The sequence below is a fragment of the Calonectris borealis genome, chromosome 7 (assembly GCF_964195595.1).
Source record: "Calonectris borealis chromosome 7, bCalBor7.hap1.2, whole genome shotgun sequence".
Lineage (NCBI taxonomy): Eukaryota > Metazoa > Chordata > Aves > Procellariiformes > Procellariidae > Calonectris > Calonectris borealis.
In genome coordinates this window covers 27,755,940-27,999,732 of record NC_134318.1, presented here as the reverse complement: position 1 = coordinate 27,999,732, position 243,793 = coordinate 27,755,940, and the positions used below count along the sequence as shown (strand labels likewise).

The 243,793-nt window shown below is 47.2% G+C and overlaps 9 protein-coding genes across 34 annotated transcripts; 4 read left to right on the top strand and 5 right to left on the bottom strand.

The window, feature by feature from the left end:
* Positions 1–474: 474 nt before the first annotated feature.
* On the bottom strand, positions 475–13,450 carry SLC25A28 (solute carrier family 25 member 28). 5 transcript variants are annotated; one of them, XM_075154793.1, is made up of 8 exons: positions 13,185–13,450; positions 13,055–13,102; positions 12,642–12,788; positions 5,896–6,033; positions 3,948–4,176; positions 3,666–3,758; positions 3,021–3,077; positions 475–1,575 (listed from the first exon to the last, which is right to left on the bottom strand). In XM_075154793.1, exons 1-8 carry the CDS (start codon positions 13,419–13,421, stop codon positions 1,058–1,060), a joined length of 1,467 nt encoding a protein of 488 aa, XP_075010894.1. In that variant the 5' UTR covers positions 13,422–13,450; the 3' UTR covers positions 475–1,057. The 5 variants fall into 5 exon arrangements, with proteins under 5 accessions (XP_075010894.1, XP_075010895.1, XP_075010898.1 ...); XM_075154794.1 differs by lacking the exon at positions 3,666–3,758 and having other exon boundaries at positions 13,185–13,446; XM_075154797.1 differs by lacking the exons at positions 3,666–3,758; positions 5,896–6,033; positions 12,642–12,788; positions 13,055–13,102; positions 13,185–13,450 and adding exons at positions 3,368–3,378; positions 4,362–4,448 and having other exon boundaries at positions 3,021–3,091; positions 3,985–4,176.
* ENTPD7 (ectonucleoside triphosphate diphosphohydrolase 7) lies at positions 5,916–12,361 on the top strand. Its single transcript, XM_075154791.1, has 10 exons — positions 5,916–6,097; positions 6,210–6,360; positions 6,741–6,844; positions 6,918–6,974; positions 7,464–7,612; positions 7,696–7,862; positions 8,616–8,940; positions 9,045–9,130; positions 9,250–9,411; positions 9,577–12,361. The coding sequence occupies exons 1-10, from the start codon at positions 6,052–6,054 to the stop codon at positions 9,803–9,805; spliced, it is 1,476 nt and encodes a 491-aa protein (XP_075010892.1). The 5' UTR covers positions 5,916–6,051; the 3' UTR covers positions 9,806–12,361.
* A 170-nt stretch (positions 13,451–13,620) lies between the features above and the next one.
* Positions 13,621–17,862, bottom strand: COX15 (cytochrome c oxidase assembly factor COX15). Of its 2 annotated transcripts, none has more exons than XR_012674317.1 (8): positions 17,509–17,862; positions 16,906–17,028; positions 16,494–16,680; positions 16,041–16,208; positions 15,707–15,788; positions 15,224–15,378; positions 14,029–14,330; positions 13,621–13,919 (listed from the first exon to the last, which is right to left on the bottom strand). XR_012674317.1 is itself a non-coding variant. In XM_075154798.1 (8 exons), exons 1-8 carry the CDS (start codon positions 17,829–17,831, stop codon positions 13,788–13,790), a joined length of 1,284 nt encoding a protein of 427 aa, XP_075010899.1. In that variant the 5' UTR covers positions 17,832–17,860; the 3' UTR covers positions 13,621–13,787. The 2 variants fall into 2 exon arrangements, 1 of the variants encoding a protein (XP_075010899.1); XM_075154798.1 differs by having other exon boundaries at positions 14,217–14,330; positions 17,509–17,860.
* On the top strand, positions 17,817–22,838 carry CUTC (cutC copper transporter). Of its 4 annotated transcripts, none has more exons than XM_075154799.1 (9): positions 17,817–17,889; positions 18,207–18,278; positions 18,362–18,421; positions 18,616–18,825; positions 20,106–20,141; positions 20,560–20,693; positions 21,294–21,321; positions 21,725–21,830; positions 22,401–22,838. In XM_075154799.1, the coding sequence occupies exons 2-9, from the start codon at positions 18,209–18,211 to the stop codon at positions 22,510–22,512; spliced, it is 756 nt and encodes a 251-aa protein (XP_075010900.1). In that variant the 5' UTR covers positions 17,817–17,889; positions 18,207–18,208; the 3' UTR covers positions 22,513–22,838. The 4 variants fall into 4 exon arrangements, 3 of the variants coding, with proteins under 3 accessions (XP_075010900.1, XP_075010902.1, XP_075010901.1); XR_012674318.1 differs by lacking the exon at positions 17,817–17,889 and adding an exon at positions 21,994–22,087 and having other exon boundaries at positions 18,120–18,278; XM_075154801.1 differs by lacking the exon at positions 17,817–17,889 and having other exon boundaries at positions 18,120–18,278; positions 22,375–22,838.
* A 195-nt stretch (positions 22,839–23,033) lies between these two features.
* Positions 23,034–50,518, top strand: ABCC2 (ATP binding cassette subfamily C member 2). 3 transcript variants are annotated; one of them, XM_075154789.1, is made up of 32 exons: positions 23,034–26,060; positions 26,625–26,798; positions 27,273–27,398; positions 28,475–28,609; positions 29,021–29,143; positions 29,485–29,540; positions 29,790–30,021; positions 30,643–30,824; positions 31,416–31,593; positions 32,084–32,338; positions 32,825–32,890; positions 33,424–33,561; positions 33,906–34,052; positions 34,353–34,437; positions 34,528–34,594; positions 34,791–34,917; positions 35,064–35,240; positions 35,344–35,511; positions 35,802–35,985; positions 36,839–36,971; positions 37,411–37,516; positions 37,760–37,979; positions 38,452–38,606; positions 39,608–39,763; positions 39,866–40,065; positions 40,688–40,814; positions 41,224–41,325; positions 41,421–41,564; positions 41,829–41,987; positions 42,255–42,421; positions 42,773–42,967; positions 49,929–50,518. In XM_075154789.1, the coding sequence occupies exons 1-32, from the start codon at positions 26,019–26,021 to the stop codon at positions 50,278–50,280; spliced, it is 4,878 nt and encodes a 1,625-aa protein (XP_075010890.1). In that variant the 5' UTR covers positions 23,034–26,018; the 3' UTR covers positions 50,281–50,518. The 3 variants fall into 3 exon arrangements, 2 of the variants coding, with proteins under 2 accessions (XP_075010890.1, XP_075010891.1); XM_075154790.1 differs by lacking the exon at positions 49,929–50,518 and adding an exon at positions 43,395–43,907; XR_012674316.1 differs by lacking the exons at positions 42,255–42,421; positions 49,929–50,518 and adding an exon at positions 43,395–43,907.
* DNMBP (dynamin binding protein) lies at positions 44,760–71,400 on the bottom strand. The gene is made up of 16 exons (XM_075154802.1): positions 71,240–71,400; positions 68,721–68,843; positions 66,224–68,164; positions 53,875–54,062; positions 53,155–53,254; positions 52,246–52,393; positions 51,706–51,723; positions 50,845–51,044; positions 49,283–49,413; positions 48,937–49,041; positions 48,598–48,726; positions 47,817–48,149; positions 47,178–47,360; positions 46,904–47,102; positions 46,352–46,806; positions 44,760–46,014 (listed from the first exon to the last, which is right to left on the bottom strand). Exons 1-16 carry the CDS (start codon positions 71,382–71,384, stop codon positions 45,829–45,831), a joined length of 4,584 nt encoding a protein of 1,527 aa, XP_075010903.1. The 5' UTR covers positions 71,385–71,400; the 3' UTR covers positions 44,760–45,828.
* A 13,318-nt stretch (positions 71,401–84,718) lies between these two features.
* On the bottom strand, positions 84,719–96,794 carry CPN1 (carboxypeptidase N subunit 1). 2 transcript variants are annotated; one of them, XM_075155463.1, is made up of 9 exons: positions 96,474–96,785; positions 93,311–93,507; positions 92,489–92,644; positions 91,817–91,999; positions 90,203–90,314; positions 89,347–89,486; positions 88,944–89,043; positions 86,866–86,984; positions 84,719–84,983 (listed from the first exon to the last, which is right to left on the bottom strand). In XM_075155463.1, the coding sequence occupies exons 1-9, from the start codon at positions 96,694–96,696 to the stop codon at positions 84,852–84,854; spliced, it is 1,362 nt and encodes a 453-aa protein (XP_075011564.1). In that variant the 5' UTR covers positions 96,697–96,785; the 3' UTR covers positions 84,719–84,851. The 2 variants fall into 2 exon arrangements, with proteins under 2 accessions (XP_075011564.1, XP_075011562.1); XM_075155461.1 differs by lacking the exon at positions 84,719–84,983 and adding an exon at positions 86,230–86,526 and having other exon boundaries at positions 96,474–96,794.
* Positions 96,795–100,723: 3,929 nt separating this feature from the next.
* Positions 100,724–136,522, bottom strand: ENTPD1 (ectonucleoside triphosphate diphosphohydrolase 1). 15 transcript variants are annotated; one of them, XM_075154781.1, is made up of 13 exons: positions 125,223–125,581; positions 117,494–117,685; positions 117,049–117,394; positions 116,711–116,887; positions 111,719–111,852; positions 111,205–111,322; positions 109,805–109,955; positions 108,741–108,900; positions 107,855–108,091; positions 107,070–107,330; positions 105,874–105,993; positions 105,538–105,675; positions 100,724–105,382 (listed from the first exon to the last, which is right to left on the bottom strand). In XM_075154781.1, exons 4-13 carry the CDS (start codon positions 116,712–116,714, stop codon positions 105,176–105,178), a joined length of 1,530 nt encoding a protein of 509 aa, XP_075010882.1. In that variant the 5' UTR covers positions 116,715–116,887; positions 117,049–117,394; positions 117,494–117,685; positions 125,223–125,581; the 3' UTR covers positions 100,724–105,175. The 15 variants fall into 15 exon arrangements, 13 of the variants coding, with proteins under 13 accessions (XP_075010882.1, XP_075010883.1, XP_075010880.1 ...); XM_075154782.1 differs by having other exon boundaries at positions 117,049–117,391; XM_075154779.1 differs by having other exon boundaries at positions 117,049–117,685.
* A 35,412-nt stretch (positions 136,523–171,934) lies between these two features.
* Positions 171,935–212,992, top strand: LOC142084615 (gamma-aminobutyric acid receptor subunit pi-like). The gene is made up of 9 exons (XM_075155460.1): positions 171,935–171,990; positions 178,019–178,122; positions 187,588–187,655; positions 189,091–189,308; positions 189,976–190,058; positions 194,566–194,703; positions 205,275–205,427; positions 206,359–206,552; positions 212,681–212,992. Exons 1-9 carry the CDS (start codon positions 171,935–171,937, stop codon positions 212,990–212,992), a joined length of 1,326 nt encoding a protein of 441 aa, XP_075011561.1.
* The last annotated feature ends 30,801 nt before the right edge of the window (positions 212,993–243,793 follow it).

Below are 243,793 nucleotides of genomic sequence, written 5' to 3'. Positions count from 1 at the left end.
AGGAGGCAGAAGCCCTGCTGAGCCCCAAATCTCCTGTGTGAAGTGCACAAAGCCCTCCGGCCTCACCCAGTGTCGAAATTCCTGTGGTTTTCCCAGCACACACAACCCAGAGCCCTCCTGCCATTGCCTCCATTTGGAGTGGTCTGGAGGAATCCTGAGGACGCCAGGTCAGACTGGGGGTGCAGGACTGCCTGGCCGAGGAGCATAAACCTCAGCTTCTCCTTTGGGGTCACAGCCCATGCCAGCAGCAGGCGATGGGCTGGGCCACGAGCCAAAGGGGATGGCGACCACCCTCCTCCCTGCACGTTGCCAGGGTGGCCGGGCCAGGCAGGCCCCCTCCTCCCACCACCACCACCCCCAGGCCCCACTTCCCTTCCTCTCTGGCACCCATCAAAAAAGCTCAGCAGCGGGCACAGTCAGAAAGGCGCGGTGCCGGGAGCTGGGCCATGTGGGAGTAAGAAGGGGACATGAGGATAGAGCAGAACTGTTTTTATTGGAGGTGTCAAGAGCAGGAACAATAACAAACCTACAGGCTCCCCTCCTCAAGTGCCATCCTCCCCCCCCACCACTGGGGCAGTCAGCATCACGTGTGCGTGCTACGAGACAACGGCAAGGCTTACACTTCGCTTCAGCCAAAAGCCAGACAAAGCCCCCAGCATCCCAGGCAGCGCTGCCGCCCCCTCCTTGGTGACTGCGAGCTCAGCTTGGCCCTGCCAGAGGCAGGGCAGGACATTCCCCTTCCCCTCCGAGGAGGGGCTAGCTTTGCGTGAGAGGAGGTTTTTGTTAAGGGAAGGACAGGAGCACAGCTCCACCGAAGTGCCAGGGGACATGACCTGGGCTGCAGCTCCCAGCGGAACATCTCGGAGGACCCTGGGAGAGAGCAAGTCGTGCAGGCTGAGCAGAGCTGCAGCAGCCACAGGCAAGAAATGGCATCGCTAAGCCCCAAAGGGCTTTGCTGCCCCCTCTCTTCAACACAAACCAAACCGAAAGGGAGAGGGGTCAGAAGACAAACCAGGAGGGGAGGTGGAGCAGGTCTGGAACGGCGTTCGGCTCTGGCTCACTTCCCAGCCCGCCGCTCCTCCTGGCGCTTGGTGAGGATGTATTTGAAGAACTCGTACACAGACCAGGCGATCGCCGTTGAGGGCATCTGATAAATGACTCTCGCCTGGACCCCTCTGAAGTAGGCGGTCACGCCGCCCACTTGGTACACCGTCCTGAAGGCATTGGCCATGCCTGTGATGTGTCCGCTGATGTTGGAGCTCAAGGCCAGGGACTCCTGGGTGTTGAGCAGTGTTTTGCAAACGTCCAAAGGCGTAGTGGCAGCGGCAGCAACAGCCCCTGCGCAGGCTCCGGAGACCACGTGGGAGCCTGGGTTGTACTGTCTGTGGGGGTTGAGCTGCTCTTGCAAGAACTCGTAGGTCATGAAGTGAATGGCTTGGAAGGGGATGTTCATGGTGAGCTGGGTGGTGTAGCTGCGGTAGAAAGCTCCGGCCCCTTCGTTGCGCCACACAGCCCGCACACAGTCCGTCACACGCTGGTAAGGCGAGTTGTACATCTGCATCCTCTGTTTGACCACTTGGGACGGACGGCGGCAGCCAGCAGCAGCAGCCAGGACCCAGGCATGGAGGGGAAGAGGAGAGAGAAAGGGTAAGCACGAAGCCGGGCTTCCTGCGAGCGCCCAGAGTTTAGTCACACTGGCTTAAGAGCTAATGACAGACAACTCGGACCAGCAGTGCCCTGTGTGTCCCCAGGCAGGACTGCAGCCATTTAGATCTGCTGAGGCGTCACCGTCACACACACATCACCACCGGCAAACACCACAGCTGCCGCAGCCCCAGGGAACATCCCGATAGCCAGGCGCTTATGCTCCAGATTCACCCTCGCTCCCAAGCGACCGACGTCTCCCCATCCACCTCTGCAGAGCTACCGCGCAGTCAGGAGAACCCCCTCTGCATCTATTCTCTTATTTTCCAGACAGCTCTCGATCTGGATGAGCCTGTCCCTCCCCAGCCGCCCCCGTTGCAGCCCAGAATAACCACAGCACATCGCAGAGCCCACCAGCCAGGCATCGTTAGCGGCCGCTGCCAAAACACAGCCGCTCCGGGGCAAGAACCAAACGCCAACCCCCCCCTCCCCAACACATCCAAGAGCGGGGTAGGGGAGCTGAGCACAGCCTGTCGCTGTCCTGCCTGCCCCTATCTCAGTGTGACCACAAGAAGCTAAAAACGATGTGAATATAAACTACTACAGTCGTGGTAAGAAGACGAGCTCCAGGGAAGGAACGGCGACGGCCCGGCCACACAGCTGCCTGCTCCTCAGGGTCCCAGCCAGGCAGCGGGCAGGCAGGAGCCTTGCTGGGCCCAGATCAGCTGGAGCCTGCACTGTCACGAGCCCTCCAGTTTTAAGAGGAAAAAATACGTTCATGACTGGCCTTTCCTCGTTATTCCTTCTTCTCCCACCACATTCACAGACTTTAATTACAAACTCCCTCCGCCTTTTTCACACATACCAGGCTCCACAAAATCAGTATCTTCCAGACATTTCACAACACAAGATCTCCCTTCCCCTGACTTCTCTAGCATGCCTTTTGTACCCCATTCTTTTAATTTTCTTCCTGAACACAGGCCCAGAACCGTACCGCATCTTCCCAAGATGTCACCGCAGCAATGCCAATTTCCACACACTTGGAATGACTTCAGCAGTACGGATCGCATCTCTCTTGCCTTCTCTCCTGCTCCAGGTAACTGTCACAAGCCAAACCCTTGGGCAAAAGGCTGGTGCCCTCCCGGCTCCTCCTAGGCTGGGGTTTGCTGTGCTCCCCAGAATTAACCTCTTCTATCCACCCCCTCTGTAACGGGCAGCCACCGGGCTCCCTAACCAGAGCCGCAGCCACTGGCCCCCAAAGGATCCTTGCGGTCGGGTAAGCAACGAGGACAGCACCCTCCCTGCCCCAGAGGGGACCCGAGCGGCCAGGGCAGCCCCCGATCCTCCCCTCCCCGGCAGGCCAGGACTATCGTTACCTTCGGCAGGGTTCATGGCTGCATCGTGGAGCAAGGTTGCTACACACCCGGCTGCACCTGCAAAACAAGAACTGCCACATGTAAGGGGGGGGAGGCGAGGGACCCCGGGGCTCCACCACCGCCCCGAGTCCCCCGCCAAGGCATGGGAGGAGGCCCCTGGAAGAGGGCGAGATCCGAATGCAGCCTCCGTCTCCCCTCCAAGCGCCGGGCCGGTCCTCAGCAGTTCCCACCCAGAGAGAGCTCAAGAAAGAGGGAGAGGATCATGACAGGCTCTCAAGTGCTGTGGGTTCACCGGGACTCACTCAGGGACAGGCCGATGCCACCAGGTGACAGGGGGCCCAGCGGACCGCGAGTGTCCCTGCGCCCCACAGCGAAGGAGAAACCCAACGTGCGTGCCTGTCACGGGCGGCACGTGTCCTGCTCTCCCCTCGGCCCCACGCCTTCCCCACCGTGGCTGCTTGTCGAGATGAGTAACAGGCACCATGGCGAGATGGGCTCCGAAACCACGCGGCGCTCCTGGAGCGAGCGCCAGCACCGACCCACGGGGTCGCAGCCGGTCCTGGCTCATCTGTGGGCAGCTCCCGTCCACCGGCATCCTCTGAGCCAGGGCCAGTGCTGGCCACTAACCTGTTTCAAGCCAGGTACCTGGGAGCGGCTCCAGCAGGCGCAGGACCGGCGCTTCCCCCTGCTCGGCACCGCGCCGGCGTGGCACCGCAGCACCGCGCAGCCGGCTGGCGGCTGGAGAGAGCACAGGGCTTTAGGACATCCGTGGCACCCCGGCCCCTACGGCCGAGCGGGACGGGACCAGAGCTCCCTACGGCCACACTCGGCCTCTCCCCGCCCCGCTCCCCACCCCAGCGTGGCGGGGGGGCGGCCCCCGGTAGCCCCCGGCCCCCGTGGCCCCCCGCGGGGGGTCGGGAGCAGTACCGTTGGCCACATGGCTATTGCCCCCCGCGTGGATAACGTCGCTCAGCGTCTTTTTTAACTTTTCGTAGCAGGCGAAGTAGAGGGCGTGGGCCGGGCCGGCGCCGGTGGCGGTGATGTTCATGCCCCGCATGGGCCGCCAGAGGCCCTCGGTGCGGGCGATGCGCCACAGGGCCTCCAGCACGTTCCGGTAGCGGGCGGCGGGCTCCGGCCGCAGGCTCTGCATCCGCGTCTGGAACACAAGGCCCGGGCGGGCGGCCCGTCACCCCCGCGGGCCCGGCGGGGCCTGGCCGAGGCAGTTCCCGCCGCCGCGGCCGCCGGGACACCCCCCGCCTCAATCCCCGGCAGGCCCCGGTTCGCCCCGCCGCCCCCTTCCCCGCCGCGCCCCCGCCCCCGCCCCGCCGCCGGTGCCGGCACCTTGACGCAGTCGACGGGGTACATCACGCAGTGCTCCATGACGCCCGCCACGGCGCCCGCCAGCATGTGCGTGGAGACGGCAGCGCCCTGCGGCAGCGCCTCGTAGTCGGGGGCGGGCGGGGATCGCGGCTCGGGGCCCCGCGCCGCCTCGGGCCCGCCCGGGCCGGCACCGGGACCCGGCCCCGCCTCCGCCTCCGCACCTCCCCGCCGCGCCCGGCCCGCGCCGCCGCCGCCGCCGCCGCCGCCCATCAGCAGCAGCAGGACGCGGCCCGACTCCGCGCCGCCCCGCGCGCCGGGGCTCGCGCCCGCCCCCGCGCCCGCCCCCAGCTCCATGGCGCCGCCGCCGCCACCGCCGCCGCCGCCCCGGCCCCGCGCCGCGCCGCCCCGCCCCCCAGCTCCCGCTCCGCCCCGCCCCGCCGCGCCCATTGGCCGCCGCCGCCCGTCGCCCGCCCCCGCCGCGCGCCCACTGGCTCGGCCCACCGCCCGCCACCCCCGCGCGCCGCGCTGATTGGCCGCCGCCGCCGCGACTCGGACGCCGCCACTGGCCGGCCGCTCCCTCCGGCGCGGTCGGGCGCGCTGCCCGTTGGCCGCCGGGACTCCCCGCCCCGCCGTCCCGCGCAGCCCATTGGGTGTCTCAACTTCGCGCCCCGCCCCGCCGCGCAGCCCATTGGGCGGCGAGCTCGCGACCTTTGGCCCGCCCGCTGTTCCTCTCCGCGGGGCCAGAGAGGCGCCATTGGCCGCCTCGCCCGCCACTCCGACTCTCGGCGCGTGTTGTTTATTTGGGCGCCTCGGATTGGCTGGTTGCTGGCGGCGACGGCCCGCGGCGGGCGGGCCGCGCCCCAAGCCCGCGCTGCGATAGGGCGCGCGGGAGGAAGTCTCCGGGTGACGACGCCCGGCGAAGGTCGGACGCAGGAGCAAGGGCGAAGCCAGGCGCGGCCCTCGGCCGCCTGGGGGCGCCGCCCCGCCCCGATCCGATTGGTCGCCGGGCCGAGTGGGCGCGGCTCCGCCGGGGGGCGGTGGGGCCGATTGGGCTCCGCGGCCGCAGGGGGCGGAGCGCCGCCCGGCGGGGCTCGGCTGCGGAGGCCCCTATTGGCCGCGCCGGGGGCGCCTGGTGACGTGGCCGCCGGTGCCGGCGGCGGGTGCCGGCAGCGGGGCGATGCGCGGGCGGGCGGCGGCGGGCGCACATGGCCAGGTGAGCGGGGCCGGGCCGGGGGGCCGGGGCCGGACCGGGCCCGGTCCGGTGCTGAGCTGTGGCTTCTGCCCGCAGGATCGGCGTTTCCTGCCCGTCGTGGCGCTCGGCGGGACCCTGCCCGTGCCCGGGGCCGCGGCAGCGCCCGGTGGCGCTGGGGCTGGCCCTCGCCGTGGGGCTGCTGCTGCTGCTGGCGGCCGCTGCCCCCCGCCGCTGGGCCGCGCCGCCCCGCGCCGCCCGGCGCGACGAGAGGTGAGCGGGGACGGGGACTGCCGGGGACCGGGGCTCGCCGTTGCCCGCCGGTGCTGAGGCGCCCTGTGCCCTCCCTCCCCGGGCCCCAGGTACCTGGCGCGGGTGGAGGAGCTGACAGCCACCGACACCGAGGACTCGGCCCTCAATTACGGGGTGGTCGTCGACTGCGGGAGCAGCGGGTCCCGGGTCTTCGTCTACTTCTGGCCGCCGCACAACGGGAACCCCCACGACCTGCTGGACATCAAGCAGATGAGAGACCGGAGCAGCCGCCCCGTCGTCAAGAAAATTAAACCAGGTCGGTGCCGCCCCTCTCCGCCTCCGGCCCCGAGGCCCCCGCACACGGGGCGGGTAGGGCTGCTGCTGCCCGCGGCGGGGCTGGCTGGCTCACAGCTCCCTTCCCCGGGCAGGCATCTCCGTGGCGGCGGCAGCCCCGGAGCAAGCTACGCCCTACCTGCGCCCTCTGCTTCGGTTCGCGGCAGCCCACGTCCCGGCTCAGAAGCACAAGGAAACTCCGCTTTACATCCTGTGCACGGCAGGCATGCGGCTGCTGCCCGAGGGGTGAGTTCGTCGGCCCCTGTCGGGGGGAGCCGGGACCCGCTGGGATCCCTCAGCCGCAAGGAGGGGGAAGAGAACTACCTCGTCTTGAGCCTTGTGGGAGAATTAGGAATCCTGGGGTGGATTTGAGAAAGAAGCAAGCAGCGAGGGCTGCAGAAGGAGGGTTCGAGCGCACTGGGAGGGAGGTGAGAGGAGGCACTTTGAAGTCTCGAACGAACAGATCTAGTTTCTGATCTCCAAAGCACGCTGAGTGCAGCAGCAGGGCTCGTGGGGCTGGACGTGGCATGTATTGCAGCAGGATTCCTGCTGTCTCTTGTGCTCCTGGAAAGGAGCATCGCTGGTGAAAGTCCCTTAGCATCTGTCCCTCTCCTGTGTCCCTGCAGGCAGCAAGCTGCAATCCTGGAGGACTTGGTGAGAAACGTGCCCCTGGAGTTTGATTTCCTCTTCTCCAAATCACATGCAGAAGTGATTTCAGGGAAACAGGAAGGTAGGAGCTGCCGCGAAGCACTGCTTGGTTCCCTTTAGTATATTGCCGTAATGACCCTTTCTGTCTCGTGCAGGTGTCTATGCTTGGATCGGCATCAACTTTGTCCTGGGCCGGTTTGATCACGAGGACGGTGAGTCTGGCTGCTTATAGAGCAGCTGGGAGGGTGTGAGCAGAGCCCTGCTGGAGCTCGCCCCAGCACTGGAGCTAAGAGCAAGCTCTGGAGTGGGCAGTGTCTGCCCCTCTGGCCAGGCAATGCCTGACCCCAGCCATGTGTGTGAAACTCTCCTGGACCTGGGACCTGCAGGGGCACCTGCCCCAGTCACAGGAACAAGTCCCTGTGCGAGGGGGACACCTGCAGCATTTTGGGAGAAGAACCAGGGAGAGAGGGTTTGTAGTAGTGTTCCTGTAGTGGCTTCCAGCGGTGGATGCTTTGGGGGAACCTACAAAGCCAGGGGGTGGCCAGCCCCGAGTGCCAGGAGCTGCTGCCCTGCAAGTGATCCTCGGGGGCTGCTTGCAGGGGTGGTGGAGCCCCTCGAGGCTGCTCTGGGGGGTAATGGTGGAAGGGAGGAGATGCCACCCCAGGCCCTGCCCCTCACTGACACGCTGCTGTGGGTTTCAGAGGAGGATGCGGTCGTCACTGTAGCGCTGGGGGACCAGGGAGAGTCCCTGGTTCGGAAACGAACGGTTGGGATCCTAGACATGGGGGGTGCCTCCCTGCAGATCGCCTACGAAGTGCCCGACTCTGGAGCCTTCTCCTCCCCGCAGCAGGTGTGTATCTGGCCAGCCGGCCCTGAGAGCAGCCCCTGCCTTCCCTGGGTCACTGCTGATCACGGACCTCTCTGCGTCCCCAGGAGGAGGCTGCTAAGAGCTTACTGGCGGAATTCAACCTGGGCTGCGACGTGCAGCACACTGGCCATGTGTACCGCGTCTACGTCAACACCTTCCTGGGCTTCGGGGGCAATTTTGCCCGGCAGCGCTACGAGGAGCTTGTGCTGAACCAGACCTCTGTGCACAACCGGTATTGCTGCCTCGCCTAGCGGGTGCCCCTGCTGGGGCATTGCGAAATGGGGTGCTAGTTCCTTCACCCTGCCCTCTCCCCGTTGGATCTCCCCCAAGAGCCGCCCGTGGAGATAACAGCTCCCAGAGCCACGCTGGCAGCAGCAGATGCCCGGGCTGGCACAGTGCACAGGCGCTGCCCTTCTCCGAGCCTGGCAGGTGTTATCAGTGACGCAGCTCCCTGCCTTCCTCCTCCCTTCATGGCAGGCTGCGGGGAGGCCGCTCTGGCAGCTTTCGGCTTTTCTTGCTCCGACTTTCCCTCCTTCTCCAGCACCGATTCACTCAGCACATCTTTCCATCGCATCCCCACCTCGAGCTCTCTGTCTCCTGTCTCCCCTTCCCAGAGCGCTACGTGAAGCTGTCGCCAGAGGCGGAGAGGCTTGGTGCCCAGGTACTCCTGTGCCGGGAGCAAACCCTGCCTCCAGATCCCCCGGGGCTCTGCAGGGGTGCGGATCCCCGCGAGCTGGGTGGGGTGGCCGTGCCTTGTCGCACCCCGCAGGCAGTCAGGGCACGTAGCCGCAGGTCAGCGTGACAGATCTGGCGAGTTTGGCTTCAGCAGGAGGTGGCAGGGTGGGCGCCAGCACCACCGGGTACAAGGGGGCACAGCCTGGTCTGGCACGGGGGGTATCCGGATGCGGGGCAGCACTAGACCAGGCTTTTTGGGGTGGTACAGGACCCCTGTACAATTGCCTTTCCTTCCTGGCCTGTTTTCCAGCCTGCATAGCCAGCAGACAGGGCTGAACCCCGAGACGCCCTTCCTGGACCCCTGCCTGCCCGTGGGGCTGGAGGACACGGTGGCCAGGGGCAGCCAAACCCTGTACGTGCGGGGGCGAGGGGACTGGCCGGCCTGCGCAGAGCTGCTGCAGCCCCTCCTGGCCGGGCCCAACAGCAGCCAGGCCTCCCTGGCGGGGGCCTACAAAGCACCCATCGACTTTGGCAACAGCGAGTTTTACGGCTTCTCTGAGTTTTTTTACTGCACCGAGGACGTGCTGCGCCTGGGGGGCCGCTACAGTGCCCCCACCTTCACCTCCGCTGCCCAGGTGGGTGCTGCCCCAGCCCAGGGGCCAGGGAGCCGCCGTTCCCAGGGCTGGGAGGGAGTGGGGGCCGTTTCTCGGCTCTGAGCCCCGACCTCTCTGTCCCCCAGGAGTACTGCAGCCAGCGATGGGAGGTGCTGACCCAACGCTTCCGTGGTGGCCTCTACTCGGCGCATGCCGACCAGCACCGGCTGAAGTAAGCAGCTTTGCTGGGGGGTCCCATGGCTGGACCTCCTCAGGGGGCTTTTGCTGGGGTGAGGGACCGTGGTGTGGGGCGTAGCGTCGGGCTGATGCTCTCGCGTGCCGTGCCTGCAGGTATCAGTGCTTCAAATCAGCCTGGATGTACCAAGTCCTTCACCAGGGCTTCCACTTCCCCCTGGACTACCCCAGCCTGCGCACGGCCCAGCTGGTGTACGACCGGGAGGTGCAGTGGACGCTGGGAGCCATCCTCTACAAGACGCGGTTTCTGCCACTCAGGTACCATTGGCTCGCTGATGGCATCGCTCCGGGAAGGGTGGCTGGGGAGGAGCAGGAGTTACCGCACTGGGCGAGGGCTCTGCTGCCCCGGCAAGGGGAGCAGCAGCACAGGACCCTGGTAGTACCCCATAGCATCTCATGGCCAGTCCTGACTCCTCTCCGCAGGGATCTCCGGCAGGAGAGCATCCGGCAAGCACATGTCTCCTGGCTGCGCCTCTCTTTTGTCTACAACCACTATCTCTTCTTTGCCTGCATCCTGGTCGTAGCGCTGGCCATAGTCCTCTACCTCCTGCGGCTGCGCCGCATCCACCGCCGGCAGCTGCGCTCGGCCCAGCTCACCCTGCTCTGGCTGGACAAGGTGGTGGTGCCGCCGGGCCAGGGAAACGGGCCATGACACCAGTGCTAACCACCGTCCAGTTGTACCAGCAGAACCAGGACTGGTTGACAGCCTGGGCTCCGAGGGCTTGGACTCTTTCTTAAAGACCATCTCAACTGCACTCCATCATCTCCACATCAGAACCAGAACCTGTGGGCTGAGGCAGCTACAGACACCGGAGCTTTCTTCTCCACCTCGCCCAGTCCTAATCTTTGCATTCCTTGGCCTCTGGCCTTTGTCTCCCTACACGGTGTAGAGCAAAGTCCTCTGCTGCCAGCGGGCTCAAGGCTGCAGCCCTGGCAGATCCCTCAGAGAAGCAGTACACTGTCACCGAGGCGGCCGACCCAGGGCTGTGGCCTGAAGCACCAGGCCACCCCATGACTCAGTCACCGGTTTGCAGAGCAATCTGGTGAGGTGCTACAGCTCATCACCTGGGGTGGCCTTTCTGCAGTCCCTTACAAGCCCACGGGCTGGAGAACAGCAGTCGCCAGCAAAGTCACTACAGGAACCAAGTGAGCCACGAGCTCCACCGAGCTGCTCTGCGCAGCCCAGCCCCTCTCAGAGCATTCCTTAAGAGGTATCCTGCTCTTTGCCATGTCTTCCCTTCCCAGGACAATCCTCCCGCGGTCCTAGCCAGCGCCCCAGGCTCAGCACTGAGGGCTCAGGGATTGGTTCCTAAGGCACCACCAAAGCGGGCTGCGCTTCCTTTCACACATTCCCTCCTGGGGATTCCCTCCATTCCCATTCCTGCCCCGTGGTGTCCCACACGTTAATCAGGCACTAGCACCAGGACCAGTGGTTCTCTCCTGTGGGTGCAGGCTGGGCCTGCCCACAGGCAAACCACCTCACTCCAGCCCAGCTCACTGCCCCAGGGCAGGTCTGAGCTGTGGCTGTGCGCACAGGCACAAGCCTTCCTCCCCTGGGGCTGGAGCCCCCAAACGACCCAATGAAGTTTGTCACTTTTTACTTGAACTCAGCTGTTCCCATTCCTGTAGCAATAAACAAACCCCTTGAGCCATCCAGCACTGGTCTTGTTTTCTAGCGAGCACCTCCCCAGCAGTGACGGCTCCTGGCTGGTGGCATGACGTGGGGCCAGCGCACATCTGCACAGCGTTGCTTTGTGCCACTGCAGTGGGACGACGGGGTTGCTTTCTTGCCAGCAGATTCTCTGCGATTCCAGCAGACGGACACCTGAGCTCAACTCCCGAGCTGGTAGCAGCAAGGGAAGCTCTGATCCAAACTGAACTGTTGTGATCCTTGGAGACAGCATCCTTTGCTGCCCCCCTCTCTCCTAAGACAAGGAAGTTGAGCCTGCCCACTCAGCCCCTGGAAGATGTTGCTCCCTGCTTTTTACCTTTTGGCCCACCACAGCCTGCGAAAGAGGCCATTAAACTTCTCCAGCTGCTGCACAGCCACAGGGATGGCTCCAGCACAGCTGCCTACCACCAGACAGGCCGGGCAGGTACCAATTCTCCTTCTAGCACATGCTGTTGCCTACCTGTGACCCTGGTCCCACAGGACAAGTGCACAGGTGGCATCAAGGATAAAACTTTCCATGCACCAGTATGCTGCCAACCTCCTGCTCAACAGCTGAGGATCCCAGCCTTGTTCTCATGGTGCAAGAGCAGGGTTGGGGGGAAGGGAAGAAGTCTGAATAAAGCCAAGACTGTTCCTCAGCCTCAAAGCAGCAAGTGACTCTGCCTCCAGCATCACTTACTAGAAAAAGGATTTATTTCCACAAAGGATTTATTTCCACAACACAAATTTAACAAACACAGACAAATAAATAAATACAGATAAATTATCTGATAAATAAGGGGAAATCTGAACCACAATGGCCTACTCAGTTCTTCTTTGAACCTGGACACAAGTTGGGGTGGTGGTGGTACCTAGACACTACAGCACCCTCACTCCTGAGGCGGGAAGAGACACAGCACCCCTTTGATCCCTCCAGCAGGCTGGCAAGCAGCAGAAGCCCCTGCCCTGCACCCCAGCACCTCCCTCATCACACCCAAGGGGGTCCACATGCTCCTCCAGGGTCAGCCCTCCCTTCTCACACCCACAGCCAGAATCTGTCTTAGCAAGGACCACCCTCACCGCAGGGGACTGACCATACAACCATACAGAGGATGCTACGGGCTCCTGCTTTCTCACCCAGAGGGCCAGCCGGTGCCTGGAATGACCAGGGATATGGTAATTAGTTGGGCAGCTTGGGCTACGAGCAGGGATTTCACTCGGGGGGCTAGGGCTGAGCGCACTGGAGGGAGGAGGGCGAACACTGCAGGGACAGGATCCGCTGGCACTACACACAGATCTCTCTCAGGACGGTGCTCAGTGTCAGCGACTGCAGCACTCTGCCAGCTGAGGGGATCTCTCCCTGGTAGCGTGGCTGCTCCCAGGGCCGGGCTTACTAGGCCCTGGTCCCAGGCAGGGGTGCTGCCTGCCATGCTCAGGGGCCCAGCCATCATTGGTCCAGGTTGCAGTGCTCAGAGTGCGCTGGGGCAGCGGGTCCAGCCTCTGTCCCAACACCTCTGGGGACTGCCTGGTACAGGAGGGTAGAGGCTGGAACAGCAGCAAGAGCTGAAGGAGGGAGAAAGGAGAAGTTAGCACCTAAGTGCACTCACGAGGGAGCCCCCACAAATCTAGAGAACCACAGACTCAGGAGGAAGTGCTTGGTTTGCTCAGGCCCAGTGCAGAGCCAGCAGCCCCACACTGAGACCAGCTCACCACAGCCACAATGCACAGAAGCCAAAGCATTTCCCACCCAGCAAGAACCAGGCTGCAGCTCCCTCCCCAGCCACACACAGGCAGGCACGTGGGGACATTTCTGCCACCCAGCCCTCTGCCCACTCACGGTGACAATTTTGGTGGGGGGTCTCTGTTCAGGCGCCAGCTCCCGGGGACTGCTCACTCCCAGAGGAAGCGCACGTACCAGATGGTCTCGTTCTTCAGCTGCGGCCCGAACAGGGGGTTGGCCTGGGCCAGGATGGCGATGAGCCAGCTGCAAAGGGACCCAACCTGCCGTCAGCCCCAGTAGCGTGCGGACAGAGACCAGCGTCCCGGCACGCCGCTGCCTCAGTGGGCTGGCAGGGGGACTGGTGCCCCGGGGGGGTGAAGTGCCCAGGAGGGAGGCAGGCCGCAGCCCGGGGGCTGTCCCGTTCATCCACGGGCAGGAGGCTGGGCAGCAGCCACCGAGCCCGGTGAAGCCACACGGAGGATGGGGGAGGTGGGGGGCGGAGGTATCGGGGCCCGGTCCGCAATACTCACAAGAGGTAGCAGCACACAGCGGTGGTGACAAGCATCGTGATGATCACCCTGCGGAGACACCGGCGTTAGGACGGGGAGGCCCGCTCCCGGACCGCCCCGCCCCCGGTATCCCTCCGAGGCCCTCACTCACCCGCGGTTCGGCCCCTTGGGCACGAACCAGGGGGCGGCGATGCCCACGAGGCCCCAGAAGGCGGAGAAGAGGACGAGCGGCAGCGCGAAGCTGTGCGCCGTCATGGCCGCTCCGCACCGACAGACAGATCGCCGCCGCCGTCGCCGCCGCCGCACCGGATGCCGCTCTGCCACTGCCGCTCGCGGCGCCCAATCCACGGGCGGAGCGCGGCGCGCTGACGCCACCGCCGCCTTCCATTGGCGGAGACGCGAGTCCGGGCGTACGGCGGGCTGACGCCAGGGGGCGCCAACTGGAGCCCGCCCGCCCTCCCCTCACCTCCCTTCCCCGCCGCGGCGGCGCGGCTCGGCCCCCCGCGCCCGCTGCAGCCGCTCCCGCCGGGCTCCGCACCCCTCCTCACCTCGCTCCGGAAAAGAGGCCAGACAGACACCAGCCGCTCCGTAAAAACTCCTTTATGTTACAACGTTCGCACTTACACCCGCCGCCTCTCCCTGCGTACAGCCCGGCTCGGCGCACATCCCCCCGTGCACCCGGGGTAGGGGGGGGGCTCTGCCGCCTCCGGGCCCAGCGGCACAGCTCCCCGGGGAGGGTTCTCCCTCCGGCGGGTTACTTGGGGACCCGCCGGAGCTCGCTCATGAGCCAGAGCGCCATGCTCAGCAGCGCCAGGGAGCCCGATTGGTGCGTGGCGGCCAGAGGCGTGGGGACATACAGCAGCAGGGTGCTGATGCCCAGGCCCACCTGCCAAGAAGGGAGAAGGGGTAAGAGCAGCTGTAGATGCAGCGTTGATACACATCCCCAGCACAGAGCACGATGTAGAAAGGCCCACGGCCACAGCCAGACTTCCCACCCTCAAATTCAGACTGTGCATGCAGTATGGTGAGGCCCGGGGTCTAGGCAGCTCCACCTCTCAGCTCCAGGCTCGTGGGGCCAGCGCAGATCCAGGCTGGGGACAGCTCTGTCTCATGAACGTGCTACAAAGCACTAGAAGGAGAAAAAAAAAATAAAAAGGGGAGAAAAAAAAAAAAAAGACCGTACCTGCATGCAAGCCACAGCCAATAAGGAAGTCAGTGCCACTCTGGTCCTGCGAGGGAGTGGGATCTTCCGCGAGAAGAGGTACAGTGCTGTGACAGCTGTGACTGAGGCAATTCCCTACAGAAGGGAAGAGAAACAACCACCCTTCAAGAAAAGTTCAGAGGAAATGGGTGCAGTGGCCTTTGGCTGCACCTTCCAAGCAGAAAAACGAAATTCTGCGAGCAGTATTTAACCGTAGAAACATGTTAAAGGCCACGACCAAATCCCGGAGCTCCCACGCCCACCAAGTTAACAACCCTGAAATTTAACTGAAGTTATAGAGAGTTCCATTTTTCTCCAAATTAATGCTTTATTTTCCGATAGCTTTTCCTCATTTCTTCAAGTCATTAGGGATTGTTTCTGCCCTCTCCCCATCTGTCACCTTGACAACTAAAGGTGGAAGCTGTTATCTGGAGAATTGATCTCATTTTCACCACTCAGCTGTAGTTCACCAGCATAACCTTGCCTTGCAGGTCACCCCAGGTGACTCCTCTTCCAAGTCCCTCAATCTTTCTTTTTAGCCTTAGTGATGGCTTAGTCCACAGCAGTGCCGGCAGCGGTATTTAATATCTAGCTTGCTCTAACTAGCTATTTTCACAGGGTGCTACTGGTGTAAAGCAAGTTCAGAAATGCTGAAGGAAGTATTCGATATCAGGATTTCCAAGTTTTACTTCACGCTATGTTCCCAGACATTTCAGTAGCGAGGGCTCCCCTGGTCTGTAGCTCACGTTACGGAAAAGGACACAAAGGAACAAAGTCTGTAACTTGCGCAGGAGGAAGGAGACCACGCTGAAAATAAATAAGAGTGCTAAACTTCCTCTTTCTGCAGAAGCGAATTGGTAACACGCTCTCAGGACCTTCGGACACCCTGGATATCACTCAAGCTGACAGAATGACAGCCCAAAGAGGACAGCTTGGCTGCAGGAGGCAACCGAGAAGCAGCACAGACATAGCAGGAAGACGGCACTTACCAAGATCCTGTGATCAAACTGTACAGTTGTAGGATTCTCAAAGATATTTCTCAGCACAGGGGAGAAGGCAAGGAGATCATCCGGGATCCAGCGCTCCCCCATTTTGGGGAAGGAATTGTACACAAGGCCAGCATCCAGCCCTGCCACAAAGGCACCTGCAATTCCAGAGCAGAAAATGAGACTACCAGAGTAGGCAAAGGTGGCACTCCAGGCTGCACAGCTCTGACTCAAGAGCTCAGCTGGATCCTGAATTTCTTTCAGAAACATGTACAGAGATCACACAGCAACAGGCAGGCTGGAAGGTGCACCTCCACCTGCTCAGGGAAGACCAGTAACGGAGGTTCTCGACTGTCAGCTCCCTGACAGCAATAACGTTTTCCCAGAAAACATGATGGGGTTCCTCACAGTCCCCGCCAGACCAGAAGAAAAACAAGGCAGAGAGGAATGAGCTGCAGATGGGACAGCAGTAAGAAACACTCTTACCTGAAAGAGCAGTAAGAAAAATGAGAGCTGTAGTGCCATGAGCAAATTGTCTCAGGCGAAGGAGCTGATGGGTGTCAGGCAACTGTAAAATACAAAAAAAAAAAAAAAAAAAAAAAAAAAATCAAGGCAAAGCATTTCCAGTGCTGTTTGCAGCAGTTAAGAAAAGCCTTCGCTGCATATATGGACCAAGGGGTTGGCCTGTGTTTTACAGGAGGAATCTAGAGATCACCACACAGCACAGTCACACTTCAGTATCCTCACCCTTCGCATCCCACTCCCAACCCTCTGAATTGACACAACCTGCGCTTTTGACTCCCGACACACCACTCCGTACCTTGTGTCGTGGAAGCAGCAAAGACAGCCCGGTCCACAGGCTAGCAGAGTACAGAACCAGCGCGGAGCCGAGATGTGCTGCGAGACGGTACTGACTGACCCGGGGAATGTCATAAGAGTCTGGCTTCTCTTCCAGCCCGCTCTTCACCATGTACCATCCCAGCAGTCCCTGGCAAAAAACAGAGAGGGGTCAGAACCAGCCCCCCTACGCCGCTATACTGCCCTTCATCAGAAAGAGGGGTCAGTGAATAACCCTTCGTGTCTGTCTCAGCACAGACAGGGCAGCAGCGACTGCTAAGACCAGATAAACATTAGGGTAAAGCAACTTGTTTCCTCCACCTTCAACCAGCTACCAGCACTGACACCCCCCCCAGGCTTTCACAAATCCCACTATCTCAACCGCACTCAACAGGAGATGCTGCCGCTAGTCCCTGCGGCCACAGAGCTCGCTCACCTGGAAGCACACCAGCCCGCAGAGCGCAAGAACGCAGCCCTTCATGGGGTGGCTGAGCCAGCCCTTTCGCCAGAAGTAGGCGGCGGGCAGAATGTAGGCCAAACCCACAACGCGGCCCCACATACGGTGTGAATACTCCATGTACCAAATGAACTTGAACTCTGTCAGCGTCATGTCATGATTCAGGCTGTTGAAGACAGTAAAACAAAGAACCGCTGAGCGTGATGTGGCAGTCCTGTTCCCATGACAAGGGATCATCTTCCTCAGAGAAAGGAAGTGACAGAGAAGGAGCCACCATCAGGCACGCTTTGTGTGCCTTCCCAGTGATGTTAGGAAACATTTCCCTTCCTTGTGTTGCTCAGTCGCAGGAGGGATGCTCCCAGCCCACCGCCTTCCACTTTTGTACACTCACATTTTAAACTCCGGGAACTGCTGGTACTTCTGGAACTCGGCTTCCCACTCTTGTTGCGTTCTCGGCGGTTTCATCTCTTTCACCAGGTGCCAGTCAACCATAGAAAGGCCCGATTCTGTCAGCCTGGGAGCAGAGAGAGACACCAGCAGGCACAATTCACTCCCTGACAGCATGCAGCTCTACTGAGCTGAAACGAGAGCTCTTGGCTGCACTAGACAACCCTTAAACTCACAGTTAGAAATAGGATGGAGATCAGGGAGTCTGTGAGTGATCAACAGACCTAAAATTACCAAAAACGCGCAAAAGAAAGTTATTCCCAGTTGGCATCCACGCACTGCGGACAGCGTCTGTCTGGTACTCCCAGCCCTACCCCACGATGTCCCCTTGCAACCAGGGAGGGAAGACACGAGAGGGGCTCTCACGGGCATACTCGGGGCGGCTGCCAGGCGCGGGAGGCAGCAGCGGCCCGCAGGGACAGCCTAAGTGAGTCACCGGCGGCGGGGGCCGAAGAGCGGCGGGGGCTGCTGCCTCCACACGGCCTCAACCCTGAGCCCCTCGAACGGCCCCAGAGCGGACACGGCCGCGGGGCGCGAACCGGCTCACCTGGTGACACCGCCCAGCACCACGGCACCGGCCACGGCGCCGCTGCAAGCCAGGAGCCATCGCCCCACGGCAGGCGGGGTGGCGGGCGGGGGCACCTGTTGCAGGAGCCGCCGCTGAAGGCACCGCTGCGGAAGGGGGCGGGCGGGGGCCGGCGGGGGGGGGCGGGGGGCCAGGCCCGGTCCCTCAGCAGCGCCGCCGCCCCGCGCGGGCAGCAGGAGCCGGGCGCCGCCGCGCGCCGCACGCAGCATCCCGATTGACCCCGGAAGTGGCGCGCGCCGCCGGAAGCAGAGCGAGCACTTCCGGACACACCTGGGCGTCACCATGACAATCCCCGGCACGTGACCGAGAGCCAGCAGCGACCCCCGCGCGCCGCCAGCGCAGGTGAGGGCGCGTGCGAGGCGGGGGCGGGGCCCGGGCGGCGGCGGGGGGCGGGGCCGCGACGCCGGGGGCGGGGCTTCCGCCGCAGCGCGCGAGCGAGGCGCGCCGGCTCTCTCCCCCCACCCCTCCACCCTCCCGCGCCCGCCCTCGCGCCCGCGGGCGGCGCGGGCCTGGGCCGCGAGGGGGCGAGGCCGGAAGCGGGAGCGAGGGGGCGGGGCCTGCGGCGGAAGTGGGCCGGGGGCGGGGCGGTGGCCGGCGGCGGTGCGGAGCCGGGCGGCCGCCATGGGGCGGGACGGGCTGACGGCGCCGCTCTCCCCCAGGCATGGACGATGGCTTCCTCATGGAGGTGTGCGTGGACTCGGTGGAGTCTGCCGTCAACGCGGAGCGCGGAGGTAAGGCCCGGGGGGCCTCGGGGGGGGGGGGGGGCGGCAGCGGCGGGCCCCGGTGGGGCCGGTTCTGACGTGCCTTTCCGCAGGGGCCGGCCGGATCGAGCTGTGCGCGGGCCTGGTGGAAGGAGGGACCACCCCCAGCATGGGTGAGCCTCGCCCGACCCCGCGGCGGTCCGCGTCCTCCCCTGAGCGGGCTCCCCCTCCCTGGGGGGTCAGCGTGCCCAGCGCTCCTCTCTCCCCTCTGCCTGCGTCCCCCCCGCCCGTGCACCCCTCCCCGCTGTCTCGCCTTGCCTCCCCCGAGAGCTGCGGCAGCTGGTGCTGAGCTGCTTCTCCCCCCCAGGACTCCTGCAGGTGGTGAAGCAGTGCGTGAGGGTCCCCGTCTTCGTGATGATCCGGCCTCGCGGCGGAGATTTCCTCTACTCGGACCGGGAGGTGGAGGTGATGAAAGCCGATATCCGCCTTGCCAAGCTGCACGGGGCCGACGGGCTGGTGTTCGGGGCCCTGACTGAGGACGGGCGCATCGATACAGAGCTCTGCACAGCGTTGCTGGGTAAGAGTGTCTCCAGTCAGAAATGCTGTGCTGAGCTCTGTGCGGCATCTGTGCTGTGGCTGGGGGTGGGAGGTCGGCGCTGCTCTGTCCAATGCTGTGGAAGGAACTGCAGTGTGCTTTGGTCTGCACGTCTTGTCTGTGGTCTTGCCCTCTCTCTCCACCTTCTCCAGTTTCATGTATTGTCATAGTCGTACCTGTGAGGCATTAAATAGATAAGAAGCTTTACAGATCAAGGACCACTGCCCCAAGCAGTTCACGCAGAGTTTGAGGCCACCTGGGACATAATACCAGGGTCTAAGAAGGAGACAGGCTGAGGTGAGCTGCTTTGGGGGCCTCAGGGTATTAAACTGTTGGATTCTCTCCCTTCTTCATTTCGTTTGCCCTTTGTTCTTTTCCTTACATCCCTGCTACAGGTGTCTAGGATATGTCTCTCCTGGACTTTGGCCTTGTGGGTAGCTGGCAACTCATCTTCATTTTTCCCTCTAACACACCCAATGAGAAAAGATATAGAGAGGTGGAAACATATAAAAAGCTACTGAAGCTGCAGTGGGAAATTGTTAGTCCAGACCCCTAACACGTAGAGAGAAAGAGTATTTGCTTCTACATTTTTCTGTGAGCTACAGCCAAAGCTAAAGAGGGCTGGGCCTTTCCCTGCTGATGTGGTGCCGCAGTTCTCATATGAAGGTGAATGTGCTGTAGAGAGTACAGCAAAAGGGAGGGGTTTTACCAGGATTTGCCTCCACTAGAGCAATGAGGTGCTCTGCTGGAACCAGCGTTTCCAGGGCAGGAGGCAGTTGGATTTCTTTTCATAGAATTAAATAACCTTTGCCCATTAAATAGAGCCCCACTAGTGAAGTTTGTTGTGGTCTGAGATAGAGCAGAAATTACTGGTAGTGAAAGAAATCGCAAAAATCAACTCTCCTGCTTCCAAAGAGCACTGGTCCTGTCCCTTCCCCAGGGAGATGAGACAACTTTCCTGCTTCCTTCCTGCAGAGCAAGACATCTCTGGTGGGAGTGAGGGTTCTGCATGATCCAGATGAGATGGGGGATTTTGATGTTACTCATAAAAACAAAGGTTTGTTCTTCCTCAGAGGGCAGAAGAACTCTTCCGTGCCAAAGAGGAGCAGCTGTGTTGTTTCCAGCAAGTACTGGGAGTCTTCTGAGCTCCCCAGGAGTGGCCCAACAAGCCTTTGCCCACTTTGATCTCATGCGCTTTTCTGGTTCTAGCACAAGGGACTCTCTGTGCCAGCCCTGACTGACCGTATGTCTTCTTATTGCAGCCGTGTGCCGTCCCCTGCCAGTCACATTTCACCGAGGTGAGTCGCCTGGGTCAGTGGCCCTGGCAGGGACCCTGCTGCCAGGGGAAGGTGGGGCTGGCAGGGAGCTGGGCTTTACATGCTTTGGTCGTTCTTTGGAGGGGGGAAGCTCTCTATGCTGTGCCAGAGCGGACTGTGGCTGGGCTGTTCCCCCACGAGGGGAAAGGTCCAGGGGGTCCAGGCTTGGGGGATGTGTCACTGCCCTGTGTGGAGAGGAGGTGTCTGAGGAGCTGAGCATGGTGGCCCTGCCACTGCTGCGAGGGGGACATTATAGTCAAGAGCTGTGGCTCCCCTCGGGGGTGGCCAGCTGTGAGAAGGACCCTTCCTGTCATTGGCTCCTGGGCTCCTGAGCTGGCTGGGGGACAGGGCTTGAGCACGGTGAGCTAGTGATTTCTGAGCTGTTGTGTTGGTCTCTCAGCCTTTGACATGGTGCACGACCCTCTGGTGGCATTGGAGACCCTGATTTCTCTTGGGTTTGAGCGGGTGTTGACAAGTGGCTGTGACAGCTCAGCGCTGGAAGGATTGTCCTTAATTAAGAGACTTGCGGAACAGGTAAGTGTTCCCTGTGCTCCCCTGGGTTACTGTGGCTGCTTCCTGGGCATTGCCTGGAGGCAGCTCCTTTATGGTAGCCCTCGTTTCTGTAAGGGAACTTCTGTCAAGGAGCACTTGCACTTCTTGTCTGGCTTGGCCTTAATCTGTTTTCCCAAGTCCACGTGGGCTGGACCCCGAAGTCTCCCACAGCAAAGACCTGTTGGGTTGTTCTTGCTCGCAGACTGGGAGGAGGGCGGTGAGAGTTGGTTTCAGCAGCTGGTGTGATTAGCCCACGTAAACAGGAAAGCGAGGTCCCTGCTGGGGTCTCACAGTTGCTGTTAGGGAAATGCAACAGACGTACCTGAGAGGTACCCAGGTGGGATAGAGAGGTAGCAGGAAATGGTGACAAGTTGGCTTAACTGTAACTGCAGATTCTTTTCCACTTTTCCTTGTAAAACATGAATAGTACAAAAAAGATGGGTGATAGTGCACGAATCATAAGGCATGGTGACATCCATGAGCTTGTGGAAGGCGCTGTGTGTAAGATTTCTTTGCCGCCCCACAAATGCACGTGCGGATGTAGTGCTGAGCAGTATCACTAACGTGTTATTCTTCTTTCAGGCGAAGGGCAGAATTGTGGTGGTGCCAGGTAATGCTTTTTTGTCATCTGTAATAGGTCCTGTAGTCCCTAGCCCCTGCTCCCTAGCCTCTTGCCCTGGCATGCGCTGTCTGATCTGGTTTTCTGAGCCAGGTCCCCAGGAGGAGGAGCTCCTGCCCTGGTGCGAGTAAAGGCCACGCAGCCAGCTGGGGATGGCAGAGCCCTGCAGCTGCTGCGCACTGGAGCATTTGGGGACAGCTCTAGATCTGTGGGAGAGCGTGAGCCAAGGCTTCTCCTGTCTCTTTTCACGTGCCCAGATCTCCGTTGTCCCAAGGGCTGTCTTTTCCCTTCAGTGTAGATGGCGCTTGTCCCTTACGGTGTAGGTCCCGGGGTGATGTCAGGTCTGGGACAGTGCCATCTGCGCTGTGTGTGACATCGGGACTCTTCCCACCAGGGGGTGGCATCACAGAGCGCAACCTGCAGAGGATTCTGGAAGGCTCCACTGCTTCTGAGTTTCACTGCTCTGCTCGCTCAGCCCGGGACTCGGGGATGAAGTTCAGGTAACTGATTATGTATTTTTATTTTTTAGCAAAACTACACAAGGGAAAAGCTGGATTAATGTGAACGTGAGTTTATAGAACAGGCATAAATTTCAGACAGCTTCCTGGGTGCTAATTGCACTCTTGTGGTTGGGATCATGATGCCTGGCTCTGTATTCTGCAGTGTATGAATCCAGCGGTGCTCATCATCTGGACACGAGCTCCAGGCAGAACCGGACTCTTGGGGCATTTCTTCGGCTACTGCTGCCCTAGGGCTTGTGAGTGCATTCGGGAAGGCAGGTTCTGGTGTAGTTGCCTTAGACCTTCAACACCAGTGTGTAGGATTTGGGAGGCCAGTGGGATGTGCCTCTGAGGAATGGCTTACATTTGTCCACAGGTCTGCACTGGGTTTCTGTTGATGCTGTTGTTTCTTTGGATTATTCTTCTTTCTGTTACTGTCTGATCTTTGGTTTGGGTGGTACCAGCAGTTCTCTGGCCATTGCCAACACTAGGGCAAATAGTGGTTTTTTTTTAAGTGTGTCTTACTCATCTGTATCACCTGCAGATAGTAACCAGTGATTTTCCTGACAGAAATCCGAACGTTGCCATGGGAGCGTCCTTCTCTGCCCCTGAATACTCCATAAAGGTGGCAGATGTGGCCAAAGTGAGGACCCTGAACGCGATCGCAAAGAACATTCTGTAGTGGAAGGCACCATGCTGGGACAAGAGCGCTGAGACTCCAGGGTCTTCCCTGCCACATGGACAGATGGGTACTGCTTCCGTCCTCAGGCTGCAGAGGATGTGAGCTAGGTGATGAAGCCTGACATCTCTTCCCTTGGCTTCCCCTGAATGACCAGTCCCTGGCCTGGAAACTTACGTTGGCCATTTTAAATAAAAGGACTCATTCCCAGATGTTGCAGCAACAAGCTGTTCGGCAGTATTTGGGAGGAAGGGAGCTGAGCAAGTAGGGGGACTGAATTGTGTAGCACTGCATGTGATTGTCAAATAAACACTGCAGCTGCCCCCCTCTTGCTGTGCTTTTTAAAAATTTATCTATATTTTACAGGTAAGACTGATCTGTGTTGCATGGCCTGAATTAATCAGGCCGCTATTGCACTGGAGGAGAGTACCATCGCATCTAGAATGCCAGGGAGGGAAACGTCATGGCCACAGCTGGAAAACAAGGCCGCCTGTGGTCAGCCAGTAGGATAGCTGGGGATTAGCAACGCAGCAGCTGCTAGGTAGAGAGAAGCACATTGATATGTCGAGGTAATGAACACATTGAGTTCTAATGGGAAGGAGCTTCCAACTACCTGACTGATTAGGTGAGGTGGTTGTGAGGCATCCTGGGCTGTGGGCCGTGAGTGGGGGTGGGTGTATGATGGGTGGGGTGGGTGTATGATGAGATTCCTTGGGAGGACAAGGTGCTTTTTCTCAGGGACTTTCCAGGTCCTTTTCCCAACAGGAAGCACAAACTGCTTGTTCTCCAGACAGTGCTCGGGTGAATGTGCCTGTTGGGTTATTGCTGCCTGGTTAGAATTGAAGCCTTAGACTCATTTCAGTTACCCTGCAAAATACCCAATGAAAGATCTGAACAGTGTCAGAGTGGTCTGTTAAGAGTAGAGACCCAGAGATAAAGCCCCTTTATTCTTGCTGCCTGCTCTTCTCTAAAAGATCCACAAAGCTGAAGAGAATCCCCCTGACAGCAGAGATAGCGGACCTTCGTAGGAAGGAGAAAACAGGGTTCAGATTTGTCTGCCCATCTTGGCAATAGCATACAGCCTGTGAGGATGTACGAGAAAATGTAATATTTGACAAGGTGGCAGCACCTTTTGTCACCTTAAACAGAATCAGCTTATTGAAAACCTATAACCAAGACTAACTATGTATCTTCAGCATAAAGGGTACATCCAGCTTTTCACATGGGTCCATCAGAAGTATCAGTGTCTCCCAAAACACACCTTGGGAACGTATGTGGTAGTTCTCAGCATAGGAGCTGGGAAGGGAATGGCTGCTTAGCGCTGGTGTCAGAGCCTGCTTCAGCAGATGTGCAGGCAGTAGGAAGGATCCAAATTCAGAAGAAGAAATGATTAAATTTGTGGTTGTAGTCAATATAGTTCAGAATACCTGATTTAGGAGTTCATGGCTTATGTTGTGAGATTTCATGAGTCATGGTGACTATTAAGAAACCAGTAGCTCAATTAACATGAATTTTCTGCTGACACAGCCCCCCCGGCATCATAAACACATAGTTTGGTTCTTTCCTTTTGTGTAAAGTTTTTTTTAAAAAAAAAGGAAAGAAAAAAAGGCTTTTGAACTCATGTGGGGTTACAGCATAACAAAGCGGAGAAACAAACCCTTCAGAAACAGAGATAAGCAGTGAGGCCTGCACTAATTTGTAGATTGCCTTGCAGAAGCCTCTGTCCTGGACCAGACCCTGTGTGAGACAGGCATGAAGCAATGCCTAATTTTGAAAACTTAAGTTATAAGATGATGGACAACAGATGGGTAAAGGCAGGGAAGCACAGGGAAACGGTGTGGTGGTGTTGGCCAAAGAGGTCTTACCTCTTTGATTAGCTTGGTCCCAGTGAGCATTTTCTGGGTATTGTAGTGAAGGAAGCTTTATGGAAGGAGCTGAAGGACAGTGAGGTGGCTTTGTGCGTTTTCAGGAGGAGCATGGAGCATGTCCCAGGTATAAGGGTAGAGAAAGCGGGGGCGTGCCTGCTTTGAACATTAAAGATAGCTGGCATCCTGTGCTGAGCAGAGCACTTCAACTCCAAATGAGAGACCAAAGACAGGGTGAGGGTGGGCTGTGACATGTACTGAAAACCGAGACAAGCGATGGGACAGAGCATTAAATAGGGAGGTGTTACGAGCAAGTAGTTCCCTTGGCAGCAGCGCTCCAGGTGGGTATGAGCAAGGCCAGAGGATACCTGTGCCAGCGAGCAGAAAGAAGAATCACGTCAGCACTCTGGAGGGAGAAGAGCTGGGGGAGTGACTGCTCCATTCATTTATTTCTTATCCATTGTATCAGATTGCTGCTCTCAGCAGCAGTGTATTGGTTCTGGCCTGGAGGACCTAGCACTAGGGGCGGCTTTATTTACAAAAACAAGTGGATTTAATCAGACAAGCCAATAATAATTAACCAGTGAGTTAGACATTGAACCTTCCTCTAGTGTTGATGGTAAGGGGGTTGTTCCTAAGCAATTACTCATTGTATCACCTTTGACTTCTGAGCCATCTACTAACTCCATGAACAATGAGACAGCAGAATCCTTGCAGTCACTCTACCGTCCCCTTTTACTTACCCTGCAAACGCACGCATGATAAAGCAAATTCAGTTCCAGCCTTAGAGTAGCACCGTCCCCACCTGCCCCACCACCTTTCGAAGCAGCAGGGTGGTGATTTACTGGCAGTCACCCTCCTCAGGAATGGTCCTCTGGCTGTCTCCGATGTTGGGGGTTGCCTTAGAATGAAGATTCAAAGTCTCTTTTGGGTGTTGCGGTCAGCCAGCTGCTGTAACTTGCAGACAGCACCGAGGTGTGGAAAAGGGAGAAGCAAAAGGAAGAGCTGGGAAAGTCTCCAGACTCTGCAGGCCAAAGGTAGTTGGTAAAAGGAACCCGGATCCCGGGGACTCAGGAAGACCACTGCAGCATGTGGTCACCTCAGCTGCCAGATGCTGCAAGTTCCCAGGCCTGGAGCACTGCTGGTGTCACGTGCTGGGTGGCACATGAGGACAAGGGTACTGTCTTCTTTGGCTCCTGAGGGACCAGCCTTTGCTGGACTTTTTGGCAGCATTCAGCAGGCTTGTTCTGGCAGGAGAGGTCTGTTGCACCAAAATAGTGTCTTTAGTGGGTCCATACGAGCTTGTCTCTGTCGGTGTGCACTGTGGTTTCTGAGCAATGGCCGTGGTGTCCTGCAGTGACTCTGTGACAGTGGCTGCCCTGCATCTCCCCTTTGATGTCTTTCTTGGGTCTTCCTCTCCTCCCTTCCCCAAAGCCCATGCAGTTTCCAAAGCCCTTTTGGTCACTGCTTTGGTCTGTGGTGTTGTGCAATAGCACCAAGTTAACAATTAACTGCGTGTCATCAGGGATTTTGTCCCAACATCACTTGAGGGGGTGTGGTGAATTTTGTCCCAAGCATCCACCCAGGAGTCTCACAGCCAGGCAGAGCGAGGGGAAGGAGCTGCCGTCTCTTCTCCCCTGAGCCATGTCGGCAGCCCTGGAGGAGTTCTGCGGCTCCGTCTTTTGGGTGAGTGGCTGCATCACCCCATCACCCGTTCTTGGGGTAGGACGCTCAGTGGAAAGGGAGAGCAGTAGGTCCCAAGGCTCACAGCTTGTTCAGCCGGTGGAACCCAACTGCCAGCGGTCGGCAGAGGTTCTGGTGTTTATCCAGGACTGCCATGGCACTGAGCGCTGTGCACTGCCTGCGTGGTATCCACAAGACAACGATGCAAATGACAGTTCCCTGAGCGAGCCCTGTCCTGTTTTAGCCCCGCTGTCCAGCTGGGAACGCAGGACACCCTGCACGGACCTCTTGGGGAATGATTTGGGTCCAGCTGCTGCAGCTGGCTTAGCTCCAGCAAGGGGTGGTTATGGGGGAGGCCCTCCCAGGTTCAGATGGGTAGGGGGGCATCGCCTGGGACCTTGGCTGAGTGCTGAAATGCTCAGCCAGGAAGGTGGGTGTTGAGGAGGGGGGTGCGATGGGGTGGAGCAGGGTGGGCAGGAGCTATAGGAGTGCTGGCTCTTGTGCTGTGAGTCAGGTGAGGGTCAAGCCATCCCAAGTGACTTGGCTGTCTGTCCTTGCTGCCCCCAGAATGCCTCCTACCTTGCTCGGCCGGATGCCGACCTGCCCGTGTGCTTCCAGCAGACTGTGCTGGTCTGGGTCCCCCTTGGCTTCTTCTGGATTTTGGCTCTGTGGCAGCTTCTGCCCATGTGCAAATCCAGAGCCAAGAAATCATCTGTGACCAAACTCTACATCATCAAACAGGTAGAGTGGGGCTGAGGGAGCACAGAGGGCAGGCTGGAGCAGCCTGGGATGGAGGGGTGGAAAGCTTCTGGGCTGGAGTCAGGTGTGGGATGGAGAGATGAGAAACATAGGAGAGAAGGAGCAATGGGCTAGGGCACTACCTGGGACAGAAATGTAAAGGGGGGCCCAGGATGAGGCATATCTAGGACAGAGGGGATAACAGGGCTGGGATGCACTGGGAGGGAGGGCAGAGGTGTGTACTGGGGCATCTTGTGGGCTGTTATCTTCCAAGCTTAAAATGATGGCAGAGCTCCTGTGGAAGTGTTGCAGCTTCACAGGGCCCTAGAAAGCTCTCCCAGGCCAGGTTTGGGTTGGAAAGGGTGTAACAGTATATGGGACACAGTGCTTTTATGTCCAGCTGTGTTGTCTCCCAGTGGTTCCCAACGCCCACGATGGGCTGGGTCTCCCCTCATGGCTGCTCCCCTCTCCCCGCAGGCGCTGGCTACCTTGCTGATGCTGACGGCAGTGGCGGAGTTGGCCCTGGCATTTGTAGAGGACACAGAGCAGGACCCCCTGCCAGCTGTCCAGTACACAAACCCCAGCCTGTACATCGCCACCTGGGTAAGGGGTCAGCTGGTAAACGTGCTGTGCGTCACCAAAGAGACAGGGTGTGGGACCGTGGGGCCAAGCCGCAGAAGACTTCCCATAGCACAGAGATCAGCTGGAAGCCGTGTCCACGAGGGACGCGTAGCCTGGAGGTTGGGTAGGGACTAGCCCTGAACGTGTGCGGGTGGTGCACAAGGGCGACGGGTTGAGGGCAGGTGTCTGGTTGTACAGTGCTCCCTCCTTTTATCCTTAAAGCTGGGATAGATGCTATGCCTGTGAGCACAGCTGAGCTTTCTGGCAGAAGCCTTAGTAGCAGCAGTATGGGTTTCACAGGACTGATTGCACAGCGTGAACGTCAGACCATGGCTTGCTGCTCTGATGTCTCACAGCTTCCCATGAGTTGCGGCTCAGTTTTGTGCAGAGTCGAGAAGTGCCACAGGCTACCCAGGCAGAGGAGGAAGCTGAGGACATAGGGGCTATTAGCTTGGTGGAATATCTGCATGGAAGTTGCAGATATCTTGCATGAGATATGGGATATTCTAACAGTCTTAACAAAGCCGTAACGCTTAAGAGCTACACTTAAAAGCAAAAGTAATACTCCAATTTGCTTTCCTTCGTATTTTATAATGTAATTTAGTATCACATGCAGAATTAATGTGAGATTATAAGCCAAGGGGACTGCCCAGAGAGGCTGCACTGTTGGGTCTCTGATCTGGCTTTAATTATAGGTCTGGAGGCAATATGCGGGACACGGGGTGTGACTTCTCACAGCTGAGAATCTGGGTGAGAACAGCTAAAAAGAGAAACAGTGCCCTGCTGTAATGTCAGGGTGTCTTCAGACGTTGCTTTTCCTGGGAGGAGCCTGATCTTATGTCTTCCTGAAATAAACCTTTACCCTGTGCAATTAACTCCTAAGCTTATGTAGGGTTGGCAGTAACCTCGGGCACTGGGAGCTCAGTGTCTTCAAGGCAGAGAATCCCAGCAGATCACATGTGCTGGCGTCCCAGAACACATGCTCCAAAGGCACGTTTAGAGCCCAGACCTAGTCCTGCAGCTCTACCTGAACCTCTGACTGATTTTCTATCCCCCAGCTCCTGGTCCTGCTGATCCACGATGCGCGACGCTTCTGCTTGTGCAGAGACTCGGGGATACTTTTCTGCTTCTGGACACTGTCCCTGCTCTGTGGGATATTGCCATTCCAGTCGCTCCTCCGGAAAGCCCTGCAGGTTGGGTTTGGCAGGAAGCTTTGTTCTGTCTTGCTCTGTCCCCAAAGAAGGTCCCTTCAGACTTCATCTCTTGACAAGCTCTCAGTGGTATCACTGAGGGTCCCAGCTGCCCTAGGGACCTTGGAGAACCAGAAAAGACCGGAGAAGGAATGGCTCTTTGAATTCATCCTGTCTCTTTGGGGAGGCATAAGCTCTCCAGTACCAATTTCTCCCCTTATGGACTTACGGGAGGAGGTCAGGGAGAAGCCGGGAGGAGTGGCGAAGGGAAGCTGAGCCAGGACCCAGAGCGAGTTTTGCACTGCCCTGTTGGACTCAGCCATGTTCACTGTCCTGGGAATGGATCTTGTCTCTGAGTGCCAGGTGGCCTTGAGACAAGCCCCATCAGTTACCCTGGGCTCTCCATTCCTGCAGGCACCAATCTCCGATGTGCCACGGTTTGTCCTTTTCTTCATCTCCTATGGTCTCCAGCTGCTGCTCTTTCTTGTCTCGGGCTTCTCAGATGTTGCCCCAGAAACAAAGGAAATCAGGAAGAAGGTGCGAGGTTCATGCGGGAGTGGGCTCGGGGCTCAGGGTACCACATCCCGGCTGGCATTGCGCGGGGCAGGGTGGGCTCCATGCAGAGACTCCTCCTGGCCCCTGTGGGAGGGAAGATCTGAAGGCTTCAGCAAGGGGCACAGCAAGAGCTGGAGTCTGCAGCCTAGGGCATCTGCATGTGGGGGCTGCTTCTGGCTGCGAGATGGGGTTACTGGGGCTGGAGCTGGCACAGTTTGAAACTCCTGGGATTCTTTAATGTCTGGGGGTGCTGAGTCAACTCTTGTCAACGCCACCCCTCAGCATCAACGATCTCCTGGTACCCACTTTGCTTTGTACCCTAGAACCCAGAGGTGACAGCCTCCTTCCTGAGCTCCATCACCTTTGAATGGTACACCAGGTGAGCAGGGCTCCGCGAGAGGCTGGGCTGGTGAAATGCGGGGGTGCTTTAGAGCTGGGCCAGTGCTGTTTCGGGGACCCTGCAGCACAGGCTGCTTGGAGTTAGTCGTGAGAGGCACCGCATTCGGTGCAGCCTGTGCAGCCTGAGCTCAGGGCCAGGCTGGGTGTGAAGGCTCTGCATTTGCAGCGAGGACTCTCCCTCGGGTGTAGTGTGGGAGACTTGCTGAGTGGAGATTTCTCTGCCCTACAGCATGGTTTTCAAGGGCTATCGCAAGCCCTTGGAGATAGAGGATATCTGGGAATTGAAAGGCAAAGACAAGACGCAGGCTATTTACGCTGTTTTGGAGAAGAACATGAAGACTGCAGTGAGGAAGGCCCAAGCAGAACTGGAGAAACGGAAACGTAAAAAAAGACGCCAGGAAGGTGACCCAGACCACGGGAACAACATGAGCAAGGCCCAGAGCCAAGACATCCTGGTGCTGGTAAATCCCTTCCTACTCTTGGCCTTGCATGGGAGTGAGAGATCCAGGTCCAGCCTTGGGGAGTAGGGTCACCTCACCTCCCTGCAGCCCCCTTTGCTGCGTTTTCCTCTCTTTGATTCTGCAGGGGTATGGGCAAAGATGAGGGAACCCATGACAGGGTCTTCCCTGTCCTCAGCAGATCCCCATGTTTTGAGAGACCAAGAAAGTCTCCATCCTTCTGCCCTACAGAAGGATAGGAACCACCCTCAAGTCTGCAGTACAAGCAGCTCCCTTATCTCTGTCTTTCCCTACACCAGATACCTCCCAGCAACGAGATCGGAGTGAACATCACTCTGTGATCACCCCTGGCCTCAGATTCTTCCTGGGGTGCCTGATTTTTGGCCTGAGATGTTCAGGCTGGTCTGGGGTTTGCAACAATTGTCTTTGGCGCACAGGAGAGGTGTTAGTACTGGGGGTGTATGACATGAGCAAGATCAGCGAGAGGGAACATGACGGGAGGTAAAGCTAAGGCTTCATTCAGGATACCTGATCTGAGGTCTGTGGTGCTGCCTTGGAAGCATCCTTTCAGGTGCAGGAAGCCTGCACAACCAGCTTCTTTACTTCTGGTGGGCTTCCCTCTAGGAGGAGAAGCAGCCAAAGAGGAAGAAGAAGGGAGACAAAGGGGACTCCGGCCCTCGCAAGGATTTCCCCAGGGGTTGGTTGGTGAAAACCCTGTGCAAGACCTTCTGGCAGAACCTCCTGTTATCGGTGGCTTTCAAGCTGGTGCATGATGGACTTGTGTTTGTCAGCCCTCAGCTGCTGAAGTGAGTGCTTTCTCTCTGTCCTTGTCCGTGCCCTGTCCTGGCTTCGCACCCAGCCCCACCACCTGCCTACATGCACTGCATCCAACCCCACCATCTCCATATGTGTACCTCTCCCAGCCTCACACCCTGGGGACTTTCTGTGCCCTCACCAAAGGTGTGAGAATGTGTTTAATGAAGAACTGATCTGAGCTGGCTGCCAGCTCTTACGGGTGATATCTTGCTCCCTGCTCCCTACATCCTTTGTTATGCAGTCCTGCTCCCTCCCTGGAGACAGTCCTGGCTCTTCTTTGGGGCCCTTCATGAGTCAGTCCAGCTCAGCCCAACAGGACCTGCCTGGTTTGTTTTGCAGAGCTGCACAGTCTCTGTGGATGATCTGACATTAGTGACCCACTGCTGTGTGTGAAATGCAGTCTCCTTGGCAGAACACCCAGCAGAACAGGGGTCCCCAGCTTGCTGAGCGTCGAGCCAGCTGTCTGGGGCAGGGTCTCTGTCACTGCTTTCGTGAGGATGCTCTCCCTGCGTTGGTTTGGAGCATCCTGCTCGGGTCTGTCTCAGTAGGGTGAGAGTCTCATGGGCTTCTTTACCCTCCAGGCTGCTGATCGGCTTTGTGTCGGATGAGGAGTCCTTTGCCTGGCAAGGCTATCTGTATGCCATCCTGCTCTTCCTGACAGCACTGATCCAGTCCCTCTGCCTGCAGCAGTACTTCAGCTTGTGCTTCCAGCTTGGCATTAACGTGCGTGCCAGTCTCATCGCTGCCATCTACAAGAAGGTTGGTATGGCCCTGTCATCCCCCCCGTTGGCTTCCTCCAAGCTGGGCTGGGGATACCGGCATCCAGTAACTGCCCCATCAACCCGGGGCGACTGGGGTGTATGCCCTTTACTTCCGAGAAAGACACAGGGAGAGCTTGGCTTTTGGGACACCCACCCAGCGCTGGGGACACTGTGGGTGCTAGTTCTACCTGGGACCTGGGTGCTGCAGCTGTGTGTTTGACAGCTACCAGGGGCTAAGGCAGGTTTCTCTTCAGAGCATTGCAGCACCGAGGGCAGCTGCTGCTGGGATTCCTGCACAGGGATGTGTTTCTTTGCCCCCAGCACCCAGCGGCTCCCGGTGTGCAGGCAGTGCTGACTGCACCCGTGGCCAGCAGGGAGGCACCAGGAGCAGCTTCAGCCTGGCCTGCTAATTCCCTGCTCTGCGCCATGCTGCTGGCAGCCAGGCTGCTGCCGGACCGGCTTGCGGTGATTATGCTTTCTCTCTCCAGGCACTCACCATGTCCAGTGCCACCCGCAAGGAGACCACGGTGGGAGAGACTGTGAATCTGATGTCAGCCGATGCCCAGAGGTTCATGGACACGGCCAACTTCATTCATCAGCTGTGGTCATCCCCCCTGCAAATTATCCTGTCCATCGTCTTCCTCTGGGGAGAGCTGGGCCCCTCTGTCCTGGCTGGCATCGCAGTCATGGTGCTGCTCATCCCCATAAATGGGTTCCTGGTCGCCAAGGCTAAAACCATCCAGGTCAGTGGTGGGTGCAAGATTCTCTCTGGCCTCCCACGCCTGAGGCCCACTGTTGCTCCCCTCACTCATTTTCCACGCTCCCCTACCCTTCCCTGTTATGCTGTGGATCTTTCCCAGCCTAGGAGATTCATCTGACTTGGGCTGGGGGTGTCTCTAGCCTGAGCTGGGGGGTGATCAGCGGAGATGAGCAGGAGGCAGGTGAGACCTGTTCTACCATCACAGCTGAACTTGAAAAGGGCCGGGTGCAGCCTTGAGGACTGAAAGCAAGGTATTACCAACCATAAAATAAAGCTCTAGCTTCTACCTGACAACAGGGTGCTGTATTTTCCCAGGTTGTCCAGAGCGCCAGGGAGCCAAGATCCAGCTTTGTGGGATGGCTTTTCTGGGCTCTGGAGCCCACCCTTCCCTTCTCTGTGGCAGCCCAGATGTAGTTCCAAGGGTGAACTGCTGTCTGGTTTAGGTGACCTCTGGCTCTTCTGTTTGTAGGTGAGGAACATGAAGAACAAGGATGAACGCATGAAAATGATGAGTGAAATCCTCAATGGAATCAAGGTGAGCAGTGAAGTGGAGATCCCCTGGGCAGCTGCTGCACCCCTCTTTTTGGTGCCCTGTATGTGGAGGCAGCACACCTGTATAACCCTACAGCACCAGCATTACAGTCTAGCTTGGGGCACCTATGTCCGGGGTAGCCAAGCCTCAGTCTCTGCAATTCCCTTGGCTTCCTCACCTTTTGAAAGGTTGGCTGGGGAAGAGTTCTGGGTACCTGGACCAAGACTTGGGAGCCAAGAAAGGGTTTTTTGGGGGTTTCCTGGATGGCTGTGGTGGTGAGCAGGCTGTGGTGGTGAGCAGGCTGCCATGGTGGCATAGAGGCTGGCAGTGACCTGTAAGCCGAGGATGAGGGAGTGGGAATGCTGTGGGGAAGTGCTATAAGCCATGGGGCAGGACAGGAGAGGGGAGATGCAGTGGGCAAGCAGGCTTCTGAGCAAGCCAGGAGCTGGTGATGGAGGTGCTGGCCACCAGCGAGCTGAGTGTGGAGGTGGGCATTCCCATCAGGCCAGCACCCGCTCACCCTGCTCATCCCACAGATTCTGAAGCTTTTTGCCTGGGAGCCCTCATTTGAGAAGCGAGTCAATGAGATCCGGGCACGTGAGCTCAAGGACTTGGTGAACTTCAGTTACCTGCAGTCAATCTCTATCTTTGTGTTCACGTGTGCCCCCTTTCTGGTGAGTGCCAGCGGGTCTGGGGAGGGCTGCACCTTCCTCAGAGCTGGGGTTGGGCTGTGTCTAAGGGGATGGGAAGGATTTGGAACCTTGGCTGGAGTGCTTCTGCAGCGAGGAAGGGGCTGGCTGACAGATGCCTGGGATGCAGAGTATGGTCCCAGCTGCTGGCACAAGAGCTGTGGTGGAAAGGGGTCCCATCAGACTGGTGAGATGGGGCACAAAGGAGAAGGGAAGCAGGAGGGGAACAGGTCCCCAGCAGGAAGGCACTGCTGAGGTCTTAGGGAAGCATGAGGGTCTGGGCTGCACACAACCACACTGATGGTGGCTTTCCCTGCTATCTGTCCTAGGTCTCCTTGGCCAGCTTTGCCGTGTACGTACTGGTGGATGAGAACAACATCCTGGATGCACAGAAGGCCTTTACTGCCATCTCCCTTTTCAACGTGCTGCGCTTCCCCATGGCCATGCTGCCCTTGGTCCTCTCTTCCCTGGTGCAGGTCAGCCCTCACATAGGGCAGGGGATGCAGGGGGGTCTTACGATACCTCTGCCCAAACCAGCGCAGGGAGCTCAGGTGTGTGATGGACCTGGGCCTTGGACACCCAGGGGTCAGTGCACAGGGCTCTGCTGGCAATGGGGTGGGACAGGACTCACATAGGTGACACCGGCTTGGGGCTCAGAGGCTGGGGCTGGTGCTTGGGTGGGGGCTGTGTGTATGGGGTGGTCTGCTTATGGGGCTCCTGCCAGCCCACCCAGCTGCGCCCCATGCCCACGTGCCATTCTCTTTCTGCCATGGCAGACCAAGGTGTCGACTGAGAGGCTGGAGCGCTACTTGGGCGGAGAAGACCTGGACACCTCAGCTATCCACCACAACCCCATTGCAGGTAGGTGAACCTCCAGGTTAATTCCTGTGGGTCACAGGCTGGCCCAGCCCTGGGCTTTCCCAGCCCTGAGGGACGGCTCTCTGCTGACAGGCAGCGCTGTGCGTTTCTTGGAGGCCACGTTTGCCTGGGAGCAGGATGGCAACGCTGCGATAAGAGAGTGAGTGCTCTGCGCCATGTTGGGGGCAGATGGGTGGGGAGAGGGAGTTTTTCTGTGTTGTTAGCTGGGGATGGCGGTCGCCTCTCACAGCGCCGCTAGAGGCGAGTGCCCCAGAGACACCGCTCTGTGCTGGTCCCACGTGGGAGCCGGGGGGTGACCTGGCCGCGCTGCTTTCTCAGCCCTCGTGTCTTTGCAGTGTCACCCTGGACATCGCACCTGGGAGCCTGGTGGCCGTGGTGGGGGCTGTGGGCTCAGGCAAATCTTCGCTAGTGTCAGCCATGCTTGGGGAGATGGAGAATATCAAGGGACACATCAACATCCAGGTGAGAGGAGCCGGCCGGCGCGGGGGGCTGTGGGGCTGCCTGGCAGCTCAGCGGGGAGGCAGCAGGGCAGGACTGGTCCTGGAGTGGTGGCTCAGGGCAAGGAGAAGCTGCAGGAGATGGCAGTGTTCTTGTGTCTCTCTTTTCAGGGCTCGCTGGCCTACGTCCCCCAGCAGGCCTGGATCCAGAACGCCACACTGAAAGACAACATCCTTTTTGGGTCAGAACTGGATGAAACCAGGTATCAGCAGGTCATCAAGGCCTGCGCCCTCCTTCCAGACCTGGAACTGCTGCCTGCAGGTGACCAGACAGAGATTGGAGAGAAGGTATCAGCCCCGGGCACTGTGGGTTTCCCGTAGCACCTGCAGCAGAGGACAGAGCTGTTGCCCTGTGCCAGCCAAGTGCTCAGAGAGGTCCCTTCCCTGCCAGGGCATTAACCTGAGCGGGGGCCAGAAGCAGCGAGTCAGCCTGGCCCGGGCAGTGTACAGCAACGCAGACATCTACGTCCTGGATGACCCCCTGTCTGCCGTGGATGCTCACGTCGGCAAGTACCTCTTCGAGCATGTGCTGGGGCCAAAAGGGCTGCTGCAAAAAAAGGTGAGTACCCGTGCCCTCCTCCCCGCCACCCGGCCATGCAGGAGTGGCACTGCGCGGTGTTGACCATCCAGGGAAGGCTGAGGTTGCTTGCATGGGATGGAGAGGGGTTCTGTGGCTTTCACGTGGGGCTGCAGCAGCCAGGAGAGGTCTCATGGGTCCCCAGAGGGGAGCTCTGTGTCCCCATAGCCAGGCAGTGATAAGCAGACGGGTCCCCAAGTAGGGGATTGGGAGCCTGGGGCGGGGGTGAGGGGAGCTCTGATGCTCACTACCTTGCAACCTCTTTATTGCAGACACGGATCTTGGTGACGCACAGTATCGGTTTCCTGCCCCAGGTGGATAACATCGTGGTGCTGGTGGCAGGAGCAGTGTCTGAGCACGGCTCCTACAGCACCCTGCTTGCAAACAGGGGGGCCTTTGCCCAGTTCCTGAACTTGTATGGCAGCCAGGAGGATGCTTCAGAGAAAAATTCCACAGGTACTGGGAACACAACGGGGCTGCGGCAGTTAGAGGGGCCGTGCGTGTGTCTTGGGGATATGAAAACGCCAAGACCTGATCCGTCAGTGTGACCTGGCTCTATCCAGCCCAGACCCCAGCGGTGGCCGCTGTGAATCCATCCCAGCTTCTGGCAATCAGCAGCAGAAGGACTTTCTGCCTAAGATTTGCATCCAGGCATTGTGTTGAACAGCCAGCAAAGGACCTGCCTAATTTTTTTTACTCCCTGTTTAGTTTGTTTATGTTTATGGCTCTCATAATCTTATGTGGCAACAGGCTCCATACCTTAGTGGTGCTGGGATGAGAAAGATCCTTTAGTTTATTCTAAACATGCTGTTGGATAATGTCCCTCAGTGCTATGGGGAGGAGTGGTATCAGGTCAGGTGGATGCTTACCCTGCCTGGGCTCAGCCCAGTTGTCCAGCTGGAGCCTGGCTATTCCCAGTCCATCCCCACAGGATCCATCTCCACTTGCTCAGAGAGGTGCTCCTGAACTGGAGTGACATGACCTACCAGATCTTGCACCTCCTAAACTAGCACAGATCTCTGCATGAGGTCCCACCAGTGGTACTGGGATAAGTCAGCAGCAGGGACTGCCTCCATGCAGGCCTTTAGCCCTGTGTCCCCTGTCACTTCTCCCTCCAGCACAACGGATTTGTTCCTCCTCCTGCTGTACTGTGCTTGCAGCAGGGTTGGAAGAAGCTTTGATGTGTGGTGGTAGGACACAGCCAGGGCCTGGGGTGTGGGGTGGAGCTGAGTGCAGCAGAAGTGTGGTGCATGGGATCTGCTCTCTCCTCAGTGCCTGACCCTACCCTCCCTCATCCCTGTGCTTGTAGCTGTTGCTTTAGCCGGGGATGAAGAGCAGGGTGATGAAGATGTTGAGCCTTGCGTCGAGGAGGGCCCTGGTGATGTAGTGACTATGACCCTGAAGCGAGAGGCCAGCATCCATCAGAGAGGGTTCAGTCGCAGGTGGGAACTCGACCTGAGCTCTCAGCTCTCTCCCCTGGCCCCTGCATTGCTTCCTAGGAGATGGGATCTAGGGGCTTCCCTGGGGGGATGCCTGCTAAGAAGGGGCTGGGAGATTCTCTGTCTGCTCCTATCTCCAGCTAGGCTGGGTCAGGAACATCCGATCTTGCTTTTACTCACATTAGTGTGTCACAGCCTTACTCTGTGGTCTTCCCTGAAACTCCTGCTGCTGGCTGGTTCTGCTTTTGGGGATGAGGGCTATGATTTCATGGCTGCAAATGCCTAGGGCTTCCATGAGGCTCATTCAAAGCTGCCCCAGTTAGGACATTATTTCCCAGAGGGCTCCAGCACTGGAGTTCCAATGCAGCATGGGGATGGACCTCCAGGAGAGTAGGACCCATCCAGCACCCTGTGACTAATGGTGCCCATCACCTCCCTGCAGCCTTAGTAAAAGCAGCACCAATTCCTTGAAGAAGGCCCAGGAGGAGCCTCCCAAGAAGCTGAAGGGCCAGCAACTGATTGAGAAAGAAGCTGTGGAAACCGGCAAGGTGAGGAGGATGGATGGAGGAAGCACTGTGCTGCCCTGGCTCAGTGCTATAAGACTGTGGCTCAGAGAAGCCGGTGCTGGCTGGCTGTGGCCCCACTGCAGCCAAGAGACGCTGAAGGAGACGGAGCTGCCTGGGACTGGTGGGCAAGGTGGTGGAGGGGGAGCACTGTGGGCAGCAAGGCGGGAGTCCCAAGGTTGTGCTGCGGTTTGTTGGGCAGCAGTGATGGGCTAAATTGGTCCACAGGTGAAGTTCTCCATGTACCTGCGGTACCTGCGTGCTGTTGGCTTGCGGTATTCTTTCGGGGTTGCCATGGGCTATGTTGGACAGTACGTTGCCTTCGTGGGGACCAACTTGTGGCTCAGCGCCTGGACTGAGGATGCACAGCGCTACCTGAACCAGACCTATCCTGTGGAGCAACGAGACCTGCGGATCGGTGTCTTTGGGGCGCTGGGAGTGTCACAAGGTGAGTGTGGGAGCACAGGGGATCCCCCTCACCTCAGCTGTGTGGCCCGGAAGGGATGTGGCTTGCAAGACCTGCAGCCAGCAATGCAGCAAGGAGCAGGGGACCCAGCATTGTGTTCATTTGTCTGCTGCTGCCTTCCTTCCAGCTCCTGGCTGAACTGGGGACAGATATCAGTCTAAAGCCAACATAAATTGCCCCAAGAAGTCTGTGTTGCCCCTTAGGTTGAAGTCACTGTCCTTAATCAGTTTGGAGATAAGTGCTAGGGCCCAAGGCTTTCCAAAAGGGTTAGCGTTCTTCCCCTGTGGTGGGACAGTTACTGGGGCCTCCCAAGAAAGTGGGATGCAGGACTATCACAGTGGCTCACGGCAGAGCTGGTTGCTTGGAGCTGCTTGATGTGTCCCTTGAGCCAAAGAGTGCCTGGGGCCAGTGTCACACATGAGCTGGTGATGACCGCCCTGTGCTCTCCTTGCAGCTCTCTTTCTGCTCTTTGCAACCATCCTGTCTGCTCATGGTGCCATGCGAGCCTCCCGGGTTATGCATCAGCAACTGCTCAGCAACATCCTGCGTGTGCCCATGAGCTTTTTTGACACCACCCCAACTGGCCGCATTGTGAATAGGTTTGCCAAGGTAAGAGAACAGCCCCAACGGGGAGAAGGTGTTTGTTCCAGCAGGTCCAGAGAGCGTTGGGTGGTGGCATAACCCTGTTGCTGTTCAGCACTGCACAGATAAGCACAGATCAGGGCCTGGAAGGGACCAGAAGGGCATGGTGGATGCGAGGCTGACTACGAGGCAAACCACATCCTGGGCTATACTAGGAGGAGAGTGGCCAGCAGATCACAGGAAGTTATTATCTCCTCTGCTTAGTGCTAGGGAGGCCATACCTGGATACCGTGTCCTGTTTTAGGGCCACCTGGTCAAGAGGGATACGGAGAAACTGAAGAGGGTCCGGAGTAGATTACCAAGAGAGGCAGGAGCTTAAAGCTCATGTCCCATAACGAGTTGTCCTTCTGGTTAGGGACTCTCAGCAAAACATACAGTCTTTGCTATGTAAATTAAGCTCATAAAACAAAGAGAAAATGAGAAAGGAGGGAGAACACAGAGAGGAAGAATACAGAGAGGAAGTTTCAAGTGTGCTGTCACTCCACTTCTTCCTTTGATGCCATCTCTTGATTTTTGGGAATAAAAATCTCTCTTGGGATCAAGCCTACGGGCCTGTTGGGTTTACTCTGAGATAGGGGAGTATGTGATGCCCAGCTAGGAGAGGGATGATGGCCAGCTGGTGACCTGGGTGCACCTGCATGGACCTGGAGTCAGCCCTGTCCCTCTTTCTGCCTCAGTTCCTGCTCCTGCATCCTGGGTCCAGATGAAGATGCCGTTCCCAAAGCTGGTCTGTGCAACAGGGGAATATTATAGAAAGCTTCTCTGTTAAATCAGCCATTCCCAAGCTAAGAGCTGTGGCCCTAAATGGGGTTGTGACCCACCAGTTCAGTCTCATCCAATATTTTTGCAAGTGTCTGGCACTGTGTTACCACACGAGTGTGTAGGAACCCTGTATGTGTGGGGCCTTTGGGTTTCTCCCTTTCTCTAGGGTCACTGACTGCTTCTCCGCACTTCTTTGTATGCCCCAGGACATCTTCACGATAGATGAGACCATTCCCATGTCCTTCCGCAGCTGGCTCTCCTGTTTCATGGCCATCATTAGCACATTGCTCATGATCTCCCTGGCCACCCCATTCTTCACTCTCGTTATCATTCCCTTGAGCATCTTCTACTACTTTGTGCTGGTGAGTAACCAGGGCTTGAGAGAAGCTTCTGGCCTGCTTAGAGCAGTATCTTTGTCGCTGCCGGGTTTTGTGTTGGTAACCAAGCTGTGTCCCTCATTTCAGCGCTTCTATGTCTCCACGTCACGCCAGCTACGGCGTCTGGACTCTGTAACTAGGTCTCCCATCTACTCCCACTTTGGTGAGACAGTGTCAGGCCTTTCCGTGATCCGGGCCTACGGACACCAAGAACGGTTCCTGCAGCAAAATGACAGCACCATGGACATCAATCAGAAAAGCGTTTATTCCTGGATAGTCTCAAATAGGTGAGTTTTACTTCTTATGCCACAGCACAGCCTGCAGCACCTCTGCCCAGGGGCTTCTGTGTCCTGAGGGAGGTTCCTGAGGTGCTGCAGTCCTCCCTCTTGATCTCAGGACTGAGGGTCTGTGTAGGAACTGAGGGAGCTTGGGATAGGGACACCATCTGTGGGAAGGAGACATTTTAGGGTGATTTTGAAAGCCAGTGTGTGGCCCCCTAGAAGTGTCCAGAGCCTGAGCAGGGTGAGCTGCGCTGTCAAGGGCTGAGATGCTCTTGGTGGGTTCTGGGAAGAGGCTGGTGCTCCAGGCCTGGTAGGAGTGCGATGGGGCAGTATCTGGTGTTGACGTGTTACTGGGTAGACACTTTGGGTGTGAGGGTTGTACAGTTGGGGCTCCTCAGATACGTGGCATTACCAGCACAGGAGGTTATGTGTGAGACACAGGGGCTGACAGAGAAAATGAACCTGCTTGCAGAATTGGCTACACATCACATGTTGTGTAGGTGCAGCGTGTGTACAGCGCTGGGCTCAGGGCTGGGTGCGCAGGGATGCTGGTGGGGTGCTGGTGTCACTGGTGGGCCCTGGGCAGATGCCTCTCCCACCGCCCCTCAGCTGTGCTCTCCCGGGGCAGGTGGCTGGCCATCCGTCTGGAGTTCGTTGGGAGCCTGGTGGTCTTCTTCTCTGCACTTCTAGCTGTGATTTCAAAGGGCACTTTGGAGGGTGGCATCGTGGGTCTTTCTGTCTCCTCTGCCCTCAACGTAAGTCAATGAAAGCTTTTTCTTATTCCAGGGCGGGGCTGTTTCTAGGAGCAACAGCCTGATGGCTCTGGGCTGGCTGCAGGATGCTGCCTTGCTTCCAGCTCTGATCCATGGAAGGGGGATTAGCTGGGGTGTCCCATCACCTGGGGAGCCAGTATGGAGCCAGGGGAGCAACATCCCAGTGTGAGGGGGATGCTTGCTGCCGTGGGGAGGAGCACGTTCCCGCTGTGGATCAGAGATGCTGCAGCAAAGCTTTTGAAGGGCTGGGGAGAGGGGGCTGTGGCTGGGGAGTGGAGGCTTAGGGCCCAGGCCAGGGATGCTCATGCCCAGGCTGAGTCCCTGAGCTGAGGTGGGAGGTGGTTGTTCCTGGGTCCCACTGAGCTCAGCATCCTCTGGCTCTGCCACGCAGGTGACCCAGACACTGAACTGGCTGGTGCGGACGTCTTCAGAGCTGGAGACGAACATTGTGGCTGTGGAGCGGGTACATGAGTACACGAAGGTGAAGAACGAGGTGAGGAGACCAGGGTCCAGGCAAATACCTGCTGCACAGCTTGGTGCTAGCCAGCATCGCAGGGCACAACCCCCCTAACGTTCCTGTGCCCCCAGGCTCCGTGGGTGACAGAAAAGCGTCCACCCCGTGGCTGGCCCAGCAAAGGCGAGATCCAGTTCATTGACTACAAAGTTCGTTACCGACCTGAACTGGAGCTGGTTCTTCGGGGGATCACCTGCAATATTGGGAGCACTGAAAAGGTGAGGACCTCTGTGTCTGCTTTCACTACACCCTTTCCGTAGTGACACCGTGTTTAAGTTGTTTCTGTCCTCTTAGCTTCGGTCTGTGGGCTGGGGAGGGATGGAGATGGGATGTGGCTCCTGGGGACTCGAGCTGTGGGGCAGGGACCAAAGGAGATGGTGATTGGAGAGATGCAGGGCAGGAAGGCCCACCAGACCAAGACAGAGAGCATCTACTCTGTTTTCTTCAATCCTGTCAGCTGGTCTAAATAGCTGCTTCCACAGGTTGGGGTTGTGGGCCGGACTGGGGCTGGAAAATCTTCCCTCACCAACTGCCTCTTCCGGGTGCTGGAGGCTGCTGGAGGGACGATCATCATCGACGAGGTGGATATAGCGACGATCGGCCTCCACGACCTGCGCCAGAACCTCACCATCATCCCCCAGGTGAGCTGCCCGACCTCCCCGTGCCCCACTGCTGCACATCCTCCCCCGGCTCTGTTCCCTGGGCAACGCGTTGCCCTTAGCGCATCCCTGGGTGCTGTGCAGAGTCCAAGGACCTGCCAGCATGCCGTCACCACCTCCCCTGCCCAGCTGCAGGCAGCAGGGCGGGCAGGCCGTAGCCAAAGTCGGGGGCCTGGAGCAGCTACGGCAGGTACATTCAGCCCTGCTGAATGGCCGTGGCGTGGCTGAACACGGTGCTGTCCCTGGCAGGACCCCGTGCTCTTTACTGGCACCCTGCGGATGAACCTGGACCCCTTTGACCAGTACACAGACAAGGAGGTCTGGAAGGCCCTCGAGCTGGCCCACCTGAAAACATATGTGCAAGACCTTCCTGAGGGGCTGCTGCATCTTGTGAGCGAGGGAGGGGAGAACCTGAGGTGAGTGGAGCATGCCCAGTTCCCTCCCTTCCCCCTGGTCCCAGGGGAACAGCAGCCTCCAGCGGAGAGGCTGTCCAGGGACGAGGGCACATAAGCTTCTGGGAGTGAAGGTGGGAGGAAATGGTCCAGGAGTCAGGGCTGTCAGAAAGCCAGCGTGAGCCAAGCCTTCCATGGTGGCCCAGAGAGCAAGATGCTGAGGGACGTGGTGCTCAGGGTGGCAGGTGATCAGCTGGGGCAAGGCCAGGGAGGGCTGGGCAGGCAGGTGTTGGGGTCAGGGCAGTGTGTGGCAGTAGTCTTGCAGAAGCCGTGCTGGTGTCTGCCCAGTAACTCATGGTCCCCACCTCATCCCAGTGTTGGGCAGCGGCAGCTCGTGTGCCTGGCCCGGGCCCTTCTCCGCAAAGCCAAGATCCTCATCCTTGATGAAGCAACAGCAGCCGTAGACCTGGAAACTGATCATTTAATCCAGACGACAATCCGGAGTGAGTTTGCTGCCTGCACTGTTCTTACCATCGCCCACCGCCTCCACACCATCATGGACAGCAACAGGTACCGTGAGGCAAGGGGAACGGGGCTCTGGACTCTGAGGATGGGGCAAGAGGTGGCCAGCAGCAGAAGCAAGGATGCAGCCAGAGGGGCAGGGGTGGATGAAGTGCCCGGAACAGCAATATACAGAGCTTCTAGGAGAGCAGAAGAGAGGGATGGGAAGGGTGGCCATGCAGTAGTTATGCCTTGTGGGGAAAAACATTTTTGGGGATCCTTCTTTACAGCAACAGGCCACAGGAGTTGTTAACACCATATGTGTGTCACCCTGCCAGCACAGGGAGGAGAGCTGTGCCCTCACCTCTGTGCTGAGAGGTGAACCACGTAACGTGGCTGTAGGAGGAGTGAGGGTCGGTGGGGCTGTAGTGCTGGCACCAGCAGCGCTATCGGCTCAGATCCCGGAGGCTCAGGCCTTGTCGTTCCCTGCTGCCAGGGTGATGGTGCTGCAGGCCGGGAGGATTGTGGAATACGACAGCCCTGAGGAGCTGCTCAAGAAGCAGGGCGTCTTCTCCGCGATGGCAAAGGATGCTGGCATCACAAATATAGAAACCACCGTGCTGTAGGTGGAGCGGAGCAGCATGTGGGTGCATGTGTGGGCAGCTCCCTCCCGCTGGCACTCATCAAGCAGGCTCCGGCGTCTCCCTGCAGCCGGGCTGCCCAGGAATTTGTCTCTCTGCAGCTGGGAAGCGGAGAGGGTGGCTTCTCTGGCTGTCAGGGAGAGAGGATCTGGACTTGAGTGAGCAGTTAACCTTGCTACCACACCCTGCCTGCTGTGCATACAAGGGTCTGGAGCTGCATAATTTATTCCAGTATAGAGGGGAAAATTTATCTGTCAGGCAGGGAGACCATGGCCCCCTGGGGGTCTTAATTTTTGTACTTCACCATGCCAGGGAAACCTAGCTGAGAGATGCTGTAGCACTATGGAATGAAGTGTAGTTTAATCTAAGACTGAATGCTATAATTTATTTACTTTTTGTAACTGTTTCTAGTCTTCCAACTAAAAGTTTGACTTTAAGGCATGCTAAATAAGCCTCAGTTTACTTTTAAACCCAGCTAGGTTTGGGGGGAGCCGGTACACAATTTATGCAGGCACACATGGGCGGGGAATCCAAATTGAGTGGCACAGCTACACCCAGGCATGAACGCTACTCTCTGGCAGTGGAGGTGGAGAAGCCAGGGCCTGCCTGCCGTCCCTATGGCTAGAGCTCCCTTTGGTTGTAGCGCAAACAAGGAGGCAGTCCCTGGGGCGATTGTAACCACTAGTGGGGCAGATTAAGGCGGTGGCTCCAGACTACAAATCTGACTGGGGCGGAGACAAGCTGGAGGGTGTTGGCACGTGTGCATCCTACACTGACCTGCACACGTTACACACACAAAACATGGTGGTTACTGGTGACAAACTCTTGACCCTTCTTTGTTCTTGGGCATGAAAGCCAGGAGCTGGAGCACTGACATGTGCACGCTGCAGCTGCCTACACTCTTAGAGCAGAGCAAACCCCTTGACGCCAGCTGGTGGCAGGAGGCACACAAGCCACCCGCGGCCCCAGCTGAGCCATGTAACACACATCGTGGGGGGAAAGGGCAGTGCAATCACTTCATCTTAATGAAGAACTTCCCTGCGAGGGTTTCCTAGTGCCTGAGCTGCAGCTGGCACAAACACCAGGGCAGAAGCAAGCCGGACCCCACCAAAAGGTAAATGTTCTTCCTGACCCTGCATGAAATCTGTGGGCTTTGCTCCCCAGCCCAGCACTGGCCAGGCACAACTCCCAGCTCTCCCGACACTTGCATAGGCACCTCCTATACACAAGGGCAAATCTTTATTTACAGAGCAGCAGTACGGGGGATACAAACATCACCCCAAGAGAAGGGAGCTTCCCTCCTTCAGGGGATGGCAGCAGTGGGTAAGACACACCACCTCGGCAAAGGGCATCACATCCCTCCCAGGGAGGACCTTGCCCTCCCAGAACGTCAGCACCATCTCCAGTGCCCTGCAGGAAAGTGCAGGTGAGGCAATCCTGGTCAGAGCCCCCAAAAGATATCACGCTGGAGGACAGCCTGTGCTTTGCCTTCTGCCCTGCCCCAGCCCAGAGTTGCCAGGTGGGCATCTCAGTGCAAAGATGGGTCTTGGGCACCGGAGATACTGCGCTGACAAGGAAAGATGGCGTTCTGGGCCTCTGGCTCACCTGGAAGATGAGAACCTGACGGCTGCTGCTAGCAGCAGACCTTGGAGAGGCCCGAGCCCCTGGGAGACCAAGTACGGGGATGAAGCACCCACTGGGGGCTCTGCTGTGGGGACTTTCGGAGGCCAGGCCCATTCCCAGCCCTGGAGTTCAACTACTCCCAGCAAACCTCAGAGCTGCTTCCCCAGGCAGTGTGTAGATGTCCCACCCTGAGGTCCTGCACAGACAGGCGAGACCAGGCTCCTGCTGCTGAGAAGGCACAGGGAGAACGTTCACAGGGCCTGGGTTGCTTTTAACACCACTCGGCTAAAAACGGACTCCAGAAACTCAGCATTAGCGGTCCACAATTTAAACCCACAGCAGCTCCTCAGCCTTGTTCAAGCCTTACCCTCTTGGGCCATGGCCCCAAGCTTTGCTCCCCTGCTCCTGGCTGGACACAGGAGGCTCAAACAGCACAGGTGAACTCGCCCCTGCCCTCACACAAGCTGCCTGTTCCTGCCTGTCCTGCCAGCCCACCCGTCCTCCTCCCAGTGGCAGCCAACGTGGTGGGGCCCAGGAGCGCTGCACAGCTGTGAGGAACGTAGCCTCAGCGCGAGCAGTGGGGGCTGCAGGGCTGGCCAGCCTTCCCAAGGCCCCTGGCAGTCCCTGCAGGAGCGAGGCACGGGGTGCAGGCTCCCGCCTGCCGCCTCACGTGTACTCTGTCTTCCGGATGTAACTGGAGGGCACGTAGCCCTGCTTCCCATGCGCCTCGGCCAGCCACCACTCCCGATTGCCCGTGATGTCCTCAAACTGCAGGATCCTGAGTCTCTGGTTAGCTGACACGCTCAGCTCATTGGTGTTTCGGCCTTTGAAGGTGTAGAGAGCATAATAGACCTGCCAGACAGAGGGAGAGCATCAGTTCGATGGTCACGCCACACAGCCTTGCTGTCGCATTGCATAGGATGTAGAGCTTTTGCTCTCCCCAAACAGTGATGGCCCCAGCCCCATTCTGGCCTCTGCCAGAGCTGCCCCCACCTGCCCACCCTCATTTGCAGCCTTGTTCTCTACCTCTGCACCTCTGCTGCTGGGAGATAAGGTCTCATCCTCCACCTCAGCCCTTTGGGACAAAGCAGCCTCCACCTCCCACCTCTCCCTGGTCACAGTCCCCACTCAAGCGAGGGGGTCAGCCCTCTGCATGACCCAGCCCCCCCCAGTGAGGCCGAGGGCTCACCTGGTTGCCCTCTGACTCGCTGCTCTCCAGCCCAGAGTCTCTGTCCTCTACCGAGGGTGCAGGCCTGAGATGCGCTTTGGCGGGGTGCCCGTTGCGAGAGCTGGGGCTGCAGCCCAGCTCGGGGCGGCTGTAGCGGCGCTGAGATGTCACTGTACCAGCCTCCAGCGGGGCTGTCCTGTCACCAGAGCCGAGCTGGGGCAGAGAGGGGGGGTCCATCTCCAAGGGGGGCTGCAGGGACTGGTACGGGTCTGACGGGGATGCCGAGTCCTGCAGGGGTTTCTGAGTGAAGGTGACGGCTGCCCCGCTGGGGCTGAAGGTCAGCGTGGTGTTGCTTTGGGGAGAGGAGCTGCTGTGCTCTGACTCGTTGGAAGAGTGGCTGCCCACAGAGACATCTGACTGGCTGCGGCGCGGGTTGTAGGGCTTCAGAAAGGAGCTGTACACAAAGCCCTTGGTCACTGCAGAAAGAGAGAGGAAGGGAGCTCAGATTGGGGCGCAGGGGGACCACAGGAGGGGACACACAGCAGGCGCCAAGGGCAGGGAGCAGCCACCTACCCCCGTTGTCTATAAGCCAGCGATTCTGGCTGCCCATGGGGTCCTTCTTCTTGATGACACCCACAATGTCTCCTTCCAGCAGTGAGACATCCAGGTCTTGGGCAGCGTTGAAATTGCGGTCTGCCTGGAAGAGACTGTCTGGGGGATAGCGGGCCAGGAGGGCAGCTCGGATGTCATCCGACTGCAGGAGGTAGCTAGGCTGCAGAGGAACAAGGCAGGCATGAGTGGTTGTCCCGGGCTCTGCAAGCCCTGTCTCGGGGCAGAGGGAACTCACCAAGCCGACGAGGGGCTGCCGCCGGGCAGACTGCCGCTCCATGCTCTTCCTTTCAAAAGGCTTCTTGGGAGCTGCCTGGGACTCTGGGAAGAAGGTAAAGGCCTGGAGCTGCTGGAGGACTCGACTGTGCTCATCCTGGAAGATGGCAATGAGGTTCCCCTCCCTGCCGGACACCGTCAGCAGCTGGAACCAGAGCAGGGTTGGGGGTCATGGTTAGGTGACAGAAGCTGGGAAAAGTGGCCAAGAGCTACAGCAGAGACCACGCCAGCTCCTGGGCCAAGCGGGGCTGTGAGTCCTGCCTGTGGCTTGCATCAGGCCCAGATCTGCAGTCCTGTCTGGACCCAGCTCTGAGTGGTCCCTGAACTCATGACCTGAGATTCTCCCAGGCAAATGCTCTCCTGTCACTGCTCCAGGAACAGCCAGAGCCTTTACCATCTCTACGCACAACTGCATCGTGACTCTGCAATCCCTGCCCTGACAGCATCCCACAGGAGCCCTCCCCAAGGCATTCAGGACCTGAAACTGCAGCAGCAGCTTCCCTTGCAATTGGACAGGTACCAGAGAGGCTCGGGGACAAGCCCTGTGCAGAGATTAGCGCTGCACCGAGCCCAGAGCGCTGGCTGTGCTCTGGGAACCCACCGACAACAGGGGTCTCAGCTCCTCCAGGGCCAGGCACACAAAGTCGCAGTGCGCCTCAGCATAGCCCCGCACGCAGCTGGCAAACAGCTCCTTGGCGAAGCGCAGGAACTTGGGCAGCTCGTCCAGCAGCTGGGCATTGAGGGCCTCGTAGTTGTTGCGGGCCGACTGCAGCTCCTCCAGCGTTCGCTTGTCCTTCAGCTTCTCTGCTCGCTCCGTGCAGTTATGGAAGTCGAGGAGCTTGTCGAAGCGTTTCTGCACCAGCTTGTGGGGCCCCGCAAACATGCTCAGCAGCTGGTTCAGGGGCGAGCTCACCAGCCGCTCTGTCCGCTCTTTCTGGTGGGCAGAGATGCAGAGAGCAGGTGAGATGAGGTGCTCTCTCCCACCGTGCAGTGAACACCAGCAGCTCACCCTCCAGCACACAACCTCCCCAGGACAGCACAGGGTCCGTCCTCCTCTCACCAGAGCTCCAGAGGTCCCTTCCAACAGGAGTCATTCTATAATCTTACATAAATGTGCCAGCATGGGCAATGCTATGGGAAGTACCTGAACCACTCACATAGAGAGCTGTAACATTTCAGGTAGGGCTGAAAAAATGTGTATCTAATAGGCACGCTCAATACAGATCATAAACAGGCATCAAAGCTCGCAGGAGGGAAGAGCTGAACAGCCTCTCCCAGGAGAGGGCTCCTGGGAGCCTCCTAGGAGCTGCCCATCTGCAGCAGGCCCCCAGGGAGGGCCCCAGAGGGGTGCCCCCAGCACGCAAGAGCACAGTCTCACTCACGAAGTTAGAGAAGAGCTGGTCGCTGATGAGCCGATTCACTTTCTGGAACTGGTCCAAGTCCCCACTGCCCTTCTCCGTGCACAGGTCCCACATGCTCACTGCTGCCAGCGCCTTCATGCAAGCCGACTCCTGCACCAGGGACAGACCGTCAGCACAGCCATGCCTGCTGCCCAGGAGAAGAGGCCTCCCAGGGCAGGCCAGACCCTCAGAGACCACCCCCCCTGGCAGGGCTGAGGGCAGGAGCACTGGCCAGAGGCACTGCAGGTACACACCGTGCAGGCAGGAGGGACAGCAAACGGCGAGCCCCACGAGTCAGGCATCACACCCAGACTGACTCACCCGAACGTGCTGCAGGTAGAGGGAAAGGTCCCGGATGAAGGACTTGATCAGCCGCTCCTGCATCCGGAAATTTTTCTCTGTCTCTTCAAAGGCTTCATCCTTCAGCTGTGAGAGAAAATGTCTCAAGGGAGGCAATGCAGAACTCCAGCACCCCCCAGAGCATGAGATGTGGGGCCTCCTGCCCACAAGCTGGACAGCAGAGATGGGTGGTTCAGATCCTAAGCTCACTCTGCCTTGCTGGCCTGGATCAGAGCTACTCATCAGGGAAGGGGTGGGGGGGGGACAGCAGATACCTCCGCAGAAACACTGCAGGGTATAAGTGCACCTGGCAGCTGATGCACGTTACCTGGGGCGCAAAGCCTGTGAGATGCTTGAGGTGGCTGCTCACACGGTTAGATTTCTTGATGATAGAGTGGAAGTTGAGCTTGGAGATCTTCTCCATGAGGCTATCCTCATCCCCTTTCCGGTACTTTAGCACTGAAGAGATTGATGTAGAAATCAGAGCCATTGTCAGCACAACGCCCATGTCTTACAGTGCCTCATCAACAATTGCCTTGCTGGCTCTCCCCGTCCCTAAGCCTCTGCAGTCCCAAGTACCCCACATATGACATCATATCATACCATATCACACCATACCACGCTACATATCATCTTGAAATCCTGCACTGTGCCACCTGTAATCCCCTACTTGGCTCTCGATATGCCCTACAGTTTGTAGACCCACCATTCAAACTCTTCCATAGGATTATGCATAGTGTTAGCATAAGATGACATAGGAGATGGTGTACAATAATCACTGGACATACAGAAGGTATTTATATTGCTTCTTTAGCAAATATGAGCAATCATTACAGGCAGCCTATGTCATCTCAGCTTCGGTGGGGCTATGCGGAAAGAGTAAAGTGTAAGACTTGCATGAGTCAGGGGCTGCCAAGGCAAAACAGGGAAGGTGGCCGGCAGGTCAAAGGGAATAATTTTCTCCCCCTGTTCAGTCCCGGGGAGGCTGCACTTGGATACCGTGTCCAGTTCTGGTGCCCCCAGGCCAAGAGAGATGTGGAAGAACCAGAGCTCCTGACCCACAGGGAGAGCTCAGGCCCCACAAGGAGAGCTGGGCAGGCTCAGCCTGGCTGGAGGCGGCGGCGGAGGGGGATCTGCTCACACCCGGCAGCTACTTGCGGGGCAGCTACAAAGGTGGTGGAGCCAAACTCCTCTCAGCTGTGCCAGGCAATACAAGGAGGGGCAGCGGCCACAGATGGCAGCTTGGGAGCTTCAGGGTGGATCAGGGAGCACAGCTTCACCTCAGAGGTGGTGCAGCCCTGGCACAGGACAGCAGAGAGGCTGTGAAATCTCCACCCTTGGGGGTCAGTGAGATTTGGCTGGAGGGAGCAGGGGCCGATCAGAGCTAACGTTGGGGACAATCCTGCTCCAAGCAGGAGGCTGGACAGGAGACTCCAGAGGGCCCTTTGCAGCCAGCTCCTCTGCGATTCTGTCCTGTCTACAGATACACCTTCAAACTTAGTCTCCGAATCTCAGTAAGACAGAGACTGCCCTAGCAGATTAATTCCCTACTTGTGTTGTTTACAATTGCATTTTTTAACTTTAAATATATATTCTTTTGTTTTATCATTATTTTTGTTTTCATTTAATAGCCATGTGGTCAGCAACTGCATACATTTCATATCTCTGTATCACAAAAAACCAGCTGAAGTCAGATTTATACTGCATTACTTCAAGTATTGTATCTCATGCTCAGATTTTTTAAATGCAGCTCTTCTACTGCCCTTCTGTGAGGAGGGAGCAGATTCCCTCCATGACTGTGGTTGCCAGCTAAGGCTCAGGAGCCGACAGATGCCAACCTCAACACACCCATTCCTGTCTCTCTCTCCCCAGCACTACCCAGCTACTCACCCAGGTCCTTCCGGCGCTTGTATTCGTTGATGTTGACGTTGATTTCTTTGACTGCGAGGACAGCAGCTGTGAGCGGTGCCTTGTCAGGGTGAGCCTCGGGCGTGGCGCTCAGCAGCTCCATCAGCAGCAGTGGGTACCGCATCACCCTTTGCACTGGCTTGATGAGGAAGGAGCCCAGGTTAATGTAGTTTGTGCAGCCCCTGGGAAGTCAGGACAAAGGAGATGCACCAGGTTTCAGTCCAGCTCTGCCACACAAATTCTGCCCCCTCAAACCAACCCCAACCAGACCCAGAATACCAACGCCTCTAAATCCACTGTACTCCCTAAGTCACACCACCCTCGTCTCCAAACTCACTGCACTCCTGAACCCCCAGTGATCTCAAATCAACCCCAGGTTTCCACACCTCACTCACACCAGGTGACCCTTCCCAGCCAGGATCCTCTCCAGCACCAGACCTACCGCAAAATCCCCCACAGGCACAGCCTCAAACTTACCGGAGTGACACTTGCCTCGGACTCTGTGCCACCACTCGACTGCCCAGATCTGAGCCCCACTGCGGGACAGACTGACTGTGCTCAGGACTGCAGCCAGCGCAGGGCTCTCCTGGCTCCTTGGCTGATGGCTCCCAAAACCTGTTTCCTGCCCAAGACCTCCCCTTACCTCATCACCTGCCTGTGCAGCCCATCCATTGCCTCTGTTGTGATCACACCACAGACACCCTACTCCTCCCAGATGTGCTTCCACGAGGCACCGTTAGGGCCCCCCACATGCACCCAGCCGGTGGCAGGAGGTTAGTTACAAGGGAGCAGCCAGGCTAGGACAGACAGATAAGCAGGGACTAACAGGAAGGATGCACTTACCACTCACTGTACAGGCTCCTGCCGGCCCACAGCGTGCCAAAAAGCAAAGAAAAGCAACGGGTTAATGGGGCGGCAGGCGTGCAATCCCGCAGCCAGCGCCTTTGCCCCCTCCTGCAGTGATGCTGCCAGGCCAGTGGGCAGCCCTGTCTCCCCAGAGCAGCAGCCGGCACTCCCGGCTCCTGGGGCTTTAATCTCCACAAGCTGGAGCCCTGGCAGTCGCTGAGCCAGGCAAAGCAGCTCCTTCACCAGCCATGGTGGGGCAGGCCTTGGGGAATAGGAGCCCTCAATCCAGGACATGCCACCTTCTCTGTACCTTGGTGGCTTCTGCTCAGAGTTTAAGGGGGCCTACAGATGTCCCAGCACTTGTGCATTGGGGCAGGGGGCCATTTGAACCCAGAGCTTGGTCAACTATGCAGTGACACAGCTGGCCCCTCTCCAGTCACCACCTGAACTGACCAAGCACTGCTGGCAGAGGGGCAGGGATGTTGGAGACTGACCCCCCTACCCAGCCTGGTGGCCACCACAGCCAGAGGCTCCAACCTGAGGCTATCCAGCAGGTCCAGGAGTAGTTTCTGCATCTTCTCATCCTTCTCATAGGTTTCCAGCAGTGCGATGGCCTCGTCATGGTTCTGGCAATACACCCTGTAGACGCCCTCCAGCTGTGCACGCTGTGCCAGGAACACGGGTCCTGCAGACAGCAGCAAAGCAGGACTTCAGTGTCTCCTGGTCTCCAGCTGCCTTCAACAACCCGGGCATGTCTCATGGTGAGATGCCCAGTGTCCCCCTTCCCCACACAGAGCTCGAGAGGACAGTGTTACTAGAGCAACCAGGATGCCTCCTCATCACCCTCAGCATGCCCACACATCCTCCTTGCTTCCCTGTCGCTGCAGGCCAGGGGGACAGAAATGGGAAGCTGTGTATCAAAGGTCTGCCAAGGCAAGGAGGCCCCAGGCTGAAGCCAAGAGCATGTCATGATAACTCACTAGGACATGTTCACTCGTGCTTTGAGGGGACTGTTTACCTAGCTGAAGAGCTCCCAGGGGGACCCCAGGAGCCACTAGACCAGAGACCTCAATCAATCCAGCTCTCCCAGAGGTGAGGAGCAGGGACACTGGTCAGTGGCAGCGTGGGTTGGGAGCCACATGGAGAGCAAAGGCACAGGCTGCCCAAGGCCTGAGCAGCAAAAGCTGGGAGCGTAGAAGTGAGGGGTGGGGCTCCCTTTGGGGCAAGTAGCCAGGGAGGGCTACAAGCACCGTGTTTCTCAGTGTAGCGATCCATGGGGCAACACAGACCTCCTTGGCTTCGCTGCTGGACTGATGAGCAGCGACAGGGACCAGTGGAGAGGAAGCCCAACCCCAGTGACACTCTCCTGCTATTCAAACTGTTCTGCCCCGCCACTAGCAAGGTCCATCCCAGCCTGCTGAGAAAAGGTAACAGCAAAATTCATACCGATGGCATCTGAAGCCTCCAAGGTGGACAGCAGCTGCTTGGAGAAGCTAATTACCATGTGGATGTTTCCAAAAAGACCCTCAAAGTCTATGTTCTGCATCTGGGGAATGGGAAGAGAGATGTCCTGGATGGGGGAACATCTCCCAGCCAGATCCAACAGCCCTCCCTTGCCCTCCTGCAACCCATCAGCCCTCAGCTCCAACAGCAGCCACCCGGTGTGACTTCCTCCCATCACAGCGACTTCTGTACTCACTCCCTCATCCCCCAGTGCACTGAAACTCTCACTCCTTATGTGTCCTACCAAATACAGTGTCCTTTTCCCAGCAATTTCATCCCTGCCTCTATTCACCTGATATTCTCCCTCTCCTACCACCAACTCTGTCCCCATGCCAAGACCACGTATTTTCTTTCTCCTGACAATGAATTTAACCTACAAACCAAATGAAAAGGAACATTTTCTGCCCCAGGAAATGAATCTGTGATACTTGCTGTCAGGTCTCTTGCTCTCAGCAATGGTGAGAGCTGAGCAGGATCCCAAAACAGATGGGCTATTTCTATAAGTGCAGGGAGGAGCGAGAACCATCCTGCTCCCCTCAGCATAGCTGAATTTCCCCTGTGGGTTCCTGTGCTGCTGCTTGGAAGTCTCCAAAAACAAAGTGGACTCAGTATCCTCACCCCATCCCACCAGTGCCGCACCGTAGGTTGGCCCCATCCTCCTACCTGTGCCTGCTGCAGAGGCACCATGATCCTCTCCACGCACATCTCCAGGTCTCGGATATAGTCCCGCTCTGTCTGGAGCAGTTCCTCAATAACCTTGGACCTCTTCTCCAGCATCCTTTGCTCTGGGCTCTCAGCGGCAGCCGAGGATGTCTCCAGGGGTGGTGTCTGGGAGGACAGGAGAGTCATCTCTGCAAGACAGACAAGCATGATCAGCATCCTCCAGCAAGGATGCAAGGACAGGTAACAAGTAGCACCCGAACTGTGCTACACACGACCTATAAGACTGCTAAACACGACCATCAGAGAGCAAGACTGTCCATCCGAGGACCTCTCCAGAGAAGCCATCCCTGGCACTCCCAGCCCCAGGGCAGCAGGGAGCCCCGCTCTGCTCCCACAGCCTGCCCTCGCAGCACCACTAACCAGCAACGCCCCGTCATCGGGGCAGCAGGCACCAAGCAACACAAACCTGCTCCAGACCGTGCCCCCTGATGCTGGCCGGGTCCAGACCCCTCTCCCCAACTCTGCCACCTCAGGAAACTCCGTGGGGCTGAGCAGACGGGAGAGGAGCCCCGCTCCCCTCCTTGCCCGCTTCCCAGCCAAGTAATGGCGGCCGCCCCCTCCCCTCAGGCTGGGAACAGGGTCTCCATTCTCCAGCCCCAGGGCATTTCCATCTGAATGGCCAAAAAGGCCTCGGGCACCCACAATGGGGCTGCCGGCGGCAAAGCCTGGAGCTGGACCGTGGCGAGCAGCGCCGGGCAGGGCCGGGAAGGCCGGGGCAGCAGCGGCCTTCGTCGGGAGGCCGGGGTGGGCACCCAAAGGCCCGGCAAGGCGGAGGCCTGGGGTGGCTGGATGCACCCCATGGGCGGCCACGCAGCCATGGCGGGCAGCCCCGGGGTGGAGAGGCCCCCAGGCCCCCAGCACAGCCCAGGGACCTGGCTGGTGCCCAGGCTGCCACCCCCCCGCAGCAGCCTCCCGGCCCTACCCCCGGCAGGGTGCCAGGCGCTTGGCACAGGCAGCGCGGCCGCCCTGCCTGCAGGGTCTAGGGGCGTGCAGGCAGCTGCCCACCCTCCTCTTCCCTCTCCCAGGCCCCCGGCAGCCAGTTTTCCTCCTGGTTTTCTGTCCCACCTGCGGCTCCCAGGCTGGCCCAGCCCCCTCCAGCGCTCATTGAGACATTTCATCCCCCAGCAGATTCCTGGGCCCCAGCCACTTTCCACCCCACCTGCCTGCTTTTAAAAGCATGTGCCCTCTGGCCAAAACCACAGCAACAGTACCCTCCCCGCCCCCCCAAATTCAGGAGATCTCCTCTCCAGCACCTCCCGGGACACCCCTCTGAGGCAGGGTCTGGCCCAGAAACACTCAGGTCTCTCCCATTTTACAGCTGCTTTGCAGAACTGAGGCCCGCGGGGCCCCCGAGCCCCTTGCAGCACCCCAGCCTGCCTCAGGTACCTGATTTAAGGCCAACTGCTGATTTGACAAATGCCCGTCCACTCCAGCCATCTCCCACGGATCCCCGGCTGCTCTCTCTCAATGGGATTTTATTAGAGTTGTGGACATGCCCCAGCTCAGCCATTTGTAAAAATATTTTTGCAGAACAGGCACTTCCAGATCTCCGCCGCCCTGACCTCTGCGGTTACAGCCTCAGGCAACAGCGGCTAAGCCTGGGGGACTCCTGGGGACACCCAGCAGGGCTTGGGACTTATCCTGGTACCCCGGCACCCACCGTGCACAGCCCCAAGAGATCCCCCTGCTCCCAGCTGCTTCTGCCCAGGTGCTGGGCAGGCCCCGCGCGCCTGCAGGCAGCCCCCAGCCTCGCCCTGCGGGTGATGGCAGTAACCAGCGGCAGCACGAAATATGGGGTAGGAAATTGCTGCCTCAACCTAAGCATCCCACCTGCTGCTCTGCCAGGCTGGGGTTTTTGCACTGAAATGACCCAGGAAAGAAAAGAAATGCAGCTGAGATGAGACACCGACTCAGCCCATCTAGCTGAAACCATGCCAGCCCTTCCCGTTGCAGAGCAGCAGCGACAAACAGAAACCAGCAGCATCGCATCAAACAGCAACTTCTCGCAGCTACCAGGGCTGAGGACGAACCACTGTGCCTCTTGCAGAAATAGCAACTTCAAAATCAGTCCCAGACACCCCCCCAACCGCAGCAAATGGGAAACCCAGCTGAAACCCTGCTCAGAAGATGCCCTTGATGTGGGTGGGAAGATACCTGTCTCTCTAAGCAGGCATTTGCTGCCCTGCCTTGAAATCAAGCCTGGGGAGAGCCAAAAGGGCCCGCTCCACAGAGGAGGATTTAGCAGCACAACCAGCACTACATTTAGTAAGCAATTATTGGGAAGAGCAGGCTTCACTGATGCCTACTGGCAAGTATCCTTAAAACTACCCCCATCAGAGCCAACCTGCATAAGGGAAAAGGCTGCTTTCAGCCACGTCAATGGCTGTCTTGGCTCCCCACCAAATAAGTCCCCGATGATGAACTTTATCAACTCAAATGCAGCCGGAGTCCGCGAGGAGGGCCTGGGAGCAGCCAGTGAGTTTAACATTTGCTGTTTGCATTTCCACAGAATCTGCAAAGCCTCAGTGGCAGACCAGGGTCTGCCATGCAAGGTCCTCTACAAACACCCAACAGGGATACCCTGCCTGAGACACAGCGCTTGGAGCCTGAACAGGACACGAGACAGAAAAATGTACAGGAGGGACAAAGAAACACCAAGATAATACAATCAGCAGGTCTCTACAGCTCGAAGAGTTAAGAAAGTAACAAAAAATGAGTTATTTTAAAGCAAGATATATATTTTTTTAAGGAATGACATTTGTCTTGCAGGAGAGCAAGCTCAAGTGGGAAGGCAACCTGGAAGAAGCAGGAAGGTGTTAATCTGCAATGCAAACAGGTGTGTGAAACCAGAGGGGGTGGGCGGCTGAGCTGATACTGCCGCATGCGGTGGCCTGGGAAGAATCTTGAAAATGAAGAGCAGCCAGAACAGCCAGAAATGACCCATGCATCAGCATTTGGGAAGACAAATGGAAAAGATTACATTTGCCTTTGTCAAAGAATAGGATTTTGCATTTATCCCCAGGCAAAATGCCACCAGATGAAACTTTGTACAGGACATCTTGGGAGTTTACTGTACCACCAAACAACACTGCTGTGCTCCCAGCTTTAGCCGTAGCTCAATAGCAGCCACATGATGTGTCTGGCTCCAGCTCACCAAAACAGAGCTGGGGATGCCCAGCGCCGCCAGTGAATGCAGCAGCTCCCTACGCTCCACCAAGCAAACCCCAGGCAAGTAAATCTAGGTCAGGCCCTTTCAGAGAGCGCCCTGTGGTGAGGATTCGACTGACACTCGTGAGATTGCCAGCTCCATGACATCCTTCCTCTGCAAGTCTCAAATCCCCGCCTGTGGAAGGGAAATCAAAACCTTCCCTGCACAGGTTTTAAGCCCACGGTAGTCATCAGCTCAGCTTGCTTGACCTGGCACGATGCTGGCCACCAGTTCTACCCACTTACACTATATCAGTATTTGCGTCATTTTGAAAACTCATACAAATTAATTCTCCTCTGGCCTTCTTGGTCTTTCTGAGCATTTCAAGATTCGTTTAAAAACAAGGCTACGCTGCAGCCAAGTCTCTTAGGACTCTTGCTGTTTATCACTAGTCCAGCATCCTCCTTCAGCAATGAACTCAAAAGTCATCCTGCCTCTTTCCAAAAAAATCAAATACAGAATTTGTTTTTAATATTTGGCTCTTCTATCTGACCAATATGTATAATGCTTAGGATTCGTCTCTGACGCATTTAAAAATGCTCACTTTTTGTATTTCATACCATCTCTGTTGATTGCCATCAATTTCTTTTTTCCTGTTTGTCACACATTCTCGTATGTGTAATAGCAGCTTTCCCTAAATGAGGCTTATTAAGCATTTAACGAAACCCACCCATTTCACAGATGTGGGTTTTGGTCATCTACTAAATGCTTTTTAATAGATCTCCATTTTACTTCACAGATTTTCTATTTAAATGTTACCTTTCAATCTGAGTCATCATACCCATCCACTTTGGAGGCACTAAGATGTACACCACAGCTGGAACGGGCTCCGTTAGCCTGCAGGAATGCGACTGGTATTTCTAATGAAGCCACCAAATTCCAATCCAGTGACAAATTAGTGTTTACCCATGACACGGATGCCAAACAGGCATTCAGAAATACATTTCCAAAAACAATCGCAATTTTCAGAGACTCAAATTTTGTTCTCTCATAGGTTGCATGAGCTCTGCAATCTGCCTCTCTAAATTAAAACCTCTAACAACATTGTTTTCGCTATCCCCTTTGGTGACAAGTCCTTGGCTCTCTGGATTGGTTTGATGGTCTGCGATAGCCTCCCAGGAGCACCTGCTTTTGAGCTTTGCTGGTTCACCTGCTGACGCATGAGAGATTCAACACCAACTCGTAACACAGCCCCTGGCAGCGAAGTGTCAAGATGGAGCACACTCCCACCTCTGCCCTTCCCGTGGAGGCCATTATTTAATATTGCAATCACACAGCTCATCCTGCTCGTCTCAGAAATAGCACTTTCACTGACTTTCTTCCAGTTAACAAAAACTTCTAATCCTTATTACCCAACCTCCTAGCGGGATCACGCATGCAATTAGAGGTTTTCTCCCTGCCCTACTCTGGAAGCAGAGTTGACCCATGAAGACCAGATCCAACAGGATGCATGCCCATCACGCATGGGCTGGGGGGCTCACCCAAGGGGCTGCATCGCCCCCCAACTCCTCCTCGTCATCGGGGCTCACCTGCTAGCATCCCCCGCGTCACGGCGCAGCCTCGCAGGGCGCCCAGGCTGCTAACGCAATCTGAAGAGGGACGTGCTGCCCGTCGGCGCTGAGGACAACCCCTCGCACCAGCTCGGTAAGCACAAATCTCCGACTGGAGCTGCACCACCCTGCGAGGCGAGCCCAGCCCCAGGCTCACAGCTCAGCAGAGTCAAGCAGTGACTCAGGACAAAACAAACCAGCTGCAAATACTTGAAGTATGTGGACGCCAGGAGGGGAGGAGCCACTGCCTACCATGAGAAGAGAGGGGATGAAACTAGGGCAGGGAATAATTAATCTGAGCGAAAGGCTAAACTCGCTGCCAGGAGCAGGATCTGGCCAGGGTGAAAACTCTCACTCTGGACATTGGTAGTAAGCCTGTAACAGAATATATCCACAGCTCCAAAAGCAACAGACTGGATATATTCAGTGTCTCATTGCTCCTTAGGAGGAAGCGGGGGGTGCAGCACAGAGGTGCCACGGCAGAAGAAGAAGGACTTCAGCCCACAGAAGTGAATTCAACCTCGGCAGAGTTCTGAGGCCACACAGCAGGAGATAAATCCAGACAAACCATAAAAATGAGCTGAACAGGAACAGACTGGGGACACTTCTCCAGGGTCACTGGAATGGCTAGATGTCTCAAAGATGTCTGATGCAGAGCCTGCTTGGTGGGGACGTCTCTATGCCAGATAAGATTACAACCATTGCCCTAAACAGCTTGTGGCTGCCCAGACACGAACACAGCCCCACCGCATTCAGTGTGAACAGAGGATGGTCCCAACCTGTGACGCAGAAAAAAAGTGAAGTAGTATGATGGTGTACAAAGAGCTAACCTTCTAAAGCTGAGGTGGAGCATCAACGAAAGTGGGAACAAAAACACTGATGGAAAAAAGAATGAAAGCTGGAAGTTCTTTAAAAGGATGTTTTAAATAGATAATCCAAAAAACATGGTTATGTGATCAAGAGAATGATATTGATGAAAAATCTGTCCTGGGTCTGTGCTTCAATAAAGGTAGCAAATATAAATAAATGAATGAATACAGAAAACCAGATAATAGACAATAGACACACCAGGAACTCCGAAGTACAGAAAAATGATAAAAGAAAGATATAAAGAAAAATCCATAGATGGTAGAATTAAGAATTCAGTTTTCATTTTTTAAATAAATAAATTTAAATAAATTTAAATTTAAATAAATGCTACTTTATAATAGACTTCTATTTCCATCCAGGACAAAAGAAACCCTTTCAATGATGCAATCCCACAAGTAAGCAGAGATAGTAAAATTTTTAGTAAGTTTGGCAAAAAGGCAGAATTATACAATAAATATTCTGTTTCTTTCTGTCTAAAAAGCAGAAATAAGACCTTGCTAACTGGCACCTCAAAAACCCATTGCCAGTGGAGAATATCCATAAAAAAGGGCACTCCTAATCAGGTTCTCCAAAGGCTGTATTTAGAGTTGATCCTACATAATATTTTTAAAGTAAATGGAAAATCACTGCCATCATGTAGAGAACTGAACATCAGTTCAATAGGATCGCAAATAAAGATGAGGCATATGGTCACTGAGTGACCCAAGGTGTCTTGAATAAGATGGAATTATTCAAACCAAGCAGGTTTAATGCAGACAAATGCATTAATGTATTAATGGGGACAAGAAATGCAGCCACACACAGGACTGTATTCTGGGGAATAATGCTTCTGCTTGGTCGGCCAAAACGCAGCAGGAGTTCCCCGAGTGCTGCAGAGGCAGATTGGGGTCCTCGGACAAGGGCACAGGAGCGCAGCAAGGTACACCTCTGTGCAAGCAAGTGCTGACAGAGTGCCTCACGCAGCTCTGAAGTCCACTATTTTAAAAAAGTCTGAACTGAAAAATTAGTGACCGTCAGGAAGAATAAACAGTAAAGGTCTTCCTGTGAATCTTTGCCATGAGTATTTTAAGACTGTATTCACTACAAAGAACTGAAGACTGAAAAATTACTTAATTACAGTACCAATCCATCAACTAAAAAGCTCTAATTTAGTAGAAAAAGGTTGGGGTTCAGAGCTGAAATGCAACACATTAGCATGCAAAACCTTTAAGAGTGATGGTGACTAAGCAGCAAAGATATGACAGGCAGGTTCTCCTTCTGTTGATGTGGCAGGCAGACACATCTGAGTCTCATCCCAGAAGAGATGCTCTAACCAAGTAGCTGTCACCGGGCTGTACCACAGAGAAATCTGCAAGAAGTGTAAGAACCCTGCTTACGGGAAAGATCAGGCCATGTCATCTCTAGCAGGGCTTTCAAGTCCTAAATTCTGTTACTCTGTGGACAGGAGGAGGAACCCAGGAGTGAAGTAGACAGCATTAGAAAAGGCGCCTGCAGCACACAGAGGGAAAAACAGAGCCGACCTTTTCCTACCAGCTGGGCAGGAGGGTGCCTGCTGCCAAGCACGATGGGAGGGCTTTTGGGCAGGCTCCCCAGGTGCTGGCGAGGTCTTACATTGAGGCAGCTACAGCAGCAAAGCATGTACGCCCAGGAGGGCTGTTGCTGGTGCAGCACTGTGCCCCAGCAGGGCAGGAGGAGGAACTGCGAATTGCAGCCAGAAACGGGCCACAGGTCGGACAGAGAGTGTTTCAAAACACCTGGAGCCTTCCTCCCGCCTTTCCTGCTATGGGACACGGGCCCTGATGAGGAGGGCATCCTGCCTGCACCTCCACAGCCACTCCCGCGCCCCTGAGCCTGCCACAGTGGGGAAAAAATCCAACGCCCCTCCCCAGCGCAAGCATGGGTGTACGCAGCGTCTCACCTAACATCAGAGGAGCGAAGGCTCTTACCCGGCATCGCAGTCTGTCCCCCCTCCTCTTGCCAGCACTGCTCCAGCCTCCCAAGGCTTTGTGGGCCGTTTCCCTCCCCGCTCTGCTCCTGGCTCCTCCTAGCTTCCCCGCTGCCCTTTGGACGTCCTGGCACTGCAATACCTCTCCCTTCCCTCGCCCTGGGGACGCAGCTGAGCAAAGTCCCACCCTACCAGAGCGGCCCCAAGCGCAGAAATGCAGCTGGCAGAGCCTGCTTAATCAAATACCTCCAGAGGACAGATTTCACGCTGTTTAAGCCGACAGGCAGCCGCAGCCTCCAGCCCCGCCACCTCCGGCCGCTGCACTGCGGTGCCGTTTTCCTCTGCGTTTCAACCCCCCTTCATGGAGAGTTCACGCACGTGCCTGAGACAGACGCTGGCGGAAAGGGCGCAGAAGCAAACAGGTTTTCAGGCACACGGCTGCCCAACGGGGAGGCAGTCCACCAAGAAGTGCTCTTTCACTCTGCCCAGACCCTACCTCCTTGCTGCCCCTTCCCCAACGCACACTGATGTCCTTGCAACAACGAGCCAAGCCCCACAAAGCTGTCTGCAGCTGACTCTGTCCCAGCCATGGTGTCAATGGAATGATTCTGCCCATGCCAAGACAGCCTCAGCCCTCCAGCTTTGGTAACTCTCCAGCTCCAGGGTGCTGGTTGATGGGACTGGAGACGGAGGGATGGCTCAGGCACCCAGGACACAGCATGCAGCTGCTGTAGCGCAGGCAAGGGACTACTGCAGTACCGAGGGGCTGGCGATGCAGGAGGTACCATTCCCATCTGCAACAGCCCCCCAACGCGCAGGTGCCTCAGTGTCCTGCCCATGTGTAATCACGCAACTACAGGTACTTGCCCTCTGCGTCTGCCCGAGTGCTACAACAGCTACTTCCCCTATTTCCTGCTTGGCGCTGCCTGCGAACAGCTGCCATACTCGCCCTCCGCAGGGTCAGGAATTGGTTCCTACACGCAGAATTCGTTCTCGATGGGTTATAAAAGTAAAACAGGCAGTGGGAATAACCCCAGTGCCTCACCCTTTCCCCCATGAGGAACCTCCCTGGGGCCCTGAGAGAGCAGACAAATCAGGGGCACAAGTTTTAGGGTGTACCCAAAACACTCGGGGCACAGATGGAGGAGCGAGCGAAAGGGCAGCAGTGAGCCGTGGGTCTGTACTGCCTGGGCTTCCCTCCCACCTGGGCCTCTGCAAAATGGGGGCAAGAGCCCTGGCAGGACACATAGGTGACTGTACAGAGGGATAACAATGATGATGCCCATTTCAGCAAGCCCCAGGGTTTCCCGTGAGAGCCTGGCTATGCCAGCCACCCGTCTGCGCCAGAGTCCAGGTGCTGCCCAGGTGTCAGGGCAGGGCGAAGGCACACCCAACTGCCCAGCATTTCCCCGCGTACCTCGCTGCTCCTTCCTGGTCTGCACAAACTCCGAGTGCCGCAGGGCACTGGGAGCCGTCCGTCTGTAGAAGCTGTTTCGCTGCAGCACGGAGCCCACCCTGTTTGCTTCCTTGGCCTCCTGCTCCCAGATCTGGCTCCAGTCCGGCCGGCCTGTGCGTACCCTCGAGTGCTCTGCTCTGCCGCTGCTCCTGGCTGGCATCCCAGGCTCTGGGGCTGCTCCTTCCAGCTCCCCACAGCCGTTGCAGTCCATGTCCTGCATCTTGGACTGTGTGTAGCAGGTACCTGACTCCAGGCTCATACTACCATCTCCTGAGGACCAGACCACAAATGCAGGAGCTTCACAACCTCTGTCCAGACTGCTGCGGTCCATGCCATGGCCTTTGGGCTGCCTGTGCTGCTCAAAGTCTTCTTGGTCTTCTTGGTCCCTGACACCTATATACTGCCTTTCCTGCCCTCTATATGCCCCAGAGTCTCCATCCTCTCTGTAACCCTTTTCCCCTTCCCTATGTACTTGATTGCCTCCATCCTCTCTACACTGCCTTCCCCCCTCCCTATACTCCCCAGAGCCTCTCTCCTGCCTACACTGCCTTTCCCTTTCCCCATAATGTCTTTCACCCTCACTGTAGTCCCTAGGATCTCTGTCCTCCATATACCACCTTCCCCCCTCCCTATACTCCCCGGGTTCTCTGTCCTCTCTGTACTGCCTTCCTCCCTCCCGATACTGCCCAGGTACTCCGTCCTCTCTATACTGCCTTCCTCCCTCCCGATACTGCCCAGGTACTCCGTCCTCTCTATACTGCCTTCCTCCCTCCTGATACTGCCCAGGTACTCCGTCCTCTCTGTACTGCCTTCCTCCCTCCCTATACTGCCCAGGTACTCTGTCCTCTCTGTACCGCCTTCCTCCCTTCCTATACTGTCCAGGTACTCTGTCTTCTCTGTATTGCCCTTCTCTTATCTCAGAACTGCAGTCTCTGTATTGAACGTCCTCCCTCTCATACACCCTATAGTTTCTATCCTGACTTTTGCCGTCCCAAGCACTGTCTGCTCTCCTGCAGTCCGCATACTGGATACCCCCCTTCCAAAAACCTCCACAGCCTCCGTTCATGCTCTGTCGATCCACGGAGATGCCCTCCCCTCTTCTGTAACCGTCCCAGCTGCTGTCTGCTCCCCGGCAGCCTGGGTACTGCCTCCTCGCCCTGGGTCTGTCATTGCAGCGAGCCTCACCACACAGCGCGGCCACCCCAGCCATGTCCTCTCTCCGCACAGCACAACAGTCCTCATATTCCCAGCCGAGGAGCTGCGGCTCCTGCCTCGGATCCTCCACACCATGTTTTGTCCTGGGATAAGTGCACATAGTCCCGCTGGGGTGTGGTGCAGGTGCTGACTCCCTTTGCTACGAGCTCCCCGAGCCCAAGCCCGGGCTGACGCCGCTTCTCTGCTCTGCTCTAGCGCTCCCGTCCCAAGTGAAACGCAGGCGTCGCTTCCTGAAACCAGCCAGCGAGGGTACGAAGAGGCACGGGCCCAATCGCTGCCCGCCCCAGCCTCCTCCACCTGCTGCCCAAAGTAATCAGTAACCAGCCCCGAGGAGGGAGGCCGGGGCTGGGCAGGCTCTCACTGCCCAAACCGGCTCCGCGGCTTTGCCAAAGCCTCTCCCCAGGCGGCTCAGAGGCAGGGAAAAGGAAGGCACTGGAGCATGCGGAGGCCCTGCCCCAAGACCAACATCCTCGGGGAAAGGAAACAGCATGTGAGACCGCGGGAAGCCACAGACCAGAGATGGGATACCAGATCTTCTTCCCCTGCCTTCAGGCTCCCACCAGCATGGAGGCTAAACGACCCAGTCTAGCAGAGGCTGGGCTCTGCTCCCCACCTCACTGGGGGACACTGAGGCTTTCAGGCCACCCCTGTCTCAAACCTGATGCTGAGCCCATCCTTTTCCCAGCCCTCACCCACAGGTCCTAGGAAGAGCTGGAGAGGAGCAGCTCCCTGCGTGACAGAGCATCCCCGAGCGGTGCCTATGCAATGCCATGCAGCCACAGCTGCCCGGTTCCCTGCTCCAGGGCGAATGGCTGGTCCCCCTGCTGATAGGAGCAGGCTTGAAGGGAATATCTGGGTTATGGAGTCCACTGCCAACACTTGCACGCCATTGATGTGGAGGCTGTTTGTCACCCCGTTTCCCCGCTGCACCCATATCAGCCTTCATTCCCATGCACTCTGCATCAGACGCGATCCTGCAGCAAAGCGCCTGGGCTCCCCAAGCGCTAATTAAGCAGTGGGAGGATGGAGGCAATGAAGTCAGAGTGAGTAATCCCCAGGCAGGAGTTGGCATTTCACTCCACCTCCCGCGTGCAGTGCCCACATTTCCTGCACATCGTGGGTTTCGATCACAGAGCTGCAGTGTCAGAGCTCCTGGGAGAAGCTGGGGTAGGGACTGTGGGAGATGTACGTGTGTCTTTCCACTTTGTCTACTGTAATATCAAGCATAACGTAATTAACAGCACTGATCTTTATATGGCATCTTTGGGTTTCGGAGCCCAAATGTGCTGATATAAACAGGGCAAATTTCTCCTCCCTGAGTAATTTTTCTGGGCTGCAAGGACAAAAGTCATCTTTTTGGCTACAGACATGCTGCAATTTAAAGCTCTTTGTTGCTGTTACCGACCGCGCAGCGTCATTTTCTTGTCCTGAAATTCTGGACTCCATGGATGGCACGAGCCCAGGGGCAGGCTTTACTTTTTGCCCACTAAGCCTCCCCCCTCCCAGGCCAGGTTCAGCACTGTCTGGGCATCCCCTCTGACTTGAGTGACAAGTCTCCCCCCAGAGCAGAAACCGCAGGAAACCCAGTGCCCTGACAGGCTGAGGGCAGTCATGTCACAGACATCAGCTCAGACCTCAACGGCAGGACCACCAGCAAAGCCACTCTGAAGCTGCTGCTCACTCCCCCACAGCTAAGAGGGGGTGAGGTAAGGAGGTGGAACCTGCAGCAGCTGTGTTTTTGCTTGAGAGCAAGGACACACTGGGAATGGATGAGGGCTCTGGATGTATGGTGGGGCTGGAAAAAGAGATGGGAGAGTTGGAAGGAAAAGGGGGTGGGGAAGGCCAGGGCTGAGGGATGTCCAGAGAATGGCACTGTGGTTCTCCGAGGCAAAATCATGATGATTTGTACTGCAACAATGCTTACGAAATGACCAAAATCAGAAATTAAAGAAGGAAATAAAAGATTGACTCCAACAGTGCCTGTACGCAGCAAGGGCCAGCTGTCCCCCCCCAAGCACCCCCATCCCATGCCGTTGCAGACTCACCTCTCAGCTCCTGCAGCTCCATGCTGAGGCTCTCGATGTTGGAGTCACAGAAATCAAGGTTTTCCAGGGTCTCCGCTCTCACCAGCTCATCCTGCTGCTCCTCCAGCATCAGGCTTAGCTCAGCACGGGTCTTGCCGTAAGCCTCCAGGTCTCGCTCCACCTCTCCAATCCTCGTCAGCAGAATGGAGCCGGGGGAAGCTGATCCTGCCCGAACCAAGTCCTCACGTCCCTCCTCTGCCCGCTGCTCCTGGGCACTGGGCTGAAGCTGCGGAGGGGCCACACTCCTCCGCTGGTTGCTTGATGGAGGCCGGGGCGCAGGCCGGGAGGGCTTCACCGAGAAGGACAGAGACCTGCCTTTGGGCACCTGGCCACCCTGCGTGTGCACAGGGGTTGTCGCAAGGCTGCTGGGCCGAGGAGGGGGTGGCCTCAGGGCCTTCCTCCTCTCTGGCTGCCTGGCGTGGGGGGCACACTCAGGAGTCCCACGGACAATGTCCTTCTCAGAGCTGTAGTCCAAGATAGAGAAGTGTCGGGAGATCTTGTCCTGCTCAGCGCCGGTAGTTGTCAGACTCTTCTCAAACTGCACCAGCTGCTCTGTCAGTTTGGAGTCGAGGTCCGTGCAGCCATCCCCCGGCGCTGTGAGCGGGCAGCATTCCCCCCAGCTCCCAGCCCACGTGTCCATGCCCACCTGGGCACCTCCCAAGCTGGAGAAACAAGGTTTGGACTTCTCCTGCTGACTGTCCACCCAATTGTCCAGGTCCTGGGTGTTGCTCCGGCTCTCCTGGGGCTCGGATGCTGCCCAGCTGTTAGGAGAAGAAATTGCCTGGCTCCTGCAAGGATCTGGGGGGGAGTGGGGAACCTGCGGGGGCACAGTGGGACTGTCTCCATCATGCTCAGGCAGGCTGTGAGTTTCTGAGTTTCCTGGGGAGGCTGAAACAGTTTCCCCAGGCTCCGACTCACCTGCTTGGCCAGACCTGCTGCCCCGCTGCAGAGGCAGCTGAGCAGCGGGGAGAAGGCCATTGACCGTCTTTGTGTGGGAGGAGAGGAAGTCTGCTGTGCCTTTGGGATGCGGCTCTTGGTGTCCAGTGCCAGGAAAGGCCTGACGCTGTTTCAAATCTGTGCCAAGATGACCCTCTGTTCTCCCCGCCGTGTGAGACAAAATGGTATCAGGCTCAGGGTGTGCAGTCAAGCCATCCTCCTTTTCCCTGCCGTCTTTCCCTGGTGAAGGAAGAGCTTCAGAGCAGGTGCCTTCTGGGTCTTGATGGACGGTGATGCCACAGCTGCCACCTCCTTGGGGATCCCCAGCACCCAGCTTTTCCCTGCAAGGCTCAGAGGTTTCCAGCCTCACAAATCTGTGTGGAAAGATGCCACGCTTCCCCCTCAGCTCCCCCTCCAGCCAGCCGTCCTCCAGAATGCCTATAATCCGAATCCTGTCACCCACATCAAAATCCAGTTCCTTGGACTCCAGGGCTTGGAACTGATAGAGGGCAACACCATAGGTGCTCCCTGGTTCCTCCTCCTCCTTGGGGGGCATCTCCACTGTCCCGTTGGTGTCACAAGTCCCTGTGGGCTCTGGGTCCACTGAGGTTCCTGGTGCTCGCAGAGGAGTAAGCAGTTCCACAAAACCCTCTGGGAAGATGCCCCTGCGGCCTCTGAGCTCGCCTTCAAACCAGCCAGGCTCTGGGACACCAACAATGTTGATCACATCCCCTTCCCTGAAGTCCAGTTCCTCCTCCAGCTGAGCAGACAGGTCCATCAGGGCCCGGGCTTGGCCCAGTGAGTAGGCAGGCACCTCCAGGAGAGCACTCTGGGACAGCTGACGACTCCGAACTGAAAGGCACAGCTCCCGCACACATGATGATGGGAAAAAGCCCTTGGAACCCCAGCTGCTTCGGCCCTGGAGCCAGCTGGAGGCCAGGGACCCGCCCAGGATCACCAGGTCTCCTGCAGGGAATGAGACACACAGTTCAAAACTGCCCTCATGATTGCTCCCACCTCTTTTTCCTGCCTCCCCATGTCCTTCCTGGCTGTGGGTAAGGTCTGGCACTCTGCACGGAGCACAGTGCGTGTTGGGGATGCACAAGAGCACGGAATGGAGGTCAGGCATGAAGCATTTTGCAGCCTCTTGCACACATGTGTCTAAGATACACAGTTTTGGCTGCTAAGCCATGACAGTGCACCAAAGCTTTGATTTCTCCCCCAAATGCAAGTCTAAGATATGGGGATTGGAGGGCACTTAAAAGGCAGCTGTAAGTTTACTATGATCACACGACTCCAATATTCGGAGTTTCAAGAGTAATGATACATCATGAGAAACTGGTATCAGAGTGGCAGAAGCCCAAAGGACCATGGTGGATTTGACATGATCCATGTCATGAAGTATTAGGAAATTCCCTGTCTCTCCTGCCACTCTAGGCAGGATGCTGTGACTAGGTTCATGCTTCTGGAAGGACAGGTGAGAGCTATGAGATGCAAAGCAAAGGAAGGGAATGCGAATTACCTCTCTGCAATGACAAGCTCCCTGGCTCTTGAGATGTGAAGTCACTGGTGCAAACAAACAGTTTTTCTCCCTGCTTCAAAGGGGGGATATCCACAGGTTCCACAAAGCTGCTAGGAAACTGCCCTAAAACGAGAAGCAGTTGTCAGCAATGAGCCTTTCCTGTAGCCCACCACTACTCCCTCCATTCTCCTTCCAGATTTTGGGATCTATTCATCTTTTGCTAAAGGAAAATAACCAGCTACCCAGGGTGCTTCAATAGCATGGTGGAAGAGGAACAAGTTTGGGAGTCAGGAATTCCTGAGGTTTTAAATGCTTAAGAGCTAAGAGAGAACAAAAAGCTTTGTGTCCTTGGCTCACTCCAGGCAACCAACAGGCTGTGTTTGTTACTGGGACTGTGCCATCAGCATGGCGTTTCTGGGAACGGACATACTAGGTTTTCTCTGCTTTCATTGCTTGCTTCCCAACTCAGAGCCATGATGAGGACTGAGAGATCCAGTAGTGCTGGACCATGAGACCAGTGTCTTGTGACTAGGCACATCCACCTAGTGCTCCTCACTCTGCAAGGCTTGGCCCCTGCGTGGCCTCAGCACAGAAGTCAGGCCACCACACTCGGGATGGCCACGTGGGTGAGTCACAGGCTCTGTCACAGCTTCAGTGCTGCTGAGGCTCCAGGGACCTTCCCCACTTTACCACCTCTGTGCATCTATTTCACCATGTCACCCATTGCTGGATGCCCAGCTATTCTGAACAGGCCACAGCCAGATGGGGCAGCGCACACTTGTTGGCCATCACAAGGTTCCACTCAGCTACTACTTTCAGTCCCGGGAGCACAGGATGTGGCAGAGCCCACCGCAAAGGCCACTAAAAATGCCATTCCTATCTTTTATAATTTGTGGCAAGGGGATACGATGGAGTATGGGCTAGTAGCACTTCCAGCATTCACTCCTGACGACCCAATATGGCATCCATGTTCTCCAATAAAACCTGGAGACACCATAATCTAGACACCCAGAACTTTGCACTGGCTTTAGGCAGTTTCGCATCTGCTGTCATTAACCTGAGGTGCAACCAGCAGCCCACAGGTCGTTAGCCTCAGTGGCTTCCTTCACAGTTTTAACCAACTCTACCTCTTTTTTCATGTCTTAGTTTCCTGCTCTGTACATGGAAATAACCTAATGCTGTTAGAAAGGAAGTCATGCAGCTACATTAATTATTCCCCACAGAGTACTGAGTATTATTATTGGTAGGATGCAGCACTTCCACAGCTTCTATTCAAAAGCACTTTTTCAATTCCCTACAACTTTAGCTTAGAAAACTGGGCAGAAAACTACCACAGCTGTTCCAAGGGAAAGCAGGAATGCAAGTTGGTTTTGAGTTAAAGGCCATTAAAAACCATTCGGTTTGACTTCAGTGTGTTTCTTTATCTTTGAGCTACAATACACATCTGTTTATTATTCCTTAATAGCTTCATCTTCTTGAGAACAAGCGCATCAGTTATGCTGGGAGACAAAACTGTGGTGAAGTAGATACTGGTGATTTCTGCAGAAGTAATTTGTGCCCAGTGACTCCAGCAGCAGCAGCAGCATCTGGCACATGTTCATTCAATGTCATTTATCAGCTACATGGAGCACAGAAGAGAAGTCCTCCTCTCCACCTTTGCTCCTGTCCATCTTTGTTTTAGCCAGGAGACAGCTCGCGGCTGTTAGCAGAGCCCAGGCTGCTGCTGCAATGGCAGCCCCATCTCCACGGCCAGGGATGAAACTCCAGTCCCACCCTCATGCTGAAGACAGAGTCAGGCTTATGCTTTGAAGTGGCCTGGTTTTCATCTCCCTGAGAACTCACGCATCCTCTCAACATCGGTATTAAGATGAGAAAGAGCTGCTTAAATAGGGTCTACAAGACTCTAAGTGTTTCACTAAGAGCATTTTGCTGCTTCAGAACTTTCTCACACCCCTCCAAAAGTTTAACAGACTTGCACACTACTTCAGGCACCCAGATATTGATGGCAGCTTGTGCAGGAAAATGCTTTAAAGTGGAAAGGAGGATGTGGGGCTGAGTCAGAGGGCTCAGAGGGACACACGGACTCGGACGCTGTGTCTCCCAGTGACTTGACCTGACGAGGTCACTTGGATGTGGATGCATTTCCACTCTCAGTGCATCTGTTTCCTCTCTCCCCTTCCACTGCCACAGTGGGTCAGTGCATAAACTAGCCAGGAAATGGGCTGTCTCACCACAGAGGATGGAGCAACTAGTATTGTGAAGCTCTCATCTCCTCGAGAACTGCCCCTCCACTAATCTCTCTCAAAAAACAACAAATGAGCTGTCTGAATAGTTGACGCAAAGCTGGCAGGAGACCAGCGGCAGGCAACCTGCACCCTCAGTTCCAAGCAAAGTCCCATGAAAGATTTAGTAAATCAAATCTGGTTCTGCACAGCACTGGCCAAGGGAAGGTGTGCTCACAGAGTGGATGTTTAGCTGGCACATCTATGGATCCAGGTGCAGGCATTTCCAGCTCTTACCTGTGACACCTTCCTTCTTGCCAAGGAGCCAGAACTCGTCCACCACGGCCAGCACCTCGATGACATCTCCCACGAAGAGGGGCAGCTCTTCAGAGACGCTGGGACAGAAATCAAAGACTGCTCGGACCACGGAGCCAGCCTCCATTGCGCGGGGTCTGAAGGCGGATCAGTACCTAAGGTTGAGACACAGCGGGAAGTTTGTTAGCAGCCAGAAAGACCTGAAACTATCGCATATATGCTCAGAAAGTAAAACCCTTCCTGAGCACAAGAGGCAGGAACAGTGCAAGGGGGCCCTGTCCTGAGCTCCCTGAAACCCCTCACCACGTGAAGCATGCCACAGGAGCCAAGGGTCTGCAGCAATGCAGCCCCCATGGTCTAACCTGCCTTGTCCAGCCCCTCTGGCTATCTGTGGGGACACATGTTTGTGCTGCAATCGGGGGAGAAGCAACAAGAAAATTGGAAGTGAATTCCCGTCAGGAAGGAAGCAAGAGGAGGGGAGGAAGCTCAGCGCTTCCCTGACATGCAGGGCAGGGCCCTGAGCCTGCCAGGGCTGGGTGGGCAGATAGCACCACTCACTTGCACGGTCCCACCAAGCATGCTCTGGTGGGATGGGCACAGGCAGCCCCCTCCCCATGCCACCGCTCAGGGCCCAGGAACCACGTCCTGGAGCAGCGTCACTCTTCTGTCCAGCAAGAGAAGAGGCACAAAGGCCACTCAGGCAAACTCACCCCACCACCGTCTTCCCCATTGGCAAACTCTTCCCACCCCCACCTGGGCTGACCCAGCCTGGGCATCCTCAGACCTGGCTGGAAATGCCCCTTCTGTCTTCTAGGTACCAGGCTCAGCCATCCCCTGGGAGGCCTCACCACGGCTCCTGGCAGAAGCCAGGATGAGATGAGGGTGCAGACCCTGCCCAAGGCTCTGGGAGCCAAGGCTGAAATTCCCCCGGCAGGGGACCTGAAGGCAGGCAAAGACGTCCTCATCATGGGTTATGTCCTGGGTTCCCCCTTCCTCTGGAAGCGGCTGCTGAACCGGGACACTTTTCTGTATCATCTTTGCTTCGTACTAAGCAGCCTCACCATCAAGGCAATACACAGCACCAAGGCAGCAGCAGTCCTGCAGCTTCAGCTGCACCTTCTCCTCCTCCCAAATCCCTCGGGAGGGGAACTGAAAGGTGCATCCATCCAAGGCAACCAGGAACCCTAAGATTATGCCTCAACATCTGCACCTCAAACCAGTGACTCCTTCCCTTCATCTTCCTGTCCCACTGCAATTACGGGCAGAGCACGGCACTGCTGACCCCTCTCTGAGGTGCTTTCAGAGCCCTGCCCCCTGCGACGCCAGGACATCAGCATCCTCCCCACCAGCCCCCTCCACACTGGCTGCTTTCCTCCCACATCACAAGCAGAGTCCCCACTCCGCCCGGTTGGACACAACTTCCCTGCAATGGGACCCAACCTCCTCCCCTCCCAAAGCACCTCTACGTGCATGGTGAACAGTCACCCTCCAAGCGCCGCCCAGCCGGCGACACCCGTCCCGTACTCAGCATGGCTTGTCAAACCGTCCCGCCTAGCCAACAGCAGAAAGAGCACGGTGACGACACACACCACCACCCACAGCGAACACACGGGGCCTCCGGGGCCCCCATTTCTCCATACAGCCGCGCATGGCCCACCTGAGCCCCAGAGAGTCAGGAAGAGGGGACGCTAACACGGGGAGGAGAAAAACATCCCCGCTGATGAGGTGCAGCCAACTTCCAGCAAGAGTGCCAGCAGGGGATCCAGCCAGGGAAAGGCTTTCTGCTGACGGCACCGCTCTGTTTATCCAGGCCGACTCACCTCCTGGGAACAAAGCGGGTTTGTGCTCGGCAGACACAGCTTCCTCAGCACGTCCCTCCCCACCCCCAGCTGTGCCCCCGCTGAAGCCAGCACGCTGCGCCCCGGCCCCCAGCCACCCTCACCTCTGCTGTCCCGTCCGTCACTCCTATTGCTCTCCACTGTCTTCCCCGTAGCACGTGGGCTCCTTGGGGCACAGGCTGTCCCTTTGTCACCAGCGTTGTGCTGGCTGCACAAACAAAGAGCCCAATATCCAGCAGCCGACAGCACTTTGCCACCAAAAAGAGATGAATGGACTGGAGTGAATCAGGAGCACAAAGAGCTGCAGTTTGGGGTAGCAGGAACCTACTGAGGCAGAAGGAGTAACAGTATTAAAAACATGACCATGTGGAGCAGGGAAAAAGATGGAAGAGCCATCAATTAGCTTGGAAATACTAAAGACAAGGAAGGAGCCTTGCACTGTTTGAGGTGGGGTGGCTGGGACATGCTGCTGCATGCTCTGACGGACACAGGAGAGCAGCAGCGACAGGCGCAGCTGCAGCAGCCCCTTGCAGGCACTGGGGCTGCCCTCCACCCCGCAGACAGGCTGCTGACCGAGCTCAGGGTCCTAGGAATCCTTGCCATACTCTGAATATGCAAACTTCACAGCTGCATTGGACAAAGGGGGGAAAAATATCTAGGCATAACTGCTGCCTTGGGGTAATTTCTCCAGGAGCACATGATGGTACAGTGAGATTTCTTGCATTTCTTCTGTCAAAGGTGTAATGTAAAAGTGGGCTGAGGAGTGCAAGGATTACAGCATGTGTGCTGCAGACCCAAACCCTGGCTCTGCTGCAGTCACTGGGGCTGAGGATACGGCTCTCCCACTGCCTGGGGCTCAGATCCTGCCCATGAAAACAGCAGTGTCACTTCCTTAGCTCACCTGCAGCTCTGGGGACTCATTCATTAAAATGTACAAGATTTTCCAGTGAGACAGAAGATCGAGAGTGGCAGGCAGGATTGCAATTGTTCCGCCATGTATATATTAACTGCACTTATAATAAAACACAGGCACTAACATATTCATGTGAAAAGCATTCCCCGAGAGCCAGCCCATGAGGTAAGAAAGCGTGAAGTAACTTCTGAAACTGCCAAAAAAAGAATCCCAACAAGCTCATGTTCCCTCAGCAGTACCGAGAAGAGCAGGATCACTCCCTGACTCCATCTGAGTCTACACAGTATGCCCCTGTATTCGAAAGCCGTGAATCAGTCTTGTGGAGTTTGCTTGCTCCATAATATGAATTGAACACAAAATATTATGTTTTCCAGGATCTTGGCCTTGTCTTACTCCATGCAGTGCTGCCTGCCAATGTTTTCTCCAAACCCCCACCTAGAGAAGGAAGCCTCTCAGCATCTTCCAGACTGGAAACTTACTGAGTCCAACTCTTCAGGCTTAATGGTGGACCCGAGCTTCTCCCAGATCCACCCTAGATCTGGTGAAAACAAACATCCAGCAGCAGCTCACGCAGAAGCTCCAGCAGGAAGAGCAGATTGCAGGGAGAGCCGGGCTCCGCCTGCGATCCCCAGTGAGTCAGGGCTCCTGAGGGCAGGCCAAGCACCATCCCCTCTCACCTCAAGGACAGTGATCCCCGCCTGCCAGGGGGAGGGAGGGAGGGCTCCTCCACAACTGAGCAAACACTGGGACTTCACGCTGGCGGAGGTCAGCACTGCGAATTGCAGGACTCTTGCCCCCGCCTAGCAGCAGACCCGCATCCAAAGACAGCCTCACTGTGCAAGTATGAAGCTGCAGCGCAGCAGTGAACTCGCCCCGCTGAGAACACGCTGTCTCTGTCTCGCTGCACAAACTAGGTGTTCCTGGAGCCCGACTGCAGCCCGCCCGCTGCCAAGCTGCGGGCCTGACACAACAGCGTCGTGCAGCAAGGCAGGGAGTGAATTCCCACGGCATTAATCACTCCCCGCAGCCTGCCTGCATGCATGCTCAGCACACATTAACGTTACCTTCGTGGAAGACTGCCTATCCCATTTCGCCATTAGCTCTGGAGCGTGGCTGGTCCAACGTGGGCTGATGAAAGGAGGGACCAGAATGAAATAATGGCTATTATTACCTCTGTTACAGTATTGTTTTGAGACTTCAGCACAGACTGGATCAAGCCACAGCAGCCAAGAGGAGGCATTTACACACTGACTCAGACAACTTCTCGTACCCCTCCTCTCTTTTTGCAGCTGAAATCGTGCAGGGTAAGAAGTCTCAAACAATGGACTCACCAACACTATATTATTGTCAGGCGTTTGCTCAAAGTGATGACCTACCACCACTTAGATGAAAGCAGGCCTACTGAAGATGGTGATACAAATTTCCTTTTTGTATCTCTTTGATGGTAAGTGTGAGCAAACGAGTCACTGATGAATTTCTGTACCTTAGAAACAGGAGTTCTGTCTTCCCTGCTTTTGCTGAAAGACACTGAAGCAAGGATTTCAAGCACTTAAGAGCTAAGGCAGCAACATGAAGAGACCATTTTAGGCTGATTACAAAAAGTATTAATAGCCCCAGTAAAAGGAAAGACCCAAAGGGTTTGCAGACAGCTAATCTGGTGGTATACCCAAAGCGCTGATCAGATCACAAGATAGAAAGCAGTAATGGATGGATGCCACAATTTTAGCAGAAAGAAAACCAAACTTCACAGGCAATATCCACTTGTTTCCCTCTAAATAACATTTTTTAGCTTCTCACTCAAGAGGCAGCACTGTTAGAGCTGGCTATGGTCAGCACTACAGCACTGTAACCGAGAAATTAACAGCACCAACCAGACCAAAAAACGGGGTGTGGGCTTCCACAGGCACACTTGGTTTGCACAAGAGGGACAAGTGGATTCTTGTGCAGCAGATGTCTCGGTCTCTTTAAAACCTTGGAGCCTGCCGGAGCAGTAGACCAGGAAGGAGTCAGATTCTCAGAAACGTACAAAAGCCAAGATTGTGGCAGAACGAATAAATAAATTAATATTAAAAATATTAAACAAATACAGCCAGTTATCTTTTCTTAAAATCGAAAAATGCCATGCATTTCACCTATGCCTTTTCATGCCTCCTTCCACTCATTATAGCTTAATGCCTGTTCACAGAAAACACAATCCACCCCCAGAGATGGAGATGCCCCTCGGCCCTGTTCAGTGCATTCTCCAGCCGCTGGGTCTGGCTTTCTTAAGAGATTTGCTGCAGCTCTCGCTGCACTCTAGGCTGCAAGATCGGTACCTAACATGCAGTGGGAAGAAACCAAGAGTGCTGCTTGGCTTCTCACGTGATTGTATCAAGCTTACTAACTACATGCTGAGGCATCTTCCCTACTCTTTTCCTCTGTTCCACCCCGTGGTCTCCAAATCTGACAGCCCTCCTTCCCTCCTCCTTACCCCACTGCATCTGCACAGCCTGCACAGTCCTCATCCACATTCAAGGGCAGGACATTGCCTGCACACCAGCACGCCCTGACCGCTCACACCAGCCTTCAGAGCCGCCCTGCCACCCGCAGTCACTCCCCCTGCTTGGAGCAGAACATGTTGCTTTGTAAGCTCCCGGAGGTTCTTGCTCGCCTGCACATTCCTGGGTGGGATAAACAATACCCCGCTGAGCCAGGCTGCCTGAGCCCCGGCTGGAGACAGTGCCAATGCAGGGACTGCAGCTCCAGCAAACTGCAGAGCTGACCCTACAAACCCCAGAGAACAGATGAGGCAGCAAGCAGGGCAAAAACCCACCCAATGGTGCAGAGGAGAGGAGCCTTCTCCCACCAGGGAAATGCTGACCACTGCAGCCTCTCGTGAGGACGTGCTGCTTGTCTCAGCAGATCCCAAAGAGCCTCCCCACTGAGCTTCACATAGTGGGAAACAGGATCTCCTCTTACGCACTCCTGGGAGCCCCATATGGCTCCCAGGCGGAAGAGGAATCTCCTCACTTGAAAAGAAATAGCTTCTTTTCCTCCGTCTGTGGTCTGACATATAAAAAAATAATTAAAATGAGTACATTTAGGTTGGATCGCCAAGCCCTTCGAACCAGGACTGCCAAGGACAAGGGCTGCTTCAGCAACCTCTGGCCTCCCACCGCACATGTGCGACAGTTTGGATATTTGCCCCAGGAGCTCTGCCACGCACCACACGAGTCATTCAAACCACTTCTTCCCTCCAGCTGGGCCCTGGCTGTCACAGCGTTCTCACCTGCTCCGTTGCAGGACGCGGCTGAGGACAGGCTGGTGGCATTTGCGTGGGGTAAGCATAGCTTGGGGAGGAAGGAAGAAGAGCTCCTGCTGGGCCAGGCGGCGAGCAAAGGAAAGTCATCCAGAAACTACAGCACAGCATCAATTTTTAATGCAAAGCAGAACACCTTGCCACAACATGTGAGCAAGGAGATTGTGACAGATATTTAATCTCTGGCACTAGGGACCCAAGCACGCAAAGGCCAAAACACCAGCTTAGGAGACAAGAGTTTCCCAAATTCTCTACGGAGTGGCTGCACGCACCTTACAGACCCCATTACTGAGTCCTGTCTTCTCCCACCCCAAGGCATGCAGATGTCCCTCTTGCCATTTTTGCAGACAGGCTAAAATGATACAACTTAGAATAAGGAACAGACAAAATCCCAAGAGCAGCACCACTTCTGCTGTGTGGTACCCATGGCTGGGCTCCCAGGGTAAGTAGTATACAATAAAAAAATTAGTCATTACACCTTGAGTACATATCCGAAACAGGTTGAACTGGGGCTACAAGGACATTCCTCAACATTGGAGCGCTTGACTTTGCACCCTGAACAATATTTTTCAAGATAGCTTTTGGACAGAAGCCCATTAAAATGCTTGGGTTGCTGGGCAGGGAGTCCAGAAATCTGGAAATGACTTGAGTTTGACCTGGAAGCTCTGCTCTTTGCCCACCTTTGCTCCTGTTCTGTGCTGCTCATTATCTCCAAAGAACCTAAATCCCCGGCAGGGACTCTGCTGATATCTGGCATCACACGGATCTCTTCCTTTCAGAGTCCCTAGGTGCTCCTGAGAAGGAAGCAATAGATTTTATTTCCTAACAGAAAGGTTCTAAAAATAAGACAAAGTAAAAGCTGTGTTGCTCAGAAGAGGGGTTGAGCAATCCTTAGAACATGATTAGAAAAATACTTTTGCTGGAGGTCAAGGGGAAATTATCAGTTAAGGTAGTGAAGTGCTAAGGTAAGAACAACTCAGGCTGTCCCACCCAAGCTCACGTCACCACTGTCACAAAGTCTGTCTGAACAGTCACCCACTGCACGCTGAACCCTGGGATATCACACAGCCACGCTTCCCACGATGGCGAGCAGAGCCGGTGCTCTGCAAGGCTCCGAGTGTCGCTCCTTTCCTCTCCCCTACTGCTCAGTTCCTCCTGTCCCATTGCTAAGTTAACATTTCTCTAAAATCGTTATATGTTCATACTAGTTTTTAATGTCACTGCTAATCCTAAGCGGAGCAGCTGGAGAGAGAACTGAAACCTTTGGCCTTGGCAGAGCAGAGGATTTCAAGAACAGAACGGCAGAAGCCAGCTCAGAGATGTGGGCATTGCTGGCGCTACGGAGGGCCTCGCAAACAAGCAGGACACATTTAGACACAATGCCCAGCACGACTTGCAGCCAGACGAGTGAGTCAAGATGAGGGGGATGATGGTGACGTCTTGTAGCACGGTACTGAGGCTGCATTTGGCAAAGCGTCCGCAAAACTGCAAATTCTGTATCTACAAACTCTTTCAGGCCTTTTGTAGAGGAAAAGAGAATCGTAATGGAAGCGAAGGAGAGAATGACAGAGGCAAGGGGAGAGAGAGCCTTTTCAGAAGAAACTGAAAGTCATGGAAACATGACAAACCTCAAAACAGATGTTAATGCTTATGACACAACTAGAGGCTTCCTAGGTACTATGGCAAGGAGAACGAGACATGGAAGGACAGAGGTGGGGACAGTACTTCAAACGCCAGGAACGGCAGCATGTTTGAACTCAGACGCCAAATTGTGTCAAGGACAGGATCAGCTAAGGCTCCGCTCAGGGTCAGCAAAAGAGTCAGCACAGGAGCAGCAGCAGCAGCCTCTCAGGAGGTGTTGAGGGTGAGCCAAGCCTCCATCCCCCCGCGAGGCCACTGGAGGAGGCACCTCCGGTTCACCTCTGTTCAAGTACGAGGCGACAGCGTCAGGCTGGCAGCAACGCAGAGGCATTTGCGTTTGCCAGAGTGAGAACAGGAGGGAACTCTCGGGAGTTTCTCTTCCCAGGCTGGCGCAAGTAGAGCAGATGCTCTCAGAGGAGCACCCAGAGAAGGCACAGCGCTGCAGCCTGCAGCTTCTGCTTTCTGTGTGCAACCACCTGTGCCACCCTTCACCAATGCCACTGCTCCAGGCTCTCGGTGCCAGACCACTCCAGGCCCTGGATGCCTGCACAGTTTCTACAGGGCCAGGTGCTCCCCTGCAACAAGCTGTCCAGGCAACGCCAGCTACCACCAGCTGCATGCCTGCCTGGTGGGCGACCACCCCGAGTTACCATCGCCTGCACAGACACAGCTTAACAGACCAAAACCCCAATGGATGCAATGTGGGGAGTAGAAGGGCGGCTCCCGCTGTACCCCACAGTTGCTCCACGCTGCCAAGGTGCCTGAAATGCTCCCAGGTGGCATGGGCACCATGGACGGAGTCGGCGGGGCACAGCGAGCACCCAGCCGGGCACGCAGGGCTGGAGGGCCACACGGTGCCGCACCCCGGCTGTTGGCGCAAGGGGAGAGCGCCCACCCGAGCTAGCAGCACCCACCCGAGCTAGCAGCACCCCAGCCAGCGCGGCCCAGGGCACCCACCCCGGCCAGCGCGGCCCAGGGCAGCCCCCCGGCCCAGGGCAGCCCCCGGGGCAGGCAGGGCCTCGGCCTCGGCGGGGCGGCGCGGGGAAGAGAGTGCCGGTACGGGGTGCGAGGGCAGGAGGCGCCGGGCGGGGCGGGAGGCGGCGGGCAGAGGCGGGGGCCGCGGCAGAGGCGGGGGCCGGGCCGCACCGGGGGCCCAGCGGAGGCGCAGGCCAGGCGGCCGCGGGGGCGCGCAGGGCGGGGGGAGGCAGGCAGGCGGGCGGCCGGCAGGGCAGCGGCTCGGCCAGGCGGCGGCGGCCAGGGAGCGCGCAGCTCCCCCCGGCCGCTCCGGCGGGTCCCTACCTTCTCCCGGCCCGCTCCGGGCGCCGCGGCCGCTCCGGCCCTGCGGGTCCCGCTCCCGCCTCCGCCCCCCACGGCCGCCCAGCCCCGCCCGGGCCCCGGCCGGCCCGGCCCCCAGCGCCCGCCCGGCCTCGCAGGGCCCCGCCCGGCCCCGCGGCCCGCCCCGCCGCCCGGCTGCCTCCGCACGGCCCGGCCTGGCGGGCCCGGCGTGGTGCTGCTGGGAGGCCGCGGCCAGGGCCGGCGGGACGGGCCGGAGCTGCTCCGCGGGGCCTGGCCCGCAGCCTGGGGACCTCGGGACCCCCGGGTGACATGGGGACATCCCCTTTGGCAGCACCGCTCGGCCCCAGCCTTCGAGACACCCCCCCCGGCGGCACACGGGGACATCCCGACGTGGGACACGCTGCCCAGCGTGGGGTGACAGGCGTGGGGCCGTGGGGCGCAGCCACCCCTGTAGCCGCCAGGCTGGGGCACAGCACCTGCGTGCCATGCCCCCCTGCTAGGGCGCTGAGAGAGCACCCCGCAGCCCGGCGGGGAGCGAGACAGGCAGCTGCCCGTCCAAACCCTCTTCGACTTCTTCCCTACAAAGCGCAGCCGCCTCGCAGACACGAGCAGCGCCGGGGCTCCCCTTCCCCGCTGTTGCCTTCTCTTGGGAGTCTCTCGCTGCCTTGTGGGCTTCAGCTTTGGCAGCAGGTGACAAGCGGGTCTACGCTGTCCATCTGGTGCAGTCTCAGTTTTGCTGCTAGGAGCTGGCTTTGGCTGCTTAGATTCACCACAAGATCACGCCAGAGCAAGATGGAGAAAAACAAATTAAAAAAAACCCCATGTGACAGGGAGGGCATCATGCACGGGTCAGACACACCAAGTACAGTAGGTCCTGCACTGGTTTTCCTGGCAGGCCAAAAAAAGCCTCCACGCCCCAAGGGATACCATCCCTCAGCAACATGCTGTAAAGCCCCGAGTCTCTCAGCCCGCAGAGCAGTTACCGCCGTTTGGCACTGGTTTGTGCATTTAGCTACACTTCTCCATAGCAACCGCCCAGATCCCAGCTTGGCTTGCCACCAGCCAGGAGCGGGGTGTGCAGAGCGCGTCGCACGCACCGCTGTCAGAGTCATGTTAGTGTGTGCACAGGCTGGGCGCTGACTCCCGAGGCAGGGACCCACACTGCTGGCATGGCGCGGTGCCGTTGGCAGAGGGCCCGAAGCTGCACAGGGAGCTGGGTGCTCTCTTCCCCGCAGGTACGGTTGCTTGTATACGGTTTGCTGGAGCTAAAGAAGGGATGCCAGCTCCTGCCACAGGGTTTTAGATTTTGTCCTCTGAGCCCAAAGGTTCTGCTGTTCTTGCCTGCCGAGACAGGTTTTGAACTTTTTTCATCATTCTGATCCCTCCTGCAACCTTTCAGGTCACTGCCATGACCAACCCACCTCTGCTGATATCCCCAGCAAAGCTGCCTCACTCTTCTTTGAGTTCAGCTATTTGTATTTTCCCTTTTTCTGCCTCCTTTATGCCAGCCACAGAAACCAGCATGCATCGCATGCGCAGAGTCCCATCCGCCCTCCCCACTGGGGTTCCTGCTCATCCCAAGATCCTCAGAGTCCTGCTTGTAAGTGTTTTGGTTCATTCTTCTGGGCCTGGCTTACTTTGTTTACGTGTTTCTCCAGTGTCTGCATACAGTTCTGGTCCCATCATCTCAGAAAGGGTAAAAGAGAATGGAAGAAGGTTCGGAGGCAGGCAGTAAGGATGCTCAGAGGTATGGGAACAGACTGTACAGTGAATAACCGTGTAGGGTTGGAAGAAGGACATAGGGTGGAGGAAGAGGTCTACAAAATCATGAGTGGCTCAGACAGGATGGGGAGGACTGACTGTTCACTGTGTCTTCTGACACAATCTTGTCAACTGCTTTTGCCTTGACTGGAGCCTCAAAAGAACGTGAAACCACTGCGCTGCAGATGTTATGTCCAAAGGTTTAGCGCCGTTTTTAGCCCACGCTTCTTGCAACACTGGGGGCTAAGTTCATGGCAAGCCTTTGAGAGGCGTGCTTAAGAGAGTGCTGCCTCGGAAACTTTTTGTAACCATGTTTTCACGTGGAGAGCTCGGCCATGGCCAAGTGGAGCTTTACCAAACTGTTCAACACAAAAATATTCAGAGCTGGGAGGAGAATGAGCTGGACAAATCCTAGCCCAGAGAGAGAGAGTCCTCCAGAAGGTTGTATCTCCTGGGAATCCTCTTGTAGGGGAAAAAGCTTGCGACTGAGACTCTGCACTGCCAACACCACAGCACCCTGCGAGGGTGAGTGACGTGGCCTCCTGGGCTGGCTGTCCTGTTCTAGAGAAGAAATCCCACTCCTCTCACTCTGTCCTGGAAAGTAAGGGGAGTTGAGATGGTCCTTCATTTTCTAGGACCACAAGAGGGCAACATGAGAGCACCCTGCAGCCAGCAGGCTCAGCAAGGCGACCTGTGACACTGCTGGGATGCGGGTGCAGGCTGAGCATCACACTGTCCAGGGACCGCCCAGCTGAATCAGCCCACTGAAGGCTGCTCCCTGGGAGCCCTTTCCTTGCTCTCAGCTTCATACATCCTCAGAGGTGAGCGGTTAGCTCAGCCAGCTGAGCTAGTGTCGTGGTTGAGGGCAGCGATATCTTCCCGCACATGGGTTGGACCCATGGTGACAGCAGACCCTCCTGCATGCTGCATGGGGCCAGGCTGCGGGGCACAGGGTGGCCTCCCTCATCCTCCCTGCACGTCCACCAGGAAATCTTTTGGGTGAATGTGCACTGACACATGGCTTCAAACAGGAGGGTCCAGCATCTGGAGTGATGCTGCTGGGCTTGGCCAGGGGAAGAGGTGTTAAACCACACAAGAGTTTGAACATTTCAGCCTCACTGTCCTTTTTCACTTCCATCTGCCTTCAAAAGATAAAAAATTAGAGAATCTGAATTTAGCTTTAGTTGTGAATGTGGAACTGGCCAGTGTCTCCAGCCCACACTGGCCCCTGCAGACTGAAATCACTCACAGCCATGCTTAAGTGTGCTACCATTCCTGGCACTTTTTTGCAATAGCCTGTATAAATACCCTGCGAGGGACAGTTTGCTCTGCCTTTCCAAGAACAGGCATGACAGAGAAACAGCTTCTGTTAGCAGGCAGAGCTACAAGAGTGTGTGTGTGCTGCTAGGGCTGCAAATGCCACTAGCATCTTGTAGCAGAGACAGAGGAGGAGGTGACGGTAAGGGATGAAGTGCAGAATATTGCCTATGCGGTAGGGTGGTAGAAGTTGCTCACAAGAGATGTTTGCAAAAGAGGAGGAGCAAGGGAATGTCTGGGGAACACTTTTTGGACGGGCTTGAGACATGGAGAGAGCCAGTGCAACAGTGGACTGTATGGGAAAGATTGGAATAACCAGCCGAGAAAAAAGAAATCGCTGGGGCACATGGGTGGGGCTGTTTATCCCTCTGGAGTTATTTATTTTCTATGAAGAATGCTAGAAAGGTTTTGCCTGCTTAAGATATTTTTACCATGGAAATAACCAGTTTTGTTTCTACTTCCACTCCAAACCTGCCCACACAGCCTAAGCAGCATTTCGAGGCCCAGCCTGTCGTACCCCACCTCACTGAACTATGGATCATGTCTTCCCTAACCCAATTACAACTCACGTGGCTTATGCTGTACCTGCACAGCACGCTGCTGGCATCAAGCATCCACACTTCCCTGTTGCACATTGACAGGACCGTGGTTCAGGGTATTTGTCTCAAAGGAACATCAAATCACCTGTCTTGGACTCCTACTCATCACCAGTTGTCAGACCTCACCTAGTTGCTCCTGTGCTCAGACTAATAGTTTGTGTTGGCTAGAGCAGACTCTTCAGTGAGCCATCTGGTTTGGGTCTGAAGACATAAGGAGATGGGATAATCCTTGGCTTTTGCCAGCGTGTATCATTTCAGCCTGTCTGACTACAAATAATCCAATCCAGCTACCAGAAAGTCCCATCTGCACATCAAGATAAATGTGACATCAGCCAGGAGATGACCTTGCACCACCACCTCCCAATGTTGCATTCCTACTTTAGTGTTGCCAACCAGTGATAGCTGTGCTATGCGTGGGACAAACTGTGTTCAGAGCTGGTCTCATCACTGACTGCTCTAAAACCAACCTCCCCCTAACGTCAGGGTCTACAGGCAGCAACCATCCTTACCTGAGGGAGAAGCATGGCACTCCCGGAGGACTAGTGCCAGGATTCAACGTGCCCAGCTTGTGAGTGCAGCAGTCAAAGACGAGGGACCGGATTCATTCTCCCTGGTATGCACTAGTGTCTGGGCATCTCATGTGGGCTGTAGGAACTGAGTCCAGGAGTAAAGGGAGCAGAGCTCTCCAAGATGGAGGGAGTGCAGGAGAAGAGCTCAGCAGCTACAGACACACTGCCCGGGGAACTGCAGCCCAGGCACATTTTGTTGTGAATGACTTCACGATTTGCTCAGGGATTAAATACTTCCTTGTTTAATAACCTAATGATTTGGGCTACTTTCATGCTGGACTGTTGGAAAGTTCACTGGCTGGAGTCATCAGCCAGGCCTTGTATAAACGGCTTCCCCCAGCTCTCAGCCAAGTGAGCTGTCCTCATCTTTGGGCCCCCCGGCGCGTGGCTCTTGGCACTACCTTCTTCTGAAGGGCTTTGTTGTTCGTGCGTGTGCCTGAGGCTTTACGCTCTGGGGGCTTCCTCACCACATCTTGTTTGAGCTGGAAATGCACCTGGAGAAAGAACAAAAATAGCCGTGTAACACCGCGTGTGTGCTCTGCTGGCTCAGGGGTCTGCAGGACCTGCCTCTGCCGCTAGCCTTCGAAGCTGACTCTGGGGCCAAGACAAGCAATAAGGGGCCTCAGCCAGTGTTACGATACATTGGGAACTCAGTTCTTAAATCAGCTGGAAACAGTTTTTTTTCCTGTGGAAAATGTTGTATCAACAATCAGCGACATTTCTTATGCAGAGAGTTGCTCCTGTGGCAATGCAATGTCCTAGGATGGTTTGGAAGGTGAGCTGTGAAAGGCAAGGGACTGAGCTATGCTCGCTCTTCATTTTTTCTCACCAGAGAGTAGAGAAATAGCGTTGCTTTGCATCTCTGTGAATATTTAATACACAGGAGGGTTTAGGAAGACAGTCCTGTTTCAATTGCATCTCATTAGCTAAATCTTGCTTAATCAGTCTTTCAGCAAACAGTGCTTCCAGTAGATCCAGGCAAAAAAAAATCCAGAAAAGAAACCTCCGTCCACTACAGCCATGCAAGCAGGTACAAGAGGGAGAAGGGGACAAGAAGCATGCAGGACACAGCATCAGATAAACGGGGAATGGCGAGGCCATACGGAAAGGTGAAACTGGAATGGGGCTGTGTGGGCTTCCTGGGGGAGGGATGGGGTGAACAGCGGGTACGGGAGGTGCTGCAGAGGCAGAAGGAAATGGGGACAGGAGGGCTGCTGTGAGGGGAGATCTGCAAAAATCAGACCATCAGGGAACAAATCCATCTTCTACAGTAACGTGGTAAAAGGAAAATCTGTTTTAAAAAGGAAAGCCAAAGAGCTGGGTGCTTAACCTAGCAAAACAAAGGCTAGGACTGGGCTTGACAACTCTCTATAAATACATCAGGGAATAAATACCATGGAAAAAGAGGAGCTATTTAAAGCACAATGTTGGCATAAGAACAAATAGGGATAAACTGACCATAAATAAATTTAGGACGAAAATTAGAAGGTTTCTAATCCTGAGAAAAGGGCAGCTCTGGAAGAACTTCAGAGGCTGGGTAGGGTGAGATGAAGCGACGGAGGGTGGGAGAACCACCACAGTGTATTTACGGCAGAGCCTGACCAGTGTACATGCAGGGAAGCAAATGATGTGCCAGGATGCCGCAGCCGGGGGGTTCTTGCCGGTCCTTAGAGGAAGCTGCATCTGCGGTCCCACCATGTTCACAAGGCAACACCAGGGGCAGGAATTGCCACCCAATGTTTTTATAACCAGTTTCTAGTTGTCCAGCCTGCCCTCAAAAAGGCACTGTAGGGGCCACACTGGTGTCAAGAGCACTTCATCTCCCACAGGTGCTTGGCTGTTCTTTGTCGGCACCCAGTTCCCATCTGTCTCGGGTGCTCTCAGCAGAAAGAAAGGCAGACTTCAGCCTCTTGCTATGAGTCTGACAACATGTTTGGTCCCAGGCAGGATGCAGATGATAGCAGAACACTGAAACCCACAGAGCCAGGGGGAGAACGGAGCCTCAGGGAACAGATGCTGTCTCCACATCATCACGTCCTGGAGAGTGGGGAGGATGGAGGGAGAGCTAAAGAGCAGCAGCACCAGCCAGCCAGGGCCTCTCCCCACGGCTAAGAGGCAGAAGGATGCAGGAGCTGGCATGGCAGCCCAGTGCAGCTGCGAGCCCTCAGTAAGGAATCGAGAGGCACATGGCATTGCCTTCACCCTGTCCCTCTCTGTGAGCTCTGTGTCTGCCAAAGCAGACAACCTGTAGCCACTGGCAATGCTCTACATCCCATCTCCTCTCTCTGCTGCTTGCTAGACATCCCCCGCTGCATTTCTTTCTCCCTGAGGTGAAGACATTTTGAGACACCCTCATGACTATGCAGCCTGACTCACCAATGAAGGTGCAGCTGGGCTCACTGTTGTTGTCACCGTCTGGGGCTGGTATCCCTCTGCAGAGGCTGTGACAGTGTAAGTGCCAGGCAGCAGCAGCCGGAAATAATCCCCCATATCACCTGGAACACAAGGTGGGAAGAGAAAGCACTCAGGATGCACAGGGAGCAGAGCAAAAGATATTCCAGTAGGTCTTGCCGAGCGTACTTCCTCGAGGATGTGTAGCCTTCAAAACCCAGGCAATTTTTGGCCTTCCTTCCAAATCTGCTGGCTACCGCAAGGCTGGATTCACATTGGTAGACTGCAAGTGATGTCTCATTAGGGCCACAGAGTAGAGGTCAGTCTGCAAGTAAACACCAAACGAAAGGGGACGGTACAGCAGCGCTGGCTGTGCCTGTGCAGGGAGGCTGCAAATCTGAGCGCTCGCCAGTCAGATGACAGCAGACCTAAGGGCAATCACAGCTCCAGTCTGACTCCTTATGCGTAACACAATCTCTAATTCCTGTCATATACAATTTTGTCATGTTTGGATTATCAGCAGAGTTTTAATTGCTCATCAGCTCAGCTGCTCCCCGATTCTCCCTGCACAAGGAAGCCCCAGGAGCACTTTGACGGACTGTGTACCGGTGTGGTTAGGGACAGGGGACGGCCAACAGTGAGGCAGCAGCACATTATGGATTACTTTGACAATTTGAGTATATTCCCATCTATGGAACTGGATGGGTATTGCAAATTTGAGTCACCATTACAGGCAGCCCATGTTATTTTGGCTTAGGAGGGGCTAATTGGTACAAGTGATACACACGACTCAGAGGCTTCCAAGGGAAAACAGGGAGGGTGGCCGGCAGGTCAAAGGGAATAATTTTCTCCCTCTGTTCAGTCCCAGGGAGGCTGCACTTGGATACCATGTCCAGTTCTGGTGCCCCCAGGCCAAGAGAGATGTGGAAGAACCAGAGCTCCTGACCCACAGGGAGAGCTCAGGCCCCACAAGGAGAGCTGGGCAGGCTCAGCCTGGCTGGAGGCGGCGGCGGAGTGGGATCTGCTCACACCCGGCAGCTACTTGCGGGGCAGCTACAAAGGTGGTGGAGCCAAACTCCTCTCAGCTGTGCCAGGCAATACAAGGAGGGGCAGCGGCCACAGATGGCAGCTTGGGAGCTTCAGGGTGGATCAGGGAGCACAGCTTCGCCTCAGAGGTGGTGCAGCCCTGGCACAGGACAGCAGAGAGGCTGTGAAATCTCCATCCTTGGGGTTCAGTGAGATTTGGCTGGAGGGAGCAGTGGCCGATCAGAGCTAACATTGGGGACAATCCTGCTCCAAGCAGGAGGTTGGACAGGAGACTCCAGAGGGCCCTTTGCAGCCAGTGCCTCTGATTCTGTGATCTCTTGCACATTCCCCTTTCCTACGCAGGTTGGCATAATAAGTGCCAAATATTAGAGTGTTACTGGGTCACAGACCTATGGCCAGAAGGAGTTTTGATGATTTCATAGTCTGACTTCTGACGGTTTCATAGTCTGAAGAGTTGGAATATCAGCTATTTTCTGCAGCCAGTCTGTAATGTCTGGTCTGGTTGGAGAAGGGTGTTTATGAAAAGGAGGTTAAAATCGGCCAGCAAAGGAGAAACCATCACAACTTGGATAAACTGAAGTAGCACTTCATTCTCAGTCTAAATTGGTCTGGCTTGAACTTTCAGTCCTTCATCTTGTTCTGCCATCGTGTCCTCTGCTATCAGCTATTTCAGCTCTGTGTAGATACTTAGATGCTTGAGTAGATTATTCCCTCAGTCTTCTCTTTGGTTATATGCAAATGTATTTTCTCCTTTCTCTCAGATAAAATAGGAATTGACTTTCTGAAGTCCTTTACAATAAGGTTTGCATTCCAGTTCTCACCTCTTTCTTTCCTAAGCTTTCCTAAGCCCTCTCTGGTCCAGGATGCACAGGCACATTTCTCATAGCTAGTGTTTTTGGGAAGTAAACCATGCTGGCCACACATAAACTGGCCTGCTAACCTCCTCCCACATACCCAGATAGCCTCCGAGAGGCTGTATCCAAAAGGGACAGCATGCAAGGGGACCGACAACCCACCAGAGGTGATGTCATGGCTGATTCCCTGGACAGAAATCACTGCTCCTGCAATGCCGTTGTTGTTCTCGTCTGACACCATCCCTTTGATACCCTGGTGAACCTGCAGGGAGGGAGACAGACTGCTGGGTCAAGGACCTTCCTTTGCTCAAGAGGGTATTGCCAAGAACTGGAGGAGGGCAGAGCTCTGGGGACAACCCCACCTTTCCCCATATCCTTGGCTCTCCTGGTTCTCCCCAGCAGAGCCAGTCTAGGACACAACAGCCTCCCCAAAGGCCACCAATTAGAGCACCCAGCGAGCTCCATGACCACCTACCTTCCACCCCTAGTGCCTACTGGTCCCCTACCACCAGGGCCCATGGGGTTCTGCAGCAGAAGGGTGTAGGTCCCAGGAATGCCCCCTTACCTCTTCAATGAAAGCAACGAGGGCCTCCCGGTTGGCCATCCACTGCCGCTCCAGGTCCTCCTCGGGGGGGAACTTATTGCAGCTCAGCTCCAGGGTGATTTCAAAGCAGTTGGTGTAGAGGTAATTGAAGTCCTGCATGCCTGGAAGAGAAGAAGAGCCTGTGGCCAGGGGAATGCAAGGCCCCCTCCCTCCCCACTCCTGTGTCCCAGGCACCCTGGCCCGTGTCTATCTTCTACCAGAACTGTCTTGCTCTCCGACTTTGCTCTGCAGGTGCAGCCTCCTCCCTCCATACAGCATGACCAGAGCCTTCTCCCCCTGTGCAGCCCCCTCCCCTGGGGCTGCCCAACTCCCTCCTTCAGCCGGATCATTCACCACTCCGCCTTCAGAAGCTCAGGAAGGCTTGGTACCGCAGGGGCTGTATGTCCCTTTCCAGTTGCTCTCCAATCTTTTTTTCTAGCCTAATTTGCTGATTTTCAGTTTCTTCATCAGATTTTTCAGGAGCCAGCACCTATGAGAAATGTCTTCCCTTTGGTCACAGTTTTGGGTCTTCATCGATGGAGTTACACTGTAGCATTTTCAAATACACTAACAGATTAACACTTCCTTCGTCCAGCAGCACACAGCAGGTCTCTGCAGACCTCAGCTACCTCTGTGGCCCTTTCCCAAGCCACTTCCAGTCTTCCCAAGCCATTTCCCGGCCTGAAATGCAGACACCAGAACAATGTCTATAACAGGCACAGTGCTATTGCCACAGCCCCTCCCCAACCCATCTTGTCCTGAGGTTTCTCATCTAGCCCTTCACCCCTCTTCAGCTCAACACCTTGCTGCGGATGGTGCTCACCTGCCCAGCCCCTACCTTTGCTGAGCGAGTACCAGGATGCCCCATTTGTGATGCCATCAGCAAAGTAGTCTCCACAGTTCCAGCCACGGTGCATCCAGCCGTGGGCGTACGAGTAAGTCTTGGCCAGCTAGAAAGAGAGCAGCCATCAGTCACTGCTCCAGCACCGTGTGGCTGGGGACCCTGCCTGGCTCTGGGCGAAACATCCCCCCTCCTGCACAGGCTTCACTGGGGAGCGTGGGAGGGAAGTCAGACAGGAGACAGCTCCTGCATTTTACTGCCGTGGAATACAACACGAGGTAGCCAGGTCCTCTACGAAACGTAGGCAGATGAAGGCGGAGGAGGACGAGCAAAAATCTGGCAAGCTGGAGGCTTGCTGATGCCACAGGCGGGTCCTGCCCTGCTCCTGTTGAGACAAGGGGGAGAGGAGGGCACTGGGCCCATGCAGGGGCACCCAGCTCCATTGGTGCTGGCCCATACACAGCAAATAGCACTAACAGGGGGAGAAGATATGTGAGGAAAACTACCCAGTATCAGTCCTGACACAAATACCATATATATCAGGGGAATTTGTATTAGGAAAGAGTTTGGGCAACTTCTGGTTCTGGCAACTGCTTGTGTATTGCCCTTATTAAGATTTCTGCTTATTTTTAGACATGAAGGCAGGGCTGAAATTGGGACACTGCATCCAAAGCCTGTCCTTTGTGTAAGACACAGTTTAAGAGAGACTGTTGTTTGCATTTTCTAATGCAAACTCTATACCCTTGTATTATAGTTCAGATGCTGGTGTAATCTCATTCTGTCAGCAGGAAAACAGTTACTTCACTACATTTCTGACTTCTGAGGCTATGTGGGTATCATTAGCCTACGCCCCAGACTGCAGCCTCTCTACTGGGTCCGAGTGCAGCCCTGATCCCAGCAGGTCCTGGCAAGCCCCTGTACAGCCTCTGCTTCCAGAGGAGGCTGAACTCCAGCTCAGACTTATTTTTCTCATTAACTGTTCTAACGCAGACTTGCTTTTTCTTGTGCTGGATATTTCCTAATGGAAGCAGTGACTGAAGGCACTGTTTTCTGGGACATTTTAACAATGGAGAAAAACCACAGGCTTCAGCTAGCGCTAGCAGGATCAGCAGCACATACTGATACATTCCCTGATGTCTGCCTATGCTCCTGGTGCTCTTTTCGTTGTATTCCTTATTTTTTTGCCATCCGCAAGCCCCTGCTGCGCACCCGCCTCCCTTATCCTGCTCTCAGCAGACCCCCAGCCAGACCCTGCCACCTCTCTAGGAAAAAACCCATATACATGCTACGATGGTGAAGCAAAGCTGGGGGCTTTGGTGATACTGGGGTTATGGGGAACCTAAGCACAGCACAGACGAGGAAGGGGCTCCCGAGGGTTAAGACTGGCCTGTCCGTGTGGTGGGACCGGCTCACGGTGGGACTGCTCTGACCTGGCTCACGAGCTGGTGGCTGGCAGAAATGCCATAGTCTGCTAATGGTTATTTCCAACACGTTTCTTGGCTCGGCTCCTGCACGAGGCGAGGCAGTGACCCAGAGACTTCCAGCCAGCTCTCGCACGCTGCGCCCTGGCAGGGCTGCGGGAATGCCCTCGCCCGCCTGGGCCGTGCTCACCTTCTGAAACAACTTGTCGTCAGGGGTAGGCGTGTTGACCGTACGCCGGTGGTTCCTGAACCGCTGGTCCTGAGACTTGTCATAGGGGTAATTTGCCACCACCGCTCCACCGTGCAGGTTGGCTGAGAGCACAAAGTTGTAGCTGCTGATCCACTGGATCACAGCCAACGTCTCCGGCTCCACCTGTGAGGAGAAGAGGGCCGGGGACAGGGAGAAGAGCTCAGCTACCTCCGGGCCAGCTGCTGCTCCATGCCAGGCTGTGGCGTGATCAGTCACGTCAGACCCTGCCCCGCAATTTGCCTGCTTCAGCCCTTGCAGCTTCCTCCGTTCTCCACCAGCCAGAGACGGTGCGCAGAGCTGGCTCCTCCGGTGCATAGCCTGCTACAGCTCTCCCAGCACGGTCTCGAAACCCGAGGCCCACGCGTTAGCCAGCACGTGCCACCTCCTCTGCCCTGTGCATTGCAACCTCCTCCCCAAGCTGGCCATGATGCCAGCCTCTCCTCCTGGCAGAGGTGCAAGCAGTGATACAGGGCAGGATTACATCGTTCCTCTGCATGCAGGAGGCTCGGGGAAGGAGACAAGCACCGTGCAAGCCAAAGGACAGTATATTTGCTTGGGTGCTGAGCCACTCTAAGAGGATGCTGTAGCCCTCGCAGCATCCCAGACTGGTACCTGGCTTTTCCAGTTGTCGGGCAGTGGGATGTGGTGATTCGGCCCGCTGATTTCCCCGCTGTAGTACATGAACGTGTTGAGGTCAGGGAAGTTGCGGTTTAAGTCCACTCCATTGGCGTTGTTCCTCCCTGTCAAGTACCCGTTGCTGTCTGGGCCCTGCGGGGCAAAGGTGCATCACGGGGGTGAGTACAGGGTGGGCGCAGGCAGGCTGGGTGTCAGAGCAGCAGGGACCGGCCGTCGTAACGGCGCTTCGGTGCCTTTGAGTCGCAATATGTGTGTTATTGCTGGCAGGAGAATAAAGAGTATTGGTACTGACAGGGAAAGTCAATAACAATATCTTCATTTTCCAGGGTCACAGAGAAAGGCACAAGTCAAATAAACAATTTGTCTCAATTGAAAGAGCCATGAATAAGATAACTCCCCGAGGTCTAGCGGTACAACAGAATAGGTGAGGTTTTGGGGGGGGACTAGAGGGCTTCCCCCCGCCCATCCCTCATGTCCCTGTCTGCTCATGACAGTAGCATTCACCTGCCACTTCCCCAGCCTGGGGCAGGGGATTTGCAGTGACCCTCCTGTGACGAATAACTTCTGGGGAAGGTAAGGCAGGCGTAGGAAGCCTCCTCCATCACCTGCCAGGGCCACACAGCGTGAGCCCTTGGCACAGGAGGTGAGGAGCAGCAACACCAGTTGAGGGCGACAAATCTGGAAGGGCATGGAGAGGAAAGATGCCCCCTCCCCATAGGCTCGGTGAAGGGGATCTCGCAGGGATTTGAAGGGCTTTCTGCCCCTACCCAGCTGGAGGAGGTGATCGCTGCCTGGTACCTGCTTGGCAGCCACTTCGTACCCGTCGGGGTTCATGGAGGGCATGATGTGGATGCGCGTGTCGTGGATGAGGCGGGTGATCCGCTCGTTGCCCCGGCGGTACTCCTCGCACAGGAACTCGGAGAGCTGCAGCAGCAGCTCACGGCCCAGCACCTCGTTCCCATGCATGTTCCCCACATACTTGAACTCCGGCTCCACTAGAGAAAGAGGTGACACCATCAGCCGGGGCTGGGACGGAGGGGGAAGAGCCAATTCCTACTGCAGGGAAACTGGGCAAGCCCAAGGGACTCCCAATAAATGGTGTGAAATGGCCCTTTCCCTTGGAAAATGCAAACCTCAGTGAAGGAGAGTGGCACGGTTCTCATATGGGCTCCCCTCCATTTTGCCACAGCATCCCTGGGAGCAGCCCAGGCTCTCCACCGGGTTGCTGCTCGCTTTCGGACTGCACAAGAGGATGTATTTGCGGGTGCTTTGGTCTTGGGCTGGGGAGAGGCAGCACGGAGGGACCGGGGAGCACTGGCAGGATTGCTGCTGCCCTGAGCCCCAGGGTGCCAGGGCCTCCCGGCTCTGCGGTGGGTGGCAGTGGAGGGGACAAGCCATTTCCTCCACCTCTGCCCTTCATGGTTTGCTCTCAGTGCCTCTCACCAGCATGGCACATTCCTGGCTCTGCATGCTTTAAGGAGCTTTTCATTACTCTGCAGGACAAAATCAACCCCTGGCTTGGGGCGAGCCATGCTCTTTCACTGAAAGGGCACGGTCGCCTCTGGCTGCTCCTTGTCAGCCTGGAGACCCTCAGCGTCTGAATTGAATACGGATCAAACTATCAGGCGCCTCCAGTATAAGCAAAAAAGTCTCTTGTCACTGACTTTTCTAAAATGAGGTCTCAAAATATAGATTTAGAGACTCCAGGCAGACAGTGCCCGGAGCAGGACTCGCTGCTTTGCTGAAGGAGAGGCAGCACACGTGAGGGACAGGTTACGCTTTCCTAGCGGGGCTTTTAAAGCAGTTACTTGTGAGAGAATAAATGTCCCATTACAGGCTGGAGTCAGCACTGGTAGGATGAGAGAGACACCAGGGGAATCCAGTTAAAAGGGGAGCCCAACTTTCACACGAAAGGGTCAGCACAAAACAGGGCGTCATTACAAATGTCAGGTTGCCAGAGCTCCCCTTGCACCATGAGTTTTCCAGCCACCAGCAGCAACCAGACTCACAGTGGCAGCACGCAGCCTTGCTGCCACGCACGGTGTCATGAGGATCCCCGGGGCAAAAGGCACCGCAGCCCCATGCATCAGACATCTGCTGCTTCCAAAATTGCCCACGCCTTTGCTGTGTGGGGAGGAGACACTGCATCTGGATACGCTGAAGACAGATTCTAAAAAAAATTCTAATTTTGACACAAGATTTTGCTTTCCATATCTTTTGATCACTGTGCCTCAGCGATCAGGCTGGCGATCGCAGGACGCCATGGGTGGGCAACATGTTTTGACCTGGTTAGATTTCAGGAGACATGAGAACTCATTTAATTAGGTATTCCAGTTATAAAAACTATAAACATGTCCTGGAGATATGTGCACCCTTTATTTAAAAAAATAAGGTCTGAGCAGGGATTCTCCTTCTCTGCTTTGTTCGAGTCTGTAGCAGGACTTGTCAGCCTTTTTCAATACGCAGATCCCTAAACATGATCCATGTGGACACACAAGCCCTAATTACTGCACGTAAGCCCACTAACTCTAGGCTTGCTTTTCAGACTTACTTTCTGTGGCCTTCAAGGGAGTCCACAGATTCCCAAAGTCCTCATGCTACAAGCTGAAAGTGCCAGCTTGAGGGCTGCCCACACTACAAGCAGGGCCATAGGTCCACGCTGCCTGCTTGGGGCAGGGAGATCTTGATCACCTCCTACAGCCCTTCCAGCTGCTCTCCGGTGGTTCTGCAAGTCTAAAACCCAGTGGCACATTGCCAGTGCCCTTTGCTTGCTCCTTGCTTTGAATCAGCCCCCAATGTGCTGTGGAGGTGCCCGAGGTGTCCTCAGCGCTGTGCAGGTTTCCCTCTACTGAACGGGGCTGGCATGGAGGTGGTCAGAGTGGGAAGCCTCCCACCCCACTTCCCGGCACCCCTGAATGTGATGCTCTGGGCTGCAGGAGAGAAGCAGTGTGCCCCTCGGCAGCTCTGCCCCTGGTGCAGTGTGTCCTTGGGTGAGCCACCACCAGGCGTGGGGTGCCATCGGATTTGGGGGGGCTGCTCTGCTGTGGGGGGTGCTGGTATAGGTCCCTCTCACCCCTCCAGCGCTCCTGGCAGTTTTCCATGTGACAAGGCTGCCTGGACTTGTCAGGCCCTGCGTTTAACCACACCAGCCAGGATTTGAAAAGGCAAAAGATCCTGCAAAAAGTAGGCAGCGCCCTGTCTGCATCTGCAGCCCAGGGGCACAAGATGGGGAAGCGAGGGAGCCCTGTGTGCATGCCCCCAGCCTGGAGAGCCGTCTGGTCTCCTCAGCACCCCAGGGGCACCTGGCTGCCAGCAAGGTCTGGCTCTGCAGCGTCTCCATGCCGCACAGGCAGCAGCTCAAGGGGCCATTGCTGCCAAGGCTCCGCAGGCCACGTGGCAGCAGGTAGAGATCCCGAGACCTGCCTGTCTCAGGGGCTGCACAGCCCACGGGGCCGGCAGGGCTGCGGGAGCCCAGCGCCTGCTCTGCCAGGGTCTCTCGCTCGCTGGCCCCCTTGCTTTGGGGTCTGGAGGAGGAAGGGCTGAACCCTTCCCTTCTGCCACTATCCAGCAGCAAAAGGTGGAGGGTGGGTGCTCCCTTTCCCTGCCTGCACAACACTGTTTTGGAAGGGAGAGGGTGGCAGGGCAGGTGGGGTGCTGGGATGGATTTGCCCGGGTTCTCGCGTTAGCCTGCGCTGAAAAATCAGAGCTCCGTCCAAAGTACGCACCTGGGCCACGCTGCAGCTCACGCAAGCACGGCGTGTGCGTGCGGGTTTTGTGTGCGCGGCCCTGGGCTGGCTGTGGGGTCCCTGCCTGACACCCCGGCACCTGCCTGACGCTCCTGGGACTCCTGCCTGGAAAGGGAGATACCCCCCACCCCGTGCCCTGACGGTGCCGCGTGGCAGGGAGCGTGGTGACGAAGCCCATCCCCGCCGAACCGCCGTCCCCGTCCCCCCGTACTTACGGGGCTCGTGGATGCCCGGGTAGTCACTGAACTCCAGCACGTAGAGGTGTCGGCCCTCGACACTGCGGCCGATGCTGTAGATGCGGGTGACGTAGGGGCACTGGCTCTGCACGCGGAACAGGGCCTGCACCATCTCCTCGTAGCGATGGTGGAGAAAGCTGAGGGCGGCCGCTACCTCGAGCAGGAGCAGGGCTCCCACGAGGGGCCGCAGCCACCGAGCCATCCTCCCGCGCCGCTGGGCGCCCAGACCAGCTCCGAGCCCCCGGCTCCCTCCCTGCCGGGAGCTTAAAGTGCAAACTCCAGCCAGCTCTTTCCAGTTTCCGAGTGCCAGCCCCCTGCACCTGCGGGCGGGGGGCGGCGGGAGCGGGACGCGCCGGGGCCCCGCGGCGCAGGAATGCTCCCCCCACCCGCCCGCCCGCCGCGGCCGCCGGAGAGCCCGCTCTCCGCCGTCGGAGAAGTTTCCCCCCGCTCCAGCTCACTTATTAACCGGACAGTAAACAGGCCCCCGCAGCCACTGGCTGTCACTGCAGAAGAAGCGCAGGGCTGGAAAACTGGCTGCGGCGGGCGTCGGGGCTGCCAAGCGCACGGCGAGCGGCGGGGCGGGGGAGAGGAGAGCGGGGCGGCGGGCGGGGGGGATGCTCGTCGCCGAGCCCTTCCGTGGGGCAAGAGCCGAGCGGGGTGGGATGGCGCCAGGGCGGTCCCGGTGCCCGCACGGCTGCCGCAGCCCTGCCCGGCCCCTGCCTGCCCGGCGCGGGCAGCTCCCGCCGCTCCCCGCCGGGGCCCGGCCGCCAGCTCGGAGCCGCGCCTGCTCTCCTGCCCCATCTCCTGGGGAAGCAGAGGGAGACATCGCCGCAGGCCCTGCGGGTCCGCCGGCCCCTTTGCCCCGGCCCCTGCTCACCCGGCAGTCCCGCGGCTCCCGGGATTAACGGAGACAGGGACCGCACCGCCCTCCCCGCAGCTGCCTACCCAAGCAGCCCAGCTAGGACGTCGCAGGGGGAGGACAGGGCAACGTGGGGTCTGATGTAGGAGTTGTCTGCTGAGCAGGTACCAGCAAGGAGAGCTCTGCTCAGAGGTCTGGTATTGCCCTGCTGTGCACTGGAAGCGGGCATGGTAATGATCTTCAACAGGCACCGGGCAACTGGCAGCAGAAGAGAGCTCACCAGCCTAAAGGCAGATGAAAATGCCCTGCTGTCTGTTAATAAACAGAGTTGCAGACCGTTTCTGGATTTGAGGGGAGCTGGTTCCTTCTACCCCTCTGCCACATACACCCTTGCCCCAGTGGGCAGCAGTCACCTCAGGGTCCCTGTGCTCTGCCCACGGACGGGCGCAGCTGCGGGAGGCAGCCTTGCTTTGCAGCCTTACCCCGTGGGGCTAAAACTCCAGCAGCTTAGCGGCTCCGACAGAGATCTTTATTAGGTCATCCCTGATACAGAGCCCAAACGTGAGTACAAACAGCTGAAAGATTTACCATCATGCCTGGACATGTCAGGAGAAAGGCTCCCTTTGCTAACATGAGCGTGCCATACTGCTCTGCCTAGGCCACCCTGGAAAGGAGCTCCTCCTGCCATCAGCAACGGGCTTCTCAGGATACTCAGAGCAACGCTAAACATCTGCCTTGCCTTTAACCTTGAGGTGGATCCACTAACCCCTGTGACAAGGGTTGCTCTAGCTGCCTCTTCCCCCACTTCTACCAGTACTGCCCAGCACCACTGCTTTCCTACCTGTCCTCTGCATCCACTTGGATTGCCGACCACCTTTCTGCCTCAATTTCCTGGGAAGAGCAGTAGTAAAACCAAGGAGCCCCTGTTTATAGCCTCTAATGCAAACAGTGCAGGCTGGTGGGCAAAGCACACAGCCTGTCTGCTCCTGGCTTGGCTTACTCAGACTTTCCCACTTCAAACTTTCTTCTGGCCCAGCCCCACCATACCAGTCCTTTCTCTCCTTGTCCCTGTGCCTTCTTGGTCTCCTGCCCCATCTGCATAGCATCCTCCTCTCAATTATGGTCCTTTAAAAAAAAAAAAAAAAGGGTTGTAAAAATCCTGGTTTTGAACAAACATCTTTTGAAGACATGACCAGAAAAAAAAAGAATATTATACATACATAAAGATAGCAGTAACCACATTAATACCTTCTCTCAGTTAAGCTCCATCCCACCACATCCCAGCTTGTCAGTCAGTCTCACAGCAACACACGTTCAGGAGCGGGAATGGCATTGCGCCCATCTTTAACCAGGTAACAAGAAACAGTGTTGGAGGTGCCAGCTTCTCCCAGCACTTGTAGGAAACCAAGGAAAAGTAGCTGAGGCGGTGGCAGGGTTTGGCGAGCATGGGTATGGCAAGCATAGGTATGGTGAGCACAGGTATGGCAGGACAGCTCCTATCTCTACAGCAAGCCACATCTGGTGGTATTTTGCGGAGCTGGTGGCTCACACAGTGGTGGGAAATGCCCTCACCTCCTTCACATCACTGCTCCCAGGGCTGCTGGGTTCCTGTGGAGCTGCTCTCTCCCCAGCTTTCAGCAACCAAGGCAATGCGAAGGAGGTGGGCAGGTTTCCAGTGCTAGCCGGTGTTACTTGGCAGCCAGAGAGCGCTAGGCAGGGGCTATAGTAAAATAGCACAAACCCCAATTTGGTCTGTCTCCCCCCTCCCCTTTCCCTTCCTAGGCTGTTTCCAGTGGCCTGTGACAGCAGTGGGAGAGTTGGAGCTGCAGTGCTGCCAAGGGACGCATGAGAAAAGCACTCACTTTCCTATGGAGACAAGCAACACTGATGTGAGAAACAACAGGAAAAAAAAGAAATGCCAGACCGTTAGATCCTAAAAAGGAGCCATGAGCAAAATCTGGGGTGGGTGGAGAACGCATCTCACGCACTAGGTCTGGAGAATTAGTCAGTGTTATCCGAGGCATAGGGATGGAGGCAGCCTGTTATCAGGCAGCAGGTTTAAATCAAACAAAAGGAAATAGTTTTGTACACAAGGCACAATGAAATTACCTCGTTAAAGCTGGAAGTTAAATGAGTGCAAAAGAGGATAGGATGAATTCGTAGAGAACTGGGGCATCCACAGCTATTAATTATGCAGAAGCAATCGTTTGATCACAAATTTCCTATGCCCCTGATGGCTAGAAAAGAAGGATCATGCCCTTTCCCTAACTGTCCAAGTCCTCACCCACTGCACAGCTGGAGACGAGTGCCAATGTGCTGCCTGTCTGATCTGACCTAGCGTGGCTCTTACTACATTGTAGGAAAACAGCATGCTAATGAAGCTTTAAGCCAATAATAAGTTTGGACATATTAAAAAAACATTGATGAAAGCAGAAACAAACAATATAGGACATTAGCTCTTAGAAACAACGCAGGAAGTAAACAAAGACTTAGTTTGGAAAATGCGGCTAATACATCTGGGATGGATCATCCACCCCCCCCAGATGTTCAAAGATGGAGAGACCTTGAGGCAGTGGGAGAAAGAGAGGGAGCAGGAACATGCTGTGCCACAGCAGAGAGAGCAAGAGGAATGCGAATGCGAGCCCCGTCCCCCCCCGTCACTCCATGGCTGAGGGTCACAGGCAGCAAGGAGCCGATCCCTCCGGAGCTGGTTGTGGAAAGCCTCCACCTCGTGCATTTGTTTTAATTCTGGCCATATTGTTACCAGAGGAAAATTGGAAAATTTGAGGAAAGTTCAAGCTAAGAGCCATAAGAATGAGCAAACTAGGGAGACTGCGTGCTGAAAGAAAAATGATGAGCCGTGACAAGTATGTTTGCCTTGGCAGAGCTACAGCTGTGGCTGCACGCAGAGGCACGCAGCCCCGCCAAGGAGGGGCACAGGCCCCCCGTCCTTCACCTGTTTTGGGGGGGTTGCAGTGCCAGCATGATACCAGTGGTGCTGCCTGGGGGAGGGAGAGGGAAAACAAGGACAGAGGACTGCAGCCGCCCAGTGCGCGGCAGGGGAGAACAAGCTGCTTTGAGGAGGTCAGGATGAAGCTAAAGCAAGGAAAGATGGGTTTTGGGCACTCGTAGCCTTCCAGGAAGTGAGGCCACCCGTGTGAGGTGCCCGGAGCCTGGGAAGGACCACGATGCCTTTCCTTGCCAGGAGGGGATGCTGCCCATCCACTGGGAACTTCAGATCTGACCCAGGAAAACAGCAGGGAACTGGCAAGAGAGGAAATCCCACCTCGGGACTTTTCCATGTTTAGTGCCAGAAGCTCCATTCCACTATGGGCGAGTTCCCATCTTCTGGAAAACAGCGCGAAAACTGTTCTGTTATCAGTTCAGAAGTCTTTATTGTGATAAGGATACAGAAATTTGTGCGTGCATCAAAACAAAGATCCATTTCATCAGGGCCGAGCCACAAAAAGAAAGCGCATGGCCTGGGTGGCAGGGACTGTTGTCCTCGGTGTGTGTCCCCCAGCCCCTCCTGAACAGGCTGTTGAGCCCCGTGACGCAGCCGGCAGCCCCGCAGAGCCTGCACGTCCCCCCGGAGCAGAGCACGGAAATAATCAGGACGGACGAGAAGGGAGCACGTGTCCAGCTGAGAGCTGCTCTTGGAGAAGCTGGGGAGCCCCAGCCAGCACCAACATTGCAAATCAGCCTCTCACCACAGAGGTGATGGCCCCACTTCCGAGAGCTTTCTTCCAAGTGGAGGCTCTACTGTGCTTTGCTGTAGGGCCAGAGAAATCAGCTGTAGCCCATGCGCAGAGGAGAGCTGGCTGTGCTGAGGAGGAGAGTGAAGGGTACTTAGAGTCTGTGGTGGGGACTGGTTGTTTTCTGCAAGAGGTGAGCGTGCTGCAGGCACCCAGGCTTTCTCTTCTGACCCCCAAAAATCTCAGCCTCACTGATAGTTTTGCCCCAGGCCTGACACTTGGGTGAACACAAGAATGTTCGTGGAAGTCATCAGTCCGAGAGACACCAGACTGCTCCCGCACCCTGCAAAGCTATCAAATCCCCCTGCAAGGAACCTTCCCAAAAACGGACCACTCAACATTTGAACCCAAACCAGAGACGCTCATCCCACCTTGCTGCAGCACATCTCAGGGCTTCCTGTGGCAAAATGGGAGAGACGAAGGTCTGGAGTCTTGGCAGCCCAGCAGAGCTGATCAGTGAATAAATATTTGCAAGACAAGAACATGTGGTGTTAAAAGATGCTTTAACCCAGAAGAGCAAAACTGTACAGGAGCCGGTGGCTGGAAATTAAAGCCAGAAGCTATCAAATTAGAAATAAGGCACAGATAATTATCAGTGAGGCAGATCAACTGCATTAGCAAGAGAAGTGATACCATATTATTACTGGCATATTTGGAAATCCTCCCCACTATTGTTAATGGTCTTCACGTACACATTGGGTGGCTCTGGAACACACATTTGAGCTGAATACAGTTGGATCAGGTGCAGCACAGAAGCAAAGAAATGGATGTTCATTAAACTTGAACTCTTCGACCAAGGATTTTGAGTAGCCGCCATGGATAAAGTCCTGCAATAGCAGGAGAAATAGGGAGAAAAAATCATGTGGTTTTCTGGGAAGAGTGAAGCCAGTGATATGCAAGGGTCTCACTCTGATAGGACGCCTTCAGTCAACCAATTCCTGGAGACTCAGCCTGCTCAAGTGATTTTTAAGTGGCATGTCTGGTGTCACCTTAGAAATTCTAGTTCTGGAGAGATTGACTCATAATGTGGTCTAAAAGTCATAAGGTTTGAAAATAATGTAACATCTGTTGTATTTATCTTAGTTTGGGGCCTTTAGGTTGCACTCAAGTCATATTTACAGCTTTAAAAAAAACAAAACCCAAACCAAAAAACAAGAGAAGGAAGGCAGGAGGGAGTAAGCGAAGATACCAGCTGATCACCTGATTCCAGAATCAAGAACTAACAGTATTAGTACTATGGGACTTGCAATAAAGATACAAAACATTGCTAAAGCTCTTCTCCCAGGTTCTGTATTTGACCTTGTCCTTTGGCATAAACCCTTGGCAGGGACCAGAAGGGCAGACTGGCACAGGCTTTCGCTCCACACAGCTTCCACATGGAGTTTCTGCATCAATTTCTGAAATGTCCCAATGGATCTGCCAGATCCAGCATTACAGATGCAACTAAGTATCTGCCAGATCCCTGAGGAGGTCTCAGGAGGGGAATTACCATTCTACGGGTTTCCACGCTGTTCATGGGGAGGAAGGATGCACCAGCTCACGTGGGGAGCTTCACCAGGGCACCTGCTCTGCTAAGAAGACTCCGTATGCAAGGAAGGTGGCACAGGATGGGGGGGTTGCAAGTGGGGCTGACTGGGGAGCTGAAGCAGCTCTGATCACATGCTGCTCCTGTATGCCTTCCAGCCATGACCAAACTACTGTTAATCTCTCATCTACCTATCTTTCCTGAAAACAACAGAAGGAAGACTCCATCAGTAGATGAATTCCAACATCTCAATGTATTTGCAGATAAAACAAGAACTGGTCAAGGGACAAACAGTGTGGGGAAGTGTCATTTGTGGGTTGATCTGGATCACTGGCCTGGGGGAATATTCTTTGAATAGTACGTTTCAGTAGAGCCATGTGGAAGGCAAAGTGGCTCATGTTAAGAGACAGTGATGTACGGTGTGAGACAGCGGCTGTTCTGGAATGCAATGACTGGAAAAAAAGGCCAAGTTGCAATAGTCCAACTGGACAAAACAGCCCCAAAACTTTCTCTTAAGTGAGCAGACCTGGTCCTGAGATATACGAATCGGGAACATATAGATCAAAACCAGAGGGTATTACTTTTATATACACTACTAGCGACTCTACTACCACTCTCTGCTGAAAACTTTGGTGTCCAAATTTCAGAAAGATATAAAAATTTTCAAAGAAGTGGAGTCAAGAGCTACAAGTGAGGTCAGCACAGAGCACTTTACAGATCGAAGATCAACCTATTTAATATGGTACAACGATGACTTGCAAGCACCAACAAGGAAAAAGGATTTTGATAGCAGACAGTTACTCTGTCTTTCTGGAATGGGCAGAACAAGGTCCAACAGAAGCTGAAGCCAGCTAATTCAGAGCAAAAATAAGACACAGATTTTCGGAAGAACAATAAACTACCCAAAGATCTTACCAGACGACAAAGTTGATTTTTCCCTTACCTTTAGGACCTTCAATATGTTACGGCTCCTGCTTCCAGGCATGAAGTTGAAATAACTGGGGGACATTTTCCAGCCTGCACTGTGCAGAGGGACAGGCTGGGAGAGCATGAAAACCCCGAGCTCTGCGACTGTGCTTGCCTAAAGGAGAAGGCTTTATTGGGGTTGCACATCCTGATCCCCTCCACGCCTTCTACAGCTTTGCTCGGGGAAACAGGTGAAGGTGTGTGTTTGCCATGCCTTTCTCTCCATAATATCTGCTTTCTTTTGGCCTCCAGCACTTACAGGTCATTAGGAGAAGAGATTTCCGAGATTCCTCAGGAGGTCGACAGGCACCAGTGGTTTCTATGTGTTTTTATAAAAATGGATTTCTGACTTACCTCTCTTTTTTTTTGGACCAAGGAATGGAAAATGGAAGAAAGTGATTCATAAACCTGATCAGTGGCATCGCCCTAGCTGTGTGCTAGAAGATGGGCTGCAGTATGTGTACTCGCAAACCCTGGGTCTTATGGTCACGGGATAAGCCCAAGCCATGAGGGAAGGAAAGGCAAATTTTCACTGATTTTGCTGGTGGAAAGAGTGGTTCAATCTGTGCACGCTCATGCTGGTTAACAGCTGCCAGCTGTCTATTTATAGAGGAACATGACCTAATAAACATTTTCCCTAGATCGGAGGCTGCTGTACGATCAGCACAGTGACACTGGATTGCTTTAGTAGGTGTATACCTGTAGGCACGCTGATCACACCAGAGTCCCTGTAGGCATAAGCACTTGCTACTGGTCAAGGATCCTTGGCCAGTATGAGCTATTCCTACAAAAATCAGCAATGCCTGCCTGGGAACTCGTGTCTTGATGTACTCTAGGGACATGGGAATGGCTCAGTGTAACAGTGAGCCAGCTTTGGTCCAGCAACAACATTAGGAAGACGTGGGAAAGATGCTTCTTGCCACCTGCGAAAGGAGCAGATAGCCACCAGAGCCCAGCTAAGGGCTGATGACCACCAGCACACCCAGTTTCTTCATCCTCATCCCTTTTTTGCCCAGAGCGGCATTTGAGAGCCTGGCCAGCCTTCGGGGGCCAGCCGGGTACAGATGGCCATACCCGGCTGTGGGGCTGCAAGGGCTCAGGGCATGGAGGAGGTGAGCAGAGGTGTGCTGGTGTGGGAAGGGCTCTCGGGAACGGCTTCAGCGGAGGAGGAGCAGGATCACCCTGTGTGTGATCCCTCCCAAGAGCTCAGTGGGATGTGTGACCCTGAGATTACCCTTACAGGAGCACTGGCTCCCAAAGATCCTGCCGCTTTTCTCTTTACAATGCTGTGCACAAGGCAAAAAACCAACAAGCAGCAAAGTTTCACTGAATGAAAGTACGACCCATTCAAGGAGGGGACACTCGCTTGTCTGTCCTTGGCAGAGAGAGGTGGCGAGCCTGATGTCCCAACGTCTGTCAGTGCAAGTGTGAGTCAGAAGAAATAAATGCCCTTGTTGTACACAGTCAGTAGCTTCAGTGAGAGGCGAGAGGGGCTCTGGAGTAGAGCCTGCTCTGCCGGGGTCTCCTAGCCCTGAGCAGCTGGGGTGACATGGCCCCTCTCCCCCCAAGGCTCTTCCTAAACAATCCCCTTCTGCAGGCACTTGGGCTTGTGGAAGAGAAGCCAGGCAAACAGAAGCACGGACACCAGCACGAGGGAGCACAGCACCATCAGCCCCACGTAGCTGCCGTGGGAAAGAGGGGGCACAGCGGGCTCCTCTGCGGGGATCATGTTGGTCAGGTTCAGCATGTAGCCCAGGGTCCAGCCTGCATCGCTGCTGCCGATCTGAAATGGGAGAGGAGCAAAATCAGCGCTGGGAGGTGCAGGGGCTGCTTGCGGCATTGCCGGGGCAGTGGCACCCCTGGGGAAAAAAGGCCGGGCTGTGCAGCAGAGGTTGCAGTTAGCTGCTGGGGTAGAGCCCTCCCCGCCACGAAACACACCTTTCCAAGGAAGTGGATCCTTTGCCAGTTCTTTTCAGTGAATTCGTAGCCATTTTCCAGGAGAGAGAGGATGTAGGCTCCAGAGAAGCAATACTCGCTCAGATACTTTTCTTTTATTTGGTGATACGCTGTCTTCACCTGCGGAAGGAGGAAGTCACCAGGCTGTCAAACACAGCTTCCCGGGGCTCCAGCTTGCGCCCGAGCATCCACTGCAGGTTCTGGGGGGATCTCCCCCCTCTTGCCTTGGAAGTTACCCCCAACCATTTATCCTACAGAAAAATATCAGCAGCTTTTGCCACCTGGCAGCCCCGGCCCACTGCCACAAGCACTGCTTACCTCATGCCAAGGCCGGGCGCAGAAGCTCTCAATGGCGCTGGCCACTTTGTCCAGGGCAACGGGGCTTTGTTCACTGGTCAGGTTCAAAAAGTTCATCACAAAGTAGAAAGCAGAAAAAGCCTGAAGGAGAAAGAATGTTTTTAACCTGACTGGGCCTCATGAGCAGGACAATGGAAATCCCACAAAAGAAAATGGTTTTATTTACAGATAAAGAAATATAAGAAGCAACACCAGACACACAAAAGTAGGTATATTTTCAAGAGTGATGTCATTTTGAGACACACCCCTCAGAGCTGATGAGAGCTAAGGACCCCAAAGGAAGGTGGAGGTAGAAACTTCACTGACCACGGTATCCTGAAGAACTTCAGTAAATCCCTCTCCTCTACGCACTGGTGCCAGAGTGGCACACGATGAACGCTGCTTGCCATCACAACAACCATGATCCCATTTTGGCAACTGAATGAGATGAGCGTGCAGCCAATGTTGCCACAAAGAGCAGAGGTGATGGTCTGAAAGGACTGTACACGGCCCCAGCATACAATCCAAAGTCCAGAAAACCCATCTCTGACCATGGCCAATAGCTGATAGGTAGGGGGCAGCTTATGAACAGGGCAAGGGAGTGTTAACAGTTTCCCCAGAAAGCCTCACAGCCACTGAAGTCTTGCAGCTCTAGGACTGAAGTTCAGCGTGGTGTCACACATGACGTGTGCTCAGAGCGTGCACTGTCTCGTCATCACGTCTGAGAAGCAGACAGGCGAGCTGACTGATTGATTTCAGTAGCACTTACTTCTGGATGAATTTCAGATCTGGTACCACCAGGGACCTCAGGAGACAAGGTTTGCAGGAGCAGTGTACCATGCACAGCCTGCAGCAGGCTCTCCTGCCTCTGGTGCTGGCCGTCAGGAAGGACTGCTTGAAAAATGAATCAGTACATGGAGCACCCCAAGGAGATGCCTACAGGAGATGGGTTAGAATGGGAACAGTGCAGTACTGGTAGACCAGTATTTACTGGAGCAGCTCTTATACGTGCTCTCCTCACAGCAAGTGCAGCACTACTTTTGTAGTTACACGTCCAAAAAAGCCATCTTGTAAATGTTTTCCTTCCCCAGCCATGGAGAATACACTCTAGCATTACTCCGAGTTTCTGCTCTTTTGATATTCTGGGTTATAGAGATTTGAAGAATGTGAAGACTTACCCCAAAATCACCTTGTAATGGAGGTAGGTATATCCCATTGAAGGAGCAACTGGAGTAAGGACAATTGGTTTTGTTAAAAAGTTTCTGGATGTTTCTTCGGCACTTTTGATAATCCCCGTCTCCCTGTATGTACAGCTGGCTGAAAGGGAATTGCTTTTTCTTGGCCGATGTACAAGGGTTTTTGAAGAGGTCACTTATATTTATAGTCCTCTGATACCCCTGGTGAAAGCACGGATCAAGGAGGCTGCTGTTCTCCACGGTCTGAAAGTAAAATCAACCCAAGCTGTTACACTTCACTCTGGGAGTAACACCCTGGGAAAGAGCCCCAAGGAAGGGTGGCCACAAGGCACTTGTCACAGTACATCACACCAAGACACACTCATCGGGTCAAAGTGATGAGGATGGTTTAAAGCCTTGGCTGTGATTTGGAAGATGTGGGTATTGCCACAGCCCCCCTGTAGGACCCCAGGCAAATTACTTTCAGCCACATTTTGTGAAGCTGCTGTTGATTTGGGATTCTCAGAGAAGGTGAGAGTACTTCAGTTAAGCACACTGCTCCTGCTATCCCATGTCCAAGAATCAAGGCACCTCAAATTGGTAGTACTTTTGAAAATGTTGACTTCATCTCTTTGGGCATCTGCCCAGTCTTTATGGAGGATAATGACATTTCCCAAACCCAGCCTAAGGGATGAGACATTTAGCTAGGACACAGGAACTTTTACAGCACCAGCACGTCAAAGCTGGGAGGGTCCAGGATCTCCACCTGCAATTACAGATGTACTTGCCTGTAGGTCCCTGGCCAGTTTCTGTTGCAGAGCCTGGTCCTTCCCATAGCAGAGAAAGCTGTGCGTGTACACTAGATAAACCTTGCCATAGAGACGGAAGTAGAGCAGGTTCTCTGGGGACTCAGAATAGAGTTCATTTGGTACAAAGGTAATCTGTGTTGAGGCTCCTCCGAGGTCTAGTGCTCCTGATGTCTCACTTATGGATTTCAGAGAATGTAGAAGTTTTGTCCAGCCAGACTTTAAAAAAAAAAAAAAAAATCAAAGTAAAACAGATACATCAGGCACAGAGGAGATTTGTTTGGGAGCAAAAAAAAAAAAGAAAGAGAAAGACCTATGAGGAGAGAAGCAGAAGCACAGAACTCAGGAAATGCAGGAAGACCTGGAGGGGGGCACAAGATGACAGCTGGAACAAGACACAAGAAAGATGCAGGCTCGGAAGAGCAGAAGATGGATCATGTCTGAGTGTTTGCAGGAGGACTAAGAATATGAAATCTAATACAATTGTTATGAGAAAAAACAGTCAACTTACTGTCTCAGCTCCCAGGTGATTTATAAGCTCAATAGTACAGAATTATTGTCAAACTTTGCAGGCACAGAAATATTTTAGATCAGGAAGTGAGCAGGATGCTGAACTTATCGAAGTTAAGTTATCAAAGATGCTGGCGTTTTAAGTAGTAGTAGTGCTTTAAGCCTGACTACAGTGGTACATCCTGATACTTACTGGTATCAGGAGGTACTCACAGTAATTGCTGAGCCAAGATATGCAGCTTCCTGATCTCTGGTAAATGGCTTACCAGGGAAGATAGTGCCTGCGACACCCTCCTGCAAGGCATGATTTACAAAGCGCTGCAATGATTCAAACACGGACTTGCTGTTGATACAGTACCTGCTTGAAATTGCCCAGCAGGTAGTTAATGGTGATCCATCCATAGGCTCCTTCTTCCTGACCACTGATGATTCTGGCACCCTGGAAGCTGAAGGGAGCTGAGCGTAGCGTCTTCTCTACTGAGGACAAGACTTTGTCAGCTGCACTTTTATTCTCCAAGCTGGATGAACGGAAGAAAGGATGGAGTGACTCTGGCTGACAGCTCTCTGCAGCCTATGGGCTTCGTTCTGAGTAGGCAGACTGCAACTCCCCACCAAGCATTAATTATAACAGAAGAGTCATTCATATGGGTACATCCGCCTCTAACTAGCCACGTCCCTCTCTGTCACACCTTGACAGCACAGCTGCCACCAGCTCTGACACTTACGTATCCTGCAGCTGAGAGAGGTACCTGGAGCAGAGACGAGAGCTCTTGTGTTCTAGAGTATGTGCCCCGGTAGGGATTGCACCATGGAGATTCCTCTCACTCTTCACCACCACCACGACAGAAGAAATCCATGCCCTCCGTATCCCCAGGGAGATTTCCCAGGCAATACATACATCAGATCAGCTCCCTGTCCCAGCCAGGCAAGAGGTCTGGGGCACCCCCATGAAAATCACAAATTGGAATTAAAGGAGGATATAATTATAAAGTTACTTTAGCTCTGATGGCCTTGGGCTGAGTCAAGATATGTGGGGAGTTGCAACACGGCTGGGCTCAAAAATCCTGGGTCAGGCCTAATACCAGACTGTGGGGGATGTCTGAGCACCCTCTTAATGTGGGGGATGTCTGAGCATCCCCTGAGCATCAGCTTGGGCACTGCTACCCTCCTGGTGTCTCTGTGCTGCATGTGGGTGCTGGAGATGATGAAAGGTTGGGGTGAGTGGAAATGGACCTGCTGGGCAAGCAGGGGAAGAGCCCAGGGAGAGACTCAGGGCCCAGAGAGGCCAGCGGCAGAAGAGGGTATTTGGGCAAAGTGTGAGCTGGCAGCATTTCCAAGGATTTTTCCCAAAAGGCCCCTACTGAGCATCCATGGTGGTCCCAGGTGCAGTGCTGCAAGAGAAGGGGACAAGCCCTGCAGTACCTGAGAAGCCGCATGCCGGCAGTTGCTCCGAGGTAGACGGGTGTCTCTTGGTGCTGCTTTGAGGGAATCACGTCTTCTGCTTGTCGTAGGCACTGTGCCAGAGAGGGACCTGCCTTCTCCACAGCATGCGAGTAACCTGAGATCCCAGGGCCTGCGAGAAATAAGGACACTTCATTGCTCAAACTCCAAGCATAACCCCAGACTGCTGTCATGAGCAGTCGTGTTAAACCGTATCACTATCACGGGCAGCAACATCGGATTCAATTACCCCATTTCTAAGGAGTTTTAGAAATCCTACAGCACCAACTAAGGCTGATGCACGCAGGGACGGCCACAGTGCCCAGCATCAGCCACCCGCTCTCCGCAAAGCAGGCTACGAACTAGCGATGACGGCTGCAGTGAGACAGATCATTTGCTTAGTATGTCCTGGACATCTGCAGACTCATCTCTGCTGCTGCCTGGGTGTACCCTGGATCTGTGCCTGAAAATCCCTGACCCTTCACTGTGCTGGGTCTCCGGGGTAAGATGCTGTTGTTTGTGTATTGTATGCTCACACTACAGCACTGAGTGTTTTGCAGCTATCCCCTTTCATGCTAACCCAAAGAAAAATTCATCGTCCCTCCCTGCCGTGCGTCCCCTGGTGAAGGGACTGCCCCAGGACCGGTGCCTGCATGGGCAGCGGTGAAGCCCGCTCTGCGTTTACTCCAGGGTGTCGTATGCTCAGCGTGCTGCTCCTGGCATGGCATGCTGCAGTGCCGAGCAGCTATCGCAGCAGCTCGATAACAGCATGGCTCTCCCCTGCGCTGCAGACAGGCCTGAAAGGACCCCAGGCAGGCTCTGACAACACCTCTCCTCCCCACAGAGAGCAGCGATCCATGATGGTCTACTCTGTTCCTTGTCATGTGCATCCCTGGGCTTCATTTACGCCTTCCTAAACCATACAATATCTACACAGCAATTAAATAGAATAAAAAATAAACCATGACATGCATAAGTCGAGCAACCTTGGCCCGCAAGCCCAGTGCCTTGCTTGCACAGAAACTTTGAAAAAGAAGAAACCATGCCCTGCCCTCCCGCTGCCTGACGTTCATTGGCATTTCAGCAAGGGTGCATGCAGACGTTTTATTTATTTAAGTACATTCTTTGGTGTAGTTCTTTCCAAAAAGCACTTACTTCCAAGCATCCTAAAAACAAAGGAAAAAGTGGATCCAGCTTTCCTCCCAGGAAGGTCAGGCACATACAGCTCCCCATGGGAAGCAGTGGGATACACATTAGCTCACAGATGAAACACTGTTTTCACTATTGGCCTCTTCCTCCAGGTTTCTCCCCGCCCCCCCCTTCGGTTGCATGATCTCTTCTTCAACCTGTGCCCCTTCCACAGCTTCCTTTCCTCCTCTTACCTTCGACTTTACACACCTCCACCTGCTGCACCACCCCAGTGTCGTTCTCCTTCTCTGCTGGCCACTCGTACACATACAGGTTAGTGTGGGACGACCCCGCATCCAGCACAATCCCATACTGTGGGCAAAACAGAACCGTCATTGCACCTGAGGCACCGAACCAGACACAGCGTGCGCTGGCCTCCACACGCGGGGGCCCAGAAACGAACAGCCGATCCGGCAGCTGTGGGAACATGCTCTGCCATCACTCTTCCCAGCAGTGCTTCAGAGCAGAGTTTCCATCAAAGGATACAGGAGCAGAGAAGCACCAAATTGGGACTGATTACTTAGGAGATGATCCCCTGTGAAGTCGTACCTGTTTTTACCATGAAGATGTAAAACGAGATGTTGAGGTGCATGGAGCCAGAAAGAGAGGTTAGCCAGACCCAGCAAGGGCAGCAATGTGTCCTGGAGCACTATGCACGCCTAACCCCCCAGCTTGGCTTGTTTTCCTAAGAGTCCCAGCTCATAATACCTTAATATTCTTCGGAAGTGGCTTGTTTTGGGTCACTGCTACAGCAATTAAAGCAATAACAGCCAAAGTAGAGAGGAATCCCAGGATGAGTAGAATCTTTCTTGTCCAGGACATCTTTGGTTTGGTACCTGTGACTAGAGCAGAAAAAGGATCTTAGTATCCCAGTAGCCCATCTTACCTCACACCCCAAAGGTCTTCAGGCACGTTCCTGCAGTCCCTTTCCACTACGAAGCATCTGCCTTTGCCCATCCCGGCTCCCATCTCCTGCTCCATGTCCTCGTGTGGGATTTCTTACAGGCAGAGCTCAGCCCTGCAGGTCTGCTCTCATGGGGCGTGCCACACCTCCATGGGCTGCCCCGTGCCAGGTGGTGATGAGGGAGGACTTCAAGATGCAGCTTATGGTTAGCCTGTCCTTGAGATACCTACAGGTGATTGAACAACCGTATAGCAGAAGCATCTGTATGGGGCAAACACCAGCTTCTTCTATAGCTCTGCATTTGGCTTAATAAACTCTGAGAAGCTGAAAGAACAGACTGCTAATACATAAAGAGCGTAACCTTGTGGAACCCAAAGCTTTAACCCCCGTGGCATTTTGTCCTAGTATACTTTGTGCTTCAGTTTTTTACAATGTTTATAACAATTTACAACCTCCTCATCACTGGTAATGCATTTAGGAAGTCCAACACTAACATTTCAGTATGTGGCAGTCCGTTCAAAAATGCTGTCGGGCACCTTGGCAATGCTGTATAGAAAATATGATCTGCGCTCTACAGGGTATTTAAGAAATCTATGGACATTTTTGATGCCGCTTTTCACAAGACCAGTAAATTATGAATAGCCTGTACTGGCAGAATCAGTATAACATGGTTAAAAAAAGTCACACACTTTGCAAAACTTGTACCAGTCTGATTCCTTAACCATTACTGATATATTTGCTATGACCTATCTAACAAATTAAGATTTTTGGGGCTTAAAATACATGGTTAGCAGTAGAATTCTGTAAAAAAAGCCACTTATGATGATGGAAATTATTCACAACCAATACGGCATTTGAGCTTTCAGAACCAATATACATATACCTGCATTTGTTAGTGGCTAGCATGATGCTGTCTTTTATATTTTCCTGCTTTGGATTCTCCTTCATATATCCTATGGTGGAAATCTCACTTCACAACTTGGGCTCAGCCAGTTTGGTATTGTTTAATAAAATACCATCTTACAACATGAAGCTCTAGAAAGGGTATCAGCAAAAGTATTCTCCAGATTTACAATCTAGCTGTAAATTCAACACTTGCAACTAACAAATAGCTTCGGCACTCCAGGGGACATACCTGCTCCCGCTATGACATGAAATCCATTTCTACCCACACTGATGCTCCATACTCAAAAGCACTGATTGTCTGACTGCTCACACGGGTACTAATTTCTCTTTTTATACACAAATACTCTAGGAGATGTTTAGAAGTACATTACAGGTCATCCAGGGTGACAATACCTCTGTGCAGGCAACCACATCAACTATCTTCACGCTCCAAGAAGGTAAGGTGACTGAACCTGCTCTGCATCTGCATGCCAAAACTGGAGTTCCAGAGGTCATTCTCCAGCCCCCAGGTGATACTGGGTCAATGCTCCAAATCCATGCTGGCACCCCACGTCACACATGCAAATATGAAAAGCATTCAAGTTCTGAACAGCGTCATCTTCTAACCACTCTGGTTTCACATGGAAAGTGGTGCCAGAACTATACAAAGTGTTACCCGACCTTACAAATGACCCCAAATCCTAGAGTTATTTTCAGAAGTTAGCCCAAGTGAAAAGAAGCAACGCACCTCTGGAAATCTCTAACTGTTGACAAATAACGTCTTCCCACCTACCTAGAGAAAATGGAACCTAAAAGCGCCAAGAGAAATTGTTTGAAGATCTCCGCGCAGGCAGGTCCACTGGAAACTTAACACTGACTTGGAGCTCTGTGCTCCCTCTCATCGTGCTCATGTGTAAATCTGCTGAGGCTAACGGTGAAATTTGGAAGCTTGTTATGCTTGTATTTTGTGAGTGCATGTTAGAGGCACAGCATGCTTGCCAGTAACTCCAAGAATGCAGCTTAAAAAAATAGTCTAGTGCACATACCAGACAGTAGGAGGTAAGAATGCGTTTTACACAGCTTTATTCAAAAAGGCCCCAGAACTCATGGCTTGAAGTAATTAGAAACAGCAGAGTATGACAGCTGGGAGACTTTTCCTCTTATTGGAAAGAGTAGTTGGCTCAGGTTATGATAGCACTGAGCATGTCTGTTGAACAAAAATTATTTTAACACTAGAAAAACAATAAAAACAGATACTATAATGTAAAATTAGCTGTACAGTATAGATATGAAGCTAGCATGCTTGAAAACTGAAACTGCTGCTGACAGTTGCACAGCACATCCACGTAATTATTGTCACCCTTACTCTGAGATCTTGCCTAGAGGCAGCCACTAACGGCTTTGTTGGGTGTTTACTGTCATAGGAACGAAGGATGGGTGACTTAACATAATTTCTAAGATTTTCAAACTTCCTGTTGTGATGGCTATTGTCTGTCTGCTGTATCTTTTCAGCAGCCACGCTCTGAAAGTAGCGGCATTAGCAGCAAAGCAGGAACAATTTTCTCACTGTAACGGACCATCCCAATACACAGCTGTAGAAATCCCTTGTCTGTAGGCAGAGGCATAATGATAATTGTCTGCATCCCACCTGCAACCTGAGATTAGTCATTTTTTTTCCACGGCACATTATTTCCTTAACCCTGAACATGACTTTTGCCTGAATTTTAGCTCAGTATCATGAGCACTTTTCAGGACTCTGGGACTTGTAGATATGCAATTTCATTGCTGTATCTCATACCAGAGCATCCATCTGTGTGAACTCTATTGCTACCAAGCAGCATTTTGTTGAAGTGTTTCATACAAGAAAAAGTACAAAATGATAAGCATAATCCAGAAGCTAGCCTAGCAAAGCAATAACCTTCCAAATAGCACTCAAAGTGTACAGACTTGAATACTTGATTGTTTAAGAAAACCCAACCAAATTGTAACAATATTGTAAATCCAGATAAAGAATTCAATGTAATTAAAATAAAACTCACCTGCCATTGGCTTAGAAAGGTGAGGTATTTGGATAAGTTCCCTCTTCTGCACACTTGGTTACCTCCATCAGCTCTAGGCATAATTGCAGGTTCTGCAGCGGCTAAAGAATTATCTTATTCCCCAGACTCCTCCAGCCCCTTTGCACCCCATGTTCATGTCGCTGAATGCCATGCAAACACTCCTCAGTCTCCACCAAGTGGGGCAGTACTTGACCCTCTAGCACCTCTGATTGCCAGGCTCCAGGACTTTTCTTCCACTAGCAGTTTTCCTTGGCTAAAGATTAAGCAGGCATGATCTTCTGTCCCTGTGCCCAGCCAGAGCCCAAATAGAGACAGATCTCTGCTCTTTCTTCCATACTGCCCACTGTAAGTGGTGATAAAAACATCACGTAAGGCCATAAGTAGGCATAGAAATGATGCTGCTTTTCTTCTTCCCCACCCCAAAGCTCAGAGCCGCCTGGTGCTGGAGCCCTGCCCGGCTGTGCAGGCATTAAGCACCCTCCAGATGTTGGAGCACAGCCCAGCTGCTCAGGCATCTCTGTCTGTTTCTAATTTTGGTCTCTTTGGTTTTTTTGTAGGTACTACCACTGGTTCCATCCAGTGATTGGTGCAGGTCCCAGAACATAAACAGATCTAATATTCTTTCTGTCTCTGAATTAGCTATCAACTGAGAATGACGTTGGCAGCCACTCCAGCTAACAGCAGTTTTGCTGCAGAAACCCTGTTGCTCTCGGTGAATAACCCAGGAAGGACCACACCAGCATGGGAGGCAGCTCTGTGTGAAGGCAAGGAAGCAGGATTGTCCCCAGTGTCTTCCAGAGCCTCAAGACAAATAGGAAACTGCTCCTCCAGCCAACATCACGCAAGTCACTGGCAGTTCTGCATGCCAGGAGATGTCACTTACAGCCAAGGCTGCCCACCTCCCAACTCCCTTCTCGCCAAACAAGACTTAGCAACAAATGTGAAAAGGAATCAGGCAACAGCTGCTTTTAGAGATGCAATAAGGAGAGGCTAAGGCTGGCTTAAGGACTGAAATTAGGATTGTCAAGCACAAAAGGAGAGATGCTGTTCATAGTCCAAAGCCATGCTCAGTTCAGATAACCTCACTGTGACCCATCATCTCTAATAAACACAAATACTGTTGTAAGCTCTGGCTTAGCACAACAGCTAAAGCTGCTGTTTGCTCTTTCTTTTGGATGCTCACGCTTAGCCTGTTACAGAAGGGATCACAACAGGCTGTATTGCAAGGCCATCGCTCGTCCACTGCACAAGTGCCACACTGACAGAGACAGTTCCCACCATCACCTTTATGCTCTCAGCCCACCTCTGTATGGTCAGAAACATTCTCATTTTCAGCTTTAATTTATTTATTGCCAGTCTATTCCCTCTGTCTTTGTTCCGTCTCTGTCTCAAAACTTCTGCAACGCTCAATCCTCCTGGAATTTATTCTCTTAACCAACTTATAAGCAAGATCCTTTCCTTTCCAGCCTTCCCCATCTACCTGAACAGTCCAGCAGCCCTTCTCTGCATACAGAATAACCTGTTTTTATTTTTCCTAAGTGTTCTGACCAAAGCTGCAATGAGACTAGCCTTGCACAGTAATGTACCCATTACACATGATACAGTCCCAGCCTAAATGAAGTGAGGTGGGGACCTGTACTACCTCAGACACATGATCATCTACCATCATGGCCATTGCTAAGTCAACCCAGCACCTCTCCTATGCAATCCCAGCAAACCCACATTTGATCACATTTAATTAAATTAGCCCTGCTACATGCTGTAAGCAAAGGGAGTTCCAAGACACATTGCCTGCTGCCCACGAGGCTTGGAGTGACGACAGAGAATAAGACAGTGTCTTACGAGTCCTACCCATCAGCTGGCAGCTACCCCTGCTGCTGATCACCCACGTTGCTGCTGCAGTCTGTTGGGAGTCTCTCCAATAACTTGTTTCTTAAGCACACGTCCAGTCTTTGGGGGAGAGCTGATGGATGCTCATGCAATCACGTAGCCCAGCAAATGGGAATATAGTCTGCGGCGCTCCCGAACCTAAACATATCAGAGACACACAGCACAGTGCTGAGAAGCCACTGAATTATGACCCATCACAAAGGGACACAGGCATACTTCAAGACTGAGAAACTGGGAACAGTATGGATTGAAATGAGTCAGATGCCACCATATTTTTAACGCAAGGAGCAACAACTTGCCTGCCTGCCTGCCAGCTGAAAGAGCACAGGAGCCCATGGCTGAAGGGTGCCTGAATCCCTCAGCAGTCTGAATGCATCCAGCACCTGTGACCGGCTCTGTGGCACGGGGTGGGCAGCTTAGGCAGAAGGAGCATCCGTCAGGGCAGGTGCTTGCAGACAAACATCATCCAGGTCAGCAGAGAGCCCAGCAGACAGGGGCTCTGGCAATGCAGTCTGTGCACATTTACTGACTGCAGGAATTCACATCTATGAAGTTCTGCCGGCAGTGATGGCAGGGAAAGGGGATGGGAGCAGTCAGTGCTGCTGTTCTTCAAGGTGGATAGGGGAGATGCACACTATCCTCCTGCTGAGGGAGAATGAGATTTCAGTAGTCATGAAGTTTATCAGGCTGAATTGCACACCTGGTGAGGTTGCTGAACTTGCATCAGGTTTTGGGGCACACTACCTTAAAGGCACTCCTGTCTTCAGACTCACCGCAACCAAATGCTTGAGTCCATAAACGCTCAGAAGAGCCACACTGCTTCATTTATCAACATTTTTCAGAAATTTTTTCTGTCCCCATCTGACTTCTTACTCATTCTTCATCTGTGTTTTTCATTCAAACATGCTCTTGTCCAAGTTACCTAGGAAGATTTTGCTGCAAAGTAATGTAAACCAGCTGTTTCAGGCCAACTTATTGGAAAAAGTCTTTTCTTAGGCTGGGAAGAGGCTCACGTTTGTCTTAGAATATACATACAAGCACATATACAGTAAGTGAATTACTTTGGTTTAAGAGGTTTCATTTCAAAATACCAGGGCAAGACACTGAACATGTTGAAATTTGAATTCAAGCTCCAAGATCAGGATTTTACATCACTTTTTACAGCTGTTTCATGAACAGTGTGGGAGGCTTTTTTAATTATTCACGTGGCAAAGATCATGGCCTAAATACTGGTATGATCTCTGGCCCTCGTTACAGTGCTATATACAATTATAAATACAAATTTACTGGATGATGTTTTTCCACATTAAATACTTATAAGTGCTGAAGTACAAACACTGAAATGTCAGCGAAACTGATAATCCAAACAATGTAATACGCTTTTTCTTTATGCCATCTTTCGGAGACATTTGACACTTTGAAATCACACAGCCCTGCACGTCTCAAACCCTCAAACCCCAGCAGACTCCTATGGATCTGCTACGCAGCCAGGCAGAGTGCTTGAACTAGTCTGTGCCGTATGTGCACACAGGCGTGTGTTACTGAGCTGGAAGATGGAGTAAAGAGTGTGCCTCTATCTGTGATAATACCAAGCTGGGAGCAAAAGCACACTGATACACAGGACTGGAATTCAAAATAAATTTGATAAATAAGGGAGAGCCTGGGGAAAACATCCAACTCACTTGAGTAAGGATAAGAGCAAATATGACATTTAGAAAATAGCCATCGCCCAAAGACAGCGTGGTGAGCAGTCGGTTAAGTAGCACTTCCAGAGAAAACATTCTTGCAGCTATAGCAGTTTGCAGTAATCCTTCCCTCCATCTAACACTGGTAAAGCCTCCTATGAAGTTCTATGCCCAATTTTGGACACTGCCTTTTAGGAAAGATGTAGACCACTTGGAGAGACTCCAGAAGAGAACAAGAAGAAAGATCAGAACTTGATCTTATGAGAAAAGATTGAAGGAATCGGGTTGTTTAGAAGGAGAAGAGCAAGGGAGACACATTAGCTGTCTTCAGACAAATGAAGTCTCTATCTGCCGGTGCTGTTGTAGTTGATCCTGCCTCAGGGCAGGGGTGGCTCCTGGACTTTCTCCCAGCTCTGTTTCCTCAGTTCAGAAGGCAGGGAGTGAGCAAAAAGAGAGTGATGCACTCATAAGCCATGCTGTTAGCAAAGACCAATGCAATGCATATGCGCTCCTCATAGGATACAGATGCATTTGAATAAATCTGTTCCCTCCTTCCCCCAACAAAGCTCCAGGTTGCATTGAGACGTAATTCAGCCACTGCAACCACCCTGCTATATGCTATCCGTATGTACGACGTTGCTTGGGGTGGGAGCACCTCATCCTTTTGCTGCTTTTAGAGTTGTGACTGGGATATAACCCTGGGATATTGCACAAAACACATTGGAAGAGCCCTGTTTTCCTGTGAAAAAGAAAAGCACATGGCAATCCTGGAGAGCTGGCGGGTACTAGCAGCAAAAGCCGAGCAGCAGCAGCAAGAGACGGACACAAAGGAGCAGGCCCCTTCTCTCCCTTCCGCAGCCGCCTGCGCAGCCGGCAGCGGCACAGAGGGGCTTTGTGCTGGGGGCAGTCCCATGGTCCTGCTTACATTGGCCCTGCGGCGCAGGTTTACTGCTGGAGGGGTGATGTCCGGGGGGTTCCGGGCAGGAGCCCCTGTGACCTGGGCTGCCCCACCAACAAATCCCCCATTCACCCTGTGCACAAAGCAGGTTCCCCTGTCTGAGACCTTCCCACGGCACCCGGCAGTGCTGGGTGCGCTGCTCAGCCTCCCCGGCTGCTCTGCAAGGCACTCACACTGCCTCCCATCCCCGCGCGGTAGCCCCTCTCCCCATTACCGTACGCCGTCCCCACCAAAGCTTTCCTGATGTCTGTTCATTAAATAGTCTCTCTACAGGAAGATTTTTTTCTGGCTTACATCCCAGCAGTCAGACCGAGATACTCAATATTCTCAAATACAACCAACAAGTGGCAGGGTACCACTGACACAATGACCTTTAGACAGTCAATTTTCACATTTACGTGATGTTTACTGGGCTTCTAAGCCTGTACCCTATTTGTACTCATTTCTTTAGGATTCACATATCAAAGAGGTTTTCAAATCAGAAGAAACAACTGTTATCGGTTACATCAGTCTCCTCCTAGGAAACTTCTGGTATTAATTTGCTACCAGCCCATCAAAGCTATATTTCAACTGGAGAAGATTTATTGCCATTACCCACAAAGCTTGAAGTTTCATCAGAAAATATCCAGTGAGTTCAAGACAGCTTCCCTCCTCCCCCCAGCTTATCATCTAAGTTATTGCTTGAATATACTTGGCTATCACATGATGTGAAGACATTTGGTTTTCCTTCAGGGAAAAAAGAAGCATCAAGCACTGACACTTTTTCAGTTTTTGTTATCATTGATAATTCTAATATGCTGACTTGCAATGGGCCAACGGTGCTGCTAGGCTTCCTTTTGTGCTCAGGAGCCTTAAATTCTTCTTTGCTCTTCTTAAATCTCTGGCCATAGTTTTTTCCTTATGCTTCTTTTGACCATCTTCTACACTTTCCAGCTTTATTTGCATTAATTGCAGCTTCCTTCCCCCCCCGCTAAATATGCATCTTTTAGAGATGTTATTCTTTTTCAAATTAGCATAACTTCCAACTGTTGGATTAAGGATTTTGGGGAATAGAATAAGAAGTGAATAGGCTGCTTCTGATTAGCATTCCTATTCGGCTATTTTAAATACTCCACTGATTCAGCTCAAGTATTTTTAAATTTGGGAAATCAATTCTTTTAAGAGCTACCAGATGTTATTTGTTGACACAGAATAAGTGTGCATTACTTGTATAATAATTTGTAACTCTTTCTCTATTGAGATTGGGGCCAATACATATTTCCCTTGTGCTGGAAGTAATGCATTGCAAATTATGAGACGGTCACCCTCAGTTTTGAGGAATTACCCTGTCATTCACTAAAATCCACCATCGTACCAGCTTTCCTCATCCCTGTATAGTCAGTCATGCCCTTCTTTGCCTCTGGCATCCTAGCTGGTAACGGGCACTAACCTTCACCCACTTTGGCCGCTTGTTCCCAGTTCAGCCCCAGGCAGCTATTGTGTACAACTAATTATTGTTGTTGCTATTAAAGACAGCAATAGGAAGATTGGTGATGTGTGAGTCACATCAACTCAGCACAGCCCACCCTTCCCTGTGCCCCATCAGCCACCCGCACCAGGGGGATGTAGAATTTGTCATGGCAAAAGAGAGGAAACAGCCTCCAGCACAACCGTTTCCCCTTCAATACCCACGTTGGGTCAGCAAGTTCAGAAACTTCCTGGAGAATGCAAAGTCCTGAGCACTGTAAATACTGCTACCCCTAGCAGGAGGTTCTGGCAGGGGGAACGACCGCAGAGAAAACACATCCAAACCCCTCGCCACCCACAGCACGCTCCGCGCCCGGCGCTTACGGCCGTGTCAAAATACGCCCTCCCAGTAGCCACCAGTTTTCCTGTATGCTCTCTCCACTGACAGCCTCTCCTGCCTCGAAGGGGCTGAGGCCGCCAAGCCCCTCACCACGTCTCAAGGACGTTTTTCTCTGAATCGCAGGTTCCTGGGATCGCCTTGTTGAGCAACACATGGGGTTGCTTTCAGGGGCTCACTTCCCCAGCTTCCAAAAAACAATGCGGCTGCCCGAAGTGCTGCATGTGAGCAAACAGAGCAGCCGCCTGCGCTGCCGCAGCTGACGGGAACCGGAGCTTCCCGAGTATTTCTGCACGGCAAAGCAACCAGCTTTTCTCCTGAAGTTTCACTTCCCACTCCAATCATCAGAGACCCACCGCAGAAGCACAAACACTGTTCCAGGCTGGTGCAGCACCAGCAGAGCCACTGGCAAAGCCCCTGGACGACAAGGCCATGTATGCGGCGGGACGGATGATGCCCATTCCCTGGCAGCCCCGCGTGCGAATGCGTACACTGGGGACCACTGCAGTGCTTATCTGTGCCTGGGATTTTGCCTACACCTGGGTTGTGCCACCCCTTGCAAGTGTGATTTCCAGCACAGGTAACGCTCCTCTAAAAGAGCAGAATCTCAGGCCTGCAAGATACCCAGTGAGTTTTTCCTCCCTTAACACGCATAGTACCCATTTGCAGTAGAGAAAACTGTAGCACATTCCCTTTGCAACTAATTCTAGCAGATGGAGCGAAAGGCCCCTTGCTATCCAGGCAAGGCAGCAGTCCCGCTGCCTCCTTTCAGTAAGTCAAGGTCAAGCCTGCACACATAAAAAAAGAAGATAACTCTCTAGTTAAACACTTCCAGATTTGCCCCCTTACCTCCAGCCGTCAGAGTTCCTCATTGCAGAGCACAGGACCGGGAACAGCTGGGATAGTTTCTGTCTCCCGCTGAGAAGTGCATCCACTGTCTAGGCTTTGCGGAAAAATATACTGATTTCTCAGAGGTCACTTTAATAACTAGGATTCCCACAAACCATGAGGAGAATTCAGCTCATGATATTTGGCATGAATATCACGCTCTGTTCCTCATGCTGCTACAATTTCCATTTCAAATAGCAGGAAACAAATTACTCTGTGGTATTTTTCGGGACAACCAATGGGAAGGAACATGGGACCAAAGCCTGTTGCGCAGCACAGGCCTCGACAAAGTTCCCAAGTATAAGAGAAGAAATACTTCTTGGAGGTTACAAAGGTAATGAAAAGTAAAAGTTAAATATGAATCTAAATTTTCATGAGCACCTTGCAAGGCTGGAGCCTCATGCGTACACGGAACGAAACAGCAAAGGAGTTTTGCTGGATGAATGGGCTGGCACAGGATGTTATTAATCTCTAAAGTTCAGATTACTTATTACCGGGACGTGCAGTGAATCCCAGGGAGAATTAGGCTCAGGAAAGGAAACCCATTTGTAATCAAACCATAATTTAGCCTTCAATTTGTATGTCTTCATTACTCTCCTCCCCCGAAGTCCTTGCCTCAAATAGTTCAAAACACAAACATGAAATATTTTGGATAAGGCAGCATGGGCACAGAGCGGTAACAACGACAAGGGACTGTCGCAGCAACCCATCCTGACAAGGGCCCGAGCTGCCCTGTCTGCGGGCGTTACATGCAAGGGGCTGCTGCGGAGGCATTAAACCACCATCACCTCTGGGTGACCGAGCAGCCCCCAGGCACCTGCAGAGACTGCACCCAGGACTGGGCCCAGCAAACGCACATTACAGCTCTGACTTCTCACTGCATCTCCCCCAGAGGAGTAAGAGCACGAGCTGCTCTCCGTTCCCAGCAAGGAGGTGCAAGCAGGGAAGTCCCAAGCTCTTCTATAACATTTGCCTCCAGCTTTCTGCTCTAGCCTGTGTGTTCAAAGATGCTTACCGGGACAGAGAAATCAACACTCTCCACTTTCAAAAGCCAACAAAACAGAGGTTACTTCAGCTGAAGAAGTGACAAGCTTGTGACACGGCCACTCCAGCAAAGGGGGCAGATTTATAGCACGGAAAAGAGCCGCCAGCTGGCTCTGCTAAGGTGAGCACAGCCCCTCAGCAGCAGGAATGGCCAGCAAACCTGGGCCCATGCAAAAAGTAGCTACAGGTCTGCTGCTTCCCTGCCACCGCTGCGTTTCCCAGCCTCTCTGAGCTCCGTTCTCCCTCTGGCTACGGGAGGTCCCAAGCTCAAGCCAGAGCCCACCTTCCAGCCGCAGGATCCCCAGCCCAGCTGCAGCGCTTGCAACAAGTTCACATGAGCACAGGCTTCTGTCCTCATGTCTCCTGCAGGAGCAGGGGCATTGAAAAGGTTATTTATTAACAGCTCAGGGACAAAGGAGCAAGAAAGCAAACAAATCCATTTATAAATCAGCTAAAGAGAAAACTTGTGACTCCAATGGTCTCCTTTGTAATTCCTTAAGTGTGGCCTAGAGCGGCCCTGGCATCACTTCTTGTGATGCTGAATCAGCAGAACAGCCCCACTCGTGCAGTAAATAGCCCAATAAGGGCAGAAGAACCCTGAAAAAGAAAGCGCTAACTTATGCTGTGTCCAGATTTTTCTTGGCTTCTGCTAGGATTTGGGAAGACTGATAGCGGTCAACTTTCTCACCACTAAATACCAAGCAATGACTCACATTAGCATCTCTGCAATCCAGGACATATGCTTTCCTCTGGGACGAGGTAGAAACAGGATAAAGAGAGAAAACTCATGCGAGAGCTGTCTCAAACAATAGCAGTCAGTGCTAGCTGAGCTCTCAGATAGGACCATACCAATCCTGACTACTTTGCCAGACTTTTTCCTTTGATAACATTTCTCAAGGGGGGAAGGAGAACAAAAATAACAAAACACACTTCTGTTAAACAGTTACCCATAGTAGAGAAAAGCTGAGCTAAAGTTTCCAACAATTATCAGTACAAAATCCTAAAATAGACATGCAATGTACCATTTTTTAATTTAAAACTGGCTGGGATAGGCGTTCTATCATGTGGCTTGCAAGCCGTATAAGAGCACAAGGCAACATATCAAGATGCCAAGACATGTTAGAACAACAGCATTAGAATGCTCAGTATAGCACTGATATGGATGAAGGAGCAAAGGCCTCAAGCAGAAGTGGCAAATTGCACTGTAATTCATTGGGAGGAACTGCACATCCAGGGAGGATAGATAAATAATGTCCAAAGTATCTATGGAAACCACCATCCTACACAGGAAACAATAAAACTTGGAAAGAGACAAACATGACAAAAAACCCTCAAACTTCAGATACTCATAAGGACAATAACACTAGTTGAAAGCAGGATTTGATCCCAAAGAGATGGTGCTCACTTAAAGAGACATGAAGTATGGAAATGAGGGCTAGCAGCCTGAAGGAGATAGGAGCTGTACAGTAACTCTGCAAAGAGAAATCTGTGGGGCTGTCTCCTCAGAGCAGACGTGGGAGCCCTAGCTTTAAAGTCCATTTATAAACTGGCTGGGCTCCCACACCACTCAGCAGTGGGTCTCCTCCTGGGCCACGACCTGCTCACCCCTTACACAGACACATGGGAAGTCAACTTATTTTGGGTGGGAACAGTGAAGGCAAAAGCCTAGCGAGTAGTTTCAGCTTAGCACTTTCCATCACTGTAAGCATCTGACAGCTTTCCTTGCCCTCCTGTTTTGTTTTGTCTGATATTTTTGCCCAGTAATTTTCAGCCCTCAGAGCCTCTCACAGCTCAATTTGGACCTGATTACGTTTTTGTACCACTGATCACGCCAAAACAAAAACTTCTTAAACTCTGCTGAGCTTACCAGTTATAAACAAAGGTTTCACATCTTCTTCTCATTTAAGAATGGAGTAGTTTTTAACACAGCTATGATACAAGAAAGTAATGTAGCAACAGTGCAAGACCTTACGGAACAGGAAGATGATAAGTATTTAAAAAAATCATTTCAGTCACACTCATTTTCTCACCCACGCTTACTCCCCCCGTACTCACAGGCACTGAGCTCACCCAGGCGCTCTGGCAGAACCCTGTGCGAGATGGGACCAAGGGTGCCAGATGTGAAGTCCTCACCACATCTCTTGGGTTCCGCTTCAGTGGCAAGCCACAAATTTTTGAGCACGCCTTTTGCCACCTTTAGGAGATAGCAGTTACTACGGTGTGATGCCTTTGCCTCAAAATCTCGCTTACCTTATCCTCCGAGAGCCCTAGGACAGCCGGCTGCTCAGTGCCTTTTTTTCCCCCCTCTTTTTGGGTACCTTAGCTCCCACAGTCTCCCTTCCTGCTGTGAGGGGAGGAGGAGGACTTGCATATGGGATGTGCTGTGACCTTGCTGTCATCCTTTTATTATCGGAGCACAGTTTTTTTCCCCTAGAAGTCATCTGCACAGGGGCTTTATCAGCACCCATGCCTTCTGCTGACAAGCCATTCGTTTAAGGCTTATCAGGGTGCAGGCTGCTGGGCTTGTCGCAAACACCACATTTGTCAGCTTTTACCCAGTTTTACTGCAGTCGGTCACATCCTTGGTTATCAATACAGTTCATTCTTTTAGTCCTTGCTCACATTCACACTCTTCCATTTGTGTTTCCTTCAGGCCCGTTGTAGTATTTCTGCTTCTTCAGCGGCATGCCTGCCTTATGCATGGTGTGCGGGGACCTTCGTTTCACAGGCTGTCATCGTGGCTGTGGAAAGGTCCCCTTGGCTTGGTTAGGTTATGGGGGACCCTAATAACAGCAAAGGAAGCAGATTTTAGGGGTGGTCTGGAGTCTGCTCCTGCATGCAGCTCTGCTGCTCGGATGCAGCGGGGTCTCCTGCACAGAGCTCGCGGCGCAGCATGCACGAGCACAGCACCAGCAGCGGTCTGTTGGAAAGTAGAGGATGCTGAAATCCGAGAGAGGAAATGCAGCCTGGCCCTGGGTGTCACTACCAGACTCGCCACGAGGGATTTTAAACAGTTTACACCCAAGATCTCACTGACAATGTTAGAGCTGGAGCTGTTTTCAGCCTGTCACGTGCCGAGCCGCTCCCTGTGACAGCATGGGGCGAGACCATTGTCACTAGTGTAGCGCAGACCTGGTGGTGTTCCTATAGCCAGGCTTGCAGGGCAAGGCTGGCATTAACTTCAGCTTCCCCCATAAAGCTCCTGGCCAGACAGGATAGCTGCAATTATCCCATAGCAGAGCCACAAGACTCACAAGGAGGCTTTTGTGCGCACACATTTTCTCACGCTCATGTCACAGCCTTGTGAGTCCAGCCTTCCCTCAGCACATAGACACCAAGCAAGGCCAGGACTGTCTCCCTTCTTTCCCACTATTCCCAGGCTCCCCTTGACTCCGTGGCTTTCACAGCTGACTCCAGCTCTCAGCAGAGCTGTCTGCCCAGAACAGATGGGGAGCTAATACCAAACAGGTAATGCTGGAGCCGACCATCATACTTTTCTGTCTGTTGAACCTCAGCCTTTCCCTAATAACAAATTGTAACATCTAAATTTGTCACAGTGCTTTCTATCCATATACTGCCAAGCAGTTTACAGAGGTCAGCACCATTAGCCCCATTTCCCCAGATGATGAAAAAGCACGAGAGAGCAGCAAAAACCCAGCCTGATGCTCCGTCCCCTGGACACCTCATCCGCTCGTCTGGGAAGCCCTCACGAAGCAGGGCTCGCAGCGCGCTCCCTCCCGCAGAGAGGCCGAGTTCCCAGGGTCCAGGGGAAGGAGCAGCACACTTTGGCTACACCTATTCTTAAATTCATCTTCCGTCATTTTGCTGTATTCTCTTGTGTTCTGCCAGACTAACAGCAACTTGGAGATTGTTGGTTTAGTAAAGTACACACACACGACTCATACTACAAGATCTATGTAGTTCTGCTACAACTTTAAAAACGTGGGAAAAAATGGAAAAATGTCATTTAGGTTAGGAGAAACATGCTGAAAAAGAGAAACACAGGCAGCAGAGCCCCATAGCAAGAAAGAAGGCATTCCCTGTGTTTCCTTCCTTCAGTCTCACTTCAGGGGCGGAGGTAGGAGAAACCAGCAGAATTAAGAGAGTTGTTTACTACTTTATAAAGGCATTAGGGACTACCTAAAGCAGTCCTGCTGCGTTATATATAATCTCTATGAAATGCTAGTAAACCTAAAGGCTAACCGCTACACCACACCAAATTTCCTGAGATGTGGTTTGCAATAAATTGCAATGTAAATTTATGGTTACAGTCTCCTGAGAAGTAAATGGATGGAGGAGGCTCTCCAAGATCCCTATTTACAGAAGGGCATCTATTCCCAGCAAGGCTTATGGGATCCAGTTAGCATTCTCACAGACACCAAGTGGCCACAACACCAGAAGGTCCTTAAATTGGTAGAGAAATTACTAGTCTCTGGAGCCGAGACACGCTTTGTAACCTAAAAAGCAACTGTAAAATTACTGTCTTTAACAAGAAGTTCATAGCATGGGGCCAGGTTCTGTTGTAAAACACTATTTTTAAGATGAAGTGCAAAGGCTTAGCTTCACAGTTGGTTAACTCCTCTGTTTGCCCTGCCACAAAAAGGGACTATCCTACCTCTGTCTTTTGCCATAGTTCTATCTTGCACTTGTACAAAAGCAGATTCCTTTTCTAATTTATATGTATATATATATATATATGGTTTTTTTACCAGGCTACTCTTCAAATGGGTTAAGTTCTGTGGTCAGGCTGACACAGTCACGAGCGCAGTGTGGGAAAGGAGCAGTGGTCTGACTGTCTTTTTCATCAAGCAGGGTAGACACAGCTCAACCCAACTTCATGTGTTAAAATCACTTGCTAAACTCATCTTTAAACTTGCAACCGATTCATTTCAAAATAAGGTCTTAGTTCTTTCTGGCTAATGACAGAATAAATCCTAAACAACACTGCTGGAACATTCTTTTCTTATTTTCTTTATGGTCTTCATGCTTTTTGTCACAATAGTATTTCTGAGTCTTGTAAACAAGAACCTGACCACTAGCTTTACCAGAATAAAGTTCTTTTCAGCTTTAGCTGGTTTCGTGTTTACTGCAGTCTCAGACAAAGCTGACAAACAGTAAGCTTCCTATACTATTTCAGGAAAGCAAGACTAAATTTATAGAAGCTGTAGATCAACTTATTGGGCACATTCAATTCAAGGCAAAATTGCAGATTTCCAGTGTTTCCCACAAAGCAGCTGGAGCCAGCAGCTAAGGGCTGATCTTGGCCAAGAGCAGATGTTCTCCCTGGCAAGAGCTGCCCCCTGCCATTCTGGCAATAAGCAGGTAGGAGGGAGGGACAGTTTTCAGCAGAGGAACAAATCCCACTCCTTTACCTGTCCCCACCACCAAGCCCACGCTCCATATAGGAGCTCCATCTCCCCTCCCGCTGCGTGCCTGCTCCCTGGGCTTTGCCATGCACCATGCGTGTTTCCATCCCACCAGCTGTGCTGCAGGGTCTCCAAATTCCCTCCATCCCTCACTTTTGGAGGAGTCTCCCCCTTCTTGCTACAGCTCAGGGAGGAAGGTGCAGAGGCTGCTGCCTTCCTGCCCCCAGCTGCAGTGTCACCATTAGTGAACGTTAGAAACCACAGCCGCTGTACTGGCAGTTCCTGCTGCTTCGCTGTCTCGGGTGCCCTCCGAGCCGAGTGCGAAAGCGCCGTGAACTGACTGAGGGGTTGAAGCGGTTTCTATGTCTCGAGCTGCTGATTCACCTTCTCCAGGCAGCACACAGAGCTCAAAGGCCAGTTACAGTTTGAGCTTTGGCTGAGAGACTGCAGATAGTAAATGAAAAAACACACTAAATTCTCATTCCTTTGTAAAAATAGGTCCATTTTCTTTTCATTCTCTTCCCCAGGAACGATCTAGCATTCACCACTCTATATGATCAGGGCAAAGATTCTCAGGAGCATCAGAAACAAAGGGGAAAATACAAAGCGAACTAAGAGTCTTTAACTTCTACTTATGCAAAATAAAAATGCTTGCTCAGAGGTGCAAGTCCCAGTCTGTAAACCATCCAGCCACCCTGTAAGAGTTGCTTTTTCGTCAGAAGAGATGTAAGTGTACAGCTGGATGAAGGTCACAAGGGAGCATGGGACAGTGCGGGTCAGGCTGATGGGCACGTGTCTCCTCATACCAGAAGCTTAATCACTGCCTACAAAGTATGTTAACATTACGAGGGGAATTTGAAAGGCAATGTGAAGGCGGACAGTGAAGTGGCTCTGCAGATCCTCACAGAAAGCTCTTCCCAAGCTGGAAGGGACCAGTAAGAGCCCCAAAGGGTTCAGACAAGAACTATAACATGCAGAGTTGTAGCATTGCTGGCGGTGGCTGAGCACTGACAGAATAGTGACAGCAGTGACCGCCACACTGCCTGCATTGCCCTTGAACGAGAACAGCCAGCACAGCACAAGGGACAGAGGGACGAGGAGCCCAAAGAGCAGGCTGGGAAACGGATCTTTCCAGATGCATTTGGGGGTAGTGAATGCATGGGAGGACACGAGCAGATGAACTTGTTCAGTGTGCACTTAGCCGACTCTGTTCCCTTCCATCTGGTCTCTCACACTTTTTCCCTTAACTCATTTCTTAATCTGTACTGCTAATGCAGCACTGTTTCAGAGCACAGGGCTGTTTTTGTGTCTCTCCTTGTCTTACAGTTAAGCCCCCCCCAATAACTTTAATCTGAGTGACTTTTACCCTTGCTTCCTTCTGTTCTCTCACTTGGGCTGGTGTTGGCTTTCAAGCCAGACAAGCTGAAAGTTATTGCAGAAAAAAAGAACCAGGCTAAGGACAAGGACAGGCGCCTTTTCTCTTCTCTTTCAGCAGCACAGATCTATGTCAAATTATGCCGGCGTTAGAAGCGCACCCTTAGGCTCCGCTGCTCCCCATGCAAGCATACTGGCAACAGCTCTGTGGCTAGGAAATGCTGATGGAAGCGCCTGTGGTAAAACTTGAGCTCTGCTCAGGAAAGGTAAGTTTCCACTGAGCTGAGAGATGAAGCCAGTTCTCACGTCTAGCTGACAAAACCATAAGAAAATACAGTTTAAGAAATGGTCCCATCGAAGTCATTTTTCAGAAACCCAACAGGAGTGCTTCTCTTGTGAAGATGATCCGGAATTTTACCATTTAAGTTTGATCGATCTCAGCAATTCTAATCCCTTTTGGGCTGGCTCTCCAAAGTCATCTCAGTATCATTCATGTCGCCTCAAAGTTCAGCCTAAACGCTTCTGTCCTTAACGACATCCTAACCACCTTGAACTGATCATTTCCAAGCTGAGAAGCCAGCTCCTATCTCACCATGCTTCAAACCAGATCCAGCTCCATGGAACACCGTCATTGAACATTGGGCCAGTAAAAAGGTACAAAATACCTAGCCAGGGGGTGTTAACCCCAAAGTCGGGTTTGCTAGTTGCTCCCAATCCCACAGGTGCTAAAGGTGCAAAGATGTCTTAGGAGAAGGAAGAATGTGACCAAGCTTAATATTTTTGCACCATACTAAGCCAGTTATACAACTTAGGAAAGGCCAAAAGGATTATCAATTCTTACAGCTTTTGTAACCCTTTGTAACACCTGTAACACTTTTCAGGTGTCCAGCCTCTTAAATTTACTTTCTCCTCAAGAAATTCCTCGAGGGTTTTCTACGTATTTCAAATCAAGAGGCAAACACAGGTTGCAGTTGTCACAATAAGGTTGACTAGAGGACAACTTTCTCCCAAACAAAAAAAAAATTGCTTTATAAAGCAAATATACTATGAGGTATGGCTGTCACATACATACACACCTCTCTGCATATTTTTTCCGGACAACATTGTCTGGAAATCTTTCTAGTCTATTCAGGATTTGAATGTCCAATTTTCCTCCCGAAGTTGCATTAGCTGTGCTTTTACAAGCTTGGCTTGAAGCCTATTATTTGCTCTTTATGTTTCCAACCACTCTTGGCTTCCTTAGACTTTTTCCTCTGACTTAATTGGTATTTGTGCTGGTCCTCCTAGCACTGACAAACTCCATCTGTAAATCAGTAATGATTTTATACTTTTTAGATCATTATTGAAAATGTCTAATGCCATCAGGCCTCTTGCAGAATACCTCTGAAAACACAGCTGTATAATTATGATTTCCTTTGATAACTATTTTTGAGGTCTGTTGTTATCCAGGTCTTAATCCATTAGTTCATTCTTTGCTGGAGAGTCATAGGGAGACTTTTGTAATCAGAACAACATCAGAAATGCATCTATTGCTGTGGAGAAATTTAAACATGGGAGATATTCCTATTTACTGTTTTCAACCACATTTGCTATTCTGAAAAATAAAACAGGTGCAAATAATTAGTTGGAAAATAAATCAGTTAAAGGACCAGTTGCCCTCCCAGTCCTACACTCATAATGCACCCTGTGGCTATCAAATACCAACCATGGAGATTAGTTCTTCCAGTTCCCCTTTTGTGAGGTGGTTCCTAACCATCAGGGAAGTCAGGCTTTAGAACTGACTTACAGCCCAGATTTATTCAATATTCACTCAGTTTTTAAGAATACTTTTTTCCCCTAGAACTTTGATGAGCCTGTAGCCTCATTCAAAGAAATAAATCAACAAGAGGATGGTAATAGCGATAACATGCATAAGACAAAATGCAGCCTGTTTTTTCCAAATGAGAATCGTGCTTGTTTAACATCTATTTTGTTAAGTCAGCTGACTGACTTTGTAACAAAAAAAGCCTTCAAGAAAGCAAGGACAAATGAAAAGGCCTATCGGTACTTGACATACTTGAAATACTCTCCCCTCCCCTCCCTTATAAATGCATTCGCTAGCCGAGTTCCAAAACCAAAAGGAACATATTCCTTCAAGTTCTTGCTGCAGACTCTTGCAGGTGGGACTCTTTCTGTTCCAGGAGGCAGATTAATATGCTCGCTTGAGGGGACCACATGAACTCACAGGTTTGCTTCCATCTGGGATGAGTAATTTCCTTTTTGCTACATTCTTTCCCGTTACCCATTTTGACAGTGCTATCCATTTCTACAACATCATTATTCTGAAAGCTACTTTGATCAATCTTATCCTCTACAAAAACAAAAGAATCTGATCAAACTAGCTATTAAAACTTGATTATTGGGGAGATCTATCCAGTAATTTAGATAGAACCGATGTCAAACTAAATTGGCGATAATTCTCTAGGCTACCCACCATTACACTGCTGGGATATTGGGTCGACAGTAGCATCCATCCCATTGCCTGGGATATCCCTAGCGTTCCACTCTAGTTTGTTGAAAATTAACATCATTAAGCATAAATCTTCTCATAAGTATTTGGCACATTTAATTTCAAATTGCTATAAAACTTTATTGCCCCCCAAAATGTTAATCTACAGAACAGGCTACTTAGTCATAATACTTCCATGAAATATTCCTTCATATCAGAATTAATTTTTTTACCCCGTTTGGAAAAGTATTTAACCAACACTTCTGTGGGTTTTTTTTCTGCATCATCATTAAAATATTATCCTCTCCACCTCCATAATGATTATGCAATTGCTAGATATACATTATTTCGTTCCTAAGACACACAGAACGCCTCCTTTGAATTGTGCTTGGTCCTGCTAACTTTAGATTTTCCCCTGACATCTTTACTTTCTCCAAATAATCTTCCACAATTCACAGCCTGTATTTTCTATGAGATGTTCTCCATTTCCTTTTTCTCCACTTCCTTTCCATTTACTAGTGTTAACTCCTATTTGCTGCCTTCACTCCCTGAAAAAACTAGCCAGTCATCCTCATTCTTGTTTTTGGAGTCCTGGTCGGTATGTATTCTTTAAATTAGCGATCTTCATTCACACTCCTTTACTTTTTTTTTTCCCCCATCAGATTTTGCTTTATTACTGGTTCCATGCTGGAACAATCACTGGTCCATAGAGAGCAGTCATCCGACAGCAGTGATTTATTCATTATGTATATAGAGCTCCAAACCAGAGTTACTACTTCTTGTTCAGTTCAGTGCCTTTTATGTTAAAATCCATATAGTTTAGAATGTTTACTGCTTTTTACTGCTGTCTGCATGAGATCAGCATCATGCTTTCCCCAGACTGAAGCCCCCCACATATATTTTTCAGTAACATATTTTTCAGACTGTGTCACTCTTTCATACTGATCACTGACATAATCTGTTGCTCTGTAGCACCCCAAGCACAATTTCTTCCTTGGCCGTGTTAGCATATTGATCCAAATTTCAAGGCAGAGCTGACAGTATCAGTATTTAAAATACAGGCTTCCTAAAACTGAAGAGTAGCATTTCAAACCTGTTTGTTACAGTCCCTGTGGACAAGACTCCCAGGAAACAGGTCTCTCACTGAAACACTCTCTAATAATTCCTTTCTGATGAAAGGACATGCCCTGGGTGTGCATTTGTGCCTCATTTCAAGGTGGAAACTTTCCTACTAGCTGATAAATACTGCCTGTCCTGGACTCCCCCGTGTTGAACCTATTGATTGCTGCCTCTGGAAGAGATACTGCGAGAGGCGTTTTCAAAAACACTGCCTCATGTTTTCTTCTCCCACACACATGAAATGAGGTTTCTTGCTATTCATTGCACCAATTTTCATTAGGCACTTGCAAGACGACTTGCATTTTCTGCAGGTCAGCCCATTCTGACACCACCACCACTTCTGCGATTAGCTCCAGCACTGTCAGTTTTCTTCAGTTTCCTTCTGTCGCTTTAAATCCCACTTTCTAAAAGAAGGCTCATTTGGTCCTCTTTGCTAAATCAGTTCTCATAATCTAAGTTTCTTCCCTGTGATTCCTCACCTCACTAGAAAAGGCATCTCTGTTCATGCATTACATTTCATTTTTGGAATGAAACTTTTTAAAGACTGGTTTCAAAGCTATTCTTATCTCCCTCCTCAGCAGAGGCAAATTATTTCTAAATTTCCAGCTTCACACATGACTGCATAAACTAATGAGCTAACCTTCTTCTGCCAGTCCTTGCTTTAAATCTGATGTATGTCAGACTGAGAAAATGCTTCTTCCACTCAAATGCCATTTGTTACTTTCTATGAAGTTAAAAACTGGAGAGGTCTAGTTTACTATTTTATTTATTCCAAGGAAAAAAACGCAACCAACCAAACAAATGACATTTTGATTCCTGTTGTAATAACAATGATAAATGAGAGACTTCCACCTGGTACTGAACAAGAAACTATCAAAATAGTGGAAACTATCATCCCTAAGCTTCTCACTCAATTTAATGGCTAAATTTCTGCCCAGGTCTTTTTCCAGTTTACTGCTGCTTGCTTATTTGTCCGAGTTCCTGCTTTGTGTTTAAAAGCCCCACACAGAGCCTAGTACTGTCAGCAGTATAGAAAGACAGACCACATTGCAGAAGTTGCCGTAAACAGAGGGCAAGACACCCAGATAGACAAAAGCTGATACTAAACTAGGAAATGTTTCTGCCAAACGTTAAGTGTGACTAGTGCTGCTACGTGCACCATACAGGCTGATTATAAAAGGCAAACCCTGGTACGAGATACGTATCTCGTAGAAAAATTACCGTGCAGTAAGGACCTCTAGCTAACGCCGAGTCCCTCCCCCGATCCCTAGGACCGCAGTGAAGGCGAGAGGGCTTGCCAGGGTGCCAATGGGGAATCCCCCTCTCCCTTGCGCTCTCCCGACCCCGTTCTGGCCCCGAGCCCACGCACCCAGAGCCCCTCGTACCCAGCACAGCAATTCTTCCAACCTCAGAGCTATCGCTTTCCACCGCGGTTTCCTAACAGCCAATACTTCCACTGAGTTTTTCCTCCTTTCTTTTTTTTCTTCCACACACCCCCCCCCCCGCCCCCGTCCTTTGAGTGCGGTTCTCGGCGCCGCGGGAGCTCGGCACCGGCCCCGCGGGCAGTGCGGGCTGCAGCCGGGGAGTCACCGCCGGCTGTTCCCCTGCGCGGCGAGGGAGGGAATCCCTCGCACTGACGCGGCCAAACTTCTGCCAGACGCCGGCGCGGAGCCTCGGCTCCCGCCCGCCCCGCTGCACCGCCCGGGGACCCGCCAGCCCGCGGCCACCTCCCGCTTCCCCCGAGCAGCCGCGGCCCCGCTCCCGGGCACCCCAGCCACAAGTGGACGTTGTCCCTTCGGAAACGGCCGGGAGTCCAAAGGCTTGAAGCCGATGTCAGCCGGGGGAGGACTGCGGCAAGGCTGCACCCACCCAGGCCAGCCCCCGCCGCGGAGCCTTCGCCCACCGCCGGCAGCGCTCCGCGGGCGCGGAGGGAGGCACGCGCCGCCCGGGGATGCCGCAGCCGCAGCTCCCTCCCGGCTGGCGAACCCGAAGGAGCTCCTCATGAATATGCACAGCCTCCCCCGAGCGCCGGCCGCGGGATGCCGCCACCCCGGGGGCGCCCCGCCGAGCCCTGCCTCCCCCCGCGCCCCCTCGCCGGGGGTCAGGGCTGCTTCTGGAGATCAGCGCTTCGCTTCTGTCCTTACCCTTTGGCTCGTCCATCAGTGCCGGTGCTCGCTCGCTCCCTCCTCCCTCTCTCTCCCCCTCTTCCTCTCAGCCTCTGCCGGCTCTGAGCTGCCTTAGTGAGAGGTGCTCATGAAAATGGGCGCTTTAGTGGTCCATGGCTGTGGGAGGGGTTAGTTTAACTCTACATGACTCAATCCATCTAACTTGCAGGCTGACCTCCTGCTTTCCTTAAAGCACAGATTACCTCAGAGTTGCCGCGTTACCAGCGCCTTGGCCTCCTCCGCCGGGTCGAGGGTCCCGCAGGGCCGGGGGGAACGGGGTGCGCCCGGGGGGCTACCCGAGGGAACGGCCGCCGCTGGCTCCGCTGGGGCCGTGCTCTGAAGCAGGATTGCATCGCTGACTTCGGGGAGGAGATGTCATTTTGGCTGCGGAGACAAAGTATTTTGTCAGGTTTTTTTTTTTAAGTTGCATAAGGCTGAGCAGATACCCTTTGCATCAGTGAGGTATGCAAAGAGAAGAACTGTCCTGAGAAGAAATGATCTTCTTCGTTTCCAGATATGAGGTCCAGCCCTCCCCCCAAACCTTCCTCCCCCAAAGGAGATAAATTTGCAATAACTGCTGACAAGTCACCTCCTGCACCTACCTACTCCATAGAATGAGCTCGCACCTCTGGCTGTATCTCCTGGGGAACTTCAGGAAAGAGCCAATTTTTGTCTACTTGCCAGGAAGGTCTGAAGGGAATGCTCCCTCCCCGCCTGCTTTTATCCCTGCTGAGCCCCAGCACACCTCCCAGGTTGACTCCATGCAAATAAGAAATACAGGATAGCGCCGGAGGAGTCTCAGCAACTTTTCTGTACAGCCTCTGACATTCAGTCCCTTTCCAGGCACCACATGTCCCTTCACGCTCCTGCCTACGGATCCGTCAGCCTCCCACTCCAAAGGAAGCTGCCAACCACTCTGGTTCTTTCACTTCCTTCTCAGAGCGGTGGCCACCAGCTTCCCAGCCCTTGGGGCTCTTCCCCATCCCCACGCACCTTCCCACTGTCACCCAGAGGTGAAGTCACTGGAGCACATGCCGCTACCACCACCTGCAGCCAGCCACCACGTCCTGCCTGTGCCAAAGCCTGGTCTGCTCTCAGAGGCATCACTTTTACCAGCTCACCCTCCTGACAAATGGACTCACTGCTCTGTAGCTGGACACCATCCAGCTCCGTGCCCACCATCAGCTTCCAGAGATCTTGCCCTGAGGAGAAGCAGGAAGAGCAGGGTCCTGATGCTAGGACCTGGAGAACCACATGGACATGGGGTTTCAAATCCCTTCCATTATTGCAGCCCCGCCACAAAGACCACTTCTTTCTCCTTCACAAACAAACATTGACCTAGCCTGTATTACTGCAATCTGATGAGATAACACTCCTGTTTATAACCTTTCTGGGAACAGGAAAATAGGGATCTACAAAATAAAACAATTACATAATTAAGGCTTTAGTAAGTCAAATTCTTTCTGAATTATTGTCAGCCTTGGTTGAAAAGCTGGGGGAACAGTGTTTCAGCAGACAAAGCTGAAGGTGGACTGTAAGTGTTTGTCATCTTATTCAGAAAAATTGGCCTGGGCAGCCCAAGTAAGGGAAAACTGACCTTGCCTCCAGTGATAACAGGCCAACATTTTTAAAGAGTTTATCATGGCAGAAGTAATTGTGTTGGTTACTTTGACACCAATTCTTGTAAAAATAAGAGTGCAGTTGATACAATGCTCAGTTGATAAATACAACTCTGCAAGTGTTCAATGTAATAAACAGCGACCACATAGATTTATCAGTAAGAAATACTATTGACTTGTTTTTTAAAAAAACCAAAACCAATAAAAGTAGTAGCACTTATGAACCAGTCACACACTGACTTCTGCAAAGAATACCTGCTGCTAGAGTGTCATCACAGGAAATAAAACAGTTCTATAAGAATGCCACACCTTAATTGAATCCCACTGAAAGGTAGTTGGAATTTAGGACTGACTTTCAGATGGCTGTGTTTAGACCCACTGCCTCTACAGCTAGAAACTCAAACAGCTCGGTCAGCTGGGCTTATCAAAGAGCTCAACCAAGGGCTGAGTCGTCCAAATTTAACAAGTGGAAGATATCTACAGGCCCCCCCTCAGAGACAGATAGACATGACTCCAAGCCATGTCTAACATCTCTTATGGATGCTCAAACTGACCCATTTCACATCCTTTAAAATAGTGCGTGTACCCGACAAACTACGATAAGCTCTTTTATATAAGTCTGCCAGTGACAAGTATTTTTGTGTGAGGAAGTTCAGCTTCAAACTGAGACAGATGAAACCTTTGTGGAGGAAGGATGGGCCGTCGTTAGTCAGTGACCATGAAACACGCAGCAGGGTTTTCACACAAGAGGAAGTTGTCACCTGGCGCGTAAGGGCCCCATGGGGAAGGGTTGCTGTGAACTGTGATAGTTATGGTTTTCTACACCTAAAAACATCCATGTCCTTCATAGAGCTGCAGGGAACAGATTTCCGAGTTGAAGATGATCTACTTTAGAGTGATGGACTGATAAACACATAAATAGTATTTCCTGCAGCTACAGGAGCTGAGAACAATGTTGCATGCTATTTTGCAGCCATTCAAGTTTAGGTGTAAGAGACAGTGTTGAAATAAGCTTTCCCCCTTTGGCTCTGACAGAGGAGGGGAAGGGTGGACTTTATAGCCTCATGTGACATGAGATGCAGACTTCCTCTTCCACAGAGGGTCAGATCTAGATTTGCCAGAGCAGTTTGGTTCTGCCTGCTGATCCTCCTGCCTTTGAGCAAACCTCTGACTGCAATCCACAAACCAGCGAAAGGCAACAGCGGATTCTGTGTCGCAGTCATTTCCATGAGAAAACAAAACAATAAAAGCAGCCCCGGAGGCAGGCATTTGTACTCAGATAAGGCTCCAGACAGTGTGAGGAGGAAGCTTGAAAACACAGAAATAAAAAAAGAGGAAACCAGAGAGCTCAAGATGTAGTTTCCACACATTTTGAGCAGGGGGTAAGAATAGCAAAACAGAGGAGTGCCACTTTTCTACTCCTAGAACAAAAAGAAGCATCCTGTGCAACTTTGGAGGAACAAAATATATCTTAAATATCCATCTTCTTCCTAACAATAGTAAGAGCTTAGTCTCAATCATCTTGCTCCTCTAAGTTTACACAAGTTGTGTGTGTGTTTGCGTGTGTCCAAAACCATGAAACTTCATAGATGTCTACAATTTGCTGTTTTGCAGACGAGGTACTTTGGGACTCAGAAAAGGAGCAAGAGTGAGTGAACATTGGGACATGTTAGCTCCATTTCCAGCAAACAGGAGACAGAAGGAACCGAGGTGATAACACTGGAATCCAGGGCCAAAACCTCTGGGCTTTGGGATGGGGGAAGGAAACAGCCATAGGAAAAGAGTCAGGGAGCCTGGGAACGAACCTACAAGTGTTAGAAACATAAGTAGCTTGTTTCCACGGAAAGAACTGGCATGAAAACATCTGAAACATTTTACACAGAAACAGGCCATCCCATCACCAATCTCAAGAACAATATCGAAGTCATCCGTGTCTGTGTTTGCTTAGGGGCATGGCCTGGGGGTATGTATTTAGATGACAACATACCACTCTGTATGTTTAAGCAACAGAGCGGAGTGGCAGCTTCAAGAAACTTTGTGTGTAAACGTTGGCCTTAGCAGAGATAGGCTGAATATTCCTCAGGCTTTCCTAGACATTTAGTCTCAGTGTGCTGGTTCATGTCACCACCTACCTACCAGCCAGCAGCCCTGGGAAGGGGGGCAGCAGGTCCCCAGCCCTCCACCCCCAGCATCTCTGCAACAGATGATAAACAGAGAAGGTCTCCAGAAAGACAGTGAACATGTTAAATTGCTGGGAGCAGAATTCCCTACAAAGGGAGGTTGATCCAAGCGATTAGGACAGCTTCCTTCTGGAAAGGAAGGCAGAGAAGGGGGGCCAAGCATTAGAAAAAGACAAATAACCAAAAGTGCTAACGTGCCAGATTTTTTTTTTTTTTTTTTTTTTTTTTTACAGCTTTTAGCTCCTTGGCCCACTCATCCCACATCGCAATCACCTCAGACTTGACAGCTTTCACAACACAGTAGGCCAAGAACTCCCCACTTCTCCAGGTTCCTCTGCAATGGCTGAAGTTCAAACGCTTAATTTAGATACCCAAAACACGTCCTTTGTGAAAAGCAAACCTCTTGAATGACTCCTGAAGAAACAGACAAACAAGCAACAAGATATGCAATATTTGTCTGTGCGCACTGAGCATCATTTTTAAAGAATGCAATTCTCTGAAAAAGGAAAAATTACTTTTGGTATTTAGATAAAAAGATGAGATGACCTTCAGCTTCATCTTGCTGCAAACAAGTATTGCTCCTTAGCCTTAAACTTATGATGAAATGCATTATCTATAAAAATGACTTAAGTTCCTTTCCTTCGTCTTAATTCCTTGTCTTGGTTTAAATATTTGTAACCCTCTTCTCAGAGGATGCCCCTATGCTGTCTCTATACTCATATTCACAGATCATGTCACCCAAAACCTGTGTATCACCTCTAAGATAACACCTTTTTTACTGCATTTCTTCTCCACCTTTTTTTAGTCATCAGTAAACATTTCTATCTCCTCTATCGTTCAGCTCCAGTGCAAGTCCCTTTCATTTCTTTGCTGCTTCTTGCATCAGACCATATCTGTATTGCTGGTTCCTCTTCCACTTTGATGTAACTTCCTCAGAGATCCTGATGCTATTTTGTTTTGAAGCACAACAGATAAAACCATTTAGCTTGTCTGTTGCTCAGCCACTACCCTGTAATCATCTCTGCTGGCTGTTTTCTTCTCCATTCATGTTAAAGTTTCATAGCCTTTGCCCATCTCTATTATTTTTGCGATATAGTGCTCAGATTACACATCTGCAGAGCAACCTGTTAATTAGTTATTTACTGGTTTTGTGTGATCACTACAAAACTGATAACACAGAGGTAATGATGATCATTGAAACTGGCAAAAAAAAAAGTTCCTGTTTTTGTTTGTAGAGGTGAATCAGTTTTCTAGTTAATTTGTTAGCTTTGTTCCTCTCAACAGGCACAGCTGTGCTGGTTTTGGCTGGGGTAGAGTTAATTTTCTTTATAGTAGCTAATATGGGGCTATATTTTGGATTGTGCTGAAAACAGTGTTGATAACACAGGGATGTTTTAGTTACTGCTGAGCAGTGCTCACTCACAGTCAAGGCCTTTTCTGCTCCTCACCCCACCCCACCAGCGAGCAGGCTGGGGGTGCACAAGAAGTTGGGAGGGGACACAGCTGGGACAGCTGACCCCAACTGACCAAAAGGATATTCCATACCATATGACGTTATGCTCAGCATATAAATCTGGGGGAAGAAGAAAGGGGGACATTCGGAGTGATGGTGTCTTCCCAAGTAACAGTTACATGTGATGGAGTCCTACTTTCCTGGAGGTGGCTGAACACCTGCCTGCCGATGAGAAGGAGTGAATGAATTCTTTGTTTTGCTTTGCTTGTGTGCACAGCTTTTGCTTTACTTATTAAACTGTCTTTATCTCAACCCATGAGTTTTCTCACTTTTCCCCTTCTGATTCTCTCCCCCATCCCACCAGGGGGGAGTGAGCGAGCGGCTGTGTGGGGCTTAGTTGCCGGCTGGGGTTAAACCATGATAACAACTATTGAAGAAAAATTTTGTTTTTACAAAACGAAGGAAACAAGTTAACACTGTTATTGTTAAAAATCCACAAAACTTCAGCAAAACATGCAAACAAGTTTTCACATTCAGCCTCAGAATAACAGAAGCAACATGAATGATGGACACTGAAATGTCATTTGAAAGGAGCAGTACCAAAGGCCCATTCTCTAACACCTTAAAATGCCAACTTAGTTTACATATTCATTAGCAAATTATCTATTAGGTATAACTCCATAACAGGCTTGCAATACCATATTCTATAGGTTCAATACACTTTCAATGGTATTATCTCATAATATCATAAGAGATTCTATCACCACCTTTATTTACCTTTACAGAGATACATTAACATATAAAAGCAAAACCAATTAGTCTTCATAAGCTCTACAACTTAGTGTAAAAAAGCATATCCTAAAAAATGTCATATTGTTCATTATCCAAGTACCTACTCGACAAAACCTGAGCAGAAAGAGCAACTGGTGTTATTTCATGCACCTGATATTTTACTCATGTCAGCTGTAATAGTCTAAACCAAATTCCAGAGGCTCTTCAGTTTGCTTGGTAATTTTATTAAAACCATCACAGTCCCAAACATAGGTGATGCCCTGCCCTATAACTCTGCTTCTCAGATCATTAGTCATCATATTTATACAGCACATTGGTACTCCCATGCTCGCAACAGAGCTCTTGTTTTTCCTTCCAAGCAACTGGGAAGAGAGATAGGTAAAACTGTTATTACTGGTTTTTAGCAATACACTAGTGTTGGTGGTATTTCTGATTCCTTTGATCTTTTATTCTTATGGTTTGCATCTTTTAGTATCTTCCTATTGTTTTATCTGACAGGAGTGGCAGACAATCCCTAATGATGGCTTACCAAAGCAAAACCTCCCAACTTTCTGATGCTCCCACAGAGCAGGGAACCCTCCCTGGCTACACAGGACAGAGCTTTCAGGAGCAGCTGACAGCCACCTTTATCTCTTAAATCTCACCTTTCACATTATGGGGCTGCCAATACCAAGAAAAGAAAGGAGTGCTGTAAAGTGAAATTGGTGAGGCTTATGAAAAGGGATTCCGCTAAAAGAAAAAAAAAAAAAAGAAGAAAAATGCAGAAAAAATCCTCAAAACTCTAAGGCTATAACAAGAAAAAATAGAGAAGAAAGGAGTATCAGAAAAATCAGTAGTAAATATACCATGAATTGATAAGGGAAGATAAGGAGTACCAGTTGCCCCGTCTAACAAACAGAACTCCAAAATACCTCCCAAACTTAGTAAATTACAGAAAGAAAATAAGAAAAATAAATTAACAACATGCATATAGGTCTTGAATAATTGCTGTCTTAAGACTGAAGGAGGCAGTTTTATTACTATCTCCTCTGTATGATTTTATGACCAAAATGAATTTTTATCCTGTTAAATCTTAATTTATCATGCAACACTTTGGTAGCTAGGACAAACAAATATTAAAATCACCCCAAAGCAGCTACTTTCAAAAAAGAATTATAGGTATTTAGATCATATTAAGTCACTTAATTTTAATTTCTTCAAAAGGATAAAAGTAGACAGAATGTGGAAAATATGCACAAAATGAAAAAGAATAACTTTAAAATACTTTTTCCAATGTCTGAATTCAGCCTGACTACCCACTACCCACTCACCCTCTGTTAAGTGATTTGTTCTTTAATAAGTGAGCATCCGCAAAGGAAAACCAGTGGCAGCACACAGACACATTGTCCATCAGATGTCACTCAGTCAATAGCAGAAGAGAAGTTGACTGCATCCATCCAGAGGGACTATCTGAAGACAGTGGCGAAAAGGAAGATATCTTAAAAATCTCAAGCATCTCTGATTTGCATATGTTTGTTAACCATAGCCATAAATATACCCATGATAATTCAGCCCACCTGCTTTGCTATGTTCTAGAAGCATAACATGTTCTCCCTTCTAACAGAGCTACGGGAAGTAGGCTTTGCTTTGGGAAATAATTAAGCACCACTTTGTTGGACTATTTACTACCCTTTACCGAAAAGGAAACCACTAAATCTTTGCAATTGTAAAAACCTCCTGCCCTCTTTACACCCTACCTCATTTCAGTACACGCCTGTGCTGAGTTTATGCATGTCCACGAGCACCATGGAGAACTATCTATAGAGATGTGAGTTCTCAGATATTTTCAGATTTGCTTTCAGATTCTTACTGTAAGATTTTTTTCCATGTGAATTATGTATGCCTTACATGACTTTGCATACAAGCATTTCAGTGCGGTCATCTTTATTTAGTCTCTGGAAGGTTTCATGTTCTCTTTTTTAGTTTTGCACTTCAATAGACTGACAAAAATGGGGAGAAAAAGGACAGAGACTTCAGAGTCATCCTGAGTTTTAGGAAGTGGTATATTTAGTTTACTGGTGATTGACATTTATTACTTCCACAGGTTCTAGTATTTTTGCTTTATTAAAGTCTTCTTCACTCCATTTCAATTCTCTTTGAATTAGCAGAAAGAATTAAGTAACTATTTATGTTTAAAGCAAAACAATTTTTTTTTTTGTATTTGCATTGATTTATAAGTTTGGGAAAAAGGTTAAGTCTGATTATTTCCAGCTGCATCGAGCTTCACACTCAATGCTAAATTGGGAAACTGACTTGTAATTTTATGAAATACAGAATTTGTGCATGTATTAACAAAGGAGAATCAGTCTGGGGTCCATAGATTCATGTATATCAATTGCATCATAGAAATGGCTTTCCAGTCTTTCTATTTCTCTCAGCGGACTTCCCTTTTCCACTACCAACTCCATGTGATTAACTTTAACATTGTGTTCCTTATCCAGTCTGTATCTGTAATGAAGGTACAGATCTGTCCCCTTACTAAATATGCCTATATAATTTCAAATCACATTTACCTTTTTCTCCTTGAGCTGTTCTATATACCAAAATGGATGCTTTAATCATTCAGCATGCAGGAAGCATCCTTCATCCACTTTTTCCATGAACACATCTCCAACTTGGCATCCAGTTTAAACTGTCATTTGTATTGTCAGTGTTTTCCTGTATAATCTCAACAGTGTCTTCACCTACTTCAATGTGTAAGTATATTCTTATCCAACAGTCTTGGTTCTAGGAATAGCCTTTCTAAATCTCTCAGCATCATCAGATGGCCGAGTCTTTTCAAATTGAAAGTATTTTTTGCTGAAATTAAATATCTTGGTATCTCTCATTCTGTCATTAAATCATTAACTCTTCAAACCTTCAACCTGTGACTATGAGAGCACCAATAAATAATTAATTTAATATAATTTATTTTATTTAATAAACTATTTTCTACAATAGTTATTTCAGTTTTTCAGTTATTTCAGTATTTTTCAGCATATATATATTTTCAGTATTATTTCAGTATTTCCCCCCAAGCACCCTTTGGAAAAAGGGGGGATGAAATTCTGTGAATAGGTATGGGGAAGGAGAGATTTAGGTCTGAAAAATATTCCCAACTGAAAAGATTCATGAAGGACTAGACAAATATGCTTGACTGTCTTTTTAAGGAATTCCTGCACGAGAGTTTCTTTTCCAAGGAAACTATCACATTTGAAACGCTCCTGCGCAACCCACTTTCTGGCACTCTCAAATTAGGTACCTTCACTAGCTTAGTTACAAATCAGAAGGCTCTGAAATCAGCTCTCAGTCGCAGACAAGACCCTATTTGTACGGTGCTAGTCTTTCCCAAGCATGCTCGCTACACTTGGAATAAGGAATTAACAACCTATTCAGATCCTGCTGGTGATATTTCCAGCAGATATTTCATTCTGTGGCAGTAATTACCTTCACAAAGGAAAAAGCTTACACCGTCGTTGGCAGCCCTGGGTGACACTCGGGTCAGGGGGTGGCTCGGCTGGAGCAGGACCCGAGCAGCCCCGCTCAGGAAGGGATGCGGAGCGAGAGGCAGGACATCAGCTGCCGTCTCCCGGCTCAGCCCCCGCCGGCGCGGCACGCTGGGCAGCCCGAGCCCCGCTGCACCCAGCAAGGCCCCGCGAGGGATGGATAACTGCTGGCAGTCAAAAGACTCACTTGCGAGCAGATATTAATTTAAAAACTCTGCAGAACAATTATCTGACATGTGCCACGGTCTTACTGTCATACTTTTAGGATAGCAATTCTGTTAACTGGATCAGAGGCTTTCATCAGGCCCTCATGTGACCTCGCCCTTATGGAATTAAATAATTAAACATTAAAATACAACATGCAAAAAAAAAAGAATCATGTTTTTAGCTTTCTGTGAAACTATCTGAACCTAGAGGCACATCAGTTCCATTCATTTTATGGTTTTCAGTCTACTACTTAAAAATCTTTGAAGAAAGAAAATAGTCTAAAAACTTAATTCAAGGAATAATTCTAGTTTCAAACTGTTAGGGAACACCAAATTTCCAACTTCTTAACTCAGATTTCAAATTTCTTATTTAATGTTTACATGGAGCTTCTTTCTCTAAATTGATAGCTGGTCTTTAAAGACGTGTGCGTCATTAAGCAAAATTTTTGGACCAACGCTAAAAGCTGCAAAAGGAAACAACTGCCTATAGAAGTTACTGATTTCACTTCTGTTCACTCTTACATGGAGCAGACTTCCTCTGAACTCAGCTGTGTCTGCTGGAACAACATTACATCACAGAAAGTCTAACATGCTAAAAATACATCCCGTAGGTATAATCTTAATTATGCCTAGGTTAAAAAGATTTCGTAACCTTGGAGATAGAAAACAGTGTAGAAATTGTTATTTTTAGCATCAAGGAACTTCTCCAAGCAACAATACCACACAGTGTAAAAATATACCAGGTCAGTACACTTTGGAGATTTCAGATGTTTCATCCTCTTATGGGCTAAACTACAGAACTATTAAACTATATTACTTTGGAACAATTTTCTTTTTTTCCAGATTTATGCTCCATATAACCAAACAAAGAAATTACAGACATGCAAAGATGTACAGGAACTTTAAGCATATCATCTTGACGAACTGAGCTTGACTCAACAAAAATGGAGTTTTCCATTTGCTTTCAAGACAACCATCCACTGTTTTAAATTTAATTTGTCATATTGAGAGTAGAAATCCCAAGTGACAGTCTGAGCTTGAATTGAAGACGACAGTAATTTCTCTGGGGATCCCATGTTTGTTGGTACACCCCTCATACCTTAAAGTCCTCAGGCTCTAGTCACAGGCAAAAGTAGTCTCAGCAAGAGTGCTATGGGATCAAAAATCCACATTATTTGGTCCTGTTAAATTATATTTGTATACTGACAGCCCCCCGCCATGCTCGTCTCTTGGTTTCTTCTCTTATGAGTGTGCCAAGCTGGTCTGCTGGAGCAAACACAGTAGCATGCCAGCCCTCTCCATCTCCTCACTGGGTAACGAGTGCAACTGTGTGAGCGTGTGCGACTATAGGAGGAAGTAATTGAAACTACAGTGTAAGTAGTTATCTGTTAATAACAGCTTGCTTATATTAATAGCAGCTTCATTTCTGCTAAATAAAGGAGAAATTCTTCTAATATTGGTAGAGAGGATCTCCCTGACTTGGTGCCTTACCAGGGAAATGCACCGCATAGTGATACTTGGCTAACTTCTGTTAGCTATGAGAAGAAACCCATGCACACAAAAGTTTCTTAGCTCAGAGCAAATGAAATTTTGAGTTTCAACACTTAGTGACAAAGCCTATATGAAAGTGTATACACTGAAGATTAATTAACAAGAGTTACCAGAAGGACATATGTGGGTATCAGTCATCAATATCCAACATTTCCCAAAATGCTTAGATTTCTCATGGGCTTGTTTCCCATGTAACATCAACTCTTATGTGCAAACACGTGCTGAGATTTCCCAGCTGCAAAGGGCAGGTCGCACTCTCCTCCACCAAAACCAGCGTAAGCAGGCTGAAAAACACCGAACAGCCCTGGCATAGGCAGAGGTCGGCTCCTGCCTGGAGCTGTGCCACTGTACACTGCCGCAGTAACTGGGACATGCTCTACCGTCATAAGAAAACAGACTTTAAGACAGCTTGGTTTAAATGCAGGCAAAATTAAATACTTAACATGGGAACAATAGGGTTCTTTGTGGCAGGGAAAAATGTTTTTTTTTTCCTCTGAGTGCTGGCAGGTTAGCCCCAGTCTATTCTGCTTCTCTTTCGCTCTGAGTGCTTTTCATCATTATTATTGTTATTTTTATACTCCATTTTAAAGAACAGTCTGGAATTCAGGGAAAAGCATTACCTGTGACACAGGCCTGCCTAGCAGTATGAAATAGGAAAATGCATTTTCCCAAAACAACCTCTCATTTAAACTTACAGAGCTCCTGGAATAACTGACAGGGGGCTACATTAGTATGTACAAACACTGCCAACCTCAAGCTGTTAGTCTTTTCTTACATAGTTCCCGTTGCCATCCTTCAGCTCCTGCCTCAGCATTATTTTTTCTTTCATTTTTTAATGTTTCACTTTCCTTTACTCCCTTCCCCCATCTATTGGTTGCTCTTTCCCTTTTAACCACTCCTTTCTCTCACTTCCTAGTAGTCCTTCTTTTAATACAAATATTTTCTCTTTTCATATTTTTACATACAGCTTTTTCATCTTAGTTTTTAATCTGTTTCTTTTCACTGGAGAGGATTTAGGGCATCTCCCATTTGTTACAATTGGTGTGCCTTTCTGTGTAAGAAATGGTGAATGAAATGCTGCTAAACTAAGTTTAAAGCATAAAGACTTGTTATACTTCAGAAAAACAGTAATAACATTACTTTAAATTGTTCCCAGATGTAGTCTAAGACTGTAAGATGACAGCATTTATAGTATACTAATCAAAGTATTGCATAATTTATGTAGCAGTCTATCATCACTGCTCTAAATGACTGCCAATAACTGAGACCTGGCAAGCATTTTGCACATATTTAATATACTTATTTTTCAAAACATGATAATGATAGCAGCAATGGACAGCTATGACAAGCTGAAGATCTACTGCATAATGCACTCATTTATGAAAAGTGTTGTTTGCCTCCATTTCTAACATAGCAAGATTTATATAAAATACATTTAAAAGCTACTTTGATAAAATAGTATTTGTCACCTGCAGAAAGCTAGCATTTACAGTCTTTATTTAGTTTTTAGAGTACTGGTTAATGTTCCAATAACTGCACTCATTTAAACTACAGAATATTGTTTTATCCTCACTAGTAATTAATTATTTATTTGAAGGAGACAATTGCAGCTGTTGATTTTTTTTTTTTTTCACTTTCTTCATCCTTTTTTTACCCCAAGGTGTGAATCTGAAAGTTCTGCAGATTGACCCTATTTCCAGCTGACTGTCCGGGAATTCCTGGGGCACATGGAATGGCAAAATGCAGGAATGCAGCACTTACATTAAAATTATTTATTTAAACACACATCTGTACAGATCTCCCAATAAATGAGCATTCTACTAGAAGTCTTCCAGGTAATTTTCATTACCTCTTTCTGATGGAAGTTGGATATTTATGATCCATCCCTTAAGTTTGATTTAATAAAGGCAACTTCACCCCTACCATTAATTTATCGTAAGGAAGGACAGGTCCCCTCACCGGTAATGACTATCACCTCTCCAGACTCACCCAGTTCTGCTCACAATCCCTTTTTTACCTTCTTGTTCTCATTTCAGTATCCCTTTCCATATAGTCTTCTGTACCTTTAACATCCTTGTGAATCCATCAGCAAAGCAACTCTTGAATAAACCATCTTCTTGAGTCTTTCCCTCAATTACCTTTTTAATAAGGAAATCTATAAACCTACCCTAGCCTCTAAGGAACTGTTAACATGACTATAAAAAGAAAAGAGCAAGGCACAGACAAGCCACAAAAGAAATCCTGCAATGCAAAATCCTAATGCCAACCAGCCAAACACCGTCCCTCGGGCGCTTCTCGCTGTGTCCTGGTCTTACTCCCTCAACTGCAATTCAAAAAATCAGAGTTTGAGAGCAATTTGGGACTTCAGCCAAAATCCAGCACAAGAGTAAAATAATACTGGTCATTCAGGCTAGGGTTGGAAACTTGAAACAAACGGCAGCCAAGTCACCTCCTCGAGTGCCACCACGCAGGACACTGACTGCATTAACTGTGCTGCCGCATGGCCGCTGGGGACTAAGCAGCTGAACCCAGGTGACTGTTGAAAGGAACATTTAAAAGCTAAAGAGATTCATTAAGCTTCAGCAATAGTTTATGTAAAAAAATATTCCTGCTGTCATGTTCAAGTTTCTTAACAAAATAAAAAAGAAACCAAACAGGATTAATCTGTTCTTTGATTGCCTGTTTCTTCAGTCTCTTAATTCAGGGTGTCTATAGGCCTTGCTTATTTCCTCTGTAAGAGAGATAAATACAACAAAAGCATTGCCCAGGTGGTGGAGTGGAATATTGTGATTTGTTGCAACATGACCACATGCCTCTATCAGGCCTATGGTCGTCTTTTTTTCTCCCAGACTGAGGAAGACATGGGATTGGATTGGAGAAGCATCTCCAAAGCATAGTGCTTTCCAGAGTCACCTGTACCTCCCTCAGTTATTCACAGCTCTTTAATAATACAGTCTGTTTTTATCAGAGTGGCATTTATGCAATTTCTTGGAAACAAACAAATATCACTTCAGAATCTAAATCATTCCTCAGGGAAACTCAGAGACAGGGGCTTGCCCAAGGCTGTTCAAGTGTCCACAACAATGCAATATACCCATATGGGCTCCAGTGACAAGGGCATGCAGGTGTTGTACAGCCCACCCACTGCAAGCACTGATCCCTCACTAACTGATGACTCTAGCCTGACTTCATCTTTGGTCAATGAGCATCCATGGGTTAACAGACAGTTCCACCTCACTGGTTTTTCTGCAGTGTGAGCATAGTCCCAGACTTGGTGTAGCATAAAGCATCCCGGGAGCAGTTTGGTCCATGTCCTCGGGCAGCTCCACGCTGCAGAACCCTCCCAGGTTGAGGGGTGCCCTGCAGGCTGCCCAACGGCTGGCCAAGTGAGCAGTGCAAATGGTCAGAAACGCATGGGAGAGATCTATCCAGACTTTTTGTCTGTCTTAGTTTGTGCCATTGCATGCTTCCAAAGGAACTGTCCTGTATAAGTATTCTCTACATGTTTTGATGTATAAACACTATCTGATGTACTCTTGCTGTAAGTCCCACGGCAAAGCAGCAAGAGTTTCCTCCATGCTGGTCACCACAGTAAGCACCAGCACAGCAGTACCAGGGATGACATGACACTCTTGCCTCTTTACATGCATTTTTTGAGTTAGATTTGGCCCTGTGGGAGCTATGGAAACATTCTGGGTCTGCCTCTGCTTCAGTCTAGTTCACTCCAATAACCTGCACTGAAGTTCATCGCTTAAAGTAGATGTAGGTTAAAATCGGCCAGCTGGAGGGGTGATATTGGGCTTGGTGTTTTCTGAATGTGGGAACCAAGCAGTATAATAAAAGACAACCAAAATACAAACTTGCTTGAGCTTCTCTGATTTACTTGTGGAAAACAACCTGCATGGATTATATGAAATTTTCTTTACCCTGTAAAATCTTTTTATTTGCAATAGAATTTCCCACTCTTACCATCACATTTCAGCGCTGCATTTGATAGCTGCGTTTGATAGTTCCTAAAAGGCTTATTGCTTTTATGTCACACACTGAATTACTTATTTACTGTATTATCCTCAAGTACCTCAAAAGTATAATTACTTCTTAAGCCTAAAAGCCTCACTGTCTGATTTGAAAGGAAACTAAGTGGTAGACGCTTCCCCCCGCCTCTTCCCACAGCAAATGAATGGAAAGTAAAGAAGATATAGCTGCAGATGCAAACAAATTAGAAATATTTAAAGAATTTTACTGCAAATATGATCCTATTTTCTTTAAGGAGATGATGGTAAAAGTAAACAAAAAAGCTGTTGCAGGTGAAACTGCTTCCTGACCTATCCAAACTTAAATATCTGGGTGACTTAGGGCTTTGAGAGGTGGTTAGCAGAAACATTTCCAAATAAAACATTTCTAAGTAGAGTGAAACCCAGTATTTTGAGATATTTAAAAAACATGTTGGTAGTTGAATACTAACTTACCACTCAAGTGTGCTGCAAGATTTGTTTAGCTCATGTATTCAAAACTTCTTTGATGTGCACTATGCTAAAATACTAATTCTCCACGAAAAAAGTAGTAAAACGGAACTACGTGCATTTACATCACGCTGCAGAAACAGGAACATAGTGTTCATAGTTCTCAATTTTTTTTTTCAGTCTAGAGACTAGAATATGAATATTGCAGATTGAATACAATAGCATAGCTCGCTTAAAGTAAGAGTCTCCAGAGATATTCATATAAGACTGTCAATACTGAGGCACTGATTTAGAGTGCCATGGTGACATTGAGCATGTCAGTTCTACTGACTTCATCACAACTACTCCACATAAATTAAATTTTCAGCCATTTTTTTTTGGCTTAAAAATTAAATTGTTTCACCAGTATGTTAGTTAAAATAACGTAAGGTTTTATCAAAACATTTGCTCCAGCAAGTAATTTTAATCTTGTTCCTGAAGTGCTAGCAACCCTCCAAGCTCCAGTAGAGAGCTCTTCCAGTATGGTGACACTGGGCACAACTCTGCCAGTACCATAATCGGAAGGCTTTGAGATCTTCAGTCTCTTAACTGCATGTGGTATATTAATAATTCCCCTGCTTAAACACAACTTCGCCAGCATAAACAGCGTTGGCATTTGCAACACTTTGCTTATGTAGTGCACAAATGTACAAATATTGCTAAAGACCTGGTTTAAAGCTCACAATATAAACAAATATTAATTACATGCAAGTATTTTTTATATGTTAACATTATTCCTAGTCTGGTCCCTTCGGCCTGTGAACGTTTTTACTATATAACTTCCAGGGTTTTTTTTATGCCAGCATGCTGTGTTTACCTTCACACACAGTAGTAATATACTGCTTGAGGTTTGAATTCTATTCATATTTAGAAAAATCTTTATCACAGTAACAAATCTAAACCAATTTGACAAAAGTCTTTAAAAAAACCAAAACAAACTATATAACTTGAAGCAAATATCTATTTAAGGTTTAACAGTAGTTGTTTAGAATTCAGTTAATGTTTAATTGACAGTATTTAAGCAAATAAATAGCTCCCCTGACTTTCATTAGCAAGTTTCCTTCCAGGCGTTAAATTTCTTGGTGTATTTCCAGGCTGCAGTTCTGTTACTTTGAATTTTCACTTATATTAAATCACTGAAGAAATGGCCTATCAAGGCCCTGAATACTGAGTGTGTTGTATTTTGCCTACTCAAGTTTATCACACTGATTTCCCAATTCCTGATACTAATCATTGTCTCAAGTCCTTCAAAATAAACAAGTGCAAATGCACCATTTCATTCAATGGGAACTCTCACAAGAATATATTAGAAAAGAACCCAATTTTATTGCATCATATTGATGCTAGCATGGAAAAAAAATTACTCTCTAATAAAATGAGTTTTGTGGTGGAGCTCCTGTAATTAGTAGTTTCATTTCAAGTGATATCCACTAAAATCTAAATGATGGAATTAGTTTTCCCCATAGCTTAGGCAGTCTTTTCATTAATGCAGGCAGAAAGGTTAATTTCAATGTTTTCATTCTAATTTAAATAAAGTTTTAACAACATGTTAACTGCTTGTACTGCATCACTAAGCCAGAGTTTCCTATCATATTTACAAAGACAGAAATCCCACTCTGAACTACCTGAACACCCGTCAACATTCAAACAAGCAGAATTATTCACATAATACAGACAGCTGATTAGATAAGGGACATGTAAACACAGCTACAAGGAAATACTTATATAAAGCTCCTGACTGAAACAAGCCATTGCACCTGTAAGTAACATTGGCTGTAAACTGAACCCATCAGCAGTCAATCTGTAGAGAAAGATTCAAATTTTACATTACTCCACATACTTTCAACATCAGTCCATAGTTATTAACCAACTTCGCATCAGTAGCTCATCATCTGTCCTGCTCCTGCAGGTATATCAACCATTTTAAACAAAGGTGTGGCAATGTTTTATATAAACCATATACATTACGCAAGCTGGTTACATGTGCCAGCATGCTGACCTTGGACTCCTCAGGGCTACCAAGTCAGCAAAACCCTTGTATCCACCAGCTCCTCAGGAAAGGCATTTTCCTTAAAAGCTAAAACAATGGATCTTTTCCTGGAGTTGGAATTACCATCCCTGGTAATGATAATCCCCGCACAACTTGCCTTGACCAATCTTTCTCATGAAGAACTTCTTTAAATTGTTATTTACAGATACTGCTGTATGCGCCTCACCCGAATCAGGCCTCGTATCGATCTGTAATCGGCGTGAGCCCACATCCTAGGCTCGGAGGCTGCAGGATGAACCCACGTTTGCCTTCCAAAATCAGAGGCTGCTGAAGCAGCAGAGGGTTCCCTGGGTTCGAGGACGGTACCACACTGCCACCCTCAGCAGGAACAGCAAATCACCATTAACACAAACGTTTTCCTCCTTTCAAAAGGGAAAGGATCAAATGATCTTGAATGTGCTTTCAGTGAGTAATAAACCCATCTCCCATCCACTTGTGTCACTAGCATAAGCAGCATTGCGCTTTTAGGAAATAAAAAGATGAAGTACCTGCACCACTAAAGTTTGCTGTGCTCTGCTCAGGCTCCTCTTGAATATGGGAAGACAACAGGTACTGATGAACTGATGAGCAGCTACAGTGGTAAGTAGTCTGACTTAATTACTAACGAACAGCTTTGATACGTCTTTTCCATAGATACACAGTGATTTAAAATAAGTCAGAACTGACTGATTCTTCTTTTTCCATTGTATAAACATGTGGAAACACATACATTCAGGAAAACCAATATTGTATAGTATATATTTGATATTAAAATATTACACTAGATGTTTTGCTGACATAATGTACACTTTAGAAGTCATTATCCTCTGTGCTTTAAATACTATATATAATCTTACTTTTAAGGTAACTCTTGAATCAGTTCAGCAGAGCACCAGAACATGTTTTAGTTAAAGTATTCATCCTGGAATCAACTGTCATTTCCCATTCACTTAAGTAGGTGCCAACATCTGTAAAGAAGTACAAAATCTGCAATTTCAGAAACGTTAAGTAATAGCTTTTTCCTCCCTGCACTCTGTATATTTCTTTAATCAATTATTAAATTTCAGGGCACTAAATAGTGCCTGTACAGACTTGATTTCCTGTCTGCGCTTATGTCTGCTTTGCTCTGTAATGAACATTAGAGACTCTTCAGTAAGACACAGGCAGATATGTAGCAGTGTCAAAAAGGTGTAATCTATGAATGAGTGCAATATTACAACTTTTTTGTGTAAACTCACATTTTCATTTTCTTTTCATATTTCTGACTTACAAATTGATCAGAAAAATAATAGCCCATAAAAAAATGGGCAGAACAGAATAAACTAGAATTGCAGCTTGGGCCAAACCCCTCCAATTTCATGTTTGTATTATACTGTAAACCCAAAACATATTAATATACTGTAAATGATGTTTTCCTTAAAATTTGCTATTTTACATGAGTAAATGGCAGTAGCTGAACTCATTTAAGTAATTTTTATTCACAGAAAGCAGACAGTATTCCATATTCTGTTTCACCTCCAGGAGGCAAAACTTCAAATTTCTAGGTTCACAGCTACCCAAAATATTTTTAGTTGATATATATTTCAGTAACTAAACTACAGAAGAACATCTGTTGCAGAACTGATTGACTAAAACTGTTACCCTCCTTTTAAATTTTAGCTGTACAAAGTGTAATAACTACTTTACTTTGTTTTCATTTTTAATAAAATTCCTGAAAAGTTTTCTTTTACTTCAGCAATAAACCTGATGCTTCTTCAAAACTGTCAGCACATTAGCTACTAGAGTTATCACACTTAATTCTGCCTTGTCAAGAGACTAGACATTGTGTAATCATACTGTCATTATAGAACTGACAAAACCTTAACTGTTGTATTCCACTGTTCAAAATCAGTAATGCTGCAGCTTCAAGTTCTTTTTCAATCTCGTTGCTTAGGGAAATAAAGTGTATGGTATGTATACACATATATGCTGATATATTAGCCTGTAAGTTCCCAACTAATTACTTTTGAATGCATTTTTTAGGTTTGACAGACAATTAGTCTCAAATATATTGAATTGTCTAAAGTTTCATGCAAATAAACATGGAAAGAAGCTCATATCTCTTCGTGTAGATCCAATCATCTACCTCCTCCCCAGAAGAAAGGCAGAATCCTGAACTTAACCTTGTCCGGCCCTTAAAGAGCCCAAGCTCCAGGGGAGAGTTGATGATACCCCAGTCACAGGAAAGAGCATCAGCACAGACATCTTTTTAGACACCAGAGATTGCAGCCATGGACCAAATACAGGAACTGTGTTTTCATAATCTTGCTCCTCATAAGTTAAATATTACAGACAATTCCTATTTTCCAACTGTTTACTGTCAGCCCAGACCCAAGGGTAGAACATTTTGCCCAACTACGTTCATTTTCCAGGTTCCTCCTTCAATGCAGAGCCATAGTATTCCTATGGCCTGGGAATTAGATTGTAAAATTGACTGTATACAACTTTATGACTCTGCTTTATCATGGAGTAATGTAAATCAGACCAGGAGATTAATAATAATTGCATAACTTGAAGTATTAAAGGATGATTTCTAATCTAAATTCCAAGCCTTCAGTATAACACACTTAAAGAGCAGAAAAGAAGAATGCAGGGCAGAAGCAGTGCTATAAAACAACAAAAATCAAAATAATAGAAACCAAGCTAAAAAAAGCTTAGCATTTGGAATACCCTAGAAACACAGACTTTTAAAAAACGGTGTTATTTTGAGGCTCTGAGCCTCAGCACTTCACATCCCAAGGACTGTTCATTTAGGAGGCTTGAACCAAATTCTTTGCCGAGTTCATTAAGAGAGGCATTGACAATAATTCATTCCCATTTCATCAATTACTGTGTGATTTTGAATCAATGTGGCATTTAAGACCACTGTAGATGTTGACTTGCATTAACTTTAACTAGGAGATTTTTGTATGTCATGTATATCCATAACTCTTTAAACTGCCTTTGGCATTTTCTGTTCTCGGAATTATTTTTTCTTCTAGTTTAATAGATCAGACAGATATTATATCTTTTGAATTAAAACAACTCCCCATGCGCTCCTGATGAAAATGAAAAATGATTTGAGCATAATTGCACACTTCTCACATGGTCTTTTTGCAATTTAAAACTCTTTAGCCCCGAGAATAATGTAGATAATAGTTTTTCTGTGAAAATAAGGTCCATTGTTACCCAGATTAAAGACATGAGGAAATCCTCTTTCATGTCCCAAAGTTCAGATGCGTTAAGCTACAATAGCAATCTGTCAGCCTCTTGTGAAGTTTTTAGAACATGGATATTTAGGCTTAGGACTGGAAACCTAGTCCGTTATTCTGTATTCATTCCATTCTCTTGCCAACTAGCTCTATAATCTGCAATTTCAAAGTCACAGGCATTGAGGCACATGACCTCCACCCATTACACAAGTGAGTCAGCCTGAGGAAGGCCAGAACATCAGGACACCCATTTCTTCACAGGGATCTGAAACCATCAATCTAAATACCTCCAGGAATGCAGGGATTTAAATGGGTACCAGTGGTAAACATGAAAAAAGTCTTTTGATGTTTTGTCTTGTGAAGACAGGTCTCATCTGAGATTTTTCCACTATTGTGTTCCTCTAGCTCTGCCTGGACTATATCGCTCTGCTTACTGCAAACTATAGCAGCCGTTTAATGCTGAATGGATTGCTTGTGTCCTCCAAAGGACTACTGAGGCAGCTGGTGAAAAATGCTCGTCATCGCCTTTGCCTGGACACTTCCAGTTTTCTCCTAGAAAAAGCCAGATAGTTTATTTTGAGTGCGTAGTTACTCAAAGTTTTTTTTTCCTGGAAATTTTACTCTAAATCTGACAGCCTTATAAAGAGATATTCCCAACCAAAAAATAGTGTTGCGATCACCTACTTAAAATGAGCTTGTGGAAAGTTTAACTTCACCGGCTATCAGCCAGAATACTCCTTATGGGTTTGTATTTCTATATAATGAGGGTTTATACACCATATATTCATAAGACAGACTTAAGTGAACATTACATTTTAATTTGATAAATTTAAGAAATCATAATTTAAGAGGCTATTATGCCTTGCTATTATTCTCTTTTCATAATTTTACAGTAAGTGAAATCCTGACAAGTGCCTGTAAGAAACACTTTCTCAATATTCATAACTAGTTTTTAAAAGAAATATTGCTGAATGCTTTTTGTGTTTATACATAGCTATGAGGCCTTAATAAATAGCACAGTGAAGTCTACATTTAATACAAGTAGGAGTTAGATTATGGGGTAGTGCACAGCCAACTATAGAAACAAAATTTGTCTTAGTTTCCTCAGTATGCTTTTAAAGCTGTTAAGAGTACATTAATAGTAGGAACTTGTGTGAAATACACAGTGCTGAAAATAAAGGAAGAAGGAAAATAAGTTATTTCCTTTTACAAACAAAAGAAATTTTTAATTATTTTTATATATTTTTTTTTAAGTGTCTCCCTAAGCTTTGGCTCTCTAATGTCATGTAATGTATTGATACACAGTATAGTGGAATAAACTAAACCACAAACAGATGCAGCCCTGTGGTACATGTTCACAGCACAGTGCAATCCCATTTGGGCTGGAAAAAATCTTTTCTGTCAACGTAGAGTTTCAGTGTTATGCCATCAATTCTTTTAGTCTTGCTCAGATCACACAGCAGGTAAGACTTAAGAAACGAAACTTTGATATATTATTTCCTACTGTTTTTAGTATATCTCATGCAGAGTTGATGATGAAAAGATGATCATTACATTCACGGACATTGGTGGCATCTTTAGGTAGACTGAGCATGGACATAAGAAAGTGATACTTTCTTAAGAACCACCGCTTCTTTCATGAGAAAGCATAGGAAAGGTCCAGTAAGCACTCCAGCTTCTCTTTGGGGACGACAAGTCAACCTTCTGCCAGCAATTCGGCTTTACCACTAGGACTACACAACAGCAACTCAGCACATTTGTCTGGCTGGACAGTTAGAGGGAGCCTGGTGCCTCACAGCTTTTCCTGGTCCTGCTTACAATTGGGGCTTGCTAACTATACTCTCGTGTATTTATCTTACCCCATGTAATAGCCAGGCCAGAGAGCTCATGTCGTTAATGTCTGTACAGCTCCAAGGGGTAATGGGGACTGTGAAAACTGCTTCTTGATGTCTCAGCAGCACACTTGGAGGCTTTTTGTTAATGATAGCTGAACAGGTACATTCTGCTCATGGTGAAAAGCAAGCTTTTCAGGCCAGTAAAAAAATCCTATGAAACTAAGTCTTTCAAAACAGCAGGAGACATCCCAGCCATAGGCTTACACATTTCTACTGTCCTACTGATAATAAACGGGAAAACTGTATATGATGCAAGACTAGCACAAGCCTGCCTGTTCTTGACAGAATCAGTTAATCCACCTGGCCTTTCAGGCATTGACAGCATCATACAATGAAAATCATTTACCAGAGATAATCAAATCCACTGTCTTCATCTCAGCTTTCTCATTCATTTAATCTAATTCTTGAGTATTGACATTATTCCAGGCATAATGGAAACATAAGTACTTCATTAAAGCCAGCACCTGGACACATTCAATAGTGTAGCAAGAGCTAACAGAGCTATAAGAAATGCAGCCTTGCTGTTGTGAATCAACTGACAAGCAATACAGCCAGAAATATGTGCTTCTCAAAACAACCTTTAAAGAAACAGTGGTTTCAGATGAAGGTGCCTTGCTCCTGGGGAGGTTTCACCCTGGTGTGCTTTGTCACTACATGGGAAGAGTAAAGGGTAGCATAGTGCCCGAAAGCCATGATCTGAGCTGAAGATGTTCAGGTGCAAGATGCATCCTGGCTGCCTATGACAGCATCTCTCAAAGTAACAGAGCTATAGTGCTCCAGACTGAGAGGTGGGGTGGGAGATCCCAATTTCAGTAAGAACATGCTTTGATTTCAGCGTATGAGTAATCCTACAAGAGGTCAGATGAACATTAAAATAAGCCATTAAGCCTCAGTGACTTCAGTGAAAAAAGCAGTGAGCAGTGAAATAAGAAGTTCACTTGACAAGTAAAGGCTTATCAAGAGGAGAAAAATTTCAACCAAGATGGGTCTAAAACAAAATGAAGGCATCCAGTATTTAATAAAAAATGGTTGTGTTTTAAGTGTGACTCTTGCTACAGGTAATGTTCAAAGAATTCATTGTGTGACTGTGCAACAAGACACACAAAGGGAAGGTATGAACTCTTAAATTTGAGCCATTTTATATTTTCATTATTTTCCGCTCAGATGATCTGGAATAGTTGCAGAGTATGTGGCCCTCAGGTCACTAAGTATCATTATAATAATTTAAAATACAACTATTCATGCAGTCTGTAGTAGGTATAAGAATGTAGACTTTTGTGGACAAGCATTCCTATTTGAGAGTAGACCTTACCAGGTATTAGAACACTAATTGACTCATCCTCTATTTCCCACAATTTATGGTAATCAGAAAACTTTCCTCCCCTAACGAATTCTAAAGATGGAGCACGTTTTATGGTGTTATTTTCATCCTTTCCATTACATTCACTGGAACACTGTATAATGAAATAGAATTGTTCATAGTAATTTCAAATAAATATTCTCCAGTTCGCAGATTTCGAAAATCCTCAACATTGGTATTACCTGCTACCTCATTAAAATTGAAAGATTTAAATCAAATCTATAGATTAGTGGGTATTTCCTCACTTTTTGCTTTGTGTTTAGCTTAGGTACAAAATTGTATTATTTTCAGGTCCTCACTCAATACTGCATTTATTCAGAACTTGTTTGGTCAGTATTCCAAGCATGTACATTTGCATTAACATGTCTAAAATAATGCCCATTAAATGTTAATGTAAGGAAATTAAAAATTGGGGACATTTTGGTTTATCATACATCGCAGCACTAAGTATTTTATGTATTAATATGATACTTAAATGATAATATTGGCTTATTTACAAGGGTTATGTGTTATTGGGCAAGCAGTTCAAGCACCTAAAATCTCACAGCCAGCCTGCTGATAAGAATTTAACATATCTCCAGGAATCCCAGGCGTACTAGAAGTTCACTATGTTTTCTATTATTCTTGGCGTTACAGCTATTGAAAGTCATTACAGATTACAGCGCTGTTTAATCAGCGCTGTGGATGTTACAACAGCCCTCTGAGGTTACAAATTGTGAGGAAAATCTACTACAACTTACCCAACATGGGCTCCAATACAGATGCAGAGGGCTAAATGCTCAGAGGAGTTAAATGATTTCTTACCGCGGGCATCCAGATTTTTTGTGTTCAAGGAGCCTTTTCTGCAAGTCGTTCTCTGAAACGATTTCATTTCTCTCCACCAGCCCGAGGATGGAGTCAGCTGATTTTCCCAGTCGATGAAAGGCTCTATTCAAAGACTGAAGCTTTGGGTTAATAATTGAGCCGTCCCCCTCTGGGACTAGCTCACGGGCAGGTTCGGTGCCTCAGAGGTCCCGCTGCTGCAGGGTGTGCAAAGGGGACAAGGGCTTGGCAGGAGCTGGCTCTCGGCGGGACAGGTCTGCTTCTGTGCACGGGCACAGGCTCACATTAGCGAGTTGCTGATAAACTACGACAGCCCTTACTGAGGGTGCAATAGCCCCAGCAGAAAATAAATAAAATGAGAACCGTAGGCACTCTGAAGGACCAGTATAAGCTTTAGAATAAGAAACCAGCATAAGCTTTAGGTTTATGTTAACAGGTTTTACTGGCAGCCTTAATATTTCAGGCTATGGTAATTAATTTTTAGCACTGTCATTTACTTGCTTGTCTCCAACAGACACTGCCCATGACCCAGGTGCTGTTTCAGGTGATCTGGAGTCCCAGTGACTGCCACTGCTCAGGGCTCTTGTAGGGAGAGAAGGGTGTGCACGGCCCAAGATTTTCAAATGCATCTCAACTGTCTTAAAGCCTTGAAATTCAGACAGGTGCTGAATTCCCACTTTCTTAAGATATTATTTTTCAGAGTTCTCCATTTGAGCACTGTGAACTGAAACAGGCAACAGCACATTGATGCTCTAAGTTTTCAGAAAGAATATTTTCATTCTATTTAAATTATGACTTGCAATTAGTGGGAACCTGAAATAGGTTTTAAGAAGTAGATAGAAAGAGATCCCTAGAAATTTAAGGATTTCTGATGCTGTCCATTAGATATAATCTGTGGTTGGACTGCTATTGGGAATAATAAATAAACATCAACATTGTTTCTATGCTGGCTGGTAGAAGAATTGTCTTTAAAGCTGTTTTCTCAGTTCTAATGCTATGAAATGCCACATAAGACAAAACTTGCTCATTCTCCCACTTGCAGCTGTTCTGCAATAGAAACAACTAGGGATTTTTTTTCCACTGGGTTTCAAGCTTGTTTCTGCTTGACTGATGAATGAAAGATAAACACTATGCACGTTACACAGACTGTTCAAACGAGATATGGGAGGGAAGTACCCCAGAGCAGGCACACTCAGCACGTATTCTTGACTTATAATTGGATCAACATTCAGCATTTGCAGGGAATATGGGATTTTACATTTCTCTGATTTCTCCTGCCCACAGATGCAGTAACAGATAAGAGCTTTAGGCAATAACAGTAGCAGAAAGGCACACAACAGAAGGGAAACGTGCTCCATTTTTTGTCAGAGAGATATGGTTTTCCTCTCCTATTTTGGGCCCTAGACCTTCCCATGATCTGCAGCTTGGGGGAGCTTCCAGTGCAGTCACAGCAGGCACGTGGTGTCAAAATAGCTTCTTATAACAACATGTCAGTAACTAATTTAACGATAAAGTTCAGAAAAAGGACAAGGGGTAATGGTAAAAGAGGGTAGATTCAGACTAGTTATAAGGAAGAAATTTTTTACAATGAGGGTGGTGAAACACTGGAACAAGTTGCCCAGAGAGGTGGTAGATGCCCCATCCCTGGAAACATTCAAGATCAGGTTGGATGGGGCTCTGAATGACCTGATCTAGTTGAAGCTGTCCCTGGTCATTGTAGGGAAGTTGGACTAGATGACCTTTAAAGGTCCCTTCCAACCGAAACATTCTATGAAAAAGAAAACAACACATGCTTACTTCTGACATGAACTGAGACTAGCATGTGCTAGGCAGCAAAATCTGAGGGTCCTTACTGCTAGAAGATGCAGGGTCGGAACCTCTCAGCCTTTGGCTTCCTCAACAGTTGTCAACTCTTTCATCCCAAAAAGCAGCACTAACAGTTGAAACTGAAGTTGTTAAAATCATCTTCTTTCTCCTCCTCCACAGCTTGGACGAGGAATACCATATTTTAGTACTGGTGAAAGTGACCCTTGTCAGGGAGGATTTTTTTTTACCTTTTCTTCATATCCTAGCTACAGGCAATAATTTCTGACAGCAGATCTTAAACTCTGTCAGAAGTTGCTTCCCCTAACACAGCCTGGGTTGGGACTCACATTCCCTAAGTGGTTTCCTTCATCTTGTGTTGTGGAATAGTGTTTCCCCAGAGAAAGTGGTACTTTAATCTATCTGCAAGCTGCAGGCAGCTCCTGAAGTGAAAGGTCAGACAGGAAAGTAACATCTGCAAAACTAACATTTTTCTTCCAGTCACTCCTAGAAAGGCTTGAACGGTGTTACGTAAAGATGCCCAGAACATTTCGACATCGAATAGAGAACATGGGTGGATGTTTCTACCCAGGGTAGCTGGGATGTGACAACTGACAGAAAGAAAACAAGGCAATAAGCAGGAAGTTTTATGCAAGCTCTGTTACAGAGGCACAGCAAAAAGAAGTGGTGGGAAGTGCTGCCACTGATTTTTGCCTGGCAGGGATTCCGCACCACTTCTCTCTCCAGCATCGTTTCCCCCAAACACACTAGAAACTGAAAAGGGCTGTAAGTGAGAGTAAGCAAAGGAGGAGTGGCAGGGAAAGGACAATGCTGCTTAGAGGTACCTATGGGGGCTTAAGCAAGCAATAGCGGGGGGGCCTTCTCCCACTGCCGCCCACCCCCGGCCGTGGGCGGGCTCGAACCCGCGGCGCGGCGTCCCCGCAGACCTCGGCCGGCTGCGAGGCTGCACGGAGGCGGCCGCCGTGCTCCATCCTCCGCCGTGGAGGGGCCGCGGCCACGGCCCCGGCTGCAGGTAAGGCGCGTTGGCCCTCGGGGAACGCGGCACCCTCCCCGCCGGGAGCCTGTCCCCAGCACTGCTCCTTTCCTGGGGGTACTCTTGCCTTCCCTTGTCATTCCTCCTCCTCTGCTCAATTGTTTTTAAAAAAAAGTTAGTTTTTCCTCTGTCAGGTATTATTAAGATGCATTCTGCTGGATTAAAATATCACAGAATAACTCAAATTGCCATTAATGAAATAAGTCAAATCCGAGAAGTGAGTTTCCTCCCAAAAGCCTGCAAAAACTTGTTTTTAAAAACAGTGAATGGCATACAGAAAAAATTCTGCCAGAAAGATAATTTAAGAGCCAGCTTCCATTTTTCCCCCCAACTCCCTATCAAATCTGCACATCTCACCTCAAATGAATACATAGATAAACAATGTGCCAGTACTTAAAAAGGTGTACAATATTTGAATGAAAATAGATCATGTTGATTAAACCTGTTGTTGGGCGTTGAGTCATGATGGAAGGGAATATTTAAATTAAATGAAAGCATTTTATTTCTCTAGCAGGCTTTTTTTCTAATTATAAAAAAATCACATGCCTATATACATAATTTCAATGTCTATTCAAACTTTATAAACAGGGTTCTTAAAGGTTGCTCTTCATCATGACACAACTCCAGGTAATTCTAATGACTCATAGAACCGAAAGCAGTATGTACTTAAAAGAAAAGTAAGATCCTGAAACAGTCACACACTTATCACTTGGGAAGATTAGTTAAATCTGTATTAGTGGCAAAAATCTGAAATACATGTATTGTAAAATGCCACATACTTTCAAAGCCCCTCTTGTGATTTCCTCTTAGACTGAATTCCTGCTGACTTTGAGCTCAGTTCCACATCTCAGTCAGAATAACTCCTCTGACTTCAGCCTTGGCAGGTACAAAAGTATGCAGCTGAGCCCAGGACACTGAAGTTTGAGAACCTTCACATTTTTGTGTGGCTGTACAGTTTAAAGCATTTCTTCCTGTGATTATCATTTCCTAATATATGCATTTCTACCGAGTAATTTTAATTACATTAATTTGTGCCAGTTCTTTTCAAATGCAAAAGCTTCCTAGATTGTAAAAAACCTAAACTGCTTTGCAAACTGATTTTCTCCTTCCTAGTCTTTCATCTTGTTACACTGCTCAAAATTAGTTCGTAAATCTCCTGGTTACGGGACACTTACTAATTCAGCGAGGAATTACAGACCTCGGACTCAAACTGACAAGTAGTTGTTTGGTGACTAAGAGTCCCAAGAAAAATAATACTTTCTCCGGAGGCTTACAGGCGTGCATAAGAACAGTCAAAACAGGTAAACTCTATGGTTCAAATTCGTAATTTGCATGGAAAACAAGGCATCACTGGGGTATATTCCCTCCCTTTTTCCCCTTTCCCCCCCCCAAACAACAAGCCTTTGCAATTGCAAACAAAATTAATTGCAAACCAAGGGGCTGATTCTTTGTCATAAATCTCAGGGGCACATTGCAAAATATTCTACGAGGAGAGAAGATAGATATGATTAAGCCTAATCTGCTACCACAGGGCTATTATTTTGCCTCGCAGTCTCGAACATGTGTTCAGTGATGTGTAGCGAGATGTCCCTCACACTCCCATGCCAGAGGCTGCATGGAGGGAAGCCGCAGGCAGATTTGTTGGGTCCTGGATAGTTTCTACAAAATGACAATGCTTGAGCAAAGCTCACGGACATCAGGATCTATGTGAAGAGACTGTCCTCCAGGTTAAAACTAGAAGATTCTAGCTCTGTTAACTTTCGTAAGGAACAATAATTTAAGCTGGCATCAGAAAGACATGATTTCACTTGTCTTTTTCAATCAAGTTCTTACTTTCTTAATCCGAACCAGCATATTCTGTCCAACTTTCTGGATTTTCAACTATTTATATTAATCATATCTATTGTGATAGTGCCCAAACAAAACTGTGGCTCCATTTTGCTATGGGCTATAGAAACAAGTTAGCCTGGTCTGTGTGACTAGTGAAGTATGGTATCAATGCTGCAGGAGCACTGTATCTGCTTTCAACCCCCACTTGTGGGTGCCCTTCAGAAATTTGGTGACCTAAAGTGCTCACCCAAGCAGCTGTCAGGTCTCAGCTGGGAGATGGGAGACCACCCAAGCCACCAGTGTGAAAGTGGCCGCCCAGCCATGTGAAAGCTGTTTGCACCTTTCTGCAAAGTCAAAACCTTTGTTAAGGTGCTTTTGAGGTTTCATTCATCATTTGCAGCCTCTGAAGGTTGCCTGCCTCTTTGACTTGACTCAAACACATTCATCCTTCAAACCGCATGAAAACTGAGCACCTCTCTGCGCTTTGCTGCTCCGGTGTAGCCACACGGGTGGGCTGTGACTTGTGACTGTCAAACAGACTTGTGTGGCAGAAGGTGGTCCCTGACTGTCTGTGGGATTGGGTGTGGGAGGGCCTTGCAGTGTTGACATACACCTTAAAACATCAACACTTGCAGATGTATGTAGAGGTCCAGCTGCACAGATAGCAGAACTGGGATGTATAGAGCAAAAAATTTAAGTAAAAAAGTCTATATACACATATAGACAGCCATTAACAACCCCACAAACTTCTGATTATTTTGAATAATTACAAATAGCAGTAATCGTCAACCATGGCTCAAACGTCACTGATCTGCTGGACTTTTGAGTGTCAGCTATCTAAAAGCGTGTTTAGGACCAAGGTGGAGATAAGTTATTTAATCCATTGCCTTTTTTACTAGAAGACAGCCTGCGTGGCACACTTTCTATAGATTTTTCAATAGATATGAGCAGAGCTTGTAATGAGTGCTATATTTAAGCAGTCACATGAACGCATTCATTTATTAAAACCTATTCTGTGAATGTTTATTACTACATCAAATTCTATACATTGTTGAAATCTTTCAGTTCAGTGTTACGCTGGTTGGAAGTAGGACATCCTATACTTGTTCCATGAAGGTAACTCCTAGAATTGTATTGCCATCCTAAACACCCAGTTATAAATCTGAAATTCATTTTCCAGGGAAACTGCATAACATTAACAACATCTCTGCCAGTTAATTATTTCCCAGCCAACCCAAGATACATACTAAACTATTTAAAATGCACGGAGTGAAACCGACAACAGATAAACATATAAAATAATCCTATTATAGGTTATGTAAGTTACTTTAAGGCTTTGATGTTTATGAAATTGATAATGCAGAGAACTTGGTGAGAAATACTGACCTCAATCTAGAACAGCAAGTGTCTAACAATTAGACAGTATTCATATTCTTAATACTGTAAGTATTAGCAGCATGCTGCTAGTCCTTGCTCCTTTTGTGGTTAGAAGTACTGATACTAAAAAAATTTAAAATGGCTGCAACAATGGATTTCTTTGACCTAGCTTATGACCTTCCGGTATATTTTGAGGACAGTGATTTTACATGTTAACTTGTATATTATTTGGGATATTGAAATATATCACTGAGTTGTTGCTGATAGTCTGAAATCTTGCCATGCTAATTTAATTTTTTTTTTTTTAAATAAATGAACCTGTTTGTCATACAGATTTATTCAGGATCATTTTAAAGACTCTCATACAAAGCCCTTTATTTATAAGCAATGTTTAATTGTGAAGTTTCACTTGCAGCTCATTTTGCTACACCAGAGAAGCAAATTTTCATTTCTGATGAATCTTGAATCCATTCCACTTATTTTAACCATACGACCTTCTGCTGTTGAACAGTATCAACAGTACCTTTGACAAAAACATCTCAGAGTACAAAACTTAAGATGTTGTACAGCTTGGAACAACTTCCTGAGTGTTTCAGCGAGAAAGTGACATTTTCAGCTCTTATTTGTATTACCTGGCACATGTGACAACTGCATTGATCAGAACATCAGAGCATAACTGGAATCCAGTATTTCACTTTGAACTATTGCTGGATACGTCAACAGTAGAAACTTAACATCCATCTAATTGCTAACATAGCACTGTCACCACAGATGGCCCTTGTACTGCCTGTCACTGCAAAGAAAACATGACAAGACAGCTACTTTCCGTGGACCAAGTAAATCTAACTTTGCTGACTTGCCCAAGGAGACTTTGCATGGTTTATGTCCGTGCTAGGCAAGATCAGATGTGCCTATGGTTTAGAAACAAGCTAGCTGGTACGCCAAGAGCCAAATAAGAGGGTGCCCCTTATAATAGGATGCAGACACATGCATTGGTCCACTTTCATCAGTCAGTTCCCCAGTTAGACCCAGAGTTTTGCTGCTGCTGGGTTTTATTCCTTCTTTCTAATCTGCCCCATAAAAAAAATCTCTTGCCACTTTTCACTCAAGCCATGCTCTCTGTAGTATTAATTGATCTTAACATGAAAAATAATCTTAATGTGTGAAAATTTTGCATTTTCTTCTCTTTCATGATCTATGTATTTTAGGAAGACTTAAAAAGTATCATAAAACTGGGGCTATTATAGACAGGCATCCAGATTAATAGAAAGACAGATAGCATGTCACTTTATTCCACAAAATGCTACCTGTCAGTGACTGTCAATCAGTTGTGTGCAGTTGGCTTTTCTGAGTGATGAGCAAAAATTACTCACTGTCCCTTTATTTTCACTTGTTGCTTGTGCACAGCTGAAGGGAGATTAAAAAATTATTTCCTATGCAACTTGGAAATAAGAAGAGTAAGAAAGACTGCCCAGAAGAACTGGAGAAGCCAATGAAGATGGCAATATAGTGTCAGGTGCCAATTTGCTAAAAGCAAGGGCAGGAGTGAAGAATGAATAAAGAATCTGGAAGTGGCAGTGGCATTCTGGGACCATATCCTGTAAGGGTTTTTCCTTTTTATCTCTCTGCCCCTCCACTTCTGAATCTTACTTTGTGACTGCCTTCCATATATCCACTCCCTTTCTCCCACTGAGTCTGTAGTATTTTCAGCTTTCCATCACTGTCCCTCCAATTGGTTCATATTGATCTAACAACCAGAGGATGGAGTCAAGACTATATATATATATATATATACTCATTGGCTACGCTGCAGTTGTAGTGGACAATGCAAGTAGGACAGTGCAGAGCAGGGGAGATGGTTATACTTCTTTGGCACTCTGGCTGAATCCCTCCTGAATTTCTAGCTGCTTTTCAGTCAAGCACTTAAAGGTGCTGTCGTTCAACAGTTTGGATTCAGAAGTCAAATGCAACTGCAATGCTAATTCAGCTTATACTATCTATAAAACCACTACTGACTTTTTGTTTTAAGATAATTCTACATGTAGTTTTAGATGCCTGCAACAGCAGCTGTGGGAATTCAGGCATATGGCCACTACCATATGACAAAGTGTCTTTATCTAATAATTTTTCATCTTTTCCGTGCATCCACTTGTGAATAACAGGCATTTCATCTTTTGATTCATTCACACAAAATTCACTTCCAGTGAAATTTTAAGATACTGCTACTACCTCTGCCAGCTGTCTGCCTCATCCCATTTCAGTCTCAGAGGTTTGTGAGACTTGCATAATTCACTTTTCCTCTCATGCTGAAGATAATAAATACTGAATTCCCAGGAGAAATGCCAAAACATTAGATACTATTTTACAGTCCTAATCTAATCTGATTCAAAGTAGAAAGTGGTGTTGTCTCATCATATGGGAAACTGGGGCAGATATTTGTTACCTTCGCCTCAATTACTTAATGGTGTGTTTAGAACATGAAGATGTGTCAATATATGCACAATAATCAGCATGTAGTCTGTCTGGTAAAACCAAATGGCTCGATATTCCATGCAGAGAACAGGTTATGTATATTTTTCTAGGCTCTGGGAAGGAGGAAAATATTATGGATCCTGCTGAACTAGTTTTAAATACCAGTAGTTAATAAGGTCTACATATGCAGGAAGGAATCCTGCTGTGAGCATATAGCATTTGATAAAGAAATTCATGACAGAGGAAAGGTCCAGATGTGCAAACATGCCAAGAGGCAGGCTTTTCAATGGAACAATCCAGCTCAGTAAGCCCCATAAAAAAAGGATAGCAGAGAAAATGTGTGTCCATGCAAGCATGTATGCATGTGCAGAGGTGATTTATGTATCCAGCTTAAGTATTATCTGTGAAACTGCTTAAGACTTCAATAGCCACCCAATTCCATTCCTTGGCCGGCATGCAGTGTCCCTTTGCAGCAATGGACTGCCAGTTGACATGGCAATTAGATCTCTTGGTTAGTATTTCTTAGACAGAAATAAGAGACCCTCTCCTTCCTGTTATTTCCATACTCTCTCTTCCTAAGCATACAAAATGAATCCACATACCATAGAATGGATTTGACTTTTCATGTGTTGAAGACTAAATTCTCCACCCCATCGCTCCATTAAATTGCTAGATTTAATCCATTGCAAAATTGGATGTTGGTTAAGATCTGGAGGTAAACCAGTTGCTTTAGAAAGAGATTAGTAATCAACCCGTTCATTTTGATCTTCAGTACTGTAAAAACTAAACCAAACAAGTACAGCAATATCCATAGGTTTCCTTAATCTGTTTATAAAGGATCTTCAGACACATTAGGAGCTCATAGTAGCAATTCAAAAGCTAAATATAAAAGAAGCTTTATGAAGTACTTATAAAGTCAGTAAGAGGTTTTCTGGGAAACCAGAAAGATAATACTTATTTTTAGCATATTTTCCTGTGAGATAAAGATAGCGAATGTAGAAAGTATCCGTCCAAACCCAAAATGAGATGTGCAAAAGAGATCCCACGATATGCACCAGGAATGTTACAGAATCAGCATTTAGAGAGCAATGTTCTGACAACACCATCTGCTCATTTGTGCTGTATCTTCCTATTACAGGCTCTCTTAATGTCTCATGCATGATTTTCTGTGGAAGTCAGTAGGAGTGTATGATTTATTTTGACATTAATATTTACCAGGCTGGTGTATGCTTAAAGTATCCAAGATGCTGAGAATTTTTACTTGTTTAAAAAGTCATTGAAATGGCTTTCATTTTTCGTTGGAGACATTAACAACTTATTTTGTCACTTCACCACTGTTACATACAAGTCAGATACCATTCACACTGCATTAATTTAAGTAAATACCACTAGTGTTGCTCTTACTAGAACTATAGACAGAAAGAAAAATTACTTTGGGATAAAAAAGTTGGCTGGCGTTTTGCGTTGGTCACTAAAGGATGGTGAAACAAAGCTTCAAGCTGTGAAGCTTCAAATTGTTTACTGTTAGTAATTTATTGTGAAATTAAAGTGCAAGAGACTCCTGCAAAATTCATTCTGGACATTGAAGATAGTATTGTTTGATTGTCCCTTCCTAAAACCTACAACAGATACTTCATTTGTATTTATTAACATTTAATAGTTGTCTTGCAGATTCTGGGTGGGTAATGTTCCTGTCATGTAGGGGTTTTTTCAAGTTTTGAAGCAAGTCTTACAAATAACTTTGCAGTGCTTTCATGAAATATAGCAAAAGTTTGCACAGTCTGAATTTCAGATCTGTTGCCTGACTGCATTAAACTATTGATTGATTACAGAGCTGACAGATTACTTAAAATAACCGTTATGGATGTGAATCATACTGACAAAAGCAAAGAAATCCCATTCAGAAGGAAACATCTTGCCTCAGCCAAATATTTTGATGAATGTGGATGATTATATATGATTATTTATACACAGTCAAAGGGTCTTTTTTAATAGCTAGAGGTAGAAACATATCATTTCAATTTTCCTCATTAACAAAAAGCTTACCAAAGATATGTATCATAGGTATTGTTACTACCCGTGTACCAGAGATGCTGCTCTTAAACAGCTCTGTGCTCTAAGATGGGGTTATGTATTTTCCATTCAGAGCAGTGCACAGATATGCCAGAGATGCACTCATTTACAAGCATGAATAGCAGAAACAAAACTCAGTGTTTGTGATTCTCCTGCACATGATTGCATTATTTTTCAAAACAATTACTTTTCCTAGTATTTAAAGGACAGATGCGAAAATTAAAGAGCTGTAGTATACTGGAATGAACTTCTATCGATAAATTAAATTATTGCTGATACCGTGTCTTTTTTGAAGTTTTGAGGGTTTTTTATTGTTGTAGATATTTACTAATACATTTATAGCAGCAGCTCTTCAAGATACAATATCTTTAGTGTGGAATACCTTGTGAAATTTTTATATTTGAAATACAAATGTGTTGTAAAACATTACCTCTGCACTTTTTTTTTTAGGAGCTACAAGAACTTTTGAAACCACATCTGACAATGTGCAGTCTTAAATGCTGCAGTCTCAGAGCCCTTTTTCTATTGATGCTGTGTAGGTAAGAAATATTTGCTAAGAAATAATATTTCTTCAGTGTATAATAGTATCAGTTGGTTTATAATCAATTTACTTACAATTAGAAATATATATGACCAGATAACAAAGCCAAATCTACTTGACAGTTGAATCTTGCCTCTTACAAAGATTAAGCAACCTGGATATTAATAGCAGAAATACAGGACTGAACTCCTTCACGAATCATCTCAGCTGCCTTGATTGAGTTACAGATTTTTTCACTGAGAAGACTGATGGGGGAAAAAAAAGAAAGGAATTTAATCAAATGGTCCTTCAAACAAAGGGTTATTGTGTAGAGAGTGTGAATATCACATCAGATGCTTAGCAAATTTAGAAAGGCACATGGTCCTTGCCTGGGGCGTAGTACCTAGCCCAAGGACAGAAGCACACAGTCCACCTAGATGTACTATAAGTTTGAGATAATAAAGTCATCGTTGTACATTTGTTACTAAAGGAGAGTCTTAAATAGAATTACCTTGTTAAAACATTGTTGTCTTATTCTCTGTTGATGAAATCATGAAATCTTTAGGAAAGCTGAGTTGTGTTAAGCTGGAAGGTGAAACCGATCCCTTCTGTGTACAGGTAACCCTGCTAACAGCGCAGCTGCCATGACAAAAAACTTAAGATAGACATGGAGCACTTAAAATATATTCCTTCTATAGAAATGGGGAAAAAATATTCTTTATAAGTAATTCTAATACGAAAATGCAAGCATGGACAGGTTAAACATTGTCACTACCACCTTTAACTGAATTATTTAAAGTCTGTTAGTCAATTCTCTGTGTAGAATTGCCTAACCTATTTGGTCTCCCAGTAAATTCCTCAAGATAAGATTCTGCCTGAGCTCAAGTTCAAGTGGGTGTGCAAACGCACGTGTAGATAAAGCCTCCACTTGGTTGTGAGGGCAGATGGAACAGTCCCCTGAAAGGGAGTAAACCATCCATCTCACCTACCTTCTCCAGTGCTATAAAGAGATCTTTGTCCAGAACACAGGCTTACTCTAATTCCACCTTCCTTCCTCATCAGCTGTGACTTGCCACACTCTATAATCACTGGATGATTCATGGCTTTGCAGTAATAAAACACTGCTAAGAGACCAACAAAATTTCAGAAGCATCTATGTAACAAGGAGGCAAAATTCCCTGAGAAGTTCAGCCTGCGATATATAATTGCCTCCATTATTATCAGGCAGTCTTTGTGAATCCCCCCTTACAGCTTCACATGGCTAAGAGTATGCAGAAGCACAGACAGTTCATTCCTGTATAGTATCCACGGGAGTTACGTGCACGCACAGCGCCTGTTTAGCTTGGACACAAGTGCGCAGCATTGAGCTGATCCTGTCATGTTGTACCCAGATCCAAACGCAGGCTGAGAAGCAGCTCTGCCCCTTGGCTAGCTCACAGCCAAGGTGATGCTTAGGTAAACAAATGCCTTTTTCCAGTGCACAAATCAGGAAGGTTTGGTGAAAGTGATGTTTAAAACAAAGACTGTCCTGCTTGGCACTGAAACAGAGAAATATTTCTAAGCAATATCCAAGGACTGAGGTGCACTGAAGCAAGGGTCAGGATTGCTCCCCAAGTGGCCCCTTAGATATCCCACTTGTATAAGCTCTGGCTGATGTGTGAAGAGTTTCCTCTACTGAGTACTTTACAATCAATAATGGTGTGGGGTGGTTTTTTTTTTTTTGGTTTGGTTTTCGTTTTTTTAAGTTTAGAGACAGCCAGAGCCTCATCTTCCCTATCATATACAAAGGACATGATCTGTCACAGCGCACGTGCTAACAGTGTCACATCAGGCTACAGACTCCACCTTACTTTCTATTTCTCCTTTCCTGAATGAGATTTCTTAACTTCACTTTCAGCACTTGACACTAAATTACATTACAATCACATCATAGACACGCATACTAAAATCTATATCTAGGGGATTGCCTGGATGGTCACTTTCCCAGAAATATTTTTGTTAAGCAGTAGAAATGAAAAAATTGAGGCAAATTTGTCAGAGTAATCAATAGAACTTACACTTCAAATCATTATCAGGAATCAGCTTAAGAAAATATATGCTATTTGATCCCAAGAAGGGCTCCCATTTATTTCAGGAAAGGTGTTTTCAAATTAAAGAATGCTAGCCTGGGTTTATAGGGTCAGATCCAGAAAATGCTGTAGGTTATTTGTTTTTTTTTAACTGAGTTTAAGATCACTTGCATTATTTAAGTATTTGTTCCTGTGTCTGGTAAGTGGTAACGTAATGCTACTGTTTTAACCTCACCAATTAACCAAAAACCCATGACAGTACTGGCTGTTTTGAAGCAGAGAATTAATCAGTGATGTAGGTGATTCTGCTGCAGTTTATCTACAAAGACCATACAAAAGCCTGTATCCTTGAGCAGTCAGGTGTGAAACAAGAAGTAACACCTTTGTTTGCATCTGTAAACCCTTCGCCTGTCAGTGGGTTGCCCGAAAAAAGCTTTTTTCCCTAGCTTTTCCCGAGGGGGGTGTTTTAAAAGCTTGCTCAGACTCTGTTTGGCATTTTGTTTCTCCCTTCTCTCAGTTCTAAGGTGTTTCTGCCTCTTTCATGATACATAACTTCTGACAAAAAATAGCCAGGAAAGATATTCCCGTACATATGTCTGGACTGTACTTTTGTTTTAAGCAGTGATATATACTGCTGTTTAGGGCAGATGTTCCGCTTTCCCCCTCCAGTTACCCAATTCTGTTAAGACACTAACTTGAAAGTATCTTAAATAACAAGCAGTTGTTGTACCTTGCAAGTTTAGCCTAGCCTGTTAAAATACTAAGTTTTTGAGCCATAAGAATAACTAAGGAAGTGAAATAATTATAATCCAGCTTTTATAAAAGCAAGCACAGGTCATTGAACCTGAAGAGTTTGAAACATGTATTATACATTGACAGCCCAGATCAGATAGATATTCCCAGCTATATATTCAAATAAATATATATTCAGTTTTCTCCTATAAAAGCCTATTCTCCCCTCAGTGGCTTGGAACAGCTGTTTCAAGGCAATTCCATACTTAGAGGCATGCCGATGTATTTCAAATACATTAAGAAAATGGAGGAACTAAAACATATGCGGTTAGCTAAATGTAACCACACAAATACTGGGTAAAAGAGAAGCTTAGATGCATTGATGAGAAGATGTACATGCATAAGAGGAATGAGTCTCAGCTTTTACTTTTATCCTTTGTGATCCCTGCATAAGGCTGTATGGCAGAATACAGGAATGTGTGCAGCTGTGAGCTCAGTCTTGCTTAGTGATGAATGGGGCACATGAATTGAAGAGCACTTTAAAGTAAACAGGACGTCCTCCCTTAAAATGTAGATAAGCAAACCCACTTAAGGCACATCACATCTGTAGGTTCCTTGCCTTTCAACACTGACAATCTGCTTCTGAGTATCCCCAAAGTTACCAGGATGGTAACACCACACACTCACTTTCAGGAGGCATCAGGTTCCTCTCATATATTGGTTTACTATGATAGGACTTCTCAAAGATTGTATGGCAAAATAGCACACAAGGGACAGCGCCCCATTAATTTACAGCCTCAATTACTGCACAACAGCTTTCCCATGCCAACAAGTTCTTAACCATAAAAACCAAAGACATAAGGCTACACATGATGTATTAATGAGAGAAATCAAGAATTACCACAAAGGGTACCACAGGTGATTTAAGGGAAGGACCTCCATACAATAATGCTAAATATTTAAGATATATTTCAGAAAATAGCTGTTAATGATAACACACCAGACCACTCTACAATTGCATACTGATCAGCAGAACAATATTATACCCTCGCAGTGGAAAAAGGACAAGTTTCAGTGGAAAAAGGACAAGTTTTCCTTCACTGTTTCACAATACGTGAAAGTTATTCAAGAACAATCCAGTAAAGCTGTGAAGTTAAACTCATGCAGCTCATTGAACACTTAGCTAAAATGATATGTAAATTATAAAAGCAGAAATATCTATTGCAAGTTCAGTATTTAAGACATGAATTAAATCCAAGTACATTTCTAATTCCAACACTTTTATGCAACATAAAAGTGGTGTTTTTATTTATATTCCCATTTCAACTCAATGTGACCATGCTTGTTTCTTTAGGACACAACTTACAGGAGAAACATTCCTTATTTCAATGCTGATGTTATTCAAGACCACACTTAACATTAAGTAAAGTAATAACATAGTTCTCTAGGAATAAAGAAATAAAAAACAGGGGCAAAATAAGGGAAATAAATAGGATCATTCAAATATCTAAGCTATCTGAGTTACAAGACTGCTAATGAAAAACAGCTACTTATGTGGGAATAGGGTCTGGTGAACAGAAAATTACCCAGCGATAGCAGCACTTCAAGACAGTGGACACCACATCCAAAACCACAGTGTGATTTGGCCATGTGCATTCAGTGAGATGATCTTAGTATTTAAGTTTTGCCAATCTAAGATACTGGTTTATTCTTAGTGGATGAAAACCACAGTTTCCTGACTAAACATCTCAAACTCCCTTAGAAACACAATAAAACTAAAATCAAAGGAGCAAGCTTTGGAAAGCTGCAGGAGGCCCAGAAATATCATTAGGAAGAGCAAGCAGAGCTTTCAGGAGCAGCTCTGGGAGAAATTGGGAAGAAGAAATTCGGGGAGGATTTGGCAGGACTAGGAAAGAACACAAAACACTGGTGCCCCCTTAGCCATCAACTTGTACTTACATCCTTCTCCCCAGGGCTGAGCTACCACAGCTACAGCTTGTGCCTGCTGTGTAGGAGAGCTAAGGGGTAGAGCTAGACACTCTTAATGACCAGTCACTTTTGGTGTGGGGGGTAAGAAACACAGAGACCCTCTGCTGGTGAATATATAGGTGGCTCTCCCCATCAGCAGAGGGAATGCCTCTGCCTGCAGCCAGCTGGGCTGCCTTGAGTCAATCGATTATTTGGTTCTCACCTTCATAATTAAAGGAAAGTCATACCCCCACTTTTCTCAAATCATTGGCAACAAGCAGTCAGTACCACTTGTGTTTTAATTTATGAAGAGCACAGCCTGAATCTGTGACGGGTGAGCACACCCTGCTCGCGCTCTCGGGGTGCTCACCCTGGGGGTTAGGCAGAAATTAAGAGCAAAGCTATGATATCTTTTGCTATGGGACAGCTACTTACAGTGTAACAGGCTTTAATGGCTGCTAACCATCACGACCCGTAAAAGGTGAAGGGTGGGGATATATAAAAATGAATCCTTATGTAGTCTGAGTAAAGAATTGCAATTCAGGTATGCATCTTCCCTAGTCCCTTCACTCATCCTCCCAATGAACCTCCTAATGAGGCTATTACAGGGTGCCAGGGCAAAAATGGGGTTTGTAATTACTTGTTTATATTTGACTTCTGTGGATCATATTTGTAGCTGTCTCTGAACAAAGGAGTGGTTTGCACTCTCATTATACTTCACTGATTTTGCCCAACAGGATTATTTCTGTAACCTGTCTAAAAATTGTGTTGTAAAAGCAGGATTTTAAAACTGTTTTTATGTACTAATCTCCGAGGCTGGTTTCTGTCTCTCTCCAGGAGTTAAATTGAGTGTATTTCATTATGTAAAAGGAAGCTTAATTTTAAATGCTGAAATAAACAATCAACACCCCTCCCACATTCCTAGATTATAACAATAGTGCCCTATTTACAGAGAAGGTATTAAAGAAGACTAACTATTTTCTCAGGTGGGGTGTTAAGAAATGCTAGACTTTGAAGCAATGATAGACTTCAAGGTATAAAAGTGGTATTTTTTTCTAATAAGAGACTAACACAGATTATAAAATCTGATATTTTCTAGAACATTATTTTTCTACAGTGCTGTGAAATGCAAACATACAAATGTTTCATGGTCTGTTATCTGAGGGGCAGTAATCATCAGTAACCTTAAAGCTAATACAGCATTTTCCTGGAATGTTGTCTCTGCTATAATTGATGATGTTCTTTTAAAACATCCTTCCTTTTTTTTATTCCTTTTAGGTCAATGCAAATTCCTGAAGCTGAAGGAAAAGGTGAAATTCTACCTCCAACTATACAAAAAATAATAAAAGGATACAACAAGTATCTACGTCCATTTTTTGATAGTAAGTAGAAAAGCTGTTTTAATAAGATTGAGCCATAACATAATGCAGTGTCTGAAACTCAGCAATGAGAGCCAATGTTTTTTCGCCATACTTTTTTCCTCCAATGTTTGACAGTGACTGATCTGATTATACGTGATGTACTATGATACAATAAGATACAGCGTAATAGCTTTTGTGGCCTAAGGTGGAACTTATGTATTCCAGGCATTCACAAGCAAAACTTCCATACTCTTGTTAGAAACTTGGCTATCGATGTTCATGTGTCCTCAATGAAATAAGCTATAATACCTTTACCTATTTAAAAGCATAATTTCCCCTTATTTCCTAAATAGTAACTATAAAAAATTTTGATAAAAGATAAGAAAGCTTTATATATCAAACTGTTCATAAAAGCACAGGCAAATCTTGTTACTATACCAAGTATTATGTGCATCTACTATAAGATTGCAAGAGAATTATTTAATAAATGCTTCTTGCCTCAGGTTTTAAAGGTCACTGAACTGGAGGTCACTGAACTGGTTCACTGCAGAACTGTGAGGGAAAATTAATCGAAAATGTCAGTTCCCTGTATCAGAAGGCCACGGTCACCAAGTTGGAAGACCCACATAGCCTACTGCACCAGGGCTGATTTTACTGCCCTGCAGCACAGTCAGCGTTAGGCACCTGAAACCTCAGTGAAACATCTTCCTTGCTTGCATCAGGCTCTTGCATGTATCAGAAGTATTGAAGAGTTACGGGGCGGGGTGAAGATCTCTGCCTGGGGTAACTGCAGAACTCTGAAAAAGAAAATAATGTGCATGTTGAAAAGACGCTCAGCACCATGTGTCTGTCAGAAAATAAACTTACAGATTGAATGCTAGGCAATAGTTCTTAAGTTAGGTATTCAGAAACGTTAGAGGTTTCAGATGAAGACTTTTATATCCCTTTATATCCCACTTAAAAATGACTGACTAAAGAGTTTCTCAGACCATACTGTTACCTCTTGCCATCCAAATACCTGGTGAGACTATCAGCCTGTTCAATAATGACATCCCACATCATGTGCAATTTCTGAATCCATTTCATAAAAATATTAAGATAAATCTGTATTTTAGGTTTAGGAAAAAGGGAAAACTATTTCAACTGTTTGGTTTTATTGTCATTGTCTCAGCTGCTGATACAACTGCTATAAAGTATTTACATGGTCTAAGAAGATTTTCAGCAAAATAAAGGTAATGCTAATTAATAAATGAACCTCTTCTCATTGGAGATGGTGCATGATAGAAAATAACTGTGTTCAGTGGCCACTAATATATTTCATTCATTACTTCATGCTAATACTAGAGATATGTTGGCACTGCCATGATGGGTGTGCTTTGGTAGACAGCAAACAGAATTTCATTGCAAAATCCTATGGTAGTAGTTAAGACCAACGGTAAAGCACTTTTGCATCTCGCTTTTCTAATGTGAGCCAATTTTTTTCTCAGCTGTTGTAATGCAGCAAGGCTATAGCCCTTTTTCTGCCTGGGAATTTTGTTCAGAGGGATGCTAAGGACTTTCTGTGTTTGCCTGGAAATCCCAGAAGAGCTCAAGCACAGATCAAGTCTATGTCATATGCAGAGCCAGTCTAGCACTTCCAGACAGTGCCAGCATCGCTGCCTCTGGTGGCCACAGCTTAGGCATGCAAACACTGTCTCAGAAATCTTGGATGGCTCTATTAGCCCTACTGCTGAAGGAATGGGATGAGACTCTGAAAAATACATTTTATTGATGCCATTTCTAAACACAGGGTTGGTGGTTTTGTGAGAAATTACCTTTTTTTGTAGGAATAATTCAGGTTAGGATGACCCAGGAAACGTTCATCCTGACGTTTGGACGTGGAGCTTTTTGCAAGATCATTTGGGATCATTTTCCGTGTGATAGAGGCATGTATGCTCGGGGTGGGGTGGGGAGTGGTATCTGCCCAGCCCTGACCCCTCTCTGTTATTGGCAAGGTGGGTTGCAGCTCGGATGAGATTCAGGTCCAGGAGAAGCTATTACTTTACTAACAGAGCTAGTAAACTACCTAAACCCTCAAATCAGTGGATTATACTGATCTGTGTGACCACAGCTATCCTAGCTTTGTTCCACGTAATATTTTCCTTATTTCTATGGATATTATCTGCCTGCAGCTGGTGTACCTTGTATCTGTTCTTCGTGAGAAAGACTTCAGTATAACTGGCTTTACTCAGAATTGTATCAATGGCTACAGCACACTTGCTAAATAGTTGATGAAGCCAGAGATCAATTTAGTCATTTATTCCTCTTCTGTGACTATTTTTTTTTACATTCCTTATCCCCCCCAAATCCTTAATTTCTTTCATGTGATATTTGCATGTTAATAGTAAGAGACTGACCAATCAAAAACGGATTATAAGATCAAAGTGCTGGTTAGACTTGAGTAGACTGATGAACAAATGCATGAGAAAAACATAACCCAGGGTATTCTGGTACTGGTGGAGATTATTAGCTACCATAAACTATACTGCACAGTTCTAATTGTATCAACCTATCAGTGCTGATTTACTCTGAGAAGGAAACTTGTATTTCTAGAAACATGAACAGAAAAGGATGTATATGCATATTAACCCCAAGATCTATGTTTGCTGTCTGAAGTGCATGAAAGGATTTGCATAAAATGGGAAGCTAGTATGTGTATGTTGATATGCAGATATATCCAAAAATAATATCCCAAAGTCAGCCTCTTTAAGACACTTGGTGCCCTTTTTTTTTTTTGGCCAAGATTCCTTTGCTTTTGAAAGTGTGCATATCTCTGTTTATTTGTTTGGTCAGTTAGATATGCAGTCATAAATATGCATGAAGAAATCTGTCATAAAACTAGATGGTATTATTTGTTGGCATCTACAGTGCTTTGAGCTTAATGTTAGCTACTCATAATGGAACACTGAAATGTGATTTTTATCAAGTGTGAGAGGGCCAGAGGTTAGCTTGAATTTTAGAATAATGTAATTCAAAGTAATTTCAGAGTTATTTCTCCTTTTTTCTTCAGGCAGGAAATGGGGATTTTTGAAGTGATGCTTGCTGCCAAGGTACAGTCATACTCTTACAAAATCAGTGACACTGAACTTCTTAATATTTAGCAAAATGGTTTTTAGTCCTGAAAAGAAAGCATTAGGTATAAACAAATGATCATAAAATTAAGGTTCCTTTTTCCTAAAGCCATGAGAAACAGAAATATTTACTAGTCAAGGAAATTTCATGGCAGCTCATAAATTTTTGGTTTGTGTCTGGTCCTTGTGCTGGGACTGGCAGATGACTGGAAATTACCTAAGCGGATACAACTCAGCTAGTGTCAAATGAGGGGATTATGAAGATATTTTTCATTTGAACCCGAACACTGTGCATAACAACATAAAAATTGTCGTCTTCTCTCCTTGCATGGATTGGAATTAATAGATTTCTAGATTTTAAGCCTGGATTAATCTCACCTTACTTTAGTCATCTCCTCCCCCACAGGTCACCCCTCCAGACCCTTGCTACCCAAACGCTGCCATTTATGCCCAATGCAGACTGTCATTCTCATCTCTAGGCACCTAAATTAGGTGCCTAAAGTCAGATTAGTTGAAGCCAGTCTTAGTGTGTCAAAGGTCTGCAGACAAGTAAAATTGACTGAGCGTTTTATGTTTGTCCGTGGTGGGTGGCACATACCAGTTACCAAATTATAGGGGTACTTTTACACAGTGTTTAGTACAGAGGAATCCCAGCTGGGATTCTGGTTACTTGGCTCTGTCCTCACCTGAATGTTAGTATTAAGAATGTTCTCTTTCCTTAACTGTAGCATTTTAATATGTCCCTCTTTGAGCCGGTTCATCAAGCAAGTCTTAATAAACTGAACAGATAGACCCAGGAAGTTCCATTAGCGAATTAAAAAATTATCTAATGTAGACTGATTTTAGCCATTCTTTGGACTGGAATATGAAATACTCCTATTCTAGGGTTAGTAGATAGTACCCCTTAACGTAATAATATCCATCCTAGACTTTTAGATAGATGTGAAAGTCTTCTATAGAAAAGCTGACATAAGGGATTTAAAAATGCACAGTTATTTCCCTTAAATGTGCTACATAACCCTGACACTTTATCTCAGCAATACAAGATGATTTCGACATCAGGTTTTCTGCTGAAACTGTGTAGACCAATTTTATAACTTTAGGTGCTGTGCCAAACCTCTCTGAATTAATGAGCAATTCCTGCTGACTTCAGTGAGCCTTGGATCAGGTTCATAGAGTCAGTAAGGCATGCATAAAATCTTGTAAATAATTTTATACAAATAGATTTTGTTCTGTGATTGAATGTGATAATTTAAGTGTTCTAATTAAAAAGAAAGAGACTAGGAAAAGGTCACAGGTAAGTGTATTTGAATATGGAAGCTGCTTTCAAGTGGTATAGAAAAGTGTCATGCTTAAATCAGTTATTCTAAACCACGTTTAAAAGAATATTTTCCTTAGCTTTGTAATCAGTAATACATTTCTTGGTCTTAAATTTTAAATTCAAGAAAGCGAATTAAATCTTTGAGTCCAACCTTCTGTGTAAGACTAGTCACCATATTTTTTTCTCATTTTTTTCTCATTTTTTTTTGTTTATATTAAGTTCTATGAGTTTAATTAGATGAAGGGATTTTAGTCCTCAGAAGTTTACAGTTTACCCCCAAAAGAGACCAGGAGATACCAGAATGTTAGCCGTGTCTAAGACCCTTTGATTTAGTGAGACAAGCTCACAGGGTACATGAGAAAGAAATACCAAATAATCATCATCTAGAGACTATTTTATGTACCAGTTAGCCAGTGCCTAATCCTTCAGAGAAAGGCAAAAAGCCCAGAATATGTATGGCCAATTGTATGTTGGAAAAAAATATCTTTTGAATCCCTACTGAATCCTTAAAATTGTCATTTAATAAATCAATGACTTGGTGCAAAACTGTAAACTTCAGCATACAGATGGTAATGTAGATTTTTTCCTTCCTTTCCCATGGAAATAAGAGACACTATGAGACTATCATTGCCACCAAACCCAGCTTCCTGCATGCAGGACAGTTTCAGGTTTTTTTTTTTTTTTCTTTTTTTTTTCCCTCTCCTCTAAATGCTGAGTTCTAGAGACTCTAAATGATGAACAGTGATTAAGTTCAGTTAGAAAAAAAATCAATTTATTTGAAGTTTCATGTTATCTCTAGCTTCCATGAACTGGGATCTTGCTTTGCTTTGTCAGAGAATGTGTACAACTTACTAGCAGATACCTTTTCTGTGCACTTACTGACATCGGGCAAGTCACCTCTCCGTCTTCTCTTTGAGGAGCTGAGTAAATGCTGTTCCTTAATTTTCATGTTACAAGCTTTGATATTAAGCTTCCAGAGTTTTTTGTCTTCTGGAATATTTCTCTTTCTCAATTGAACTCTCTCTGCACATTTTTTTTTTTTCAAATGTGGAAAACAAATCTTGTCACAGTAATCTCATAACAGCCTTGCCAATGCAGTCTAGATCGCAAGATAACTTAATTCTGTGCATTGCTCCCCATTGCAGTAATACTTCTGCCAAAGCATAATACAGAAAGATCATGTTGAAATGATTATCTGTGACAACCTCTAAATCCTTCTCAAAGGCACTGCTTGCCAAGAGAGTTTCCTATCCTGTACATACTGCCTGAATTATTTGTCCCCACATTAATTGCTTGCATTTGGCTGTATTAAAATATGTGTTTTTGACAAATGATTTAACAAGATGTTATTATTACGATCCCCACCAATTTTTGTCTTGTCCACGAACTGCACTAGTGAAGCTACATCACTGTCTAAAGATCATATTGATGCAAACCAATAGGCTTGAAGCTGATCCCTGCTGGAAATGGGTCTGTCTTCTGATGTCTTCGTATCAACAATTATAGCTGAGATCTGTCAGAAGGCCTACCTTAATCTGTCCAGTCTCTTTATGTAACATACATTTGTCAAGAAAGATGTCTTGTGGTGGGAAGTTAGACGCACTGAAAAAATCCAAGCATAATGTATCACTTTATCTAAAAGTCCCATAATACTCTAAAACAAAGCAAAGCTGGCAATCAGGCAGACAAAACCAGTTTTTCATGAAACTATAATAAATTATTCTAGTGATACTTTTCCTTCCAATGCTCTGTTAGAGTTGCATAGTATTTTATCCAGTATTGCTGCAAGGATGAGGTTTTCTTTCAAAAAGCCACCCCTTCTGAGGTATTTCTGAATGCCAAAATTGTTTTGTTTTCTTAAACTAAATGAAAAAGTTAGTACTAACTGCTCAGTACTGGCAGTTCATGACAGTGCTGATTGATTTTAGTAGTAGGTCTTCAGAGTTACAGATACAGACGTGACACAATTGTGGTTTACCTTGTTGGTACAAAGTTTAACAGACTGTGATCATAGGAGTGATCCAAACTTAATTTTTAGGCTGCCACTCTTCTGGCTGTTTTCCCATATGGGGTTGCTGTGAATATCTGTAAAGTGCATAAAGTAACAGTCTTTGTACATAAATTTCAGTAAAAGTTAAAATGTATGTTAATTAACTTGTGCACCCTTTGCTGTAAGAAGGCCCACCCATGGCGTTTCTTTGCTGTGTTTTGAAGATTCCCTTCACTAATGCAGGACAGACTGACGTTAGTTTTCTTCTGAAGATCAGTAGATTTCTTCTGAAGTTGTCATTATACGTACAATTCCTGCCAAACATATGGAAATGTAGGAACTGACTGCCTCATCTGGTCCACTGCCCTGTTTTTGACACTGTCAGCAGGAGACCTTTCAGAGGAAGTTCAGGGGAAACCCTGGTGGATAATTATGGGAAGACTCATTCTGTTATTAACGCTTTGCTTATTTAGTAAGGCACCATAAATTGTATTTAGCCTCACACACAAAAAAGAAATTAGCTTTTAACTATTACTATTGTTCTGATTTAATTAACTGTTAAAGCAAAGCTATTCTCAGCAGCTTGTGTTGTGTTACTAAAGACCCTTTCCATAATTGGTTTTTTTCCCCTGCACAACTCCTCCCTGGCATGTTGCTGTATCTGAGGGGATGTAGTTTTCTGCTGAGTTTTCATGAGTGCTTGGCTCGACAGGCTGGCAGCACAGCACAGGCACTTGGGTTGTGAAGACTGTCAGGGCTGGCAGAGCAGGATGGTTTTGTCCTGACTGCACTACCGCTCCTTAGCACTTGAACCGCAAGGCAGGTGCTAGGACAATCAGTTTGAGCTTGAAGTACCTCTTAACCTAGGCTAGATGTCTTTTGGTGGTTGGGAGTCACCCAACACTACAATTCTGTTGTGTTACTCAATAATATTTTGAAAAACATCGCAACAGGAAAGAAAGAAGGAAGAGATGTACAAAGTCCTCTTTCTGTGATTCCAGAAAAAATAAACCTAATTTAATTTCAGTAATCTTTCGGGAAAGTCAGCTTTTCCTCTCAGACGTGTAACAATAGCACTGAGGATACTGAAGTGCTGCTAATGACCATTTCCCCTGATCTGTATCACCTTAACGAGGCAAGGATCAACTGTTGTTCCTACCAATAAGATATAATAGGAAAAAGTCTGATTATTCCCAGCCACAATTCCCACATAGCCAGCTGAACATTGCATTGTCATCTCCTTAGGATGGTCCATCGTTAAGCACATGCCTTGCATAATGAGGTTCCCCCCAGATTCTTGTGTGACAGTTGGCAATAATACGCTCTGTTACAGTCATACATGGGAATCTGTAGGAAGACTTTAAAAAAATCAGAAAATGGATTATAAATCACACTTATTTTTTCATTTAATGATTTTGAGGATCTGACACATCTGTTGAGGCTGGCAATATTGTATCTGTAATAATGATATAGTACAATGGTAAGCATAAGTATCAATTGACTCTGTTGCTGACCCTAGAAAGTTGGCTGAGTTTCCTGGAGGGTCAAGTTTTTAACCCTGGAGGGACAAAACATAAATATATTCTTGGAGTATCAAAACCTGAAAAGAATGGAAAGAAACAGAAGAACAAGCTGTCAATGGTCTGAGAACTTTTCAGTCAAATAATTTTGTTCCAAAGTTATCCTCCAAAGTCTTCTTCCAATAGATGAACAATTTCTTCTAATACCTATGTACAATTTATAGTATATAATAAACACATAGATTACCATCAGGGGATGCTGCAAGCCTACAGTCCTGCTTTAAGCTGGAGCTTTATATTTGAACTTTCAACTGAGTCCAGAACAAAGCATTTATAGATTCTTTCAGGAGCGTCAAATGTTTAACAACTTTAACACATGCATTACAAATGGAAATTATTTTAGAAAAAAATAAAAATACTAATACGCTTATACCACTTAGAATGACACATTTTTTCTTTAGTGTTACTCAGTTGGACCCTGTCTTTCTCTAGATGCCATTTGGGGGCATATAAGAGCTATGTACATAATGCATTGCACGGAGGCAAGAGGGGGTTTCAGCAGTGTGCCTGCGATACGCTGGCACCATCATCTACATAGATCTTATCTAAAGTATTTCTGCATTTCTCAGTACTGCATTCTCTGCTTCTCAATTACTTGGAAAGATGCACTTATTTAATATGAATTTCCCTGTACATGTACTCTGTTAATTATTCTGCACATATTCAACCAGGAATAATGTCATGTTTCCATGAAAGCTCTGCACAAATTCTGCACTTTAAAACGCACGGCTGGTGGTCTTCCTTCTGACACTGTAAAATGCACATTCACAGGAAACGAGAGTCTGAGCATACTAACATTTCAATGACAACTACTTAGGTAAGGTATTTAATCACACTGAATAAACCTTCAGCTGCTGGTAATATTAAAAGGAGAATAAAATGACTAGTTTTCCTTTATAAATGCAAGTATTTAAATCACAAGTTAACTGCTAATGGTCAAAAGCAAGACATTAAAATGCAGTGACACTATAGACAATATATTCTTAAATAGGCAGTAAATAAAGTCACTCAGCTATCCCATCTGGATATTAACCACATGACATTGCCAGGTGCAACTCCTTAGTTTGCTAACATCTGATGGACCAGATGTTGCAACTGGAAGAATTCTTTCCACCGCTCTGCACCTCGGAGCAGAAGGGTGTGATGTACCGTGGGGATTGTGCCTTCCGCACCTTGTTGTGCAACATTTTCCCCAGTACTTTTTTCCTGGAAAAACAAATAATAAATCATATAAACCAGGAAATATTTAGGAAATAAAGCATGTTTATTAAAACCAAGATACTGTTAGTCTAGAAGTATTATATTTTGGTTATGAAATTGTTAACATTCTTTCATACTCTAAGTTTGAGGAATATTTCCTTTTTAAAAAAGCTACTAAACATTTAGGGCAAAATGGATCGTATTGTGGAAGATTTGTAGCCAGTTCTTCTGAACTCTAAGTATTAAAGAACTATGTGCTAGATTCTGACTTTCTCTTTTTTGCAGATGGTCCTGTGTCAGTTGGCATGAGTCTGGATATTGCAAGCATTGATACAATATCAGAAATAAATATGGTACAGTAGCTTTTGCCATCTTTGTTGTGCTTGTTGGTAAGCTAATGTCTTGTGTTTACAGCTGCTGGTAATGTGACTTTGAGGCTTTTCTCCTTGTGCAATCAATGTGTGTTAGGAGATGGAATTTTATTTTTCACTACAGGTAGTGGTTATAGTGCTATAATAAGTATAGAAATGCAAATGCAAATCACACCTCTCACAGATACAAACAGAAATTTGCTACTGAGTATTAATCTTAATGAAAGGCATATAGAGCAGTATTTATTTTCCAGATGAAATGTCTAAATCTTCATGCATTTTGGAAAACTGAAGATATATTCACATGACTTTGAAGCCACTCCCTTTCCTTGTGATTAGATGCAGCTGAACTCATCCTGTTTTTCTCTTACACTGTTACTGTCACACATTAATTTATTCCAGCTGTGTTTCATTACATTTGTATCATTTATTTTTGAACAAACTATGAAATGGAGTATATTTTTCTAATTAAAGATCCTCCATTGGTACATAGAAATAAAAGGCCAAATTCATTAATCAGATATTCAATATTAGAAAATATTTGTGTGTGTGTGTACACATATAAATAAATAAGTATATATAAAACCCAAAAGTGTATCTATATAAAAGAACCTCACCATTTCATTACTCAGGCTTTCACAGAAGTTGAATATTAGAATCCCTCTGTACTTAGTAAGTATTAGTTAGCATTTAGAAAGGGGGAAGTAAGGTGACAACTTGAGATGAACTTATACTGATAAAAATACATCATAAAATCAAAAGTTGATTAAAAAGGTGCTAAGAAATAGTGCCATTTTAATGTAAGACTACAAGGCATATCTGAATTGAAGGTGAACTGGGCTGAGAGCTATATTCAAGGTCTTGATAAATTTGGCACCACTGTTTCCCTTGTGATGTTGAAAGAATAAATTGTGCTAAAAGATGATGATTCCCTTCCTGTTTCACTAACTCCTTTTGGCCTTTTGTCTATCTGAATTTATACAACTTTTTCCAAAGTTTTCTTAAAAATGCATTATTTAGTAGTTTATGTGAACAAAATGATGTTTGCAACCACTTATATAAATCATTCTAAAATTTAAAGATTTACAGAGCCAGATCATCTGCTTACAAAACTCTGGTGACTTCAGCTGATTTATAGCCCCAGACTTAGGCCATCAGCTTTTACTGTAACATTCCAATGACCGTAAGAACAAAATTACTCAAGACAATATTTCTTAATAACGTCAACCTCACATCAAGTGCTGGAAAATCTGGCGGTACAAGAGCCAGTACCACTGCTATCGGAGTGCCAGCATTTAAGAATGGGACTTGGAGAGCCACAGGCTGCTTGTGCCCAACAGCTGCTTCCATGTACTTTTGTAAAACAGAATACAACACAGGCTTGCTCCGTCTGGTAACTTCGTTTTTTCTCTTTCAGGACTACACGGCTACCATATTTCTAAGGCAGCGATGGACTGATGAGAGACTTTGTTTCGATGGTAATAAGAGTTTAAGCTTAGATGGTCGGCTTGTGGAAATGCTTTGGGTACCTGATACCTTCATAGTTGATTCAAAAAAGTCTTTCCTTCATGATATCACTGTTGAGAATCGTCTTATAAGAATATACCCTAATGGAACAGTCTTGTATGCTCTACGGTATGTATATACCACATACCAGTCTTTATATTTGGCTTCAACTTACATTTTAAACTTTCCAGGTTAGCATAATTTTATGCTTAAGAAACTGATCTATTTGTAAAAGTAGAATATGCATGGTCTTGTAGTTTTACAAATATGTAATATTATTGACCAATATGATTAAATTCTTAAATTTAATAATAGGTCTCCTTCTCTTCCCTAAATAGACACTTTTACTTTCATGTAGACCAAATACAGGAATTGCATTTTGCCATTCCAGTTGTTTTGCAATGAAGTCATCACAGAGGAAAGCAAGCTGTGACAACTGATTTGCATTATTTATTGCGGATTATCCTTTATAATAGATTTTGATAAATGTGACAAAATTGTAAAATATATTGGAAAATATCAACAAAGGAAAATGCACACTGTAAGTGAGAAGGAAGCAAGGGGTGGCCTTTTTAGACTGCCACTAAACTCAGCTATTCTGGAGTGGTTTCCTGTTTTGGATGCTATTACTCTTCCCCATTAGATGCCAGTCAATACTAGATTTTTTTTTTCCTCACAATAGATATTTGCCTGCAAATATTAGTTCAAGAAGGATATATGGATTATTTTTATTTTTACTGATGAACAATTTTATACCATTAATAATCAGCAATACTCTTTTTTTTTTTTTCCCAAGGATCACCACAACTGTTGCATGCAGCATGGATCTGACCAAATATCCAATGGATAAGCAGATGTGTACTTTGCAACTGGAAAGCTGTAAGACGCTTAATACTTATTATTTTTACAGAATTAGAAAAATATCTGTCATCTTTTTCAAGGGCTGCTAGATATTGTTATCAAAGAGGCTGGAATTTTCAAAGAAGCCAAGGGACAGTATGTGACCGGTCCCTGTTGAATTACAATGGTATCTGTATACAAAGATAAATGCACGAGGCATCACTGAAAATAGCATGGCAGTACTGAAATGCTGCCAAGCTATTAATGATTAAACAAAATCTCAGGAGATTTTCATAGGCCTGGTTTTGCAGCGCATCCTGCAGTTATTCTGTTGGTCTTCAGGGGGAGTTCTGTGAGCAGACATTTTCCAGCACAGCTGAGAAAATACTTTTTATTTGTTTTTCTCTTTCAGATAGTGTGTATTTTTTTCTCCCCCTGAGGCACAATTCCTTTAGGAAAGAAAGAAATTAGAATAAGGCTTATTTGTAAGGTATAGAGTTCATATTTAATTAATTTACTGTCTTCACACTGAAAAAAGGTGATCGCATAGACAGTTCTGTTCTGAGATGGGTATATACAGATCTTTCTATGACTTATTTAGTTGTCTTTATGCCAGTGTCCTGGGAAAAAATGTCATCAATTGATGGACCAAGACTAAATATACCTTTATAGGTTCTCATTTTATCAATCAGTGTCCTCATAATTTTCATTAAACTATGCTCTCTAATACTTTGTAGACTTGGTTGCTTTGCAAATACTCAAACGTGCATGTTTATAATTTACTTTTTGCTATTATTCGTACGATAAGACTCTATCAAAATATTTTTGCATGGGATAATGTAAAAGGATACCCAGTCCTGTAAGATGAAAATATATGTTCAAATATATGTCAATACATATTCAAAATCGTTTGGAAGGTTTTTCAGTACTTGTCAAGGTTTATTCTTTACCATTTCAGACGTGTGTGTTCTTTATCTCCTCTTGGTAATGACCAATTAGAAGATTGCTGCAAAGTTTCATTTTAGACAGAACCACAAAGGGAATCAGCCCCTAAACCTTCCTTACACAGGAGTCCCTCCAGAACCAGCAGTTTTATAAGATCTGTTTAACAAATAGTGATTTGAATTAGAATTTGGATGTACCTCTAATTTATTTTCCTTTGGAAGAGCATATTGGTAAGTCAACGCATATGGTTTTACATCAACAGCATTGCCTAATGAGTCACTTAATATTTTCTCTAGTTCCAGAATGAAATATATGTCCCACAAGTATTTAAATTTATTTGACAGGATTAAAAAAAGGAAAATTCCCTATATAATTAAAAAAAAAAGCATTTTTCAGAATGATTCCATCTGCTTTTTGAACAACACACAAGTGTCTCCTGTCCAAGGGGAAAACATAGTAATGTCATCACAAATGCTCCCATGACATTGGTGTTTAGTTTTAAAGAAAACAGCTGGAGGCAATAAATACAAAAGGAAGGTGTGTGCCTTTAACTGTGGCCCTTTTTCTTCACTGCACTGTACTACTTTCTTTTGGGTATGCTGGAAATGGTGTTTGCCTCCTCATGAGATAAGCTATGACAATTTATAAATGAATAATGACATCATCCTAGAACACTGCTTGCAAATACCATTACCTGGAATTAAGAATCGTGAATGCAAGCATGCGTATACATCCACACAAATACCAACGTGTATAAATAAAATGTAAAATATATGTCAAATATATGCTCTGAAACAAAGTGTTAGTCCTTTTATTAAGTGATTACTAATGTAATCAATCAATATTATCAAGTAATGGCTTTACACAGTAAAGCATCCCTAGTGGCCTTTACAACATGCCATTCTGCTATTAGTAGTTAATAATATTAACTGATTCATACTTTCTACACAGCAAAATACATTTCAGCCAAAATGTCTATTGTTTCTTTCCCCTGTTATTGCAACACTTTAGAAGGTAGTACAGGCATATGTTAGGAGACAGCGTTGCCACTCTGAGTCTCTGTTGATGTGGCAGATGTGACATTTGGGGACTTGGAGGGCTCCTGTCTCAGTTGGTGCTGCCGAGGGGTTCATGCTCTCTGCCATGGGGTAGGGAACACCACCAGTCATTCACACTGGACTGAGGGCTTTTCTCCTCTTTTTTGTTTTTTCTCCCCACACAGGCCTCCAGTCCAAATACATATTCATGTTTTGGGCCCATCTCTGAAATTTTATTTCCTTTTTGAACTTGTCCTTTAACATTTATTCAGTGAAGAGCCATGTGAAGGCACTTAACTTGTGCTTGACAATCAGGGGAAATTAAAATTAGCAACAGAAAGGTAAAGAAACTCATTTGTATTAGGCATTATGAATGTTTAATCCCAAATTTACTATTCGTGTAGTTAACCCTGTTGACATTAGCTGCTCGTACTGTATCAACAAAGTACAGGAATGAGACATTTTGGGCTTGAGGAATTAGTTAGAATGAAAACTCAGTGTCATGTAAAGAGAATAGAGATTATTTGTAAAAGCCAAATAACATGGCTTAAGGATTTTTATCTCTATAAACTTCTTAAACATTTTATAATTAGTAAAATATTAATCCCCTGAATAAAGAACAACTTTGCACAGGGGGAGCACTGTGCTATTTAACTTTGCTGACTATTGGGGAGACTCTCCCCGTGAAAATTCTGCACAAATAGAGTTTTGGAATTAGTATTTTCAAAGAATTTTCATAGGAAGGACCACCAAAACCTACTAATTGTTCAGCTAATGAAAATACTTTGGAAGAAAAATGGTTTCATTAAACAAAAACAACCTCAATTTGGAGATATGCTTGTTATCACCCATCCAGGCATCAAGAATTTCTACCATCTCACACAACTTGGAAGACTGAATATCTTGTAAAAATAAATAGGAATTTACTGTGGCACTCTCTAGTTCTTTGGACTTTATTTAAATATCTGCAGTTCATTTATACTGAAGGAAAGTAAAATGAATCCATGCCTGGAGTCATGTATAAAAACTGCTTCTACGAACCTCTTTGTTTTGACTGAGGACAATGCAATCATTTCTGTATAGGAAATGTTACTTCTATTTTTCATCTCCCAAATCTGGGAAATTTCCCAGCATGTGGTTTTAGAAAATCGGGAACTTAGCTTGGACATGCATGCTTTTGGCTTAGCCTTTGACACAGCAGTGTTTTGGCTTTGCTATAAATGTGATGGTGTGAGCAGAGATGCCTGGTCATGATACCTTTCCAGAAAACTGCCAGTGATAGTGAAAACAAGATTTACACTTAAAGAATGGTCAGGGAAAGAATTTCCAGGTGAAATTGTCATTTTAATTGGTAACCAGCATAGTGTTTCCTTAAAATAAGATTTCTGAACTCCTGTTTTCCTACATTAAATGGCTGTAGGAAATCAGTTCTTTTTTGTCATTGCAAGAAACAAAGCCATTAACTTAAAAATATTAAAATGCTCTTTTTATTTTAATGCATCACTTTTTCTGTGATTCTAGAGCTTTGTTCTTTTTGCAGCATATACCCTTGTGCAATGTATTGCATTATTGTCTCACCGTAATTTACTTACAATTGACTGGAGTCTAAAAATAATCATCAGCTCGTGTTTCTGTCCCCTCAGCTTAGTTATTAACTTGCACAATATAAGTCTGTCAAATACAAGAATGATTGATCTAAGTAAGCTAAAGGAAAAGATGTTCAAATGCTCCCTGTTAACATGTAAATTACATTAACATAATCTTGAATTAATCATATACACTAGTCTGAAAATTGCCTGCCTTTTAATATAATGGGGAAAAGCTACAGAGGTATTTTAGCTATGATTGTGCCGCATATTGACAAGTGTGTGCAAAATACAGTTGCTTTCTGATAGAGGATTCATGTCCCGTTTCAGCTCCTAATTACTACTTGAAGGTTAAGAGGAAATCTCCTGGGGCCCCTGAAGCGTGCCGTGCTGTTGAGCCTGCAGAAACATCAGCATCTAAGCTGGTGTCCTTGGGAAGCATCCAAGCTCCTAAGCCAAAATGTCGTCCCAAGTGAGGACCCAAGCCCAGCTCGGAGCACAGCGCCAGCACGCAGCAGCCCTGCTGCCCTCCTCACCCCTCCCTTTCTACGGGAACGAGGACCAAATGCACTGCGTCGAGAAACAGCAGCCTGGGATGCAGCAAAGGGCACACTTAATGTTTAGTCCAAATGCTGGCAGTGCTGTAATTCATAAAAACTGTGTTTCTTTAAAGCTTAAAAGCTTTTGCCTTTAGATACCATGTGGTACTAATCTCTTTTATTAGTTTGTTGTCTATACTAGAATAAAAGATATAAAAAAGACCACCTCCAAAAAAGTCAGCTTTTAAATGATGAGACTTTGCATGTTATTGGGGAGTTTTGTTGCAAACAGGCATTACGTTCTGCCAAAACCCGTCATGTTTATGTCTAATTGTACTTTCAGACAGACAAATAAGAAACAGCTGAACCATAAGTGTGCTCAACACTAATTAATTATTGTGTAAAATAAACACTTTTGTTGGCTTGTGTATCACTACAGGGGGTTATAACATCAATGATGTCATGTTTTACTGGACTAGAGGAAATGATTCAGTTCGAGGTTTGGACACACTCCAGCTGGCACAATACACAGTAGAAGACCACTTTACCTCGGTGTCCGAAGCGGTATATGAGACAGGTAAAAACACCCTTCTAACACTTTCTGGGTACAGTTCGGAACATGGCTCTGGAAACAGAGCAGCATTAAGGAACTGAGCACATTGCTTTCTCTTAGGATGACAGTTTTCATTTTCTGCTAGATTACATTCTTGAAACCATACATACTTTTCCAGATGTTACCAGCAGAGACCCAGCTAATGTAAAGATTGAGAGTTTTTGAGCATTTTCTTGGAGGCTACAGGTTTCTCTAAAGAATGATAGACAAGAGATGTACTACTACTCAGGGAGAAGGGGGAAGCTCTTGTGAAGGAAGAAGAACCTGTAGATTGGGCATTTGAATTGGAGAGAGACCAGGGACCCTGGGTACCCAGCTCAGAACAGTTCCCAGCCTTCCTGGAAATAGCCACTCCGGCTTTATTAGGCAAGTCAAAAGCCTCTATTCAGCCATGGAAATTTCCGTGAATATGCTGGGTGCTTTCAGAACTGCAAGAAGTTGCGTTTCATGGCTAGTGCTTGTCGGAGTTGCTCTTTATCTGCGGCAGCCTCTGTCCAGCCCGGTGGGCAGCAGAGCGCAGATTGCCCAACCTGAGCTTCCTCTGCCCGGGAAAGGGTCAGAAGCATTTCCACAGACCTGCTGATCCTAGGAAACTGCTGTAGAAAGTTTCCTTTAACTGCAGGACTTAACCTCGTGAAAGAGTCTGCTCTTGTTTATTTTCCAGATATTTCAAAAGGGCTTTCAGAGAGTTCAAGACCTGCCAAACTGCTTTATGCTCTTTGAGTTACCCTTAGGTCCTTCGTTGCTGTTCTTCACTGCATACTCAGTTTCTCCTCTGCCCAAGCCAACATGCCAACCGAAAGTGTGATCTTTAAATGAAGAGACACACATCCTTCAAAGCTGTCATTTCACCAAAGCATATGTTACTAGTTCTGAATCACAGAAATATAGTTTTTCTGTTCCATTGTTGGGTATTTCTGCTTTAATAATTCAACACAGAGAAACTTTATGATCTAATTTCAGGTATTAATTCAGGCTAAAAGTCAAAGTTCTCTAAACGGGTATAAAAGTAGAAATCAAATACATACTAGCAGGCTCCAGGATCACAAAATATCTTGCTACTTACATAAGTGACATCTGCTTGCCTTCCTCCTCTTACAGCTTCTGGGTAAGCAACATCAGGTTCAACCAAAGGAGAATAATCCTTTCCTGCTGTTCTGCCCAGAAGGATATTAGGACCTATTCACCACAGAGGAAAGAGGAAGAGGAAACCTCTTAATTCTTACCACCTTCTGTCATAGAGTCCAGACTCTTAAGCCAAAAAAAGTTCAATTATTTTTTACCAAATAGAATAAAACCAATTTCCCATTATAAGTGAAGAGGCATGATCAGATGAATATCTTCTTTTCAGTAAATGATGCTGTCTTCCTCCCTTTATGTTGGCAGGAATCATATGTATAAAGTCAAAAGCCACTTTTTCTTTTAATTATACATTTTAACACATGCAACGTAATTCCCACACCTGCTTGTTTCAATTCTCCTGCTCAAGAAAGCCGTGTTATCAAGTACTATGCAGTACTTTTAAAATGAAATCTCATAATCCTGTCAATTTTCTATTGAGTCGTTATGAATTAGGTGCTATTTTCTACAGATTTTTTTTTTTTAGGAAAGCAGTGCCTACTGTAGCACATATTAAAAGAAAAAAGCAACCAGATTGTGGAACTATGTAATCAATTTTGAAATGAAAAATGATGCTTTGCATTTCCTTAACAGATATCTGAGAGTATTTTGTAAATAACAGTTACATTATAAATAACAGTTATTTATAACAGTTACAATTCACAAGGCTAAAGCTAAAGATACGAGAGAAGAGCTGTGTGTAGTATTTCCTAACACAGCAAAAAAACCAAGGAGGATTTGATACTCTGTGAACTTGAACAGACAGTACAGCTGCTGTGCAAGTGAAATATTCTACAACAATGCAAAGCCTAAGTTCACGTACAGCCACTGACAGAGCCAAATTTAAAACATAGTCAGCAAAATTCCTGCATGAGTAACTTCAGTAAATTTAAGAAAAGGACATTGTGGATTAATCTCGTTTATAGAACAGCATGTATCACATAATAGTAATCACATTTTTATAATCACATAATAGTAAGTCACTTCGAATAATGTTAGCTAGATTGCTGGCTAGGGTTTGGTGTTGATTTTGTTTTGGTACAGACCAATTTCATTTTGGTCATGGGTAAATTAATTGCTAGAACCACTTCCTACATGTCTTTTAACTATAGCCCTTATTCTGCATAGACTGATACACTCTTGAACCCCAAAACTATGTATCTGCATCAGTGCCTGCTGCGTTTTTATTTTAGCTGTCTAGCCAACACCACCTGCATTCTCAGAGCAATAAATGATGATATAAAAAGCTTGCCTTTCTTATTGGAAAAACATAAAAGCAATGAAGGACTGTTACAGTCTAGCTTTTTGTGTAAATAATCGTAGAAATAAGGCTGAAATACACTTTAAGAATTCATTTAATCTATTCTCATGTTGCAAGGCAAGGTCATCTGTATCTACAGTCTACTTCCTGACAGATGTTTTAGGAGTAAGTTAGACAAACCTCCAAAGTGTCTGCTTCACAACCTCCCTAGATGATTTTTTTTTTCTGGTGATTATTACAAGCATATTTTCCTCATGTCTAATCTTGATCTCCCTTGCTGCATTTCAAACCCATTGTGTGGATATGGAAGATAAATTTCCTGCTATTTTTCAGCAGCCCTTCCACTATTTCAGGACAGATATATCTTTTCTCAGACCAACACTTTCCCTCTTCTTAATTAATATAAACAGTTTTCTAGATCTCCTGTCTTTGTTATTGTTCTCCCATTGAATTTGTACCTCGAATAGTGTGTTCAGTTTTGGGCCCCTCACTACAAGAAGGTGCTGGAGCGTGTCCAGAGAAGGGCAACGAAGCTGGTGAAGGGTCTGGAGAACAAGTCTTATGAGGAGCGGCTGAGGGAACTGGGACTGTTTAGCCTGCAGAAGAGGAGGCTGAAGGGAGACCTCATCGCGCTCTACAACTACCTGAAAGGAGGTTGTAGGGAGGTGGGTGTTGGTCTCTTCTCCCAAGTAACGAGCAATAGGACGAGAGGAAACGGCCTCAAGTTGCACCAGGGAGGTTTAGACTGGATATTAGGAAAAATTTCTTCACCAAAAGGGTTGTCAAGCATTGGAACAGGCTGCCCAGGGAAGTGGCTGAGTCACCATCCCCGGAGGTATTTAAAAGACGTGTAGATGAGGCGCTTAGGGACATGGTTTAGTGGTGGACTTGGCAGTGCTAGGTTAACGGTTGGACTTGATGATCTTAAAGGTTTTTTCCAATCTAAACAATTCTATGATTCTATGAATTAACAGCTGAGAGTTATTATTAAGTTCTATGATTCTATATCTTTCCTGATGTGCAGCACCCAAACCTGGGTACCCTGTTCCCATCGGTTACCCTCTGAGGGAAAGGTTTACTTAATGCATTTCACGAACTCTATTCCTCTTTATCCATTCCAGGTTGATATTTGCTTTTCTTGCAGAAAATTGTTGTGCATTTTTGACCTTGTTCAGCTTGCGATTCCTTCCACCTCCTTTATTGCCCTGTAGCCACATTTTCCCTGTGCTCTGTTTAGGGAGCTAGTAATTCCCATCTGAGTGTAGAACTTTGTACTTGCTTTTGTTGAATTGCGGCTTGTTTTACTCAGGTTGGTTTTGATAGTTGTTGAGATAATTTTGAACTCTAATCCTCTTCTTCAATGTGCTAACGCTCCTCTCTTAAAAGACACTTGTTATTGTCATCATGTTTGTTAGTGAGCAGTACTGGGCACGGGACAGACCCCATGTGTTCCCACTCGATAAATGCTTCTATTTTCACAGCAAGCGAGAGCTAATTAATCTCAATTAACATTTTTAATTGGAGAAAGAAGCAGAAACGTCATTTAATACTTGAGGCTAATTGGCTGTTGATAGCTTTTCTTCTGGCCGGCAACTTTCCTTAGTCTTGCTCTCACTACGGCAACCCTCCTGCCCAGCCTTCGGCAGCAGCAGGACTGAAGAGGCTCAGCTTGCTCGGCTCTAACACCGAGTCTTCAACCGGAGCCCAGAAGGCAGGGAGAGTTATGTCAGGCAGTCAGGGCTCTCAGTGCACTTCCCCGCTTAGAAAACCATGAAGTTAGCAAAATGCCGTATTCAAATGGTATTCTTTTGGCAGAACAGAGGGAAAGAAGAGACAGAAGCATAAAGTCAGTCTCTTCTCCTTGATGCACAAAGACAAGACATTTGCCCTCTTGAAAAAGACTGCAAAGGGAGCTGGCTGCTGTTCCTTGTCTGCAGTCACTGCCAGGATTTTTATGTCTATCACAAATCCTGCTTTAGCCTCCTTGGGCTAGAGGCCTCGTCAGACCTCGTTTGGCTATGCACTGTTGAAACTCTGCTGACCTCTGGCCACGCCACGTTACTGGTTTCTCAGGTGGGAGGTCACGACTAAAGCATTAATGAGTTGCTTTCATTTATAATTAGTGATCTGAAAATCAAAGAGTATATAAACTAGAAAAGGTGTATAAGAGTGTATAAATATAACAGACTCCTACACAGAGTGTATGTTCATCAGTCACCGTCTCTTTCTCTCGAAATAGGGACATCACCTTGCTTTGTCCTACAGGCCCATCTGCAGTTTCCCAAGGCTCAGGAGATTTCTTAATTAACAATCAAACTTTTCTAGGATTTTCAATTCTTTTTTGAGGTATGGTTCACTGAGTAACTTCTCTCATTCTCTTTATCAGTTCTTTTATAATCTGTAATTGCTCTCCAATTGTTATTTCTGAGAACATCTTCTTTGCCATACAGGCCTTACAAACAATCTCAGAACTGTATTTAGTATAATCTTATCTGGTGAGTCTTTGGTCAGCCTCACCTAAGATTCAAGCAGTTACATATGCATATATATCTGTTACCATGTTATGTTCAACTTACCTATCTGAGCTTATATAATTACTCTTTGTAAGCAAGGTTTTCCACTTGAGTTGATGTTGAATTTTTCCTTCATGAGTTGTTTTTGTGATACTTCTGCAATGTAGAACAGCTTAGAAAAAAAAACAGTTTTGGAAAATGCATTGAAAAAGTTACAGTAACATACAAACATATGGAAATGCAATGAATGGAATGAATATCAAGGATATTAAGAAGAGGCATTTTTTTGTTAACTTTTGGGAAGTTCTTTCTAGTATAGACAGAAATACACATAAACACTGGGAAAACTTTCTGTGGCATAACTGTTTTGTAAGGTTTTTTTTTTTACAAGTAAACTAAATGGATAAATATATCTGCACACAAACACTACATGAAAGGGTGTGTTTCATTCTTAGGAAATTTGAATTTCAAACTCGTTTTTTGTTAAGCATTTTCGCGAAGATGAAACACATGTTGAGAAGCCTGCCCTGATCTTTCATTTCCTTTAGTTCACCTCTGAAGAACAAGTAGGAAAAGAGGTAGTTTGTAAGATCTTGACTGTGAAGAACAGAAGGCTATGATTGTTCTCTGAGGGAGGGACAAAGGAGCTGTAATAACATATTAACCATATATATTGACACCCTTAGCATCCTACATCAGTCAGAGAATTGCATTTCAGTTGCACAACTTATTTTTTGGGTAAAAGTGGGGACACTACCCGTTTCTTAATGCATATGTTCATTGTAAAGAAGCAATAAAAAATTTGCATACTGAAAACTACATTTTCAGCACATAGTTAAGGCAGTACAATTCTATTTAAAGCTTTCCTGTACTGTGCCCTTAAAAGGTGCAATAAGAGAAGAAAATGATGCATTGGTAGAGTTATACTGATGCACTTGTGTGAGATGTACATCACACATTTTAGCTGGCACCCAAGAGGTTAGCATACATATTTCATGATAGAGAAGAATGTGCTCTTTGTGCCTGACTGCACACCCCTGTGCAGGATACCAAAGTGCTGCTTACATAAAGAGTGATGTGGAGCAGTCTTTTACTGGAGTAGAGTTCATCAAAAAGTCCACAGGAAGTAACTGTGGGGAAGACGTTCCCATCCCGTCACACTGGAGTAGAAGTTAGGAAGAAGTTTGTAGAGCATCGGTCCTTCCTTTAGGCGCCTCTGCTGTGACCTGAGGGCAGCTGGTCAGAGGGCAGCAGGAAGGAGCAGGGATGCAGTGGTCTGCCATCAGCTGGGAACAGACGCCATAGAAAAATGGGATAATCAAAAAATGGATGACCTAGGGTGATAAGGAAGCCTGTTTGGTTTAGGTTTATATCTATTTCTCAGGCAGCGCAGCAACAGCTAGTGTTGACAAAATCATGGTAAGATCTATACGAAGTGTCAGATAGGCAGTGCTGTAAATTAGAATAGTAATGTAATGTAAATTAGAAGCCAAAAGCCAAACTTCAAAGGCAAGTTATAAAGAGGAATAAACTAGCTTTTCTTGCCTTCAGAAAGATCTGCCTTAGACCTAGACCTACACCTGCCCAGCTACTGGGAAAAAGTCTATGCTGGTGTAATTCTTACGATACTGAAACAGAAGTAGTCAGCTGTAGCCAACTGAAACTTGATTTCTTTCATCTCGTTCTACTTTCTAGGGTAGTCTTTTTTTTTTTTTTTTTTTTTTAAAAAAAGCAGTAGGGAGAGTTAGAGTAGGTAGGGAGACTATAATCTGCTGTCTAGATTTGTTCTTCATCTACAACCTAGGGCTACTGTCTAGTTTTGTACTTCTGCCCTCTAGTAAATTCTATAAAGCCCAAGTAACCAGCTTAATCTTCTTTCACTATGGGGTGACCTAAGTAGAATATCTCACTTTCTGGTGGGTTTAGAGTATGTATACTGACAGTCATTTAGGATCAGATTCATCTGAGAAACTTTTAAACACAGTAATTTGATACTTTGGTAAGTGCTAATGCTGTGCCTTTGCTGCAGAGTTAGCTATCTGCACAGAGATTATTTCCATCAGATTATCAAATTTAAATCAGAGCAGTCACACACTGAGGTGCCATCCATCACAGGCCAGAAACTTGAATGAAAAAGCATCTTCTCATTTTAATGCAAATATTTTGTTGTCAATAAGACTCAAGCAAGGGGCAAATTTGACAGTTTTGAGTAGTTAACTTGAGCTGTGCTTGAGTTAACTCTAGTAAAGCCAGGACTAGGATTACATGAACCTGTTTCACTTTTGATCTGACTGATGGCATCATAGCCTCAGATGTGCAACTCAAAGGCAATGAGATACAGCATTACTATCTCATACGCAACTCACGTAATAGGAGTAGCAAATCTGTTTCTTTTTAAAGATGATAACTTTTGGTACATGCGGAGCATAGATGAAAAAAGGACTGTAATATTTTCCTATGTTCATTTTGTCCCATTGCTCATTTCTTCAGCATGATAAGTATGCATTGCATACTTTTTCTTGACTACTTCTTCCTTCAGTTTATTACAGGAGGAGCTCATATGAATTCTTCATATAGGTTGCTTCAAAATTTCCATTATAAAAGCTCTTCTGAACTCTTTAGAGAAATGCTGACACTATTATTATCATGTCCATGATGTGTCTGTGGATTCTGGCAAGCAGAAAGCCTTAAGGTTAGAGAAATGCCTTTTCTTTGTTCCCCCAAAAGCCACTCAGCTATAAGCTGTTACATCTCTATTTCTCTTTGTTGTTCACATTGCTTCAGAAATTTCTGACATCAGGAAAAATAACACGAAAGAACACAGGAACATTCAAAGGGCTTGTCTACACTTGGAAATTGCAGCAAAGTGGCAAAGTATGACTTTCAAGTTTGATATTTTGAACTAACTTCTCATGTACACACTTGACTTTTATACTAAGGTGAATGGAGATACAATTGTAGGGTGCTAACGAGGAGAGGGTGTTGCTGTATGGCTATTATGTATTGGCTATTTCAGAGTCTTCCTTCTTAAAGACAAGCTCTAAGGCTGAACCGCAGGAACCCCCAAGTGCCTGTGGTACTCTGCAGGAAGCATAGTCCAGTCTCCCCACTCCCCTTTGCTGGGTACAAGGCACCACCTCCTTCCCTCTGGTCAGCACAGAAACACAAGACAACTTTTGTGGAGGATTCAGTTTCGTACTTATGGTTTGCACCCTCCACACTCTGACAGGAGCTCTGGGCTGACACCCTTCCCTCGCTCACGGTGGCTGTGCCATCGACCTTTCCTTTGTGCGCTAGCTGCAACCATGCCACAGTAATGACAGTTTGGGGTGCAAACACTGCAGAGAAAATCTTGTCTTTCTATTTAAAAGTATCTGGTTTGAGTCCTAGTTAAATAGCAGCCTGGAAGATTGCAAGCAAAATTAATAAAATCCTTAACAGTTTTTATTAAGGTTTTAAATGCTTGCTCTTGCACACTAGGAAGCCACAGATTTACAATTGCCTGTACAACCCTAATTCTCTTTCCTTAAATATGCTTTATGCTATAGTCTTTTATTGTACGGACTCTGTTTTTCCATAGTGCTAGTGCTTCATTTAGTGCAAGGATGAATGCAGACAGAAGCAGAAGTAATGTTGCAGAGTCAACTAAGTTTTGCACTTCCTAACTTTTGAGTACTTTGCTTTGGTCTGCTTAGACTTAAAATCAATTTTGGTGGGCAAAATGACTTTTACTGAAACAACTTTTACTATTGGTAAAAATCACAGTATTGATAGAGGTACGCTAATGTAATGTTTCTCTTTTCACCTAAAAATGATGATAACAGTATAAATCATCTTTGCATCTCCTGCCTCATGGAGAGAGTTAAAGTCTACTGTCCACCTTTGTATCCTTTTTTCTAGCAGTCAGAAGCTTGAAGAACTCAATATGTTGAACTTACAAAGAAGAACTCTAAGCACAGTGTATTTGTACCTTCAGGAGGAGAAGGAGCTGACTACCGAAGGACTATTTAATCTACTAGTGAAAAGGCAGAAAGCTTGATTAAGCTTTCCTAAATCAGATTAAGATTAGAAATTAGGCATTCATTTTTAAAAGATAGAATGTTTTTAATCATTGAAACAGATTACTGAGAGAAATGGTGGATGCTGCATGTCTTGATATCCTCAGATTAAGTCTAGATGTCTGTGTGAAAGGTGGACTCTACTCCAATCAAAGTGATTGAGTTCGAAGCAAGGGATAATTGGGGAAATTTAATGTCTTGTGATTAGGGTCAGACTACATAATCTAGTGATTCTTTCTGATTTTAAGAGTTCTATGAAACCTTATTGTTCTCTGGATGCAATTTATACAGTACTTTTAAAAATGGAAATTTAACCATCCATTTTCTAGCCTGAGAGCAAGAAGACGTTTCTTGGCATCCGTTACTTGCACTTCAAGCTTTTAAAAGTACACAAATAGCCTGTCTATGTGTATATTGTTGTTGCTAAAGTGCATTCACTGTTCTGTAGTTCTGTCCTGACTGACAGCACTCAGCATTGGAAGCAAATATAGGTCCTGGAGATCATCACTGGTTGGATTAAAATAGATGAAGCCAAAGCTGTCTGACCACAGTATACTCAAGCATTACTCTCTCACCGAAATTCTGATTCAAGAATTTTGTTAAAATACTGTTTTAAAAAACTTAAACACTTTAACACTTAATTTTGAACTTTGAACTTCTGAATAAAAAGTCTGTTCTGCACAGTTAAGTTACTACAAGGTAAGATTTTGCCTTACTTTGATCCGTTGGACTGGTAAGAATTTCAGATCCTGCGCTTCTGTTGCCCAAACTTAGCCAAATTTTGCTCAATTAGTGAGCTGGATAACAAATTCAGGCTTTGCTTACCAGTGTGCCATCCCCTTGTGAAACCCAATTCTGTATTTGACTCAGTGAGGACAAACTTTCATCTTCTGGACATCACTCACTTAGAATCAAACCATTTGTGCCACAACAGTGACACTTCTCAGAATGACGTAAATGCTACAATGCACTAATGTAAAGAAAAAATAGATAGTGAAGATGCAAAGAGACTGCTTGTTTTTAAGTGGAGTGTAAGAGTTAGGTCAGCAATATCGGAGAAGGTACCTTTAATCCACATTTTGAGTAAAAGTAAATGAAGAAAAAAGCACAAAAATCCAGATATGTGAGGCAGTTAAAGATAAGGACCCATGCTAACTTCATAAAATTACAATTGTTATTATGCTAGTTTATATAGTAGCTCATTGTGGTAATTCTTATGAATAACCACAGCTAAATACAGATGTGATTTCAAATTTTCTTGCATTGTGTTATATAATGAAACATCCTTTCCACACATTGATGGATTTATTTTTTCCTTCACTAATCCTCAGTGAATTTCCATTTCAAGACATTTTTAATGAAACTCTGGATATGGTGACTGGGTGTTATGTATTTTGATTTTTTTTCCTTCTGTTCAATTTAGTCTCTTCATGATAGAATTTTTCAGCACTGTGTTTATTTTTTTCCAAGCTTGTTTCTTAAGCTTTTCTGCATAATAATGTAGAAAAATAATACAGGTTGGTAATTTAAAGAACTTTTTATGAATTGCACCTTCACAATATTTTTTTCCTGCTCTTTCCACAGGACGTTACCCAAAACTAGTGTTTCACTTTGAACTCAAGAGAAACATCTTGTATTTCATACTAGAGACATATGTACCATCAATCCTACTGGTTGTGCTCTCTTGGGTATCGTTTTGGATAAGCCAGTCATCAGTTCCAGCCAGAATCTGCATAGGTGAGAACCTGTGTCCTGGTTTCAGCTGGGATAGAGTTAATTTTCTTCCCGGTAGCTGGTATAGTGCTATGTTCTGGATTTAACAAAACAAACCAAGAGTTGGATCATTAAGATGCTTTCTTTATTGCACGTACATGGCATCCATTTCCAAAAGTTGCAAACACTTCTGAGTTTTATGGAATTACTTTTCTGGTTTGCCATCTGCAGTACATCATGCAGATTCCCCTTAAAGCCTTGCTATTCTTCAACTAAGAAAACGGCTTTGGGAGCTACAGGAGACTTGGAAGCAGGGGAGGCTGCTGAAAGCAAAGGAAAACTCAGTCATTTTGGAAATAATTTCAACATATTCAAACACATGGCATGCAGAGACAGAATTGTGAGGCTTTTGTGAGGGTTAATGATACATACTAATTAACACATGAATAGTAAGAGAATTATAAGAGATTAAATATAATTAATTTCAAATAAAGGAGATTCTGAAAGGGAAAGAATACAAATCCCTTTTGATCAGACTGCAGGTGGGGTGGGAAAAACACTCCTGCAGAATAGGGAAGAAAGAAAGATTTCACATCAAATGAGGCCAGTGGGCAACTGCACTGAGCAAAATGATATCTGAATGTTTTAAAGGGAGCGTTTGCATAGTATTGCAATAATAATGTGTTAATCATATACATTCTATGACACCAAATTCTCTCTCATTTTCATTTCCAGTTTTCTCAGCTTTACAAACAGTTTTCATGAGTGTTTTTAGGCATTTAACTTCAGAATCACAAGTTCATTTGAAAGTCTTCTTTCCAAAACATAACACATTAAATGCTGTGGCATCCTAGGAGTTCACAGAGCCAGGAGGAACTGTCTTGTAGCAGGGCCTTTGGAGAGGCCCTCATCGTTATCCATGTTTTATCAGAACTTACATTTTTGCATTCCACAGGTGTTACCACAGTCCTTACTATGACAACACTGATGATGGGAGCCAGGACTTCACTCCCAAATGCTAATTGCTTTATTAAGGCAATTGATGTCTACCTCGGTATCTGCTTCAGTTTCATCTTTGGAGCACTGTTAGAGTATGCCGTGGCTCATTTTTGCACTCTGCATCGACTCAATTCAAAGGAACTTCCAAAGGTATCTTCATTCTTTGACTGTTGTCCCACACAACAGGCTTCAATTATACCTCCTAAAGAGAATGAATTATCTTAGCACTAACGGTAAATGTATTTAAGGAAGTTTCTATTTTAGAATAAGGACAGTGGAAACAGAATAACCTTGAGAAAAAGAAAAATTATTTGTATACCTGGAACTTTTTGGAAGAGATCAGACAAACTGAAACACCCTTCCATAATGATTCTCTCTTTTGACATGGAATTTATGGCCATTTATCAAACAATGTGCTAGACGTATCACAAAAATCATAGGCACTTGTCTCCCCACTATGACATACGCTTACTTACAGTTCAAAAATTAGACTGAGCTCGGTGACTTGATCTTATTGCAATACAGCAAAAAGAAAAGGTTTTATCACATTCCATTTATGAAACCTTCTGCACATGCATGGTACATGAGTCTACTAGCAGACAGCTTCACATATTAGGTGTATCAGATCCCTATAGCCTTCCACTTACACCTTCTCTTTCAACAGCTGCAGCTGAAGGTCAGACTGGGATTCACTTTCTGTTCTGCATCATTACTATAGCAGCACTTTTTGCTGCTGTAATGAGCTTCTCACAACTCTGAAATACTGTGGAATATACTTAAAATAAAAAGGGATCAAATCAACATAGGCATTTTTGAGTTGGGTGGTTGTCATCTTGCTGAAATAATCAGGACAGGTTCATGAAAAAGTTTTGTTACATCTTCCATCTCCAGTGTTTAGCATTGCTTTCATAAGCAGTGAAAAAGAAATCACAAGGAAGTTGGAAGCTGATTGTCTTGCAGCTTTTAATTACGGAACTGAATCTAATATGCATGATAGAAAAGAGAATTTTAAGCAGCTTCTGAAATTTCTGGATGAATAGAAAAAAGTAAAACATGGAAAGTGAGAATAACAGAAAAAACAGCAGGAAAAAGTTTGGTTGAGTGCTGTAGGGATAAACAGCCAGAATAAGAAAGATTTTTACCAATTTAAGCCAAACTAGGACAGAGCATCACATATGTCTAAGCAAAGCCCCTCAGCAGGCTCAAGAAACAGGATATTGAGTTCAAGTGAAGCAGCTTAAAAACAATGCAGATGAGCCAAGATGTGTTTTTTTTATGCCTAGCTAGTTCAACAATTAATATGGGATTTTGGCTGTTTGGATGAGAGAGAGGTTCTGTAAATGCACAGGAATATGTTCAAAGCTGTCATCATAGAATCATAGAATAGTTTGGGTTGGAAGGGACCTTTGAAGATCATCTAGTCCAACCCCCCTGCCATGGGCAGGGACATCTTCAACTAGATGAGGTTGCTCAGAGCCCCGTCCAACCTGACCTTGAATGTTTCCAGGGATGGGGCATCTACCACCTGTCTGGGCAACATGTTCCAGTGTTTCACCACCCTCATTGTAAAAAATTTCTTCCTTATATCTAGTCTAAATCTACCCTCTTTTAGTTTAAAACCATTCTCCCTTGTCCTGTCACAACAGGCCCTACTAAAAAGTTTGTCCCCATCTTTCTTATAAGTGCTGAAAGATTTAAGTACTGAAGGGTTGCAATAAGGTCTTCCCAAAGCCTTCTCTTCTCCAGGCTGAATAACCCCAACTCTCTCAGCCTTTCTTCATAGGAGAGGCGTTCCATCCCCCTGACCATTTTCGTGGCCCTCCTCTGGACCCGCTCCAACAGGTCCATGTCTTTCTTGTGCTGAGGTTGTGCTAGGTGTGTGGAGAAGGACTGAAAAATGGACACAAGGCTGAGCCACCCAGTGGGTTTTAAAAGACAACATCTAACAGGGGAATGTCTGCAAATGGGCAAACACTCGTTTCGAATGAGGATTTGAGTGGAAAGCCTGAAAGTAATTTTTCTTGGCAAGGTAGCGTCAGTGACAATTCCCTCTGAGCATATCCATCTTGTGAAGTAAGTGGTTGTCATTTTGCTCATAGAGCACAAAAAAAAAAAAAAGCTTATTGGAGGTTTGGGCAAGAAAATAAAGTGTTTCAGTGCTTGGATGATGAAGCATCTTTGGATCTGTGAAGGGCACTTATGACTGCCCTTGCCTTTGCCTACCTGTCTCAGATTCCCTTTCGTCTGGGGCGCACGTACTAGTGCTTGCAGATGGGACAGACATGGGAACTTGTGGACTTGAAAGACCTGCATGGAAGTAAGTGGAGGTACAGCCCTAAAATGAGGAAGGAAGAAAGACTTAGGGTACAGTTTTGTGATGGACTTAACGACTGAAAGGAGTGGTCTGTCACTTCAGGCATGGTTCCTGCCTTCTTCTGTGTATCAGGAGTGAGCAAGCCAGTCCAACTCACTTCTTGCCCCCACAAACACAAGCATATAAGGGGCAGTTGGTTGGTCCTAGATCAGCTCAAGACTCCGCAGAATGAGGAAAATGCCTGTCATGTCCTTTTCCTATTATAGCCAAGGACAAGCACCGCTTATTGAGCAGGGTGCCGTGGAGAGCACACCTGACTTGTACTTCTCATTTCTCACTGTAAAAACCAAAACATCGCAAGGACAGAAGTAGCAGCTAAAATCTCGTGTCACTGTCTAGCAGGTACTTAACAAATTTCTGTGTGAGTATCGTCACCATAAATGTGTTCTCCTGATTATCTTATTCTCTTGTGGACATAGGTTAATTAGAAATCTCACTTCCCAGTTTGTTATTCCCATATGCGAGCTGATACAAAATTTGCCCTCAGAATTATGTAAATAAATGTAAGAGATACATTGAAAATGTAACCTTCTGCCTTGTACAGGAATTAGTTGTACTGGTTTGCTTTCTGCTTTGCTCTTTGAAGCAGTTGGGCACTGGCATATCATGTTCTTTTGAAGCCCTTGGGGTCTCCAGTTTAGAATATAAACTGGTGAAACAGCTCATCATAACCACACTCTGGCAGAGTCTCACATCACGTGAACCAGGACCCACAGAGACAGCTTCAAAGCTAATGGCAAAAGCAGAGGAACCACCTGCTGCAAAATGCGCCATTCACGTCAACTGCATAGCAGCCTGCCTGAACGGAGAGGCTGCCTCTCCAAAATCCCGAGCTGCCTCTCTTTTATACAAAGGTGTGAATTGTGCACTCCCATAAAACAGAGAATTCCTCCTTGGCCTTCATCTGTCTTTCACCTGAACCTCTCCCTTTTGGTCAGAAAGGAGAAAAGTTTGAAAACTGAAAATAGGGTTACAAGGGCAGTGTTCAGCTTACTTGGCATTTCTGTGCAAGCACTGTGCAGTCTTTCTGAACATGAGAGCAGCTCTGGGTGTGCAACACTCTAGGTTGAAATATTTTTAATGTTTATTATTCAATGGAAGTGACCGTCTTTATTATTCAATGGAAGTGACTGCTTTCCTCAATTCCGTTGGCTGTTAGATGTCAGCAAACCCTTGGATTAGCATAAACAGCAGCCACAGTAGCACGTGCCATATACAGTGCTTTTCAGGTGATGTACAGTACCTTTCTGGGATGCTACCGATTTTGTATCCAAACTGAGCCCTTAGTGCCAGCTGCCATTTTCTCATCGACAGCTGGAATCCAGAGAAAACTTAGTGTGACATTTAAAATTAGAGCCACAGTTGAACGCTTGCAACACAATTTTTTTATATAATGTAAACCAGCTTAATCTTTCATCACGTTCAGTTCCCCGTAGTGAGTTGGAAAAGTCCCTTGATAGTCCCAGTTTATAACACTAGTTTTTTTATAAACTAGCAGTTGTGGTTCTCCTCTAAATTAGCTTTCTCCTTTTGAAGCAATGTGATACAGCACTTTTGCTGTAAATTTGTCTCTGTTCTGCAAGAGCCCTGCCTTGTAACACTGCAAACAGGATCAAGTACGTGTGCACCATGGGTGGTATCTTCTGCTTAAGTAATAACTGCCTCTTGGAGAGTAGAAAGGAGTTAAGAACAGGCTAATAAAGCATCAGCCTCCTGCGAATTGTTCACATGCGGTTGTGAGAGAAGAAAAACGGCACGTACGCAACATCCTTTCATGCTCTGCAGTAAAACTAATTCTGTACAACTTTTAGCCAGCCCTACCTGAGAGACAAATAGCCTCTTACACTGTATAATGCCCCAAATACTGCCAGTTTTGAAGTACAGATGTTGTTTTGCTCTTTTCCCCCTTTCTAAAAAATGAGAGCAGTGGAAAAAAAGTCAGGACTCTTCTGACAGGTTTCTTTATTTTATTAACCTTTGAAGCGCCGAGTGCATTCATTAGGCTGTCGCTCCGGTGCCTTGTTTCAGGTGCCAGGCGCTGCTGACAAAGGCTCCCAGCGCTTCCCTCAGCTGCCTGAACTTTTTGAAGCAGGAGAGCTCGGTATTTATAACAGAGTTAGGCCCCAAGTAAAACTCCAGGGTTGAGTTTTAGTACTACCCTGGGGATTGTTTAAGGTTCAGACTGGAATTTTATGGATTGATCCTCTTAATGCTTTATAGGCAGAATTTTATCCTGGCCTTTAGTTTCAAAATTCTCACGTAGCTGCGGGAGGCTAGGTGGAGGATGAGCAAGGTTTTGTAGTCAGTGTATTTTTAGGATGACATGTTGTGTTGAGCTACATTTATCTATCTCAAATAAAATATACTGGATTTTTTTGGCAAATTGAAAATGAAAAGGAGTAATAATCCCTTTTTCTAGCTCCATCTGTTCTGCTTCACTGATTCACAGCAGTCTGAGGACATTGTCCAGACTCCACTTTAATTTTCAAGGACGTTACTAATTTTACATGAAGAAAGGCTCAAGAACTGTGCCATCTACAAGTACTCTGGGCAGAAGAGAAGTTCTGCACCGGCATGGAGATCACTCAGGTGGCTTAATGAGCTTGCTTTGACTTTAATATCTGGGATATTTCTAAATGAGCTTTTTGTGTGGCTACACATAGGGCTGTACATCTTAACTTTTCTGAAGTTTTCCTTGTCTAATCTATTTCTTCTCATGATGCAAATGGAAAAAGCGAATTGGTCAGAGGAAAGAGATTCTGCGTTCTACATTTCCCAAATAAATTTTTAGCCTTTTCTTGCTTGTATGCCACTCACTGATTTGGAAGGTAATAAAATCATCAGGAGAAACTTAAAATTATGTGCACACCTGCCTGAATTAAAATGAGCCCTCCTCTAACTATACAAATTTAGGTTTAGTTTAGATACAAAGTTGGAGCCAATCTTTGTAGCTCGGATCTGCTGGTAGCTCTGCAATATCCCAAACGAAACTAAATACCCCAGAATTTTCAAGAAAGTTTGTGTTCAGAACTGAAGCTGCAGCTGATATCTAATCCCGTGTCCTCTGTGAGTCAGTAACAGAAAACCCGCTGACTTCAAAGGGTGAAGATTTCATACATGAACTTCACGGCTCTGAGCCATTTCTAATCAAAGAAACAAAACCCACCAGAAGGCTTATACAACATTCTCCAAAGAGCTGTCTTGATGCAGCGAAGCACGTAAAAATGTGCTTAACCTTAGCATAACTTTGAACTTAAAGAATGGGTTTCAGGACTTGAAAGAAAGTATTATGAGCTATTTAGTATTGATTTAGTTGTGGGGCTTGTCCCTCTTTATGATCCTCTCTTTTTTGTGCCTTTTTTTTTTTTAAATTTTTTTTAAGTAATTTGATTTTCATCACAAAGCACCGGGAATAGAGTAGCCAATGGCACAGAGGAAAGTGTCTTGTATTCTGAGGTGCTTGATTTGGGGTGCAACCAGCTTGACTAGCTGGTCTGGCGGCTCCCCCACCTTCTCCATCTCCAGACTGGGGCTTTGCTTTACCTGCTTTCTAGACACCTGACCTTTGCCAGTATTTTCCCTGAGCAGAAGACAGCTTATTGTGTATTTCGTGGATTTGCTGGTCTCAAATAAAGCTTAGCGGGCCATATTTGAACAAATCCACCTTTGCTCAACAGTCCTACGAAAACTTTTGCAGTAAGGTGTTGTTTAAGTCAGTGTTTTTCCTGTAAATGGAGTCTTTGAAAGCTGGAAGGAGCTGTCAGGTGCGTGTAGGTGCTCGCCCTTGAAATCAAGGAGCAAGCTATAGGAGAAGTCATAAGAAAAATCCCATTATTTGCTCTAGCTTTAAGTAACTAGGTGATGAAACATGCACTTAAGTACCTGCTGTTTTGTTTCCTATCAGGGTGAGGATGAAGAGGCTGAAGAAGAGACGAATGGAGTCCTGGCAGCAGTCGCTAACAGTTCCAGTGCCTCTGACAATATGAACAAGATCGATTCAAACAAGAGCAGCAAAACCAGCATTGACGGAAAAAGGGAGAGAAGTAAACACAGTGGCTGTAGTTCACCAGTGTCAGTAATGAAAAAACTTTTCTGTATCTTTGATTGCTTCCATGTTAAAAATCCTTACCACATAGACCACTATGCCAGATTTTCTTTCCCGTTATCATTCATCATAATTAATGTATTTTATTGGGTATATTATTTGTATTTCTAGATATTTTAATGTGTAAAATTGGCTTAAAGTTTAGAAAGTGGATATGGGAGGGGAAGTTGCAGAAGAATGAAGAAGTTGCATTTGGATAAAAGGATATGAAAGGACATGCCATCTTTTCAAGCATTTCTACAAAGTTTCTTGTTAACTCACTTTTCCACTGTTAAATGACAGTCATCCAAAACTGACTTTCCTATTAGCATGCATGTCCCATATTAAACTATTTATCAAAGGCTAGTAAGTCCTTTTTTAATATTTTAATGGTCAACTGTGTAAAATAAGAGTTATATTACACTTGTTTCTGAACTGCATTGAATACATTTAAAAATAAAAACAATGAAGAGTGGTTTTCCTGCTATGCTTTCAGTATTCAGTTCCTTGTAGCTTTGTCAATAATGCATAAATTTTCCAGATTATGTAAGAAAATGTGTAATTGCAGATCAAAGTGTTCTTGCTTCATAGCAACAAACAGCTTTGAAGGCATGGGCTACCAACACAAATTCATCTTTGTAAGGTCACAAATATGTATGGATACTCTTCCCTACATCTTTGGACAGAACTCCCATAGGCATCCATGGCCTTTCTGAATAAGTGCAGGGTAGAACATAGAAATGGACTGGAGCCAAAAGGTTTAGATCCAGAGAGGCATTTTTCCCAAGAGAGGACATACTTAGGTGTGGCCAATCCTTAATGGGATATGGCCATTTATCCTGACGTTTATACTCTGTATTCTGCTCAGTCACAACTGCCTGAGTATCTATGATGCAGAAGAAAAATTTGATATGCTTAATTTTCAGCTTAGCAAATTCCTCTTGCCATTAAAAATTCCATGTACAGATGAAATGTACTTCTTGAATTGAAAAGAAAACCTAGATATGCAATAACTCTTGATAAAAAAGGGAAAGTTTTGCACAGATGGAATTATGACCCACATGAGAGGATGGTTACACTTGATGAAAAACTGTTAACAGTCTTTCTGAGTGGTTACTTCACTGACAGATATTACAAAAGTTATTGATATGGCAATGATGTGACTGTTTCTTACACTGCAGTCTGGAAGTTTAGAAGCACTTATTATTATACCTTTTTCCTGACCATAATGTATGTGTGGGTTGCATATATATGTATAAATGTGTATGTGTTCTTTTATAGACTGTGTACCTTGACATTTATGATGATCTGACACACTGCACACATAGAAATGCATTACAAAGCCCCCATAATATTGAGACTCTTTGATACACCTTTCTACCCGTGTGCTGCCTGTGAAGAACACCGTTACGTGAGAAGAAGAAAAGTGGAAAATACCGTTGTGGGTTAGATTTGCCCCTGCTCACAACTACATCCGTGAAAGTGGCATAATCATTGCACACTGATAAACAAGTATTAGGTCAACAAAATCCCCTCAGTATTTTTATTTTCTAAACTGGTTGAGTACTGAAAGCTTGTTTCTCCACTGTTATCAGTAATGCCTCTTGCAGGGCTTATTGAGGCAATGCGACTTCAAGAACAGTCTAGTGGCTTTTGGTTCCTTGGCTCTTCTGACATTCAAAAGCAAGTGCATTCAAGAAATCAAATGAAGACTGCCTGTGTTAAGGACAAGCCAAGAAAAAGTATGGGTTTTTATTTAACATTCTGGTGTTGCAGATTTAACCTTAAACCCTTTACTCAGGAACAGATTCTATGAGATTTTTTTCTTGGAAATGAGGTGTGAAACTGAACTCTGAGATCTCTTTCCAGTTCTTACTCCTATAAAATTCACAGCAGGCATATGGTAAAGCTCTGTATTTAGTTTCTTAAATTTGAAGTTTACATTAATCCTCAATCTTTTCAAATAGTTCATCCACACATTGCAAGTTACCTGTTGTGTTAATACTAAATTTGGGATTTACATTTACTATAAACATAAAGTAAGCATTTAGAGTTTCGTAGCTTGCAATTAACTTGGAGGTAATTCACCTTAAATATTCTTTTAGAAAGCTGTTCAAGGTCTGGATGGATTTATTTACAGTGCATTAACTGATAACAAGATCTGTTTTCCTACTTGATGTGCTAATTGTAAGCAGAGTTAGACACTGAAGTCCCCCATGTTTTCATGAAAGAATAGACTGCACAGCCAGATTATTTGTGATTCTGCTTTGCATAATACTGCATTAATTACAAATTTGAAGAACAAAACTTGGTTTGACATGAATTTGTGTAAGTAGATGATGTTCCCTCCAAGGGACAGGGGAACAGATTTTCAGTGTGGTGTATGAAGAATGAAGAACAACATTTAAATTATCCCATTCAAACATACAAAACTGTCCCCAGAAACTATCTAATTCCTTGGAGTTAGCTGGAAAGGCTCTTCTAAGTAAGTGGCATTCACAGACAATGCATTGAAGGCTACAATTCAGAGATAAATTAGAGATGGAGAAGTCTCTTTTAGAGCTAAAAACAGGGGCCAAAGTTGAGGCTGAGGCACTCAAAGCTAGCCTCGGCAGTGAAAATGGCTTTGTTTTCATACCTGGTGAAAAGTAAAGGGGAAAGATCAAGGATTTGCTGCAATCATTTTCTGGTTGGTAATTGTCTTCTCTTTCTTTTGCTTACTTCTATTTTAATGTTTTCTAATCAGGGACCTTCTCTGATTCTGTGTTCAGAAATGTCCTGTTGTATTTTGAGGCCACTTGAGGCAGACGTACAACTAGGGACACGAGGCAGGTGAAATGGGTATCCGTGCGAACTGATGACGCACCTTCATGTAATGTACTTTGCTGTTAGCAGGAGGTGCACTGCTTTTGATGTATCTGAAGGCAGCAGCCAGCCCAAACAACAAATTTTCTTCCTCTGTGGAATACCTGCAAGCCTGGTCTTTGTGTTTAGCAGCCATCTCACAGGTGTCTAAGCATTGTGCAGGCTAGAAAAACATCTCTGACTTAATAAGCTCTTTGGTATTGTTTTCTTTCTTAATGGAAAGGTAAATCTATTATGAAAATAAAATCCTTTGCTGAGCTATTTCTTTAAATATAATAATAAAAATTTTTGGAGATTTTAGACATTTGAAGGTATTAATCCTTGCTATCTTTTCACTTCGGCAATTATCTGGTGTGTTTCTCTGATTCAGCTGTGTCGTAGGCAAGTATCTCACACAGCCTGCCTACTGGGATGCTAGTTGGGATGTTTTGAGAGTATTTGAAATATTCCTCCTAAATCAAAAGGGAAATACTAAGAAAGATGACATTTTAGAACAGGCATTCATTAGCTCTCTCATAAACTAAGGCGGCATTTTAAATGAATATGAGAACATTTATTTTAAAACATAAACAATTAAATACCCCATCTGAATACTCCAGTCAACACATATGGCAAGCATAACGTAAGGGCATCCATCTGTTGATCTGAGTACCCATTTTCAGTACAGTGGCCTTCCTTATTTTCAGTGCAACAGTAACTTAAACAGCTCCGTTTCCTTCCTTGCAAGTCTCTTCATTGTTTGTGCCAATTATTTTAAGAGAACTGTTATGTCTTTTGGCATGGGAAAATGATTAAAAAATGATGCCCCACATTGTCACCCTGCAATTCAAAAAGAAATTACCAAAAAGATTAGAGATTAAAGAAAACCTGCGTAACAGTAAAGCTGATAACAGAAGAAGAAACAGAAAGATGTAAACCTTCTGCTTTCTGCTAACAGCTCTTGCCTGTGGCGTGGTGCAGCATAAAACACTGCGAGTGCAATCTGAAGAGGCTACTGGAGAACTGGCGCTGCTGGTACAATTCACTCCATGCAGCAGTAGATGGAGCTAATTAACTACTCTTCATGATTGAATGAGCAAATGTAAATGGCAAATGCTAGTTAAGGAGGACTCTAGGGAAAAGCTATTACAAGCTGACATTTGTACTGTGGTAACTAGGTCATGTTTGTAATGACAGATTAATTAAAATCAGATAAAACAACATTGTCAGGTGGACTGTTGAGGACTTCTGTTTTTCACACTAAAGTTCAGGCTTCTCAAACCCAGACTGTTGTTTCCATCATTTTAGCCACTGAAATTATTAACATGTTCTGCCACTCTGCAAAGTAACTTCATGACCACAATACCTTGTGTTTTAAGCCTGAATTTTCTATCCTTATGTCAAGGTTTTCTCCTGCAGGTTATAATGTTTCAAATCAAAGTATTAGAGATCCCAGTACTTCAAGGCAGGCAGAGTAGTGGCTGTACCAACAGTTTTCCTATATATATTTATGAATCCTAAATAAATGTTCCCAGGTAATTCACTGGCACACTGCTAACAGTTGACACAAGGATCACATTAATTTTAAAAGCCAGTTCAAGTCTTTTGGAAAAGTTTCCCTTGAAATAGGGTTTGTTGAAATGGTGGGAAACTGAGCCGTGGGAGTCTTCTGGGCTGATTAGACAGGTTGCTGCAAGAACAAGCTATCTCAACCTGAGAGCTGAAGACTGGAGTGGATTCTGCTTGCTGTAGAGGAGTGGGTACTTGGCAGCTCTTAAAGCAGATAAGCCGGACATGATTTCGAAGTCTGTAATGGATTTGCCATTACTTGTTGTATGACTTTATAATTAAAACCAGGGGTCCACTTCAATAATATTGCCAAATTCAGCTTTTCATCAGTTTTCATCTGGAGACATCTTTCTTCCCCAGTCCCATCTGACAGTCAAACTTTCCATCCTCAGAAAGAGAAGTGTAAAGGGGCATTTGGGGGCATTTCAGTCTCTTGACGTGCGTTTACTCATATAATTTGGGTTCTGGGTTTCTTTCCAAACCGGAATGGATCCTATTTTCCCATTCCAGATCAAACACAGCCAAAACTTCAGAAGACAAAAAGTCCCCATAAGATTTTAGCACCATCACATGTGCACAGAAACCATAACCCTGATTCATTTTCAAACTCTGCTCTGAATTTAAATTTAATCCAGATTTAACCACTGTATAACTTCATCTGTATTAATGCACAAACAGCTGCACCACTGTTGCTTCCCTTGCTATAGCAGGTAACTTTTGGAATCTAGACAGTAAAAAGATTTGATACCAGGGTTATTTGATTTCACAGAAAGGAGAGGAATGTAATTTTTCTGCTTTAAAGGCAGGTCAGGAATGGATCCAGAATGGCAGCTCTCATAGCACTGGCTCTAGCTGGGGCTTGGCCACTTTGGAAGCAGAAAAAGCTGGCAAAGTTAGAAAAAAATTAACATGAGAGTATAAAATGGATTTCCAACCTGAATTACATATTGACATTCTCAGCTTGTATGCCCCTGGCCCTCATGCCAATGTTAATGATGTTACTAGAAACAACATTCATTGCATCTCAGAAACAGTAGCAAACTTGTGAGATTTGCCAGTGTGGGGAAAGCTAGCATTGCACCCACTGATACATTCTTGAAAGATGCAGGAGAAGGGATTGTCTCCTCCTTTTCTATGTCCCAGTTTCTTTAGGAGCCAGTTCATTTCAGTCCACTCAGTTTATCGAGCACCTGCTTTGGATGAGTGCCACAACAAGGTGAACAACAATCACATAACACTGCATTAGTATCCTCTAAGGGAACCATCTGTTCAATTATATGCATTTAAATGCCAGTCCATTAGACTCATATGCTGAACTATGTTATGCACATAGCTAATTCAGTCCTAATCAAAGTGCTTTCCATTCACAGCAATACGTTTTTGATGATATCTAATGAATATAATTGTCCTTTTCTGTGGTATTTTCCATCCTTGTGAAGAAAAGAAAACTTACAGGAAAAGCTTCTACCCTACACTATCAGTGTATGGGTTGGCCACAGGGATCTGGGCCAATCCTTGCTGTAGTTTTGAAAGGCTTGCCTTGACAACCCTTTCGTGCATTTCTGAGAACAGAGGAACTGACAGTCTTGACCTCTCAAAATGGCACAATCTTCAAAATAATAATATAGCAGATTAAGGTCTGAAGAAATTTTCTAAGTAGCTAAATATAAATTGATCCTTGTTCTCAACTCCTTTCCCAGAAAGATGAATAAGAGACTAAGCATCATTTTATTATCTTTCCCCATCATTCTTTATCATCTTTGTATAAGTGTTGTGCTCAAGTATCATTCCTAGTACTTTTTGAGGTTCTTTCATAATGAAAGAAAGTATGATGTGCAAATAACTAAAGACTTTGAAGTCTGAGGCTTCCTGTGCCCCAGGATAATTTGAATTCTACTGAACAACTTTTTCATGCACTGCTGGTCCACATTTTGTGAAGCCTGATAGTAAAACTGATAACTCTGAAGATTTCCATACATTTCCATAGAGGATCCCATATGGATGCCAACTACATGGCTGACCCTGCACCATTTAAAGCACATACGCTCACAGATGCTAGGGTCTTATTTCAGGTGGAACAAATGACCAGACTCAAAAATGCAAACTCCTTGTTCTGCAACTGTCCTTTCCAGCACATTCCAGCTGCTGGGTAAAGCCTGGCTAAAGTTTTGGAAAATGTGGTGATACGGCAGCTGTAATGCTAAAGATTTTTTATGGTTGATCGGTCCCACTATGCACCTGCAACCAAATATATTGTAAGAGCCGAAAAAGAAGAAGAGCCAATTCCTTTATTTCTACCCTAATATCCTAAAATCCTAATTTCTAATTTACCAATTAAATGGTAAATTCTGGGCCAATAATTTCAAAGTTGCGTTTGCCTTGGGTTGCCACATATTACCTTAAAATTCTTTGGACAGTGTAGGAACTTTAGTTTCTATAACCCAGCTCTAGGTTACCTTTTCTGTAAGCAAGTGCACGTAATGGCCTAAGTTGGATTTCTCTCCTGTCAGACTGCTTGAATGTCCAGGCAGCTCTTTACCAGCAGAATCAAAAACTATTTCTGTATCTTTTGCATCTCTGCATATGCCTGTATTCTAGCTCTAGCCTTTCCCTTCCCAGAAGGCTCTACATTGTTCTGTGATAATGTCAGGTCTCCAGATGCACTGCCATGCTGTACTAAACATGACAGAGGGACAAGCCAAAATCATCAATTTTGATGATATTTCAGCATCATCCTGGTCCTGTGTCATTCCTGTGTACACTGCAGCCATCAATCTATGTTTGTCTAAAATGGTTCATGCCAGAACCTTAAATGTAGAGGGGGCTGAAGAGGCTAATTTATTATATTTTGACAAGGACAAGCCTCATCTGGCAATCCAGTGTGGCTGAGTGCATCTGGTGAGTAGTGCATCCACTTTCTCAGATCCAAATTGCTCTGTTAGTTTTCATGACCCTCTTATCTCTGTGCTGTCTCTATCCACCCTGGTTTCCTTATCACATAATAGGATTGTGCCTGTATCTTCCAATTTAATTTCTGTTGGCTTTCAATGTGCGCGATGCTTAGAGTGCATGGTGGTATGTAAGCCTCTCTTGCTGAGAGGTGGGATCACTCACCCCAAAATGTACTGCCTCATCCGCAGTGCAGGAGACTCTTTATTGGTCATGGCTCTGGCTCCTCCCGTCTCTTTGGGTTTCATTTCTGATTTGAATCACTACCTACACCAAGGGGAACCTCTACCCACAGCTCTGCCTATCAAGGGTTCTCCAACAAAAAGCTTCAGAGACTTAAGTAGATGGGGTGAAGAGTGTATTAGGTTAGATGTATCAATATAGCTGCCCATTGGTCCATGCTACCTAGTTTTTTGGAGCCATTGTTTTATTTTTACCAAATATGATAAAGGAATAGAAATCTCAGAGATATAGGATGTTTCTACAAACTTTATGAAAATAGATGTCCAGGTCAGAGAGATCTGACTGCTACCCACTGAGAAAAACACTACAGCATGAGCTTGAGTCTTTTTAAATCCTAGAGAATACACACTAGAGAGAGCACATCCAAGTGCCTCAAATGCAGAACAAGCTTCAGTCACAATTTACATCTTCCAGACATGAGAGTCAATCAACACTGAAACACAAATCTGGAGAAAATCAGGCTTTATTAGCTCTAATATTCATGAGCTACTTCTCTTCTCTGGTCCTCAGAGACTGAAAGCGAGATAGAAGGGCAGAGGCACTGCGCTCTCTGCTTTTTTTCTGAATTACAGTGGAAGTTAGAATTTATGTCTTCAGCTTGGCCTGTGTGAGAACACTGTACAAATGATGCTGCTATAGCTATAGAAAAAATATTTATGTCCCTAATCTTCCTCTTGCTCTCATTATCCCCCCACCCTTTCCTCCTTCTTCCATCTTTGTAAATACGCTCTTTTAGTATTAGATAGCATTTTTTTCAGCTGAATTTAAATCGCTCTCTTAGTGACATGAGCTAAATAAAAAATCAGCCTGCCTCCTTCAACTCTGGCCCTGGGTGGCCTCATGGAAGTCAAACTGGAACATACAAGAGGAAAGAGTTACTGGAAGAAGTGTCTTCACCTTTGTAAAAAAGAACAACTAAAGTAAAAATTTTGGCTTGTAGCTGAAACAAATTTATTGTATTCATCTCCCAAGCAGATTATGTATTTGTAATCCTGATTAAAGAGCAGGTCACTGGAATTTTACAACATATGCAGAAAATATTTTTTCTAGAAGTTGAAAAACAAAATAATGAGCAGAAGAGGGTGCTCTCAGCTCATGCTGCTTTGGTTTTGTTTTGAACATTTTGGTGGGAGTCTACAGAATTTTCTTCTCTTTTTGTTGGGATTAATAAAATGTCTTTTTGTGAAATATTTTCTGGGATTTTTCACCAAATACATTGTCCTTTGTACTGCATCATGTGTAAAATATAGGCTCAAGTCTTTGATTCTAGACTTTTCTATACGCTTTAGAAGGCTTTCTGTAATATTAACTTAAATCATTCCACAATGAACTTGCTCTGTTTGGGCTCAGACTATTTTCTCTGTTATGTTTATGTTCTCACGCAGTCACACTCTGGTGACATTAATATTTACAGGAACTCATTTCCTAGCACCCATGACTGACTGCTATGGAAAACTTAAAAATTTGCAAAAGCAGCAATTCATTCCAACAACACTTGTATTTTTATCCAGGCATGAAAAAGAAACAATAACTTCAGTGATCAATTTCCAATTATTGAAATATCCCACATATCTAAGTATTCACAATTGGTTAATTGATCTTTAGAGAATAATTTAATGAAAACTTAGTGCTGCCAATAATGAGATTTTTAGAAAAGCATTTGAGCACAGAGTTCATTTCAGGGAGTATGGTACATCACAAAATACCTGACATTTGATAAGTTTTATTAAAGTGGTGTTGATGTCATGGATATATTTAAGCCTTTTAAAAGTTAGTTGATATATATGTGCAGTTTCTTCATTTTTTGGAGGGCCAGTCTTTTAAGGTGATGAAATTTTGCTGTGCACACAGCACTAGACCACAGGAATAAGTCATGGCTATAATCCTAGATGTTTGCAGACTTGGTTTTCTTGTCTGAAGTGGTGTAGCAGAGGGTAAATTCAGGCAGAAGGAAGGCACCCTCTTTTAGTTGGTGCAATGCAGCATTTAGCTCTGGTCCAGCCTGCTCATGGAAGAGATCTCCCTGACTCTGATTCCCCACTATTTCACTTTTTCTAGCAATACCTACACTTATATAAAGTACTGTGCAGCCATCTTTTGCAGGCACATACAAAAACTGCCTGGAGGAGGAGGCTCATGTTTCTTGTATACAACAGCGGTGATTGAAATGGATTGTAAAAGGATTCTCACTCTCTGTGCATGTGTATATATATCTATATATGTCTATACAAATATCCGTACAAATATTTCTTGAAAAAGCATGATTTTATGGATTGGTTTCTTCTGCACTTAAGAGACTGCTTTTCAATTATGTGCATCAACGGTCAGGTCAAAAATCAAACCAAGTAATAAACAGAGCTCCTGCAGGTCCACGTGCAGAGAGGAGCTACTCATCAGACTGGCCTTCTGGGAGAGAGTTAAGAAAGCAAGCAGAAGAAAAAATAGAGTCCCTGCCTCACTGAGTCTGTTTACATTTGTGGGAAAATGGCTCATGTTTGCCAGGACTCCGTTTAAGGAAAAACCTGTCTTCCACCATTTTATGCTTTCATTGTTTTTCAGAAGAAAAGGAAGAAATGAAGGTGAGAAAACACAAAACCAAGACCAGTTTTCTTATGAAATGTTTATCTGAAAGCACCATATTACAAGGAGGTAACTGGTAGCTGCTATTCTAACGATTTCCATCCAAGTTCTTGCTGTTCCTGTACTCCTCAACATGACAGGTTAAAAATGAAGGAACTGTGAAGCTGGGCAGCACTGTCCCAACTGTCAGGAGAGAAGCTTATTTCTGGTCTCACATGAATTAGTGTAAAGTGGGACCCAAAGGCATTCCAGAGAATAAACCATATGAATTATTGGATATTCACTATGTATTGAAGAAGGGAGGTCAAAGACCATAGGTCACCCTTGTAGTTACTTAGGCTGGGAGAGTGTCTGGAGGCTCAGCAAATAGGAAAAAGCAGGAACTGAACTGTTGGGTCAGCAATAAGCTAGCACAGATAGAAAGGCAATACATACCCTCTAATCACACCGATTGTGAAAGAGACACTAGAATGTGGAAAGCAATTGCAGAGGGATGTTCAGAAAATCATAGCTGACCTCTCTGAGACTTGGACAGGAAGAATAGATATTAGTGATCTGCACTGCAGCTAAAACACTGCATTGCAGACAGGAGAACTGAGTGTTGCCCTTAAGATCTAGCAAGTATTACAAATACAAATGTGTGTATAGCATGACCTGAGAGCTGGTAACACGTTGCTTCCATTGCTGCCTAGCAAATTCAGTCAGATTCAGCTAAGGAATTATAATGATGTTAGCAACAATCACGCAGTTTCTAAATGCTAGTTTCTAGAAAACTAGCAGAGGTGTAATGAGAGCCCCATAAGATGACATTTTGGAAAATATCAATCTGTTTCACCTATTTCCAAGATAAGTTTCCACCCAAAATGGGGATACTGTAGTAAAGAAGGGGAAGACAATCTCATCCCAAACACTACAATTTCCCTGTCTGAATGCCTTTGCATTTGATGAGATGTAGGCTGAACAAAAGAAGAGTCTGAAGGTTTGATTTTCAATAGATTTTACTTCCCACTGACAAACGAGTATAAGGAGCACTTTAGCCTCAGAGCACTGGACTGAGATTTTTGGAGACTTTAGTACTAGTCCCAGCTATGTTGGTGTCTTTTTCAGCTGGAACCTCCCCACTTATGCATGGAAGTTACTAACCTTTCATGTAAAAGTCCTTTGTCTAATAAAGCAAACTGCTATCGGCAGCTATATGTTATTCTTAAAAGAAGAGAACAGATTTTCTAGTAGGACTTCGGGCATCCTAGTCTTCCAGACTGGGGAAAAGGATGGAGCACCAGACCCTTGAGGTATCTTTCAGTCCTCATTTCTTTGACTCTATGATGACCTTTATTATCAGGACAAGTAAAGACACGAAGACATGTCAAAAGTCATACGGTGAAGATGTCTGTTTGGATTTGGAATATTTCTCAATAGAAAACGGTGTTAATAAAAAGCAGACAGACTCGGTTGATCATTATAAGCTCTGAATCACAGCTTTTTGGATGTGGAAGGCCAAAAAACCTGAGTAAATTATGTAAAACAATTAGCTGCGAAGTATTTTGCAAAAAAAATCTACCTTATATTTAAGGCAAATTTAAATAAAATGTCTCAAATAACTCTGTGTAGTTTTTCTAGTTCAGTGGAAAAAGATAATTGCTTTTCACAAGCAGTCATCTTAGCATTTTCTCTGTTGATGCCTCAGCCTGCAAAGAACGAGCCGAATTATTCCACTACTGAAAATATCTAAGGACAATGGGCTATTTTTTATAGGTCACAAAAGAATTTGGATTCAATATTTCTGCCTTGTTTTGTCTCTACCTGCACCAGCACTTTCAGACCTAGCAAATGAGCTGTGAATAGCTGCTCCTCTGGCCCCAATATCTGAGGGAGCAGCAAGCTGTAAATTGCCATGGCTGTGCATATTCTTAAACATTCATATTTGTTACTTGTATTCTTCTTTTCTCTGCCCCTGCAAACCTAACCTGATTATATGTACAAGTATAGATCTCTATTTATTGCCTATTGCTATTCAGCTAATGATTTAACCTCGCATAATTTTTTTGTAGCTTTTATTGTTCACTACTAAATATTTTACTGTTCATAAAGATCCGTGGTCTGAAAGCTGTTACTAAGCCGACTTACCTACATTGATTGGCAATGATTTTACATAAAAAAAGATCACCACTATATTTATTTCATGGATCCAACTTTAGGATCAGTTCTTAATCACCCACTTTTGAGTGACTACCACTTTACTGCAGGTAGCGTATCACCAGAATAGCTGGAAAGTATCCTGCTCCTTTGAACAGCCACCATGAGTGCTTACCAGTAGGATTTTGGACCTTTAAGGAAAAGCAAGAAAACTGGGGACATCCTTGAAAAGACTTCAGAATATAATATGTATTTAAAAAATCAGCATGGATTTCTGCATTAAAAAACTAAAGCAAAGAATATATGACTGATCCTGCACCCTTTGCCCCTTGTTGGTAAAGTCTGTGGGGATCCGTCTCAGATTTTTTAAAGGGAAGAAAATGAAACTTCAAAAACAGCAGCAGTTGGGTTTTGATTTAAACCAGGCATTTGTACTAGTTGATTTTCTTTCCTCCAACGAAAACAAAAAATACAATGAATATTTTATAGTTAAAATTCATTTATGTATAAAGAACCACAAAGTTATTTCCTCATTGCGATGAGTATAATTGTATTGCTTCAGATAACCCACAGACATCTCTATAGGACAGAGAACTATTCAGTACCATGTGAATTCAATCCTCTTCAGAATTATCACAGCTGGCGGATAGGGAATAAATGACAGAATGAAGGTTTGCAAAATCCTGCCCTATACTGACACAGTGATTTCAGCTATTCATTGGATTGTTTTGGGAATCTCTTCATCAAGTAAGATATTTGGTCTGTAAAGACTTTTCAACAGTCCTGTTTTTAACAATACATATGTCCTTCTTTTTTCACTTTTGAGATCTGCTTAAGGTCTATGTCTTTAATACTGACTTTCCAAAGACTTAAAAACCTCTATGTGATGCACTCTGGGAATTTAGTCTAAGTAGAAGATTGAAGGTTGATTCCTGTGCTTAGATGCTTTGCTTGAAGATGAACAGTAATGTGAGTTTAAAATATACTTGCTGTCCATATGCAAGTATTTCTCCTGAAATGTTGCCAGTGAGAGAACTGAATCTGAGTCTATTGCCAGGTGAAAGAAGTAAAACGCTAACTTGTTTTAGTTTACTGCTAAACCCAGTATCTAATACTGATAATGCCTCTGGAAGTAGAGACTTAGGATTTAAAGGGGCTAAAAATAAGAGATTCAGCTGTTATCACTGTTGAAGACCTACAAAATTAAGATGTAGTGATTAAGCCATACTTAATCTTTGCACAAACAGCAAAAAGGCTTTTCCTTGAACATCTGTATATCGGTTAGCGGTCTACAATTCCTTCCTCTTCCTTTCCTCTACCCTGATATATGAGTTGCATGTGAGTTGGATGCTTCTGAAAATGAACCATTAGAATGAAGGATAACAATTTTTTTTTTTTTCTCATCAATGGAAATACTCTAATTGGTTGTAATCAGGTGTGAAGCAGGACCTGAAACTTGCCAGCTAACATCTAAGAAAAAGTCTGTGGAAAGATACTGCAGTGATACCTGCGGCGTGTGACTGAGTTGCGCACTCCCTTTCTCTCCTTGAAACTTTGCCTAGCTGGATAAAGCAATGAAGCAGGGGGATAACACAGAATGAAGAGGTTAAGAAATGTTGATCCAAGACATATAAATGTATATATATATAAACAATACTTTAGGAACAATACTTTAGAAACGGGAAAAACATATCTGAAATTTTAGATGGGATAACTGTATTTTATTTATCTGTGTTGCAGCATTATATGTTACTTCTCTGGCAGACATCCTGCAACTCTGTGAGTCTTGGGGAAAGGCTGACAGAAAGATGATGCTGTGGGGATTTCAATCTTACTGATTTATAATCTTGGTTATGCTGCTTGGTTAGTGGATCATGTATTATTTCTTCCAAATGACAAGCTGCAGAAGCAGGTAATATTTTTCTCTGAATATCGATATTGGTTTGGAATGCATGATTGTTTAATATTTTGTTGTGTTAATGCTTTAATTGACAGTATTAAAACACAAAAGAACCCCTACCAACAACAAAAAAACCAGGGATTTTATGCGATTGATCTCATTTAGTAGGTGCCAGTCTGGAGAGATATGCATGCTACACTGCAGCTACCTTGTTAGTCAGGAAAAATGTGCACTAGTCAAGTAGCCCAGTCAACTAGGAGAGATGCTTCCCAAGAACGGTACCTCTGTCTCTCTCTGTGCTGATGTCCAGACTGCAAACAGCCCTGATAGGGACAAGGAGTGGTGTATTATCCTTTGCTATGCAGAGGTGGATGTGTGGTTAATTTGGGGGGTTTCTTACACTGACAAGCATAAATTAAAGTTTCGTTTTCTCAGGAAAGTAAGTAGTGTTGTTCTGCAATTATACCCATAAACTACTTTCTTATCTTCCTTCTCTGGGTATTTCTTGTTTCTGAAGATGGCATCATAGGCTCAATTGTCCCTTGCACCTGAGGTCAGGTTGTGCTGCAGAGTGGGTAAGGATTGTTTGGATTGACGCAGCTGCTTGGTGCCCTTCTGTCAATGAAGGACCTGATTTGTTGTACTAAATCTCAGATACACATTCCCCTGCCCTCTGTCCCTCCTGTGACATACGAGGCACAGGGCATGCTTCCTCCAACAATTCATGAATGAAGTTTCCAAGTACCAATGAGCTATTAAAGATAAGAATTTAATTCTTAATAAGAATCATCTCTTTTTTTTGGATGGGGAGAAATGGTAAGGTGCACAGCAGGTAACATAGGAAACAGGAGTTGAGGAGAAGGGGTGGATTTGCAGCAAAGTCTGCCTAAGGAAGGGTCTGGACCACTGGTATATGTCACTGTTCTTACTTGCTTGTGTATTTGACATATACCGAGATAAGCACTTAAATCTTTGCAACCCATATTGGTGTTAATGATACAACCATTCCTATAGGGTGTTCACTGTATTCTACTTAACTGATCTTCTAACGTACATAAGTCAGTGTATTTACTGAGCCAATATAGATCACCCTCTTTATTGAAAACCACTGAGTTCAATAACATTCCAGAAAAATGTCAATAGTCTTGCTTATTATATCACAACCTTTTCAAATATTGTTTCTTACACAAGCCATTTAAAAGTTAGTCACAGGACATGTGGTTAATAGTAATATAAAGAAAAATATGACCAATTATGTCTAGATCCATGTTATTTGCAGACCAAGTGCCTGATTGAATTTCCAATGGAGGTAATGAAAATCTTTGTTTGACTTCAATTAAAGTTTCATCAGACTCTCAAGCAAATTAACCTGTGTGGAAGGAGTATGTTAATGTGAATAAGCAAGCTCTTGCTTAAACTTCTTAAGTTTAAGGTCTGAAATGTGTCTGCAACAAACAGATGTTACTAAATATTTCTAATAGACAGAATCGATCAGAATTTACTTGTTTTCTAGATGGCTAATAGTGATTTGAGCAGATAAATTTGAATTGCCCTCAGTATAAAAAGAGATTTTTTTTTCACAAATGATGGCAACCAGGAGTGAGAGTTGCAGAACATTTTCTTTCTGTACTAAAAAAAGTAACTAAGTTTGTAAGACTAGACTAGGCAAGTGAGGAACACTTACTAATTGCATCTAAAAACAACTGAGGAAGCCTGTGGCATAATGAGATTTTTCTTCCATAGATGGGCTTAGCACCCTTTTTGCCCATGTGCAGAGACTGACATGTGGAGAGCCATACTGTAAAGCATTCTGCATGCCCCAAAGACTTCCATGCATGGCTTACTCTGAATTTATTTCCAAAATGCACCACTTAATGTGAAATGTTCTCAACGGAAAGCTTCACAGACCTTGGTTGATCATTTTTTAATTACTGTGCGCACAAATGCATGAACGTTGAGAGTTAGTGCCACACATCCCACCAGTTCTGAAACTTTTCTCTTGTGTCAATCTTTTACCCAATTTTATTATTACTAGTAGAAATACTACTTAACATGCTTATGTACTCAAGTTCTCTGTCATTCTTTGCCTCTGTGCTAAAATGAATAGCTGTTTTTTACCCTTAATGCCCAAGTGTATATTCCTCTGCTAAACGTCTCTGTTAGTCTCCAAATGCTAATTAACCCACTAGTGAACTCACTGAGGAAATTAAGGCTGTGAGGCATTTTTTCAACCTTGCCAGACACTGAGAAGTAGCATTTGGGTAACCATTCATGTATAATTAAATATAAAGCAAAAGCTTTATAACTGATCATCTAGAGGAGACGTGTGTGCCTGCCTACTTCAGCTTGAAACACATGAAATCATTTCATGTCTTGGATCTGCTCAGGCTGGCAGGAATGTCATTAAGGCAACATTTCACATTAATTCCTTGGACTTAGCCTTTGGAACTTCCAAGGGATGAGCAATAATGCAGTGACATTTGCTGGTGGATTGGGAAATCCAGGTAGCCTGCATCAAGAGCTGAAGGGGTATGAGTTAAAGACATTCCTCCCAGGGTCGGCACATCCATAGGATTAACACACTTTCTCTTCTGTAATTAGGCATGAATATCTAATTGCAGCATGTTTCGTAGATGCATGATTTTCATGAAATAATTTAGAGACTTTCAAATTTTCCTTTTTAGTATCTTGTCATAATCAGGAGTAAGAATTCATGAAAGTTCAGCAGAATCACCTAATCTCTCACTTTCCTAAATAACCAGTATTTTGATGGCTTTAGGTTGTTTGGATATTAATCACATCTGTAATGTCATCTCATTTAACAGGAAATTATCCCATTAGTCTGTGGGTTTTTCACATGGCATCACCACGCAACTTTCCTGAGAAGGAGTCCACAATGGGTGCTCTGTGAACAATACAAGATCGCTGTTTAGTTACAAAGCGCTTGAAGGAATCTAGCTCAAAGATAAGGCTTCAAGCAATTAATTGTTGTGTGAATGTAAGAAGGACTTGAGGGGTTATGTCACTTCTTTTCTCCTTTAGCTGGACTAGTGCAGATGAAAACAAGCTGCAGATTGAAAATGTTATTGACAATCTGCTTAAATATTGGTTAGCCAGGCACGCATGCTGCTTAAAAGCAGGTACAATTGGTTCACGCTGAAAAGTGTGACTTCAGTTTATAATGATTTAATTTCAGAATAATTGCAGACATGTTCTTTTCTTTTTGCATTAATGAATGCCTAGCATGTTTGCTCAGAAACTTTATTGAGAAGATACCAGAATCTCTTGTAGGTTTTCCCACTTTCAAGAAAGTCTGTGATAGCGTATCACAGGATGTTGCTGGGCTTCAGTGAGTAAATTCAGAATTCCTAAAATGATTACTTTTATTTCTGCTTTAAAGGGCAGAGTAAAAATAAGCAATGAAATCTCTTTTCTATTTACATAAACAATAGATTATGAGGCATAAGAGTACTCTTGCCAGTACAGCCTAATGAATTTACAAAACCACTTTGTTTTTAAGTATACCACTGAGAAATTTTAAAGATAAGGTTAATTTAAAGGACGTGTATAAACTTGTTTTAATGCTGATATGTGACTGTAAATCCATAAGATCCAGAACAAACTTACTCAGCACTTGGAAACCATAATTATCAACAAGTTAGCTTACACAGGAGCATAGTTAATGTAGGTGGAATGAAGACCTCTCACAGTTTCTCTCTCCTTAACAGGTTTCACACTATCTCAAATCACCTTGCATTTGTTACTGTGTAAGGACATATACCTGGGCAGTCACAGCAGACCTGCAGAAGTTTATCTGTGCCCTGAGGACCACAGAAAATCACAATAAAGCTAAGAATAAAACAACATTTCTCCATGTTCAGTCCATCCTCCTATGTTGTTTTTCTTCCTCAATTCCATTTCCTTAACAAGAGACAAAGTAATAAATGTGATAAATCCATCAAAAGTCACCCCCCAAACCCAAAACAACCTACCAACAACCCACCCCTCCTGCACTGTCTGTTAATGCTATTTGAGGATTGGCTGTTCCTCTATCTAAAGTTCAAGCCACAGATGCTCAGTTCAATTCCTGGAGAAACCGCAGCAATTTTTTACACAGTGAACTTCTTGTATATCATTAGAGTTTCATGCTATTTCTATTTGGCAGGATTAGTTCTGTGGAGTTGTTGTTTCCTTGGTATTGTATTTTCACATTCTTGTTAACTACTCAGGTAGCTGCCTGTTTTATTGCGCTATCCCTATTTCAAATATAAAACCATAAAATGTCCTCCATGAGGGCATTTTTACTTTTAAAATACATTAAAACAAGTTAGAGTTGTCAAATACAGAGTATGTGTTTCAACTACCATGAATTGTGGCTTAGGTTACAAATAGCGAGGCAACTGAGTTGGTGTATCTTTATCTAACCTGAAATATGCTTATTGAGCATGGGAGAGGAGCTAATAGTTGCCATGGGGTCAGAAGGTCCTTAGAAGAGAAAGAGGCAACAGAGCTGTCAGTAAAAAGAAGAATGGTTCCAGTCTTTTGTGTTTGGGTAAACTCCTTTCCATGATATCTGTGTACTCTGGAAACGGAAGCAAGAGTATCCAAGTCTGTCCGTTATGGTTAGAAAATGTACGTTTGTTTGCAATGTTTCTAATCACCAGGTGGAGATACTATAAGTGAAACAATTTGGTATAAACATTTTTTTTTTCATTAAGCTTACATCGTGTTTCTGATGGCAAAATGTATACTTACAATGAAACTCTAAGTTTCTACTATTCCTTAATTGAGGAATTGTATAGATTGCGTTTCTGTGTATGGAAACTTTACCTTCAATATGGATTTCATACCAATGTCAATTAATATAATATTAATATAAATAATTAATTTAATTAATATATATCAGAAGCTCATGTAATTCTGATAAAACCATAATCCCCTTAAAATTAAGAAAACTATTTATTATATCTCTATTTAATTACAACAGCCATATAAAAATCTTTGTGAGAATTGTGTATAAAACATAAGTGACATAAATATTTTGTCTTAGAACAGGGTCTTATCACTTAATACCATTAGTAGTTTGAAACAGGTATGCTCTTCAGAGGTAGCAAACACACGCAGCAAAGTCCCTGCCCCAAAAATCTTACAGGCCAAAGCCAGAGCCCCCGCACCCCCCGTGGAGCAGGGCTGTCCGACACTGCCTGGAGTGACCCCTCTGCTCCTGCCTCCCTCCGGGCTGCTGGCCATGCTGTGAGCAGCCAGAATCGCAGCACCAGGGAGATACTGCTTCCTATTTTTATTCTATTTTAATTGAGTTTAGAAGCTGAAAGCTAAAAAGCCAACACCAGGTGACCAAAATATTTTCAATAATCTCCAGGAAGGACTTCCCAGGCCAGGGGTGATTCACAGCCATAGCTGAGAATACCTGATGAAAGGTACCTAGCAGTCATCATCCCTCTCAGTTGGTTTTTCTTGCTTGATGGTGGTGGTTGGTTTTTTTTCCCCCCCGTTTTTTTTTCCCTCAGTTTTTTTTTTTTCCAAACTCACACTATATTTAGTAAAACTTTCTCTTTGTCTTGCAACAATGTTGAGCCCAGGTATCCACAATGAGTTTTCTTGGCCCTAGCATCCTGTGCTCAGCGCACGTCACAGAAATAGTCCCTCTTGAGAAATGACTCATGCTATTTAGTTTAGCCTCAGCAGACTTTATTATGGTTTTACTCACCCCTTTCAGTTACAATTACTTTTTCCCTGTGAATTACTATTATTATTCATGCTTTTATAGCCCAAAGGAAGACTAGGTGCTTTGCATTACAGGTAGAAGGGCAAGTAGTAAAATCCTAGAGTGCAAAACTATCTTTATATTCAATGTAACTATTTTTTTTTCACAAAAATTCCTATCCCTAAGGAACATACAGGCTAATTCTGGAGAGAGTGCAGCAACAGGGAAAGTTACTGCAGACCAAAAGTTAAAAGTTATCAGCGTGGTCTACTTAAGATATATATTGTTCATGTGCTCATGTCAATTATGAGAAATCTTGCATAACAAATCTGTAACAAATCCTTCTTGTGTATTTTGCTGATAAGGAAGCAGACCTTGAAGGGTGGGAGGAAAAGGGTAGAGGAGAAGGGTATGTGCTGCATAGACAGAATGTTAGAAAGAAAACGAAGGCCCTTGCTGGATTAAGTTTCCTGTGGCTAACATTTTTACATCCGGAGCCAGATTATCAAGTGAGATCTCAGTCCTGGGAGAGTTTCTGCCCACAAAGCCCACCCACTCACAAGAACAGCTTCATATGTAAAAGTCAGCTGAAATCTCTAACTGTCGCTGGTACACAAAGCAACCTGTAGGTCTTCCCTTCATCTGTGATTTTAATCTGCAACGTAACATCAATCTTTCAGCTAAATTCATGCACTCAGAATATCGCTTTATCTGACACTGATGTGCTATAACATGAACAGAAGTTAAACAAGCCTATGGGTTATTTCACTACTTTATCCATCTAGAAATAACATACCATTATTTTGTTTTAACTACAGAAACAGTACCCTGGACTTCTATTCATATTTGCAATAAAATCAGAAATAGTTTTCTGGAAAGAGTTTGAAGAGAGTTTAATTTTAAGAGATTATAGGACAGCTCTGGTCTTCTTCAAAAGAAGACAGAATAATAAACAGACATAACTCCTCTTTCACAAACATACTCGCTGACTATCATTTCTAAGCTCTGTTGCTGGAGCAATTCCTATTCTATTTCCAGCATCCCAAAGAGCAATGACACACAGCACTCACTACAGTGCTCCTCACATCAAATAAATGGAATAAAAGGAACAAGAGCAAAATAAAAGTGAACATGGACAGACTTTCCATTACTCCCATTTTCTAAAGTAAATCATTTTTCTCTCTTATGATCTGCCTCTGCACATAGCTGATGGATGAATGCTTCCCCTTACTTTAGCTGAACCATCTGTGTTTGTAAGGTTTGCAAGAGAGAGCTCTATTCAGCAACTAAGAACTAGTGCTGGCCAAAAAATACAAGCGGCTTTCACAAACTATTTTTTAAAAAATTTCTCTATTTTCATTATTTTTTGGAGCATCACATCTTTTACTCTGTAAACTATAAAAGCTATTTTGGCTCTATCAGCTCTAAAAATTATTGAGGGTGAATAGTCAAAGACCTACCTTTGAACAAGGAGCTAGATTTTCAACATTTTTGAGTTTCCTGTACTCTGCAGGGCTTCTGGAAGAATTAGATAATTTTATGTTAAAATTCTAAATATTCCAGTTTGGCCTAGCTATTACTATTTTACATTACGTGTTTTCACCGTATCCAGATTATTTGCTATGCTTTAACGTGTGTTGTTTTTTCAAAAGAATTTGAGACTTGAGCATTAAGCTGATAATTATAATGTTCCTTTTAGCGCACTAAACACATCTTTGTCTGGCAAGCTTTACAGTGAGTCCACTATATATGACATTGTCTCAGTACAAGACTCGCCCTGTCTTGTCTTACTGATTAATTAGAAACAGATTGTAGCCAGAGTTTTGACTGGTGGAAAGTGATTGTTACACAGCCAGGGACAAATGATTTTCCCACAGTGCTACTCCACTATTCTAAAGCCAAGTTTAAAAATATCACGGCATTTTAATATTTACATTCATCATTCAAAAAAAAAATGAACACATGGAAGAATCTGTAAGATATGGTATTACAACAGCCTTTGTTCATTTTATGGCACTGTACAGAAGCTGATCTAATTCTTCAGTTGTTACAGCTGGCAAAGAACCAGTTTCAGGGCCAAATTCTTGCAGCATCTGTGTATAACCGTCCAGTACAAAACTGGCAGTGAAATGCCGTTTTACAGGCAAGAAACTGTTTATCCTCTGTTATTTTCTATACGGTTTTCTGTATAATGCTTGGGATCATAACTTTAGAAGCTCCTTTCAGAACCACACTGGGGGCGGGGGGGAAATCCAGCATCCTCACATCTGTCTTATGTTGTTTGTACACTCAGTGCCTCCCCAGGGGAAGAAAAGTTTGTAAAAGTGTTTCATTTTGGTTTTTACTTCCTCTTGTTGTTATTTTCTCTGTTTATGTTTGTTTATACTACAGAAGTAGACGCAAAAGAAATGTTCCAACCTGCCTTCTGCACTTGGAGCCCTCCTTCCTTCCTGGGAGCAGTTATCCTGCAGCCCGGAGTAGCTCCTCTTCTGGCTTTTCTTCCTTGGAGAAGACCAAAGCCTGAGCTTCAATGTGCTGAATTGCATGGAGACAGAGGAGTAAAGCTTTCCATTAAATCTTTCTTCCTAGATTTTTAGATAGTTGGGGTTGTTTAGCCTGGAGAAGAGAATGCTCTGAGATGACTTTATTGTGGCCTTTCAATACTTAAAGGGGGCTTATAAGAAAAATGGGGACAGACTTTTTAGTAAGGCCTGTAATGATAGGACAAGGCGTGATGGTTTTAAACTAAAAGAGGGTAGATTCGGACTAGATATAAAGAAGAATTTTTTTATGATGAGGGTGGTGAAACACTGGAACAGGTTGCCCAGAGGGGTGGTAGATGCCCCATCCCTGGAAACGTTCAAGGTCAGGCTGGACGGGGCTCTGAGCAACCTCATCTAGTTGAAGATGTCCCTGCCCATGGCAGAGGGGTTGGACTACATGACTTTTAAAGGTCCCCTCCAACCCAAACTATTCTATGATTCTATGATATTCTGGGTATAGACCATGAAGGACCAAACTCTATGAAACATGCCAGGCTACCTACGTGAGCATTATCATGTCCATAGGCTGCATCTAACCTGCAGAACAGATGTGCTCCATGTGTCCTGCTGTCTTTGTCTGTCTGTTAACAGGGACACACAACTGCACCTCAACTCCTTTCCTGGCCTGCGCAGGGAAAGCAGGGCATGCAGAGAGCAAAGCACGCGCCGGGGCTAACATAACACAAAAGCAGGAGACAAGGCAGCATCCAGAGGTAGAAAGTACTCTGGGACTGTAGAGGTTACACACACCTATAGAGGACCTTGTTAATTTTTCTTTCACAAGGGAAAAGAAAGACAAATTTTCCAGCAACTTCTCAAACTAAACTCAAACAGATGTCCTGGTTCTTGGACATTAAGGGGAATAGGTCTATAATGTAGCTGTTCAGGGAGAATTTCTCCTTGGTTGCTTAGACCAGTTCGAATGGCCTCTATAGCTCAAGTTAGGTACCCTAATTGCTAAGGTATGTTTATTTTAAAATTTAGTTTATATGCCTATTGTGGTTAAAATTCAGAATGTGGATCATCTCGGAATCTGCACCATTTTTACTGCAGCTTCTTACTTTGAGTTTTTTTGAGCATCACTTGGATTGTTATACTTCCAGGACAAAAGCCTGTCACCAGGATTATATATTTTATAAGAAATGATAGAACTCTTCAGAGTCCTATAAAAGGACAATTTATTAAATGAATCTATAATTGTCTCCTTTTTTAACCCATCGCATAACATTAATTTAGCAGGAAGTTGATGTTATTTTTTAAAGACTTCTAAAGGTGCAGACACTTTCTTATTCTACTGTTCAGTAGCACCTAATGCCCTGACATCCATGGATATTAGTCTCTAAGAACTATGGGACAGTTATATCTTCTGTGGATCAGTCACAAACTGAGGAGCATAACACAAACAGAACACTAACATTTTATGCAGCATTACATGAAAAAGTTTTGTACTTCTGAATTTCCTTATACGCGTCTAAAATATCAAGTGAAGCATTTCTGGGGCAGCATGTTTTTTTGGTGTTTATTTGAAATAACATTTTCCAGGGCAACTGAGGAATCTCTTCCTAAATATAAAAATAATTCAAAATGTGCGTACGGGGCACTTAACAGAGGTATGTTTTGTTCTCTGTGTGTTTTAAAACTGCTTTGTTTAAATATGTTACAGTGCTCTGGAGTGGATTCTTGTCAGCTAAATTAAAGTTATTTTGTAGCTGGCACTTGTGTGCTGCTGACAAGCAGCTACAAAGAATAGTATGTTTGCGCAGCAATTGCTTAAAGTATTTGGGAAAGACTGTACCTTTCTCCATCAGGTAACAGAAATGTCAAATGAGCTTGAGGAAAAAAAAAAAGTCATGAAAGGAAGCTTATAAAGATGTATTTCTATGGCTAACACTTTCATCAGGGTTTGGACCAAGTCCCTCAGCTGCAGTCCTGGTGAAAAAATGCATCCTGTTATGTGATTTCCAAATCTCGAGTGCGGTGTGCCATTCCTTAGAAACATCACAAGTTATTTGCTCAAAGAGAGAATCAAACCTGTGTGAATTCATTAAGTCAAACACAGGACTGTAAGTATGCATGATGAACCATATGTTTGTCTGAAGAAGTGCTGAATCAAATGAAAGAATGTTTACACAAATAAATAGATGTATACACAAATGTCATATCACAGATACCATTAACAGATATTACACATCCCTTCTGGAATCCAATCCCTTTCTTTACCCATAAGCTGGGGAACAAACTTAATTAACTATAGTAAGTTACTTTCCTCTGTGAAAATTACTTTTGAATACTTCCTCCTGCTACAGGCACAGGTTTCCACAAAATGGGCACTGAACTGTCACATAACCCTTCGGTTAGGAAAAGTAAATACCCATACGCACTGAAGCTAAAACAGACTTTTTTTTTTATAAGTTTTTATAGTCTCATCTGAAATACAGAAGCAACAGCTGGGAGTTTTAACATACGTCCTGCTCACAGTGCAAGTCTTCCACTCATCTGTAGAACAGATCCAATCATGTTCATTAGGTTTTGTGAGATTTAATTTATATTTATATAACTCTTTGATATACCTTGTTATAAATCGGGAGTAAGGCAACAAGTTTTAATTGCATCATCTTCTCTCATGGGTATCTTTCCTTTTTATTAAGATATTTCCCCTCTGTTCTGATGAGGATTTGAAGTCTAGAAGATGATGGGTTCCAGCACCTGTCTGCAGGATACACTCTCCACTTTCAGCTGATATTACAAATGTATCACGCTCATTAAGCTGAAAATGTGCCCAATTTTACTTTAAAAGAGCAGATGTTTAAGAATGGGGACTTTCCAAGCCCCATATGGCATTAGCCCAACAGTAAATTCTTTTTCTACAACTGTGAAAGCATCACGTTCCTGGAAGAAGTTAGAGGACAATGGAAGTCTGTGGAACGAAGCCTGAGATGGAAAGATGCAAAAATGATCAGACATCTGTAAGTAAATCATATATATTTGCAAACTCAAAGCAAGTGTAACTACCACTTAGAGTCCCACAGCAATACACGTTAGGTTATACCTGCTAGTAGGATTTGCTGTCATATCTTATACAAAAGTATCTTTTAGAGACTGGTTGTGTTCCTATTCAGGTTATCACTAAATACGGGAACATGAGACCAGCTGCATTAGGTCAGATCAAAGTTCCATATCTGTCTCACGCTGCCTAGAGAAAGCAGATGTCCAGAGAATAACGTCAGACAGGGCAAGCATATAAGATACTTCCCTCTGAGAGCCTCTAGCCACTTGCAATGCAGGGCCTTTCTGAACCAGACATCGTTTCTGTCTGTTTAGTAATCCTCAATGGACTTTTAAATTTCTTTTCTGTTTTCCCTTCCATTAACTTGTCCATCCCTTTCAACCCATATAAAATATTTCCTTCTAAGTCAGAGGCTGCAAAGAGTTAACTACTGTCCCACTCTACCAAGTGGGACCCTGTATTACTCTGGTGATAGAGAAGCTTTAAATTACTCTAAGAAAGCAATTATCTGTTTCTATATCAAAGGCCATAAAATAATTACTCCCATGCATAATTTACTGATGTTAACAGGAAATGTGCAAATAGATTTACAGTGGGTTTTCATCCTTAGAATAGATATGTTATTTTGATTAGTAGGCTTCTGTCATCTGTGATATACTGTATGCACTGGAAGTTGATTGTGTATTGTCGTAATAGCAATGGATAATGTCAGTGATGTATACATACTATATGAAGCAAAAAATTGGCATGGCTCTAAACTTTGTGCATCAGTTATGCACCATCCCTGTAGACTGAAATTCCATACCAATGTAGAAAAACTATAGTAACAGTACTGTATGACCCGGCTGGGGATGGTGACCAGGCAGCTAGAATGACAAGGTAGCACACTGCTAGAGATGTGGGAGGATGGCAAGGATTAGTGAATGTAAAGACATCTCAAGAGGACAAAAAAAAAAAGTGTGAAAGCAAAAAAGTGAAATTAATCTTTTTACATTGGTGCTTATGAAAAAAGGAGCTTGAGGAAGTTCTGACCGCAGGTGGATACGTTTGAGGAGCTGTCAGATTGCAGTGTCCATAGAACTGCTTTGAGAAGAAAATAACACGAGGAGCAGTAATGAATCCTGACAATCAGGAAGGCCTAATAAATTTGTCTGGCAGCAGACCCAAAATAGACAAAAGGAACACTGTTTCTCACAACATGTAATTTAACTTGGAACTCGTTGTCACCCCACTTAGTAAATGTAAAATTATTAATGGGTTCATAAGGTAATTAATACAGTGATGAAAGAAGACCCACCAAAGCTATTAAGCAGAATTATATTGATGCAACCCAAACTCAAGAAATCTCTAAACCATAGATACATGAAAGTTGGGAGTGCGTACTGCAAGAATAATCACTCTACAGTGGCACCATTTCCTAAGCATCTGTAGTGACCACTATTAAAGACAAGATTGAGTGTTAAGTGGGTCTTTGGTCTGATCCATCTCAGCAGCTCTGGTGTTCCAGGTACTCTGGCAAGTGGTGGATGGTACCATCATTTTTGCAAATATGGACATAGGTCTTTATAATAAAGCAAGAAAAGCTTTTTATATTTTTAACTGCAAGACAAATCAGTGCAAGGAAGAATCTTCACATAATTAATAATAGAAGATGTACATTTTCACTCTGGTGAGCTTTCATAGTGTCATCACTTCTTTTAAGAATAAAGAATGTACTGTATGTATAGAAAGAAAAAGACAATTAAGAGAGTGATTGTTTCTGTTTGTACAGTAGTTAAAAATTGCTGTACAAATATTATTTGTGATCTTCACTCATACTGTGCTGGGAAGATACAGCTGTTTCAACAAAGCAGAGAAGTATGTAGTGAAATAGGAAACAGACTTGCTGGGGAAAAAAGTAAGAATCTATATTATGTAAACTGTATGCTCTGAGGAGACAAGCTTCTTTCTTCTTTCTCCACCCTGTTTAATTTTGTAAGTTTTTTTTCAGTATCTGAAGTCAAAGGATGACTCTTTGTTTTGTGCAATTAGTATGCGTTCCAGTATGCACAAATATGAATATAGGAGACATTTCTGAATTCTGCGTTAATGTGCAAAATATTGAAGTGTTTCTACCGAGACTTTGAAGGCAGAATTCAACTGGTGACAGGGGTTTTTCATCTGTAGTCTATTAAAGAAAATACTGATTTAATTTTAACTCCTAAAAAGCAAAGCTAGTTTGATTAAATTTCAAATTGACTTTTTGCTCAGCAACAATGAAGAAGTAATAGGACAGCAAATCTGTAGTTTCCTGGGTTCTCCTTCTTGTCCTTCTTGAACGTGAGTGACATCTTTACCCAGTCACCATGGATCTCCCTGACTGCCACAATCTGTCAAAGGTGACAGAAAGTCACTCTGTGACAATGGCAGCCAGCTCCATCAGGACTTCGGGTGCGTCCTACCCCAACCCATAGACTTGTGTTATGTTCAGTTTGCTTAAGGGGTCTACAACTCAATTTTTGTTTACTGTGGGTAGGAACTCATCCTCCGGACTTTGCCACAAGCCGGTTGGAGCTGGAAGGCCTGAGAGAAAACCTTGTCAGTAAAGACTGAGACAAAGAAGGTACTGAGCAATTCAGCCTTTTCTGTATCCTTTGTCACTAGGGCACAGCAGCCTCATTTTCCTTAGCCTTCCTCTTGCTCCAATGACCCTGTAGGAGTCTTCCTTGCTGCCCTTCACGTTCCTCACCAATTTTGTTCCCAGTGGACGTTTGTCATGCCTGGTTCTGGCCCTGCATTCCCAGAATATGTTTCTGTGCTCCTCCTGGGTAGCCTGTCCCCACATTTACCCCCTGTATGCTTCCTTTTATGTTGGAGCCTAGTCAGGAGTTCCTCATGTCTCCTGCCAGGTGTCCTCAGCTTCCAGCCCATCAGGACACTCTGTTCTGCTCTGAAGAGGTTGTCCTTAAAGGTCAATCAGATCTCCTGGGCCCTTTGCCCTTCAGGGCAGCCTCCCGAGAGATCTTGTCTACCAGCTCCCTGACCGAATCCTAAACTAACCTAACTTTAGGTCCTACCTGAACAGCCTGTGTCTTTCCATCACAGTGCTGTATCCCTCTGATTCCAGAAATACTGAGCTGTGCGGCTGTGTGCAGATTTCTAACTCCTGTTTGTTTCCCACACTGTGGGCATGTGTGTACTGGCACTTGAAAATGGTACCCACTCATGATTCTTTCTCAGGGGAATGTATGACAGCCTCCCCCATTCAGTCACCCTTTCTTGTCCCGGGTTTCTCCATTTCTCTTCAGACTTAGATCTCCACCCCCCCACTCTTCCCCACCCCCCCAAAAAAAGTTGAAAGCCATGCTCATTAGGCTTTCCAATAGGAAAAAATGGTCTTGCCCACTTTGTCAGATGGGTCCCACCTAACATATTCTGTAGCTTCAAGGTCAATAAATAAAAGATGCAGAAAGATCGCTTTTCTTGCACCTCTAATCTTGACCTTCAACTTCTCCATTTAAACCCAACATGTCCATTTTATTCTTGATCCTTGCAGCTAGGGTCTATATTTAAAAAAATAATTAACAAAATGCCATCAATATGCGAATTTGTTCTATGTGTTTACCTTCTCTTTTTCTACAACTCTGCAGTTTTATTGATCAAACAGCCAGCAGTATATATTTGGTTTATCTTTTAGATTTGCTCTCCTAGCTATGTAGTCTCCACTTCCCATAGCCTGCCTCAACCTCTTTTATTCTTCCCACATCTTTTCTCCTTTTCACACACAAACTGGATCCAAATAAATTGTTATTTTTTCTTAAATGTTATACTTCAGTGTTCAAAATGTACCTCATTATTGATGATGGTCCTTATATTTTCTGCTGGGGGGAGATATAACTATATAGTATTAATACCATACTAGTGCAGTGGTTTTTATTTAAAAATTACTTTCCTCTTGTTTCTGATGTAATTTATTTTCATGATAGGTTGTATATTTAAATATGGGTGAGGAAAAAGTTCTCTCTCAAAATAACCGTAAGCTTTTTGTTTATTGTCAGAAACTGTCATTTACCATGAGGTTATCACTTTTTCCACCCTCCTGGGCATACATTATGGTACAAGTAAATTGCTGCAGCACATTGATTCTAAACTGCTGAATTACTGGTGTCTATCACAGTATTCAAATGGGTTTGCTCCCAGAGAAACATTTTTTCCATTGCTGAGTGCTCTGAAGTAAAAGTAGATTAATAATTTATGTTTCAGACTTGCTCCCAGCGTACTCAGTGGCAAAGCTCTCATTACTTTAGGGACAGCAGGGTCCTGCTTCCTACACAGGGTCTGGGGAGATTTTGGTGTGGACATAGCTGAATGAATTAAAAGTTCCCATCAATACAACAATCCATGTGTGACAGTATTGTGAAGAAAGCACTCCTTTATTCACTGAATGACAGTAACCAGACTTATTCAGTTGAGAACATTTAACAAGAATGCAATTGGACAGATCTTCCGTCATTCTGACCAAGGCTAAATTTAAGCAGAAGCACCAGAAAATATAGGTCACTGATTAATTCACTGAGATTCTGCATTCTTGCTCTGCAATAATCACTTAATGACAAGTTACAGCAAATGCTTCAATGTGATAATTAATTCTGGTTACACATTATTAAGGTCAGAGGAACTAACAAGTTCACTAATGATTTCTATTTTAGAACATGGGACATTTCAATCAAGAGTATATAAAATAGTAAATGTAAGGGAATTTAACAGTATTTACTGGCTTAGTACATGATTAAACATTGACTCCTGCTCAGCATGTAGAGGTATTAAATGCTGCCATTCTATCAGAGGGAAGATCCAACATTTTTTGCTGAAATAAGCACTTCCAAACCCTTTTATTCCATTTAATTATAATTTAACAAAAAATCCTGCACATAGTTAATATAGTAACAGACAGAAGATTAGTTCTGACCTGTCCTACATGGGAATAATCTACATATGTGGAGAGAAAAAAGTGTTGTATCTCTAGACAAGAGAACAAAGCAGGGGAAAAAGTCTAACCTTCATAATTCTCTGTCATCTGATGCCTGCTGAAGCCTGGGGACATATGAAGGTTCACAGTTCACTCACTTAGAAACGCCCTCTTCTCAACTCCTCATGCCCACTGTAGCTGCTTGGCAATCTAGGTGGATGGGACTGTAATGTTAAAGTTACCTGAGGTACCCACCATACAAGAAGGTTCCAGAGAAACCTGTATTCAGAGATCCAAACCACTAGGGAACTAACAAGTTTTTGTACATTATTAACATCTTCTTTCGTCCCCAGGATTTACAGCAAACCTATCTGTTTCTTTCCAGCTCTTGCTCTTCCTCTTCAAGCTGTGCAGATGTCTTAGAGAAAGGTTTTCATAGATTCGGGAGAAACAAGAACATGTTGGACTTCTTGAATATCCCTTTCCTAA

What these genes read in the sequence shown, in the direction of transcription:
- ENTPD7 (XM_075154791.1), top strand. Translation starts at nt 6,052, where the DNA reads ATGAGAGACCGGAGCAGCCGCCCCGTCGTCAAGAAAATTAAACCAG. An exon ending in CCGGTTTGATCACGAGGACG is followed by an intron (nt 6,975 to 7,463) that starts GTGAGTCTGGCT and finishes TGTGGGTTTCAG; the next exon opens with AGGAGGATGCGGTCGTCACT. An exon ending in CCTTCTCCTCCCCGCAGCAG is followed by an intron (nt 7,613 to 7,695) that starts GTGTGTATCTGG and finishes CTGCGTCCCCAG; the next exon opens with GAGGAGGCTGCTAAGAGCTT.
- ABCC2 (XM_075154789.1), top strand. Translation starts at nt 26,019, where the DNA reads ATGTCGGCAGCCCTGGAGGAGTTCTGCGGCTCCGTCTTTTGG. An exon ending in TCACGTGTGCCCCCTTTCTG is followed by an intron (nt 33,562 to 33,905) that starts GTGAGTGCCAGC and finishes TATCTGTCCTAG; the next exon opens with GTCTCCTTGGCCAGCTTTGC. An exon ending in ACCATCATGGACAGCAACAG is followed by an intron (nt 42,968 to 49,928) that starts GTACCGTGAGGC and finishes CCCCCTGTTCAG; the next exon opens with TCCCGGGGAGGCTGCACTTG.
- LOC142084615 (XM_075155460.1), top strand. Translation starts at nt 171,935, where the DNA reads ATGTGCAGTCTTAAATGCTGCAGTCTCAGAGCCCTTTTTCTATTGATG. An exon ending in CGAAGCGGTATATGAGACAG is followed by an intron (nt 194,704 to 205,274) that starts GTAAAAACACCC and finishes CTCTTTCCACAG; the next exon opens with GACGTTACCCAAAACTAGTG. An exon ending in ATTCAAAGGAACTTCCAAAG is followed by an intron (nt 206,553 to 212,680) that starts GTATCTTCATTC and finishes GTTTCCTATCAG; the next exon opens with GGTGAGGATGAAGAGGCTGA.
- SLC25A28 (XM_075154793.1), bottom strand. Translation starts at nt 13,421, where the DNA reads ATGGAAGGCGGCGGTGGCGTCAGCGCGCCGCGCTCCGCCCGTGGATTG. An exon ending in CAATAGCCATGTGGCCAACG is followed by an intron (nt 3,759 to 3,947) that starts GTACTGCTCCCG and finishes TGCTCTCTCCAG; the next exon opens with CCGCCAGCCGGCTGCGCGGT. An exon ending in CCTGCTGGAGCCGCTCCCAG is followed by an intron (nt 3,078 to 3,665) that starts GTACCTGGCTTG and finishes CTTGTTTTGCAG; the next exon opens with GTGCAGCCGGGTGTGTAGCA.
- DNMBP (XM_075154802.1), bottom strand. Translation starts at nt 71,384, where the DNA reads ATGGAGGCTGGCTCCGTGGTCCGAGCAGTCTTTGATTTCTGTCCCAGC. An exon ending in GGAGGCTTCAGATGCCATCG is followed by an intron (nt 52,394 to 53,154) that starts GTATGAATTTTG and finishes TGCTGTCTGCAG; the next exon opens with GACCCGTGTTCCTGGCACAG. An exon ending in TCTACCTGCAGCACGTTCGG is followed by an intron (nt 48,727 to 48,936) that starts GTGAGTCAGTCT and finishes TCCCTGGTGCAG; the next exon opens with GAGTCGGCTTGCATGAAGGC.
- CUTC (XM_075154799.1), top strand. Translation starts at nt 18,209, where the DNA reads ATGGACGATGGCTTCCTCATGGAGGTGTGCGTGGACTCGGTGGAGTCT. An exon ending in GCTCTGCACAGCGTTGCTGG is followed by an intron (nt 18,826 to 20,105) that starts GTAAGAGTGTCT and finishes TTCTTATTGCAG; the next exon opens with CCGTGTGCCGTCCCCTGCCA. An exon ending in TTAAGAGACTTGCGGAACAG is followed by an intron (nt 20,694 to 21,293) that starts GTAAGTGTTCCC and finishes TTCTTCTTTCAG; the next exon opens with GCGAAGGGCAGAATTGTGGT.
- ENTPD1 (XM_075154775.1), bottom strand. Translation starts at nt 125,635, where the DNA reads ATGGGTGCTGATAAAGCCCCTGTGCAGATGACTTCTAGGGGAAAAAAA. An exon ending in GCCGGCATGCGGCTTCTCAG is followed by an intron (nt 108,901 to 109,804) that starts GTACTGCAGGGC and finishes CCGTTCATCCAG; the next exon opens with CTTGGAGAATAAAAGTGCAG. An exon ending in TGCTGGGCAATTTCAAGCAG is followed by an intron (nt 108,092 to 108,740) that starts GTACTGTATCAA and finishes TTTTTTTTAAAG; the next exon opens with TCTGGCTGGACAAAACTTCT.
- CPN1 (XM_075155461.1), bottom strand. Translation starts at nt 96,696, where the DNA reads ATGGCTCGGTGGCTGCGGCCCCTCGTGGGAGCCCTGCTCCTGCTCGAG. An exon ending in CCGACAACTGGAAAAGCCAG is followed by an intron (nt 92,000 to 92,488) that starts GTACCAGTCTGG and finishes TTCTCCTCACAG; the next exon opens with GTGGAGCCGGAGACGTTGGC. An exon ending in CTGGTACTCGCTCAGCAAAG is followed by an intron (nt 89,487 to 90,202) that starts GTAGGGGCTGGG and finishes CTTCTCTTCCAG; the next exon opens with GCATGCAGGACTTCAATTAC.
- COX15 (XM_075154798.1), bottom strand. Translation starts at nt 17,831, where the DNA reads ATGGTGACGCCCAGGTGTGTCCGGAAGTGCTCGCTCTGCTTCCGGCGG. An exon ending in CAGTTCCCGGAGTTTAAAAT is followed by an intron (nt 16,681 to 16,905) that starts GTGAGTGTACAA and finishes TGTCTTCAACAG; the next exon opens with CCTGAATCATGACATGACGC. An exon ending in TGCTGCTTCCACGACACAAG is followed by an intron (nt 15,789 to 16,040) that starts GTACGGAGTGGT and finishes TGTATTTTACAG; the next exon opens with TTGCCTGACACCCATCAGCT.